Raw genomic sequence first — 205,449 nt, forward strand, 5'->3', positions numbered from 1 at the left:
TATCTTTATACGTAACTTGAGAAGTATGTCTGCTTTCCATGATTCATTTTTTAATTACATCAATATTTGTTATGGTTCTATTTAAAGGTGGAAACACAACAAAAGCCTCATCCCACTATATGAGATTGAAACACAAAAATGTAATTTACCATCCATGAGTCAACTGTATAACTGAACCAATTGAGGGTGTTCCCTGATTTGAAGTTTCTGAATATTTTGCATTTATGTTTAATTTGGCAGAGACTTGTGAGATTCTCCAAATTTTATTATCATTTTTTGTTTTCCAACCTATTGGATAGAGCACAAAGTGCATTGATCTTTTGACTATAATATTTAGCTTTGAGCCTTGCCTGTAAGAGAATAAAGAAAATATTGTTATGAAAAACATTATTAACTGGTAAACACACTGGATTTATATTTTTATCTTTTGTAAAATTGATTGATATTTGCAAAAGTTACATAAGATCAATGAGAAGAACTGTTTAATGTTTATAATTTCCCTGACTTGTGCTTTTGTTTGTTTCTGCCTATACTTTTTTCTGAACTTGTGCTTCCATCGGTACCATATTGGTTTTGTTTTGATTTCAAGGTTGGTGACAATGTGGGAGATTGTGCTGCTCGAGGTGCTGATCTCTTTGAAAGTATTGCCGCTGAAATAATCAGTGCCATGATACTTGGTGGAACAATGGCCCAACGTTGTAAAATTGCAGGCAAATACTTGAGTTGCTCTATTGTGTCCCTTTCTTTCTTACTTCTGATCTATTATTTGTATGCGTGCCCATCCATTATGATGTTTTCACTTTTGATTCAGATCCATCGGGCTTCATCTTGTTTCCTCTTGTTGTTCATTCCTTCGATTTGGTGGTATCATCAGTTGGAATATTTTCTATTCGGGGAACACGTGAAACTGGATTAATGGCTCCGGTGGAGGATCCGATGACAATTCTTCAAAAGGGATATTCTTTTACGATAGTCTTAGCTGTTCTGGCATTTGGTTTGGTAATAGTTACTCTTCATTTGTGTTCTTTTAATTTGACTTTTTTATATTTCCTAGATTGGCCAAACATTCAATGTTCCAATTGCGGTAATTATTTGACAATGAAATCTCTTTGCCAATTATGACTAAAACAACGTACCTCATCCTTTTTCAAAATTTTGTTCACAGGTTATTTTCTGCCTAATTTTTTAAATTGAATTACTTTTGCAGTCTACCCGCTGGTTACTTTACACTGATCAAGCACCTTCAGCATGGTTCAATTTTGCCTTGTGTGGGTTGATTGGTATTATCACTGCATACATTTATGTCTGGATTGCCAAGTATTATACTGACTACAAGCATGAGCCTGTACGCATATTAGCCCTTTCCAGCTCCACTGGCCATGGGACTAATATAATTGCTGGAGTCAGTTTGGGTCTGGAATCTACTGCTCTTCCTGTCCTTGTCATCAGTGTGTCAATTATCTCAGCTTTCTGGCTGGGTCAGACCTCTGGACTAGTAGACGAATCGGGAACCCCAACTGGTGGGTTGTTTGGCACTGCTGTGGCAACGATGGGAATGCTAAGCACTGCTGCCTATATTCTTACTATGGATATGTTTGGCCCAATAGCCGATAATGCAGGAGGAATTGTGGAGATGAGTCAGCAGGTAGTTATTGCCAGAATAATATGGTCCATTGTGTTATGAGATTTCTCATGTCATGCGTACTGACAGTCAACCTGTTTTCAGCCTGAAAGTGTCCGAGAGATAACGGATGTCCTTGATGCTGTAGGAAACACGACCAAAGCTACCACCAAAGGCTTTGCTATTGGTTCTGCTGCTCTTGCATCTTTCCTTTTGTTTAGTGCTTATATGGACGAAGTTTCTGCTTTTGCTCATGAACCTTTTAAACAGGTGTGCAGGACTAGCTCCTAGCTAATGACGTATAAATTTGTCCTTATTATATTTCATGCAGTTCTTTTTGTGCGTTTGGGGTGGGTTCCTAGCTTACAGATGAAAGTTGGAGACCATAGCATACCATACCACAAATAACATGTTTTAGGTATCCTAAGTCCATCATACTAAACAATATAGAAATAGAGTGGCATAAACTCTAGGAACCAAGAGGGGCAGAATGGAGGACAGAAGTCCTTCGAGTGTTATTTGGAATTAAGGTATTGCTTAAGTTTAAGGGAAAATTGTACTTCATGAATATATAGACTTGAAATGTTGTATGGCACTAAATGTTGTTTGGTAAAATATCCAATGAGAGAATAAACTTAAATAGCATAGATGAGTGTTTTGTGGTAGAAAAGTGGAGGTATAAAAGACACAATTAGAAATTAATGCATTAGAGAGAAAGTTGGGGACAGCACCTGTTATAGAAAAAATGTTAGTGTTGCCTTATGTGGGGGCAGTACATAAAAGGTCTTGCTCCTAAGGATGACTACCTCTCACTCCTCAATTCCCCCACTCTTTCTTCCTTATTCCTTTTGTTTTATGTCTTCCAAACTCATGACGTATGACAATTTCGATTAGCATGATTAATTTGTGAGGCCTGACACAAGTATTTAGAAACTTTTAAAAAAGTTATTCTTCAGTACCCACACATATTGTAACTTGAATCTTTTGTCCCTGATATTTTAGAAAAAACATTAGAACGTGACAAGTTGGATCTTTGTTTTTCCTGGCTTCATTCTTCCTTGAAATCTTGGAATTTTGGAGAGAAGAAAAATATGATGAGAACAGTAGGAAAATATAGTACCAAATTCATCAAATGTATTTTAAGATCAACTCCTTCGAAACTTCGGTAGAACTTCAAGATATGTATCTAATGCCTGCATGCTTCACATGCTGAAATTATGCTACACGGCTATTCTTGGGCCCTGTATTTCCTGCCAGTTCCTTTCACCTCAGCTTTCCATTTGTCATCCCACTGCAGTGGTGTCTCTCAGCCTCTAGTCCAATTCTGTCCATTCCATTCTTCTAAATTTTTGGTTCAAAGCTACTTAAATAGATTCTAAGAGAAAACGTTGCTACACTTTACTACATGTTGGATTGAATGCTTAATACTAGGCCAAAAGCTATAGTTGATACTCAGAGTGCAACTCTTTTTACCTAAGAGCATAATGACCTATGATCCTGATTTGATTGTAACTTGATTCACCCAACCTCCGCTTGACTATTGATGCCACCAACAACAATCTCCCCCTCTCCGTTAGGAACCAAACTCGAAATCTTGACCCTCTTTCCAATTGTTGGATTAAGAATTTATTATTAAGTCAAAAGTTATAACTAATAGTTAGGGTAAACTCTTTCTAGTGTAACCGCCCAAGGGTCACACTTTGATTGTAACTTGGTCCACTTGCTTCATAGGACAATTGATATCATCCACAACACTACTTCTATTCCAACATAGATTGAATATGTCCAACAAGAATAAAATGTTCAAGCTAGATGTAAATTTAATTATTTGCTGCATTGGGAAGAAATTGCCTTTATAATGTCTGGTTTGAAAGATTAAAGATGCATATACTAAAACCAAAACACGTGCATTTTTAGGGACTGAACATATTGAAGTCACGACCCTGATTATTATATTATTATTTTTATTACTTTGTCTCATCATTGGTTCTTCTAAGTGCAACTTGTGATTGAGTTACAGGTTGATATTGCAATTCCCGAAGTTTTCGTTGGTGGTTTGCTAGGTTCCATGCTTATATTTGTCTTTAGTGCTTGGGCCTGTTCTGCAGTTGGCAGGACTGCACAAGAGGTTGTTAATGAAGTGAGAAGGCAGTTCATTGAGAGGCCCGGTATAATGGTGAGTTTATGTTTGTAATGTAATATTTTGTATCTCAATTAAGTTTTGATAATCTCTCTTTTTTTGTTGTTTATACTTTCGACAGGATTACAAGGAAAAACCAGATTATGGTCGCTGTGTTGCTATTGTAGCATCTGCATCATTAAGAGAGATGATAAAACCTGGTGCTTTGGCAATCATTTCACCTATCGTAGTCGGTGCGTTAAGTTTTAATTATGTTTGCACATATATGATCATTAGTGAAAGCTGGGTAGAATGGAAACAGTTATGCTAATTTTCTTGTTTTATAATCATGTGACCAACATAATTGCTGGATAGGCTTTTGATCGCATGAACTTGTTTTCCGATTGAGTTCTGCCTCCCTTATATCTTTAATTGTTGCATTAGTTTGTTGATAGTAGTAAGTAATTATTCCCCGAGCCCCTCATCTCTCAAATTCTATCTTTGCGAAAAATTCTGGTGCAAACTTTATAAAAAAAAAAAAAAAACACCCTGGGAATCAGCTGTCTGTTTGATCTTTTGCCTTTTTGAGATGACCTGTTTAGTGATACGTTATTCTTATATTTATATGATATGAAATATTTTTTATGCCACGCAGACTTTACTATATTATATCTTTCCATTACATGCAGGTTTTGTATTCCGAATTTTGGGCTACTATACAGGGCAACCTTTACTCGGGGCTAAAGTGGTGGCTGCTTTGCTCATGTTTGCAACAGTGACTGGTATTCTTATGGCACTTTTTCTGAACACAGCTGGTGGTGCCTGGGATAATGCAAAGAAGTACATTGAGACTGGAGCTCTTGGAGGGAAGGGAAGTGAAGCTCACAAAGCAGCCGTAACAGGAGATACGTAAGTTACTTTTAGCTTATGCCACTTTAGTTGGGTTCTCTATTCCCTTGAAGTAATAAATAGGTTTTTGTTTCCTTATATGTGGAATGTGGTTTGTAGTTTCTTGTAAAGTCTTTTATTCAGCCATTCAATATGGTTGGTGTTGATTATAAGTATACTCGGAGCTCTTTTTTTTTCTGTTTTATCTAGCAGCAACGGTTATTGTGCTTATAATGTGTGTATTGCAATGCCATGACTGCCATTGTGACCCCGACCTGTGGCCTCCATGTGTTGTTGATTACCAGAACAGTTTCATCCTATTCCTTATGCTGCCCCTTTCATTAACACCACCTCATATCTTCACCCAATCATTATGTTGCACATGGTAATGTTTTCCCCTAGTTGCAGCCATGCCAAGCCACTGCTGCAAATCCATTCTCACCGTTTTGACAAGCTCCTTTAGTATCATTGCCTGCACTAACCTTGGAGCTATATTTTTTACTTTGTTCTTGCTTCAAGTCCTTCTCAACCACCAACCTAAACCTTAACTATATACCCTTTGGATAAAAAGCATAGGAGATAGCATGAACAATGCTTTTCCTACAATTTTTATCTTGTTGTCTGGTTGTCGATGTAAACTGGGACACTATCTAGTTTGTTTTTGGAAATTAATGGAAGATATGATGTACTGCAACTATTGTTCCTTTTAACAAGTCTTCACCGCCTAGCGTAATTGGTAATAGTGTTTGCCTTTTCGTGAATGTTTCTATGCTGGGTTAATAATTTACATGTTTGGAAATTTGACTAATTTGGCAGGGTGGGAGATCCATTCAAAGACACAGCTGGTCCTTCAATCCATGTCCTTATAAAGATGCTGGCAACGATTACGCTGGTAATGGCTCCAGTCTTCCTGTGAGAGATGTTGATATCACAGAAAAAGCATAGTTGCGCCAATTTGATTTTGCTAATTTTGAAAAGTATAGAGATAGGTTGTATGAATCTATGATGTACATCGATGAGCCTGATTAATAGTCACAATGATTTTTCTTGTCCTTATCAGAATAAGAGATATTAGTTGACTGAACATATGGAGAAAATAGTGCTTAGAAAAATTCCCCCGTATTATTCTTCGGCTTTTTAAATTAGATAATGTTCACCTGTTATCCAAATCCAGCGCAGCTAAATTAAATTAAGGAATCACAATGTACCTAAAAACCAATTAAGGCTTTACATTGCGAAACACTTCATTTTAGTTCATCCATGTTGCAAACAAATTTGTCACTTCGCAACACTTTTTTTACTTTAAACTATTGACGGTAACTTTTTGTATTGCTAATCTTGAACACTCTGATTACACACTCCATGCCAATTTTAAGTTAGTTTGGGCTCACTATAAATGATTAACAAGCAATTTTGTAACTTGAATTATTAGAAATTGTTTTTAATTTTTAGATAAATACTAAATTTGATTTTTGTTTTAAAACAAATTATCTTAATAAGTTGCTTTAATTGCTCAAAAATTGAGTAAGAGTTATGTTTTCTAATATAATATTGTACCCAGAGGAAATGATGATGACATTATACACAGACGAATTCATGTGAAATTCAAGTCAAATTTAATGAAACAATAAATGTGATTACTAAGTAGGGGTACGACGCTATTTCTCTCTACACATTTGTTTCTTTTGTTTTTCATATTATATGTTAATAAATATTATTTTCATAAACTGTGAAAATTGAAAAAAGGTAAATATGAAAAGACACTATAAACAACAAGGTTTAGGGTTTAGTGTTTAGGGTTTAAGTTTAGAGTTTAAGGTTTAGAATTCAGGGTCTAGGGTTTAGCATTTAGGGTTTATGATTTAGGGTTTAAGGTTTAACATTTAGCGTTTAGGGGTTAGAGTTTAAGATTTAGGGTTTAGTGTTTATGGTTTAGGGTTTATGGTTTAGGGTTTACTATTTAGGGTTTAGGGTTTACTGTTTAGGGCATATGATTTAGGGTTTACGGTTTAGGGTTGAGTTTCAAATTTAGAAAATAGAAATGGCGTAGAAAATGTGTAAGAAAGTTTTAGTAAGGGAGTAAGAATGGTATAAGAAGAGTATAAGAAGGTTGTACAAAGGATGTAAGAAGGATATAGAAAAGGTATACAAAGGACATAGAAAGAGTGTATGAAAGGATATACAAAGGATGTAGGAAGAGTGTAAAAATGTTGTAGAAAGAGTGTAAGAAGAAGTGAGAAGAGTGTAGGAAAAGTGTATAGAAAATGTGTAGGGAAAATATAAGAATAGGTTAAAAAACTACGTAAGAGTGTAAGAATGTTGTAAGAAAATTGTTAGAAAGATATATAATAGATGTAGGAAGGGTGTGAGAAGAGTGTTGCAAGGGTAGAGAAAAGTTGCACAAAGAGTGTAAAAAGAGTGTAGAAAAAGAGTGTAGAAAAAGGGTAAAAGAGTTGTATAAATGATGTATAAAAGGTGTAGAAAGAATATAAAAATGTTATAAAAAGTGTGTAAGAATGTTGTTGGAAGGTTGTAAGAATGATGTGGAAAGAGTGTAGAAATGACATTAGGTTGTAAGAAATGTGTCAAAAATGTGTAGAAAAGGTGTACAAAGAAAGGAGAAAAAGTACAAGAAAATTGTATGAATGGTTTAAGAAAACTGTAACAAGGTTCTAAGAAAGATGTAAGAAAGATATAGAATAAATGTAGGAAGAGTGTAAGAAAAAAGTAACGATGTAGGAAAGTTGTACAAAGTGTGTAGAAAAAGTATAGAAAAAATGTAAAAATGTTCTAGAATTGATATAAGAAATGTGTAGAAAAATTGTGGAAAAATTATAAGATGTATGTAGAAAAAGTGTAAAAAAAAGTTAGAAATGGTAAATTAGGTTTTAGAAAGAATGTAGAAATATGAATTAGGTTGTAGAAAGAGAATAAAAAATATGTACAAAAAATGTTAAAATATTGTAGAAAGAATGCAGGAAAAATATAAAAAAGTTGTAAGAAAAGAATAAAAATGATGTAAAAAGAGTATAAAAAAGTTGTAAGAAAGTAATAGATTAGATGCAGGAAAGGTATAAGAAAAATGTAACAAGTGTAGGAGAAAGGTGTACAATGACTATAAAAAAAATATAGTGGGTAAAAGGGGTGTATATTAACGCCCCTTATCATGAACACCATTTAAAAATTTAAACTTTACATAATCATGAATAGAATCATTCTATTTTAATTTATCAAAAATCTATAAAAGAAATTTCTTTCATATTCCACATTATGGTTATTTAATATTTACAACTCATAATATTTACAACTCAGTAATTAAATATGAAAAAAGTATATAACTACAGAATAATTCAAAAACATGCATTTAATATGCATGACACTTGTAAATCTTCCTAAGGCTTTATCCCATCTCTCACTTCTCAAAATAATCTTCTACACAAAGACAAAACACACAATTGTATGGGTGAGTTAAGCATTCAATAAATTAAACATTTTAAGAAAACAAGATATACACGTACCGACAACTACATCAATATTAATCAACATTGTATATTTGGACTAATTAACTAGCAACCAATTCTCCAATTACATTACCATGATCGTACATCATTATACTAACTTCACATTACAAGCACTTTTATTAGAATACATCATACCATTAATCTTAATATACCTAACGTTCCATACTAAAATAATATTGGTTCAAACACAATATTGAATTTAATAACAACAATAATTATAATGATTAAAACAGTCTTTAAAACAAGTCTCCAGGTCTGAAATTTCACAACATCCATGATCCACTGCAACCATCTGTATCAATATGGATTATAATATGGCAAAATAAATTTACTAACACATTAACATCAATAACTCATACTTCTAACATCATTTAACAATCCAAACACATTTCCAATTCAACTACAATCATATAACAGTATCCACGAACCCAAAGAATCATTAAATAGTGTACACCGAAACCAAAACTGACGGTTTGTTATCATAACAATACATCAATCCCAATATTTTCATATTCAGACGACCAATCATAGTTTAGTTAAGCTTATAGCAAGAAATTGTAGTCATCAAATCATTTCATTTACAAGTAACAAATTTTCCTTTAGAACTTTCTAGAGACTTAGCACTGTAAGAACCATAAAATGTAATGTGTTTAATCACATGAATTATCACAATTTTATATCATTCAAAACCTCAACCTTTCCCAAAAAAATACTCCAACTCCATCTCAAAATTCACGTCCAGAACCTACTTAAAATACTTTGTCTCAGATAAACTCAAGCAATACCAAACTTTCACTACACATATTTAATTCCTATGTTAATTTTCCCATACCGATTATTAATTAAAACCCAACCACAACAATAATTACAACAATAATTATAACATTCCCACCCTTAACGTTTACCTAAAACTTACCAGCAATGGTCTAAATTCACCTATAGTAAGATTTACATACAATCCATACACTTATTCCAATTCATAATTTAGACTAATAATATCTAATTATCCAGAATATATCAATACAGTAACATAATTGTTCAAGACAATCAAAACCATATTAGCAAATACTATAACTTGGTAACTTGCTTCGTAACTCACTACCAACATAATAACTTGTTATTTGACATCAACTACTAACCAAAAATAATAACAATAATAAGTGTTATATAATATCCATACATAAGTCTACACAAAACACCTATTTAAGCTCTCACAACTTCAAAGATAAGTATCAATTAAACATACACTCGAATTCCACACATTTAGGTCCCATATAGATTTAACGATCAAATAATTTCATTTTTTTTAATACCTCATTTCCAGAAACCCAAGCATAATCAATCACAAACCATTAACCAATTATCTGAACTACTTAATAATACATACCGAAACTTAATATTTACTTAATGAATATTTCGTATTACAAATAACTATATATATATATATATATATATATATATATATATATATATATATATATATATATATATATAATCATAGTTTACTCTAAACCCTTATCCCAATTTTTCCTAAATTCTGAAATACTAGAATCTATGTCAGACATAACTTTGACTTATTTACCACTTACCAAAACAGATTAAAAAAATATACTATTGCCGATTACTTACAAGTTTAACTAATTTTAACTAAACTAATCATTTAAATAAAAAAAAAATTGTATCAGTACATACCTTCATTCTCACTTTAACACGTTTCATAGCATATAATATTTAAATAACTTAACATTTCAATCATGTACAATAATGACATGCTAATTCACACGCTAATTCAGAATTCAATCATGACATCCTTACCTTAAGTTCATATTACATTGTTTGTTCAATCCACATAGCAGTATTACCTTCAGCAGTTGATCCAATTTCAGAATTTAAAGATAATTTCAAATAATACCAAATTACCTTACACACGTGTCAAGTCTTCAAATTAGTACCAAATAATACCAAATTAATCCTTATATTTAACTTTCTAAATTAGTACTTAAGCAACATCATCAAGTCTTCAAAAGTCTACAATTCATTCTCTCAATACCAAGAGAATTCTTCAACGTGTCAACCATTAATTTCATCCATATAACATAAACAATATAAATATTAAAGAGATTTAAACTTCTATCCACATCCACCAACTCTCTAACTCAAATCCAAATCTCAACAGGCAACGATAAGTTTAATCATACATTATCAAGCATCCAACTAAACATATCCAATCAGTTTAGTAATTCATTATCAACTTAAGAATAATTATATCCTAACAATCTGAACTCTTACATAAGTTCAAATAACATTGTGCCTCATTTTATTTTTATTTTTATTTTTATAAACTATATAACATCAATTGACAATCTACACACATACTACCAGTACTAAGACACACACAACACCAAAATATATTCTCACGGTATTAGCTTAGTTTACAACCAATTATAATCAACCGAATCACCTCATAACAGCAAGCATGTATTTCTGGTATCATTTGAATCACATATGACACTATTTCAACAATAAAATAAATTCTAAGACTATAGGCAATGTCAAACAGTTTGAGTTTATATTCCACGTGATGTATACCCACATGTCATTAATTATTAGTCTTAAAGAACTCTAATTAACTTAAACATAGTAACACATAAAGTCTTAACCCTTACAAGTTCCAAACAGCAAGGTACACAACGTTTTCCCGTCATTACTAGACATTGTATTTATGGAGTATGCAGTTAAAGTTTTACAGGACAACCATCCTAATTCTATTAGCTAAAACATGTATATACCGATTACAGTGATGCACTTAGGTTCCTTCAACTAGTAACAATCAGATTTTAAATCACTGAACTCAACAAAACAAGTAATTACTTCATCCAAGTTGTTGTTCCATATTTACACTAAGAACTAGTCTCACTCATGCAGAACAGAGTCACCAAACCCATTCACGCAACCCATATGCTCAAATAAAATAGCTATAGTTATAACACAACCAACCCAAAGCATCCCTTAGAACACCAGAATCCATCAACATACCATTGTGGAAGATTACACGGAAAGATAACAAGAAAATCTAAACTAACGCATTCAAGATTCCTACCACAATTCCAGTTCAGAAATATTAAACACCACAAAGCATACATCAATTTTCCAGCCCATCTTTAATTAAACCATAGATACCAACTTCTTGATTTATAAAATTGAAAACAGAACTCATTATATATTTGTTTCTACCAAACAACTATCCTGTTCTTCTTTCCTTTTAACAGAAACCATACCCTTATAATATCGAATATTACAGTAACCATAGAAAAAGGTACGAATCAAGAAACATAAGAATAATCACATTTTACTACTCGCCAAAGAGCGAACAGAGGAGAACTCTCATTTTTCTTAACCCCTATACAACTCAAACATCAATTTAACATAATTCTCATACTCAATTCTTCAATACCTCTTCCCAGTCATCTGAACATTTAATAACTCAATTCCCATCATATAATACTCGAGTGAACACAAATAAATAGAGAGAACCATACCATTCAACACACACAACTAAACAACTCCTCGTACCTTGATCCAAAGTCCTTACTGCGGCCTCTCAATTCACCAATTCGTACAATAACTCTACTCTTGGCAACCCCCAATCTTCATTGTTCACGGTTCTAGGGTTTCATCCGAGAAAGAGAAAAAACAAAATTGAAGAAGAAGAAGAACTGGACTAAAAAGGGCTTTTGGTTTTAAAGAAGAAAAGAGAGAAAAAATTGAAGAAGAAGAAGAATGAGATTGGGTGGGTTTCGCCTCTCTGATCTTCTCTCTTGTTTCTCGAAAACGCTCTCCCCGACCCATCTTAGCAGCAGCCCTCTATATTTTATTTTATTTATTGACGCATCCAAAAAGATCTTTAGAAGAAAATATGTAAAATTAACCCACCTGTGTTCTCATCAAGGTTCTAAGGTGCGTCCATCAAGCCGTGCATACACAATCAACAAATATACCACTAGCCAAAGCTAAATACATTAATATATTAACTATATAATAAATATATAAAGTATATAAATTCACACATTTCCAATTTTAACTTAATTATTTATTATTTTATTTATTTTTCACCACTCTTAGGCATATTCACTAAACATTTACTTCATCATACTAAGTTATGACCAATTTAAACCTCATGATACTTTATTAATTTAATATAAATCATACAAACCTTCTAAGATTTCAAACGGCATTAACAACCAAGTCTCATACATGGTACTAAAATTAAACTTTATTCCAAAGAAGTATGTAGGAAAATTGTTGAAAGGTTCTGAGAAGGGTTTAGGAAATGGTGCATTAGGTTGGAGACAGGATGTAAAAAATATGTATAACGGTCCAGAAAGAGTGAAAAAATGGGGTAGAAAGGGTATAGAATATGGTTAGAAAGGTGTGAAAATGGTGTAGGAAGGATACAAAAATATTATAAGAAGGATGTAAGAAGTGTGTAGGAAAGTCATTGAAAGGTTTTAACAAGGATGTGGGAAGAGTGTAAGAAGGGTGTATTAAGTCATAGAAAGAATGTAGAAATGGAGTAAAAATGATATAGAAAAGTGTAGAAAGCATGTAGAAATGGTATAAAAAGAGTGTAGGAAAGTTGTAGGAATGGGGTAGGAAGAGTGTAAGAAGGTTATACAAAGAATATAAGAATGGTATAGAATAGGTGTAGCAAGAGTATAAGAAGAGTATAGCCATGGTAGAAGAAAGGTGTACAAAAGATGTAGAAAGTGTGTAGGACAGGATAAAAGTGGTGTGTGAATGACATACAAAGAGTGTAGAAATGGTGTATGAATGGTGTATAAATGTTGTAGGAAGGGTATAAGAAGTGTGTAGGAAAGTTGTAAGAAGGATGTGAAAAGAGTATAAGAAATATGTATTAGATTGTACAAAGGGTGTATGAAAGTTGTAGGAATTATGTAAGAAGAGTGTAAGAATAATGTTAGAAGGGTATAAAATAGATGTAAGAAGGGTGTGAGAAGAGTGTAGCAAGGGTAGAAGAAAGTTGCACAAAAGAGTGTACAAAGTGTGTAAAAATAGGATAAAAAATGTGTAAGAAGTGTGTAGGAAGGTTGTTAGAAGGTTGTAAAAATGTTGTGGAACCTTATTACACTCTTCTTACACCATTCCTTCAACTTTCCTCTATCTTTCACACACTCTTCCTAAACTCTTTCTACAAAATTTATACCCCGTTTCTATACCCCATCTACAACCTAACACACCTTTCCTACACTTTCTTCCCACATTTTTTTTACAACCTTCCAAAAATCTTTTTACACACTTCATACATCATTCGTACAATATTTTTACACCCTTCTTAGACCTTTCTACATCATTCCTTCACCCTTTATAAACCTCTTTTATCCTTTTTCTACACTCTTTTCTACACATTTCTTCTACCCTTACTACATTCTTTTTACACCCTTCCTACACCTATTATATACCCTTTTGACATCCTTCTTAAAACCTTATTAGACTCTTCTTACACCATTATACTCCTTTCTACAACTTTCCTATATCTTTTCTACATCTCATCTACAACCTAATACACATTTCTTACATTCTTTCCTCATCCTTCTTAGAACCTTCCAACAACCTTTCTACACACTTCTTACACCCTTTCTATACCTTTTATACATCCATTTTACTTCCTTCCTAAACTCTTTCTACACCCTTTGTACACATTTCCTCCATTCTTGCTACACTCTTCTTACATGCTTCCTACACATATTATATACTCTTGTTACAACTTTCTTACATTTTTCTTACATTATTTCTACTCCCTAAAACTTTCCTACACTCTTTCTACAACATTTTTACGTTTTTTATACACTCTTTCTACACCCTTTCTAAAACTTTATACATCCTTTCTAAAACTTTATACGCCCTTCCTACATTCTTCTTACAACCTTTCAACAACCTTTATACACACTTCCTACAACACTTTTATACCCTTATTAGACCTTTCTACATCATTCCTTCACCCTTTATACATCTATTTTACCTCTTTTCTACATTCTTTCTACAATCTTTGTACACTTTTCTTCTACCCTTTCTACATTATTCTTACACTCTTCCTACACCTATTTTATACCCTTTTGACATCCTTCTTACAACCATGTTGCACTCTTCTTACACCATTCATACTACCTTATACAACCTCTTCTACACCTCATCTTCAACCTAATACACCCTTTCTACCTACACTCTTTCCTAATCCTTTTTACAACCTTCCAACAACCTTTCTACACCCTTTCTACAACATTTTAAAACCCTTCCTACACTCTTTATACACCCCTTTGACTTCCTTCCTACACTCTTTTTACACTATTTGTACACATTTCCTCTACCCTTACTACACTATTCTTACAATCTTCCTACACTTATTCTATACTCTTTTTACATCTTTCTTGCAATCTTCTTACACTCTTCTTACATAATTTTTACTCCTTTCCTCTAACTTTTTTATTCTCTTTCTACAATCTTTTATACACTCTCTTTACACACTTTATACACCCTTTCTACAACCTAATACAACCTTCCTACACTCCTCTTACATCTTTCTTACAACCTTCCTACACACTTCTTACACCCTCCTACAACATTTTTATTTCCTTTCGACACCCTTTCTACATCTTTTATATACCCCTTTTACCGCCTTCCTACCCTATTTCTACACCCTTTGTATATTTTTCCTCTACCCTTGCTATAATCTTCTTACACTCCTCCTACACCTATTTTATATCTTTCTTACAACCTTCTTACACTCTCCTTACACCATTCCTACTCCTTACTACAACTTTCTTTCATCCTTTCTATACCCTTTCAACATCATTTCTACATTATTTTTATACTCTTTCTAAACAATTTCTACACTCTTTCTATATACTAAAATTGCAAAAACACAAATGAATTTCTTTTCATCTCTATATCAAAATCAATCTTACATGTGAACCTCCTTCCCCTTAAATCTCCATGAATATTAACTTTTCTTTAACTTCCTTTTCATCTTATGTTTACAATTTCTTCAAATGTTTATAGGTCAATAAATTAACTTATGGTTGAAGGTTTGGACTAATTTTCAGTTTTCAAATATGATAACAATAATGATAACCGGAAGAAAGTGAGTAAGTTTGACTGATTTAAAAAATGAAGAGATTAAATTAAATATTTTTTTAAAATAAATAATAGAATAATTTGATATACCTGACAGTTGCATAGTGGCTCTCGGAACCTTATCACAACTGTGGTGTGGTGCAAGTATGTGATACAATACAAGCAAAAGCTCTATGCAATGTCTCTCAGAAGCAGCGGTTTCTTTTGGTTCCAAATAAATTGCTCCGATTCGAAGCAAGGTGGTCGTGGTTTTGGAGAAAACTCCAACAGGATTAAGGTTAGGCTGCGTCTTCTTCTTCTCCATTTCCATTTCTTTTTAAGCTCTCATTTCTATTGATTGTTCTTTTATTTCTATCCCAGACCAACAAATCTGACAAGGGTCTCGTGTCGCAGCAAAGGTATGATGATGATGCATCATTTCATGGTTATATACGTATTTACAATTCATAGATTATGTCATTGTTATGCCATGCCATTACATGTGTGTCTGTCTTTTGTTGCAGTGTCAAGGGACCAGCACCTAAACAGTCTCGCTCTCTGTCTTCTCGTAAGTGCAATTCAATAGCATCTCTTCCCTTCTGCTACCCCTTTTTTGCCTTTCATTTTATTTTATATGATAATATGGTATTGGCAGAGGCGCCCCGTTTAAGTTCACAACTTGACGGCAAATCTAGGAACGATTTTTTGGATGTTGACTTTGAGGAACGCCTAAAAACAGTTACAAGGTGCACCTTACTCTTACACCTATTTCACTCTTTGTAATTATGACCAACAATGCTCAGTTACTCTTTCTCCACACTACGCAGGTCAGCACTTGAGCAGAAGAAGGCAGAGGAGCAAAAGGAGTTTGGAGCAATTGACTATGATGCACCAGTTTCTTCCGACGAAAAGACAATTAGCCTTCCTACTAAGGTACCATTGTTGCTTCCTACCACATAAAACCCTGTTTTCTTTTAGATATCAAAACTCTGTACATGTATGTAACTGTCATGATACAGATTGGAGTGGGGGTAGCTGTTGTAGTCTTCGGTCTGGTTTTTGCTTTTGGAGATTTTCTTCCATCGGGAAGGTATGCATGCTCTTAAACCAGATAATTAATTATTGGAACAGCCTATTTTTGCATCTCGGTCTTTTGCTGCACAATTATTCGTATTTTATCTGATTTTTTTTTTGTTACCAGTTAAATTAACTTCTCAAGCGTGTTACAAAAATAATATTGGTAAATAATCTTTAAATTGGGGTAGATTGATTTTTAGCATTGTTAACTTTAAAGCCTTGCTTGAAAAGAGCGCTAATTAGGTTTTCTCCTTTGATTGGGATTGAATGAATTTTATGCTCAACCTATTGTTTTATGAGAAAGGTGATGCCTTAGGACTAACATCTAAATCATTTATAAGCTTAATTAGCGTGCTTTTACAAATAAACTGGGACAAGACGTTACTAGGCAGACTTTTCAACTTCCATCAAATCCTCCATCAGACCTATATAGCTCAAGATATTCATCATCTTGAATTGTAAACTATGTCATGCTCGGCGCTGCTTGTAATTATGGATGTTATTCATATATTTCCTCATCATGTTCATTATTTGCCATGTAGTTTTGGTTACAGTTTAAATTGGGATATCTTTCAGTGTTAGTCCTACGGATGAAAGTGCTGTTGTCAATAGTAAGTTGTCCGAGGAGGAGAAAGCTACTCTCCAGGTATGATTTCCACCCAATTATTGTTATCTTCTAGCAATTGGTCAGGCACTGATGTCCTTCCTAATTATTTGTCTTATACTCTTATTTCCTTTCCTTGTGAAGCCAAAGTTCACTGAATTAAGATTGTTTCTTTCCACGAACTGATGGAAAAGTGAAGGTTTGGTGGATTAAAGTTTGGTATTGTTGGTTGTGTTTTGTTTTCAACATTATTTACCGGTAGTGGACTAACATCAGGCAAGATAAAAATAAATATACTTAGCTTTGATATGACAGATCGGTATTTTTCTATCAGATGGTAAAGCCTTCCATGGACACTTACTAAATACAAAGAAGTAATGTGTAGACAAGGAGATTTTATAATAATTGACCAACAGGAATTTAAATTTGCTTAATTCTCTTAGTAATTATGGACAGAGATTCTACCAAAAGGCTAGTTGATTTTCGTTTTGGGACCTGCAAATTGTAACAATTGAACAACTTATGCTATAAATACAGGTGCACACACAGCAAAGAAACTTTATAACTATTTTTGAAGATTATGAACAATTCTGATTATGTAATCAAGTTGATAGTACTTACTGTGATTTGTTCTGTTTAAGAATTACCTCATCAGATAATTTTTTCAGAATCCTATTTTTCCCTTAGATACCAGTACCACTCTTGGAGTAACTAAGGTGTGTCTACGGAAGTACCGACATATTCTGTTATTTCTGACACCTATCATCTGGGCCTGTCATTAGTTTGCTTTGTTTGGTCTGATTCCATCTGATTCTGAGATAAATTTTTAGTGACACAGGAGTAATATACTCCTTCCATTAGGGCGTATCGATATCCATTATGTATAAACAAAGTTACCACGTTACCCTTTCCTGTGTTATGTAATCCTTCAAATATCATCTCTATACATTCTGAGAAAACCACAGAATCATTTATGGTATACTTTGTGATATATGGCAGAGTAGGCTCAAGGAATTTGAAGCAACATTAAGTATTTCCCCGAGAGATCCAACTGCTCTTGAAGTAAGTTTTGGATGCTAGTTCTGTTCTTCTGATTTCTGTCTTTTTAGATACATTTTGAATGACTTCCAGGGAGCTGCAGTAACTTTGGCTGAACTAGGGGAATATGCAAGATCTGCTTCTCTACTTGATGATTTGACGAAGGTATTGTGTTGAGCATGGATATCCCCTGGAATTTTCCAGTTACATGTGTTGGAAAGTATCTCTACGAGGGAAATTATAGCTATATATTTATTAGACACAGAATTTCTCTTTCCAAAATATGTTGTGAAAATCAGGCTAATTGACCTTAGATTACCGTTGAGAAATTTTTTTGGTGCTATTCCAAGGTAAAACCAAGTGATGCTGATGTTTTTCGTTTGCTTGGAGAAGTTAAATACGGACTCAAGGATTATGAAGGGAGTGTTGCTGCATATAAAAGTTCAGCAAAGGTCAGTATTTTCAACCTTTTTTTTTGGAGTAATGTCATAAAACCATCAGCAACTAGATGATTGTTTTAGGACTCGGGATAAATTATATTTTCTGCTCTTGTAAAATATTTTTTTCACTTTACTTCCCATAGTATGTGCTTAAGTTTTTTATGCTAAATTTTTTAATGAAAGCAATATATCTGTTAATCTGAAATCTAGTGAAGAAGAGGCTATGTCTACAAATTATAATCGATCAAATGTAGCAAGCTTAGTAATTCCATCAAACATTATCCATAAAATTTGGTTGATCTCTGACAGGTGTCCAAAGATATCCAACTTGAAGTTCTCCGTGGCCTTACCAATTCATTACTCGCTGCCAAAAAGCCGGAGGAGGTTTGTCGTCATGATAAAGGATTTTCAGGATAAATATGCACAAATTAATTCTATTATTTTGCTTGATGATGGTTAATTTCCACACGTCTTTCTAAAAGTACAATCAAGTACACCTTTTTATGATGGTTTTCACGATGATTAGTCTGTCCAAAGACGATAACTAATTGGAAAATTTCTATAGTACTGAAAGAAAAGTTTTTCTTTTCCTGATTCTTATGATCCACGATTTGCAGATAAACGTTTATTTGTTTACTACAGTTTTCTTATCTAACCTTAGGCTTTGGCGTATAATGCTCCAATTTCATGATATGACCATTCTGGTTCAAAAGCTTATGGTTCCTTAGGTTTGTGGAAACGTTTTTTACATTTGTTTTCCACTAGTAATTACAAATAAGCCACTTTATTTTCATTTTGTTTCTTCTCTTCAAAGATTTATGCACTCAAATAGTCAAAACCCACATTTTTTTTTCATTTTTGTATTTCATAATAATCACAAAATTGCTACCCTTTTTCATTTTGACGAGACAATTCAATCCATTTGTCCACTAATAATCCTATCTATCCATATAGAATCCGATCAATCCATCCAATTATAAAAATAAATATTAATGGATTGAATCAACACTTTTGTTGGTTTGATTGAGTCATCCAATATATTTTTGTCATCCGTTGGGTTAAGTAGTCTAAAAGTTCATTGGTTGAGCATGGTTTTTTATGGGACCGGTCTTTTGGGCCATACTATGTTTGGGTACAAGAATGTACGTAAGTATTGTACGAATAAAATACAATATGCTTTTAAATGAATCGTTTGGATAGTTATCCCAAGAAATAGTTGATGGGGGATTAGATGGTCTTTTATTAAATGACTCATGGATGGATTGAATTTTTCTTGATATTTGTTTAAGGGGTCATAAATGGATTAATGGTTTACTTTTAACTCATTATAATTCACTAAAAAAATTTAGAGTCCATTTTTTTACACCCCTATTTCATTTTGTTTCTTCTCTTTAAAGATTTGTACATGAATATTGATTTTCCCATTTTCTGAACATACCTTTGGAAAAATAAAACATAAAATGGAAACAAAAAGTAATTCCTTAAACCTATTGGAGTTCAAGTATAAGTTGGAGTCCCAAATTGTAAATAAATAGACAAACTTAGTAATATATATAAGAAGAACCTATATTTTAGGGTTTTGGATTAAAGGTAGTGTTATCTTGTATTCTCTTCCTTTGATTTCCCGACAAAATCAAATAATATATTGTACATAAGTATAAGTATGGGGTTTTTCTTTTGGACTCTCAGTGGTACTATGCATGTTGAATTAACATTCTATTTTTCCATTCTTTCTTCAACAGGCTGTTCAATTACTTTTGACTTATCGTAAGGATTTGAGTTCCGAAAACTTAAGCAAAAGTTCTAATAGCAACCCATCAGACTCACAGAAGCTTGATCCTGTCCAAGTAAATTCACAATTCTAACTTGAGATTTTTATTTCCTCATTTCCATTTCTGTATAGATTTATTTCAGATTTTATTTTTCTAATTTAGGGTGGTGAATCGGTATTTTTTTTTTGCCTGCAACTACTGGGTTAGAATGAATTAGTCAGCTGAATTTTCATCATATCCCCGTGTACTAAATAATCAGAGAATAATATTCAGTTATCTACTTATTTCAAAGTTGGTATCCTACTTATTAGCGCTGCCCAACCTGGAAGGTTATGAACACGAAGCCAATTATTGTGTGGTGGCATTTTAGTATGCCTCCACTGTAGAACAACACCTTCACAATGCTCATTTTGGTAAACCCTAGGCTGGCTCATGTTGTTATTCCCGTCTGCGGACTTGCCATCAACCAGCAGCTGCTGTCGGCAAAGACAGCACTGTCACCAAGCTCATGAAGAATAAGAGTAATAACCTAGAAACATGATTTTACATTTTAGGGTACTTATTTTTAAAATATCACAGGAATGGATAGATTTCAAATAAGTTTAGGGGTATGAATAAACTGTTTTAAAAAACACAACTTCTATTTTTTTAAAAACAAAAACAGTTGAAATTTTCTTTTAAAGCACGATTTCAATAATTATTTTTAAGCTAAAATCATATTTTAAAACTTGATTGACCTATATCTGTAATTTATTTAAAATACACCCATTTCCGTATTTTTCTTAAAAATACTACCCTTGAAAGGCACGAAAAGTCATTTCTTAATAGTGGTGAAATGGTGTACCTTTCGCAAGCAGGAAAAATTCGTTAGTTTCATCTTAATCTTTTTATTTTATTTTAGGATTTACTGAGATGTAGCATTCTGAAAGTACATTTCACATACTTCATTTTTTTTTGTTTCTTATGCATATATTTTTTCTAAAATTCCTACATTTCTCAGGTTGAATTACTTCTAGGGAAAGCCTACTCAGATTGGGGCCATGTCAGTGATGCTGTAGCTGTTTATGATCAACTCATATCCACTTACCCTAATGATTTTCGTGGATACTTAGCTAAGGTCTGTATTTTTCATCTCATTTAATCACTAAATGCTCTTTTTTTCCCTTTATAAATCTAATTAAAGAAAATAATCATTGCAGCAAATTTATATGGTAGAATAAGTTATTATTTACAGAACTTTGCTTTAGTTCTTTTCTGTCCATTTGGTTTTTTCCAAGGTTGTGTGCTATAATTATAGAAATAAGGATGTGTTATTAGAATATTAGAAACTTTTTTTACTTATTCCCGTGTCATATTTTTGTTATTAGAAGATATCATATCTCATTTATTTATTGTATTAATTTCTTTTCCTTTCGTAAAATTTAACATGCTATCTAAAGCCTTTTTCAAAACTGTGTTGGCCCTATGTGTTATTAGAATATTAGAAACTTTTTTTACTTATTCCTGTATCATACTTTCTATTAGAAGATATCATATCTCATTTATTTATTGTATTAATTTCTTTTCCTTTGTATAATTTAACATGGTATCTAAAGCCTTTTTCAAAACTGTGTTGGCCCTATGTGTTATTAGAATATTAGAAACTTTTTTTACTTATTCCTGTATCATACTTTCTATTAGAAGATATCATATCTCATTTATTTATTGTATTAATTTCTTTTCCTTTGTATAATTTAACATGGTATCTAAAGCCTTTTTCAAAACTTGTGTTGGCCCGATAGACCCACTGTATTGCCCAATTAGTCCTTTTGGCACGACCATGAGTTGTAAGAAATACTAGTTCCACCAAAGTGATGTGGAAATACAGTTCGATTGAACACACAACTAAGCTTAATACATATAAACTATTAGTTTAAAACATTTTCATAGGCATAGAATAAGAATTCACCCTATGTACAAATCATATGCATAAGAACAAATTTCACTAATAGTGCCAATAAATTAAAGTCGAAAGCGAAATAGACTAATTCGTTTTGAGTATGTCTTAATACAATTCTATATTCAACTTTTCAAAAATGACTTGTGTTAGATATCTTTAATCAATCGCTTTCTCTGCCAAAGGACATGTAGTGGAAGGAGCTATTTACTCAAAGTATGTCTTGTAATTTTTTACAGGGAATCATCCTAAAAGAAAACAAAAATATTGGTGATGCTGAAAGAATGTTCATACAAGTAAGTTTATGAGTTGAACTTTCATAATTGAGTAGGCGAATAAAATGTAAAAATAACATTTATATAAACTAAAATTTTCTTTTTCTGCACTATTATAACTTTTTTTGTGCAGGCTAGGTTCTTTGCACCAGATAAAGCCAAAGCACTTGTGGACCGTTATTCAAGATGAAAATTTTTATGGATGTTAATGGTAAAGGTATGCTCTGTAAGAAAATATGAAGCAAAGGATGAAATATGTAAATAAGGAAAAATTCCAATGATATCTGTAGTGTGTCAAAGAAGTTGTGATCAGTAGAGAAATACACAAAATAGCATATAGAATATTTGAAATTTTAAATGTTTTTGTCCCTTTCTTCTGGCCATGTTCCTTGATTCTTCAAAATCTAACTTTGATTGTGGCCTCCCCACAGTTTCTGTTCTAGCGTTGTCTCCTTTAACATTTGCTGCTTTGCTACCCAGATACAAGCTAATGATTATAACAACGGCAGATCTTCGACTTCAGATTTTGTTATACCACATTGGTATAACAAAGTTCCTATAAACCATTTGAAAGAGGAGAATAAGAGAACACAATTTAATCAACAAAACACTAGAAATAAAGGCCACTCGAAATGCAATACATGTATAAGTACTTTCTAATGAAAACCACCTTAACTTATATTTAACATTGTGCAACAATTCTTAAGAAACAACATAAAAAGTCTTCCGCCGTATAAGAAAATAAGCACAAGTGAAACATTAATTGTTTCCGAATTATTTAATTACCATGAATTTGTCTTTAATTTAAGGAAGATAATCTTTTGTCACCCATTATTTTAAAACAACCCCTCACAACCATGTAATTAGTGTAATATGGTAATTAAAAATAATAATTTCTTAATTGTAAAAAAAAAATGAGAAGGAAGGCCATAATACTAAGTGTCAATTGACTGTATATCTTTAGTAAATAGGTGTCAATCTAGAGAAATCATAAAAAAACATACACAAAAGCTTTCCACAACTAGATTGTACTTTAGATCCTACATTAGTTAATAGGCGGTTTCGTTAATCTACATTAAAAATTGGATAATCAATTTGTCATTTCTAGAAATAGTAAATAAAACCATAGTTAGGAATAAATTAAGGAGGCAGATGCATGGCGTGAACAGAAGCTGTCTTGTCTTCCATCCATCTTGCTTAATTTGAAGCTTTAAGTTTGAAGCAGTTAAGGAGGGAAAGTTTCTTCAGCAAAGAAACTCTTCTTCTTCCCTCTCTTCTCCCCGGTCGATCACTCCCAACCACCACCGGAGGAGACCGGAGGAGATTGAATGAGCACCGGAAATGAAACTCTCAAGAAGCTTTTCGATATGCACCCCAAAAATCATTAAGAAAATCCCAAACCATCTGAAATCATCGATACCCAGATCCACAAGCTGGCATATTCAACCTCTTTCCAAGAAGCCATTGCTGGGTTCAGGAGTCTCCTCCGACGGCGGCGCAAGGAATGCCAAGGTTCCCAAAGGCTCCCTCGCCGTCTATGTGGGCCCCCACTTCCGACGCTTCGTCATTCCGGTACGCTTCTTGGCCATGCCTGACTTCGCTGCGTTGATGGAATCCGTCGCCGAAGAATATGGCTGCGATCATCACGGCGCCATTCACATCCCCTGCGATGAAGACCATTTTCAGCAAATTTTGACCTCATGTTCCCAACGAAAACGGGCCTTCCTTCCTCCCAAGAAACTTTCCGACATCCCAATCATAAGCAGCCATTGATTCATTCCTTCCTTCCATCGCATTCATCTTAATCATTCACACACACACACACACACTCCTGATAACAATCACAACAACAACGTATAATACATGTATATACTTTTATATACGTATGTAATATTTTCGTTCACTGCAATGTGTACGGACAAATCACAAATCTGCATGCCCTTCGATTTTTTCATTGGAAGGGAGCGCAGGTGTTGGATCAAGCTCGAGGGGTACAAAACCTAATTAATGTTTGTTTTCAATCCTACTTCTTTTCATTTGGGAATCCTTGCCAGTTTATCAGGAAATATCTCTATGGCAATCAAGATCACAGAATATGTATTTCACATTTTATAATTTTGCACACTGACATCTATCTACACACATTCATGTACAAATGTCATAGTCCCCAATTCATTGTTAAGAAATAAATAGGAAGACATCAACGAGGATACTGTGTTCCTGGATTTATGTATATGTTATCAAAATTATTAATAGGGAAGCATAACCAATACATGCATTTAATCAAAACTAAGCAGCACTTTGCACTACTTTATAATGAATTAGAACTAATGCATGCATGTTGATCATCTCAAAAGGATAGAAGCAGTCTATTACGATCACTGTCAATATTACAGAATTAATATATCTATGTACAAGTTTGAGGATGATGAGGGGGAGTAACTTCACAATCTGATTCATGAAAACTAGTGTTGTCCTTGTCTCCATGGAAGCCAGAGTGATGCAGCAAAGGTTGTTTGTTGTTGTTGTTGTCCTCCACGGTCTTGAGTATTTTCTGGAAGACTGATACATGGCATGGGATTTTGAGCACACCCTCTTGCTGGAAACCAAATTCATCTTGGGCTTCTTGGAGCAAAATCTCAAAAGCTTGGTGTCTCAGGTAATGGGTGGGAATGATGAATCTCTTGAGCTCTGTTCCAACACAGACAGCGAGGAAGCCTTTTGGAACCATGTCTGCACTGTTGGAAGCAGAGGAAGATGTTGCAGCTTTCTTCCACTTCTTGAGGATCTGTTGAAGCCTAACCACCTCACGGATCTTGTTACACTTCTTTGAATTTGAATCCATCATATATGTGCATTCAAAGTGAAGAGTGATGATGAGTTCTGTACAGAGGTACAATTTATAATCAAACTCAGCCTCAGATGCCAACTGCTATATCAAAATTTAATTCATGCAAACACCATATTTTATTCCTACTGCCAATAATTTTTTCTGCACAGTACAGATAATCATTGAGATTAGAGATCAGCTGCAGGTGTAAGAATCAGATCCATAAATGTTCATTTTGTTTGAATCGGTTTTGTTGCTTGCATTTAAAAAATATCTCAGTATTACACATAGTGTTAGTAATTAGAAACTCACATACTTCAAATGCACCTCAAATAACATGTTTTTTAGTTTTCCAAGCATCTGTTTTAACTTTGCAAAATAATCTGTACAGAAAAATCTAAAGCTATTTTAATTTAATAGCTTCTTTAAAACATATCAGAAATTAATATGTACAAGATGACATATATATAACTCTCAATCAATGTTAACTAGCTATTTTTGTTTGAGTTTAGATAACTATTTAATGGCAACTTGAACATATGATTGTTGCTTTGTTTTGTTGGATGCTTAGAAGATCGTGGAAGATGGTACTCTGTGATTTGCATGTGACTCGCCTATTTGTTTATGAAACAGACACTTAAGCCAGCAGGTTGAAATGATCTTATTAATAAAAAAACGAAATACAAACATAGATAGATATTGTGAATTTTTGTTAAGAATTTTGAGAAGCTTTTCAAATTCAAAGGTATTCCAATTTCATGATCATCAAGAGAGAAAATAATAATGAATAGATTTTTATCAGCGTATAGCAAACCAAAGAAAAAAAAAATCCATAGAATTTAACATTATCTTTAAGGCTTAATACCCTCTTTGGTCCCCAGTCCTCATTTTTAAAAGTATTTTGAATATGTCCAAAGTTATTCAAATTTGCATCAAATTTGTCCCTTCCGTTAACTATTACCAAACGGAGTTAATGTGTTGATGATGTGACAGTAATTATTGGCAACGTGTTAATAGATTGTTGTGTACGTGGTGACGTGTATGTTAGAATAATCTCGCGTATCAGTGCCCTAAAATCAGATTTTCCCTAAAGTTGAAAATCCAATCTTTATTACAACACTGTTTCTTCTATTATTAACATTGAAAATCTAATCTTTATTACAACACTGTTTCTTCTATTATTAACATACACGTCACCACGCACACAACAATCTATTGAAACGTTGCCAATAATTACTGCCACATCATTAACGCATTTACTCCGTTTGATAATAGTTAACGGAAGGGACAAATTTGACATAAATTTGAATAACTTTGGACATATTCAAAACACTTTTAAAAATGGAGACTTATTTGACATTAATCACTGAAACTGGGAACCAAAGAGGGTATTAAGCCTATCTTTAATTAAAAATCTTAATTAGGATATATTCAAAGTTTTTTTTTCTCGTATATTTTTTAACTTGTTTATTTCTGGATAATATAAAACTTTCACTCAATAAAGTACATGTACAGGTCACTAAAATCATGCAACCATTTAAAATATTAACTTAGTTACTCTACAATTATCATTATACTACTTAATTATCAAGTATTAATTCCTGAAAATAAACTAAATCGTGTTATTGAACTCTCAATTTGTTCCATTAAATGGTCAACTTTAACGAAATTATAATATTATTGATCTCAATTGGTGTTAGTAAATCACCTTCTTACAATTTATCAATAATTGAAAAGCGTTTATGTTAATTCACTTAATTATCCAATTCTTAATTCTTTGAATAAATAAACTTGAATCCACTTATTGAACTCAATTTCCTGCATAATCCAATCAAATCCTAATATTAATTGAAGTGTTTTATATGTTTAAGCTCACACAAAAAGCATCTGAATGAATATTTTATTGAGCATTTTAGTTTATGAACACGTGTCACTTTGTTATTACGTATAATAGTTTACATGTTATACTATTGACATGTTGATATATTTTTAATAATTGATAAAAATAAAAAGTTAACGATACATATATACTACAATACAGTGTCAACTAAACTTTACTGCAAAATTGAAAAATGCATACAAGAAATTTGAAAGAGTAAGACAAAAAAGGAACTGAGTTTTTGAGAAGAGGTGTTCACTCATATGTGCCAAAGGCCAAAACTTTTTAAACATTTAAAAATCTATACATCACTCTAAAGTCTGAACAAAAATCATAACAAAATTGTTTTTAAAATAAAAGTTAAATTTGTCTGAATATTGTAGAATATTCAGTGAATATTTTTTTAACTGAGACAATATTTTATAAAATATGATGAACTTCTTGTTATTTTGATATGTTACTTTTGTTTATTTAACACATTTGATAGTTTCTAAAACAAATTAATATTCTCAGGATTGTAACAGTACACTCAAATATTAATATCTATTATTATTCAGTAAAATAATTTGTGAGTTTATTATTTATAATATTTTACATATTGAATTGAAAACATTATATTTCTAACTTAACCTAATTAACTTTTAGCGAATTGTATTAAGATAGATATGATTAAAGATGAATTATATTATCTTGACTCACTATTCCCAAGACACCAACCCTATATTGATTGGTGCAATTGCGATAACCATTCTTCAGTTCGTTGAATGAAGGCAACAAATAAATAAATAAACAAATAAATAAATAAATAAATTCCCAATAAAATAAAGAAACAAAGTTATCCTTCTAAAACCGCACTAACCTACGATTAACACGTTGACGTGGCAGCAGATACGTGAGATTGCTGTTATTGTTATGACTGCACTCTACTTTTACAATCAAACCTCTAATCCTGTCACTAAACACTTTTTAATCATATTTTCTCAATTAAAACCTTAAAAACGTGCAAACCCTTTATTTATTTTTATATGACGACACATACTTTTTTGAAATAAAATAAAAAAATTATGATGGAAAATATTCGCTATGAGAAATTTATGTATTATATTAATGCATCTTTCTAGATATTCTTTGAGATACATTTTAGAAGAATTTTTTGGTTAGTTCTATTAAATAGTTAATTTTTGTTATATTAGGAAATGGTTGGATTATTTATGTTTTATATGAATGAAGGGTGAAATTAAGAATTAATGGTAATATGGTGTGTCGATAATATTGTTTAAGAAAATTAAAAAAAAAGTGATGTTGTTTGTCCCTCGTGACGTAAGAGAGAATGATAGAATATAAAAAATGTCACAATTAAGAGTTGTAATTACGTGGGAAAAGGGCGTGTAAGCAATAAAATGGTATAAAAAGGATTAAATTTTAATATTTAATTGCAAATGGTGAACGATAAAGAAAGCGACATTTTGATGCGAAAATACGAGTCCGCATTTCATCCGAAGCGAGAGCGATAAGCCGGCGAGATTGCGAGATCGCGAGATCATCTCTTTCTATAAATACTTGTGCTTCATCTCTCTGCAGAGTGACAGACAGGAGGAGGAAGAAGAAGAAGAAACCCTAAGGAAGCAGAACCTGTTGTGTTCAGAGAAGTCAAAAACAACGAAACAGAACACAACAACAACGTTAACACAACACAACACAACAAAATGTCTTCCTCCAAAACTAATTCTCACTCTAAACCTCAACCTCAGGCATGTCTTTTTCTTCGCGTTAATATCTTCGATTACCTGCGTTGCAAAACGGTTTTTTGTTAATATCTTTTGTTCTGTTTTTTCCATTCCTTTAGGAAGGGAACATGGCATTGCAAACCCATTCTCCGTCTCACGCGCACAACAGCAACAAGCATGGGCACGGAGTCTTTGGAGACGTCTACACCATCACCAAGGACATGCACGCCGATCATCACAACCCTTCCTTTGATTTTCAATTTCGCCTTCCCCCGCTTCCGGTTACCTTCCCTTCCTCTTTCTGTTCTCCCTTTCATTGTGCCCACCTTCTGTTTGTTTTATATTTTTTTATCTTTTTACTGTTTCCCCTTTTCAGAATTTTCTGGGCTCTAGAGAGGCCCGCGAGTTTTTCAGCGGTGCCCTTGCAGGGGCCATGACAAAGGCGATACTTGCTCCTCTTGAGACCATTAGGTTCGTCCTTTTTGTTTTACTTTTTTTTTTCTTCGCAAATCCGGCTATCTGTTTGCAATTCCTACCTGGCTACCTAGCCGGGCTGATACAGTGGTATTCATTTGTAGTGATCTGTAAACTATGCATGCAGGACAAGAATGGTTGTTGGTGTTGGATCGAAAAATATTGCCGGCAGTTTCGTAGAGGTTATACAGCAGCAGGGATGGCAAGGATTGTGGGCTGGAAACATGATCAATATGCTTCGTATAGTTCCAACACAGGCTATTGAGCTAGCCACATTTGAGTGCGTCAAACGGACTATGACATCCCTGCAAAACAAATGGGAAGAGGCTGGCGACCCCAAGTTGCAGATAGGTTTCATCGATTTCAACCTGCCCATGTCTTGGATTTCACCAGTTGCTGTCGCTGGTGCCGCAGCAGGAATTGCTAGCACAATTGTATGCCATCCCCTTGAAGTTTTGAAGGTATGTTACGGAAAAAAGGAAGTAATTAATCACATCACGATATATGTCTAATTGGATGGACTATGTGTATTTATTTTGTACTGCGACATCACCATAATTAGGAATCACGCTTCAATCCAAATTATATATGCTTTTGTTCTGTTTAATAATGACCATGGCTTGAAAATTTGAACTCTTTCTTTTTTTCTTGTCTCTTAATCTTGTTTAAAATTGCAATTGTCTTCTGATTTTATAACAGGACCGGCTAACCGTTAGTCCTGAAATCTACCCTACTTTAGGTATTGCGATAAGAAATATTTATAAAGATGGTGGTGTTGGCGCTTTTTATGCTGGTATCTCACCGACACTAGTTGGCATGCTTCCATACAGTACATGCTATTATTTCTTGTATGATACCATGAAGGATTCTTACTGCCAGTCCAAAAATAAGAAAACTCTAAATCGTCCAGAGATGCTTGTGCTTGGAGCTCTAGCAGGTTAGAGAATCTCTAGTATTTACTTATTTATGTTCTCCTTTCTTGTTGTTCTTGGTCTTGCCCTGTTTCGAAATCACACCCATGTTACATGAAGCAAAGGAGACACCATGGAATATGTTATGCAAAAGTAGTCATTCACAATTTGATTTATTTCTTGTTTTCTTATTGAGAAAGAGTGTGAGTGTGTTTCAAGGTTTTATAGATTTAATTGGATGTGTTGATTTTCCCGGCATTTATGTTTGCCAGTGTCAGTTAAGCTGTGTTTGATAGAGGGAGATGAAATAGGTTGGTGAGAAAATAGGTATGAAATAGAGTGAAAGAAGTATCGTTTGGTTGGGAAAATAGAGTAACAATGTGATTAAGCTCAAATTAACCATAATAAATATTTATCATTGATTTTGTTATAAAAGCATAAGCACCAGATTTGTTGTGAAATATATCAGTGATCAATTACATTATAATATATATATATATAATCGGTTTAGTTATTCTTGCTTGTCTCTTACAAGCAAAGATTTTTGCAATGAAATAAAACTGTGCGAACCCACACTTCTTTGTCTCTTAACTCAGGATTCCACTCTGCCGAACTCCTGTTTTCCTCTATTTCTTCGCCCTTCCAAGTTTTTGTCTTTGATTTCACTGTTATCAAATCAAAATGCCCTCTTAGTCCCGTTATTATGGTGTACCAAGCTAACTCTGTCTCACATGTTGATCCTGAACATTTTGTACTTGTTAGTTAGTATTAAAGATTTGTGTTATCTGACTTGTTTGTGATCACCCAGGTTTTACTGCCAGTACAATTAGCTTCCCATTGGAGGTGGCCAGGAAGCGGCTGATGGTGGGCGCTTTGCAAGGTAAGTGCCCACCAAACATGGCAGCAGCACTTACGGAAGTAATTAGAGAAGAAGGTCTGAAGGGTTTGTACAGAGGATGGGGTGCAAGCTGTTTAAAGGTGATGCCATCATCTGGTATCACCTGGATGTTTTATGAAGCCTGGAAAGACATATTGCTTGTCCAGAATGGAAACCCATTTTAGGTTTGTAGTTCTAAAAATTCTCTGTAAGAACGGTATAACCATGGTGGGTAAGGAAAACAAATTATTGGGAAAGTTATTAAGCTAGCTCGTTGGAATGGTCGCATGTACTAACGAATGAGTCGCCTAGCTTGTAGGTTTCCAGATTTTGATATTGATTTGGCAAAGATTCTTATCGAAGAATAAGGTTAAAGAATGAGTTCGGGAGAAGTTTCCTATGTTCATCGTTTCTTTCCATCCCAATCACAATCACAACGTTTCTCTCCATCCCAATCACAATCACATCGTTCATTTGTCACCGAATTGTTTCGCTTGACTTCAGTGGGCATTAGATTCGCATTATTAAATATTTAACTGCATCATCTTCAATACAGTCTTATAGGCAAAATTGTAAGTTTAAGATCTCCATTTTATAGCACGACCATAAATTTCAAATTTAAGGTGTTTTAAAATAAGATCTTAGATTATTATAATAAAATTTTTTTATATGAAACCAATTATTGTATTAGAGATAGTGAAAAGAAAATTAAAATTCAATATTTTTAGGTTGAAATGTATAAATACTGTATTATGTATTATTTAATGAAGTTTTTATTGTAATGGTCTTAAATTGTCGAAAAGTAGATATGAAACATTAAAATGAATTAAGATTTATGTTATCATCTCTGTATTATAGATAACCTTGTTAAAATTAATAGATACTCTCTCACAAAGGCATTGATAAATGGATACGTTTAATTAATCAGTGACACTTGTATACTATAGAGATCTAGGTAATGATGAATCTAAATACAGCTTTGAGTAGGCGCTTGGTATTAACATAGAGTTGGTTATATTGTTTTTATTTATGGGTCTGAAGTGGGAAAACTAATGATTTTAAAGTTAACATCATCAGATTTATACATGTAACTTGTTTGAGATAGAAATTACAAGCTAGTACCGAGAGAGTGTCTCCTTGACCTGCAGTAAGGGTTTGCACAACAACGAAAAACAAAAAACTGGCCTAGGGAACTCAACAAGGAATTCTGAGTATGCTTGCCAATTCCAAAAGCTTGAAGGCTTGAATATGATTGCTGTCAATATGTACCTGTGTACTTGGTTTGCATGTCTTAACTCCAGTGAAAAACTTCCAAAAATAGGTAATTTTTGTTATACTACAATTGGCTTCAATCTTGTATTATTATATGTAATTTTTGATATTAATCTGGTGTTCTTGTTACGCAAAAAGTTGCCTTGAAATAGAAGGCTTATTGACCAATTTAACAAAATTGATGAATCAAAATAACCAAAACCAGTAAATAAGACCCATAAGTTTTATATAAATTGAGCTTATATAAATTGGCAATCAAAAGAACCTACAAAAACAAAAAGGTTTAACTGAGAAGAATACTTGAAAACATAAACCCCTTTAAAACATCATTAGTTTTGTTCTAAAATTATAAAAAGATGAGTGAATATTTGAAATATTAGATGGCATGGGCATGCGAACCTAAACACAGTTTTGTACATTGCATAACAAGGAGTTGTATCAAGAAATAGCAACATGTTATAGAACATTGCTTTGAGGAGAAATTGGTGTTCTGAAAACATCTAGAGAACATATACATCGTATGTACAAGTAATTCAATTCAGTACAATACAATGCTAACCTAAATGATTAACAGAGTGATGTAGTTTCCAATGTGAAGCCCAAAAGGGGTTGTTACATGATCGTGTCTTGCTCTTCGCTGATGTCATTAGTTCTTCCGAAGAACCAGGCCACGGCGGAGCGAATTGATTGAGAGGACTCTGCTAATGTGTAAAGACAGAAGAAGCATAGCCCTGAGCAAAGAAAAGGACGGTGAGAATAGTATTATTGACAGGGACGAAGAGGGGAAGTAGAGAAGGAGTGGTTACCGGCATAGGCAACGGTGACACCAAGAGCGAATCTTCCAATTGCAGAGAAGAGATACAGGGAAAGGGTGACCTTAAGAAAGAGCCTCTTGTCGTGGCCGGTGGCGGCAACGCGGAGGACAGACTCGGCGGCGCCGACAGTGTTGGCTAACCATGCGACAACCGCATTGGCAGTGTCCTCGGAAATCTGCCACTCGAGGGGATCGACGGGAACCCTAGCAGAAAAGAAAAGAAACCCTAAACCTAAGGAAAAAAGTAATTGGGGGAAATTGAAATGAAAATGAAAAAGAGAACGGCACTGACTGTATGTTCATCTGGCGAAAGAGAAGACCGAGAATGGCGAGGGAGCAGAGAAGAACGATGAAGACGTCGGAGAGAAGAGAGAGAAGAGTCGAATTCCGATAAGCGCAGTGATAGTAAACAAGCGTCCCTATCACCAACGCTATCATCGCCTTCCCTGCTCCTTCTCCGCCCCTCCTTCTTTCATCCATAATTTTCTTTTCTTTCTTTTTCTCTTTCTCTTTCTCTTTCTTTTCAACCCGCTTCTTTTCTTTTCTTCCCATCCTATCCTTTTCTCACTCTCTTTCTCTCGTCCCTAATATAAACATTTTAAAAATCATTTATTACAACTAATTTTATTTTTTAAATAATTTTTTTTAAGCTAAAGTTCAGAGACACATCTGAAATCAGAGCAATGGTGGATCGATTGTTTTCTTCGCCTGTTTTATCTTAGCATCCAATCGTTTCAGACAAAAAAATGCATTTTTGTAGACATTAAATTTTGTCTAAGAACCAAGAACCAAGAACAAGAACAATCAGTGACAACTGTGTTTGTTGTTATATTGGGAGTTACAACAACTTGGAAACTCAGAATTTTGACAGAACAAGAGTACGCACATACATACATTTTAGATAACAGACAGAAAACCATTCATTCTTGCTCTCTCATTGTCATCACAGATCCTAGAAGCCCATTTGATGACTTTTTGTGTTGGCAACAATCATCGATCCAAGGAGAAAGAAAGAACTAAAGTACATTGACACTGATCCGAACCTAGCAAGGGAACAAGATGGGGCATGGATCCCTCTCTAACCTACCACTTGATAAATCCAGTTTTTTCATCTTTTCTTCACACCAAAACAGTTGTTCCCTGCTCATCCTCGTCATTCTCAGAACCCTTGATACCATCTTCACGTCAACAAGCCCAAGCAAAAGCTGAATGTCCTCATGCTTTAGTGGCCAACAATTCTTCTTCCAACCTTTTTTCTTTCTTCTCAGTTCCTTCAGCTTCACTACTTTCTGCATTTAGAAGACAACTTAGTCTTACAGTAGGTAAAGCAAAATAAATAATCAATTGGATCCATATTTGGTTGCAGTATAAGAGTGATCTCTGATCAGTTAAAATTTCTGCACATATTAAAAAGTTCCTTGACCCACCACCTATATGTCTCAACCTACTTAAAAAAACAAAAAATAGCAAGAGTAATCCGCCTTACACTTGTATTATAAAAAGCAAGAAACAAGGAATAACCATTCTTAAACTTTAATTAGAAGGTAAAAATAGCACAAAATCATTACGCTGAAACAATGGTTGATAGATTTGCTGATAAGAATCGATATTAGCATTTTCCTACCAGAACAAGCATATTAAAGAGCCATTTGTAGCAAGCCTTGAATATCAACCACACAGCATGTCAAATAGACAAGAACTGATGGAAAAGATGGGAGGTACAGTGATAAGAATATACGGTAAACTTTGGTGACTACCAAGTCTAAAAATCTTAAAATTGGGAGAGCCAATGCCCGCCATGCCAGCTAGTTGTCTCTGTGCTTCAAAAGTTTACTAGTATATTATAAAATTGCAAATTTATCACAAGGAAAGATTCTAAACTTACCTTTTCAAGAGTTGACTGAATCTGGTGTAGAGGAGTTGCTAGCTGGTTGTGATTTCCAAACAGGTTGGTTGTACCACTAGACTTTTTCTTGTCCCTTTTCAGGAAAAGATGGAATGTAAGGATAGAGCTTTCAATTATCCTGATCAGATCAGGAGCAAGAACTCTTATCTCCGAATCATCAGTTAATTCATGATCTGAGCCTGAATAGATTCATAAAGTTGAGCACTTATAGTGACACCAATACAAGCATGAGCACAAGAGCCAGAAAATCAAAATTACATTCATTGACAAGCAACCAGCAATTTATTAATTTAATTATTATTCAGTAGTATCCATGACACTCGAATGATTTTCAAGAAATTCACCTCGTATATTAGGAACTTGAAGCAGTTTAGGCAGTTTGTTCCTAGTGCGAGCATATATTTCAGCTCTACGGCCATGCTCAAAAGGTTCATTTTCTATAAACCTTTGTAATAAAACTTGGAACTGTTGAAACTCTTGTGCACTGTGGTTGTAACAGGTAGGATTATCATGTTGCCAAGATATCTTCTGACTCATATGAGAATACTGACAATGAAGTGCCTCCCAAGTCAAGCAAATTTGACCTACATATGCTGTTTCAATATCCTGGTAGGGATCATTCTCCGGCTGTTGAAGATGTTCAGTCTCATCATCAGGTTCTTCAAATTTTTTCAAGGAAAGACAACGAAGGGGAGAAGCCAACTTTTTTGATGCAGATCTTGGAGATGGAGTTGAAGTATGCTGTGAACCTGACACAGTGAGAGGGTGCAGCATATCACAAGATCCGACAAACACAAACATAACAGAAATACTACATTTTATCAGCAATTACAATTTGCAAATGGTAAAAGGGAGGCAAAAACATGGTTTTTACCAGAGAGCTTTACATATAAAACTAGATCATGCACATTCAACCATTGAACACAATTCCCGGAACTACGATTCTATTTGGGTTTTTTCCTGGGACGATGAAAAGTAAGCTAAACTGAATCCAGACATAGCTAAATCCAAGCTTACAAAAATGGAAGCTTTTCCTTGGTTTAATATTGGTTTTTTCCCAAAAGGAACATTAAGAGTCAATTTTCATCAGTCGTGCATTTTTGTCCTAATCGTGCATCATGTGACAAGTCCAGACAAAAACACCTAAACAAACGCAGAGCAGAAACTGAATTGGCATTCCCAACCACTAATACTAGCTACATATCAAACATACAGAGATGGCATCATGAAAGACTAGATAAACCGATTTTGTTTTCTTTTACTGTTCGCTTACCCTCACAAAAAATGATAGCAACAATAAAAATCTACCTTTGCCAGCTTCTCTAAGTTGTTGAGTGCTCATCCGATCAAATAATAGCATTCTTTCACAGTATTTTTCAAATACAGCATCGAAACCACGCCACCATTGCTGACCTTCTGCCTCCACATCCCTCCATTCATTTGAGCTTGTCTCTCCCTCTTCCTCTTCATCCTCCCCTTCCTCCGGGCAGGAATCTTCTTCAGGAATCAACACCATAAAACTGTTTCTTCTCAATTCTTTCAACCTTCTCTTAACCTCATTTGTAATAAAATCATCGTCATCCTCGGCTTCACCAGCAGAATCCGCATTTCCCGATTTAGACTGATCAGGACCGTCAGCGTTGAGCTTCGGTTCCTCGGGCTCAGCCACTGCCTTGTCTGACAAATTCTTTTCACCATCCGCTTTCGGAGATTTTCTGAACTTCTTCATTTTCAGAAACTCCATGCTTTATCACCTTACTTTCCTAAACAGACTATTCGAAGCTCAGCCACAATATTTTAAAATGTTTGACCAAAACCCACAATCAAATCCAATGGAAACACCAAACAAATAACTGACCCAAGAAATAGTAGTTTAGCTCTGCGACAATCAGCAACAAAGCGCAGCAGAACTTATGCGGAAGAAAAGAACCTTTATTTAGCTTGTTGTAAAGGCAAAACCTCCTAGATTCCGTACCAAGTTCCAAGACAAGACATCAGCGATGAAATGGCCAAACCAGCATATGGCACCGTAGAAATGTCACTCCTTTGAATTCAAATAGATGACAGAAATGAATCAATTAGTAGAGGAGTAGCAACCATTAGAAAAAAAAGAGCAAAAGTACAACCCCCCTTGATAGAAAAGGTGATAAAAGGAAAGTGGTGTCATTATGAACCCCACCCACCAAAATGCAACGCAAGAGATGGTCTATTCTTTATACCTTTGGCAGAAAACTAGGAATGCATTGAGCATTAACAGAGATCAGAGCTACCGACAGGGCAACTTCTCTCCGTGGTTATCACCCACATTCAACTTCTGAAACTCATCAACAATAAACAGCGGATGACAAAAATGTCAGATTTTTAGATGATTAAGATGATAAAGACTAAGATACACTAACACAATAGCTAGTACCAATTCCAAAACTAAAAAAAGAAAAAAAGAACATGCACTGCATTACATACCCACATGCAATGCATACACGAAAATGACCAACAAGGCAGAAAAAAAAAACATTATTTTACACTGACCAGAGGATTTGGGAAAGTTGATATGAAGATCAATGTGACAACATACGAGGAAAGGCACCCCAGAAGCCGAAACAGGGGAAAGAGAAACCCTAAGCTCGGAGAGAGCCGAAGAGAAGAGTGAAAAATAAACAAAAATGCAATAAATGTGAGAGAGAGTGCAGAGGGCAGAGAGCAGTGTGCAGTGAGCAGTGTGTTTTGTTTTGTTTGATTCCATTTCATCTCTCTCTTCCCATTTCATTTTCCTTTCATTTCCCAATACAATAAATTAAAAATGCAGGATTTGTATACGTTAAAAGCAAAACTGACACCATAAGCATAAATAAATACAGAAATAAAAATAAACATGATGTGTTTTGCTATTGTAAATGGAAATAGGAGCCAGCACTGTTCCCTATAAAAAAATTAAGAAATAAAAGAAGACAGTGTTACCGTACACAGAATATTGTAAGAAAGCCGCGAAAAAGTTGTTTTTAATTTTGTTTTGTTTTCACAGTCATAAAGATCCTCAATTTCTGTTTAACATCTCTTCCAATCTCCTAATCACCCCATCAAAATCAAATCTTTTTTCGTTAATCAAAACTTGAAAAAGTCAAATAATTTATGAAAATGGAAAACAAAAACAAAGATAACATTTTGAACTCTTAGCTTTGTTCATAAAGTAGTATAGATGAATGGATAAATGTCTTTTCAGAGCTGAAAAGTAGAAGAAAGATGTTTGTGTTTGTTGACCTCTGATTTCATCATTCCATTTAGTCCAAAAACCATAATTCACGTATACTCAATGCACCAGCCATAAGTAAGGCTTTTTTACGCAAGGGATCAATTTTATTACAAAATTATATATCTGGGTTAAGTTTTTAAAAAATTTAAAAATTATCAGAAAAGTCAAGTCGTGCTCATGAAACACGATTTTGTTAGGAAGAAATCTTCATATTTTGAGATGACTTTCGTCATATAAACTAAGTTGTGTGAGTAAAACAATATTTCAAATTGTGAGTGGGATGCGAGTTTTGCAATACCGAAGTCGTGTCTATGTATGATCACTTGAGTTGAATGTATATTAAAAATAAAACATTATAATATATTGTGACTTTCATATTAAATAAGTTTGCATTAAAGTTGTCATCGACAATTTTAGCTTATTTATGATTGTTATGAAATTGTGGTATTATTGCATATTGGATGTGAGAGTGTTTCTTTTTTTTTATTTTTCTTCAAAAAAATTGGAAAATTTAATGGGTAGTTGTGAATTGTTAAAAAACAACAAACATAAAGTTGATTAAAGAAATTATAATAAGTAAAAAGTTAAAATTAACAGAGGCAATGTGTTACTGAATAAACTCTAAATTCTAAAAATAATTGCAATGAAAACTATATATATATATATATATATATATATATAAGGATAATTTCAACTTAAAATCAATTTAACTAAAGTTACTATTCCAATGAAGTTCAGTTCAACTTAGTTAGACAAAAGTTACTATACACATTTGCAATTTCAATTATTTTTCAAAGAATTTGTTGCAAGCGTTTTTAGTTATAATTATTTTTAGAAGTTCTCACATCCAATAATGATTTAAGTTATAATTATTTTTAACAGGGGCTGACTTCGCTCAATAAGAAATTAAGTACATGATTAATTGAAAGTAATGCTTTGGAAGTCATCTTTCACTCTTATGACTTTATTTTTCACAAAGAAAACGTGTTTTTTTTTCACGATTTCATCTTCAAAAGTCATATCTCATCTCTTATCACAACTTTTTTGAAACTTTAAAACGAAATCATGCTTATGAAACACTACTTAACCATGTCTTTATCTTTTACTATTTTTTTATTCAAAAACAAAATTATTTATTTATTTTCAAAATTTTAAATGAATAATCAAATGTTCTATAATTTTAATGGTTTGCTAATTCTTCTCAATGCAATATTTAGACTTAAAAAACCATTTTATTAGTGTAAAGTTGGTACAATTGTCAAAATTAAGTGCTTTTATTACTCGTTTTGTTAATTGATTTCCTTTCTCTTTTATTCGATTTCTTTTCCTCTTTTACACTGATCTTCTCTTGGCTAGCCTTTCTCTTAGATGTTAAAGTGATGGAAAATCCATATAACAATGGAGGAACACAAGACACACCACCACCAATTCTTCTCACACAGTAACAGAGGACCCTTGCAGATTATTATGCAGGAAATGGATCAATCTATTTCAAACTTTGTTTAGTGCACACTCTTGGACGTAGAAACAGAGACCAAATCCCGCTTTGTTGGGATATCTGACACAACATCAATTCACGAGACTTGATCATGAAACCCTTATGTTCCTGTTGGAGATTTTCTAGGGATTTGTAACACAGTATAAATGCATCAAGTGACAAATGGATAGTAAAACAACTACTGCATGACTCCAATATTTTCCACATTAGAGTCTTCACAATCTAAAATTACCATTTCCATATTTCATCAAGGAGCATCTTAATTCCTATATGATGCTTGAGAGATGTAAAAGGTTTTGCTTAAGAGACGTGAAGTTAATGAATTTACTCAAACAAGCCTGTTTTTAAAATGTGTGAAGCCATACAAACATACTTTTTAATGTCGCAGCTGGTGATTACATTATGAATCAAACTTCTGATGAAGTGACTAACCTTATGCATATCACCATGAAAAGTTATTATAAAATGCAATATGCCATAACCTCAATGACTAGAGAAGGAAGTTTTTAAGCTAAATTCCCACTATGCAATGTTAGTTCAACAAAAGTTTCTCACCCAACAAACTAAAGATTTGGAGAAGCAAACAACTCAAGAGTTCCAATTACTACAAATCATTAGATATGTTAGAAAATTTGTTTACTCCAATAGCACATTTAAATTATATTCTAAATATAATAGTACATCACCCTTGAAATCGAAGGACGCACCAAGAAAAAAATGGGAGCAAAAGCGTTTGATGTGATCAATTGGGATCTCAGAGCTGGTCCATTCTAGAGATACGTGAATGAAGGTATAGATATATACTTTTTTTGTTAAAAGAAAAAGGCGCCATTTTATCCGCAGAAAGGTTAGGTTCATTGGTATCTGCTAGTAACCTAACCAAGAAGATGGTATATGCTGAAACCTGCTTTTGGCACATGCCAACATATCATAATAATCTGATTGGTTGAAGCAATCACGAAAATCAGTAAAAAGCTTCTCAAACACCCTCCACTGTACTTCTAATGATCTGGTATAAGGGAATGGAAGAAAAACCTGCTCAAAATAACAACTAAAACGATTCAAAGGAAATGACCATAACATATGAACAAACTAATGACTGGTGAATTACATAACAAATAGCCAGCAAGAGAACATACACATTTGAAATTGCTACCTGTGATTTCAATTTAGATGATGACATGTACAATCACGCTATACATTTGAATGGTATAAGCATAAGATGGAAACAAGATGTAAGATAAGTTGAGAGGTGAACAAAGAGGTAACAGATGTGGAGAAGTGTAGAAACATGTGTTGCAGAAAACATTTGAAGGGGAAATGAACAAGAAGTTAATTACATTACATCAGTAAGGAATTCATAAGGAAAAAACAAGTTAGGTTTGAGTGAAAAGAAAAGAAAAGCATGTGTTGGTTGGTTGCATCTTCTGCCAATCAGATTTTTTTTTTATCAGAGCAACAGAAAGAAAGACAGAGACTTACATCCCCTTCATGGGCAAGGCGTTTAAGCATGGAAAATGTGTGGTGGTTGTCGTCCAAATTGTGGAGGACAGCAAGCCAAATCCGAGAAGCAAGTTGGTGGGCGATTTCTCGGGACTTGCCGCAGGCAATGAACTGATCTGATAAATAGAAGAGTTGAGATGTGACGAAAAGATAGAACAAGTATGAAGAAGAAGAGTGAAGTGTGATTAGCACATACCAATGATGGTTCCATGAAGAATTCCACTGTGGGGAGGCATAATGAAAAGTTGAAGTTGGTGTTTCAAGAAGAGATAAGTGTGGCCCACGATCTCGTGAAAGTGATGGTGTAGTTGCAAATTGTGAGGATGAGAAGCAAAGATGCGTTGAGCAATGTATAAAGCCGTGAATCTGGTCTTGGAGTTGTTGGGTAGAGGAATGGGGCCTGGCCATGGGAGAGGGAGAGAAGGGACTGCCATGAGTGGATAATGGTAGGAAAGTGCAGCTTGCCAGAAGCATTCACAATTAGAGCTGAGAAGACTGGCCCAGTGCTTATTAACGCATGCTATCTGCTCCCACTCTCCTATTCCCCCTCTCACCAATATCTCTATCAACACATCATCAGGAATCTTCCCAATCTCACCTACCTCTTCTTCTTCTTCATCCCTCTTATTCTGCTCCCTTCCCTCATCCCCTTCGTCCATCAGTTCAACTTTTCACACCGTCGCTCTTTCTTTCAATCAGTCAGACCCCAAACTGATAACACAAGCACTCTACTATTCTATTATTTAATTCTCCACAAGTTCCAGCGAATGGACTGAATGGGTTCCCATATTCGTGCCCATCTCCATCTTCCCTATTCCATTGGCCGTCTGCAGGCTTAATCATACTCTACAAGGGTAATAGTTAGGAGGGCTAACTGGGGCCCTGGTGATGAAATCATTCCTCCGTCTGATTTATGTTTTGTTTACAATTTTTGTTTAAATGATGCTTTCATTGACTTGTTCAAATGCGTAATTGGAATTTGAAAAGATATCAGCTACCAATCTGATTGATACACGTACACACTCAGTAGTCCCAACAACTGATACAATTTTTTTAATTTTCTGGTCCACATGACATACCAACAATGATCTATAGATATTACTACCTAGAATTTACAAATAAACCTGATAAGATAATAACAGATAAAACTAACAAGATATAATATTATCCATCTTATGCAGCGTAAAATGATTACAAGACACAATAGTATATAGCAGGATAGGGCTCCTTATCTTCCCACAAATTGTACAACTTATATTAACATTTCCACTTTCTCACCATCTGACTTTGCCAATATAATACTATCCATCTCATGAAGCGTAAAATGATTACAAGACTCCTGCACAGTACATAGCAGGATCAGGCTCATTATCCTCTTCCCAGAAGTTGTATAACGTATATTAACATCTCCAATTCTACAACTAACACTCACCTCTTACTTTGCCAATATATAACGAATTCAATAGAAACAGTGCAAATATACATAAAGAAAAAGAAATTCAAATAAAGTCAACACAACAACTGGATATAATAGCCTTCTTTAGTAGCCAGAACTCCTTCTGTACTATATGACTCTGGTCAATTTCTCGCTCTAAATGAGTCCACTCCCATCCACAAAAGGTCATTAAGTGTTATGGCCGGCAAACAGTATAAGTTTTGAGAACTTCCCAATGCTCATCAGTAGAGAGATTGCGCTCTGGTAAAAACAAATACCCCCCCTCCACCAACTGCACGACCCAAAAGCATATTATCATCCAAATAACTGAGGTAGTATAGTCCTCCCACCGATTCCCTACAATTAAAAAAATCATCATATATGTTTTTATCAAAAAAAAAAAACAAAAAAAAACACAGTATCTCAATAAAGTAGCCCGTATGACATACCTTCCTGGATCTCTCACAGGGATTTGAGCTTTGAAAGTGCGGAGAAATTGCAAAATCTGCAGGAGAAAGACACAATTATGTGTAATCTATAAACATTGTCTGTCTCACTGTATAAACAAAATATGTTAGCAAACAATTTTGACTTATGCACTAGTTCTCATGCAGATCACAATCATATTGGATCATTCCCATAAAGTATGGCACCAAAGATTGGAGCAAAGAACAGGCTTTGTGACATAAGTTACCGGTGTCAATGATATCCACATCCTATGCCATGAATAGGCACATTAAAATTAACATCCAAATACAACCATAACCTAAGGTTGACTTACCTGAAGACTTATAAAAGATCGAGGTAGTATTGCTGGAGCTATTACAGCCTGCAGCTCTTCACTAATATTTATATCTTGAACTGTGATCTGCCAGGTATAAATTGCATATTTCGACCAATGTTATAACAGCATCAGACCAATTAAAGAAAAAACATTATATTCATACCCAAATACCAATAGTAAGTGGCCTTTCTTTATCTTAGTTCAGAAATAGCCTGGCATTTCCATTGAACTCTTTACACTTTCTTTAGAAATAAATACTGACTCAAACCGCATGATAAAATTCAGAAATAGAACACGGAAAAAATGTTATAACATAAAATGAAAACCAAAACTAATGTGGATGATCATTCCATAAGTTTCAAACCAGTTACGTAGAAGAGAAATTATGTATATTCTAAAAAACCCAGCATCTATTTAGACAGATATTGCACCTCAACTGTAGTATAAAGAATGCTCAAGAAAGTGAAAATGATTACCTCTTGAAACTGCAGGTATATATCACGGACACATACAAAATTAAACTTGGCGGATACAAGCAGTGAAAATTATTACCTCTTGAAACTGAAGGTATATATTACGGACAGATACTACGTTAAACTTGGCGGATACAAGCAGTGTAGCACCTTCTTGTTCCTATATGAAGAAGAACAAGAACTTATTAATTTTGGGTTCATGGAGAGAGCACCAAAGCTCAAGCTGAAGTATTTCGTCTAATTTCATTTTTCCAACAAATTAGCAAGAGAGGTTCACATTTGAACAAACCCTTTAAAACAAACACTATAGAAGTTAGAGTTTTCAACCAAAACAGAGATCTTGAACTTATCCATTGGGCCTATTGTAACAAAGGTTAAAACCATAAAGTATAACTTATGTTCCAAGAGAACGAGAAAAAACAAAGGGGAAGTCCAAATGTTCTTATCCAATTTTAATTTTAATTTTTCTTTTTCACCTAGGATGTAAGTATACTCATCTCTCATTAAAAGCAATCCTTTATGCAATGCATCTTCAAGGAGTAGACAGTAAAAATTTCAATTAGATAAAAGAAAATATAAGTGACAGAAATACATAAGACAGTTTGTATTTCCACCCAGAATTCCAACAGAACATATTCAATATCCAACTGAGTTTAATATAACCTCTTCATAATATTGTAGAAATAGAAAGGAAGTAAATAATTGACTAGCGAACTGTGATGCTAGTAAAAATAAAAGTCACAATCCAGTACCGGAACACTGAACTTTAGGACTTTGTCATGTATTATGAAGTAGCAGAAAACAGGACAGGAAAAAGTAAAAGAAGGCATAGTTTCACCTCTAACAAATTTGGAATACTCCAACGAACAACATTGCGGATAATACCTCCATTAGATTGATCACGACATTCAAATTTTTGAAAGATCTGTCCAACCTATCTCAACATGAAAGCAAATGAAGAAACAAAACGGTAAGCAGGGTGTTAGAGATTCATTTTTACCTCTAAACCTTGCATTAATTACAGAATGGTGAGTGCAAAGATAAGTTGAATAAAGAAAGCATAGACAATAGATTTGAGATGGTGAAATTGAAAGTGCATTGGTATGTACTTCAAAGAAAGGAAGTGTAGCAGCAGCTTGGAGAAGAATGAGAACATCGGGGGCAGAAGTGTACTGGAGGCGCCATGTTCCATCCAACTTAGCCAGATTGATGGGGTCACCCATGTTACGGCTTTCCACATTCACCAGAGCCTCCTCAATAGAGGAGCGTTGATCAGGAGTTGTTAAGAGACCCCTTTGCGTGTCTTGGACAGAGGTCAGAAGTAGATGCTTTTTGCTCTCTAATTCAGAATCATATGCCTTAAAATAAACCCAAAAACAAAAACAAACAAACAAAAAAGTGGCTTGTAATGCCTTGCCATGCCATGGTAAACTTAACCGGTGGAAAGGAAGAGTGAGAAACACGAACCAGAGCAGAAGGCACGGAGAAGTTCCTAACAGTGAAAGGTTTGTTCAAAATCAAAAGCCGGGAATTGAAATTAGGTCTTCTGGTTGTGAAAGTGGAAGACAGAGACGGTGGGTACAAGGCTGAATGAAAAGCCAGCTCCATTGCAGCAGAAACAGGACAACCTATACTATGTTTCACACAACATGACACAACACAAAGAATCCATAGCCGAATGAAGGATGAATTAGATTCATTACCTTTCCCTTGTTTTTGTTAATTGAGTGGCTGCTTCTACTTGGCTACCACATCCACTCTCATTTATGCATTAACTCAGAAATCAGAGAGATAAGATGGATGATACAATACAACCAACACAATAAATTTTTATTCAAATTACTCGTGATGTTTGATCTATTATTAGTATTTTCCTTTTCTTATAACGGTATAATTTGAGAGACTGATGATTAATTTTATGTTAACGTTCTACAATGATTAAATAGGTTGCTAAAATTCTGTAATTATTAATTTTAGCCATTTAAACTAACAAAAATGAAAATGTGACTCACGGTCCCAGAACCACACATGCCAAAAAATAATCAAAATAATTAAAATATGTTTATTGAGAAAGGAAAATAAAATAATTTCGTGAAAAATATTTGAGGGACATATAATTTGCTTACACCACCTAAAGTGATGGAAAAAATTTAGAATTATACAATATATATAGTGATAGAAAATAAAACAGTTATGATGTATTTACAAAAAAGAATCGATTTGTATTCTCCAATCTTCATATCTATAACATTTCTGAGAAAGAGTCCAAACCATACTTTTAGTGAATATAAATTTTGCCTTATAATATTATCATTGATTCTATATGTAATTTGGCCTTAAAACGTATTTAAGTTTCTTATGTTATAGAAAGAACTGTAGAGAAAATAACTAATTCTTAAAAATCACATAAGTTCTTTACATTCCAAAAATTAATTTTAAAATAATAATAAAAACTTACCAAACAATAAATCGTTATATTTTAAATAGACGAACACATTGAATATACGTAGTTTCCCATATAAAACAGTGATACCCTTATCTTCAACAACTGTGCTCTTAACAACAAAATATAATCTTCCTTAAAATTAACAAATTAATCTTCAAAATCATTTTAATCAATTAGTAAAATTTACAACTAAATTAATTTAAAATTTCCCAAATAATATTACATTTGAGTTTTATTAATTTGAATTTGATAAATTAATATTAATTTAAAAATTTATTAGAATTGCAAACCTGGAAGGAACCATAAAAATATATCGTTACTAACTATAACTTATTATATAACAAACTTATTAACTTCCATAATAATTATCTTAAAAAATTATATTTAAATAATGGTATAAAACTTAATATTATATCATCTTCATTACCAAATTTATTAATATATCAGTTATTTTCACTGGTTTAGACTACATAGTGGTCTTTAATGAGAATTTTTGTAAAATACTCTATAAATGTTGTGTGCAGTACGAAGACACAGAATGAAGAAACTCAACTGGAAAGAATCATTTGGTACATAACATGGTAAACTTAAATCAAAAGGAAAAAACCAATGCCACCGTAAATTGAAACCCTAAGGTGATTTTGTTGTCCGACTTAACAAGATAAGTGCACCAGAAACATAAAATAAAAATCACTTCCACAACTTCCGCAATGACATATTTTTTTCAGTCTCCTTTTTCATCACCTTGGCCACAGCCATCTCAAAATCCTCCTGAGTCACGTGTACCCTCCTCTCCCTCAAAGCAAACATACCGGCTTCAGTGCATACAGCCTGAATACGAGACATAATTTGAGTATTAGTCAGGCTCAGATACTGAAATAATTCATTGATTTAAACACTGACAAACTAAATTGTTCTGCGCTTGCGTTATTATAAATACTTAAATTCATTATGATGTATGACCGATTTCGTTTCACATTCTGTAACAAAAACACTACATTCGGGCTTACTTGTTTTATTTCCTCATCAATTCTAGCAGCATTGCTGATTTTTTTGGATATTATAATGGGTTCTCTTGTCAAATCGTAATAAAATCTCACTATTATATACAAGGCTCAGCATCCTGTGTAATGCTAATCGATGTCAAATATCTCAACTTGTTACTAACCCATTATAAAATCTCCCAATCACAAAACAGTGGTTTATTCTTGCTACTGTTTCCCTGTATTCATACGTCCACTAAGCATACCATACTCATTCTGTATCGTCTGTCTTGGTGGCTCAATATTCTGCAATAAACACTCTCATGTGATAATGGACCACTATTTTTAATGTATTCCATTTGATCAAAGTCGTTTCTAACATTTTGACCATTTTCACGGTATCTAGGCACAAACGAACTCACATTTTATTTATTCTAACTCTTGAGCAATAAATATACGAGATCAGCAACACCATCACAAATTGCTTCAAGAAGGACATATAGCAGATGGGGAAAAATGCAAATGAACAAAATACCTTAAGTTCAGCACCAGATGCTCCATTCATCTTCTCAGCAATCTTCTTTAAATCAATGCCACGCATTAAATTCATTCTCCTTGAATGGATTTTCAAAATATCCAGCCGAGACTGCATAAACAAATACAGTTATTTTCAGGAATATTAGTTATGAATGCACCAGGTGCACCTTTTATCCCATTACAAATATATTAACAAGTAAGATGTAGGAAAAAAGGAACACCTCTTCATTAGGGTTAGGAAATTCAATCTTCCTATCAATCCGTCCAGGTCTAAGGAGAGCTTGATCCAAGATATCAATCCTATTTGTTGCCATCAAAACCTACAATTTGAAAAATTATCTTCAGAACCTCCACAAAGAATTGTGAAGTTATCTCAAATGCACTACATACAGTAAATAATATTTGAAATGTTCAACTGGTTCAAGTTTCTATTTATAACAGTGGACATCAGACTAGTTTTAAAATCCCCCATTTTCCCTTAATAGTACAGTATAACAGATACAACTCCCTTTACCTTGATCTTATTTGAAGCTTCAAATCCATCCAACTGGTTGAGAAGTTCCAGCATAGTACGCTGTACCTCACTATCACCATTGCCACTTCCAGATTCCATCCGAGCAGATCCAATGCTGTCGATTTCGTCCATGAAGATAATTGATGGAGCATGTTCCCTGTCAAGAAGACAAGAGTTGCATAATAATATTTACATATGAAAACTGATTAGGCAAGTCAGCAAATAACAAAATTGAAAGTTTATGAATAAAATGTGTTAATCATAACTTCTTAAGGAGAATAAAAATGTCCTTCCTTCCCTTTACAAATGCACTTATTAGTGGAAATTGTAAAAAAGACAATACTCACACCGAATCCCATCAGCACCTGATACATTGTATGCATCTAAGACCAAATTTGACAATCAAAACCTAAGATACTATGCTTCAATCTTTGCTCTGGGTCAAGTTAACCCATCCCCTCTTAAAACTATCCCCAACTAACAGTCATAAAGCCAATGAGACTTCATATTTAGAAGAATGCTAGAAACACACACTACCGCATTAGTTAAAGTTTATTGAAAGCTACATAACAAAGAGAGGCTCATCAAATGATTGGGAAACCCCACAATTATTTTTTTTTTTGCGGTTTTCAATCAATTAGAACGAGAGAGTCTATTGCTAGCATTTCTCTTGTTTTTATCCTTTTTACTTTGGTATAAACAGATAAGAAGAACAAAGGAACCTAAACAATGAGTACAAACCTGGCCATAACGAAAAGTTCCCTGACCATTCTAGAACCTTCTCCAATGTACTTCTGAACCAATTCAGAACCAGACACCCTTATGAACGTACAGTCAGTATGATGCGCCACTGCCCTAGCCAACAACGTTTTACCTGTACCAGGTGGCCCATACAGCAGGACACCCTTTGATGTGTTCAAGAGATTCAGCAAATAGAAAATTAACATCCAAAGTTTGCTGATTGAATGACATAGAATTTAACATCAACTACAAATTGAGGGACTACCTTTGGTTGTGCAATTCCAAGACTCTCAAAGAGCTCAGGATGCTTAATTGGTAGCTCGATAACCTACATAGTTAACCACGTATATGAGGCCCAAAAAAATTACTGATCTTTTCTAATGTATAATGTATATATACGCAGAAAAATATGTCCATACAGAAAATAACACAAGTGATGCATGGACAAACACAGATGGATTGATAGAAACATCAGGTCCTACCCGTGAGAGATTTTGAACATTAAATGCTAATAAAATTGAAAAGCTCTATGCAGTGTACCTCCTTGATTTCTTTGATTTGCTGGTCTAAACCACCAATCATGTCATACGTAGAATCAGGAACTTTCTCAACTTTCATCAGATTGACCAACGGATCAACTTTACTGGGCAGAACTAAATGAAGAACATAGCTATCATTGCGAAGTGCAACTCTAGTGGATGGAGTGATCTTTGTAATGTCAATATTTTTGTCAATGTCGACAACATATTTTCCTTCTGGGTGGACCTGAGAAAAAGTAAAGGAAAATCAGCACTTTATCTTGGTTCTGATCCTGCATTTTACTAATTTCACAAATAAACATGCAGACCCAACCATCCGATGAAGTCAAACGTTTGTGACTAACAGATGAAAATAAATGATGCAGTGTCGTTTGATACATCTTTTCAGAACTAAACATTGCTTTAAATAATCCAACAACAGTCAGTGATACTTGAGGATGGAAAAAGTTTGCAACCAAGCAAACGCAAATGTTGTAGAGTTGAAAAGCAGGAGATCATAAATATAAACATAGATCTATAAAAGAATTAGCAAAATAGTATTTAAGTGTACACTCATACACCAAAAGGAGATTCATATTTATAAATATAATTGGAGAGTGCTAAAGAAAGATGACCAAAAATGAAAGAAAAGAGAGAAATGAGGATGTGACCTTGACAAGGACTTTGTTCTTGCCCATCACTTTGACAACTTCACCAACATAGGAGCCAGGCTCCTGAAGAAGCTGCAACTCTTCGCGTAGCATCCTCACTGCCGGAATTGAAATGAAAAAGAAAGATGAATAGAATTAGATAAGGGAAACCGAAAGAATAAAGTAGGGCTAGGGTTAGGGTTAGCGGACCCCTGGAATTGAGCTCGTTACGCTGAGCCTCAAGACGGTTGAGGTTATGCGTCTTTTGACGGAGAAGGAGCTGATGCTCGTGGATGTTGAGAGAATAGTAGTGGCGGAGACCCTCGCCCTGCTTGGTGGGCTTGGCGGAGCAATTCTCCTCCGGCACACCCTCCACATGCTTCACTTCAACTCCCGCAAGAGCCATAGATACAAAGATAGATCTCTCTCTGCCTTTCGGCGATGAAAATCAGAGCAAAACCCAAACCACCACCTTCCCGATCCTCTCTCTTCTTCTCTTCTCTTCTCTTCTCTCTTCCCGGCTTATGTCGGTCTGTACAAAGAAAATACCAAAAACAAACCGGTTCAAGTACTGCTACTTGCCTTGCCGAACAATACAACCAATTTCACTCCCATTCTTCTATTGGGCCCTTCTGCTTTTCATGGGCTCTATAGCCCACCAATATTTCTTGTCACCAAAAAAGGCCCGTGTTAACCCAATATCCACTGTTTTGGGCCCATTCAGTTAATATAAACTAAGGACAAAAAGGTCAAATCCAATCTGGGAAAATAATTCATTACTTAGCATTTATTAATTAATTGATTGAAAAGAAAGAGAATGAGTGAAAAGTAATGTGCGGACAGGAGCGACGTGGGAGGAAGGAAAGAGCATACGTGGTGCGATAGTGTGTGCATCTCCGCAGCAGATCAAATAAAACAAACCACATACATACATCACTGTCATCTTCGTCATCTTCATCTTCATCACTCTCTCACATTCCCAATCTCACGCAGTTTCGTTCAGTTCTCCTTTCCAATCATTAGGGTTTTGATCGTTTCTCGCATCGGATCTTCAAACTCATCTCCGATCTCAAAATGCCCGCCGTTTATGGAGCTCGCTTGACCACCTTCGAAGACTCCGAGAAGGAGAGTGAATACGGTTACGTTCGCAAGGTTCGTTCCTTCTTTTCTCCACTTCTCAATTCCTAACCCTTTTTTTGTTATCTTCGTTCACTTCCCTTATTTTATCAATTCCTCGCTGCCATCTACGTTTCCACCATCCGATCCAAACCCAATCGCCTACTGTGTTCTCATTTTATTCGCTTTGCGTGTTGATCTCCGCCTTCACTCCATGCTCGATCGCGGTTCAGCGCACCACTTCAATTTCACACCTTCGCTCTATTACTTATTTCTGATTATAGCACCGTTTTCTTCTACCACCGTCCCTTTGCATCTTCAATCTCTTCAATTACTACCCGATCTAACTTTTTTTCTTCTTTTAGCTTCTTCCTTTCTTATTTTTTTTTACCGTTTTACCTTACATTCTACAATTTTTCCGTCTTTCTATGCTGTTATCATAATTCCTTGATGTTAGGAGGATGTGATCCACTTATTTCCACTTGTTAATAACTCTTCATTCTCCTTAATATTTTTTTTATTTGGCCTCTGGAAGTTCAACGCAGGGGTAATGGATGCTAAATTGTGTTTTCCCAATGGAAACAGGTATCGGGACCAGTCGTGGTTGCAGATGGCATGGCTGGGGCTGCTATGTATGAACTGGTGCGTGTTGGCCATGATAATCTCATTGGAGAAATCATTCGTCTCGAAGGGGATTCTGCTACCATCCAAGGTGCAATTATGAAACTGCATACTTCGTTGAGGATACCGCATTTTCTTCTTTTTATCGTTATGTTGCCTTTTGTTAGTGTTTAATGAAAACCTCTTTGGTTCTCTGCAATTTTAGTTTATGAGGAAACTGCTGGTTTGATGGTTAATGATCCAGTGTTACGGACACACAAGGTTAGATTCCGTATACCTTTTTCTTATGTTTAAATTCTTACTGCGAACTTCAGCTGATAAGCAGTATTTTTTATAACAGCCCTTGTCCGTGGAGTTGGGGCCTGGAATATTGGGGAATATTTTTGATGGAATTCAGGTGTGCTTTTTCCCCTAAGCAAAACATTTAAGGATTATCTCACTTCAATTGCTATATTTTGACCAATTGATGATTTACGTTTTCCTTTTTTTGCGTGTTCTTTCTAACTTAAATGTTTCTTTATTGTGACAGAGGCCTTTGAAAACTATTGCTAAAAGATCTGGCGATGTCTATATTCCTCGGGGTGTGTCTGTTCCAGCACTTGACAAAGATACACTTTGGGAATTTCAGCCTAAGAAAATTGGTACCTAAGAAATAAAATTATTTTTCTTTTTATTATTAATTTCTATACTGAACAGAACTATTACATGGACCATTTTTTTCTGATATTCTACCTGCTTCACTGATGACAGGTGAAGGTGACCTATTAACTGGTGGAGATTTATATGCGGTATGTTTCTGTTGCCTTTAGGTTGGCTTGCAAGTTGTTCCTGTTTTGTGCATCTGGTTTTTCTAAATCTTGTGAATTATTTACCGTTGCAGACTGTTTTTGAGAACACTCTAATGCAACACCATATTGCACTGCCTCCTGATGCCATGGGAAAGATTACCTACATTGCACCCCCTGGCCAATATTCTATAACGGTTAGTTTTTTTTTTTTTTTAACTCCTTTCCTTTAATGTATTGTGCTATTTTTCTGTGAGATATTCACGGCCTCTCTTTCTCTTTTCTTCATATTTTCCTGATGATGGCAGAATTGCCAAACTTACATACTTATTCAAAATTTCTATTCTCGTATTCAGTTGCTTCTCATATTCTCTGCAATCTATGATTTTAATCCTTCCATTATTTTCAGGATACTGTATTGGAACTTGAGTTTCAAGGTGTTAAAAAGAAATTCACCATGCTTCAGGTTTTTAGTTATTTTTTTGTTGATTGTAGTAACTCAATTGAAGTGTTGCTCTTCCTTATTAATATCCTACATTACAACTTCCTTTTTTGTACTTTACCCATTTTCAGACCTGGCCTGTACGTACCCCAAGGCCTGTTGCATCAAAACTTGCAGCTGATACTCCTCTTCTTACTGGTCAGGTAAACTCAGTTGTTATCAATTGTCTCATCCATGATGTAATAATTGTGATAATTTTCATGCCTAATGACTTCTGTTTTGTGCAGCGTGTTCTTGATGCCCTTTTCCCCTCAGTTCTTGGTGGGACTTGTGCCATACCTGGAGCTTTTGGCTGTGGGAAAACAGTCATCAGTCAGGCTCTTTCTAAGGTAAACTTAATACACCCTAACTAGCTTTTTGGAGGAATTTTGGGAGGGTTGGGGATGTATTTAGCCATATGCAAGAAGTTCGAATTGAGATTAAAACTCATGAACTAGTCACCGAGGTGAAACTGTATTGTTGTGCTTGGGTTAACTCTCGACCTAATACACCCCATTAAGACATTAAGGTTTTTTATTTATAAATATTATCTAATTTTTTCTTTCCCCTTTTTTGGCAGTATTCCAATTCTGATGCGGTTGTTTATGTTGGTTGTGGGGAACGTGGAAATGAAATGGCAGAGGTATGTGTTTTTTTTTTCAGTTACCTGTATCAAATTACTGTGTTTCTTATTTTGCAGTTGGCAAACTAATTGAATAATTGTTCAGGTCCTCATGGATTTTCCCCAACTTACAATGACATTACCTGATGGTCGGGAAGAATCTGTCATGAAGCGTACAACACTGGTGGCTAACACTTCAAACATGCCTGTGGCTGCTCGTGAGGCTTCAATTTATACAGGTGACTTTGTAGCTCTTAAACTCTGGAACATCCATTTATTGTTGAGAATTAATATATACTAATTCTCTCGAATTGCCAAGTATAATTTATTTGACTTGTGAAAGTCTTGTAGGATTTCAATTCAGTTGCATATCTCAGCCACTGCTCTGAAATAAACTTTGTTGTAGATCTGTGCTTGTCAAAAACATTCTGCATATTGGTTAATTTTCATTTGGCTTTATTGTTGTTAAATTTTCCCTTATAATGGACTAGTTTGACATCTGTACTGCATTTTTTATTTAATTTCAGGAATCACATTAGCTGAGTACTTTAGAGATATGGGTTACAATGTCAGTATGATGGCTGATTCTACATCTAGATGGGCAGAAGCATTGCGTGAAATCTCTGGACGACTGGTATAAACTAGACCATTTATATACAATTACGATTGAAACATGAGGAATGGACCTTGGTCAGTGTATTTGATGATACTGTTGTCTTTCACAGGCAGAGATGCCTGCAGATAGTGGATATCCTGCTTATCTTGCTGCTCGTTTGGCCTCTTTCTATGAACGTGCTGGGAAAGTAAAATGTCTTGGAGGCCCTGAGCGCACCGGTAGTGTAACAATTGTTGGTGCTGTTTCACCACCTGGAGGTGACTTCTCAGATCCTGTGACGTCTGCAACCCTCAGCATAGTTCAGGTAAAACTATACCTTCAAATATGGGTGAAAGGGGTAACTGTAAGTCAGCAATAAGCTTCAGGTTGTTTTGACTAATGTCTGCCAATATATCACTATGAATATCCATCTTGTTCGTTCCTCTTTTACCTATCCTTCAATGACTTCCAATTCATTGTATAAGTTTATATTTGCTGATTGACAGGTTTTCTGGGGTTTGGACAAAAAGCTTGCTCAGAGGAAGCACTTTCCTTCGGTGAACTGGCTTATTTCTTATTCAAAATACTCAACGGTATGTCCTGAAATTGGTTACTTAGTAACTCATTCTCCTGCTGTCTACACCTGTATGCATATATTTCGTGTCTTTGTTCCTTAATTTTTCAATTAATAATTAGTTTTTGGTATCTTTAGGCGCTCGAATCCTTTTACGAACAATTTGATCCAGATTTTATAAACATTAGGACTAAAGCTCGTGAAGTTCTGCAAAGAGAAGATGACCTGAATGAAATTGTCCAGGTATGTTTTTGTTGGTTCTATTATGTTTGATTGTTTGTTACATCTGTGCTTAGGATGTAGTCAAAACTTGTGTATCAATGTGATGCATAATCTCATGAGTGGAGCACTAAATGCTACTAAATTATGGTGTTTGTAGTTCAGAAAATTTGTTAGGATGTATACCCCTTTTGTTCTATAACTGGATAATTTATTTCCTGCGTTTTACTCCAGCTTGTGGGCAAGGATGCTTTAGCTGAAGGAGATAAGATCACCTTGGAAACTGCAAAGCTTTTGAGAGAGGATTATCTTGCTCAAAATGCCTTTACACCGTAAGTTTCTTTGTAATTGGTTAACTTCTTTAGTATGTATTATATTATCTTTTATTTGCTGTTCTTATGTTGCGACCTTTTGTGTGGCTATGACAGATATGACAAATTCTGTCCCTTCTACAAGTCTGTTTGGATGATGCGTAACATTATCCATTTCTACAATTTGGCCAATCAGGTATGGATGGTCTAAGAAGTCCGACAATGGTTTAGTTTTGTTTATATTATAAAAAAAATCCATGTAAACATAAAGATGGATTTTGTGTTTAGTTCGTTGCATTATTACTCTTGCCTGAAGAAATTTCAGTAAAGATAGGTAAATCGCGTTCAAAAGTTTAGAAATTTAATCTAGGCTGGCTACATGTGCAGGCAGTAGAGAGGGGAGCTGGTTCAGATGGTCAGAGGATAACTTACTCCCTCATCAAACATCGTGTGGGAGATCTCTTCTACCGATTAGTGTGAGTAGTTGTACTGCTATACATGATGACTTATTTTGACATACTAAGTAGCTCTTATTCTATTGATCTGTTGCCATTGCAGGTCTCAGAAATTTGAGGATCCGGCAGAAGGTGAAGCTGCTTTGGTCGCCAAATTTCAGAAGTTACACAAGGACCTATCTACTGGTTTCCGCAACCTTGAGGATGAAACCCGATGAACGAAGATGATGTCGGTAGTTTGCGCAAATATTGTGTTAATCCTATTTAAGAGGCAATCTAGCGTACCAGGTTGCAACGTCCCCAGCGTTCTCGTATTTCACTGTTTGATTCATTCATATCACATTTATTTCCTTTCTTGGTGCTGGTTTGGCTTTTGATCTAGTTTCATGTCTAGCTGTAATCATGTGTTTTAAGTCAATCCCCAGTTTGTTTATTGAGAATAAGAAACGAAACGTTGCTCTTTCAATGTATTTAGGAGAATAAAGTTATTTTAGAACATTAAATGCCTGAGGGCATGTGGATTCTGGATTCACAGGGTTGGAATTTTTGGGGGATGTGGATCATGTTGAATCCTGTATTTCATAGATGAACTTTTTGTAGCAATGAGTATTTATTCGAATTATTTTGCTTCCCAAATTTAGAGATACTAATAATAATATTTAAAAGAACGTCTTTTCTTACTCCCTCACCCTTCCGAACATTAGCGCCACATTCTGGAACCATGATGATTACGTTTTGGGCATATGTTATTAGGAACTACAAATTATAAATTAACTAAGTATCATTCTTATACATCATGATATTGTAACAATTGTCAATGGTCATGATATGGAGTTTATTAATTAAACGATCTACTTATTATAACATTGGTTATCATCATACATTTATTTATGTTTTCGTTTATACTTTTAACGCCCATAAGCACGTATTCTCTTGTCACAATATTATTACTTTACTACTAAAACTCAATTAAACTTCGCTATATTTACAAGTAATTAACACGCTCTGAAAGCTCTTCATTCTCAACCTCGAAACCCACCTATATGGGAAACCACTTCAACACAAAAAAAATGACGTATTATTGATGCTCAAGTGTGTAACAACCAGAAAGTATTGTTGTATCCGCTCCTTTTATTTCTTGCACTAACAAAGATCCGATCCCCTTATTTATTTAACGTAGAATGATTATTCTGTACTTTTAATAAAGAAATGCTCCAATGTAATATGTACTAAAACTATTTGACATACTATGATTTAAACATTTCCAGCCTTATCAGCAGCTTATGTGCATCATGCATTTTCCCTTGCACAATAAATAAAAAAAAGACAAATTTCGTTGAAGGCAACAACATAGCTCTCCATGGACAGGAAGAGAAAAGAAATACACATTATAGGAAATACAATTTGGTCCAAAACAAAGTATGAAGGTAAAGTGACAATAACCATTGTGAGGGCACACTGCCATTGAAATTAACCAACAAGTACAAGTGATAAGGATTTGGCTTCATACTCGCAAAGCGCACTGAACCAATCATCCAGGACCAACTTTAGGAATATCATAATGCTCGCTCATGTTTGCAAGATACTGGTTGAAATCTTGAATTCTATCACGGTGAGATTTATTAGAAATCTTGGCCAATCTGTGAACATCAAGTTGCTCCCTCTGCTCAATGTATCTCCTCTCTGCCGGAGTAAGATGATCATCATAATGGGCAACCTTCCCTTTCCCACTGCTCATTTCCCTCTCCGTATTTGTATCCTCCTCATTAGAATCTTTACCTTGTTCTGCGCTTCCACCTAAATCAAATACCATTACATATATATACACCATAATGTATGGTCAATTAAACACAGCCATCAAAGAAAATGGACAAAGACAGAACACTTGTCTGCTTACTCAAAGCTCAGATAAAAGTTTTGATATCTAAGTGCTATCGTTCATATTCAAAGTTTTCATAAAACATTGCCACTTATCATACTTAATAAGGGCAACAAAAAATATATATACATCACTTCAAGGAAGTACACATAAATTGAAGGGTTTGACACGATTAAGATTATTGTTGCAATCGCTACCTTGACCACAAAACACATACAAATTTTTTATGTTTTAGTCAGCCATAACCAAAAGAACAAAGATAATCAACCTGCTGAAATTTCATCTTCGGCAACTTGCAGAAGTTGATCTTGGTTTCTCTTGTTCTTCTTTTTCTTCTTCTTCACCCCACCCGCCACATCCAGCGCTTTCCCCTTCAGCTTCAATTTCCCACCAACAACGTTGTCATACGATGACATCTCTGTCCCAAAAAATAAAACACGATTGAAGACAATCTTTTTCAAAAGAAAATCTCTACAAAGTAAGGAACGAAATGACCGGCGGTGAGGTAGATGAATATTTAGGGGTACTGACAAAAACCCTAATCTGTGGATTTGCACGGAAAGAGCTATAACAGTTAAAGAATGACATAATTTGAATTTGAACAAACATTGAAATCATTAAATCGAAAAGGTTGAGAAAGTGATAGGAATTAGAATCGCACCAATAACATAAACGCAGACACCTGTGAAACTTTCCGATCTCTAGGACTCAAATAGATTTCAAATTCTTAATCTTACATGCCTTTCTAAAGAGGTGAGCACCATTTATATTATCATGGTTTATATGTACACACACACACCCTATTTAAAATTTACAAAATAAAACCGGATTATTAAAATAAAAGTTAAATTTTAATTTAAAAAAAAAATCTACATAACTTTTGTTTATATAAAAAAAAGTGTATGCTTCTCGGAAATACATTAGATCAAATTTATTTATTAGATAAATTAAATTTAAAATTCCAAAAAATCATTTTTTTTTTCAAAACTATTTTAAAGAAGAAAAACAACTGTGCAAAAATAGGTAGCTTAATGTTTATGTTTCTACCTTTGACCATCGCTCACCCTATTTTATAATCATTATTTGGAAGATATACCAACTATAATGTCTAATTACTTAACTTTTATCATTTTTAATTGTTTTTTTTTTGCTGCTGTATTATTTTCTTAACATTGTAGTTTTTTGTTTTTTATTTTATTTCCAAAGTCACATAGATGTTATAAGGACAAAAAATTGCAGCAAAACAACTTGAGAATGGGTGTTTTATAAGAGTAAACAACTTTTAAAATGAAAGATAAAATGAAACAAAAATTGTGTTACTCCTCACCTAACCTTGATTACAAATGAAACAAACTTTGCAATTTGCAATGTATAAAGACACGATAATTAAAATTAAGTGGCACCCGAAATCAATATATGCCCTTTCAACATATGTTGAATCATCATCTCTAAACCCTATATATATATATATATATATATATATGGGGTTTGCTAACGCGCGTACACCTGTTTGTTGGTACATTTTAGCAGTGTACCGGATTTTAGTAGACAAAAATACCCTTATATATCATGGATTCTAAGTTTTAAGGTTAAGGGTATTTTAATAATTTTCATTCTCAAAACTTAAAAAAAAAAGAAAAAAAACCCCAAACCCTTACTCACCTCTCTCATTCCTCTCAATCTTTTCTCTTTCATCTCTCTCACTCCAACCTTTTCTCTGGCATCCCTACTGTAGTTCCAATTGAAAAAATCAGAAACATTTGCCTTTAAACAATTTGCCTTTGTAAAGAGTTGAGTCATTGACATATTCACCTTCAGGCAAAGGTTCATTCAAGATCTCTTCAATTTCACCATCTTCACTAACCCTCATCATCTGCATATGTTGAATCATCATCTCTAAAAAAACCCTCTAGGCCAATTACCAATTCTTTTGGATGTCATTATGCTTGTGAAAATTAGATAAAATTATATACGACACAAATTATAAAATGAAAACTCATTATAAAGTCATTTTTTGTAAGAAATTGTTTAACAATTAAATTAATGTTTCTGATTTTTTCTAGGCCAATTACCAATTCCTTTGATACAAAAGTTATAAAATAAAAACTCATTATAAAATCATTTTTTGTAAGAAATTGTTTAACAACAAGCATTTCTGATTTTTTTCAGGTCAATTACCAATTCCTTTATACTTGTGAAAATTGGATAAAATTAGATAAGACAAAAATTATAAGATGAAAACTCATTATAAAATCATTTTTTTTGTAAGATTGTTTAACGGCAAGTGTTTTTGATTTTTTCAATTGGAACTACAGTAAAAATGACAGAGAAAATATTGGAGTGAGAAAGATGAAAGAGAAAGGGTTGAGAGAAATTTTTGATTTTTTCAATTGGGGCTACAGTAGGGATGACAGAGAAAAGATTGGAGTAAGAAAGATGAAAGAGAAAAGGTTGAAAGGAATGAGAGAGACAGAGAAAAGATTGAAGTTAGAAAGATGAAAGAGAAAGGGTTGAGAGGAATGAGAGAGGTGAGTAAGGGTTTGGGAGGTTTCTTTTTTTTTTAAAACTTAGAATCCATGATATATAAGAATATTTTTGTCTACTAAAACCCGGTACACATTGCTAAAACGTACCAACTGAAAAACAGACGTGCGCGTTAGCAAACCCAATATATATATATATATATATATATATATATATATATATATATATATATATAATTTTCATTTTAAGTTCGGGAAGGGATAATACTTTCATGTGGTTTTAATGAATTTTCATCTTTTAAGGAAGTGGATGCTTTTTGTATATTTTTGATGGAGTATCCAAAAGTATAAATTTTGATTGAAGAGGTTAAAAAAGTGAACAGACTAAATTGCAAGCTTCTAGCCTAAAGGTTGGTTTACCAATGTTGTGTAACTGTCTAGAATATTGTGCATTTTGGTCGTTGTGATTGGTTATTCTGATGATTTTAGATTATGTGAAGGAAGAAAACAGATATTAAAAGTATGGTAACCAACATAGTAAAACTTAAAATTGCACTAAGCATCCCTTATCATGCAACCTTTCTCACAAGTCATTGCCAGCAAAGAACATGATAGATAAACAAATTAACAGACCCCAAAATCAAGTTCCGACATTAGATTAAAATTTGTTGTTCAATAATTAATATTCCTCAGAGAAAGTCTACTCTAACATGCGTCTCAAGGAGACACCAAAACAAAGGCTGTAAACAATATAAGGCAACAGATGGTTTCCTTAGTTTTCACAGTTTTCGCATGGCATAAAAGCCAACTGTGACCAGAGACAAGCTTTCATCAATAATCATTCTTCTTCAGTATATTCCTGGAATTATTCTGTAGGGTACCTTGTCGCAATATAGTTTCCAGTACTTGCCATACCTGCATGCCATGAAAAATTTCAACTTCATTTGCAATGGTCATGATCCACAAGAAGGACAGACTGTTCCAATTTCAGACAATCTAAATGATTTCATCATTAATAAAATAATGGTTTTGAAGAACCATTCATTTTATTCTTTATAATTGAGCTGTTTTCATGGAAAACAAATTGTTGGCAATATGGATAGAAACGATTTTATAAATTTGCTTATTTTGCCAGAACTACCACTTTATGTTGAGATGTGCTCAAGATTATTTTTCTTTTTAATACCGTTATTTGCATGCACACTTACGAAACAGTATAATTCCACAGGGCTACCGTCGTGTTGATTTCATAATGCTAAACAAATCATGCCTATGTATCCCCGCATTAAGTTGCAACTAAGAAACATCGTAGTTCAGGCTAAAGAGGGTGTTTGGGAAACAAAATCATACAAGAGGTAACATCAACAGATAGAATAATTGAACTGAACGCTTACTTGGATCTGCATCGATCATCATCTCGTTTTGCTCGATCAAAGAGAAGGATGGTAAGAAAGATCACGTAGAAGTAAGGCAAAAACTGCAATGGAAAAGAAAAACTGAGCTCAACATTCTCTCCAAACTTCGACTTGTACAAAGAAAAAAGATACCCTTACATGATTAAAAAGAGCTGGGACTGTCCAGAAGAAAGCTGCCAGTATTTCAGGGACATAATGAAAATGACGAGATAATCCCCACCTGCAAGTACCAACGTAAAAAGAGAATTGAGAATTGGCATTTCTTCTAAGACAAAGGTGTAGTTATTTTTAAACACAGGCATTTTTTTATTCTGAAAAAAAGAGAGTACTCTACGCAAACAACATTACGTCAGATATAAAAAACAAGAGTTACAGAAATTAAAAGCACCCAACGGTTAACAAATAAAATTCATTCTGAATGTAAACTATCAACATCCACCTTTTATAGGAATTAGAACCTATTAAATCAATTGCCATCTCCTACAAAAAACCTCAAAAATCAGAGAGAGGATGCAGGTATGGTCTCACTTCTTAGTAAGCAAATTTAAGTCAAAACTTACCATCCAGAGGTTAAAAGAAGACTTCTTTTAGTTTCCCCAGTAGTAGTGGTATACGAGGCCTCTATCTGCAAAAGTATTCATTATGTCTACCTTATATAAAAGCCTATTGGCAAATATCTGTGTAAGCCTTCTCTGACATACATTCTAAAGAAAATAGAGCCCAAATGAAATTTAGACAGCAAATACAAGGTACTACACCTTTGACGGAGCTTTTCCCCAGATGGTGCTTTTTCCATTTGTCCTACGAAATTCTTGCCTTTGCCTGTCACAGTCATAGTTGATGAATATGCAAAGAATGCCAGCCAATAAAATTGAGATCGCTAGCTGGAAGACAAAAATGAAAATTTTCAGAGAAGTCAGAAATTAAAAAGAATAAAAATAAGAAAAACTTTGAAGGCAACTCCACTAACTTCACTTCTTGTTCCCCGTTGCCATTGGACTACAACAGATAAGCATCACAAACAGAATGCAGATGGTACCTGAATGCCGAGATTTAGGGGATGGTTGACAAGGTACATTCCAGGAGATGTATACACAGATGGAACCCACACCAAGCAACCCCAGCAAATATAAAATCCAGCTGCAAGATATAAGTGCTATGAGATTAAGCAACACGCATAATGAATTTAGCAAAACAGCAATATAATTTTAATAACCTATGAAATCTAATAATAACAATTATTTTCTAATCAGAAAAAGGCTTCAAATCGATACAGTTACAGCACCCCCCTCCCCCAAAAAACTGTTCTTTCTCCTTTAATAACCTTGCTTCAAAAGTACAAAAATAGTAACACAAAACAATAGAGCAGGTATGTCCAACAGAAACAATAATAGGACACATGTAAACCTCGATCGTGTGCAATATCCATTGTGTTCCAATATCCAGCCTCCCACCAGAAAAACTTGGTAACATATACTAGCATTAATGCAGTATTTACAAGCATTGAGTCTGATACTTTTCCATTTTCTTCATACTGTCAATACAAGAATACAAAATTATACAATTAACGAAGGCAGGAAACATCTAAAGATATGTTTATGAAACAAATTCATGTTCTGGATTCATCTAGTACTGTATCCATCTCACATCCTACTCACGGTGGTGATAAGTTGGTGCCACCAGGGCCACTAAGGAAGTGCAACGGGATAGCACAATCAACAAACCAGCAGCTCATATAAGCAGCTGACACAGTTTGGTATTTAATTAACTTCAATATTTATGCAAAGAAGAAACATTATGAGACCCAACCTGTTTTATACAGTAGGTCAACGCAAGAACTGCCCATGACATCATTCCAAATCTGCAGTTGGTGAAAACTTTTATGTCAAAATATTTTCCAATGCGCGGATAGAGTTCCATCCCCTGCAAGAATGACAAGACATTAGAATGCTATTATTTACAAAAAGGGTGAACATAATTCTTAATGTAAAACAGCCCAAGTGAACCGATTTTTACTTAAGCAATTTATCCTTATGTAACAAAAGTGGGAATTACAATCACAAAAACATCAAGACATTCCTACAACAAGAGTTTCAAAAGATCAATCGTTGCGTCACGCACGAGTGCACTTTCAGTGAGACTAGAGGAAAAAGGTTGTGATTTTCTGTAAGAACTTAAGAATGCAAGATGCATTCTAAGGTAATTTCAAAGAAAGACTCCTTCAATCATACTCACATCTGATACCAACAAATCATATAAACCAGTTTACCCAGATTCATCATGCAACCAATCACTGTTTCTTTTTGCAATCTTGGCTATTTTCAGTCGAAATAAACAGACATCAAAGAAGATAATTGGTATAAAACTGTTTAGCCAAAGTAAAAAGGTTTACCCAGTAAAAATCAATGATTATGTTTCCAGATGAGCCAGAATCTGTTGAGGATGGTGCCAAATGACCCTAGCATACATAATAAAAATCAGAAAATTCATTTCAAATTAATAGGTAACAGATAGTTCGTAATTTCTGATATTTTTGCCTCACTTTTATGTACAACAAAATACAGAAGACCAAGCTCCCGAAGATGAGTGCTGAATATATTTCTCCCAAATGATCATAAACAACTGTTGGGTTGAATATCCCAAACCTGAAAAATGTATAAAAAAAAAAGACATGCGGTTCGTCACAGAAAAAGTAAGAGACAGAAACACCCTGCTCTAAATAAAAATCTTGTCAAGCAAGAAAGTAACAACAGCCATCTTATAGAAGAACAAAGGGAAATTCAACTTAATCTGTAATGGTCTGCATTACCCTACAACAGCTGAGAAACAAACCTTCCTTGACAAAGCTGATAAATTCAAAAGGAAAGTACCATTTTTTTTTTCTTTTTGTTCAACCCAACATATTCAATGGACATTATTAGTAATTCCAGATCAAGACAAGTTCTATTCCTAGCGAATCCGAACAGCGTGTCTTCAAATTTCTATTATCGGTTACTGACTATTAGTTTTTGTGCAAAAATTGAATGTGACTACTAATAAGATGCACTTGTGAAAGATAACAGAGAATATTGAAGATGGAGTGAATGACTGTTAGAAGAAAGAGAATGCCGAGGCGTAAAAGGCTCACCACCAAAGGGCCATATAAGTAATCAAGGTGACTAAATACGCCGCCACACCGTTTGCCTGAAGAATGGAAAACGGAGATTGGTCAGTGAAGTGAAGTAAGTAAGGATTTGACATGCGAAAGTATGGATTTCGAGAGAGGTGTGAGGTGTGTTGACCTTGTAGACAGGTTGATGTCCAGTTGGAGAAATAGGGCCGTAAACGGTTTTGGCGGGCAGAAGGAGCTGAAGCGCTGCTTCAAATACACCATAGACCACAATGATTTTGTAAGCCGTAGCAGTTGGTCTAGGCCATATATCTAGGAAGCCCTGCACCCCATTCTGCTTCAAATAATTCCACGTCTCAGAAACAGATCCGTCAGCAGCAGTCATGGTGTACCACCTGCATACATTCAGTTCCATATCCGAATTCATTCAGATCAGATTTGATCATAGCAGGTTGAAATCAACAATAATAACAACAATGGAGAAGGGAAAACGATTAGGGTTTAACTCACAGCAGAATGACAAATGGAGGACATAGCGTGAGAAGAGAAATCATGGAAGCATAAGTGACAAGCGGTGAATGCACGGTGTCACCGTCGCCGGACTTCGGCTGCGCCACCGTCTTCTTCTTCATCTTCTCCGATTGACTCTTCTTCTTCTCTCTCTCTCTCTCTGCAAACTCTCACAGATCACACATTCGTTCGGACCGAGAGACGACCATGCCATATATCACTCAGAGTCCACTCTCATGCGGACTCCACTTTCCACTCTCAATCCATCCTATCCGTTCAATCCCATCTCCGCTCTAATCCCAACCGTTCATTTTTTGTTTTTTGCGCCAATTAAATCTACTTCCAATTTTCCATTTTTAAGGTATAATTCTTTCTTTCTCCATTTAATTTTTAAGTACAAAATCATTAAAAATTAATGATTTTTTTCTATAATTAATCTGCTAATTAATTTAATTCATAAGTGTGAAGCTCACTTCTGAGAGAAATTCATGCATCGTATTTTGTAGTTTTCTGCTAAACTCACGTAAACAGCAGTGTCATAAATAACACGAAACAGTTTATCATAAATAACACGGCAGAGTGGTTACAAATATTTATAAGGTAACACAGAAAACAAACGAGATCAAGATCAAAGTTCTTCGTGTGTTTTGGTATCAGCATCAGACTGAGAGAGGGAGTTTTTGACATTGACTACGGTTTCAGCTGCTGATTTTGCTGTTCCTTTCTCCTTTATTCTAAAACTTTTTCAAACATTACAACATTAATAATCGATTCATGGTCACACAAATTAATGAAGAAAGAATCATCTGAGTGCAGTCTTACTCTATATCTGGAGGAAACAAACGGACATATGCGTGATTGAGAAGGTTTTTAAGCGTGTTGTACCAATCCGTAGGATAAAAAAGTCCCACATAGGCAGAATAAGCGCTTCTTAGTCTCTGCCACTCCACAAAAGATGGTTTCATCTTCTGTGTTTCATCATCTGCATTACCATTACCACTGCAGATACAGAACAACACCATAATCAACAACACCAACAGGAACACTCTCACCGACGTGTGCTCTTTATCCATGACTGCAAAATTCTTTCTTGATCTTCTCCTTCATCCGCGGTAGCTTATGTACAAGTCTGTCACTCGGTTATTGCTGTGTTACTGTGTACGTGTCACACCACAATCTACCACCACTCAACACGTTGCTTCTTTTCTTTCTCACTCACCCTTTTCTGCACTACACGTTTCACTCACTTAAATATTTGTATTTGTTTCTGAATTTGAATTTATTCGTTTAATTTAAGAAATCTTTTCTACCGCTAAGTTCTTTATATGCATACATGATATTGAATTCTTTCGTTTTATATATAGCAACACATGCTTTATAAAAAGCATTTTCATGATTAGATTGGATGCCCATTACATTTAAAGATCAAAACAAACATTTTGGAGTCTCTAAAACGAGTGACAGACCAAATATACAATGAAAATTATCAATACCGTGCGAAAGATATATAAATCATAATAGGTACAAGTTACATTCTTCAATTACTTTTTCTGGTAAATTCATTTGGAATCAATGATAAAATTGAGATGGCAAACCATGAATGTCCCCTATAATTCCTTATGTTTTAACCCTCGTTATTCACATTCGAATGGAGGAAAATGAAAGAAAAATGTGATATGATATGCAGCAGGATAAGTCATATGATTCCAATAAATTGGCTATGGCTATATTCAATATTTTATCCGTAGTTCAGCATCAGGTAATTCACAAATCGTGTGTGATAGATTCCCTTCACAGTTTCAAACAACAGAGTCTTTTCTGAATACACAACTTCTCACTATATGAAACCACGTCCATTAAAAAGTATAAAATCCTTCGGAAAAATAGACGAATAAGAATTTCCATTAGCTATACAACAAACTAGGAGTTGAGTGTGGAGGAAAAACGAAATCACCATATCAATGGCAGAATCATCACACTTACCAACATCGCGTATATGCTTACAAAATACAAACAACCACCACCACCACCATCATTTTGGACATGGGAAGACATATTTCATTAAAGAGGAATACCTACGAGGTTACCAGAGAGGATGACTACACTGGAATGACATCAATCTTTGACGTATCTTCACATCTCAAAACAATACCCTCAAGGCTAGCTGGAAATATACATTTGGCCCATTGGCATCCGGTAGTCAAAGGCTCAGGTGGAGGGACAATCATAAGCACATTGTCATTTCTTTGAACAACCCCCATTACACTAACCGTGCTACCTTCTTTGATGTACCTACAAAAAATATCAGTGACAATTACATAAGAACATATTTCCATCTTAAGTTTTCTGAACTTTATTTTCTAGAAGCATTTTTGCAATGTTACCCTTCTTTTAATTGCATTATACGATCATCGCTAGAAAGTTTTCTCTCCCCCAACCATCGAAGAAATTCAGGGGACATGTCTTTATTGGCTGGATTAACATCAATAACAATGGAATCATCAACATAAGGAGTCACCCTTGCACCATAGCCTGTTTTAACCAATGCTCTCAAGCCAGATTGGAAATCAGAGATGTAGAAGTCCACCACATGCCTCTGCATTGAATAAAATGCAAGGCAAGTGAATATAAAGTGTTTTTCACATGCTATCCTGCAAAATTCAAAAGACGCGAAGAGCATCCTAGTGCAATCTAGGGGGGCTGCAAAGATAAAAGCTTTTCAAAAACATACTTGCATATATTTTTATTTCTGAAAAAGAACATACAGTTTTAAAGTTTGGTCTTCTCAAGAATATAATTAGTATTTGCCATCCAACATGAAATTTTAGTTACCCCAACATATGAAAACATTACAAATAAGGTGATAGTGGAAAGCTTAAATCAACTAGATTAGACTCAAATCCACACAACACACACACAATGCGAGTATCACACGACCGTGAAGATATACCTATGAGAATAAGAATATTCTTAGTAGTCAAAGAGCAGAATGTCATTATCAAAAGCCCACACCACCATATTCCTCGATTAGGAGCAAGAAGTACATTCAGTGTCAGAAGTGAAACTACCGGAGGAACTTCTTTTTATGCACTTACGGGTAATATTTACATTTTTCTGGCTTCAAAAGAAGGCCGGATAGAACTATAGAAAAATAATAAACATAACAAAGCCTTTTACTCTCAATAACTTCAAATAGATTGTGCAACAAGCTCCTACAAACCAAAATTTTCAGTATCCTTTCAGTTAGAGCTCAATGGAAGAGCTGTGTATCTCATTGGATTCACCAATATTTGGTGACTATAATGGAACATTAATTTGTTAGCACTCTATGTTGATAATTTTATTACAATGTAAATAAGTTAGGGTCAAACCTCAGGTAATTTTCTTTAGGTGCTCGTTGTGTTGTTCCCTTGTTAGAATATAACATGTACACTATTTTCACTCATCAATGCTCATCTCCTCTTCCCTCTTCTTTCCCATTGCTTCCATTTCAACTCTTTTTGAAAGTGCTTTAGGGTTTGAGACCAAGCCCAACACCATAATCTTAAGGCTTAACCTGGTCCACCTGCTCTCAGGCACTTGAAAAACCTGGCTGATTCCCTTCCCAATAATTGAAGTCATAGGCTTTAATCATTCCTGTGTTGGAGAACTAGTCAAAGACTATCATTTGTGTTATTGACTTCATCAATCATTAGTTGCATCTCCATCCTTTTCTGGTTCCTAGTTAGAATGTACCATTGTCATTGTTGCTAGAGTAAATGGCCATACTCATCATAGTCATCAATCCCAGATATTGGCAGGAAGTGGTCAACTCCAAAAATGCTATAGCAAAATGGTGGAAAGCAAGAGGGCCTCTATTTTAAATAGTATACTATGAAGTAAATAATATATACCACATATATAAATACTAAAAACCAAAAAAGAAATCCATGATAAATAAGTCATCGTTTACACGCAATCATCATCAATCTAAGAGTAATAAATAAGAAGATAGGAATGAAGTCAAAAAAAAGAAAAAAGATGACAGTGAAATTAATAAAAAACACAAACAGAACACATTAAAAAAGTAAGAGACTATAAAGATTGGAATCTGAACGAAAAAGAAACAGGATACCAACACAAAAAGGGAACACAGACCTGATAAGTGTGAATGACCAGATGTCAAAACAAAAGTGACTTTTGAGTGAATGAATGGAGAAGAACTAGGAAGGGTTTCGAACCCTATGATGTTTCTGAATCAAAAAACGCATTGGAAAATCTTAGGGGGAGAGGGTGAAGGTCACAATTTTACCCCAAAACAAAAGCCCTAAAATTTCTAAAGGGTAAAAAAAATGGTTTGAATTGAAGGCCATCTTAGTAACGTTGCCATAGTGCGAGAAAAGACACTATTTTGGCCACAATGATTATTGCAAGTGAAGTCCCTATGCCAATCGAATTCTATGGTCAGTCCCCATTACTACTTTGCTATAGCAATGCCATATCCCACTATCGACTACTATGCTCTGATCAATCTAAGAACTAACATTTTTCTTTATTGAGGGCATTACTCTCCGAATGATTTTATATTACATAACAGTTAATATAAAAGATTGGTCAAAAAGTGTTGGAGTGTCGATTGATTGCAGTAAATCCGAACCAGCATCGATTGCGAACTCTTTGGTCTGCTTTGATTGCAGCCTCACGAAGGTGTGTTTAGTCCCACATCTCCTAAAGATATGCCTTGGATAGTGTTTACAAAGCTTAGACAATTCTTATCTTATAAGCTGATTTTATGATATTAAATAGGGTTTAAATGATGGTATACTGGATTCATTAGTGGGTCATTTGCACTGCCACCCACACTCCAAACCCATAGCCCTGAGCATGAGGGGTCTCGGAAAGCTGACTTATCAAAGTTATCCCTAGTCCACCTTAATTGCAGCCACTATGTGTGGCATTAATTGCAGTCTAGAAAAGGTATGTTTAGTTTCACATTGCATTGAGACATGCAACTAGGGAAATTGTGATCCATGTATTAAAATAATATACATTCACTATATTTTGCAAAACCTTCCTTATTAAAGTAATCCATTCAGTATTTTTGTTGTGATTCTACAATCAACAGAGTTCAGTAAATGACTCTGTTTCTCTCTCAACAGTTCCTGTATATTCAATTGGAAAACACACCATCTAACTCACTTCCATGGTAAATGTATATCAAGAAATCCTGAATATTTTATCAAATTTGAAATTTTGGCAATCTGAAGACTGAACAGATTAATGCAATTACCTCAGCTGATCGAAGTCCCCATGTAAAGCGACGATGTTTTGGGTTTGCTGCTTTGGAATCCCATCCTCTGTATTCATACAAGCTTGTGGATGTATAAACACATCTAGGAACTTTTTGAAAGGAGGACTCTAGAGGAACATTACCGCAGGTAACCACCTTCAAAAGGTAGAATTAATTACAAATCTATTTCTCTCATTCAGGCATATATAAACAATATAGACAAGATGACAGCTAACCATTCAATTCATCAATGTGAATCGCATAAAAGCAATATACACCAATCAACAGATGAATTAAATAATTAAAGCGTGGGTGCTTAGGTGTGCATGTGCGTGTTTGCAGGACTGTTTTTCTCGCGATCATTCACTTAATTAACTGTATTATACATGTATGTGTGGTTCAAAGTTACATACCCCAGAAACCTTCACAAATTGCCCATTCTTGGCAGTTCTAAGCTCTGCATCAGGATAACGGGAAATGAAACCAACAATGGCTTTCCTTCCAAAACAACTATTCCAAGTAAATAGTGCAGCAACCGCAGCAAAAAGAACTACGACAACAATGAGGAGAATGGCATTGCGAACAGCTCCAAGAATAAAACCACCAGCAATGAATCCCATTACAAAAATCAGAATCACGGACCACAATATTGGCTTTGGGAAGTTCCTCCTGAAGGAAAATTCGTCATCTAGACTGAGAGTGGTTACAGCAGGATTGTGTGCTGCAAAAGAAGTATGTGATTTCATTGATCCTGTAGAATCTAATGGACCAGACACTTTCCTCGGAGCCCCAGATGAATTTAATGGGCCAGATGTGATAAGACCAGTTGTAGGAAGAACTGGAGGAATTGGACCAGAGTTTTGGCGTGTAACTCCACCAGATTGGGGGCCAGAAGACTTCTTGACTGGTTCCCCATGTTTGTTCAATGGACCCGAGTTGGTCTTTTTCATTGAGGCTGAAGCAGACATGCCTCCAGCAGATACATTACCAGATGTAATATAAACAGAACGAGCTGCAGCGTTTTGCATTATAGGTCCAGAGTGTGAAGCACCTGCAAATGATCCTGTCCTCGAAGGAGCATTATTTATTGGACCAGACTTTCTAGATTTAGAACCATCCATGGGGATATCAAACATTTTCCCTAATTCTCCTGACTTCTTGATGTCACCACCAGTATAAGGCATTGCAACTGAGCTCATTGTCGGAGGCTTTTCTTTTGGCTGTTCAGGCCGGCCTGATACATACAGGCCATTACTGAGCTGATGAGATGGGAATCTTGAACCCATCAGACTTTTTCAAAGCAGCGCAAAAGAGGCGCTATTGAGAAACAGTACTAGTTCCTTGAAGCGGTACTCAAAGTAATACTGCAAAACAGTGGAATCGAAAAGAATACTGAAATGGAATTTTAGCCAGAATTCAACACTCGTTATGGATAGATCATCCATATTTACCTAAGAGAAAGCAGCCAAAAAATATATATTGGGAAAGCTCAATGAAGTAATTGAGAACATTCATATTCAGTTAGAGAAACCATATTAAAAGTGCAAACAAAGGGAAAGGAAATGCAATGCTGTGTTTTCTGGAAAAGAATGATCGAATAAAAACAAAAAGAGTTAACAGGTGTTAATTCATTCCGAAAAAAGAAACATATTGAAGAGAAGGATATTAATGAAATTAGAAAATGCAAAAAGACAAGAGTGAGTGAAATGAGCATGTGGACAAAGCAAAGCGAGTGAATCAAGGATGATGAGACGAAGTAAGTGTAGGTAGGCAACATAAGAAACGTGAATATTACATATATTTGCTTGATCCATTGGAAGCAAAAGCAAACTAAAAACATAGAGCTGGGCCAGTGAAAAGTGGGTACATCTGGTTCTTCATAATGGGAATTCCAACAAATTCCAGTGATGAGGTTAGTGGAAGTAAACAGGAGCAGTTACTTTATGAAGTAGGTTGCGTGAAGTAGAAATGGTGAAAAGGGAAAATTGAAGATGGGGTTAGTGGATCTAGAGGAAGGAGAAACAGAGGGTGATGGATCTCCCTCAGAATGCAAACATTGGGAGATCCATCCATACATAAGGATTGGAGTTGGAGAAGAAAAAGTAAGGTTTTTTACAAAAAGAAAGATGAAAAAGAGGCTCTGAGAAGCTGAGAGACGGAATGAAGAAGAAAAAGGGGAGATGGGTATTGAAGGCAAACCCCCATTGAAGAGTAGCTGTAATGCAATGGAAGAAGATCTGTGTAGAAAATGAGAAAAGTGTATACCTGAAAGATGGAAGATGGAAGATGAAGGATTGAAAAGATTGAAGATTTCGCAGAATCAAAGAGAGTGGTGATGAGGGTGAGGCTGAGATCCCATCTTCATAGCATTGCAGTATCCATCTCTCTCACTTCACACTTCAAAATCTTAACTTTCTCTCTCTTTCTTTCTCTGTTGTTACTGTTATTATTGAAAGTTAAAAACTCTCTCTTCAACCACTGGTAGGTTGTCTCGTCCCGCAAAAACCACCAAACAAAGCAACGTATAATTTATTTATTTCCAAAATATCATTATTATTATTATTATTATTAACTCATCAAACACACACATGCCTACCCTACTCTTTTGTTATTCTAATATTATTAATTGATGTTTGTCACAAACCAAACCAAAGCTACACTTTTCTCTATTTTGTGTCACTCATCAATACCCTAAAACTATTTTTCCTTGCATTAATTTAAACCAAATTAGACAATGATTAAGGAACAATTAAGAAAATTTTACACTCCTACCCAGCTCCAGCTTTATTCTATAAAGGCTATGTGGAATAAACAATTCAATTTGGCAAATATTTGTTTGGAAATCCATTTTAACCTTTATTTGTTCTGACATTACAAAATAAAGTTCCAATTTTTATGATTACAATAGAGAATTTAAAGAATGAGATTTTCACTTTTTGATATTTTCGATTAAACATCAACATTTTCTGTATTTGGGTATGTATCTCTTACAATATATTGCAACCCACAAAAGGAAAATACATCTCAATCATTTAAAGCATCATTCTTTTAAATTTATATATGCGTTTTATCTTCTTTACCACTTGTTGCCTTCTTTTATGTCTGTTTGTAAATTGAAATTTTAAATAACCATAATTAAAAAAAACAATATTGTTTCATAATATGAATTATTTTATTATAGATATAAAATATAACGTATATATTTAAAAATAATTTCATAAATAAGTATTGATATGTGAAATGTATCGATAAAACAATTACAATTTGTAATATAAACGAAATTAATAAATAAATTGGAAAGGCCAATAAGAAATTGTTACTCTTGTATTGAAGCAAACAACCGTAGTAATGGTGCCAAGTGTATATGAGATTATGAGGCTTTGTCTGGTTATCGACAATCACAAATTTTTCTCATTTTTGCAATTCTCCAACATCCAAATAAATTAATATATATGGTCAGATGCATATCTTTTTTAATATATATTAACATATAAATGCAACTTTTGCTTAAACCGTAGGAAAAACATTTTCTCATGACGTGTGCATGTCTGTGTACGCATGAATAAAAATAATTTCAAAATATATCTTATAAAGAAAACTTCCTATTCTAAAACTTAACCGAAAATCTTATTTAGAATAATTTCAACAAAAAACATTTTTTAGGTTCAAAACAATTATTTAACACATAATCATACGAATATTTATTTAAAATTATATTAACTGTTGTTTTATGGTAATTTTAGATCATCCAACATGAATCCAAAATTTCATTTCAATTGTTCGCTATTTAGATATTAACGTACGAGGTTGTTTGTCATTTGTTCTTCATATCAGTTTAGTAAATGAAATTGCGAATTTCTGTCACTTATTCTTAAAATTATTATTCTTATTTATAAAATCTTTAGCTCTCTTCAAACTCGATAGATTTGATGTAACCCATTAATTTTGTAATAATGAAGAGCTTGAATTATTTGTGTAAGATCTTGATTTATAGAAACAATAATAAGAAAATTTGGCTTAGTTGGAATATATTATTAATTTAATATTATGTGCACTTCTTGGTAGTTCATACCAACTATAATATAATTATACAAATAGCTATTATCTGTATGGCATTACATGTGCACAAATTGTAAACATTAATGCCTATAACTTTACTTGGTTTAACACAAGGTCAGTAACTTCCAGAATCAAAATTCTCCTTTTCCCCTTTTACATTTCTTGTAATATAATGTAGGGTTTCCATAGTCCAAAGTAGTAGTAATAATAATGAGTTATGGTAGTTTAGTTGAGCCTAGAAATTAGTTGTTTGCTGAAACTGTTAGCACTAGATACAGGTTTGCGTATCTCCAAAGATACCAGTTCTTTTATTCTCAAGACATATCATTTGGTTTGCTGTAAACAGCAGCAGCCAATGCTTTTACTTGTTTAAATTAAATTTACTTGCTTGCAAGTTGCCACTGAAAAATTGAATTTTAATTACAAACATGGTTACAACATTGTCCCATCATTAAGCAAAATGAAGAAGCATTGCTTGTAGTATGGTTTTCTGAAATTTAAAGGTAGATGCCATTTCACACTCATTAAACAGACGATACTAATACTAAAACAAGTAAACAAAGTATCTTACGAAAAACATACTCATCACTGGTAGAGAAACATTCATTTATTTGAAAAGACTTCGAAGGAAACTAACGAAATACATTGGCATGCACCCAACAATTAATAAAGATTTTGAAATCTTGTTGGCTTGTCGCTTGTCATATGTAATTTCAAAAGTCATGAAATTTCAATACAAAGGCAGATTTAAATCTAAGTGGCCCCTGTAAAGAATTGGCTTCCGACAAAACGCAAGGACCTCATTTGATGTATAGCACAATCTTACCCAATGAGAAATGACTTCAGCTGTTGTCACTACTGCAATATCTAAATGTGTCACTATGGTGATATCCAAATATTATATGTTGAAAATTTATAAAAGAGATAATATCATAAATATCCCCGATTGAAGACTTACATATTTTAAAAAAAATCAATATACAGTAACGGAAAAAAAATATATATATATAATGATTTTTCAAAGGTTTACTTATTACCCTGACCTTTGCACAATTTACTTATAAACTGTCCTAGTCCCTAATTCCACTTTGATTTGACCTGTTATAAACATTATAACTCCCATTAGGTAAAACCACAAATTTATCGCTAGAGTGATGATTTTAGTAATTTAACAACCATCAAAAAATTTGACACTTCTACACACAAATTAAATTTTGTGGCAGTTTTACTTTAATAGATTGAAGACACATTTAATCACTCATAAGCAGAGTATCAAAACAGAACTAAAAATACATCTGGAAGGAAACAAAATCATTCAGTTTCTACACAAATGGACCGAAATGTAAGATAATATGAAAAGGCACCTTATCTTGTTTGATATACAGAAAGAGGAATGAAGTTACCATAATCTTGAAGAGCATACTACACGAGGTGAGAGAAACTTTAGCAAGAATCAAAGTACACACAAAATACATACAGAACAAGATGTGTCAAACTTTTTAAAATAACACAATTAATTCGTAATTGCATCTGCCTTACAAATGCATGTATCTGCTTATTCCCACGTCCAAAACAGCAAACACTGAAGCTACTCTGTATAGCTTCTGCTTGATCCAAACACAGTTAATAAAATTAAATTTTACGAATCCAAACACAGTTAATAAAATTAAATTTTACGAATCCAAACATTTTGTAGGAAATTCAGATAAAATAGATAAGTTGTAATGATTTTTTAAAACTTTAATAAGATTAATGTAGTGATACTTTTCTGAAAAACTAATATGTTGGGTAACCGATCACCAAAATCAGGAAACTAAGCGCCTCGTTGCATTTGCAAACTAAAGAACCAAATTTCAGAACTATAGGAGAAAAGAAAATCAGAAGTTATTCTATTTTGTACTTTCAATCTGTACCCAAAGGAAAGAAATTGACAGTGTACCTGAAAGCTTTGACAAATAAAGCTATGAAATGATGAAGACGAAGTAGTTCGTGAAAGCATATCAGATAGTTGTTATCTGGTTAGTTAGAGAGTGTTATCGGATTAGTTGGGGCGTGCATAAATAAATAGGAATGATTGATGCAGGGTGAACAGGAAATTTTCCGCGAAGGCAATATTGAAATAATTTCAATAAAGGTAGAAGTCGGTAACTCAAAACAGAGTACATTTGAAAATGAAAAGCAACAACCTTAACCACATAGACGAAACAAAGTATAAACTGTAAGTAACCTAATAGCAATGGTTTGGTTCATATGAAGAAGATGCGCAGCGGAAACGAAGCATGTCCTGTAAGACGAGACAGTGAGATTTGTATAGAAAGTAAAATACAGAAAATGAGGTGAGAGTGAGAATACCTGTGGTGAAGAGAAGGGACTGATTGTGAAGATCAGATGGCAGTTTGGAGAATAGAGCCGAGGGTGCCCAAAACGGCGAAAGCGAGAAGAGGACTAACGTCGAGGGTGTCAAAAACGGGGGGAATAATGTTACGGAAGAGGTTGAGGTAGGGATCGCAGAGGTCTCGGATTGCGGACAGAGGCTGCCGTTCCCACGGGATGTTCGGGAACCAACTCAGTAAAACCCTAACCATCAAAACCCCGCTGTATATGTCCAGCCACTTCCCAAGCCCAGCCGCAACCACCGTGAGCGGCGTGTTCAGCGCCCCGCTCGGCTGGTTCCGCACAGCGGCGAAGAACAGCGGTCCCATCGTGGAAACGGTGTTGGCACTTATAGCCGACCAATTCCCAAGCGGAACTGACTTGGCCAACAACACGGCCAATCCCATGAGCGTGGTGAGCGTGCGAGTGCATCCCCGGAGACAATCGGTGAGGGTTTCTCTGGGGGCGATAACAGGTGGCGGTGGTTGATTGCAATGGCACTTGACGCAGAGCGGTTGAGGTTGAGATCGGAGGTTGAAGGCAGTAGAAGAAGGTGTTGGGCTGCGCGAGAAGAAAGGGTGGAAACGAAAGGCGTGCGAATGCACAGCCACTGACGCCATGGTCATCTCCAGATAGAGCTCAGAGACACAGAAGTTAGGGATTTGGTTAACGAATTTATTCCCAATATACAATTTTTTTATATAAACTAATATTTCCAAAATAACTCATTTCTCTTCATTCATATTATTCAAAATTTATATTTATATTTTATTTTTATCCTTCCTTTAGTTACTCGTAGACTTAAATAGGTTTATAAAAGAAAAATCTCATTCTTATAAAAAAAATTTAGTTTCTAATATTTATCTTCAAATTATTGGAGAAACAACATTTTATATTTCAAATGACACGTGTCAATATTATGTGACAACTTAGTAAAACAATAATTTAAGTAACGCATAAATAGTTCAGTTAATTAGTTTCTTGTAATACTGGAATTGAAAGTGATCATTTCAATTTTAAAAAACCAAAAGGAAAATAATTAAGAAAGTAGAAAATGTAAAAATGTGTATTAATGATTGAGAAAGAAAACATGAAACCTGGAAACACCTTAATTAGTATTGGATTCTGCTTCTCTAATTGATAATTCCTCAGTGCAATCTCAATTTTAAATCCATTGAAACAAGTCATATGGAATAATCTTAAAAACTGTAACTTTTGTCCCACATTTGTTTTGCCAAATACACCAAATACGAATAATACGTATATAAATAATAGCAATTAATTTTATAATTAATCATTATTATGTTTTATCCAAAATTATGTATTTTTCAGCTCCAAAATGTACTTCTTACATTAAAAGAGGTGAAACCCATAACTTTTTATAAAATATTCTGAGATATTACGTTAATTTGTTTTACATTTTGAAATACTATGATTGAAATTTTGCTAATAATTTAAGATAAACCAAATGATAAACGATAAAAAATAGCGAGACAACTCGTCAATGTAGGTTTGTTAGAAGAAAAAACTTCATAAGAATCTTTATTAGACTCCATTCCATATCCAAATAGAATCACAAACGTGATTGATTACTTGGTCTCTTAGATAAATCATCTGAAGTTTGAAATTTGCAAGAAACCTGATTTACATTTTTTTAAGAATAACATGTAAGTTAAAGAGAAATGGTTAGTTCTACGTTAGTGACGTAAAAATGAAAGTGAAGGTGCATAAACTCTACCCCATATATTATCCAAGTCAAATTTAAGTTAATATTTTATAAAAAAAGAAAAGAAAAAAAGGGAAAAGAAAGCTATGAATCAATGTGAGTAATGTAGATTAGCGACTTTTTTTGGCACATAAAAAAGAAAGAATTAAAGCCGCAGCAGAGTTACCCCGAATGGCATCGAGGGAATCCATTATAGAGAGGTTGAGTTCCTACGTCCAAGCTTAGCGAGGCAATCAGCAGTTATTTTCCTTCACAGAGAATGTAGAATTGTGATTTAATCTTCAAAGTCTCCAGCATTCTCCAATAAGTAGTTTGCTGCCAATTGCTCGTCACGGTCACATGCCAAAAATGCCTCTATCACCGAAGCTCTATCAAATCCCATTGCCTCAAGCTACCAATGGTAAGTAAATAATATCGATCAGCACAGAATAAGAACTTATCAGATAACAATGGAAATGACATGTATTAGACTACAAAAAGGAGAGGCATACCCTTCCAATTGCCTCCTGCTCAGCTGGAGTCACATTGATGGCATGAGGCATGTCTTGCTCAGGTTGGTCAAATATATCTCTGACAAAGAAAGATGGATTCGTTTCTACTTCAAAATCTACGTCAATATAAATTATGCAAGTAAACTCCTAATTCAAGTAGAAACGTTCCTCTCATATTGCATGTACGGGGAAAATTGACAACCAATAATTTGAACAGCACATGATGAATTCTAGTAAACCATAAATTTTATTGCCGAACTATTATTCTCTCTCCTAAATGGTTCCTAAAGTAAAACAAACTATGCAAGAGGTCCTAAAAGTAATTGAAATCAAATTAAGCAGTCCTCCAACTATTAAAAAAATCCTTCAATTTGATCCCTAAACTAATTAAATACATTAATGGGGGGCTAAAGTAACATATATTCAATACTTCAGAGATTACTCAAACAAATTAATTACTTTACCGACCAACTAGGAGAGAGTAGAGTAGTAGTTTGGGAATTGATGGAATTGAACCATTGTGTAATTGTTGTGAAATCTAAAACAGACTTAATATGCCACGTATAGCAAGAAATAAACTCACCCTTCAGAACCATCAACAGGTTCATTTATCAACTGGAGAAACTCCCCATGATGCTCTTGAATCATTCTTAAAAGACCAGGATTCTGCTTACCCAGTTCTTGAAGCACAGGCTGCAATGGAAAGTGATAAACATTACACATCAATAACTGTCAAGCAGTCAGGAAATTAATTGACAAAACGAAATACCTGGAGAATTTGTGGATTGGATTGCACCATTGAACGCAAAGCTTGAAACTGTAAGAGCAGACAGACAAATGGTCACTTAAAAACTAAAAAAATTAAGATTGAAGCTAGATACAACAATTACAAGAAGACTTATCCCAATAGCTAACGTTGGCTACAGGTAAAAGCTTGAAACCAGACTAGTCAATATCATGCATTTGAAGTGAGTCACAGGGTAACCCTAATCCTGGAGAAGTCATTGCAGCATGACTCAAGTCACAGCCATCATGTCACAAATCACACCCTCGCTCCAAGTGTGATGATGGCCATAGGACTTTTTCCCCCTACCCCCCTAGTGTCATTTTATGTTTCTTTTAGTGGGGGGTAAAGTTGGAAAACCCCTACTCCTTTATATTATGAACCTCTTCTTTTTGGTTCCACGCTTTCTTCTTTGATGCCCTAGCCAAAGCTTCCACACTTCCCATTGCACTCTGTCTGTGTTCCCATGGCTGTTGTAGCTCCAATCAGCACTGCCCACCACAGCCCAGTGCTGACAGAAATCTCTTCTGCCCAACCTCAGTCATCCCTGTTGCAGCTCCAATCAGCACTGCCCACCACCGCCAATGCTTATCTCTTCTAATCAACCTCAAACATCCACAACATGGTTTGTGATTTCCTAGACACCCATTTTTTCCGGGTGAGATTTCCAGCCAATAGCATTTATGACCCATCTTTTTCATATAGACCTATTAAGGATCTAAAATAGCAGTCATCGCGCTATCTGCCATAGCATTAGGTTGGGGGGCGAGAGCGATCACTCTGCACCCCTATTTGGTATTGACTACTATGCTTCAAACACAAAAAGAACAACAACCATTTTTCAGTCTACTGACTAGACACAGCTGTCAATTAAAGTGTATATGGAATCACAATGCGTTAGAGATACAAAGGTAGGACATGCTCCACAAAATCAACTTTACTTATGGAACATATGTAACATAAAGGATTGGAAGGAAGCTTCGGATTCACGTTCCTTTTATGCAGAGGAACAAAGTACATCATAAGTCAGTTAAAGAAGACCCACCTAGCCTTGGATGATAAAATTAGAGACCATCCATATCATGTCACAAGTTTAGGTATCTGTGACAAACTGAGTGGAAGTGGATGAATGTTTTAAGGTTATCTATGATAGAAAGGTTACATACTAGTTATGTTTTAAGGTGGCAATGAGAATGAGATGATAGAGGACATGAAGATCACAAGTGTTGTTGAGCATGAAACATTACATTGAACATGCGGTGAGGTCACACAAGAAAATAAAATATTAGCAATGTTTGAGTTAGGGAAGTAACTCCTCTTCAAGAAAAGATAGTTTGGACATGTGATTGAAGAGAGAAGCCTAACTTTGAACAGCAAATAAAATAGAGGATAACCCTATACTTAATTATGGAAGACAACCAAGAGAAGTGAGAAACCATTAGAAAAAATGGTCTCTCCGAAATATTGGCTTTTGACAAATACAATGATGCTATTCATTAATGTAGCCGATCCTACTACAGGAGAAACAGGTTTTGGTTACAAGACAAAAAGGGAAAAAGGGTTAATGTCAAACATAATACATGACGTTAAATTATTGATGGTTTATTCAATGCTATTCCTTATTCAGTCCTTTCCTAACATATTATATAAGAGAAATAAGATAACTTCCAAATTCACGTTTCATGCTCTTTCTTTGAATTGTTAATGTTATTTATAGCATAACACAATGTATATGATTTAAATAATCAAGGCACAAACATTGCCTATGTGTCTAGTTTCATAATACAAAAATTAAACATACTAAATCTAAAACTGTCTCTAGAGTTTTACTGAATTTTCAAATATGTTCCAATAGTTTAAATGTTTTCAAGGTCCCCTGTACAAAACAAACTTAAAAAGGCCTCTATAGTCTAAATAAGTTTCCAATTAGGAGTTAAGCCTATTAAATGTCAATTTTGCAAGTACTTGGTATTTCTAATGCCGACATGAATGGCAAGCAGAACACTGTTGAATTTAGACGGGGAAATTTAGAAAGAAAGAACAGAATCTTTCAAAAAGAATTTACATAAAATGGAAAGATTTTTGTTGAGGTATGATTATAGTACATAGGCTTTGCTCATCAATATACTTACTTTTTGTAAACCTAGTAGTGGGGACTAATTCTGAGTATTATAACATGTTATGCTATTATTTAGACACTAACCCAATGAACATTAAATGTATCTGCATGTGATACATGAACCACGTATACTTTTGACAGACTGCAAGCATACGTTTACAGTTGAAATCAGTAAGTCCATTAGGGACTTTATCAAAAATTTCAACATATATGAGAACTCTAACATTTTGCACTAAAAGTACCTATCTAATGGAATTTATTGTATTATAGGAACCTATAGACTAATTTAACCAAAATCCTTCTTACAACTTGGATAGTCAAGAATAAGTCTTCTGACTTAAAGAGAATAACAATTGATGGAGCAGCAAGCTCACCTGGGGATTATTTCTAAGGAAGTCCAGAGATCCAAGTCCGGCCCCAGTACTTGAAATTGTCTCCTGAGAGAATATCAGCTTGATGTAAAGCACAAAAATAACAGAAATAGATGCAAATATCAAGATGAAATTATTTTTGATCCATTTAGTACCATAAGCTTTACCTGAGGAAACATATTTAAGGGAGATGAATTAGGTCCTACAGGAACTGCTCCAGAAGGAATCCCAGCTGTTTCAGTTGTTTGACTACCTGGGTAGTTAGGAACTGGCACAGCAACTTCTGCTGGTTCAGGGATTCCCTTTTGAAATACAGGCACACAAAAGAACAAAGATTTCTCAATCCAGACATGTACGACAGAAAATTTAAGCTGACAAAAACTATAAGCAGTTAAGAGACATACAGAATACAAGTAATCAATCGCCCGCTCTGGGTTATTATAAGCTGCCCGAAGAGCACGACTAACAGTGTCTCTGTCCCAATTGCCACCGCCCATGTCCATGATTTGTTGAATAGTCTGCTCAAGATTATTACCAGCAACTAAATTCGATGCAGCCTGACCATAAGTGTCTGCAGAAACACTGAAAAAATGACGAAGAGACAATATTTAGAAGGCTTTTTGATGATAGGAAAGGGAACAATGTAAATAAAAAAAACAACTCATCCCAACAATGTTTACAGGCCAAAAGAAAAAGAAATATAACACCATGGTTATGATAAAAGCAGCGACAAAACATCTTACATTACATAATAACTAGGATCAGCAAATATCAAATTTTACTTAAATGATTACTACAATAACCAAATGAACCCCCTAAAGATTCACTAAAATTATTTGAATAAAAAAATAGACTGCTTCAAGTATCATAATGTCCGGATCAAACTAATACCTTTGATTAAACAGTTGCAGCAATCGCAAAGCCCATGAGAAAAAGAAAAACCATAACACTAAATATTAAAATTCAAAGTATGACAAATTGTTCCTATTGAACTAAAGATCCAAACCATAATTCATTGTTATTCACTCATTAACTATTTTATGGGAGTACATTATGGCATCCGGAATTAAAAATTCAGTAGAATTTATTAACAGTATCTTAAGAAAAATGTAGAGACAAAAACCATACTTGGTAATTGGGGCATCCGTGCTAGATGTGCTGTTGTTCGCAGCCCTGCAAAACCGGACAAAATAAATAAAAAAAAAATGTGGCTGGCTAGTATAGAAATCAACCTCCTCAAAGATAGACTCACTGAGTCTGCACTGGAGGATCAGGAGCTGGGTTGGAATTGGATGTTGATACAGTTGTAGCAGGACTGCTGGCAGGCTGACATAATTTCACCATATTTAATACAGAGAAAGAAAACTAGAAAAGAAAGAAAACTTCCACAATTGAGCGATTAATTACATACCTGAACAGATGGAGCTGCAGAAGAGCCTGATGCTTTACTCTGAAAATAGAGAAGTAAAATGGCAAATTGTGGTAAAAAAAGGTAAACTGTGCTTCTTACCATATAAATGCTAAAGCTTATTGAAAGAAAAATGTCTTAATTGACTTTATCGAATTGAAACAGCGTAAAAGATACTATATGACAAGATCTAATACCTCTCATAATGTCAAAACAAAAATATCAGAGAGTGAGAGAATCTAAGCAAAAGATTGCTATCAATTAAATTTGTTAAATCAATAAATCTCAGTATCTAAAAATTAAACAAATAAATTTCACTATCAACAATTAAAGTGCTACATCTTGTTTCTATTTTACATCGATAAATTGGAAACACTTAGTAGTTGATGATTGTGGATTTGAGGCCTTTGGATTAGATACAACAATGTATAATGACTAATACAGGGTAAAAATATGAGAGCTGAAATGACAGCCAGTAAGCAAGTACCTTGCCTATGCATTTGTTTGACAAAGCATTTTTAAGGAAGAAATATACCTTGCTAAGCATAACAACAAGAAAGCCATCTTCAGAGACTTTGTTCTCAACTAATGTAGTTTCATCTTTCAAAACCTTGCCATTGTGAATCAACAATTGCTGACCACACGGGTAATTATCTTTGCCCTGTACATCTTCAATATTCTTCTTGACAGCCATAACCTGATGTGAAGGAAGCAGGAAAACTTTATCTAAATAAATAACAACAATTTCAGCTGATAAACAACAGAATTGGAAAATACCACGACTAAAATTTACTGAATATCACATAAAGCCCAGTGACACATTCATATTATAACCATAAATTCACATGAAAACAAAATATAGAGCACAGAATCCGGATTATAATCAGTGTAATACATATTCAAGGGGGCAAAAAACATGAAACCAGTCAATACAGTACCAGCAGTCTTCAATGATACCCAAAATAACATCGGCATTTGGAGGCTAAGTATCACGCCAGGAACATACAAAATCCTTCAATACTAATGAAATAATAAAAGCAATACTAGCATCAACGAAACACTAAATGAATTTGTAAGATGTTGGTGGGAAATAAAATAAAAGTATGCGATACAAATACAAACAGAATCAATGGCGGGTGAGTTTGAACAATAACAAATAGGCAGTGACTGGAAAAACAACGGAGACAAAGTTGGCTTCCGAAATTTGAAAATGAACCACATCAATCGGCACAGTACAGATGTTTTACTCAGTGGAAATGAAATGATGGAGGATAACTATAGATACTTATACCGAAGAGGCAAGGAAAAGGGGAGAGGAGTGCGTGGAAAGGGGAAGAGGGGGAGAGAGCTGGATTGAGAAGGAGATTACTGACAGTGTCGGAGGGCTGAACCCTAATTTCGAAATGGCTGCCTTTCAAAGTCTTCACCGTGAGCTTCATGTCGCCGAATTATCGGAATGGCGCCGGAAACGGCAGCGATCCGATGAAGGTACAGTAGTAGAGGGAGAAACCCTAGACTAGAGAGAGAAACAATATAGTCTGTTGCAGTTGTATGTAGAGATGAACACGTCAACCACGCATGTAAAATATAATGTTGTTTTTTTTACTAAATTAACTATTATATATTGGTTATAATTTATTAAAACCTTTATTTTATAATCACTTATGTTTTTATCTTATTTAAATTTATAAGCAAATTCTACCGTAAATATTAACTTTATTTTATGTGTATAAATTTATAGTTTAATCTCTGATTTGTCTAATCATTTATTTATGATTACAAACTCTTTTTGTCTAATCTTTAAAATACCATGACACCTCCTTCTGTTTATATTTTTTTATTTAATTTACACAAAAACTTAATTTATTTGAAAACCTCATAATATTTCATAAAAAAATATTAGACACACGAACCTAGATTGTCAAAGAATGTGGTGAGAGAAAAGATATTGCAAATGAATTTAAAGCAAGGTGTGGAATTCAACTACCATTTTATTATATGTAGGACATCTTGTTAAATATAAATTTAATAGTTTTGCATTTACTACTTTGATATAATGGAGGCAAACAAACTCTTTATGTAAAATTGATGAGGCTAAATTGATTTCTATATGTAAAGCCTTCAAATTTAATTGTTATTTTCATTAAAAGATTGGGAAACTCCATGTAATGTTTGGTGTAATTAGTCATGTTTTGTAATTCTTGTAAAAGGATAATCATCTTTTCTACCGTTATTTAATCCAAATTTATTAACTTTATTTTATGCGTAATCTTCATAGTTATTGTAACCAATTTCAAATCAATAACATATTAAACCAGTTATTTGCAAACTTAATGACTAGATTGTAAAATGGTTGCCTCCAAATGAAGTGTTCCCATGTGGTTTCTTATAATTACGTAGGACAATTATGATTATTAACTCTTTTGTCCATTCTTTAAAATACCAAGACACATCCTTGTGCTTTTATTTCTTTTTTCTAATTCAATTTGCATAATAATTTGTTTTATTTGAAAATCTCATAATATTTCATAAAATATAATAAATAAACATGGTGGAGAGACTTGTAATATAAATTTAATGGTTTTGCATTTCCTGTTTAATAGTTTTGCATTTCCTATCACTCCAATCAAATCACTTCGGGCCTAGTTTTTTTAAAGGGAACTTCTTTTTGCACAATTAATTTTTCTTTCTGCATCGTTAAACTGTCAAATAAACCCTGGATATATATAAAATGTTAAATTAATTAGGTAAACAATAATTACTTTATCAAGTGTATTTACTAAAAAATGTGTTATATTGATTGATTTTCGTATTCGTAAGTCACTTTCACTTTTATATACAACTCTAATCTTCAACTTTGACTTTCTTCTTCTTGACTAGTGTATATCTTTCTTCATTTTTGTTCATTCTTATTTAAAAATTTCTTTATCTTTGTTTATCTCCTGTTATTATTATTTGCACAAGTGAGACATTATATAGTTATGTTATATGGTAGGTGATTATGGTCTAAAATAAAATATTATCCTTTGAGTTTTATAGAATCACAAATAGCTTCATGTTAGTTTTTTTTATTATTTTAAAAATGAAATGTGCAAGGAAGATTACATAGATAACATTACAAGTGATCATACTTTTTCCTTACACGATGAGTTAATTTAGTGGGTTTGAATATTGCTTTTGATATTGGTTTTATTCTCATCATTATAAGATCTGATAAAGCTAATGATTAATATGAAAGAAATACGTATGCATTGTTAGGATGTGAGAAGGGTGAAAAGTACGAGAAATATAAATATAATGTTCAATCTAGTGTATACGATACAAAAAATGTAATTGTCCTTTTAAATTGAGAGACAAACAAATTTCTATTGAAAACGAGCATTGAAGGTAGTGTATAAATATCATAACCATGATTTGTTATAGACTTTAGTTGGTCATCATTTTATAGACAATCATTGTTTGTTGATATGACCAAGAGTCAAGTGATGCCTGCAAAAATCATTATTATTCGGAAAGAAAATAATGATTGTAATATGACAACAATCAAACAAGTATACAATGTAAGGTAAGTTATAAATTGTCATTAAGAGGTTTGAGAACCAAATTGCAACAATTATTTTCTATCTCTCACCACAAGTATCTATGAGCTGCAGATATTTCAATAAGTGAAGTATCCAAGTTCTTTCTTGTCTTTTAGCATGACTCAACATGCATTCTTTGTTTTCGTTATCTTGTTTATTTCTTCCATTTTAACTTTGTGATGTAGAGATATAAAAGAATAATGGTGAGGAGGGGATGGGCTTTTTGTAACGAAAACCAAGATAGCCAACAAGGAGGGGAGGGCCACCTACTTATCGCTCATCTCGTGTAAGAATCCAATTTTTTTCTCCCTTTCCTTTTTTTTCCATGTTGTTTAAAGTCTTCCAATTTTTTCTATTTTCAATTTTGACACCTTCAGTACTATATTTATTTCCTCTTTTTGTTTGTTTTTGTTTTACATTAAAAAACATCGGGTAGGGTTGATACAAAATTAAAAGATTGAAAAGTGGGCCAAAAGAAACCACAGAAAAAAAAGAGCAGGCCAACCTGCCCAATTGTAGGAAAAGTTTAATTTTTCAATATGTTTTCTCCATATGCTCAAACCGACCTAAATTTTGTGGGTCAATAATGGGACGGGTCAAAACGAACCAAACTGACCCATTTAAAACTAGGTATTTGAGTCACATTATTTTGTGTTGCAATTATGTTTACATTTATGTAATGAGTTATAAACCTACTCTGATACCATATGGTATTCCTCAAAGCTTTTGACCTCAGTCATGGAGGATTTCTCGGGAAATTGCTAAGAAGAGAATAATGATCAGACAAAAAGTTAAGGTAAGTTGATCATCATTATTAATATGCAAAATTTGATACAAAAACTTCTTCTAAAATAGAGAAATCCTATATTGAATATGATAACAAAACATAACTAACAAAACAACAAAATTATTGATAAAACCTAAAATATTTTGCTTGTTTTGCTTTATGAATTTGTTGATCTTGTGTTATTATTATTATTGAACAATTGAGGTGTTTTTGGTTATGTCATGTTGCAAGTGAATAGAGTCTAAGATGGAACATTACCTTTAAGTTTTATAGAATCGCAAAAGTTCCATGTTAGATTTCTATTTTTTTTAAAATGAAATGTGCGAGAAAGATTACATTAATAACTAATCATATATTTTCCTCACATTATGAGTTAATTTAGTAGGTTTGAATATTGCTTTTGATTTTAGCTTTGTTGTTATCATTATAAGATTTGATAAAACTAATGGTATATGAGATAATACCCATGTATTGTTAAGATGTAAAAATGGTACAAAGTACGAGAAATACAAATATGATGTTCAACCCAGTACATCCAACACAAGAAAATGTGATTGTTCTTTTAAATTGAGAGACAAACAAAATTCTATTGTATATGGGTGGGTATTGAAGACAATGTGTGGATATAACAACCATGATTTGTTATAGACTTTAATTGGTCATCATTTTACTGGAAGGTTTAAAATACATTGAACAATCATTGCTTGATGATATTGGTATTACTCTGAAAGAAAATAATGAGTATAATGTGACAACAATCAAGCAAGTACATAATGATGCGCTTATAAAATGTCATTTAGAGGTTTGAGAACTGAGAATTACAATAACTCTCTTTCCTCTCTCACCCACAAGTATCTATGTGCTTTGAATATTCTTATTAGTGAAGTATCAAAGTTTTTTCTCATCTTTTGACATGATTTCACATGCATTTTTCATTCCGTTCTTTTGCTTATTTCTTCTGGTTTAACTTTGCAATGTAGAGGTATAAAAGAATAATGGCAAGGAGGAAAGAGACTTTTTGCAACGAAAACCATGACAACCAATAAGGTAAAAGACAAAAAACGATCTATTTCTTGCTCATATTTACATAAATCTATTTTCTTCTCCTTTTCCTTTTATGTTGTTTAAAGTCTTCCACTTTTTCTATTTTCAATTTTGAAACCTTCATTGTTCTATTTATTTCCTCTCTGTTTGTTTTTGTTTTGCTTTAAAAAACAATGAATGAGTAGGAGACTAACTTAACTTTATTTCGTTCCTTAGTCAGGAGAGTTAACATTTTATTTATAGACAAAACAATTATAAATTGCCCATGGTATGAAATACTAAAGAATATTTCAATTACAAAAAATCATAACAAAATACAAAAATATTAACAAAAATATAAATCCTTTATCTTTTACTAAAATATCTCTTAAATCATGGTAATTAAATCAAAACTTCTTTAGACCCAATTCCTAAACCTATAAACTTTAATTATATCGACCTTTAAGCATTCAATCCATATTAGAGTATCACATCAAGTACTAAACAACCAAAACGATGTACCTATATATCTTCGTTATCACATTTTTAAGAATCATGAGTTGAAGGAAAATGCTAATGAAAGTTGATTTATTTTATTTCTATTTTCAAAACATTTATTGGCGAACATCATTCCAATTAAAAATATTTTTTTTTGTGTGATAGTTAATTAATTAAATTTAAATTCAGTTTTGCAATCCGATTCATATTTATGTAAGTATACATATATATGCATGTAGTTTTTCTATTATCTTTCAAAGTCTATAAACTATAAATTATTTTAAAAATTAGTTTTATCTTGTCTTGAATAACAATTTTTTTTACGTTGAAAACCGAGATTTATTATAACTGTGTGGAGAGAAGGAAATAAAACGAAGTATTTTTTAGAATAATATAAAGTAATTTATAACAAAAAAATCATAAATCAGAATGCAATTATGATATATGATAGAAAAATGTTTTTTTTAACAATTTTTTTATAACACCTCGTATAACTCATAAAATAGTGTGTGATTAATCTGTTTCATCTATTTAGATTAATAAAATAGTGATACATAATTCATTCTAAAAAAATTGTTAAAATATCGCTAGTCATACATACTCAGTTATTTACCGATGGAACGTATTTTCGTTAATGTGAGTTAACGTAGCTTTATTATACCTGCTAAGTTTTTTTGTTTCTGTTAAAAAGAAATAAGCGAATAAAATAATTAGTTGTAAATAATGTTGATTGTTTAATTAGATGTAAATAATGTTTATTGTTTAATTAAATATAAACAATGTCTATTGTTTAAGAACATAAAATAAAAGAAAATAAAGAGGGAGGGAGAGTTGGTTGCAGAAGAAAAATGGCGGGAGATATGAGTTGGTTTGGATTGGAAAGGCGAATACTGGCTTTCCGATAAGGCCGCGAGAAAACTGAAAAAAAAAATATATAAAAAGAGAGAGAGAAAAGAAAGCCCATTAGTTTCAATTTCACGAGAAAGCTGCGGAAGGAGACAGACCCAATTACGCTTACCCTTACCACAATTCATTCATTCATTCGTTCTCTTCCATCTTCACGTGATTTTTCTCTCTGCCTTTCTCATCTGAATCTAACGATTTCTCTGGAATTTCATCGCCACAAAGATCGATCAGCATGAAGGAGAAGGGCAAAGAGAAGGAGACAGAGAAGAAGAAGTATCCGATCGGAGCTGAACATTACCTTCTCTACGAAGAGATTGGTCAGGGCGTCAGCGCTTCTGTTCACCGTGCGCTCTGCGTTCCCTTCAACGAGGTCGTCGCGATCAAAATCCTCGACTTCGAACGTGACAATTGCGATCTGGTAATTCTATCATTTATTCATCGCTTTCAGCAATTTATCTTTCAGTTCGATTAATTCGTTACAGATTACAAATAAAATTAAATAAAAACCAATGCAATGCACGCAGAACAACGTGTCTCGTGAGGCGCAGACAATGATCCTGGTGGACCACCCTAACGTGCTCAAATCACACTGCTCCTTCGTGAGCGAGCACAATCTGTGGGTGGTCATGCCGTATATGTCGGGCGGCTCGTGCCTCCACATACTCAAAGCCGCTCACCCCGACGGGTTTGAGGAGGTTGTGATTGCGACCGTTCTCAAAGAGGTGCTGAAGGGTTTGGAGTACCTTCACCATCACGGCCACATCCACCGCGACGTCAAGGCTGGCAACATTCTCATCGATTCACGCGGCGCCGTCAAGCTTGGCGACTTTGGTGTTTCCGCTTGCCTTTTTGATTCTGGTGACCGCCAACGCACCAGGAATACATTTGTTGGAACTCCTTGCTGGTATATTCATACATTACTATTGCCGCATTGCAATAACTCTTCTGCATTACATTCGTTCTTCGTCTCATCAACCTTTTGTGGCTTCGTTACAGGATGGCACCCGAGGTCATGGAGCAACTCCACGGCTACAACTTCAAGTTTGTTCTCATCTCTCTCATAGTTAATTATTTAATACTATTACTGATAATAATATTAAAATAATAATAATAATAATAATTCAATCTACTTCCTATCCTGTACATTCCATATCAAGTTAATATTATTCTTTTCCAGAGCTGACATCTGGTCATTTGGTATTACCGCCTTGGAGCTTGCTCATGGTCATGCTCCTTTCTCAAAGTATCCACCAATGAAGGTGGGTATACTGTTAACTAGCTAGTAATATAATTAGTAAAGACCAGAAACACATCATGCTTTTTATTTACCACCTGGTTTCATTACAGGTACTGCTCATGACTTTGCAAAACGCACCCCCTAGCCTTGACTACGAAAGGGATAAGAAGTTCTCTAAGGTTACTTTACCTAATTATCTCATCTCTCAATGATTTTAATTAAGTTTCAACGTTCACTCTTTTCTTCTTTCTTCTTAATTCGCTTCTTTCTTCTTTCTCTCCAGTCGTTTAAGCAGATGATTGCTAGCTGCTTGGTAAAAGATCCTTCAAAACGACCCTCTGCAAGCAAGTTGTTAAAGCATTCCTTCTTTAAGCAGGCTCGCTCCAATGATCATATTCGAAGGCTCTTGGAGGGGCTGCCTGCGTTAGGTGATCGAATGGAGGCCCTAAAGGTTCCTTATCATCACCATAACTCTCCTCCTTCCCTAGCCCATGTAATCATGTATAGTATTTTTATAAGCTGTTTTTCTTTCATAGAGAAAAGAAGAGGATATGCTCGCACAAAAGAAAATGCCTGATGGTAAGATGGAGGAATTATCACAGGTAACAACTATTGTGTCTAATTGCTTAGAGTAACTGCTGTCAGTTGAGTGCCAGAGTTATGCCATTTACTTTCAAAATATCTTATTCTATTGTCTAATTATATTCTTTGATAGCAAGCCAATGACATAACTGTGTTAATCCTGTGTAGAATGAATACAAACGAGGAATTAGTGGCTGGAACTTCAATCTCGAAGATATGAAGGCTCAGGCTTCCTTGGTACACACATATGGTCCAATCTTTTTGCACTTACAACCAGCACGAGGCCCCAGCAGTTATAGAGTTCCTAATTAAAGTTTTTTTTCCCCTTGTAGATCCATGATTTCGACGATGCTATTACCGATATGAATCATGCAGCAAGTTCAAGTTCTTTAGCTACACTTGATTCACAAGAGAAACCATTACCGAGTGCATTTCACAACCCTTCTCGATCTGTTGATATGGTATTTATAAATTAATTTTATACTCGTTTGGATTACATGCAGTATACGTATATGTATTTGTGTGTGTATTTATATTGTTTTTCTTCTGTTTCTTGTTAGCAATTTCTTAAATGGAGTAGTTCTAATGCCTTTGGTTCACAGGAAGAAAATGATGAGATGCGAAATCAATCAGCTTCTGTTTCTGCAATTGATGCCAAGTATGGTTCTAATATATTATGCATCTGATGTCAGATCTAGTAGATTACACCTTTTTGTGATTTTCAAATTGTGAGAACTTATGAGATTATGAGTTTACAACATCACAGGCCAACGCTTCTGTCTGGCTTGGGATCTTATATTCTGAAATAAATTATATCTGTATGTACAGTTCGGAAAAAGGATCAATTAAGTTAATCCAATTATTATCACGTGTTGCCATTTCCAGAACTAGGCTTGAAAAATCCAACGATGACTCTTGCATCACCAGTTCGAGCCATGAACCACAAATTAATTCATCCTGTATCGATAATCACGTGGACAATAATTTGGGTGAGAAATCTGACAACGAAAACGGTGGAAGATTGGTGGACGGGACGTCCACCCATCTTCATCATAGAAGAGGATGTTCATCGAGCATCTTACCCGAAGTTGTCTTTCCACCAATTCGACCAGAAAGGTGAATATTACAATTATTCATTAAGTCAGTTTAATTTTGTGAAATCTTTTTCTGGTTTAGTGCATTGAGTTTACTTTTTAAAATTGCACTTGCATTTGTTTAGTTGCTAAATGCTACCTACCAACATAATCTTTATTACTAACCAAAATTTATTGAAATTCTGAAATTTTGTCGGTTCCATTTCTTATTTAATGAGTTTTTCTCGTGCATTTGTAGTTCAGTAAATTTTAATCAATTGTAAAGAGTGTGTTGTGTACTCCTCTCGCTTTGTTTGTTCTATTAATTAATTTTTCGTGGCTGAGCTTGCCATTTGTGCTGTGTTGTGAATCCTGCCCTGACTGATGTGGATGTCCCTTTTCAACACCTCAATCTGTCCGATGGGCCTTGGTAGGTTTGATCATCCTAAATCCCAATATACGGGCTTTCTTCTGTATTCCATCCTCTGGGATCTCAGGTCATTAAACATTCTTATCTCAAGAGGATAGCCCACTGCATCTCTTTTACACATTTACACAGACCATTTTACTCCGTGTCATGTATAGAACTACTTTATTGATCCATATTGAATATTTGTGACAGACATGCGTAAATCAACATTCATCAAACAATATACTCACTCGTTGCTGTATACTGTTCAAGTTTTAGGTGCCTTAATTCAATTCGACGGAGTGAATATAAACCAAACAGTAATGTATAAGTACATTCCCCCCCTGGTTTTTTTCCCTCTACAAGAATGTAGAATGTATAAGTACAGTTTTTTCTATTTTTCATCACCGAAGGTGGTAGTTACGGTGTTTTTTTCCCCAACATCTTTCCTAAAGAACTTGATCAAATGTTTTTGAAATCTGATGTTAATAAGCTACTGTTTATTATTACAAAAAGGGAGTCAGTTATCGACTCATGACTGATACTCTGTATCCCGCAAGTTAAATTTCACATTCACAGCTAGAGTACAAATCCTAATTCGTCTTCAGTCAGTCTTTTATGAATTTTGAAAAAATGTCATAATGTTCTTATAAGTTGCTTCTTTTTTAAAGAGGACAAAGTAGGTTTACACCTTTTGTGTATATACCATACCGCTTTTCTCCTCTATAAAGTAGACATTAGACAATGGCATTAATGGGATTGTATTTGCATTCGAGAATCTTAGAACTCTGAAATTTGAAAGAGTGTCCTAAGCTTTTCAAGTTGCTTGTTTTCAAAAGAGGATAAAATAGGTTTACACCTTTTTGTTTATAAACCGTACCACTTTCCTCCTCCAAAGAGTAGACATTAGACAATAACATTTGGTTGACTTTTCCATTAATCAATAATAGGAATTGCAATGTAGAAGTTAAAAGGTGTTCCAAATAACTTAACTAAGAGCAAGGACTTGTAATCTTATCATTAGTAGAGGATTAAGTATAATACTTAACTATATTTTTAGTATTTTTCCATGAAATTCAATTTTGTGAATTAACTATTGTATATTATATCATTTTACTTTCATTGTTGTGTAAAATTTGGTAAAAAGGTAAAAAACGATAAGAATACAATCAAATATTTTATATTTGAATTGATTTTAATGCATATTTTAATGAATCACTAAATAATTGGTTTGATATAAAAATTTATATTTACATGCTTGATTTATATAATAAGTACCGAATTTTAATATATGTGGTGAAAAATTGTATAGTCATTTGAACTTACCTTAATATACCCAATCTCTCTCATTTTGGTTGAGGAGGAACCAATATAGGAGAGATCGGTTTACATTAGTATCACACATAACATTCTTTTAATACTATTTGGTAACTGCATATAATGTATGTTTTTTTATTATTCTGACTTTTAAATGTAACTATCAATATATTTGTTTGTTTGTACCAAATATAATTATCCTTTTGAGTATACTATTGTCTCTAATGATTCCTTATTTCCTTTTAATCCTTTGAGTATTATAGTTTATCTGCCATCATCATTAATACTTAGCAATATAAATGGCAGTGATAAACCGCAAAATCTGCTCCAGAACGGTTCAAGTTGCAATGCAACTTCAGTTCCACAGACAGGAGAGGACGTACTTACTGAACTTCCATCAAAAGTCTCAAAATCACCAGGTAACTGCTTATATTCATTCGTCCCATCAAATGCTTTGTTGTCTAGTGTCAACATCATGGATGTATCGCTGTTTTAAAATACACACAAGAGCTAATTCTTGAAGCCCGATGATGGATTACTAAGCATTTCGGTCTAATTAATCATTCTTTGACAGCTAATTCTGATGACCCTGATGAGAAATCGAAAGTGCCAGTTGTACAGCAGAGAGGACGTTTTAAGGTTACATCTGAAAATGTTGACCCAGAAAAGGTAAGAAATAATTCTACTACTGATTATTCTCCTTTTTTGAACACTGAAATACAATGTGAAGTTTTTTTTCAGGTGGGCCCTTCTCCTGTACTGCAAAAGAGTCATAGCATGCAGGTTTGTGGTTTTGAAGTTTGTATAACTGTCCCTTTTCTTCCCTTGGCTAGAAGAGAACCCCATATATATGTTTCGATCCAAAACTGCATTTAGTATGCCATTTGTAATTTCTAGTGATCCATAGGTTTGGAAGATGTTTTGACCGTATATTGCATGGGCATTAATGGTGTTAGATTTGCTCCCAGCAACTAACCTTGCCGGACACTGATGCTACCATTTCTTTTATAGAAAATGAAAGAGTCAAAATGTGTTTAGTTTATTTGGTTTGAAGAATGCGTCTATAAAATAATAGGATGGTGGTTTGAAATCATACACCTATAGTAGGCAGCTATAACTCCCAATTTACTGCACATCTCATTGGAATGGCACGGGTTATGCAGGTTTTTAGCCAGCATAATGTTGCTTCTGTACAACAACCAACTTTGCCATTATTACCAGCATATGAAGCCACATCATCAAATCTTTCGGGTCACGCCGTGTTTCCCATATTGCACTCTGTACTGCAGACAAATATTCTTCAACAGGTATGTTCTGCTTTATGGCCTTATGGGTTATGGCTGGTCTCCTTCAGCTAATCTTCACGAGTAACTGTTTCTTAAATGACTTTTTTTAACAGGAAAGCATTTTATGTTTAATGAGGCTTATTACTGCCGGTGACTCTACAGGTTCTACCAAGAACACTCCGTTTGAATATTTTCTTTAACTTTTTTTGCTGTTTTTTTAATACGCATACTTTTCAATTCTTTCTCGTCTACTTGCCCAGCTGATGGCTCATGTACCCTAGCTCAAATAGCAGGAACTGAAAAATCTTTGGTATGTATGTATGGGACTTATTTTTTAATCATGGATTTGAATATATTTAAGGATGTGCCATCTGAAAAAAAAATTATATTTGGCCTCCGTACAAGAATGTTGGATAATACATTAATACTAATGTCAATTGACTTTAGAGGTGCTGAAAATTTAGAATTACAATAGCAATAAATTTGAAAGTGGTAAGACTAATAATGAATACAGTTAAAGTTTACTAAATAATGTTTGTATAATTATTTAACTTGACTTTGTATTTGCCTTTTCTTTTGTATTGTTTTACGAGTAATGTTTGTTATGCATTACTGCAGCTTGAAGCTGCTCAGGAAAGGGAGAAGGAGTTACTTAGTGAGATAACTGATTTGCAATGGAGGTATTGTATTGTAAAATATAGTTGGAATATTACGTACTGAATTATCGATGTATCTTAATCCATTCATCTGCAACATGTAGGCTTATCTGTGCTCAGGAGGAGCTTCAAAAATTGAAAACAGAAAACGCCCAGGTTAGTATTATAAAGCATGGCTGTCATAAGTATCAGTTCAGTTGTGAAATTTTTCAGAAAACTCATCAAATTGGTAAAACCAGTCAAACAAAAGGATTAATAATAAATTACGATTGGTAAAAGTCAGCTTAAAATATTAGTTAATTTTTGCTATAGACTTGTTATTATTGATAAATATGTATGTCTTAATTTGAATATGATACATAATTTATTTAAACTTATATATATATATATATATATATATATATATATATATATATATATATATATATATATATATATATATATATATATATATATTATATTACGAGCTTATAAAGGTATGTTTTATTTTAGTTTTTAGCATCATAAAGTTGTTACATTTTATATATTTTGTATTTTTGCCTAGTAAAATAAATTAAGTTGAATTATTAAATTCTGAGAGGAGTTCAAATTTTAAAAATATTTGCATTAGCTTATTTGAATTGTGTTTTAATTTGTGAATGTAAATCTTAAATCATAGGTGTGATTGCAGTATGGTGGATGGAGGCGGGATTAAACTTTAAGCTAAGGAAAAAAAAAGATCCATACAAAAAAAAGTTGGTAGAGTAGATATGAAGTGGTATACTATTTGTAGGTTTTTTTTCAATCATTTAGATGATACAAATTTTATCAATAGTTTTTTCTTGTTTATAATTACTCTTGTAAATTCTTTTAGCATTATTTGCTGGATATAAATTTCATTTCCATTGTCGTATGATTTCCTAATATTATTTCTTCTTTTTTCGGCGTAATAACTAAAATATAAAATGTATTTCAAGAAAAAGGACAGATAAAACTTACTTTTTTATTATATAATTTCAAGGTTTGTGTTTGTATTTTTTGATTTATAATTAATGCATTTTATTATTCTGAATTTCCGTAATAAATTGAAATTAATGCATTTTATTTTTCTGAATTTTCCTAATTGAAATTTATAATTAAATGTTTTCCAAATCGCAAGGTATTTTCTCCGAACACTTTCAAAATCCACATTACATTATTTTTAGTATTTTTACTTTTATCTTTCCAAATTACTAAATACAATATTTTTAGAATATAGTTTAAATTTCAAGTAGTTAAACAAAAAAATAGCATAAATTAAGTCTTACAAAGGGTAAGATAAAATTTTCTAAAACAACAACAGCTACAAAGAAAAAGAACAAAACCCTATTTGTAAACAATAAATAACAACAGATAACCTAATCCTTTATTTTAAAACAAAAAAGTAACTCTAAACGAAAAGAAATAATTAACAGCAAAACCCTAATATTTTATATTTTAAACAACAAACTAATTCTAAACAAAAAATAATTAATAAAAAGATTATTATTAACAAGTTGGCGGACAGCAGCTGAAATATAATTTTTAATATTTTGTATGGTTCAAACCTATCATAAGAGGGAACCGTATTCAATTACTCAAGGGACGATCGTTTCACGCTTCCATTTTGCGTTATAGGGAATCGTATGTTTTCAAATGTTACACTAAAATGATATTTTCAAAATTATGATTAGATGGTATTTCATCATTACAAAAAATAAGAATAAAATTTAAAAATAAAGAAAGAGAAACATGTATTCGAATAGGTGGATATTGCGGACAATAATATTCATTTCCATCAAAACATCATACACGCACTTTTAATGGGAAAATAAATAATTTAGAATATAAGAGGGTAAAATAAATAATGTTACTATTTTAACATATAGAAACATTATATAGAAATGAAAAATCACTAGGAATCGTTCGAATAATAATATATTAATTTTACAGATCCTATTCTGTTTCATTTAATACTATTTTACAAGGGATAAAAAAAGTATATTTTCTTATCTATTCTTCAACCTTTTATCTCTTTCAGAAAATAAAACAAAAAATAAAACGTCATAGTGATATGAACCTAATCGAAATCTTGAGTTAAGTGTTTTTGTTTGAATGATGTGTTTTGTTCCCATCTTTCAAACCAAGAAGGTCTATTGTAATATCTTGTGTTGATGTTGGAATTATGACTTAAACCTAACTACTGATTTTAGATGGTTGAATAAACGTGGTATTTTAGAATAATTCATTTTTAAAATGTTGTCGTTTAATGATGAATAAATTTTAGTTTAATGATAAGTAGAAAAAGATGAATGAGCAATAAAAAATAAGATAAAGATTTTATAACATTATTTATTACTATTGATCATAAATATTTTTCATTATAATATTTTTATTTTTCAAAAAATCAATAATAACGAATTTAATTTCAAATTATATTTCAAAAAATTTATAAAATATTTTTTCCTTCTATTAAAATCACTAAAATTTAAACTCATTATTTTTAGTTAACTATTTTAAATTACTTTTCCATAGTTTTATTTTTTAATATTATTTTTATTTTTCCTACCCACATTTCAATATGTCTATTTAAAGAATTTTTTTAAAAAAATCAGAAAGTAAGTGACCGATAATAATAGTTTTTAGAGAGATATGAATGTATGAATTAGGATTGTAACAGAGAGGTTTGGATGGCCCTGTGGGCCTTTTTCTGCATTTTTCAATCTTCAAAAGGTTATTGCTTCCTGCATCCACAGAATTACTAAGTGCATCCCCAATTTAATAGAAAAAGATTAAAAAAAATTCAATCCTTGCATTACATCACTGTTCTCATTCTCCTTACTAACCATATTGCTTTAAGTGATTCCTTTTTCTTCATTTTCGCTTTTTCTTCTTTTCGAAAATGTTCAGAATTGTCCACACCAAACTCATCTTCTCCTTTTTCCATGGGTAAAGGTTTTCATATTCTTTTAATATCAGATGAATAATTTCAGCATTGTGTACATTCTCATCTCCATGCATATTTTATTCTAAAGATTTAGATATTCTTAATAAATAACTTATTTCTTTGTTTCTTATAGGGTTTAAACTAATAATTTATCTCCTTTTTTTTAAAAAAAATAGCCTTAATTTGTCATTTGTGATACGTGAATTCACTGCCAACACCATTAGCGCAATAAAGGTGCGTACAAGAAATATGCTTAACTATACTAAATTTGATTCGATAAGAACTGGCTATTTTTCTTTTCTTCCTATCAATATTATGAATGGACATATTCACTAAAATAAATCAATGATTTTTTTTATCTATTAAAAGAATGAGTATGGTCGTCTAAAGAGCATTTGATGTGCATAAAACTTGTTTTCATAAAATAGGTATTTAGTTTTAAAAAATTAGTTCGTCAAAGCATAACATTCTTGATACTAGTGCAACACGTAACAAATCAACAAATTTGACATTGATGACTACCTGTAAAAATATTAGTTATTTCATTGTTCATACGAAGGGTTTCATCTGCCTAGAGGTGACTTATATCATCAAGTAGCTTATATTTTATTATTAAATTTCATTGATGGAATAAAATTTACACCTTATTTTGTAATCAATAAAGATTTAGTGAATTACCTTTACAAAGATGCATTGGAACTCATTCTCCTAATAAGTAAAAAGTACTTTTCGTGGGTCAAGTTGACCACTACAATAACTTGAAGGAACTGGAGATATCTCTTGTCTTCCTTTCCACTCTTCACCAGGTTTAAGGGTAATTGGATTTTCTACGCAAGCAGCTTGAACACAAAGCATATTTTTGTACTCATCATCCCCTAGATCAGATATGGATTTCGCTTTCTTGTCCCATGGATTCCATACCACTACAAAAAATAAAATAAAAAAAAGGCAACACTTGATTAGTTTTTTTTTACCCTTTTTCATTCATAATTATCATCAATTTATCTCACATTTCATCATGATCCTTATGCATACAAGGAAGGGTATCAAGATTAGCAAACTCACCAGCATCTGGAAGCCCATCTTTTCGCAATACAAAAGTTCTCTTCCTTTCATGGTCTATGATTGCGATTTTTGTAGGAGTGCTTAGGTAAACTTTGTCCACCTATCAAATAGACCAAAATAAAATAGTTATGCAGTTGAAGCAAAAAAATATAAACAAGACAACAAAAACTATTCCATCGAAAACAAATATTAACTTCAGACTCAAACGTAATAGCATCCCCTTGTTCAGTAAATCGTTCTCTATTCTTCAAGTTGTCCAGATAATCTAGTGTCTCCAATCCTTCAATTCGCACTTCACTGCCCATACGAACGGTGACAATTATCTTACATACGAAACAAGTCATAAATCCCAAAGCAATGTAATTCTACATTAGACAAGGTCATGGCCAAAAGCAAATACATGTTAAGCTAAAGTAAAACAGTAATAAAACAATTTGTTAGTCCAAAAGACGGTGCTCGGAGCCATTGTACACTTTTTGAGATTTGAAGTTTCCAAAACTTTACAAAAAGTAAAATATACGGACGTCTCACTGGTGGTGAAAATTTGAATTATGAGAAAAAGATTCATCCAAAATACAAGACCGATATAGACCTGATGTCAGTAACATAGAAGTATGTATTATAGGCAAATGTGAAGGTGAAGGATTTTCCATCAGTATTTGTGTTTCGAATGCGAGACGTCATCAACAGATCGCCGGCAGGTCCCAAAGCTATCCTCAACCGGAACTCATATCTATAACCAATTATTAAAAAAATTCTCTTAATCCAACTCGTTAAATTGAAAAATATCATAATTATTTAAGGTAAAACTGTATACCTATGTGGCCAATGTTTTGCATCATCCTCAGAGTGCTTAAGAATCAAGTCAATGAAAGCTCTGTTGGTGGTAGCAGTGGGAAACGGCGGAGGATTAGGATCTAATGACCAAAACCTGTTCCTCGCAAATCCATGTTGCTGAAGAGAGCCATGATTTGAAAACTGCAGAACACAGATTAGAAGTACTCAAAACAAAGAAACAGAATGCACGAAAATGATACACATACAGATAGACACACATACTTGAGGAAAACATATAGGAATGCCTCCGCGTATGGATTTTGGAGGCTTGAAATTATTCTGCAACAATTGTTGTGAAAAAAGAAAGATGAAATTGCGCGAAAATTCAAAAAAAAAAAATCATGTTAAGATCCGTGCATGTGGAAATGAAACTTGAACCTTACTACTGACAAAGAGCAATTCCTCCCCGAGATCGTTCTTCCATGACGTTACTTGACCACCGTACAGATAAATCTACAGAGAATGCAATTGAATTGATCGTAACTACGAATTGAATTGAATTAAAGTAAATTGCGAACGATGAAAATGATGAAAACGATGAAAATGGTGAAAACGATTGAACCTCCGCAGAGAAACCGCGAACTTCTCTGAGAACGATTTTCTCGAGGCCATTGATTCCCGTACACTGCTGCACGTACACCGTTTGTCGTGACATTTTCAGATTCAGAATTCAAAATTATTCAGAATTCACGCAATTCACATTTCTCCATTCTCCTCTTTCTCTAATCCTATTTATATTCATCATCATCATCAAGGAGAGAGAATGAGAAACTTAAGCCATGGACCATATTTTATTCATCTTTTATTTATGGTTTCATATACATCTCCTATTCTATTAATATAACCTATTCAATTTTCTTTTTCAAAACTCACACTGTAAAAATATTTTCTATTTTTAACCATTTAATATCTTTGCGTTTATTAATATTTCAAATTTATCATTACTTTATTTACATATAGTTAATATTAACATTTTATCAAGTCAATTAAATGTAATCGTAAAACTGTTTTCTTAATGTGTAATAATTTTTAATTAATACATTATAAATAAAGTCTATTAAATAATTTATATATTTATAAACGTGTACTCTAACGATATACAGTTACTTACATTTTAAAAATATATCCTTGTCCTTAATATTTTTTATGAAATTCAACCGTTAAATTATGTTAAATTATTTTTTACATAACGCATATGAAGTTTTAATTGAATTATATATATACACGTGTGTGTGTGTATGTAATCCTATCATCATGCATCTGAACAATATATTATACATTGAAATAAACTCAAGTCATGAAAAGAATAAGTTTTCAGATGTATAAAATAAATTATGATATTAATATTGATTTGTTAAAATCTATGATTACTAAAATTTGTTTTCAATAATTTTATTAATCAGCAATTATTTTAAAATAAAATTTTCAGATTTTCTTTCATTCTTTATTTACTGGATATAACTCTAATTTTGAAAATGTTCAAAGGAAGTTTTTCAATTTTATTTAATTATTTCTTTTCATCTGTTATTATTTTTACACAGTGTCAGTTTTGTTACTTCTTCCATTATATCTAACGAAGATAAATAAATAAATTTATCGTTGTTTTTTCCTTTTTTTTAATATAAAAACTTGATTTTTCATCTCTATGAAATCAATGTTAACATTCGTAAACATACTTTTAGAAGATGTCTTATTTTTTTTATATCAAATTTTAAAAAGAAATATAAAAAATGGTAATTTATAATTAAATTTGAAAAAAAATATTTCAAGTCATTAACTTATTAAAAATAAACTTTAATGCATTGGTTTATTTTAATAACTGAATTACAATAGCAGTCAGTAGAATTTGACTCCAAATCCCAAAAAGAGATTTAGGAAGTATGGCTTTTAACAAACAAAATTAAATTACTAAACATGTTAAAGATTTATTATAATTCACAGAAGTATTTACTCATTGAAAACTTATGAGATAAATGCTTAACACCATCCGAATGATCAATATTTAATAAATGCTTTTATATCTTATAAGAAATTGTTATAATCACATTACAAAAACACCAATTAAAAATACACTAGTTGAAACCATAAATAATTAAGGTTAAAGTATTTTTAGTCTCATGATAATAAATTATTTTATTTGCTTCAAGTATTATCTATAAACCCATCAAATATACATAACTATTTAAGTCAATAAAAATTATCAATAATTTTCTAAAAATACGATACTCTTTAAAAATATACTCCTAAACTTTAATATACTTGTCAAATAAAAAATATATATTTACAGTAAGTTTTCCTTACATAGTTGTAGAAAGGCTCATCTCCAACATGATTGTAAATTTTTTAGTTTTGAATGTGTGTCTCAATATTGTTTATATTTATGCATTGATGTAATGCTGTTTTTAACAATGTGTTCGTATATGTTTGGTGGAAATTTATTTTCATTTAAAAATATTGTTGATAGATAAATTGGATAGGATTTTAATAAAAGCAAATAATGAAAGTTGAAGTTTTTAATTTTATGGATCGAACTTTATCGATAGTTTTTTTTTTATGTGATCCATTTTAATATAATTCATCCAGTTTTCCCCGTCCAAAACATTACATCTAAATATTAAAATAATTGTACTCTGTGAACGTATTCGAATATTAAATTATCTTATAATTAATTTGAACCAAACACAGATAAAAGAGAAGATTACATTGTGCCAAACTTATACATTATGTTTTTAATGATTATTTTTCAATTTAGAAACCTATGTGTTCACTTTGATGCCTATGTTAATTTAATATTTTATTATCTATTTCCTTCGATTTTAAAATGTGTTTATAATTGAAATATGTCAAAATAACTAAATATAATTGAAAGAAAACATTTAAAAACGTGACTTTTCTTATAACCAAATACAAAATGTTATTTCAAAATCAATTTTATAAAATTATGTTGGTAACAAAAATCATGAGAACAGAAAGATGGTTGGTGGAACGATGAGTGGTATTGCTATGTAATAACATTTGTGTCTAGTTCGAGCTCAGCACATCCACTTGTTGCATACTTTGAATGAAAATTTCAAACGTGGTGCCTTTTCAAAGGGTTTTGCTCGTAATATTCAACTCTCTGACCTATGGGAAATAATTGAATATAGATCTCAGTTTGAAATCGGAAGAAAATTATTAATGCAATCTTTTATTTAGGACGACTTTTAAAGTAGACTTGGGAATTTTAAGCCAACTAACTGCGGCATTAAATTTAGTTTCATTCTTTTTGGTAGAGGAGATCTTTGTCCTATGTTGAGACAAGTTTGACCTTATAGGACAAGAAGCAAGAAGGTGAACCTTGCACTTGACTTAGGACCATAGTTCATAATCGTGTTTCAGATTCTTACATTTGTCTCTGCCTTTACAGTTCTACCCTTAGATTCATAGTAATTATGATGCCATTTATTCATTGCCATTGCCATTGGCAGGTACTACCAAATGGTAACTCCATTTCGATTAATTCCAGGATTTTGAAAATACTGTATTCTTTTCCTGTAGAATTCACGAAACCCATAACTCACAGCAATGCAACCAAACCAAATGGACGAACACCACCAAATCCGACAGAATGTAATTTGCAGAAGCAGGTAGAAAAATATAGGGTCTCAAATCAAGGTAAAACGACTCCCTAATCTAAAACTTGTAGCAGAGACAACAGAATAAGCAATTAACCTGAGTTCAAGCATTTCAAAGGGCGAAAATCGGGTACAATCTTTGATATGTTTTTGTACTGTTATGTGATTAAAGTAAAAAGAATGTTTGCTTATTGATCTTTGAAACATTTCTTATCATATAATTAAGCAGAATAAAATACCTTCTTTTCATTAAACATTAATAACAAAATAAACATGTACGTATATCAAAGTTCTGTTCAATTCAAAATGAGAATAATTTGATTTATCGATTTAGTCCTGCCCCCCCATATTTACATTCTGGCTCTTAGACCTACAAATTGAAATGTCAATGGTAAGAACTTAATTTAAGAGACCAAAACCTTTGATAAGAGACCAGCTTCATGTTACTCACCTAAAAAATATACATTCTAGTCATGTATATGTCACTTTAATTTAACTCTGTTTTGACCTCTGCCGTGAATTTTGACTTAATTTTGTCAACAAGCATAAGTAAACGATGTTAAATCGCTCTACCGACAAATGTTGAGAAACTTCTAGATAGTTACACACCAAGAATTTCTATTTTGTGGGAGTATTACTTAACAACGGTAAGACACAATTAACAAGGAATCAAAACAAAATTACTAGTTTCTGGATACAGGGACCAAATAATAAAACGATGGAAGGCATGAAGAAGAAATGAGAAAATTAAACTACCTACCTGAAATAGGGATGCGTAACGACAACAATGGATGTTCAAATTTCATATCCGGGTAACAAGGTGAGAAATGAGAAGTCTCAATTACTCAACCAATAGCATCAGACTGACAAGGATACAGAAGGAACCTAACCAAAAGTGTCACAACACAACAAGATGATGTCCCTTTTTTCATTTGTATGCAAGCAAAGTGACAGGTAAACTACCGTAAAATCTATGTTCCAGCGCCCTACCAATCCAGCTACGACCAATTTTCAGAAATTGCTACCCAGATGCAATAAAATATTCGATTACGTAGAGAGACAAAAGTGATGTTTTTTTTAAAGGAAAATGGCAATGCCCAGAAGAGTAGACCAATCCAAAATTGAAAAGGGAAGCGAGGTGAACGAAAAAAGGGGAAATATTGGCGACTCCACATCAAGCACATACATACAATACATACATATATTACCTATGTAAGAGAGGAGGCTGAGGCTGACGCTGAGTCCCACTCAGGTTCTGAAATAATCATACATAGATGAGCAGTATCTATTAGCACCAGTCTCAACCAGACTCATTCATTCGGTTGGCTCCAACAAGCCGTACTCAATGGCGGCTATTGAGAGGGCTTGAAAAAGATACGATACGATAAGAAAAAAAGAAAAAGATGCGAAACAAAGCAAAGCAAGCAGGGCATGTTATGGTAAGTAGAAAGAAAACATTGTAATGTATGGCTGAAAATGGAATATTGAAATTTGATTTGTATGAAAATGAAAACGAAAACGAAAACAAAGCAGCAGAGCGGATAGGGGTAGCTAAGCAAGTGGCGGTGGGGCATCCATGTGGTTCATCGATCGATCCATTCTCCGGTGAGGAGGCATGTAGCATTGATTTGTAATAAATAAAAAATTACAGGCAAGAAGTAAGAGAGTAAGTTTAGAACGGGTTGCTAGGAGGGAAGAGGCCTGGGAGGAGGAGGGGGTAGGAGCTGGTGGAGATTGGGAGGAAGCTGATTGTGGTTGGAGTGGGGAGGGGCAATGAAAGGGTGTTCCAGCAACCTTGAGGCAGACCATCGGCGAGAGGGATCCCGCTGGAGGCACCTAGAGATGAAATCCCTGAAGTGGAGGGAGGCAGAGGGAGGAGCCTCGGGTGGCTGAGACATACAGATAGCGCACATGAGGCTGGCCCAATCGCCCTGCCTCCCAACCGCGAAGGGAAATCTGCCCATGTAGAACTCCAATATGCTAACCCCAAAGCTCCATATGTCCCCCGCGTAAGCGTCGTATTGGCCGTCGTTTATGTCCGTGTTGATCCTCTCCGGACTCATGTAGGCGATCGTCCCCACCGAAGAATTGCACGGATCCATGGTCTGGTTCAGAATCCGACCCACCCCGAAGTCCGCGATCTTCACCTGCTTCCGCGAGTTTATCAGCAGATTCGAGGGTTTGATGTCCCTGTGCACGATGTGCCGCCGGTGCAGGTACGCCAGCCCCCGAAGAATCTGCCTGGACAGATCTGCCAGCTGCTGCTCGTGCGGGATGTGCTTCCCTTCCAGAGATCCCCCGTCCATGAACTCCAGAAGCACCTGGATTTCGCTGTTCTGATCGTACATCTCGTGACACTTCACCACGTTCGGATCGTCCACGTCCCGCAGGATCTGGATTTCCCGGTGGATCTGCCGCCTCACGGACTCCTCGTGGTGCCCGTATATCACCTTCAGCGCGTACACGCGCCCGCTAGTTCGGTGCACAACCTTGTACACAGTCCCCCCGCTCCCGCTCCCGATGCGGTTCAGTCTCTCCAGCTCTGCGAACGGGATCACCAGCTGTTGCTGCTGCTGCTGCTGGCTGGCTCCTCCGCTGGCCGCGGGCGGAGCCGTGGATGGCGGAAGAGGAAGCGGCACCGCCAAATTAGTGTCACGCTGCGGCAGCGGCAGCGTGAGGTCCTTGCGGCGTCGCTGGGGACGGTGATCCTTGTTGTTGGTAGGCGGCGGAGCGGAGGCGGAGCCAGAGGCAGAAGGCGGTGGGAGTTGCATCGGCCTCATCTCATGTCTCGAATCCAGTGTGAAAAAAAGAATATATACGAATAATTTATGTTTAGATTATAATATTAATAAGAAAAGGAAAGAAAGAGAAGAGCGAAAGGAAGTTCATATAATGTCCATGAGGGAAGTGCAGAGAAGGTTCGAGGAAGTTTGAGAGAGATGAAGAAGAAGATGAAGAAGAAGAAGCAGAAGCGACCCAAACGAAAATCGATTTGATATGATTTGATTTCTTCCCTTTACTTCTTCAGCACAATAACAGAGGGCAAAATTAAAAACAACTTTTTTAACTTATTTTCTAAATTCATAAAAAAGTAAATGGAGAGGTAACTATCAAAAGAGGGAATCCAGATTTAAAAGGCATGGGGTCCACGCGCCTATAGGGCCCGTGGGGAACGTGGACCAATTACCTTCCTATGTGCCAAGACCATCTCCGTGGTTGGATCACACCGCACTTCCACACTACACTCTCTCAACAAACATACTTTTTCTTTTTTTATTTTATTTATTTATTTATTTATTATTATTATTATTTACACCAATCTAATCTTCTCCCATTCGCAACACGCAACAGCTACAAATCCACGCTCTGCGCACATCTGTCAACTTCAAATTCCTCTATTCTTTCATTTCTTCCTTTTATTTTTCTCCTCCACTCATTCTCCCTCCAACTTTTTCATCATAAAAACCCATTCTTTATTTATCTTAATCCTCCACTTAATCACACTCTCATTCTTCTAAACTATTCTTAGCTCACCATACCTTCTTTTTTCTTTTCTAAAGCACATTTCAAACCCATCTTTAATACAAATATACACCTCTTTTACAACATAATTGTACTCAACTTCTTCACTCTCTCTAATTCATCTTCCAAAAGACACTTCAACTGTTTCATTTTGTTGCCTATTGATGAATGAAGTCACACAAATATAATGATTACCTTTATTTATAGTTTTTAGGTGTACTTTTTACGATAATAATGTTCAAAATAAATAAAAAACAATTTTAAATGTATTCTTAAAATAAAATACATAATTTAAAATACAAAATTTTTTATAGATATTTGTAAAAAAGAATGACAATGACACATCGATCTTAACATAATAAGCCTACCAAGATGTTAATGTACAAAAAGATGATCTGATAACAAGTTTATCGATGTATTTCAATTTTAGGAAATTAGTGTAGGGAAATATTTTTTTTAACATTTTTTTTTTTACAAACGCTTAAATATTTTGTTTATGTGGTGACTTTTGATTGATCCGTTTTAAATATTTTTTTTAGAATTTAAATAGACTAATAAAATAATGACATATGACATTCTTTTTTTAAGTGTACTTTTCACTATAATGATTAAAAGTTAAAAAAACAATTTTAAACGTATTCTTAAAATAAAATATATAATTTAAAATACAAATTTTTTTATAGATATTTGTAGAGTAAAGAATGTCAATGACACATCAATCTTAATATAATAAGTTAATATACAAAAAGACAGCAGATTTGTCTATATATCTCAATTTTGAGAAATTAATGTAAGAAAATGTTTATGTAATAGTTTTTTTGACAATTTTTTTATAATAGATTGGGACTCTTAATTAGTTTGTTTTGAATATTTTTTTTTAAATAAATTTAAATAGATCAATAAAATAATGATACATAACATGTTATCAAAAGAAAAATATTATTTTAATATATACTTTTATAACATTTTTATAACACTTGTATAATAGTTAGTTTGTGATTAATTATTTCAAATATACAAACCAATAAAATAATAACTTCTTAACATAGTTCACTAGTTTATAACAAGGAAATCAAAATATCTTAACCTATGACAAATACTAAAGAGGTTTAAGATATCTTAACCTAAACAAAGATGAAAAAGTTCTCTCATACACTAAAGACTCAATATGAATCAGATATCTGTACTACAAACTTGTAATAAGATTTCACATAAATAATAGTACAAATAAAAAAATAAATTAAGAAACTCTAAAACAAATAATCTTACGAATCCTATTCCTAATAAATAATATATATATATATATATATATATATATATATATATATATATATATATATTCGTTATTTATGAAGTATTGTTAATAAAATCATTTATTAAAACCTTTACTAATTATAAAAACTGATTTGGAAGTTGACTATTTTTGTAAACTATATCACTTTGCCTCCACTAGAACTGAAAAAAGACACACCAGCACAAAAAAATAAATAAGACCTTCACATAGTGAAATAAACCATTATTTGAATTGATACATTTTTTTTTGAAAGAAAACAATGTAATTGTAAATATATATTGACCTGATTGGTATTCAGTACAAAGTTTCATATCAAATAAAAAAATTGAACATAAATTTATATACACGTAAATAAAGTATGTTTGCCTCTTAATAAATCTGATGGTACAATCGACGTATTAGCAATCAGATAAATACATGCATTATAAATTTGTTTATGATTTGCTTATGCTCTGTCATCTCAGTGTATGATTTTCTAAAATCATAACCACTAGCTTTTATATTATGTCTTTTCTGTAATTCGTTTTTAACTCAACTTATCATTAAAAAGGACTTTATTTATAATTTGTGGAAGAAAAAGTCATTTTTATCCCATCATCGACAAATTTGGACTCTGACTAAGTTTTTAATTCCCTGAACTGATTATGATAAATTTAAAGTTTAGCAATGTTTTAATTTAATACCTTCTTCTAAATGACAATTTTCTCTTTATTTATAGTCTTACAAGCAATATTGGGCTGTCTTTTTATTAACCTTCCTTTCGAGAATGATTTATGTAAGAACCTTGTTTTTATCTTTATTTTATTTAATTAATTTTGTTAAAAAATATATATATATATAATAATAAAATAAATAAAAATGAGAGCAGTCGTCTATATTTTACTTGAAAGTTGGTGTCCCCATGTTCATGGAAGAGAATAGTGATATGCCACTCCGTGAACATTATTATAGTTCACATGCCACCATTACATTTTTATGATTATCTTCTCTTCACGGGGGATCAATGTTTAGTGGTGGGATCGTGTGCTAAAGAATTTAAAAAGAGAAGAAATTGGAAAGGAAAGGGGGGAAGAGGGGAAAAGGAATAAACAAGAGGAGAGGGAGAAGGAGGCTACGGAGAAGGGGAGCTGCCGCGAAGAAGAAAGGGAGGAGGAAGCTCTGAACACATCACAACAGTAAGAAGAAGAGATACAAGATCAAATCTTTTAAAGCTACGGAGGTACTCTTCCCGTCTTAACATATCAGTCTTATGAGGCATGCTTCTCCTTTATGTTATATACGTAAATCATTTGCATAGTAATTGATCATAGATATCGAACCACAATCCCTGCATATCTAATGTCTAATACAGAAAAGATATATCAAAATCAAATTCTACTTTCTTCCTATTCTTCCTTCAATCCAATCAATAAAGCTCCCATATGCCACCATGACTGCTGTCGTCACTGGTCCTCCTCACCGACCACGGTAGTCGCCGGTCACCCTCGCACTGAACCATCTACTCCATGACAGTCTCATTATGACTTGCCAGCCCAATTTCTTTCAACATGAAGGCTGTCCGGACTTAATCTTCCACTGTTTCATATTCCTGGGCAAGAAAGATGTTCACGGACCGCATCTAAGCTCATCATCATCTTTCCCCTGCACAAGCACAATACAAACAGATTAACCAGAACCCATGCGAACAACCCAAGCTAACCGTGAACCACATTCTCTCCGGCACTCACCGCTGCTCTTCCAATCTCACCGTCTCTTCCACCGTGACAGCCATCAACACCTCTGCCGTAAACCACTGTGAGCCCTGACTCCCGCCTATCCTTGGCCGCGGATACCCTTCCCTTTGTTTAATATCACCATCGCGAGCCACCCTCAACGCCGGTCTCCACCACCATCAACTCTGAATCCAAATCACCATACACACGGCTGTTATCGTCCATCGTGTACCAGCCTTGGAACCCGACGCCATCAACGATCTCTATTCCGCGCCTCTTCTTCAAGCCGTCGCGAACGGCGCGAGTTCCCATGACGCAGACGCCGGCAGCAACGGCTGGGTTAGCTAGCGGCGACGAGGATGCGTCATGGTGGAACTTGAGTGTTTCCCTCTCGCGCGCAGAAGGAGAAGAGAGGAGCGAACCTGGCACTGTGGCCGGTGATGGCTTCGACGTTGCCACTGCTATCTTCGCCGGCGATGCTCTTGGACGGCCATGGGACGCGCGACGGTTTGTCTCCTCGGAGGAAGATGGCTGCCGCAGAGATGATGAAGGGAAGACCCCTTGATTATGCTGAGAAGATTCTGCCGAAAGTGAAAGGGTAATTGGACTTTAAACCCTATTAACTTGGTTGAGGCAGATTGCCTCTTGTTATCTGCACCCTAAAATTCATACGCTACAATGATTGAAATAAAGGTTGGGTCTTAGCCCATTTCGTATTATAACACCAATTTTCCATTTTTCCAAGTGTACATTCTTTTAGGCCATTTCATGAGCCTGTTATTAAAATAAAAATAATAATAATAAATAATATAAAAGATATAAAATATTCTGAAGGTTCCAAATATATCAAATTTTAATTAAAGAATCTATGGTAGAACTACGTAAGCCTTGATTCTCCACCGTAAATGGAGATACGTAGGAGCAAGGCAATGCCTTGTCAGGTTCTTTCCTCACAAATATCTAAATGTTTCCTCAACATCTAAATCATGATCTCTGTTGTACTTGTGATGTACTAGTGTTCTTCTAGAGCTTATAACATTCGGTCTGTGTAAGTCAGAGTGTTTGTGGTTTACTCATTAAGTGTTCGATTGATGTTTTATTCATGCCAGTATACTATTTTAATTGATTATTCTACGTGGCTTTAAGAGTGTATGTATGCATTATCATTGTTGGCATTACAGTGAAAGGGTATGTGATTCAAAGCGATGAAAGTGTATGGTTATAAGTGGTTTATGATGAAAGTATGAATGATTAAATGAGCATTCCACGGAGGAACGACTCAGAATTTGATTATTGAGATTTGTAAAGTATGACTGTGGGAAGTTAATGCTGGCTGTTCGATCCTGATGTTCCGTGAGTGCTTGTCCTCAAGTAGAGGGCGCACGTCATGTGTGGGAACGGCAGGAGGTCGTCGTCCTTAGAGGCACTTTGGACGGACGTACTAACCTCGGGTGGCAGCTGATGAGGATGCCAGTTACTACACCACCCGGGTGCGTGAACGCCTGTAACTACGCAGATTTCATACAGTCCGGACAGTCAGTCGTGTTGAGTTTAATTAGTATCTACCTTACAGTATATTGATATGTGACGAATGAATAACGTTGAAATATGCATGTTTGTTGAATTATTTACTTGAAATTGTATGTTGATGCATGAGTTAAATTACATAAGCTTACCCTTTCGTTTTCCTTGTGTTGTCCTTTGTCCTTGTACGTCCGTCTTGTCATTGCGATGATCATCCGTGTGGATGTGAGCAGAGGGAGACGAGCGTTTGGAAGAGGCGCTGAATGAAGAGAACCTGGTTGATGTTGAAGTGAAGACCGAGCAGTGAGACGCTCGGCTAGTTAGTTGTTGAAATGAGTGGTTGTTCGACCATCTCTAGTTTTCATTTAAATTGATTTCGGTCGTTCGGTAATTGTTTCTGTAAACCGTTCGGCCAGGTTTCTTGTACGCTCGACTTCTGATTGAAATTCTTATGTGTTCGTGCGGCTTTTGCACATTCGTCCGTTATGTTGGTTTTGTACTCAAGGACGTTCGTCCTTGCGCGTTCGTTCGTTTGAAAGTTTTAAAATTTTCAATTTCCTAGTGGAAAACTGTTTGAATTATTATTATATGTGATTTTCTAAATTTATAGTTATGACTGTATTTTTGGGATGTCACATTAGTGGTATCAGAGCAGTTCTTCCTTAGAAACCTGTAGGTCGTGGGTACGCTTCGTTTGTGATTGTGTACTTTGGTCTCGGGTTGGAAATTGTGTTGGTTTGAGTCAGAATAATGGTCTTTCTTTCTGTATGAACAGAAGATGGTACCTACTTCTTCTCCTCCTTCGTCCCAGGAAGTTGATCCGTCTGACTCTAATCAGATGCTGATTGTGGTGCTCCAAGCGTTGCAACAACAGAATGCTGCATTGGTGGAGTAAAATACCATACCCCTGCATAATTAAGAAACCGCTAGGGTATTTGCCGAGAACGCGAGAGTAACATCTGAGAACACTTAAAGACAATCCATTAAAGTGATTGACTAGTGGCAGGACCGTTCAAGGCGTTTTCTCTTCTGTTATTCCGGTCCAAGAGTGGAACTTGGAAAACTTTCTACAACACCATTCAGCCTGGTTTGATGGGAAGTGCAGTACGGATGAAGATGATCATGGGTTTAGAGACATTGAGAGAATTTATAGTGCTAAGAGATGTCCAGATGAAAAAGAGCTAGCATATACTGAGTACTTGCCTTACAGTGTAAGGTATGACCTGGAGATTGAATTCCTTCAGTTAATACCGGGAAATATGTCGTGACTGAGTATGCGGGCAGGTTCGAGCACTTGCTCTGATTGTACACCATGACTACGGTTATAAAAATTTGTTATCATTATGAGTTTAATTCTCCCCAACTTAACCTTGATGTGCCATGTTTTGGTCTTTTGCTCGTGTTTAAGCCTAAACACTGTTTAAACCGTTTTTGTCATCAAGTTAATGCTTTAATCCTGTCATGTTCAACCTTAAACATTCATTCATTTCATTAACATGTATCATTTTTGGGTTATCAACCTCTATGTGACTAAACCAGATTTCGGCTCCTGTTCTTATGTCTGTTGTTTTCAATATCATTATGAGTCAAGCTAATTTTTCAGTTTCGGCTCCCGTTCAGGTTGTGTCAAACGTATGTATTCTGTGTTTTCAAAGTTCATTAATACTTTGTTATTTTGCCTTAATGTGAAATCCTATTGGTTATTTTTGAGTCTGCAAACACAAAGGTCGTTTTAAGATTGGGTCAAATTAGTGTCTTGTTTACCTCATCGAGTATTGTAGCATCGTTAAAATCTTGATTAATTTTTAGACATAATTTTCATGCGTTTCAAACTCATTGATAACTTATTATGTTCTTCTTTTAGGCCAAATAAAAATAAAAATAGTTGAGAATAACTTTGAGTCAAATTTCAAAATTTCGTAATAAATTAATTTACCTGAATTTATGAACAAGTACATATATATGTATATTTTAAATAAATACAATAAAAAAAAATAAAATTTACAAACAGGTGGTTGTGTTTCTGTGAGGTTTTCTCTCCTGATACTCTTGAGTTTGGTAAGACGATAACCTGTAAATAAATCGTTAGAAAAATATATAATTGGCAGGGCAGATAATAAAAATAATAATCAGCAAACTAGCATGGCAGATAAATATTACAATGCATAATTAAAATAAAGATGTTCTAGAGTCGATCATAAGTGATCGTTAAATATTACAGTCCATAAAATATGCAAATAAAGCAAATAAAGGATGTTCGGAATTCGATCACTCGTGATCGTTAAGTTACAGATAAAAAAAAAAATAAAAATAAAAATTTAACGGAAAAATTCTCGAACGGGTTGTGGTGGTCTAAGGGAGAGCTCCGTCGAGGGAGCTCTGATTCGGAATGCGAGAGGCATGGGTTGAGGGATTTGTCGTTCGTCCCTGTCATCGTCGATGATGATAGGAACGGGGAACAAATCCAGCAGCCTCGGCGCCTTCATAATTACCCAACCATATTCTTCAAAAAAAAAAAAAAAAAAAATTGGTGTCAATAATAGAAGGGGAAGAATAAAATAAAGTAAATAAAAATAAAAATAGTGGTAATTAGGGTTCTTACCATACATGTACAGCGGCAGCTGAGAAAATACGGTGCCAGTGGGGTCTAATTCCGCTTGCCAGCGCCTGACCCGGTTACCATGATTGTTGAACCAGCAGTGTACATTATATTCACTGACTTCTCCGAAGACCCTGAGTCGAGATGCAATCTCGACGACTTGGGCTCTGCTGGGATGTGTGACCCCGTGGTTGAAGATATTGGTCATCATTTTGACCTGATCATCGGTAGGTTTCCACCGCTGACTACTGTACCTCTCCATCTCCATATCACTCATCCTTCCTTTCAAAGTGTTTCTAAAGCATAAAAATAATGAAATAAAATAAAAAGAACAAAACAAAAATCGTCAGTGTTTTCTTTATTTGTTTTGGTTCCTTTTAAGTTTACTTTGTCCAGACGGTCTTTGTTGTCTCGGTGTCTAGTCTTTGGTCTGTTTCACGGTCCTTGCAAATGTTCCTAAACGGATCTACGTCCAAGTTTGTTTATGTCCATTTCGTACATACAAATAAATTTCCTCTTTTTAAGTTTTCTGTTTTTATGGGGTACGTGGCGTTGTTCTACCCGATTGTCTCTGCCATACCCTCAATCGAGGGGAGATTAACGTCTGGTTTCCAGCCGATATACCCCTTATCTTTGTTAAGGCAGTGTGTTCTTAGATTTTAGTTAATAAATGGAAGAAGAAGAAGAAGAAAGTAAATGCAGGAGCAGAAGTAAAAATATCAAGCGGAAAGTAAAGAAGAAAGCAGAATGTAAGTGCGAGTAATAAAAGCTCAGAAAAGAAATAGTGTGTGAAAGGAAGCAAGGAAAAGAAAGGAAAGAGAAGAAGGAAGAAGTAAAGAAGAAGGAGAAGCTGGGTAAAAGAAAGAAAGAAATAAGAGAAAAGAAGTACTTACTCGAGGCGGAGCAAAACCTTGGAACGGGAAGATTGAAGTTTGGCTAGAAAGGGCTCCCGATCTCACGTTCAAGATCTCCGATCTCCAACACTCAGGCGTTCAGATCTCACAAGCTCCCACACTCAGAACTCTCAGCGACTCAGATCTCTCTCAGATGCTCTCAGATCTCAACGTTTCGAAGTGTCGCCCAACGCGGCTAGCACCCCGTTTTATAGCCAAGGAACCTCACTGTGTCCACAGTTCCGGTCATGCATACCGGAGTCTTCAATAGTTTCGGTTTTAAAAAAAAAAAAAAAAAAAAATTTGTAGCTTGCGATTTTTGCCACATTGTGGGAGTATGAAACATTCAATTGGAGAAGATCTCTTGCTATGAGAGTAAGTGAAAAATGATCTGATTTTGGTGTGAGATGTGTTATGTATGTTGACATAGAATTGTCTCTTGGTATGTGGTGGGAGTTGTCCTGATAAGCTCTTTGAGCGGTGGGAACTGCCCGGATAAGTTTGTTATATGAGTTGTGGGATGACAACTCTATCTAAGAGTTAGAGGACAAGATGAGAGAGACGTATCTCAACTTGTTTTGGTAAGTTTAATTTTCGAGGACGAAAATTTTTTTGTGTTGGGGAGAATGTAAGAACCTTGTTTTTATCTTTATTTTATTTAATTAATTTTGTTAAAAAATATATATATATATATATATAATAATAAAATAAATAAAAATGAGAGCAGTCGTCTATATTTTACTTGAAAGTTGGTGTCCCCATGTTCATGGAAGAGAATAGTGATATGCCACTCCGTGAACATTATTATAGTTCACATGCCACCATTACATTTTTATGATTATCTTCTCTTCACGGGGGATCAATGTTTAGTGGTGGGATCGTGTGCTAAAGAATTTAAAAAGAGAAGAAATTGGAAAGGAAAGGGGGGAAGAGGGGAAAAGGAATAAACAAGAGGAGAGGGAGAAGGAGGCTACGGAGAAGGGGAGCTGCCGCGAAGAAGAAAGGGAGGAGGAAGCTCTGAACACATCACAACAGTAAGAAGAAGAGATACAAGATCAAATCTTTTAAAGCTACGGAGGTACTCTTCCCGTCTTAACATATCAGTCTTATGAGGCATGCTTCTCCTTTATGTTATATACGTAAATCATTTGCATAGTAATTGATCATAGATATCGAACCACAATCCCTGCATATCTAATGTCTAATACAGAAAAGATATATCAAAATCAAATTCTACTTTCTTCCTATTCTTCCTTCAATCCAATCAATAAAGCTCCCATATGCCACCATGACTGCTGTCGTCACTGGTCCTCCTCACCGACCACGGTAGTCGCCGGTCACCCTCGCACTGAACCATCTACTCCATGACAGTCTCATTATGACTTGCCAGCCCAATTTCTTTCAACATGAAGGCTGTCCGGACTTAATCTTCCACTGTTTCATATTCCTGGGCAAGAAAGATGTTCACGGACCGCATCTAAGCTCATCATCATCTTTCCCCTGCACAAGCACAATACAAACAGATTAACCAGAACCCATGCGAACAACCCAAGCTAACCGTGAACCACATTCTCTCCGGCACTCACCGCTGCTCTTCCAATCTCACCGTCTCTTCCACCGTGACAGCCATCAACACCTCTGCCGTAAACCACTGTGAGCCCTGACTCCCGCCTATCCTTGGCCGCGGATACCCTTCCCTTTGTTTAATATCACCATCGCGAGCCACCCTCAACGCCGGTCTCCACCACCATCAACTCTGAATCCAAATCACCATACACACGGCTGTTATCGTCCATCGTGTACCAGCCTTGGAACCCGACGCCATCAACGATCTCTATTCCGCGCCTCTTCTTCAAGCCGTCGCGAACGGCGCGAGTTCCCATGACGCAGACGCCGGCAGCAACGGCTGGGTTAGCTAGCGGCGACGAGGATGCGTCATGGTGGAACTTGAGTGTTTCCCTCTCGCGCGCAGAAGGAGAAGAGAGGAGCGAACCTGGCACTGTGGCCGGTGATGGCTTCGACGTTGCCACTGCTATCTTCGCCGGCGATGCTCTTGGACGGCCATGGGACGCGCGACGGTTTGTCTCCTCGGAGGAAGATGGCTGCCGCAGAGATGATGAAGGGAAGACCCCTTGATTATGCTGAGAAGATTCTGCCGAAAGTGAAAGGGTAATTGGACTTTAAACCCTATTAACTTGGTTGAGGCAGATTGCCTCTTGTTATCTGCACCCTAAAATTCATACGCTACAATGATTGAAATAAAGGTTGGGTCTTAGCCCATTTCGTATTATAACACCAATTTTCCATTTTTCCAAGTGTACATTCTTTTAGGCCATTTCATGAGCCTGTTATTAAAATAAAAATAATAATAATAAATAATATAAAAGATATAAAATATTCTGAAGGTTCCAAATATATCAAATTTTAATTAAAGAATCTATGGTAGAACTACGTAAGCCTTGATTCTCCACCGTAAATGGAGATACGTAGGAGCAAGGCAATGCCTTGTCAGGTTCTTTCCTCACAAATATCTAAATGTTTCCTCAACATCTAAATCATGATCTCTGTTGTACTTGTGATGTACTAGTGTTCTTCTAGAGCTTATAACATTCGGTCTGTGTAAGTCAGAGTGTTTGTGGTTTACTCATTAAGTGTTCGATTGATGTTTTATTCATGCCAGTATACTATTTTAATTGATTATTCTACGTGGCTTTAAGAGTGTATGTATGCATTATCATTGTTGGCATTACAGTGAAAGGGTATGTGATTCAAAGCGATGAAAGTGTATGGTTATAAGTGGTTTATGATGAAAGTATGAATGATTAAATGAGCATTCCACGGAGGAACGACTCAGAATTTGATTATTGAGATTTGTAAAGTATGACTGTGGGAAGTTAATGCTGGCTGTTCGATCCTGATGTTCCGTGAGTGCTTGTCCTCAAGTAGAGGGCGCACGTCATGTGTGGGAACGGCAGGAGGTCGTCGTCCTTAGAGGCACTTTGGACGGACGTACTAACCTCGGGTGGCAGCTGATGAGGATGCCAGTTACTACACCACCCGGGTGCGTGAACGCCTGTAACTACGCAGATTTCATACAGTCCGGACAGTCAGTCGTGTTGAGTTTAATTAGTATCTACCTTACAGTATATTGATATGTGACGAATGAATAACGTTGAAATATGCATGTTTGTTGAATTATTTACTTGAAATTGTATGTTGATGCATGAGTTAAATTACATAAGCTTACCCTTTCGTTTTCCTTGTGTTGTCCTTTGTCCTTGTACGTCCGTCTTGTCATTGCGATGATCATCCGTGTGGATGTGAGCAGAGGGAGACGAGCGTTTGGAAGAGGCGCTGAATGAAGAGAACCTGGTTGATGTTGAAGTGAAGGCCGAGCAGTGAGACGCTCGGCTAGTTAGTTGTTGAAATGAGTGGTTGTTCGACCATCTCTAGTTTTCATTTAAATTGATTTCGGTCGTTCGGTAATTGTTTCTGTAAACCGTTCGGCCAGGTTTCTTGTACGCTCGACTTCTGATTGAAATTCTTATGTGTTCGTGCGGCTTTTGCACATTCGTCCGTTATGTTGGTTTTGTACTCAAGGACGTTCGTCCTTGCGCGTTCGTTCGTTTGAAAGTTTTAAAATTTTCAATTTCCTAGTGGAAAACTGTTTGAATTATTATTATATGTGATTTTCTAAATTTATAGTTATGACTGTATTTTTGGGATGTCACAATTTACATGTACGTTGTTATAAAAATATATTAAATAAACTAAGCATTAATTAAAATGATAATATTTAAAAAATATTAGTGTTCAATAATCATTTTTAAAATAGAAGATTATGCACTCAAATACAATTCACCACTCAAATAGAATACATATATTGCTCTAATTAGGAATCGAAAAAAGCTTAATTACAAAATAAAAATGTAAATTTATATTTAATATAAATTTCTATAACATTTTTTTTACCAGGGAAATCTTATTTCAAATAATTTCATAAACATTGAATAAAGTTTTAGCAATAAAAAATATTTATAGATTATATTCATAATTTTTTATCATATGTAGTATTAATTAAATGAATTAAAAATTATAACAAAAGCAAAACTTCAAGCCAGTATAAGTATTGTTTAAAGATAATTAGAAATTATCTAGGAATTATATTGTGTAATTGTATTGTGATAATTCAAATTTAAAAACTTATCTAAATATTACAACAAATAAAGATAAATATTGTAATATATTATTGTCAATTTAAATAATGTAAATAAAACACACGAGTAAAAAGATACTACATACATGTCAGTGGTAAGAACTTAAATAAAGATATTATAATTTCAAGGGATGTACTTTTTTATTTCCTGAAAATGTTTTTTTCTTTTTAACTTGTAATTAAATATTCACTGTTAATTAGCCATCATACTAATTTTCGTATTAAATGTCTGTTAAATTAAGATAAAATGTTAATTTTATTTTAATATCTAATTTTCTTACATATGATCCAAAAGCCATGCAACATTATTAGAAGAACATCTGTATATCATCTATATAATTATTTTAGAATTAGTTATCGTTTATAAGATGAAAATATTTTTTGTGTGTATACATTTAGTGCTAATAAAGTGAACGCATATTAATAACTATTGAATAAATTTATTCAAATATTTTTAATAAGTATACTTTCTAATCAAGAACTCCGTTGGGTGGTGAAAGATATAAATTGTACTTACATTATTTTCTTTTTTTCTTTTTTGGATTATGGGGAAATTCCTTTATTCATAAAATAGTCGAAACACCTAAAAAAAATATAAGATATCCTTTATGTAAATTAGTAAGAGAACTGGTACAATTCAAAATTTTCCAAATAGTTTTAAAATCATTAGACAATTCTAGTTTGAATAACTCTTGAAAGTTTTTCAAAACATTTTTAAAAGTTTTATTTAAATCCTAACTTTTAGAATTAACAATATATTCACATATTTAGAAAAAAAATTCCAAATCACTCCTAACCCTTAATTTTATTTTATTTGAGGACTTGTTTCAATGCATTAAAAAATATTACATTGATTTAAATAATTAATTATCCAAAAATATTACATTGCTGATAAGTTGATTTGCATAATTAATTATAGAGCTAAGTATATTTTTAGTCATGAATTTTGATCTGAAATTGAAATTTATTTTTGATTGAAAATTTAATATATTTTAGTTTCTAAATTTTAAAAAATGAATAAATATAATTGTTTTAATGTTATTATGTTAAACAAATTATATATTATTTTAAAATTTGATAATCAAAATATATTAAAGTTTTAAATAAAGATGAATTTTAATTTTACGTCAAAATTAAAAAATTAAACGTACTATATGAATTATCTTTTCTTACTAAGATATATCTAATAGATAAATGCACTCTTTAACTACTAATGAAAATACATACATATGCGCATGTGAGTTTATTTTTGTAATAACAAAAAATAATAAAATTACAATTATAAAAATGAATATAAATATTGTTTGCAATAATAATTTTTATTATTTAATAGACGGTTTTTGTTTATTTAATTTTAAAAAATAGTTAAATTTAAAACATCAATTAAATTTGAATAAAACAATAACTTGGAAAATAAAAATCAGAAAAAAAATGGAAATCTGCTTGTATATAAGTTTAGATAATAATCCTAAGTTAGCGAAATCAAGATTTAAACATGCACCCTCTTCTTTTAAAAATAATACCTTAAATATAATAATTTCAGTGATATTACTTAATACTTGTGAGATTGAAAAAGACATTTAAAAAAAAGTTTTATGTTTGATTTTAACATTAAAGCTAATGAATACGACTTATTCTTCTAATTTTTCTCACAAAGAAAAATGTAGTTGCAAACGGAATTATGTTTAAAATTTAATTAAAATAACTTAATTTGAAAAATTGCATTTTCAAAAATATTTTCTTATGTTAAATTACAAAATCATAAATTTAATTGAATTTGACAAACCATATTTATCGTACCTTAAACTCCAACCTTCTTCAACACGAGATTATTTAAATCGACGATTATTCGTAAACATCCAAATGGTTAATATTAACTCCCATTTTACAAATAGTTAGCTTTAGGTATTAACATCAAAGTTATCATATACAGAGGGATGAACCTTACTTCAAACTTGGAATAGTTAGAATAATTGGATCATATTTTGGTGTCATCCCTCTTCTTGGATATATACCAGTTAACTCAATAGCTGCATCTTTTAACATACAAGCTGAAGGGAAACTTAACGTGCAAGCTTCCAAAGATACATTTTTTTATTATTATTTAAAATTTGTAGTTAATTTGACTTAAAAATGATACATAGAAATTGTATTGTGTGAACCGATAGTTCCACGTTCACCGATTAGTCAACAGTATATGAAAGTAACTTAGAAAAAATACAATGCATAAAGGTCAAAATACTTAATTATGTGACAGTTCGATATAGCTATATCTAATTATGTGACCGTTCAATATTTGACTATAATTGGATCGATCTTAATTAAAGAATTATGAAAATTAAGATAAAATGACAGGTAGTTACATTTATGGAATATTTAAAACTTAACATAATAATATTCGATTGATAATTTAAAATTAATTTTAACATTTTTTAACAGATAAAAATGACTAAGTAAAAAAAAAAAGAATGACTAAGTAAAAAAAAGAGAGGAAAACAGCGTTGGAGTGACTTTACCATATAAAAAAGACTTAGTAAAAGGAATAGAGGATTTTGGAAGTACCCTATTGAGATTTTTATTTTAATTTCTCAAAACTTGTAAAACAATGAATGGTTCAGGAGAGTGTGATAGAAAGCGAAGAAGATGGAAGGAAAAGGGAAAATGTGATTGAAATACTATGCTTTTGTTTCTTTTTGTTGCTTTTGTTTTGGTTTGACGTTGAAATGTATTGTTGTTTATAAGTGAACTCAGAAATGGGGTTTGAAGCATCGTATGTTATTGTCCTTAAACTCAAGGATGCTTTCATCCCATCTATTCAACGTTCCCACCATAATTACATCTTTATTATTTCAGATTATTTTAATTAATTTCTCCCTTACCCCTTTAATTGCATAGCTTAATTACATTAATTGGAACGAGTGAAAGTAATGAGAAAAATATTGAAACAAGTAAGGAAAAATCATAGAATAGAAATGAACAGAAAATTAAAGAATGAAAAAAGAGTGTTATATAAGGATTGATTTACAGGGTTATATAACGGTTTACTTACAGTGGGAAAAGAAGCAAGAAGACATATCTTTTGGACATTATAGCAGAAACATGGAGCAGTTGGAGTGTGTGGCGTTCTTCGTATTGTGCACCACATTATTTGCTTCCGCTACTGCTTCTCCACACCAAGGTGAATTACCGTTTCTCTCTACCCAGTTAAATTCCGTTGCTTTGCTTTGCTTTGATGCCATGCCATGTCATCAGGGGCGAGTTACCTCAAGATGGTGGTCAACGCCACCGAGTTGCCACCGGAAGACTACTACGACTACATCGTCGTGGGTGGCGGCACTGCGGGGTGCCCACTGGCGGCGACGCTCTCGCAGTCGTTTCGGGTGCTTGTGCTGGAAAGAGGAGGCGTTGGGAGCGGGAACCCCGACCTCATCAACCAAGAAGGGTTCTTGAGCAACCTCTTGAACGCCGAGAATGAGGACTCGCCGGCCCAGGCTTTCATTTCCGAAGAGGGAGTGCCCAACGCCCGCGGGCGGGTTCTTGGCGGCAGCAGCGCCATCAACGCGGGCTTCTACAGCCGAGCCCACCGAGATTTCTTCGTTAAGTCGGGCTTGCCCTGGGACCTGGCGCTGGTGAACCACTCGTACCGGTGGGTGGAGAAGGAAATCGTGTTCAGACCCAACCTCAAGACGTGGCAATCCGCGGTTCGCGATGGGTTGCTGGAAGCAGGGGTCACTCCCTACAACGGTTTCACTCTGGACCACGCCGAGGGGACCAAGATTGGGGGCTCCACCTTCGACGGCTCTGGCACCAGACACACCTCTGCGGATCTTCTCAGGCACGCTCGTTCATCAAACATCAAGGTCGCCGTTCACGCCACCGTAGAGAGGCTGCTTCTGGCGGGCTCCAGCGCTATCGGAGCCCTGTACCGCGACCAGATGGGGGGGCACCACCACGCATTCTTGCGGGAACACGGAGAGGTGATTCTGTCTGCCGGTGCCATTGGAAGCCCTCAGCTTCTTCTTCTTAGCGGGATCGGTCCCAGGCCCTATCTCTCTTCATGGGGGATCCCTGTGGCTCATCACCTCCCCTACGTGGGTCACTTCCTCTACGATAATCCCAGGAACGGAATCACCATTCTCCCTTCCCTTCCACTCGATCATTCTCTCATCCAAGTCGTCGGGATCACCGACTCCGGCGCTTACATCGAGGCCGCATCCAACGTCATCCCTTTCACCTCCCCTCGCCACACCACCTTCGTCCGCTCCCCCCTCTACCTCACCGTGGCCACCATCATTTCCAAGATTTCCGGCCCTCTCTCCGCCGGCTTTCTGAGACTCGCTTCCACCAACGTCGACGCAAATCCCCGAGTGAGGTTCAATTACTTCCACAACCCCGTCGACCTCGAGCGCTGCGTCAACGGGACCAGAAAGATAGCCCAAATCCTAGGGAGCAGGGCCTTGAAGGACTTCAAATTCTCCAACTGGTTGGGAGAGCCAGACTTCAGGTTCATAGGCCCCGCATTGCCGCTTCACCAAACGGACTATCCTCGCATGGCCGATTTCTGCCGCCGGACTGTGAGCACCATCTGGCACTACCACGGCGGTTGCGTGGTTAGCAGGGTGGTTGATCCCAATCTGAAGGTCATCGGAATGGATTCCCTTCGTATTGTTGACGGATCCGTCTTTAGCGTATCGCCTGGAACCAATCCTCAGGCCACCCTCATGATGCTCGGACGGTATATATGCCTCGTCTCTCTCTCTCTCTCTCTCACTGTTTCACTGTTTCACTGTTTCATTATTTCCATATCCAAAATCGTACATTAATCATCATGATCTTATTCTTGCAGGTATTTTGGGTTGAAGATTATCAGAGAAAGGAACGCATCCAAATGATGCTCACAGCCTTTCACTTTCTTCTCCATCGTCAGACTCTCTATTCATTCATTCTTCCTGTACATTTTGAATTACAACGGCTAAGATAAGAAGCAATTTTGACCACCATGTCGTTCGATTTTATACTTTTTTTTAATTACCCAACTCAGCTGTTTGTTTCACGTCCCCACCATGCATCGTGCCACCAATGTAAAGCTAACCATTATGTTAATTCACGTTCCTCCTTTTCTTATTTTCTATCAAATGCATGTCTTACGATGTCAAAATACAAAATTAAAATTACAAAATTATTAAATAGCTGATTGAATTATAAATTGTGGACGGAACTTGGGAATAAAAATACAACTTGTTGTTTTTTGGATTCACATATTAAAAATAGTACAAAAATCTCAGAAAACACAGTATGTAACTGTATAATGCATTGCAATACGAGGACAACTTGAGTGGATTTTCACAATTCAGTCAACTTCTTCGATCTTAGGTCCAGCACCAGCACCAGCAGTTGATGACTTTCCATAGCCAGCACCATTAGGAATGTCATCTGCACCTCCCATTGGCACATCTGCAGCAGTCCCTTGATACATCTTTGAGATAATTGGGTTGCACAGTCCCTCCAAATCCTTTAATCTGTCTTCAAATTCCTCCACCTCAGCCAGTTGGTTCCCGTCAAGCCATTCAATCGTCTCATCAACAGCCTTCTCTATCTTCTGCTTATCAGCAGGGTTCAGTTTTCCTGCAAACTTCTCATCCTTCACAGTATTCCTCATGTTGTAAGCATAGTTCTCCAACGAGTTCTTGGCCTCCACCTTCTTCTTCACATCCTCATCCTCTGCCTTGTATCTCTCAGCCTCCTCCACCATTCTCTCAATATCCTCCTTGCTCAGCCTTCCCTTATCATTGGTGATCGTGATCTTGTTCTTCACCCCTGCAGTCTTGTCCTCAGCCGAAACATTCAAAATCCCATTTGCGTCAATGTCAAAACATACATTGATTTGCGGAACTCCTCTGGGGGCTGGAGGGATGCCAGCGAGTTCAAACTTCCCCAACAGGTTGTTGTCTTTGGTCCTCGCCCTCTCACCTTCATACACCTGTATGAGCACTCCCGCTTGATTATCAGCGTAAGTAGAGAAAATCTGCTCCTTCTTGGTGGGAATCGTCGTGTTCCTCGGAATCAACACTGCCATCACACCACCGGCAGTTTCAATCCCGAGGCTAAGAGGAGTAACGTCAAGAAGAAGCAAGTCCTGGACCTTCTCGTTCCCTTCGCCGCTCAAAATAGCAGCCTGCACTGCAGCACCGTATGCCACAGCCTCGTCGGGGTTAATGCTCTTGCAAAGCTCTTTTCCGTTGAAGAAATCCTGCAACAGTTGTTGCACTTTGGGAATCCTCGTGGATCCACCAACAAGGACAACGTCGTGGACGTGACTCTTGTCGATCTTGGAGTCCCTCAAACACTTCTCAACAGGTTCCATGCACTTGCGGAACAAGTCCATGTTGAGTTCCTCAAACCTGGCTCTGGTGATGGTGGAATAGAAGTCAATACCTTCGTAGAGAGAGTCAATCTCGATGGTTGTTTGGGAAGTCGATGACAGAGTCCTCTTAGCTCTCTCACACGCAGTCCTTAACCTCCTTAGAGCTCTCGCACTGCTGCTAATATCCTTCTTGTGTTTCCTCTTGAACTCAGCCACAAAGTGGTTCACAAGCCTGTTTGTTGTTCATAAAACAGGGCAAGTCAGACTTCAACTGAATTATCTTTGAAACAAATCAGACCAAACTCTACTGATACAAAGAAAAAAAGTTTGAAAAGAAACAGTAAAGATTAAATCTTAACACAGTTGGGGTTGGTGTAAAGGGTCACGCACCTGTTGTCAAAATCTTCACCTCCCAAATGAGTATCTCCGGCAGTGGCCTTGACTTCGAAAATGCCTTCCTCAATAGTGAGGAGCGACACATCGAATGTTCCTCCACCAAGGTCGAAGATAAGCACATTCTTTTCGCCACTCTTCGAACCCTTCTTGTCTAATCCATAGGCAATGGCAGCAGCGGTTGGCTCGTTGATGATTCTCATCACGTTAAGCCCGGCAATGGTACCGGCGTCTTTCGTCGCTTGCCTCTGAGAGTCGTTGAAATAGGCAGGGACAGTGATGACGGCGTTCTTCACGCTCTGTCCAAGGTAAGCCTCCGCTATCTCCTTCATCTTCGTCAACACCATCGATGAAATCTCCTCCGCCGCGAATTGTTTCTCTTCGCCTCTGTAGCTCACCACGATCATGGGCTTCTCGGCGAGACCGGGGACAACCTTAAAGGGCCAGTGCTTCATGTCGGCCTGCACCGCAGGGTCCGAAAACCTGCGCCCGATGAGTCGCTTGGCGTCGAACACGGTGTTCTGCGGGTTCATGGCAACCTGGTTCTTGGCAGCATCTCCGATGAGACGCTCCGTCTCGGTGAATGCAACGTAGGATGGTGTGGTTCTGTTGCCCTGGTCATTGGCTATGATCTCAACGCGGTCGTTTTGCCAGACGCCCACGCAACTGTAGGTGGTTCCAAGGTCAATGCCAATGCTCTTTCCTTCTACCTTGGAAGCCATAAGAGTATCTTGTGCACAGAGTAAAGTGAATGGAAAACGGTTTTGTGAGTGTAGTTGGTGATCGTTTTTCTGAGTGAGTTCGCAAATTGCAATGCAGAGAATAGTTGAGAATGCGAGGTATAAAAGGAACAGAGGAATGCTGAAGAATGTTCCAGACAATGGCAAACGTGGAAGAAACTGTTCCTTCCTTTTCAAGAAACTTCATCGACTAACCAGACACTTCTGCACAACACAAGACCTAAATATCAGTTTTTTTTACCATTTCCTCGCTTTTTTATTTATAAAAATTGTAATTACCTTTTAAGAATAATGTAGAATTTATAAATAAATAGACACACCACATACTAGTTTTAAATATTAAATAGTTATTATAAAATCTAATGATTTAAAACATTCTGATTAATATCTCTTAAAAAATTTGAGTATACTTGTTTTTTTAATAAATACTAGACTTGTATATAAATAAATTACTTAACTCGCATTTAGTAAGAATATTTATTAAGTTAAGTTATTTATTTTGTGACAAAATAAAGAATCGTGTTTTTTAATTACTATAAGAAACATTAATATATATATATATATATATATATATATATATATATATATATATATATATATTTGTTTTTGAATAATTTTATCTAATTCTTTTTCATAATTTGATTCAAATAGTGTGATTGTAATCAATACTAATACTTTATAATGAAAGAGTTGCTATAATTTAAAATGTCTTTTAAAATAAATTTCACCATGGTTTGTTGTTTTAATGATTTTAATTAAGTTGCAAATTTAATACGTTTCCTTTTCTTTTTATGTTTGCAATTAATTGTTTTACTTTCATTATTTGTAAAAATTGGCAAAACGGTGAAAAAGTATAAGATCAAGATAAGAAAAAGTAATTTATTCATAAAGAGTATTTATTATACACACAAGAAACTTACAATTTTATTTTATTTTTTTGAAATATTTTCTTGCTGACTGCCTAGGTGTCTGGCAGCTTCTCTTAAGTTCTCATTTCTAAACCCAATTTAGAATCCTTACTTTATAACGTTAACACGTGTCACCTTACCCTATTTTATAGTATTTTCTATCACACTTTCTTCTTCAATCTATTGAAATAATATAATTTTGCTTTCACTTGGTGACTTTTTCTCTCAGAAACTTCTCTTTCAATGAACTCTAACTCTGACTTAAGAACATTATGAAAAAGGTATATGTGATGACATGGGGAAGTTCTAAACTTATACCCATATCTATGACCTCCCATACAATAATTTATAAAGCAATTTACATATGCATATGCATAGGTTTAAGTGGGATATGGTCAACAAAGAAAAATACTTGTATTTATACTAATTAGTTTGCTGGTTAGATATTCATTCAAGTTCGGAACTGTCAAGGTTTCGATGGAATTGAATTATTAATTCAATTCTTACGAAAAATAAAGTAAAAATAAAAGTTTAATGATAGGTTAGAACAACAATATTATAAACATAATTAAAAAAAACTAAAATACTACGGAGTAATTTGAAATAAAATATAGTTTCATATCCATATATGTTTTTTGTATTATTTTATTGAACTAGATTCAATTAAATTGATTGGTTAATTAGTTGTTTTGTCCTTGTATTTGATTGAATATGTTTTGATTTTTTTTTAGCTTAAACGATTTTTTTTTAGGAATTTGAAGAAGTTATTTTCACCAACTTATTTTTGTAGATTTTTTTTTTGGCATTATTTGTAGTATCAAATTTAGTTTAATGTAAGTCAGATATTTAGATATGAAATATTTTAAATGTTTGATTAATTATTAGATTCATTGAAAGTTTATTTTAAGATTCATTATGTGATTGATTAAATTGTATTTATAGTTTATATTGTATATTTATTAGATGTTGTGTGTTTAAATAATTTTAAATTTATTAAACTTTTAGTTCAATAAGGTACTTTAGTTTTGATTTTAGATTTAGTATAAATGAAATTTTTAATTGTCTGATAATATAGTTGGTATAACTTCTCCAATCTTGATTTATTTTAAAAATTACATCATTTTAGTAATTTAAAAAACAGTAAAAAAACTGAAAAATAAATATAAGAATGTATAAAAGTTTTTTTTTAATTTATTATTATACTTATTCCCTGGGCAATTTTCCACTTTTTTGCCCGCCATCTTACCTTAAACTTCAACTTAAGAAATCAATCCACATAGAATATATTGTCCCAACCTTGGAAGTAAAAGGATCAGAGTGGTACTAAAGGCATTGTAATGCGTGAAATTGGTCTCGTATCTTCCATGATTACACTTTAAGCCATGCTTGACAGCTTCAGACTTTTCCACTGTCTCTCAATCGGCATGGAAATGGCACCTCACTTTTTCTTATTCTGTCTCCACAAAATGCTTATCTTCCTAATTCCCACTTCATTTTTGTTGTCGTTAGGAATCATTACCACCGAGAATCTCGAAAAAAGAAAGGTTTTGCTTCAAACATTTAATTAAATTGTTTTTCTTTTAAATAATTTGTCTTCAATAATTTACCCAATAATTAGAAATCCGTCACCCTCACTTTTGCTAGGCTTTGCTTGGACATTGTTCAACAAAATTCCAGAACACCAACTGTTAAGTACAAATAATCACCCTTGCCTTTCCCTAACATGGTGATGAGATTCCTTGCTTTTTTCCTACTCATTTCAGGCATTCATGCCATATCAATTTCAGAGTTCAACATGGAATTCAGTTCAGAAGGTAAAGGCCTAATCCAGAGCAATGGACAAGCACAACAACTTGGTACGTCGCTTCTTTCGCCTATCAAGCTAAAGCTTTTCTTAAGCTAATGTTATATGCTGATTCACAGGGAAATTGTTATATGGAAGCATGGAAGAGGCAACAAATCTGAAAGACAAAGCTGATGAAATTGAAAATGGGTACAAAGAAGAAGTACTCAGTACTACAAGAACATCACACGGTGGAAGTTCAGGTGGGGGAGGAAAGAAAGGGAAGACAGGAACTGCGGGCAGTTCAGATGTTAATCGCCGGCCACGTCAGAATTCTGCGCCCTCAAAGCCTCGTTTTTGGATCTCAACTTTTAATCTATGCGTAAGCTTGGCTTTAGTCACATTATTTCCTTTCCACTGGTTCTGATGTAATCCACGCAGAAAAGAATGGCTACTACCACACGGTTGCTGTTTTTTATTGCTGCTATATGATGCCTACTTTCTTTTTCAATACATATCTTGGTCTTTGTTTGCAGATATGTTTGTGTCGTCCATTTGAATTCTCCTAGGTTGTCATCCATTACATCAATGAATACGAATGTAATATGAATGAATTTGATATTTTAATCTGTCAGATAGTTTAGAAGGGGTAATGGAAACTGTATGGTGATAAAGATTTGACTTGTGTTGGCTTTGTTTACTACTTATAAGTGATAACAGAGAAGCAGAAATGCAGTCTGTTTTACCTTGTTCTGTATTCATTGATGTTAAATAATTCTATGAACGACCTCGTTAAGGAAGAAATTCCCTCATCGGAGTAGTCAGAACGACCGATATCTTGGTAGAAAACCAGCTTATCAAATTACCTTTGAAATTTCCTCCGATTAGAATGCTATGTATAGGTTACATCATAAAATGGACCCGACAGAAACCTCTCATTTAACATATTTAAAAACAGAGACGTGAGAGAATTCTCAAACAAGTCTTAAGTGTAACGCTAAATTAATGGTTGCTAAAGTTCATGTATTCTTACAAAATAAAACATTTATAATAAGAGAAATGTAGTGTAATGATAACTCAAGTGGAAGTGGATGCCACTAACAGTTGCATACCGACAAACATCGTGGCGTTCCTCAAATGTCATACAAGTATTCCTTAAACAGCTTCATATGGTCGGGCTGAAGAGATATTGCGACAGATAAGCTACCATCATTGGTGGAGTTTGGGATTATGAAAGATAAACCCTCGAATGCAATTCCACCAGGACCCATGAATATGGGCCTTCCCCAACCAAAGTCAGCATCATGGATTGGAAGCCTGGTCCAGCTTGTGATGCCAAGATTTGGACATTTGAAAGTGTGTGCACCACGAACCAGAGCTTTGAGATCAGGTTGCAGCTCTAGATAGTCAAGAGCGGATCTCAAATATTCGTTGTCCATTCGTAGCAATGCGTTGTGGATTCTGCTTGCAGCATACCATGTTGGTTTTGAGATGAGATCACCTGCCACAGCCATGGGTGTGGTTGTGAATATGACATTGCCAAAGTAACCAGGTGGAGGAGAAGGTTGAAGCCTTGATCTTCCGTCAGTTGCAATGTACAATTTGGTCTCTTGATCTTCAGGAAGTGCTCTTGCTTTGCAGACACTTCTCCAAACGTGTCCAGCCAACATCTCATAAGAGCTGTAGTTGATTGTGTTGCCATCTTCTTTGGACTTGGCTTTAAGGGTGGAGAGCTGGTCTCTGTTCAGTTTGAAAATAGAGACAGCTGCAGTATCAGATTCTGTGGCTGGTTGAGTTTTCATGGCTGGTGGGGGCTTGTATTCAATGTGATCAAAAACTGGTCGAGGTGGATCTCTCGCACGAAGTATTGTTCTATCAATGAATGGTGGAATGGATACATCCAAGCCACGAGCCACATCAGACCATGTATTGATGAAATGAAGACCAGAGGCTCCATCTGCTACATGATGCTGCATACCAACTCCAAGTGATGCCCCTCCACATTTGAAGTGTGTTACCTAATACAAATAAATAACATTAATGAAAAAATTGTCAATTTTTAAATTATTATAACCACAATAATTTTATTATTTTTATTATAAAAATAATAATACACATGTACATGTATTCTCTGTAGTCTCTAAATTCCATGACTTCTGAGGTCAATATAAGTCCTCGTTTGGTAAGTTAATTTTTGACTTAAATTTGGCAAATAGCTAATCAAAGTATGCAAGAAAAACCAAACAACCAAAAGTAGCACCTAACATAGGAAAAAAAGAGAAGTATAGTAAGAGAAGAAACAAAACGCAAAACGCACCTGTAACACCAAGAGGGGATAGGTTTCGATCCCTTGCGAATAATCCACGGCGGGGATGAGCTGCCGGAGCTCAAGGGTCGGTGCAAAGTCCCCGAAGTCGTCGATGACGGCGCCGGTGTCGGCCTCCACGAAGAGAACCCCCTGACCGTCGCAGTCAATCTCCACGCGACCGTCTTCGTCTCGCCGGAGCCTCCCAGCCATTGGGTAGAAGGGCACCAGCACCTTGCTCAGTGCCTCCTTCAGAACCTTCCCCTCGAAAAAGTTGGACGCGCCGTTCGCTCTGTAGAAGTAGACGCTGGGCGTGTGGAAATTCGGCACCACCAGGTCCACGTTCGAGTTCCACACCACCCGCCGCTCCCCCTCTTCTGCCGGCCGCACCATCGTCGATTCCTTCACGTTGATGATCATCTCTCTTATCCAAAATGCTCTCACTATCAATCATAAAATCATTAACGATAATTTGTATGTAAATTCTCAATATAATACTCAACTCTAGTTATCAATTTCTATCATTCTTACACTGCGGCCAACTTTTGAATTTAGCATTCTTAAATATTTACACTTTTTCTTTGCAACAGTACCATACTAAATACAAAAATGCTTACAAAGAGTAGCTAGAATTTTGTTCATGAATAAATTGTAGGTTACGATTAAGTGGCATTTGGTTCAGTGAAGCAGCAGAAACAAGAGAAATAAGCATGGAGGAAGAAATCGAAGAAGACGAAGAAGAAGAAGAAAATGACGATGATGATGAGAGTACCTGATGTTGTGCGATGTTGGTCGCTGGTTTGCGAGAGGAAGGTGTCGTAGTTTTTAAGCAACGCGAAGAGAGGTTGAGTCACTCACCAACCACGCCCACTCGCTCCACCAATAGTAACGCGCCACCTCACCCACACCACCATGCTACTTTCGCATCAGAAGTTGGTGAGACGGAGACCTCCCTTTTCTATTTTTTTTTAAATTAAATTCTCTTATTGTAAAAATAAATAAAATATATAAAAAATGATTGAGTTGAGTTGAGTTGAGAATGGTGTGGTATGGAGTGAGTCACCAACTCCTAACGATAGAGAGAAGAAGAGTGGTGTGGTGGGTCCGTGTCGCCTCGACACTCAAATCAGTGCCGTGTTCCATCCTTTCTGACGTCAGCGAGTCGCCACCTCTCACGCGTCTCCACGCTCCGTTCTAACATCATTTTAATTATTTAATTAATAATAATCAAAACCAAATCCAAAACTGAGATTCAATTTGTAATTATCTTAATATTATGATTTAATCTGATATTATTGTAACATTATTTTATTTTTGCGGAAAAACAAAAAGTAAGCTTTCTAGAATATCACGATGTACATGTTTCTGTTTCTGTAGGGTCAATAATTTAAGCAGCCGAGTCCATAAAACGCATGATGATTCTGCGTTACGAGCTATTGTAAGTGTATTATAAGTGTGGTCTTATCTTATTTTTTTTAATGGATTTCATCTTATCTGTATTTTATTTATCTATTATTGATGTGTATTTAATAAGTAGATTTCGATATTATCGTTAAAATATTTCGATTCTTTTTAATGATATTAAAAGAGTATCTTCAATACTAAATATAATAAATTCAGATAATGAATAAAAAATATTAGAGTAATCTCAAAATATTAGGTTAAATAAAAAATAATGATATTGAGTATTATATCTGAAAGATCTTTATATCCGATATAATTGTTTCGTTTATTTAATTCTTCATTGAAAATCATTACTAAAATTGCACTTTTTATTGATATGTTTCTTATTTAAATGACTTAACCGTTTTTTTTAAATATATTTTGTTTTAATGCACGCTTAAAACATCAAATTTCACCAAAATAAAAATATTCAATTTGTCTGTCTTCAAATCCAAATCTCACGTCTAACCTGTCACCCATTAAAAATTCACTCAAAACCCAGCTGACTGGAAGACAAGTATCGAGGAAGAGGAGCTAGAAAACAGAAAGTGGAAGACATGTGTGAACAGTGGACTGGCCGTTCGGTTTTGACGGTAGGAGTAAAACTCTGAGTTTTCAAAAATTCACGCTACTCTCTACATGAAACCATCTTCTTCAACCTTCTGAAACTCCATTCTTCTCCTCCTTCTCTCTAAGATTTCTTAATCTTCTCTCTACAAAATCTTACTTTTTTCTTCCTTCGATCATCAAACAGACCACACCTGAGCATTCCCGGCATCGATAGTGTTCGTTTGAACCGATCAGTTTTCGATTTCAAGCTGGTAAGTTCATCTCTCCCTCAGCCCTGTGGTTTCCTGGTACATACAAACCTAGTTTATGGGTTGCATGAATCAATCATCTTGTTCTGAGAGTTTCTGAATTTTTTGTTTGGTTTAGTTTCGGAAGTTGTCGAGCGTTGAGGGTAAAATGATTTGTAGAGGTGAACTAGTAACCATATATGTGAGCGTTCGGTCACGTTAAGAGGTAATGGAAGCTTATATAATTTGATTTTTATTCTTGTTTTTGAATGTTGGCATGCTTGTTTGATTGTTGGATGAAATATGAAGTATGATTGTTACTATGTTTTGGCTGTATAAATGTATGAAGATAAATGTTGAGAAATGTATTAATAAGAGTATGAATTCTAAGTCTGTATTTCTATGTGAAAATTGATGTTCGTCACTAAAGGTCATTGACCGTTCGGTTTTCTCTTGGACTCGGTTGGAACTGGATTTTGTCATTTGGAGAGAATTCCAATTGAGAACCGAGCGTTTTCATTTTGGTCATAAACTTCAATATATCTATATGTATTTGTATATTTCGTTCATTCTTGAACATTAGTTAAATGGTATCTTATATTTATCAAGCCTTTATTCTATAAGTTTAGTAGTGCTCAATTTTACACCAAGCGCTCGTACTAAGTAGTGCTCGGTCTTACACCAAGTGCTCGTACTAAGTGGTGCTCGGTCTTAAACCAAGCGCTCGACCTTGATTCTGTAATTTAATTTTAAATAAGAGCATTCGGCCAAAACCAATAGCGTTCGGTCTCTACAGTGCTCGGTCTTCGACTAACACTCGTTCTCCTTGATGTTAAACTCAAAAATAAGCTAAGTATTTATAGCGTTCGGTTTCTTCATATAATTACGTCACTTATTATTATTCGATGTCCTACAGTATCAGTTTCTATGGTGTTCGGCCTAGAGTCTTGGTACTCGGCCTAGACTTATTGGCGTTCGGTCTAAACTCTCATGATTCAGTTCATTAAATTGGCTCACCTTGTAAATAACGTTCGATTCTATTGGTCTTTGAGAAATATTATTGTAATCGGTCTCTTTCTCAACCCCGATAGTAACTCTCTCGGTTTTGATCTGGTTTGGAACTGGAGACCTCTCGGTCTCACTCCAAGTGTTCGGTCTAGTTCGGGGTTAAAGATTAATGGTCGGTATTTGGTATCCTATAGGATCTGTATTCAAATTGGTTCGATTTGAGGTTTTGAAAATGAAAGATGATGGAATATGATGTAGATTAAATGAGTATGAATATGAAAGAGTGTTCTGGGGAGGAATATCTCATGAATGAATATTGGAAATTGGTAAAGTATGAATGTTGATAAAGTTAAGCTGGCGGTTCATCCTGATATTCCGTGATTACTCGTTCTCACGTAGAGAAAGGCAAGTCATGTGTGGTAATGGCAGGAGGTCCTAGTCCTTATGGTTAATTTGGATAGATAGGACTAACCTCGGGTGACAGCTGTTGAGGGTATCCCAGTTACTACATCACCCGGGTGCACGAACGTCGTAGCTACACAGAATTCATATAGTCCGAACAGTCATAGTCTAGTATTAGGCTTTGCATGAAAGAGTTAATGATTTATCTTGTTTAGTTGATTGTGTGAAATATATGCTGATACATGAATTAAATTACATAAGCTTACCCTATTTTTCTGTCTTGTCCGTTTTGTACGTTCGGTTATTGTTCTGTCGCAATGATCATCCGTGTGGATGTGAGCAGAAGGAGAAGAGCTGCTGGAAGAAGCGCTAGAAGAAGAAAGTTTGGTCGAGGTAGAAGTTAAGACCGAACAGTAGAACCGTTCGGTCAGTAGTTAGTTTATTTGTATGATGACCGTTCGATCATCTTTTACCTTTTTCTTTTGTATGACCGTTCGATATAGGTCTTTTGTAAACCGTTCGGTCTAGATTGCTTATTTGTACAGTTTTAACTTTCTAGTTATTCTGTAAGGTCGTTCAACCATAAGCGTGTGTCCTATCTTTTGTAAGACTGATCTGTAGTATTATTAACATGTGATTATTCTATTATATAGTTTTATACTGTATTTTTGAGATGTTACATAACCCAACTTTACATTTTATTTTATAATTTTATAATTTTAATATTGATATAAATTATTTATTGTCAAAACAATAACTAATACTAACGGGATCATTAACAAACAAATGTAATTTTTACGTGGCATGAAAAAAAATTGTTTATATTTGAAGATAATGTGAATTTAATTAACACAAACATTAAAACAAAATAAAATTATGCCCATATTAAATTAAACGGTAAAAAAATTAATCTTATTGTTAAATGATGTTAATCGAGTATAAGGCCTTCCTATAGTAATTTTGTTTTTTCTTTTAGTCACTAGTTATGCTGGATATTGAATGGTAAAAATTCAAAATAAGTACCAAACAAATGAAAAAGCAAGGTAAAAGAAATTAAATTAACGATTCAAATTAATTATATACCCAAAAAATACTATCGTTATTCCACTCTTATCCACCTACTAGAGTGGTGTGATTTTGATTTTCGTAACAATATAATTTAATTATGTAGAAGTACTCATGGATTGAATTTCTATCTAGATTTAATTCAAATTCTCAAAAGTAGATTGAATATAAAATTAAATTTATTTTAAGTTAACGAAATTATATTAGATTTTTTCAAACTCAATTTAAATTAGATTAAATATAATATACATAATTCTTAAATTATATTTTAATTAAATTGATTTGGGTTTGATTTAGCCATACTGAAGTAAGCTAACATGAGTTTGATCATGTCAAAATTTTGGTGTCAGCTCAGAAGAGGATGTTGTAACTTTAAGGTGAAGAGAGAAAGTTATTGCTATTACAACAACATTGTCTGTTAAGTTTATCCTACTTTTTTTGTTGTTTGTACTCCAACATTAAGCCCAAAAAACAACTATAGACTAAACTATTCCTGCTTTTTACACCCCTCGACACATACTATTCTCACCCTCCTTTTTAAGTTAGCCATCATCATTTCACAAAACTAAAACTAATTAAAGAAAACACTCATATACATACCTTAAACACAAATCATCATTAAAAACTAAACATATGTTAAGTGACTAATAGTTCTTTTTAGAATCTCTTTTTTGTCTAACATAGATATTAATATTTAGATAACATTATCTGTTTTTGAAAACTGAAGTTTCATTATGATTTTTGATTTTAAAAGACATTTCAGAAAATAAAAGGAAAAAAATATTTAAATATTTTAATCTCAACTATTAAATAATGTGATATAACACATCAAACAAATTAATTCTAAAAGTTTATGGTATGGTAGCAACCTTAACTGCATATCATGTAATTAAAATCAAAATTCGTGATTAATTGTTACTTTAATTTATAAAATAAGGAAAAAAAATATAGTAAACAGATATAATATTACATCAGGAAAAGTAGGGTTTTGATGGTATGAAAATGATGGCTACATTCGCGCCACGTGTATGTTAGTTAGCACTCTCTATGCACTTTTCAGAGATCCCATCCTTTTCCTCTTAATATTGTTTATGAGGTTTTTCGATATTTATGGAAAATAGTTTAAAAAATTAAATCATGTTTCCTTCCAGAGCACAACCGAATATTAAAAACGTTTTTTCATTATAAATCGTTATCTATGGTAGGTTTTTTTTATTATAAGTATTTAAAGTAATTTCAGATTAATATATCATCTAATTATGGAGCCTATATAACAGATTTTTCAAATATTTACAAAAAGCTTATTATTGAATACATCAAATTTAATCTCAAATTAAGAATATAAATATTCGGACTTTTAATCAGTCATATTATAATTTTATAAATAATATTTATATATTCTAAGTTCTAATAAATTGTATGGTCTTCGTGCCTCCAAATTGATAGTCATTGCAACTTGCATTGGTAATTATTATTGAATACGTCAATTCAATCAATCCGATTACAAACTATAAAAAAATAATACAATCGAGATTTTAATTGGATTATCTGTTGTCTAAATTCTGTAATAGTGCAATTTTAGTCTTTCTATTTTTTTATATTATGGATTTGATTAAATGATTACGGTCAAACATAAAAAGATTATAAGATTTAAGTAATTGTAATGCTTTGAACTTTAATCCCACGTTTCTAGCTATATACTAAAATATAAGATTAAAAGATTAAAAGATCTAATATGAACAAGACTAGTTCCTTAACCTTGAAAGTCTAAGCTACTAAGTACAAAACGTTTATTTTTTAATTAACATATATATCCATTAATGATAAGAACTGCGACATATAAAAAAAAAAGTCAAAGAAGGCAATACGCTAACATATTAGTTTTTTTAAGGTAACATTTTATATATTAATTATTAATATCTAAGTGAGATATTTAATACATGTGCGAGGGATTTTAAGAATATTTTGGTGTTTTTAATATTTAAAAGATAGGAAAATTTGTTTATCTTCGTCTGAAAAAGATTCCCAATTTGAAAAACCTAAAAAATAATAATAATAATAATAGAAAATAAGAGTGACGTGTCACGAAACGAAAATAAGAGGGTTGAAAGGATATCCACTCGCATATGCTTGATCGAAGATAAGCTAATATATTTTTAGGTTAAATATTTCTTTATGTAAAAATTAAAATTAATTTTAGTTTAATATAATATTTTATTTTTATAAACGTGGCTTTTTATTAAATTTTGTTAAATTTATTTAATATTTTAAACATATTTTATAATAGTATCCGAATTGTAATAAGATTTGATATATATATTTTTTATATAAATTAAAACTATGTTTAAAATTTTAAATAAATTTGATTAAAATGATTAGATTTACGTTATTATCTGTTATAAATATATGAAATAAAAATATTCGAAGTTTAAAGAAATTAATATTAATTTTCAATAAAAATTAAGAAAAAAATATTTAATCCATATTTTATATTTATTTAAGCTGATAAATTGTATGATTTTTCGGAATAACGGTATCTAAAATTGTGGAAGGGGAAGAATTGAAAAGAGCAGTCTTGAAAGGAGATAAGGTAAAAACTAAAAATAAAAATAATAATAAATAGTTGTGAAAATGAAGGTAGAGTTTAAAAAAAGGAGTAAAATAGCGAAGAAACGAAAGGAGGAGTCTTGAATTAGGACCAAGTAAAAACTAAAACACGAAGATAAGATAAGCGCAACAACAACGTTGTGTGTCTCTGTCAGATTGTTTTGGCGCTCTCGTTTTCTGTCTCCTAACCCTAAATGTGTGTATCCACGTCACCCTTGACCCAATGGATAAGAACTCTGAATTTTCACCATAAATTTCTTTTTCTATATAAATCCCTTTCACCCCTTTCATCTCCTCAATAATTATTCAAATAACAATCAAATATTTTAGCTTTCGACAGATTCCCCGTCAATTCTGCTTGCCGTGTTCATTGATCCATTCTCAACAATATCTCCCTTCATCAAAACATCAAAAAGCTTCGTTATTTATAGCCAGACCCTTTCTGGGTGCTTCTGAGATTTTCTCTTCGGTATTTCGTTTTGGGAGATTAAGCCCTTTTCTGCAAAAATGGCTGCTGCGACGTCTGCTGGGGTTGTTGGTGGTAATGCTTCGTCTGCTTCCTGGATGCAATTCAAAGGCAAGGAAAGGAAGCATGCCAAGATGAACAGATCTAGGGTTTGTTGCTCTTATTCTTCTTCTGTGATGGATCCTTACAAGACCTTGAGAATACAACGAGGTGCCTCTGAATCTGAAGTCAGGAAGGCTTTCCGACAGCTCGCTCTGCAGGTTTCAATCCCTACCTTAAATTTTATTTTATCTCATTGGATTGGGTTGATATCTGGTTTACCTGTTTTGATCTTGATTTTCAATAGCCCTGTGGTGTCTGGACAATTATTTTTCTTAATTTTACAAGTATTGATTAGTTTCTGTTGTTCTGTGTTTGGTTCAGTACCATCCAGATGTATGCAGAGGGAGCAATTGCGGGGTGCAATTTCACGAAATCAACGAGGCATATGATGTAAGTTATTTATCCTATTTCTTCTCCTTCTCCAGATTTCAGCTGCATAGATACTTTTACCATGTAATGGAAACTTGTTTATCTCAGTAGTTGCAGCTGTTCAATGATTGTTATTTTTTCCCCTCCCCAACAAAAGTAATATACACAGTTCAGGTGCAATTGTTTTGGACTGCTAAAAGTGTGACCAATAATTGAAATTGCATCCACAATTGCATCAAAAGCAATATTTTTTGTTTCTTTGATTGTGTTGGGCCATACCAAAGTTTTGAACTTTATTGCAAAGGTAGCTAATTGGGATTATTGGAATGCAGACTGTGATGGCTAGGTTGAGAGGAGAATCAACTGCGACAGAAACTTACGAGAGTATTTATGACAATGACACAGATGAGTCACTGAGAGAAACGAACGGCCCAGATTATGACATGTGGGAGGAGTGGATGGGGTGGGAAGGAGCAGGAATCCGTGACTACACTTCACATATTAATCCATACATATGAATATTTTGACTTATTCTCTGTTCATAATTATTAGCCTTCTGAATAATCATCATCCACACCAAATGGTGTGACTGGTGTGCTGTGTATAGAATCCAAGTTGAAGCGAATGTAAATTCCTCTATGTATAATTGAAGTTGAGGAAATCTCGCTTTAATCCCCAATACTAATGACCTTAATATGACAAGTGACAAAAATGGTCATTATTTAAGCTTTCAAATAAATACAAATGTATGTATTATTGCATATAAACTGATGTATCAGTACACTGCATTTGAGCATATCGCTTCAAAATTAGGGGGGCCAACTTTGTTGTCCTATGTTTGTATGTATTAAAAAACGTTTCCGAGAAGTTGTTGAATGCGTGAACAATGTGCAGTGTATCCATAAGAGAGGTCATAAATGCTAGCCCTTTCAACACTACATTGTTCTTTCTTTGAAGGGTAGTTTGCCCGTCACAATCTGTCAATACTCTGTTTTTGTTTTATTCTAATAAAATAGAATTGGTTTTTTAATGTATAAATTAGAATAATCTTATCCCGTGTTTGGATTTATAGTATTAAATTTGATGCCCTTCAGAAAAAATAAGGTGCTTCTAATAGTGGATTTTACATCATTCTTTGTTTTACACACGTATTCAATTACTTTTTAAACACGTTATTTTAAGTATGCTCGTATACGCACTTACACAAAAAGGGTTCGAGTTTATCAGGTCACAAATGTTATCATCCTATTTTAAGGAATCAAAATATAAACTAAATAATTATTAATATTTTAACTATATCTTCTATCTAAGAAAAAGTATCTCTTATTAATTAATATTCTGCATGCCTAACCAATTTTATTATATAAGGAAAATTTCTTATACACCATTAGTTCTTTTTTCCAAATCAAAAGACCGATTTATCAGTGCAGGATAGTGGCAAAAGGAAAATGGATCTCCATCCCAAAGAATAAAACTAGAGAGAAAAGGACATCCAACAAACATGTAATGCCTTTTAATTTAGTGTTGCTGGAAAAGAATGGTCTTTAACAGCATGCTGGCGACGATCATTTAGCAGAAGCTGAACTGGATGAAAGTCTTTCGCTCCTTGCTTTATCAGCTTTTTCCAAGTAATCTTGGTGAGATTGGTGTTTACTCCCTGCAAGGAAACAAGAAGTTCAAAAGATTTAACTATTTGAATGGCTGCAATGAAATGAAGTATATAAGAAAATTCTAAATCTAAAATCCATTTAAACTATCTAAATGTGACAATCGAAAGCAACAAATCGAAAAGAAAAACATCATTGAAGGCACTACAGTAATTTCTTATGAAATCTAATTCTGTTTCTGGATTTAAACTATTAGAAATTGGGCTTTAAGCCTAATTCAACCTCACAAAATCAGTTTGTAAAGTGAGATTTACACCCACTTATATATTATAAATTGACCTTATCTTTAGTCGATGTGGGGTTTCCAACACACTCCCTTCACATCGAGGTATAGACATCTCAAACGTGAGAGTAGACAAATGAGTGGTCCAATAGCGGGTGGAACAGATACCATATTAAAAAGTAGGCTTTAAACCTAACTCAACCCCACAAAACCGGCTTGTAAGATGAGGTTTGCACCCACTTATATATTATAAATTGATCTTATCTCTAGTCGGCTTGTAAGGCATTTATGTCAGGATCGTTTTAATTGTATGGTCATGCCATGTCATAGCATGCACATGAACAGAATAGATCTACCAAATTGTTTTGGCATTCGATCAGGATATCCTCGCATGAATTGATATGATGCTAATCCCTCAGATGCTCAAACAATGGAGCAATTTTAGAGGACCCTTTTATCAATTGCCTTTCTCAGGATCTGAACAATCCCACTACACATCCAGTTTTTGTTCAACAGACCAATTACTGGCAACTAAAAGGCGATGGAGAAGAAAGAGAGAAGAGCTAATTACATGAAGAACAATATTTTCATTCATGCATTTCCCTCCACTTTACATATACTGTTTTTCTCAGGGCAGGTCTTGGACTTTCTTTTGAATACAGAGGAAGAAGGAAAGAAGGGTTGAGAGTTAAGACTAAGTACACGAGAAAGATACAACGGCAGGCCTAAAAGCTTAAGTACCATACCAAAAAAAATTATTTATATCACTTGATGAGTGACTTCCAAGACCTTCCTCTAAGAATTGATATCCATGGCGGCTTTCTTCTTTGACAGGCTCACTTACCTATCAATAATCGGTTTACACCCTCATCTATAACTTATAAGCAGTCCTTCTATAACCCAACTCTCAATGAAAGTATCAATTATTATGATTTAAGCATATGAGAAGAATCTAACACAAAAGACTAATGTATTAGGCAGGAGAGTCTCAAAAATTAAGTATCAGAGGATCATATCAAGTAAGTTTATTCTACTGACTGTGGAACTCCGAACATTGAGCAATTTCATCAAAACCTCAAGTAAAAACCAACATGTGAAAGTTTGCTGGTACGAAATGTCAAACCACCATTGACAGAATTTTATATGTTCGTGAATCCGATACAAGGCGCAAGCAATACTCTCTGACATAAATTTACTTTATTCCATCAAGTGTTGCAAAAAGCCCCCCTTCTTAAGCAAAGTCTAATTAATTTCACCGAGTTAAAAAAAGTAGCCAAAGGGCACATCTAATATTAGAACATCAATAAGAACATACACAACCACTTTGGTGAAGCAAAATATCTAAGACACCCAGCTAATATGTGAGTACCACACCATTCAATCAACACAGAAAACAAACGCAAGCCACCAGCTCCACGAGGTTTAATTGAACTAATCATATTTCCCCTTTCAATTTTGAACAATCAATTGAACAGGTCAAAGTTTTTTGTTCATTGCAAATGCTATCTAAGAGGGTTACAATGTTCAAATCCTAAGAAAATCAATAGCACTAAGATTCGAGCTTTACACATAACAGCGCTGCCAGAATGAACCCATTGATAATGTCAAGAAAAGTTCAGAACTTTGAAAGCGATAACAAATTTAAACTGAAGGGCAATTGATAATATTTATAAAAGAAATCAATTAGAATAAAAAAAGAGAGGAAGGTGTACCTCGATTCATAAAGAACCATGGGACGCTAAAGACAGCGGTGATGAGAGTTAAACCAACGAAAACATGTCTCTTGTCGCCGCTATGGAGATAGAAATTGACCTTTGACCTGAATCCTCCTCCGGCGTTGCAACCGCTATTGGGTTTTGCGTCGCTGCTCATCTTACCTTCGAAGCTTACCCTCTCAGCTCAGACCACTCAAAGAGCCCTAATTTCCTTTATTAAAAAAACCTAAATTTTCCTTTTTAGTTCATTCACTAGAAATTATCCATTAAACTTTTCAAATATAATTTTTTCTTTTCTTGATTCTAGACTTAATTTGAATAAGTTAAAAAATATTCTAATAAATTTGATTAAAATGAAATATAATAAAGGATGAATTATATCATAACATATGAATTTAAATAAACTCTTTTAAATGCTTTTTTAAGTTTATTGTTGCACCAAGAAAAACATTTTTTTTAAAATATTTTGTGTAAATGGGTAATCAACCTTGTTATGAATGCTTAAGATTTAAGAATTAAAGAAAATCATGGAAAAGATTTAATTCAAATGAAATAACATGATATTTTAGCATGGCTATTTTTTTTTCAGAAAAAAGAAATGAAATTACAATAACTAAAACTTTACTATTTTTTTAATAATGATTAGTACATACAATGGCATTGTAAACATAAATGTACATCATCAATTAACTATAAACTATTACATACAATGCATTTATTAGTTTTATGATAATCATTTTAAAGTTTACAATACTAATAATAAATTTTACGTACTTTACAATATAATTTTTTTTATCACACTATTTTTTTAATCTAGAAAATATATGATACTTTTACTTACCACTCAACTTGTTTTATTTTTATAATGTTTTATCCAATGATTAAATTTATATCACTTTACCGTTACCCGAAGTTAGTAATACAGCGAAGCAGAATTGTCCAACTTGTTTGGCCCAAACGCAATAATTGCTGTCCTTTACCCTTCACCTCTGTTTCTAATACTACACAGAGCACAGAACAGAGCACAACAGAGATGAAAGGCTCATGGAAACTCCGATGTGCCCTCTTGCTACTCATCTCCGCCGTAGCCACCGCCACCGACCACATTGTCGGTGCCAATCGTGGGTGGAACCCTGGCCTCAACTACACTCTCTGGGCCAACAACCACACTTTCTACGTCGGCGACCTTATCTGTTCGTCAAAATCTCTCTTTCTCTATTCTACCTTTCTACAAACACTCTGCTCATGCAGTCATTCCAGATCCTTCACTTAACCTCACAGATCTGAAAATTTTTTCTTCGTTTATACATTTTCACTAAACCTTACAGATCTAAACATACTTTCTATTTTCTACTTTCATTACGGTTGCTCTGTTTTTCCTTACTGAAAGAGTAGCAAACAGTAAAAAGGTCCAATTTTTTTTGTGGTTCTTCCTTTTGGTATTGTTTTCTGACTTCCCATGTTTTCTTAACAGCATTCAGGTACCAGAAAAACCAATACAATGTGTTTGAGGTGAACCAAACTGGGTATGACAACTGCACCACTGAAGGGGCGGTCGGAAATTGGAGCAGTGGAAAGGATTTCATACCCCTGAACAAGGCCAAGAGATATTACTTCATTTGTGGAAATGGCCAATGCTTCAGTGGAATGAAGGTGTCTGTTATTGTGCATCCTCTTCCTCCACCTCCCACCTCTGCAATTTCTGCTGAACATTCAACGTCACATTCTGCTTCTCCTCTGCTTTTCAAACGCTCTCTGTTACTGTCTTCTCTTTTCGCTTGCTTTGGATTTCTCTTGATGTAGCAGCTGTTGCTCATTCTTTTCTCTTTCTTCTCCATCGTTGTATCTTCCTTGTTTCTTTCTGATTCATCCCTTTCTTTCTGATTCTCCTATGCTTGTTTTGTTAGTGCTGAAATTGAACATTTCCAATTCTGGCTATGGCAGTCTTCTCTGTAGTTTCGTTACAAACAAGGAGAATACGATCATCTAGAAAACATTCTCTTTTGGATTTAAAGTTCCTGCACAAATTTAAATTGTTTGTAACTGAAAGTAATCTTATTTCATAATTTAATTTAATCAACAAAATCCAAACTATGGTTAATAATTAAATATATCTACTTATTTACTATAAACTTTAGTTATAGTGTAATTTCGACATTTAAATATTTATTTATTCATTATTATTATTTTAACTTCATAAAATAAATATAATTTGTAACTTTGTAACAACCATTATCAGTTTTTTCATTGTTACAAAATTTTTTCCAACACTTTTGCTATTATTATTCATACATTATTATTTATATTACCATTTTCGTCATTATTATCATTAATATCATTTATTATAAGAACAATTATTTTCATTATAATTATAGTTACAAATAGTCATTAGTCGCTTGTTATCATTCTCACATTATTATTATCAGTATAACATCATCATTATTTTCAGTATCTTTGTTTTAATATTATCATAATATCTTGTTCTATTGTATAGTGAAAATCAAACACACCCTATCTTTGATATACGAGCGAGTTTCTTGCAAACCACTCTATAAATTAAAAAGCAGAGGAAGCAGAGCTAATGTGGAGGAATGAAGCTTGTAAGAACCAAGAATCGATTCGCTCATTCTTTCATCCTCCAGCATCAACAGTGCATCGTAACATCTGGATTCTGTGAAAAGCCATTGCAATTCATCACTATTAAGAACTGTATCTGTTTGAGTGTGTTCAATTAACTGTGTATTCCGATGGATCAGACCTCATTCTCCTCATTTGCAAAGCACTCATGCTCGGTTTCTTCCCCAAAGATTTCATCTTGAACTTCAAAACCCAAAGGGCTCCTTTATCGCCAGACACCATCATGAAGGGGAGCTTGTGTGGCTATTCCAACGGCTTGCTTCTGTGCTGTAGTAACAGATACACAACTGGTCGTGGATTTTTTGTGTACGATCCACTCGCCAAGCAATGCACCCATATACCTTCTTTTCTTGATGTAGAAGAGGAAAATCGGTTATACGCTGTTGGCTTTCTTTCTCATACGCATTACCCCCTAAAAAGGAGAAGGGCATTCTAGACGCTTCTTCTGGGTGGTGATTGTGAAAACCTTTTTAAGTATGAGTTTGAAGTGGAGAATTTTTCCTCCGAGACAGGAAAATGGAGACAGACATATGCGCGTTGCGTGGAGGGCTTTGCTTTCATTGGATGCTCAGTTTGGCGTATGGAGGGTACCTGTTTTTCATGGGGAGTACAAATATTTTTGTGTTTGATCCTATGGTTTTGTTTTCTTGTACTATTGATTACCCTGAAGATGCTGATGCAATGAATATAATGAGCTTTGGATACCTTGGATGCTCTGGAGGGAATCTTAGGATCGGTGAAATTAGCAATAATGATTTGAGAGTGTGGGATCTAACGTACCCTCTGGTATGGCGTCTGGTGCACAGGACCAATCTGACTGAACTTCTTCCCTCCAGATTTTGCATTAATTATGATAAGCATGTAGCGGGTTTTCATCCCTATGATGGAGACATTGTGTATTTGTACTCCTATGTTGATGGGGTTTTTGTTGCCAACCTACGTACAAACAATTTTTTGCCAATCCTGGTTATGAAAAATCAGATATTAGCCCCTTTCAATTAGAGCTCTCTCCAATTCCATATGAAAAAAATCATTGAAGTACTAGTGATTGAAAGCTCCAACCTCAAAGTTGGTTTAGTTATTTCAACCAGTTTTGATGTTTTAACACATAATTCTACTTTCTTGTTGATTGTTGATAGGAAACTCATGTTACTGTTCTGTTCTGCTCCTGCAAGGAAAACACAACATCCAGCTGTTGCTCTGTTTGTAACACTGAAAGCAGAAATTCCAATGCAAAGCAAGAAAACTAAGAAAAGACACATACCATCTGATCCTGATGTTACAACTGGCAAGGTGGATTTATGTAAGAACCATATTATTTTCATTTTGATACTCAGCATGAGTAACATGTTATTGGATCTCATTTTCTAGGTTGTGTATCCTTTGAAATTGAGAGCATATTTTTATACACAGCTGTTTTTTTCTCAAATTTTTGCAAGTATTTTTTTGTCTGTCCTTGAATATCAATCATCTAGTCTGAAAGTAGCAATTAATGTTCCCCGTTAATATTTGTGTCATTAAATAATTCAGCTTGAGAAATTTACAACCAAGGGAAATATACTACTGTGGGGGATGTGACATTTCTTTTACTGCTTGAGCTTTTTCATACTTTGTTGCTATCTAAACAATTTGTATTGTGTTGTGTGAAAAGCTGAGAACTTGCTCATGCACCATACTAAAAATGACTTTTAATTGTTTGACAGTGTAAATATTGCTAGGATACAAGAACAACACTCGTGAATGTGACTATAGAAATTGCCTTTACACAGACAACTGCTCCAGCAGGCTAACACAGTACAGATTGAAAGCTTTACAACAGTGTTGTGCATTACAGATCCAGTTACCTTCTTTCCTGGCCATGTAACGGCAACTTTCAACTTTGTAGTTTACTTAAGCTGTGGAGAAATGCAGATGTTAGAAATATTAAACTTTGATAGTGATATTTTAGTCTTAGTTAAAACTTGTTCCTGCAAATGTCAGTCATATGTTTCCATCTTGTATGAATTTTGAACTATTCCAAGTGAGATAACAAGTTTGGTTCTGTCAAAATGTTTAAAGCTGCAAATACAATGCTGTAGTTGGATTGGCCCAAGTTTCTTGGTGATATATATATATATATATATATATATATATATATATATATATATATATATATATATATATATTGCTTGAAGAACTAGCTATGCAACCTAAACTAACCATATTCATCTTTTAAATAAATGAACATTTAAAAAAATAGTTATTAATTTTGGATTCTATAAAATCAAAGCATCTAAACTTAACAATTTTAATTAATTCAATTTTAAGAAAAAATCAGATTACCGACTTGATATGATAAAACAAAATTGACTTGACCGCTGAAGCACCGTTAGACAGACAACAGCCATGAAAATAAATTAGGCTAATTTACAGACGCAGGGGAAGACCCCATTTGAAAAATATTTTGACAAACAATTTAAAAGAACAATGATAAAAATGGACGAATAAATGCATTAATCTCACACATAAATTGAGAAATTATACTTATCTTTCCTAAAAAAATCCTGGATAACTTACATAAAAGAAACAAGACACATTTCAGACAAGTTGGTTTGAAAAAAATAAAATATGATATGAACTTAGGTTATGTCCCTTATCTGACAATTACACCGTCTATGGCCAAGCCACCGAAAAAAAAAAGGTTGGACAGATGAACTGATTCAACACTGAAATAGTAAAAGAATGTTAAAGCAAGCGATTTGTAAGTATTGCTACTACTGCCTGCAAAATTACCATCTTATGATTCTTTCAATAAACCAACCATCAGGGGTTGCAAATTAACAAAACATAAATGGGAGAAGGAAAAACAAAATACACTACAAGAACAAAACCAAAGATTCCAGAAAATACTATATCAAAATAACAAAAAGCTTTGGTTCATTCTGTCATGTTGTCTTCTTCATCTTCATCTTCACTCAGATCAAGATCAGCCAATAATTCATCCAATGGAACAGAAGGTAGCTCATCGCCATCAGTCACCGATGCCATCTCTGATGGCTGGTACTCCTTGTTTCGGTACAATGATATGTTGAACCTCATATCAGGGTTTTCTTCCAAATCTTTCAAGAATTGTTCATATTCTGAGACCATTTTGTCTTGATCAAGTCTCCTATCATCAACCTCCATTTCAAGTGATTTAAGCTTCCATGACCGAGGCTTCCCACGTTTCTTTTGGCGCTTCTCTTCATAACTCTTCTTTATTAAAATTGCTTCAGGAATGTGCCCTTTGAACTTGTCCAACTCCATGTCATTACTATTAGCCCCATACAGATCATAACCAAGAGCATAATCACCAGGATTTAAAAGATGGCCCAGATGAGTCCTGATGTTAAATATTGTGTCGTTCTTGCCAAAATCCGACACACGAGCAACTTGAGCATCTGCTAAGCGATATTTTGTGCCACCAATAGTAACCTCCGATGAAACAACCTCCACATCCAGCACTATATATTCCACTAACTGTCTGCTAGTAAGTAATGACTTGAAGGATGTTCTCCAATATTGATCAGCATCTAAGAAACAGTGCCTCAGGGTAAATGGATCAAGCAAAGCAATGCTGTTGGTAACCTTGGTGCAAATCACAATAGGACCAATATTTCCCAAACTAACAGCAACTTTTGGAGGCAGACAGATTAAATCCTCGCGGCAAATGGAGCTGATTTCAACAGAAAATGTATATTTGTAGTTGTAGTTATTACTCTTTGGATCATGGGAAACTAGTTGCTTATCACTGCGGCTCCTTACGGGAGCAACTTTCCCAACAAACTCCACAAATTTAACTGCATGACTTCGATTGGAGAAGAAGAAGTCAATACCTTGTTCCATCTGCTTGATTCTTATGGCACTGGCAGCAGCACCATGCTTCAGAATTAGCTGCTCTAGATAAAAGAAAGTACGCCTATGAGAAACATGTTGTCTAAGTTGCACAGCAGCAACCCACTGGTCAGGATTAGCCTGAACCCTAGAACAAGATTCACACATATGCTCTTGTTGAACATACTCCACGGTATAAGACTGTTCAAGAATTGCTCCATTGATAACCTCTTTCTGAACCTTGACCTTGACTTTTACCCTCCTGGAATGGGGTTCAGTCCAAATAAACTCGGCATGTACCAACCTCACTTTACTAGAATTAAAATTTTTCTGCAATTTCTTCAAGCAAAATGTCAGCAACTCCTTTGATTCTAGCTGTAGCTTGACCCAACTTCTTGGTGGCTGCAAGTAACTCTCACACTCAGGGCAATGCACCAGCACTAGCTTTTTCAGTAATCCTTCGGTAATGTCAACTTCCGAGCTCAAACACTTCACACACATATTAGCAGCATTTGGCTGCATTGGAATTCCACACTTGCAGCACAAAACACTGCCAATTGTTTGATGAACCTTGAACATACCAGATCCATCTGCCATGCCTGATGAACTAAACATACTGATGAATTGAAGATATTATTCCCCTGTTCAAAAAAGCCTGTGTAAGCAAAAAGATTTAAGGAAAACTTTCAATTGTAAAAATACTAATAAACCAAAAGAAAAGTAAACAACTTGTAGGAATCGAAAACTCATTATGGAAATTATTAGGTCAAAAAAAGACACACAAATATGAATATAGTCTTGAGAACAAAATGCTAAGAACAATCATTAAAAAAAATCAGCATAAACAATAAAAGATAAAAAAAAATAGAATTCAACAACCCACATACAAAGATCGCAAACAAAGAACTGAAAGGAAAAACATATCATTTGAAGGAAAATAATTCCACCCGTAATCATAAAGTCAATGATAAATTCAAAAAGAAGAAATCTTAACAGAAAAATGACATTGGGAAATTAAGAACATGAAACCCGAAAAAGCAGAAGACAAGGGCTTCACACAAAGTACCATTAAATCACAAAAATATGATAAAAAAAGAATTAAAAAACTTACTTTGTAACAAAGGGTTGTAGAGAGATAGATCAGTGGTCTCTGCTGAAACTCAAGGTGAGGGTGGACACAGCGGCGTAGTAACACCTTATATGAGAGAAACCATACCCTTCAACACCAAAACACAACAAAACAAAGTTGATTACATATTCTAAGTCGGTGTCGTAACATAGTTTTCTAGTTTTGTGCTAAAGTACATGGGCTTGAGCCCAACTACTCTTAAGCCCAACACTTTCAGATAATAAATTATTATATAATAATATCTTTAAAATATTAAATAATAAATTATTATATCATAAAATATTAACTATAAATATTTTAATATATATTATAATATAAAAATATAATAAAATATTATATCATAAAATATTATTTATAAATATCTTGAAGATTTTTATAATATTTTGAATATATGTACAATAATAAATTCATAAAAAATTTTAAATTATACATAAATTATTCTAAATTAAAAAAATATAGAAATATATATGGAGTAGTTGTGCTAGTTTAATATTTTTTAAACAATAAAAATGTGAAAAAATAAATTATAAATTTTCTTTCATAATAATATCAATTAATTATTTTTATTTGATGGACGATGAAAAAAAAGACGATAAATATGTTTTTTTGTAAATATTATTATTTTCCTTTATTTTTCATTATTTTTATTTATTTTTTATTCTTATAAAATTTGAATAATTGATTTTAGTTTATTTAAAATATCAATTTTAGTTTAGTTTTGGTAAAATAGTTTTCTTCTATTTCCCTCAAAACATTTTAAATTACTTTTTTAGTTTCTAATATTTATTAACAATATTTCTTTTACAGAGTAATTTAAAAAACATTTTATTTATTTATTTGATGAATTTGAATTTTTCAATGATAAAAGGGATATTCATTAATAATTTATTATGATTGTTATAATTAATTTAGTAAGTCACAGACATCATTATAAATATATAAGATTTATTTATAAATTAAATTAAAATAAAGAAAAATACAAACTTACAACTTCCTATTTTTTCTTACATTTTTAAGATATAATAGAAAATCAATATTATACCTGTGCCACCATCCCTGTCTCTTGCTTTCAAATCATGTACCTATACTTTTAAATTTTAATATTATATATTACATTTGTGATCAAAATTATCATAAAAATGTTTTAAAAATATATTACACTTATCCACTAAAATAAACCTTGTATTTTAAGTATAGGAGAGAAGAGAAAGAAAATAAAACAGAAGATAATTATACTCCAAAACGGATTTGGACCGTTGACCTTTGTTTTGTACATCTCAAAACCACAATGCAAAATTTGAACACAGGAAAAACTTGTCACTAAATCGTTAAGGTTTCCATTCAAGTTAATAGATAACGAGTAATAAACAACAGAAATAAATTGAATAAACAATTTTTTTATTAAAATAAATTATTTAGTCTAATTCAATAAGATTTGCGTTTAATTGTATATTATGAAAAATCATCACAGTGAAACTTCCAATACACTGTTAAAGTCATCAATGCAAAATACCTTCATTTGGTTAATTTCGTATTAAAATATGTACAGAATCATCTTCTTCAAATTACCAGATGATTATACCAATTAAAGTTGTCTTATGTGACTACAAATTTTAAAAGAAAAGATTTCTATTGGTGAAATAGAAAATGAAATGGTTAGTAATAACTTGTAAATAAATTAGAAACATATATATATAAATAAGTCTAAAAATTGAAAGTTTTGTTGTAAGAATGTAGTTTAATTGTTGAATGTCTGTAACATCCTTATGAAGCAATGGACAGAGATTAAATAGCTCCAAATTTATACAACATAAATGTTGGCTCATGTTTTACCAAAAAAAGCAGCATGTCTGAAGACGCATGTAACTGCCTACAGTCCCTTTTTTCTCTCTAATTTCATCTCTTCCCATTCCTCCGCACTCCCAATATACCATAACATTGTACAATCAAAGCCTTCAAAGTAAGTTCCTCATTCTTTTTTCTGATCCAATTTTCCATCCTTCATGAATTGTAAAAGTAGTTCTATTCCAATTTTCCTTTTCAATCATGGAAATCGAAGGGGGAGGACCTGCTAGAAATGGACAACCCTGCATATGATCATGTCTTTCTCTATCTACATCTGGGAATGAAATTGTTGAAAAACATCATTATTATAATTGTGCATTGACATGGTTTATGAAAACGTACAATTCAAACCTTAGAAAGTCACATGTTTGATATCGATAACCCACCCTAAAATCATGTCAAATTTTTATTTCCTTCGTTGTTTTCAAAGCATTATCTTCCTTTGGATTTCATATGTTAGAGCCTATGTACAGAACAAACTTTCTAACATCGCTGTGATTATCTGCATTGTTTGAAATTGAGCATTAAAAATACTCTTATTTCAGGAAACTGCCAGATAGATTTGGTATTTCTGGCGGTCTCTATGTAATTTCTTCAAAATGTTTGACTCTGGTTACAAGTCACAGTATATTGGAGGCCAGAAGGAGAAGTTCGTAAGGTATACAATACAGAAGCACATTTATTTCTCTGCTGCTTATGTTTGAATGTAGAATGTTCAATACGATGATGTCAGAGTTCAAATTATATCGTTCCATGCAATTCGTTGTTATATCAATTTCATTTTGATTAATGATCTTTGTATAGTATGCACCGAAAGAGTAAGTTGTTAACGAAAGTGTCTCCGAATCTGACGTACAGTGGATGATGTAGGTTGGATGATCTGGATTCGAATTTGTCGTATCAATCAAGCTCAAGTGGGATGAAAAAATTAAGATTCAATTTAGATTCTCTGCCAATTCCTGGTCGTGGAAGAAAAAGAGCATCGAAATCGTTTAAGCTAGGAGTGAAGAAGGGTTCGGATGGACTAAAAACATTTGGAAGATCACTCAAGAGTGGGGTGACTACATGGGCAGTGTTCCCTGAAGACCTTAAAGTTTCAGAGAAAAAAGTGTTTGATCCTCAAGACAAGAACCTTCTGTATTGGAACAAGTTTTTTGAGATTCTATGCATTTTTTCTGTGGCTTGTGATCCCTTCTTCTTTTATCTTCCTTATTTCAACCACAAATCATTTTGCCTCGCCATAGATAATGAGCTAGCAAGTTTTGCTGTCACATTGAGAACAATATGCGATGCCGTTTATCTTATCCGCATAAGTTTTCAGTTCCGCACTGCTTACATCGCACCATCATCTCGGGTATTTGGACGAGGTGAACTTGTCATAGATCCTACACAGATTGCCAAGAGATACTTACGACGTTATTTCATCATTGACTTCGTTTCTGTGCTCCCTATACCACAGGTTTGAGACACTTGCATTACTGTGACACACACATACATACATATGTATATATATATATATATATATACATACATATATATATATATATATATATATATATATATATATATATATATATATATATATATATACACACATTCATGAAAGGTTATGTAGGCGTCATTAATACACAGAAAATACTAGGATTTATCGTCCATCTTCTATCTTTTTGTCCTACAAGAAGATTGTTTGCGGGCTTTTTCATGAACTACCAGCTGTTAAAGGCATAGGAATTTCTTCGAATGATATAAATTATGGACGAAGTTATATTTGCAAAATTTTTGTGCAAGAGGTTCATTTATTGTCTGCATGTTTGGTGCAGATTGTAGTGTGGAAATATCTTTACAGATCAGGACGTGTAAAGGTCTTGGAAACAAAAACGTTACTGCTGAGAATTGTGATTCTGCAATATTTTCCAAGATTTATACGTTTTTTACCTTTAGCTTCTGAAGTTAAAAAGACAGCTGGTGTTTTTTCTGAGAACGCACTGCTCGGGGCCATGTACTATTTGATATGGTATATGCTTGCTAGTCACGTAAGTTCAACTCTTGGATATAGCAAACTAAATCGTCTCCGTTTCTTTTGACCATACAGGCTAATTAATTCATGTTTGAAGAGAATTTATTAATTTATGAAGTAATAACAAGTTCATTCTTCTGACAATTCTCCAATGTCACAGATAACTGGCTCTTGCTGGTACTTACTAGCCATTGAACGTAATGACAGCTGCTGGAAGAATGCTTGTAGAGCAGTTGAAGGGTGCAATACACATTTCTTGTACTGTGCGAATTCGAACAAGCGTATGCCAGGGTATGACACTTGGAGAAATGTTAGCGAAACTGTTCTGAAAAGTCAGTGCTATGTGGAGGATGGTTCCTCAGAATTTAGCTATGGCATCTTCTCTCAAGCTATAGAGTCTGATATTGTTGCTTCCATAGAAGTTTTTCCTAAGTTCTGTTACTGTTTATGGTGGGGTCTTCAAAACTTGAGGTATATTCCTTGTCGTGTCTGATTCTCTAAAATTAGATTCGTCTTAAACTTGAGGTAACATGAAATTGCTATAGTTTCCAAATTTTCCAAGCCTAAAGCCCACCTTCTGTTTTGCGTTCCACAGTACACTTGGTCAGGGGCTTCTAACCAGTACATACCCAACAGAGGTTATGTTTTCCATAGTAATAGCTATCATGGGGCTTATCCTTTTTGCTCTTCTGATCGGAAACATGCAGGTAAACATTTATATATCAATGAAGATTATCAAATGTCTTCATTTATAAAAGACTTTAAGAGTCAGTTACTACCACGGTTTTAATCTTTGTGCTATTTTGCAACCGGACAGACCTACCTTCAATCGATGTCAGTTCGTCTTGAGGAAATGAGGATCAAAAGACGTGATTCTGAGCAATGGATGCATCATCGTTTGCTTCCTCCAGAACTAAGGGAAAGAGTGAGACGCTATGACCAATACAAGTGGCTGAACACCCGTGGAGTAGATGAAGAGAGCATAGTTCAGAGTCTTCCAAAAGATCTCAGGAGAGATATCAAACGGCATCTTTGTTTGAATTTAGTCAGAAGGGTGAGTGAATACTTAGTATAGTAGCCTGTGCTTTGAGATATAACTCTTCATTTCCTCGTAAGTCTAGTGAAAATGACGCCGTGTATTGTTGTTCAGGTTCCTCTCTTTGCCAACATGGATGAACGTTTGCTTGATGCTATATGTGAGCGATTGAAGCCTAGTTTATATACAGAGGGAACTTACATAGTGAGGGAAGGGGACCCAGTTAATGAGATGCACTTCATCATACGTGGGCGTCTAGAGAGTGTCACCACAGATGGTGGAAGAAGTGGGTTCTTCAACAGAGGTCTTCTGAAGGAAAATGACTTCTGTGGAGAGGAGCTACTAACGTGGGCATTGGACCCCAAATCAGGTGCTAACTTGCCATCATCAACAAGAACTGTAAAGGCTATAAATGAGGTGGAGGCATTTGCTTTGGAAGCAGAGGAGTTGAAGTTTGTTGCTTCCCAGTTTAGGCACATCCACAGCAGACAGGTTCAGCACACCTTCCGTTTCTATTCACAGCAGTGGAGAACATGGGCTGCTATCTACATTCAAGCTGCATGGAGGCGGCATTGCAGGAGAAAGATAGCAGAACAGCGCAGGAGGGAGGAAGAAGAATTATATGACTCTGATTATGACAACAGTGATGATTCTGCAAAAGCGTTGGTCAAGCATTCTGAAAAGGCTGCTTTTCCTTCTTCTAACCTTGGACTTGCTACAACCGTCTATGCATCTCGCTTTGCTGCAAATGCACTTCGTGGTCATAGGCGTCGTGATTCAAGTTCCAAGGACATACTCAAACTCCAAAAGCCCCCAGAACCTGACTTCAGTGATTATGATGAAAACTGATCCTCCTCCCCTTGCGGTTCAACTTGACTTGCAAGATATGCATTCATCAGCTGATATCACTAACGGTGTTAGCTTATGAGGTTCAACAAATTTTTGTTTGGGTAACCTAGAACACGAGTCTAGGTTTGTTTAATTTCTACTGGTGTTTTTTAGATATAACATCTCATTGCTAGCCATTTCGCACATGTCTGCAGGCTTGCTAGTATTAGCTGTCATGGTATGTCTGCAAATTTCAAAATATTTACCTATGAACATAATGTAAAATATGCTTTCTATTAACAGTGTAAAAAAATACGTCAATAAGACTGATGTCGATTCTTCTTGTCTCCTATACCAAGCAAGGAAAATTATCTGTGTTTGTGATGAAGCGTTATCAAACACAATAAGGATATTACTGATTAAAAATAAATTATCTTCCTTGAATATATGTGAGCACATCCATTGACCACTACATACCAACACACTAAAAAAACACAATCTCTGCTAACACTGTACTACTCAAGTCCGCCATGCAGAAGATACTTCTGAATCAAAATTTTCTTCCCACCACGTGCTTGCCTGCAATATCACAGCATGCAGGCCGAATAATTTATAACTGAACTGTAGCAGGAAACTGAGTCAACTCAACTCTCAAACAAAACAGTATGAGAATATGCTTGATCATTTGCATAAATATTTAAAAAAGGTGATCACATATGCATGTAAGAATAATGAAATTGAAAAAAAAAAAAAAACACTACATAAAATCCACAACAAGTTGTCTTGTATGTCGACTACCCTTATAGAGGATGCAGTGTAGGATCACATGTATATGCAAATTTTACCAGGGACTAAAAGAACAGTAATAAACAAGACAGAAGCATGCATATAAGGAACACAAACTGATTAACACCTTGTAGCCCCTTCGAAGAAATTCTAGAGAGCTCCCCTCTTCTTCTTGAAGCCCCAAGACCCTTAGCAACTCCTCTTTGGCCTATATCAGTCAATGGACTAATATGAAACTATTTACAACTAATAAGAAAATGAGGCTGATTATTTCCAATTAATAAGTAAATGATGTTAAGATTATTTTGAAATTACCTCACCAAGGCTGAACCGATCAGCACTTTCTGCTATGCATGCATAAGAACCATCTGCTTGTTTAAGCATCACCTGCCAAGGACCTGAACAGTTTATGAAGGAACAAATTAGTGCATCATCCATATCAGCAAATAAAAGAATGGTAGTCACACAATAAGAAGAAAAAATTGTCCCCAGAAACATAGAGAAGCATGTAATCACAATAAAAAATTAAAAATATAAAATTAATGTTGCTACTTGTCAGGTCTTATGTTAATATATCAAATTTATGGTATAATTTATAAAGTATCAGTCTATCATATCCGCATATTTCTCAGTAATGCATTACATTTTTATTTCAGTTTTCTTTAACCTCGATATTTATTTTACATAATATGTGATTGCATTAATAGACTGAAAAAATAATATGAACTTGCATAAGTGGGGTGCGTGTGGGTGTCTATTCGTGCATATAAGACACCCGTTCATATACATAGTTGCACCTGGGTACTGGCGGAACACGGCTCCAGAATAATTGACAATATATGGCGCTATTGCAACTGTCTTAAAAACAGAAAGAGGAAAGAGTCAATGTCTATTATTTGATAAAAAGAATCAATATATGGAGGCAATTCAATAAAGAAGTGGTACCTTTGAATACTCTCGGATTCTGATGTAGAAAACCGGAGTGAATTGAGAAAGAAAGCGGTAGTGCAAATCTTTGGCAGGAAAGCCTGGAAGGCCTAAATCAGCACTGTAAATTCAATAAGTATTCTCTGTCAAGGATAAGTATACGAAATTGTTAAGCAATTAGGCATGAATGAAAACTCAATCAGAAAAAAAAAAACTCAAGGAGTACAAACATATACCGTAGTGTATCTAGTTCAAGATTAAATAAAAGTGTTGGGGTTGATGTAGCAATTTTATCCTGCAAAACCCAAATAGTAAAATTAGAAGGTATCCATCAAACTAAAGCAGCTAATAAAAATATGCAGAATAAATTCTTTTAAATTGCAGAACCTAGATCAAGTTTTACCATCTAAGATGTTACTACTGGAAGGGATATAATTAGAAGCTAAACTAGGTATGCTGCAAAATCTTATGCATTGACCGAAAATGAGACGAAAGAACTCAAATCAACGTACAATTATTTCATAATATTGATTACCAATGAACAAACTCTAAATATTTCTCACCAAACAAGCCAAAACTAAGCAAAATAGCAAATGCTGATAAGAGTGAAATTTATTGAAGATTTGAAAAGGGAAAAGAGAGTTTCAGGAAACCATCTAATGGCAGAAACACCGTACCACATACTTCTCTATATATGCAAGTTCACGAGTACTGCAGTTAATGAATATATAGATTGATGGAGGATCACTGGATTGCCAACGACCTGCATTTAAGAAAGAAAATGGTCAATAAATTATTATTTTATCATGATCATGATTTACAAAGCAATACTGCCACCAATAGATGTTCCAAGAATAATTTCATAAATTGATATCCCTAAGTTTATCCTACACACTAGGAAAACGTTATTATTTAGAAAGCTATAACTATACCATTTCCCCAAGAACTAACCTTCGTTGTCATCTTCAAAGTCAAAATCAAGGGTGTTCCTGACAGATCTGAAAAACGAAGTCATAGGTCCAGCTGGGACATCATCTAAGGAACCTATGGTAATGCCATCAATCTGGAAGAAAAATATGGTGTGATCTTTTGCTGGCATGATTTTAGAAAAAATGTTGAGTGGAATGTGGATTGGGTCACTAGACAGATGGGAAAGAAATTCATAATGAGTTATTTTTTCATTACGGAATCTAGAGCTGTTTTGAACAATTGAGAGGCTCGGCGCTTTTCTGGTTTATCAGGGAATACCTACAAAGAGGAACAAATGTAGTAACATTTTGGGAATAAAATACATTCATGGATTTCTTTTCAAGGGAAGAAAAGAATGTATTTTCTTACTATGCAAGCTCTGGTTTCCTTTTTCTCCTGGAGCTTTCTTACAACAGCCAAGGCAAGTTGAATGTTGGCATCAATGAACTCATCTGAGGATCCCTTGAAATATTTAGGAATTTGAGTAAATTATGTGCAATTTAATCAAATAAGCATGTAACACAAAGGTCAAGTAACTAAGAATTAGAACGTTTCTTTTCTTGAAGCATGAAATCAGTGGTCACCTGACATGGTCAGTGACTTATTCAGAAGAGCATAAGATCTAATTGGGGGTGTTTAGAAAAGCTTCCATGGAACTTATTTGGGTTTACTTATCACATAAGCACTTTAGCCCAAAATTGAAGGCGTTAGGTTTAGTTTATCAAAATGATTTACAACATTCCTATAAATTAATTTATTTAGACAATCCCATCAAAAATCATTCAAGCACTTGTAGTCTTATTGAGTAAGTCTATCAACCCCAATTGCAAGGTATGGAACTTGAATCCCACACAGAAGGTATGGGCTTTATAAGGCCCGGGGTTCTCAAACCACAACAGCTACCATTTGTGGTGTGGTTCATACACGGTTTTTATCATGAACCAAGAGATTAGATGATAAAATGAAAGGAACAAAAGTGGCAATGATTAGTGATGACAAGAGCACTGCAAAGAATGGTACCTTATAGGAAGACACGTTGGTGGGCAAAGGCCTGCATACACAAAAGGAAAACACAAATGACAAATCAGGAAAACACAACCTGGAAAAACATGCAATTCATACATTACACAAAAGGAAAATCAACCAATCGTCATAAGACCAAAATGCAGACAGTACTGCAGAAAACAGTTTGAGAGTTAAGTGATAAAAGGTTAAGGCATTCGGGAACTGCGATTCAATGAAAGTGGATGAGAATGCATACGGGAAATCGATTTCGAGACGAATTTTTCCGTCTTGAAGCGCGAAAGCTAGGGAATTTGCAGCATCGTTGACGAGAACTTGGTAGGATTTAGGTTTGTAAAGCGAAATTCCGGCCTTAGGATCGGAAGGTGCACCTTCTCTTCCAATTCCAACGCTGTGAATTTTTGCAGCGAACCTGAGTGGGAGAGGTTGAGCTATAGCAGAAGAAGATGGGAAAGTGAAAGTAAGAGGTTGAAGTTGGCATGGGCGAAGGAAAGTGAGCTTGAAAGAAGAAAATGTCGATGAAATCATTGAAATGGCCATTCTTTCTTACCACCCCACACTCTGCTCTCTGCTCACTCTCACCAGCTAACTAACATGGATCATGGATAGGATCATTGATGACGTGTCCCTTTGACAATCTTATTCTCCATCTCCACATACATTTACTAAAATATCCCCTTGGAAGGAAAAATTTCAAGATGAGTGTAAAGAAGTTTTGGATTTCAAAATATCATTCTTCTCCTTAAAATTATTTTCAAGTTGAGAATCCAATTCTGTACATATAAAGTGTTGTGGTGCATTTGTGCTGTGTTGGGGATGAGTCATGAAAGTTGGTAGTTGGGAAGGGATAAGGTTGTAATAGTTACAGAAACATAATTGAGCGAAAAAGTTAATTCAGTTAAATAATGTAATAAGCAACAAAGTAAAAATGCTTTTTTTATGAGAATTAGGCAATCCAAAAACAAAAAAATTTTCCAAATGGAAATCAATAAACATAGAGCATTTGTTTTTTTGAGAAAAAAAATCAAACTTTGAAAGAAGTGATAACTTATTTAATCTTAAAAAATGTCAGAGGACCGTTTTCAAAATAAAAGTTTGATTTGTTTCAGCTAAATCTGTAATCACGAGACGTTGTTATTAAGGTTGGTTGTCGTAACTCCAAATGGACAACATGGCATCCACACGAAAAAAACAAAAGATGCCCAAACAGGATGATGAATGGACGTTTCAGATTTTGTAAAAGAGTAACGTGCGATGCCAAGATATCAATAATGAACAAACTCTCTTCTCTCTTACCAATTGTAGTTCTTGTGTCCAATGTCTTCTTCAACACTCTAATTTCTTCAACATTTCAAGGTTGTTGCTCTAAAGAAAGTTTTTTCTAACAAAAAAACAAAATGGTTGTGGCTATGAGTGTTGGTCTTCACTTCAGTGCTGCTCATAGTAGCTTGAGAGCTATGGAGAAAATCATTTGCAGCGCCCCTTTCTCGAGGGCCTCATCTGGGTTTGCTGCTACTAAACCGTTTAGCACCTTTAGCAGAAGGTGTGGTTCATACTGAATAATTACAGTTCAAGTTTCTATTGATTGTTCGAGTCATGTTTCTGATTTTCTGTTGCTGTTATAATGCTTCGGTATACTATTTTCTTAATTCAATTTACGCTCCCAAAAACTTCTGATTAAAAAGAAAAAGATCGATCAAGTGGAGCTTGCTCTGTGTATAGTTCCTTTGCTTGCACATGTTTATTCAAGAAAGTAACTTTTTACCTTTGGCGTTGTTAGTTTGTGGATTTTCTGAACTGTGTAGAAGTAGAATACTAGGAGGACTATGTTCAGTGTGTTCTGACTAATATTCTCTTCTACAGTTTCTCAAAATTCTTTTGCGCCCTTGTCCTATTTTTTCTGAAAGACTAGTAAAAATTTAAAATTTGAAGTAGTAGGACTGTACTACGATGATGGGTGTACATTCTATTTGTTAATTGCATGTATACTTTTTTCAGATTGTCATCTTCTGGAACTACAATTATCCCTCGAGCAGCACCTGTTACTGATGTGAAGGTATTTAGCCTAATCAGCATGTGTGATTGCCACTAATTGCATGTGAACAGCAAAAACTTTATTCTAATGCTTGCTGATTGTGTTCACAGATCAGTAACAGATTTGCTTTCAATTTGTTTTATGTGATGAACAGGATGGAAATCAAGGAGAGACTGACACCATTCCAACTCCCGTAGTTATAATTGACCAAGACTCTGATCCAGATGCAACCGTGGTGGAGATAACTTTTGGTGATCGGCTTGGGGCACTTCTTGACACAGTAAGTCATTCTCTTAGCAAATCTTAGATGGTGTTCACTTATCCAATGTTTTTCCTTTTTACTTTTGAATGTATGCTTTTATGATTTCAATACAGAGATTGTGGGGGTAAGCAATGTCTCATTGTGTTATTGTATTACTGTTGTTTTATTTTGCCGAAACATGTTTGATGCTGTTCATTAATAAAAAGAGGATTTCCAAAACCAAACTCTACTTGGGTTGCAGATGAATGCATTAAAAAACTTAGGTCTCAATGTTGCTAAGGCAAATGTCTTTCTGGATTCATCTGGCAAGCACAACAAGTTTTCCATCACAAAAGCGTAAGTTTTACATGCATTATGTGTGTGGCCATTATAATGCTTTTGTTGCTCTAGTATTGGTCTTCGTGTATTATTGCTGGTGTATGCTAAATGGTAGCTCAGAATGATTATGTGTTTAGCTGATGTGAGTCATATCTTGTCTGAACTGAGTTGGCTCCTGTATCATTACGTTATTGTAAAAAGGTAGATGTGTTGGCAATTAACATACTAAATTCCCTCTTCTGTGAATGCAAAATTCGAACTATGCCAAAGAAAAAATTGAAAGTAGGGAAGAAGAATAACACTAATAATAAAAGATCTCCACAATAACAATAAGAATACAAGTAGTCTCTGTTTCTCAAGATGATCTCTCAAAGAACTGCTTCTCTCTCGGATGAATGACCATCTTTCAATTCTCACCAAGTGTGGTGAAAAAACAACCCTCTTTTTCTCAAAGAAGATTACAAAAGCTCACTTTTTCTCTTCTCTCTCGCTCTTAAAGAGTATTCTTAACCAAATAGAATGGAATGAAATACTCATTCTACTTAAAGGGGAGATGAAATAACCCTTCTTCATTCATGGCGTGCAATCGTTCTTATTTGTCATGCATCTTGATGGCTTCTTCAAATATTTGACGTTCCCCTTCGTTTGTAAGGTTGACATATTCATTTGAGATGTATGTTCTCTATAGTTGTCTAGATCTCAAGGATCATCTAACTTTAGATTCTTTTTTTATTTGACCATTTTCTGTCACATTCTTCATTTATTAGATTAAGAGGTCCATCTGTCTCTTCATGTTCCAACATCTATTGAAGTTGTTTTGTTTTATCATGTTCTTTCATATGTGGTTCCAGCTGAGGACTTTCTCGCCTTGAATTATTAGGACTTTGATCACAAACCACCTTAAAACTTAGCTTCTCAAAGTTCTTGATATCTTGGATAGTTTGATCCTCAAAGAATACAACACTTCTCAAACAATTTTCTTGTTTTCAAGATCCCATAGTCTGAAACCAAGTTCATTTGGTATCTATCCATTTAGTGGTCTTGAAGGTGGCAGGTTGATCAAATCGGTAGCAGTTCTATTGCCTCTTTCCAAAATGATTTAGGGAGTTTTGAATGAGAAAGCATGCTTCCAATCTCTTTTGCAATTGTTCTATTGAATCTTATAATTGCATCATTCATTTGAAGTGTTTTGGGGTACCTTATGCCATCTTATCCTATGAGACTTATAATAATACTCAAAACGACCTTTGTACTCTCCATCATTATCAGTTCTTATGCATCACTTTCTACTAGTCTCACTCCGCACATGCATGAAACTCCTAAAAGTTTGAAGAACTCAATCTTTTGTTTTCAAAGAAGACACCCACAACTTTCTTGAGTAATCATGAATAGTATTGAACTCCACCAGATGATCTTTCAAGGATAAACTTTGATACCATCTTGGAAAGTGGATTTAGTTGTAACTCAATCTCACAAAACTAGTTTTTAAAATGAAGTTTGTATCTACTTACATACTATAATTTGACCGGATCTCTATATGTTCAATAACTTTTTACCAATGATGATTATATTTATTAGAATCATACATTGTAAGATCAAAATAACAAGCGCAAGCGCTATTTTTGTTGCAAATTTGTACAGTATGGATATGAGATATTCATAACATTTTACCAATGATGATTGTATTTATTAGAATCATATATTGTAAAATCAAAATCACAAGTGTTGCAAATTTCTACAGTATGCTACTTGGGCTTAGGGTGTATATTGTCTGATTACAAGTTTACACAAGTATATGTAGCTAAACAAACTTCAGAACTAGCTAGGCCAATAGACTCTAGGAATTCACTGTAAAAAGTGAAACTTGCTGGAACTTGGGTTCAAATTCACTTTTAAACAACAATTATCTTGAATCAAATTTTGAACTAGTATCTAATAGTAATTCATTGGATATGCTGGTGGAAACTTGTTTGCAGTGATACTGGCAGGAAAGTGGAAGATCCAGAGTTGTTAGAGGCAATTCGTTTGACAATTATAAATAATCTTATTCAGTATCATCCGGTAAGCTCACCAAGTACCCTATTTTCTGCTGGAGCTTAATTTGGTTAGAACACAAACGGCAGTTTCAGCTAATTGGAGTTTTGAAACTTGTGTCCCAGGAGTCAAGTTCCTTGTTAGCATTGGGAGCAGCTTTTGGACTTTTGCCTCCAAAAGAGCAGGTGATGAATGCTACACTTTTCAGTTTCAACTGTATAATATGAATACATTAAAAAATTGCAAAATATGATTTTCTTTTCACTCAGTCTGATTTTTGCTTTGTAGTGTTAAAAGATATCCGAGCTGCCTGGAAGTATTTTCTTTATATATGAATGATATAAAGAGAAAAGTAGAGATTGTATGAGAAAGCTTTGATGTTAACTCGTGATGCATGTCTGTAAAATTTATTGAAATAATCATGGACTAGTGTTATAACTAATTGTCTGACTATATTGGTCCTCTGCAATCTTGTTTATACTTTGTTAATATCTGTCAGGTTGATGTAGATATAGCAACCCACATAAATATTTCTGATGATGGCCCAGATCGAAGGTGATACATTCATCTGGTTCTTCCTTTATCATCAGTACTAGAAATCCTAATTGAACCAAAAACATTGCCTACACTTTCAAATTAGTTGAGGCTTTAGAAAAGCATTTTCAGTGCTAGTTTTTGCATTAGCAATACATGAATGTGATCACTCACATGTCTTCCATTTTGCAGTTTGTTGTATGTGGAGACAGCTGACCGGCCTGGATTATTGGTAGATCTTGTAAAGATTATTACTGACATAAACATTGATGTTGAATCAGGAGAATTTGACACTGAGGTTTGTATGTATACATCATATTCTAAAATATGCAAATTTATTTTTTCTGATATGATCATTCCTATGATGAACGAAATTTATCTGATACGTTTATTTCGAAAATAATATGATAGATACATGATACATGCATGTTGAAAAATGTATAAAAATTCTTAAAAACATATATAATTGTTATCATGTGAATCCAAATTAATATCATATGTATCAAACATTGTCAAAATAAAAAGTTATAAATTATTGTCATCATAAAAGTACTGTTGTTTTATAGATTAGATATTTCATTAGGAAAATGTGTTTTTAACAACTTTTTCTTGACAACCTTTTTACAACGTCTATGTGATAACTTGTGATTGGTTCATTTCAAATATACAGACCAATAAGATAGTGACAAATAGTCTATTATCAAAAAGTTGTTAACATATCATAATCCATTTCATTAATAAGTATCGGTAGAGTGTCTTAAAGTATCAGATACACGTATACGTGTTAGATAGTGCCAGATACGGATACATGACCTAAATTAAAGTATCAGTACATCATAGAGTCATTGAAAATGAATTGCCAATCTGATGCAAAAAGCTTTGTTGTATTTGACTTGAACAATAGGGGCTCTTGGCTAAGGCAAAGTTTCATGTCAGCTACAATGGTAAAGCAATCATCAAGCCTCTGCAGCAGGTAAGATTAATCTTGTAACAGATGGTAAAAATGAAAATGGAATCATACATTGAAGTGGCCATGCAAGTAGGTTGTGATGAAGTTTGATGATCTAGTGCTAGTGGTAGACTTCTCTTCACATACCAGCAAGATTCTTGAGCTTTTGAACTGAATTAGATTCATGTTTATCATATGGCAGGTTCTTGCAAATAGCTTGAGATATTTCTTGAGGCGTCCGACAACAGAGGAATCTAGTTTTTGAGTGTCGCTTCTTAGAACATATATTCTCTTTCACATGGGATTTACAATGTTTGCACTTCTTTTGTCATATGAAAGACAAATGAAGAATACGGATACTTGATAAGCCACAGTGCATTAAATCATAAAATTGAATTAACATGAATAATAGGATTATAAACCCACTCTTATATCATAAATTTGAATATTTGTTCTTGAAAATACTTATAATATGTATCTTATGTTTTCATATCACATCCATATTTTTTTTTCTACCTTTTAATTAGTTATTTGACGAAATAGAGGTATCTAGTTTCTTTAATTTTCTTTACTCAAATTTATTATTTGAATCTTGTTTTATATTTATAAATATATTATAAATAAATAAAATCTATATAGTATTTATTAAAATAAATATAAATATTATTTTGGACGTAGAGTTAAATGTTCACTTAAAACATTTTTATTGTTGTATATTATAAGGTTGTTATTTTTCGTGCTAAGGTAATATATTGATTGGAAGTATTTATTAAAAAGTATTCTTACCTTAAAGTCAATTCAGGTTGGATAGTAAAACAATCAATATTATAATAAATGTATAACAAAAATTTTAATAACTATATCTTTAATTTATATTTATAGTTTTTTACATTAATTTTTTTATTTTACAAATTGTTATTTTATACGTTCGAACGATCAGTTTAGTTATTGTAATATGTGTGTACCAAATGATACATACCGTACAAATACGAAATATTAACATAGATTATATCAAACTGTAATTTAATAATTCATTCACTCAATACTTTTATTAATATATATTTATTTATAACGGGCATGCGATAAAATATCGTGGTCTATTGCCGCCGCTAAAAGAATATATCATCTTAAAATATATTATATTTTACTTATAAGTATGTGGCTCTTAAAATAGTTTATTGATTTTCAATTTGACTTTTCCATGTATTTCATAATTTTCTAATCTATTCTTTTACGACTCTTTGACTACTTCTCTTTATAAAATTCTTTTAAGAAATTAATCTAAGTGTTAATTTTTATTGTTTCTATTTTTAATTACTTTTGGATAAAATAGATCGAAAATAGATAAAAGAAAGTGGAAATAGAAGATAGGAAATAGAACATGTTTGGCATAATGAAAATGGAAGAAGGAAGAAATAAAATGTATAAGTTCGTCTATTAATTTTAATTTTTTGGTTAAATCGTTTTATATTTCTCTTGCAAAATAATTAATGATTCTGGTGTATAGTCTATTTTTGACCTGTATTTTGGAGAAAGAAATATATTTTTAATTGTTATATAGAAAAATAGAGACCAAAGAATACAAAAAAAAATGATAATAGATTGTCGATATCTCATCTTGAGCTATCGCTATTTTGGGTTTAAATAAATTATTTTTCTTCTTTTTCTATTTTTCCTATTGTTCTTAAACTAACATATTGACCCTAGTCTTCATATGTTTTTATTCATCCTATTTTACTATTTTCATCCACTTATTTTGTAATACAAGATATGTACTTTGTTCTTATTAAATTTAAATAATAAAAAATTGAATAACATGTATAAAAATAAAAACATTAAATTAAAATTTTTAAATCTTAAATCGTAAATTTTAAAAACATTTAAAAATTAAGTTTAAAAATATGGGTTAAATATATTTTGTAGTATATAAACTTGTAAAAAAAATTAGAATTTGTTCATGGTCTTAAAATTTTAAAAATAAATTATATAATTGTTTTAATCCAATTTTATGAAAAATTTTGAAGGTATTAAATTTTAATTATCGTTTGAGTTATTTAAATTATTTAACCCATTCAAATATTAATTTCAAACATAGTTTTGAAAAAAAATGATATTATTAGATCAAAAGATTTATCTTCATTTTGTTTTGTAAACAAAAATTAATTTTACGTTTAAATTCAAAAATTAAAAATATTCTTAACCCTATAAATTAAAAATATTTGTGGAAAAACTGAACCACAAATAAGGTGTTTCCAATTGGTTAAAGTAGATTTTCCTTGTGTATGTAATATGAGCCGAATGGCTGTAATAATTATTCTCTTTAGAGATGGGTCAATTATAGCAAATTCTTGAAATTTTTAAGTTGATTGGACTGATATGCATCATCATCCATAGTTACTTAATTTACAGCTTACAGTGGCAGAAGAAGAAAAGGCATTAACAAGATTTTGATATTGTTGGTGTCAAAAGTCTCGAGGATCAACAAATATAACTGGCGAAGAGGATCTAGAAGTGAACCAATCAGAGTTCTGAAAAGAACCCTTGTGAAGATTCTTTATACACCACATGTCCTCTGCCCATGAGAATTTTCTCCAATGTGGGACTACGTCTCTGACTGGGTCCCTTTGGCCCAGTTCAGCCACAATGGCCCCACAACCACCACCATCTCTTCCCATGTTATGCACAAATGCACATAAGCACTTCATCAGTTGAGCACCACACTTTCCTTCCATGTGCAGTCCATACAAAAAATAAACCCCAAATGGCCTGAAAACATCTGGAAACGAAGGTAGCCTTAGCCATGGCATCCATTCATCCAACAACCTCGTACCTACGCAGCAGGCATGTGCCAATGGTGACACACCCTTTACTTGCAATTTGAACACGTCTTTGGTGTTCCACACGCTCAGTATGGCATAGCTTGGAGGGAGAATGCCCCTTTTTGGATCACACTTGGAGAAGTACTTCTTGGGGATGGCCATGAAAGTCCCCAGATTCAGCTTGTTGCACAAGATCGAGTCTTTGTCTTTAGGGTAAAATTCTGAATTGGCAAACAACTGGTCATACATGGAGCCTGCAAGGCGTGGTGGAAGGCGAAGCACGGCAACGTTGGAGCTGATTGGTTTGTAGTGAGCATGCACAGGTTGCACCAGTATGGTTAGAGTCCTGAACTTTGAGTAGCCACATTTTTTTGTGAACAGATTCACTGAAGGCTCATTGGTACAATCAGTTGCCATATATGCATACTTAGCCCCTTTTTGCTTGCACCACTCTTCTAAATGTTCGACTAGTTTTGTGCCAATGCCAAATCTCCTGCATATGCCAAGATAAGTCTTTTACTTGTTGTTGCCTCATCAAGCATCAGAACATTTATACCTACTGCTTTTTGGTCTCGGTATGTTTTTATCTAGAAATAGATATGTAATTAAAAGTTATGATGAAACGGAAATTAAAATGAAGGTGGATCATGAGGAATATTTGAACTGAATGGAAAAGTAAGGTTTGTGTGGACCTTGGTGTCTAGATGAAGAATTTTGTACGAAATTCAGTGAGACGGTTGAATATAAGAATAAGACATCATATCCAATTGCAGTTTCTTATTAAAGTAGTCTTAGTGGATACATCATACATGTGTCAATGACAGGCTAGCTTAACCATACTTTTTTCACCTTTCCATGATACGAGGAACATTGCCTTCTCTTTTTCTTAGAATCTAATCCTCCACCCCTTCTTTTTTTTTTTCTGATTTTTTCGTTTCTCTTATTTTATAAGGCCCGAATGAGATTAGAACCAAGAAAGCACACAACTAGCTGAAGAGAAAGGGATTAGAACCAATGGCAAACAGAACAGAAGCAAAACCAGTTTCAGAATTGACTTTTGCTTTTGTAAGTTGGAGGAAAACTGATTATGACTCCTCCTTCTGGTATTTTATTTATCTGAAACAAACACATGCACATTAACGTCCAAAAGGACTTATGACTCTTAATTCCTTTTGATGACTTTAATGTGCAGTGCAGAAAGAGATTGAAGCAAGCAAACCAATAACATATGAGCAGAGTGGAATAGAACCTGTGTCGAGGGGAGACTCTGAGCCCCAAAATATAGGCCAGTTTTACATAAACCGAATTCCCTCTTGTAACTGTTTTTACACAACCTCTTATCACCCCAACAACTTCTCCTCCTTCTCCATATTCTGCAACCTGTTATTTTGACCAAATGCAACATTCATTAGCCTTTCTCAAAACCAGCAACAGATCTATCTGAAAAACATAAATCCTACTTCAGTTTTAAAGGAATGCAGGCTGATTATCATACAATTTCAAAGTGTAAAACTGATACTATTCCAAACTCATATTTTTTGTGCTGCAATCAAAGTTGAAGATAGTGTAAAACTGAAAAAACTGAAAAGTAATGAGATTTTTAACTAGATTTGTAGCTGGTTGCTTACCAGCATGACATGCAATTGAAAGTGACGGATACGGCATATGGGGTCTCCCATGAGGTCAGTGACAAGAGATGGCTTTCCACTCTGCCCAACTTCACAAAGCCTCTCGAGTTTCTCTACTGCCACCTTGTGTCTATCTTCATCATATTCGTTTACCACAATCAATGGCTCCATCACTGTCTCTGATGGTGATTTTGGATAAACTTCTGCTGCTATCTTTAGAGACATGGTATAGATACAGATGATTAGAACAATCAGTAGCAAGCAAAAGAGAAAGAAGATCACTAATTATCCTTTGCTGCTTCTCAGTTGTGCTAGCTTCTATCAGCTTTCGATGCTCATCTCCCTATCTGTATGTGAATATATACATCTTAGAAGCCCCAAGAATATGCATACGTGGCACCTCCCCAAAGTTTAGTGGACCTTGTTCTTTTGGCAAAAATGAAAAGAAAAGGATGGAAAAAATCTAAACTTGTATTCTGCTATTTCCATTCCATAATATTACATCATGTTCATATCTTCTTTTGTTTGTAGTGCGTGATCCAATACATCATGTACATATCGAAATTAAATAAGCTCTGGTGCGCCTGTACACTTTTTGTGAGAGATAATAAACCACATATTATTTTGGATCACTATGCAGAGAGTTGAAATTTCAAATTTTTTCAGCATTCACATTAAATGTGCACAAGGGAGAGCTGCACTAACCAGTCTTCGCATTCATTCACAATGTGATACACCCATATGAGGATAATGATGTCCTAATAATGACAGGAACAACAACAATGACAGCAATAGCAGTTTAAGGTAAAGTTTATCTGCAGTCAAATGTAGTGCCCAAACTATTGAATAATTGTCCCTTGTTCATAATACAAGAGTAGGTATCACTTATCCCTATCCAAAGAAAAAAGCTCCACTGAAGGTTTATTTTGGAATGACATCAAAGTATGTGGTTTTAGATGAGAAAGTGTGATTTAACTGAGTAAAGGGTTACCATTTATGTCCTTGTGTGGTTAGTTCTGTCTTGTTATTGTTATTGAATGAAAGAAGAGTGGTGGGTCATTGAGTGTTCTTTAGAATCATGATGGCAAATGTTGTGCAAGATTCGCCCAGGTGTTTGAAAACTAGAAGCCTGAAGCATACACAAATAAAGCCCTTATCTTATTACTTTCCTTTCACCAATTATTGGGGGAGGTGGCATAGAAAGCATGCCTTTCACCACGTTTTTGGTGAACATGTGGGATGCTACTGTGCGGCTTAAAAGTGGGGTTTTGATCACCATCATCATATGCACATATTGAGCTCTTTTTTCAATTGAAACCGTACCATTCCTTTGTTTGTTTATGTTTTAAAAGAATGGTGCCAAGTGTTGTGAGAGAGAGAGAACAAACAACTCTTTCAATGGCTACGCATGTCCCTAGAAGCTTCATTCACCCCAAGCCAAGCCAAGCCCATATCTCATTAGCTGATGTGTCTTCTTTCTAAATTCGGATCAGTTTTGCTCATTCATGACTGCTACACTGTGGTCCATTTGTACTACAACTTACCTGTTAAGGAATGCAAAATTTAATCTAAAATTTCATACACTTTGAGTCCTATCACCACTTGCTCCAAATGATACATGCAAATGGTACAAAAGCAAAAAAGAACTCTCTCATCATCAAAAACAGAGAGCTCTCAATACAGAAGAAAGCTATGCATATACCAATGTTCTGATTGGACTTGCATGATCAATGCACTATCACCAAAACGAGAAGCTGGTCAAGATAGAGCTGCAAATTCTGATTTGCCATATTAATAATCTGTCCAAAGCATATACTTTGACATGAGGAAGTTGTGTTCTCTGTCCTTATACCAACAAAATCCCCAATCATCATTCTTTGTAGCTTTGGTAATTCATCATGAAGGCTATGGTCAATAAATGAATGTTCGCTCTCTTTTCTCTGTCCAACTTTTCAGACCATTATGTTTCATTGTTCTTCAGTTTTTATCACTTTTAGTTTGCTTCAATTTTCTCTCCAGAGTAATACAGTCAAAGGTGAACATCAGAGTCTTAATCTTAAAAAAAGAAAAAAACACCTAATTATCAGAGTTACACCTTACACGTATGTTCAAGTTTTAAGGCCATCGTTGCAGAAATTTGATGCCTATAAAACATAGAAAAACTGATGTGACGGCATTAATGTTGCATATGACCTGCCTGCCATATCTTTGATACTAATTTTTCTTGGAAATATGTTTTCCAACACTGTCAAAAGAAAAAAAAACAAGAGTCTCAATCGAATCAATTTTGTTCTTATTCTTTTCATAAAATGATTTGAGTAAAGTGGTGAATATGGTCGATTTTGTATGAACGCGTAAAGTTTACTTTTTATCAAATTGAAAGCAAACCATAAATGCAAAAGGGGTTTGAGCATGAAAATTTTCTACTTTAGGTATAATTTTAGCTTCATTTTTAGAACCAATGATTATTCCAAGAAGACATATTTTCTCTTCAAACAAATTGATTAAGATTCTAATAATCATTTTTTTTCTCAAGAAATAAATTATAGTTAAATAGATATTTAAAAGATGTTTTTTTTCCTAAACTGTCTTCTATTAAAAAACAAATGTTAAAAACAAAACCTCTATTGGATATGAAAGCATTAATTAAGATTAGCATACAAAACCTGTCGTACTTGTATTCAAAATTTAAATAAATATTAACTTTGTAAAGTTTAAGGAAACAATATGAAAGTACGAAATATGAAAGTACTGAACTAGATTTGTAGGAAAACCTTAAAAAAATTGTGTAATCTGTTACTAGAAGATACGAATATATTGTAGTCGAAAAAATAATAGCAGAGGTTGTAGTTACATGCATTATTTAATTATATTCTTCTATCAGTATTTTGTTTAATTAAAAATTGATTAATGATAACTGCAGGAAATCTTGATCCGTTGAAACCAGTTTCACAGTAACAGGTTTGATTAATTTGGATTTGTCTGTCAGTCACCATTGATTACAACATCAAATACGTTATATTCGATTCTGTTTTCTGATATCAATGACCTGCATAATTATATTGACTATATTCTCGAGTTCGTTCTTTGAGTAAATTAAGTCTAGAAATTGCACTGACCAATCTTTGCTGAATATAAGATTCAACAAAAATTAACATTAGTAATGCCTCAGTGGGCGCGGCTGCAGAGGAATTTATGCAAATTCCTTACAAAAACAAACTTTATATTATTAAATTCCATGGTTTATGACTTGATTAGTCTTTTTAAATATATTAATATAGTAGAGTTAAGAATATCAGTCTAAGTCTAAGATTTATACTGGGTAAAAATAAAAAAATTAAATAATATATAAAAAGGAAGATTTATAAATTTATGTTATAAAGTTTTGAATTTGAATTTAAGTTTCACGTTGTATAGAAATAAAAAGGTTAATAAAAAAATCTTTATAAATTTATCGTTATAAAGTTTTGGATTTGAAGTTACATCAATTTCTAATGAAAATTAAGTTCATGTCTTATCTGTGTTATGTCAAAATATCAAACAACCGGTATTAGAATTATTCGAAAGACCTCGTATCTATTGGAAGTCTCACTTTGATTAAAAATAAAATCATTTTACAATATATATAAGCAAATGCAAAATTTATTTTATAAGCTAATTTGGTAAAGTTGAATTAGATTTAAAATTTATTTTTTAACATGATATCGAAGTCATAGATTAAAACTTATCTTAGCAAAATTTATTGTTTGTTGGATCTATTGTTTAATATACTATCAGACCACCAAAACTTGATATATATATATATATATACATTGATGTAAGGACTGAATTAAACTTAAAATTCACTTCTTGATCATACTCAAACTTTTATTCATGGCGAAGACTTGATAATATTTTCAAACACAATTTTTTTTGTAAAATTGACATTCAAGAGATGGTTTTTCAAAGTTTGGACCATACAATCAATTGTGATAATAAAGAGTATAGTTTGTTTGTTGAAAGTGGAATTTGATGAGAAAAAGAAGTCAAATTCTTGAAGGAGAAAAAGCAAGATGAAATCTAGGAGAGAAGTTGTTCCGATTAGCCTAATAAGAATAGGTGTAGGTGCATCAAATCTTCCATAAGAAAACAAAGGACATATAGAAGAGGTGTGCATGTTCAAAGAATGAGGCACTACATAAAGTAACATTCCAAATTAGAGATAGGCATGCATTTACTTTCCATCTTCACATTAATTACTAAACACATATCAAATTATTTACATTGCTTAGCTTCCTTTAAGTTGTGGCGTTTGGCATCACATGAACAAGGTGGTCCTTCACCTAAAAAGTAGGAAAAATATTAAATAAAATAATAAATAGGGTTTATCCCTAATCATTATTATACTAACCATAATATAAAAATATTCCCCCATTAGTCAAAAAGCAAGTTTAATATTGAAAGTGTAAGAATTAGAAGAAGAGGTAAATTTGTGTAGGGATGCATACCGACAATACTAACCTTATAATAAAATGTTAACTAAAGCAAATAGCTTAAGTTATAATAATATTCATATTCATACACTTTATTTACGTGCTCTCAAATCATTGGTTTTCTCGTCCACATGCATATAAACTATTAAGAATGGATTAATTATGGAGTAATAAATATATTCTTTTAATTAAAAGTACTTTATCATGATTCTTAATATTTTTAGTTAGAGCATTTTAAATTAAATGAGTTTGTCTATAATGAGAAGAGCATTTTGTACATTCTAGATCCTTATTTATTATTTTTCTGAAATATTAATCCATATTATTTTTCTTTTTTCGATCACTTGGAATATCAAATAATAATTTAGTTTTTATATTCAAAGACTTATCGTTTTGATTTTTATATTATATAGTTTTTATATTCAATGACTATGGTTGAATCAATTGATTGCATCAAGAAGCTCTCCTAGTTATTATCGTGACTAGCTTATGGAGTCTTTTAATATTAAATTTATTATATGTTTTTATTTTATTGTGTGCTTTTATTTTTATTTTTATTTGTAAATATACTTTTACTGGAAGAAATTATTATTTATCTAGATTCACAGTATATATTATCATTCTTATTTTACTATATAGTCATTATAACATAATTAAAGAAGTCAAATAGTACAGATATAAGAAGTAAAGCCCCTAAAAAGGGTGATGTGGTGTCGATTTTACATAGGCTAAAGTAGTGATGGAAATTGGGTTTTATTAGATATATAGATTCCACTACCAACCCAGCCATTAATATTTTAGTTTTGAATTTGTTTTTGTTTTCCCTTATACTTTTAAATTCTCCAACTTTTGAAATTACGTGTTTTTACTTTGTATGTATACTTAAACGTAATATTTATTATTGATTACTTATAAAAAAACTAAATTCATATATATATATATATATATATATATATATATATATTTATTTATTTTTAAATATTGAGGATTAATTAATTAAATTTTGAAATTAAGAGACTAAAAACAAGTTTCACCAAAAATACAATAACCAAAATCATATTCAATCTTAGTTTTCAATTTCGACCCTCTTGCTATCGTGCTGCTTTGACATTTTTTTAATAATATTAGAGAAAAACAAATCCTAAAGCATATCTCAGGAAGAATCTTATATTAAGTGACAAGCTAGAATCAAGTCATAAATTAAAAAAAAAATGAATTGAGATTTAATTTATATTTTGAACCAAGTAATTTAACCCCTTAAAATACAAATATATGAGTTAAATATGTTTTTTGTTATTTAATTTTTAGTGAAAATTAAAATTAACATCTCTTCAAAATTTTGGATAAATTTAGTAATTCATCTTTAGAACTACTTAGATTTAGTTATTTTAATCAAATTTTGTTAAATTTATTTCATGTTTTAAATGTGTTTTTTAATTAATATTAAACTGAAAATATATCAAATAACGTAGACAACTTAAATAATATAATGTGCTTGAAACGTTAAATAAACATAATAAAATTTAATTAAAAAGACTAAATTCACGTATTTCTAAAATTAAGAGATTAAATTAGATTAAAATTATAAAAATGAACTATTTTTAATTTTTATTTAAAATTAACGAATAAAAATATATTTAACCTAAAATAATTAATGAGATGAAATTCATGAAACTTTGAATATAATCCATGTATGTTTAGGTTAGGCTTTAAAAAATGTATGCAAATTTAAAAAGAATGTATTCATAAGTCTTAATTGAATTAATGTAAAAAAATAACAAAGGTGGTCTGTGACCTAAAAAAATAGTTAATGTAAAAAACAGTGCTAAATCGTTACTCTAACAATCAAAATATCTAACACAACCTCGTCTAGTGTCATAGCATGCTATAGTGGTGTCTTTTTACAAGAGTGTGTATATATTTTTTACCCAATTCTAGTTTGTCTCATCTCTTTCTCAGCATCTTCTCAAAATAAAATAATAAGACAAATTTATCAAAGGTGATATAATTCATTGAAATATTATAAATATGAACAAATTTTTTTTAAATATATATAGTTAAGTCTTGCTAATTATGTAATTTTTCAGTTTTAATCACATTATGTAATTTTTCAGTTTTAATCACATAATATTGAAGTCGTGTTTTTCATACCACCAAACTCAATTTGTGTCATTCACAATTTGTGTTTTTCATACCACCAAACCCTTCATAAATACTAATAAATATTGATTACGGTAATCAATATATAATCAAGATGTATCCATTGTGAAAAGAAGTACTATAAAGAGAAAAGTAGAAAACACGAGGTTGTAGAAATCATCATAGGTTGTGAGAAACCATTATTTTTATAACAATATTCTAACTAAAAATAGAACATTAGTTATTTGAGAATTATATAATGGTTATTATAGACATATATACACATATTTTCTTTATAAGATATCATTATTATTTTTTTAAATTAGTTTACACTTTTTCTAAAATTGAAAAAACATTGATATGATTCGATTAACATTATTTTTAACTAATAAAATATTAATATTTAAGTATCTTTTTATATTATTTAACTTGGATTTTATATTTGAAAGTTAACAATTTTTTTATATTTTTAATGTGAATAAACACATAATAATATTAAAATAAAAAATAATTGATGTTTTAAATATATTTTTAATACATAAACAAAATATTAAAATCACACCACGTATTAACTTATTAAATTATTTTGACACAAATTATTTTTATAAACTATTATTTATTTAATTTAAAATTAAATCTTAAAAGATATATAATTTTTTTAATGAAGCCAATAATGTATTTCTTTACCTTATTCACATCACATACTCTCTCATAACTCTTCGTAAATAAGCATTGATCATAAACTTGTGTAGTTAAAGAATAATAGTTTGTCACACAATCAATATACTTATTTTTCCATTTTTCAACAAATATTTATTTATTTAAACCGTCAGTGGATTAAACTTTTGTGAAATTGTTGTAATTTAAATTAATTGAATTTAATCAATTATCTGAATTTAGTGTACTAGTTACTAAAAAATAGATGTAATAATGAGAAAATGGTTTAACTTAATCTGAATCTGTATAATGTGTTAAAAATATTTAATGAAATGAACAAAGTTAAATGAAGAAAAAAAATCAATGATAAATTTTATGGAATAAACAAAGTTAAATTTGTAAAATATATAATCAAAATTTTCTGTTATAGACTTAAAAAATATATCTCAGTATTTCTCATGAATAACTTTGCATTTATTTTTAAGTGAACCTTTATATCTAACCAATGTTACAAAAATCACATATCACACAACAAAACCAAAATTTATAAAGGAAAAGAAATTTAAACAGAAATATAATTGTTACAATAATCTATATATAGTTTATCATTCATTTAATGTTGTTTTTCTTTTACACCCACCAAATCTTGCTAGAAATCAATTTCAAAATAATGATTATTTTGGACCCAACAAAAAACACATGGACAGTGTTTGTGTTCCGGGTAGGTGAGAAGCAAGAAAAAGACAGCATATGAGAGGTGAAGAAGCAGTGAGTTTCGGAAAAAGAGGATCTGCAGAGTTATGGGAATAGCGGCGGCTATCGGAGTGTTGTCACCGTTTCCGTTCTATTACTGTCTCTGGAATTGGCCCCAATCATGGGTGGAGCTGTGTGGTAGAGGCAGAGACCCTTCTAATGTTATGGCTCACGTTGCTCATTTCTTGAAGCTCGTTCAGTTCATCTCCCTCTTTTCTGTCTCTTCATTTCATTGGCCTCCTCCATTATACTTTTGGCCCCTCTTTGCTTTTGGCCAATTCCTAAACTTCAGGTTTGCCTCTCTTTCATCTTATTCCCGGCTCTTTTTTTTTTCTGGGTATGTTGCAACTTTCTGGATCTTATACTGGGGTTTATCAAGTTGCTTCCTTTATTTTCCTATACTATTGGATGCTGAAATGAAGCATTTTTTTAACTGTGTTGTTTATTTGATAGTATGATAGTTCGATGATCTTTGTTGGCTTTTAGAAAAAAGAGTTTGTTTTAGGCCACCTTTGGATTAAAGTTGGAAAAGTACTTCTCGGAATTCCAGGAAACCAAAGGAAAGAAAGAAAATTTTGTACTTTCTTGAGTTAAAGCACTTTTGAATTGAACCCTCTAACTGCAATCAAACGTACGGTGATGAATTCCATACTTCTAAAGTTGTCAGTCTTCCACTTTTGCAGTGTTTAGTTTACTTTGTGTGTTTGTGCTTAAAAAAATAAGAATAAAATCTGAAATTAGTTTGTCTTTAAGTTAAAATTAGTTTATGAAGAAACTCATTTTATGTTTCAACAAGATGTCCTTCTGGAAATCTCGTCCTAACAAATCTTGTATCATGCTGTGGTATGAAGTTGTGATGTCTCTGTTGGGGTGACTATAGCTTCGCAGAAACCAGAGATAAACATATTCTGTGGATAAGCATATCATGACTGCAAAAGGCATGTTTTCAATGCTAAGTCTCATCATGGAAACTAGAAAACAAAAAACTCCTGTGTGTGATTAATAAAAATGTTAAAATAAATGGCTGCGTTTTACAAATTGTGAATCCAATAGATCAAATACTGGTTTACGAATTAATTTCCCTGAATGACATAATAAATGTAGAAATAGTGGGAGGAATGGCAGGTTTTCTGATGAAATACTTTTAGAATTTTCTAGCTTGTTCCCCCTATCATTTCTAGCTTGTTCTTATGAGCCTTAATTTTTTTATCCTTGTGTGTGCCTTACTTCTAATTAGGGAGTGCAGTTACTTGACTTTATTGCTTTGAAGGTTGTCTGTGCATAATGATAACATTGTCAAATAACAGGGTTTATCAGCTACTGGGTGAGGCTGGCACATACTATGGTGTACGTTTTGGAAAACATATTCCCTGGGTTACTGAGTTCCCTTTTGGTGTCATCAGAGATCCTCAATACGTTGGCAGCATTACGAGTCTTCTTGCATGCCTCTCGTGGGTTCCTTTTCAATACATTCTCCTTTGGGTTTTAGGTTATGTGTTTATTATGCAAGTGGAATCAAAGGAAGATTCATCTACTCGTGCCAAGCCACTCCTCTGATTGAATTTCAGTAGGTTAGAAAGAATTTGAGGAACTCCAAATTCTTGAATGCTGCTGTTTCTTTCCACAGCTCTGGAATGAACGTTTCTGTTTGTATGTTCTGATTCCATCAAACTATTTCTAAGGAACTGCAAAACTTCTTTCTGGTTCTTATGATATTCAAACAAGCCATAGCGTTAAGTAACTTTAATGAATGCAACGTCCACCTATGATAGGGGGTTTTTCTTTTTTGTGTGTTGATCAAAGAAGAAAAGCATTTATCTTTTTGTTTTTCGATAGTTTTATTTCTGTGTCTTTCACTGTTTTCTCAACCCAAATTTTTACAGTGTTTTTACTTTCACTTTCAATTATGTTTTCTCATTCAGAACATGAACTGAACCATAACTATGTAGATATACATTTGTCTTTATTAATTAAAAAAAACAGTTAATATAATCCCTTAACCAGAAGTACAAACACTCCCCTTTTTCTCTTTCACTATACTAAAACTGGAGCCAAATTGAATGTTTGAACTGCGGTTTTTATGGCCTCAACATCAATATCTATTAACTTTCCTGTCTTGGATGATATTATGGTGCATTTCTTCTCTTCAGCCTGCGGAACAAACTTGTTTCCCATCTCTTCAGAGCAAAATAGTGCAATACTGCACAATAAGAGGAACAAAACAGGTCTATTATTTAAATGATCTGATTCTGTGTTGCATGATTCCCTTCAAGGCATATTAAGAAAGACATCATAATTTGTTTGAATGATAAAATTACCAAGGTTTGTCGCGTGCACTTGCAAGTTGAATGGCAGCTGTGTTTGTAGCTATCACTCCAGCTGAGTCATTAATAAGAGCAGCCAGCTGAAGAAAACAACCAAAGAGGGAAATACAATTAGTATGAGTGAAGATTCCAATACTCATTGCTTTGTCCCTTACTTGATTCTTGTTTCATGATTTATTCACATACTATTTCAGTGTTACATGTGTAATTTTTTTACTGTCTAGATTTTTTTTTCATATGTTTGGTGCTTGCAAAATAACCAGAAGATATTTGAGTACCTGTCCAGGGGTGGCGATGAAGACAATAGAAGCATCTTCATCGAAGTTTTCCTCCACATTTTCCCTTTCCTTTTCATGAGGAATGACAAAAAGTGGCGTAACATCCCTGTCACACTCAAAATATTGTCAGCAACATTCATACCATGCAATGATAGAAAGCAAGCAAAAAACTATACCAGAGAACTTATTGAACATCATTAAGAATGATACCACTCTACTGGCTGTCATCAAGTCTTATACATTAAGAAACAATAAGTAACACAAGTCCAAAAGAATGTTCCACGGTGTTAGATTGAGATCAGAAGAATGATACTTCGACATCCCACAAAGAATTTGCATCCATTTGACATTATAGTTCAGTGTCATTCACTCTCTTTTTCTTTATAAACATAAAAGTTCACTTTTTTTAAGATCATTTTACACTTTCAATAGATTTTCAAATGGTAATTATTGGTGTGAAGCAATCTTTTTCCCTGAGTCCAGTTCAACACGAATTCCATTTGGTAGCATGACATACCTTATAACGTCAGCAATTTCAGCCCACACTTCAATGGGTAGCAAGCTATCAGGATCACCCCTAGACTGCATAGATGCCTGTGAATCTGATTTTATCCCGTGAATTACAACATACTTTCCTTTTTTCACACCTGCTTTTTCGTATTTTGCCTCCACAACCTCCTTCAGCTTCCTTGAGATTGACACCCTGAGGGGTGGCACTACTTGTTGTGGAAGGTCTCGAAATGGTTTTCCCAGCCAGTCAACCATCTGATGATACCTAGTTCAGCATACTCATTGAAAATGTTCTCAGTTGTATGACCCAAAAACTTCAATTCAGTTCAATATTATTTTAAATTTTAAGTTTAACCAAGGGCACCAAAATCCACCCCAGTATAAGGTATTTGTATGGTACTATATAAACTTACTCACATATGATACCCTCCATCTGAGAGATTTAAACTATCTGGTACAAATGTTTCAGATAAAAGTAATCCGGCTCCTGCAGCATTCACATTTGGGTACACGTAGCTAACTCTATCTCTGGCGGTTGTCATAAACAAAAATGCTGCATGGCCGAGGCCTGCCAATTTGGTGCTTAGGACCATGTCATAGTACCTATTCTGTGAGCAGAATGCAGCAACTTATGTTAGTTTTTAAAACAAATCAACTTAAGAATACCATTGGAAGAAATGAATTTTTGCAGAAGTTTGTCTTATATAAGCAAGAACGACCAGGGTTGCTTAACCATTAAAAATACAATTTTTGAAGTCAAAAAGAGTTCTTGAGTGAAAATAGTGAAGTTTTTAAATTGTATGACATAATCATTGAAGATATTCACTAAAAAAATAGTTTAGAACTGAAATTAAGTTTTTGCATTGAAGAGGCTCTTAGGAAGTAGCATGCAAATGCAGCCGAGTTGTTAGATTTGGTTGCTGTATATGTACACCAAGCCCCAGCAGCTGCAAATTTCGTTAGAATTCAATCAAAATAGCGTGTTCTTTAAGCTTCTTCACGTTAGGGAAGGCAATCTAAAATCTGAATCCTGTATTTGTCCATAAAATTATCACAATTTTGCGACATAAACCTGTAAATCACAGCTTCTGCTGTCTGATAGAGTGACGTGTAATTTTATTCACAAATAGTTTCATTTCACCCATAATCTAATCCTGAGATGATAATTAACTCGCTGCTTCTTTTTTTCTATATCTGCATATGCATATAGAAAGGGGTCATGTCATCATTACTTTTTGGCAATATGGATCAACCATCATTAGGACCATGAAAAGTTGTTGATTCACACAAGATATTTAGATAATATAAATTGTGGCCAACCTTTAGAACTCCAATCATATCAGCATACTCAGCAGGCTCTGGAAAATCATCTTCAGGGTCATAGACATTTGCCCACCTAACATTCTTATTCATTTCATAGGTCTGCTTCCCCCTCTCGGTCGCCACCACATCAATCTGAACACCAGGATACCTGTTCTTTATCAGCTGAATTGCTGGAAAGAACAAGAGATTCTCATAAACCCCACCAGGTATCACACAACAGCATCTCCTCACATCCCCTCTCACTTTCAATGCAAGGGACGCTACCTCCACAGCATATCCAGAAGGGAACTTCAAAAATCCATAAGGGTTGTCAGGGTCATCTGGTGGCCTAGGATCCTCCTCCTGCAACCCGTTTGCAAACAAGGAACCACTCTCCATCTCAGGGTCATCCCCATCATCAAAAGGGTCTAACCAAGGATTCTTCTTCTTAGCATTGGCCTCAACATGGTACCCTCTTCTAGTGGAACAATGAAACGGATAGTCCAATGAACCCAACAGTGAGACATGACTGGAAGGAATGGAAGGTAGGTTCCTAAGAAGATTTGGGAAAGTTTTCGGACTTTGCAGGTTGTAATAAGTTGCAGCCATTGAGCTTTTCAAAATTGCTACACTTTTGCCATTGTCGTACTGAACTGATGCTATATTACAAGTTATTTCATAGATTAGAGTTTAGCTCTGGTTCGAATGTGTGGAAAAGCGTTGGATAAGTGGGTCCCATCTTTTGATACCCTTTTTCTTTTTCTTTTTCTGTGTGTGCACCTTATTGTTATCCTCACCAATCTTCTTCTGCTGGCTGCTATCAAACGACGACACCAATGGTTGTCGTTTTAATGTTGAGAAAAATACATAAACAGCGGCAAAGGGTGCCAATCTCCCATTTCACCCTCAGCAGGCACAGTTGAATCAACAATTAAGAGTCCGACAAAAGTGTCCTACTGTCGCAAATTTCTCTTTCCTACGTGTCACTCCCTGAATGGTGACCCTTCAACTTTCCTCTCCCTCCGTCTCTTTCTCTCGCACAACACGCTCCTTTGGATTCGTTGCTTTCACCACCAACTTACCATCAGAAATTTCCATTCACAAAAAAAAAAAAAAAAATTTCTCCCACCCATTAACTTTCTCTCACTCTCTTACTTTTCTCCGCAACTTTCTCAGCACTCTACACTCCCATTTCAGCTTCCATGACCGAACCACACAAACATTGCAATCTAAAGCTTCTACCTTTTTCAGTAAGAGAGCGAGTAGTTATCAGCACGAAGCAGCTGAAGGAGTTCTCACTCCCTCTAGGGTTTGGTTTTGTATTGCATTGGAATTGAAATCCCACTACTCAAATTTCAAAATCCCAAGACTTTACTCATCGAAAAACAAATAGCTTTTTTTATTCTGTTTGAGAAGGTTTAAAATTTGAATTTCGAATTCGGCATTGACCTGAGAGTGAGTTCGAGAAGAAGGGTTTTTGAGTGCAGGGTTTGCAATGTCGGGCCCACCCAGAGTCCGATCCATGAACGTCGCGGTCGCCGACCCCGACGCGCGTCCAGTGCTCGTCCCGGCAGGCAACAAAGTCCGCCCCGCAGTCGACGGACGCAAGCCGGTGAAGAAATTGACGCCGGAGACAGAGAAGAAGCCGGTGGCGCTTTCAAATGCGCCACCGCAATGCATCTCCGCTCCTCCACCGTTTATTTTGCGGCGGCAGGAGCGTCACCAGGCCGTGCTGAAAAACCTGTCTTCGATGAGCGCTTCGTACTCCTCCGATGCGTCATCGACGGATTCCTCCACTCACAGTAGCGGCGCGTCGTCAAGCGGGAAGGTGGCTCGTCGGGTTAGTGTGCAGTTGAGGAAGAAGCAGTGTGGTCCCAAGACGGAGAAGGTGAGTAGTGACAATGTGGGTGGTTCTGAATATGTCGATTTGAGTGATAGCTTGGAGGGCAAGAAACGGTGTGCTTGGGTTACACCAAATACAGGTATCTTTGTTCCTTATTTGTTTGATCTATATTGTTGGGTTTGACATTGCTGTATTGATTTTTAGTCGAGTGCGAATTTGGAAACTGAGATGGATTTGTGTTTATGTTCCGTGTCATGTTTGCTGTGTATTCCCTTTGTATGAGTGGGAAAAGTGAATAGAAATATGTTACAAAAGCTGCATTTGGTTGTAAACTTGTAATTGGCTGTTGGCTGCATTATACAAAGTGAGAAATTTTAGGATAGGAAAGTAAGCATGTTGATTTTAGGAATTTTCCTGTGTTTAAGCTTTAGTAAGCCACCTCGTCATTTACCAGTTCAGCTAGTTAACTAGTCATTTGACTCAGAAATATTGTAGAATTTTGTCCTTTCTGTGTATGACTGCTTACATGTGTCAATGTCAAGATACATTCCTAATTTTGATAGGTCATATTTCTAGTTGATATGAGATTCTAATACAACCTCCCATGCCGAGGACTAAAACATCAGATTGAGATTAGATATCCGTGGGTGATCCAATAGTGGGTGGCGTGATAGGCTCAAAAAACCAAAAAACCTTGATAAGATAGACTGTAATACGAGTTTAGAAAGTAGATTTTAGGTCTAACTCAACTTCATAAAAATGTATATTAAGGTGAGGTTTGCACCTACTTATATACTTATAATTTGATCATATCTCTAGTTGATTTAGGATCTCCAACAATTTTCTTGACAAAGGAAACATGTGTTACTCATGTAGATTTCCTGAAATTTTTCGTACATGTTAAATTTAAAACCATTATGTAGCAGTACATTTCTTATATGTAAAACAGTAATAAGTACGGCTAGTAAATGCATAAAAAATTTCATGTTCACGCATAGTTGACAACATGAAGATACTTTAATGAATGGCTTGGCTTGCATAGTGGTGAAAGGTTAAAGTTTGCAATTTGTTAGAATTGGGATTTCTTTAAATGCTGCACAAGGGTTGTAGTAGTTTTTTTCTTGCATAACTCGGGTTATGGTTGCTCGGCCTTATCCATGACTTTTGTGTCTTTGTCTTGAACACTTAAAGGAAACTTTGGATACTCCTAGATCCTAGCTTCATGTTTACATTTTTTGTAAATTTCTTTTTGTACCAATACAAATGAGAATATCATGTTCAAATCTAAATAAATGAAGACAGCTTTTTATGTCTACAGTAATATTTGCACAATATAAAACATCAACTCTCTCTTTTTGACGTAAGATTTTGTGTTTTATATTAATTTAATACTATTTTTACATATTGCATTATGACCTTGTCATCATGTCTTATAATTGTTTTAATTTGCTGTATGTGTCCTTTGTATTATTGCTTACTAGCTATACGGAAATCAATCATTTGGAGTTAGCCTAGCTAGCTCAACTTATGATGCTACAGATTATCTCCCAGAGCTCTGGTCGCCCTCTCCTACATTCTTTCAATGTCTCACGGATTGCATGCAAACTTTAAGTATGAATACTCCATTTGGTACTATTTATGCACGTGGGACAAGTGTTTGTTACGGGACACTTGTATGACAGATTGGTAGCTCATCTAACTCACGTCTCTTAAGTTTCCAATTTAAAAGTTGTTTAATTCAGCTCAGATCCCGCATGGGCACATTGTCTTAAATTTTATTTGTACATATATAGTTTTACCATGCAAAGTTTGTTTAGGAAAATTTTTGCATAATTTCAGTCTTGAATATGAATTATGAAGCTAATATTTGATTTTATAACTATGTATGGATGGTTGAGATTGTTTTACTTCGAAATTATCTTGACCATCCATTTATAGTTGTATGATCAATGATTCCTTTCTCTCGTTAAGACATGCACCCACCTAAGATACTCCTTATGTGTGTCATACTTGTGTCCTACAATGTTTAGCATTTGCTGTACCCGTGTCATGGTTCATGTTGTTGTTTCATAGCATGAAAGGGTTTTCCTTTCCTTACCTTACCTTCTCTTTCTTATAGCTATCGAATTTAGCACCCTGTCCTTACCACAAAACTCTAAGGTGGTTTAAACTGTTTGTGTTGGAGTGGAGTAGACAGTAGTTACTATTGCTCGTTTTTCCTATTAATTTGGTAAAATAGAGGGGGTTAGATGTACTCTATTACCTGTTAGCATCACTAAATTTCATTCATTCTTCAAGACTAAAACATCGGTCAGTGAGGTGAAAATTTCACACATACCATATTTCTATGAAATGGCAAGACATTATATACTATTGCCTCCGAATTTAAGTGAATGCATATGCCTTGGTTTTCTTGATTGATATTCCAGTACCTGACAGCCTAGAGTGCGAGGATAAATAGAATGTTTAAACTTTGGAGTTTGAATTTTCTATAGGAAAAATGGTACAGTCGCATATAATTGCAATTTATTTTTCATTTTTTATTTCTAACTAGTGTTTTGTTTCAGAGTCATGCTATGTTGCTTTTCATGACAACGAGTGGGGAGTTCCTGTTCATGACGACAGGTACGTGGGTTTGCTTCGTTGAGGGTACAGTCTTCTGTTTTGTTTTCAACTTCTAGGTTGAAACTGTCTCGATGCTGAAACTTGGTTTTTGCAGGAAACTGTTTGAGTTGCTTAGCTTTTCTGGAGCCTTGGCTGAGCTTACGTGGCCTACTATTCTTAACAAAAGGCAGCTATTTCGGTATTGATATATTTTTCTTTTAAATATATTTTCTGGATTTAAATATGTTATTGGCATCTTGAAGATACAATTCAGCAAAGGTTGCTCATTAAATAATAGGCTCATTATATTTCCCTTCCGTGCTTCATTTTGTTTTTTATTGACTCAGAAGATCTTTTGTGTGGAATATGCACTTATAATGTTTGGGATGTAATTTTGGATTAACTGTTCTAGCGTATTCATGAACACAGGGAAGTCTTTTTGGATTTTGATCCTAATGCTGTTTCTAGAATGAATGAGAAAAAGATAGCTGCACCAGGAAGTCCTGCCAACTCATTGTTATCAGAACTCAGGTTGCGATCAATAATTGAAAATGCACGTCAGATGTGTAAGGTGAACACCTCTCTGATAGTTTTCTTTTTCCACTCTTGTGTGTGAACTTGCAATTTTAATTTCTTTATAATTTTTTCTGAACCAAAAAGGCTCTTGCTTAAGTGAAGCAACCCATACACTTACCTTAATTTTCAAACTTTTCTGCTACCTACTTTGGAAAATATTAAGAAAAACGAAATAAACCTGCTTCCTGACCCACAGATGAATATTATGAAATGAAGACTTGGGAAAAAGAAAGACAAATTCTCAACTCAACTTGTTTTAAGGGGCGGTGGTATCATGATTTTTCCATAGTTTATAAGTGTCAAACTGTGAGGGTTGTACTTATTTTGTCTTTTAACTATATATTTTTTCATACACAGGTAATTGAAGAGTTTGGATCTTTTGACACATTTATTTGGAACTTTGTTAACCACAAGCCTATAGTTAGCCAATTCAGGTACCCACGCCAGGTACCTGTGAAATCTCCAAAAGCTGAAGTCATAAGTAAAGACCTTGTAAAGAGAGGTTTCAGGAGTGTTGGACCAACAGTCATCTACACTTTCATGCAAGTGGCTGGCCTAACAAATGACCATCTTATCAGTTGCTTCAGATTCAAGGAGTGTACCTCCAATGCAGAAGCCATGGCCAACGAAAGCTCCCTCAACTCCAAGCTCAAAGACAAGCCAAACGACGAGACAACTGATGTAGGCCTGTTACTGGCTGTGAACAAAATGAACTTCTCCTCTAAGTAGTACAACAATGGCTTTGGTTAAAATGATCATCTGGGGGTTAATCAAGTAGTTGTAAGGGGAGATGAGTAGATTGTGGAGTGTACAAAATCGATACATATGTGAATGAATTAGCCAGAAGGCTTAGTTGTATTTGAAGAGAAAAATGAGTAAATGACCTTTGGCATTTCTTCAAATTCTTGTGTATTAAAGATATTAAGTAGCCGTATTTGCATTTGTCTACACTTTCCCTTTATTTTATTTTGTGGCCATGAATAGTTCCTTTTAGGTTTTTATCCTATGATAGGGACCAGACCTTTGGCACTTTACTTTCCAAGTCTTCGCCGTCTTACCGTCAACTATGCCCTGCATTACCTACTTGGTCAGTGGTCATCAAGGGACAGTGCTGGACTTTTTTTAACTAATCTTTGAACACTTCACCATTGCCTGCGTACCTATTACTCTACCCACTACCTAATTTCAGGAAATCAGACTTAAAATATTGCCTTGGTAAGCTCAAGACTTTCACTAAGATGTTTCAAAATCACATTTGAAATCCTTTTAACCCATAATAATTCTTTACCATATTTTATTCAAATTTTAAACCCCCAACAGGTTCATCCTCAAGGGTCTTCTGTGCTCGGTACACTGTTGTTTGAGTAGCATCGCACACCAGCATAGATACTTCTGAGAATCTCAAAATTAAGTTTTTATCCTTTGTATAAATGGCCTTTTATAGAGTGTGTTATGAGAATCATATGATCAATTTAAATGAGTCTAAAACTGAATCGATTTCAAATTCAATTATTAGGAATCATTGCTAAACAATATCAATCATAGTCCAAAGTCTAATCATGCAGTTTTTCCTTTTCATTCCTCAATGTTTCGAGTTACAAACTATCACTTACAATACTTGATCAACATGTAAGACAAGTTCTCGAAATAAAATTGTAAAAGTAGTACTAGGATCTTGAGTCTGTACAGTTAAACTTCAGGAGATTCAAAATCCGGAGGGCCAGATATATTGGCCAAAAAAGGCTTGCTAAATCTTTACCATCATCATGAGGCAGATGGGTGGTGCAGAGCTTGATCTTTCTGTTGTTTAATCAGCTCAACATACTTATCCTTAGCGGAACTTTATTTCCACTTGAAGGATCAAAGATGTATCAGCCTTCCATGTTGTATTTACACAGAGAGATCCTGTGCTCTAAAGAATGATCTCCATTTTATGGAATATACTTAAACATTGACACTAAATTAGCTACACCAACCAAAATTTCCACTCAATTATTGTGCAACAATCTTCCTGAGATGGCAGCAACAAGTGCTGCTCTGAAATTAGGATCCGTGGTCAAAGAAGTTGCCATCTGTTCCACCAAAACCTGCTGCACTTTAGGTGTATCTACTTTAGTTTTCGTGCTCTTGGAATCGTTGCTGCCCTTAGATTTTGTCAAGTCAAGGGTAACAAGTGTTGGAGTGGCAGCTGCACAAGGCACTGAAGCAAGGGTCACACTACGCCCAGAACCTGATGTTGCCTCCATTTGTGAAGAAGCTTGGGGATGGTTGTGCTCCCCTTCATAAGTAGCAACCAGAACAGATTGATCATCCACACTTCTTTGCACCTTCTTTTTTACAGGGCAGCTTGGAGCAAAAGAGCATTTGAAATATGCTCTTGGACATGGGTTATCTCTGGTCACTTTTTGCCCATACTTCCTCCACTGGTACCCATCTTTCACAATCTGAAACCACATACAATGAAAAACCTGTCAAACAGTTACTCCTAATATTTTATGCTATTAACCATGCCTAATAGGAAATTAATGTAAAGAGTCTTACAAGGGTGGTGTCAGATGCTTCGGTCCTGACATAAACTCTTGAAATTTTTGGTTTCATGGTTTCTTCCCTCGGTTTCTTGCAAGATTCTTCATCAGTGGAGCTGCTCTCGGAGTTTCCATTGTTAGTTCCCATCACACAAATACTATTGTTGTTGCTGCTTTCAGACTTCCTTTTCTTTGATGTCGGGCTGGTCTCTTTTTCACCATTTTTCCTCGTATATTCCATCAAATGGCTTCGCAAAGTGTTGTAGTTCTCACACACCACCGACAGCATTTCAGCCAACTTCTTGTTTTCTGCTGTCACCCGCTTCAGTTCCTCCTCCAAGTCACTAGTAGACTGAAATGTCGCCAATAACATCATCCATGTTAGAACCATTCACAGAATTTCATCCTCAAGACCCGGATCTTTGTCTCAGGGAACATCATCAAATAAATACTTCTGCTTTCTTTTCATGTCCTACTTTTCTTTTAATTCATGAATTTGACACCTTTTTTAATCTGTTTCTTCTTTTCAAAATATATATAAATAAGATCACGGTTTCGTTTCAAACTAACCATCGGAGATATAATAAAGATCTTGAAGGAAGTTAAAGAAGAAACAATTAACTGGGTGAACTAACCTCATCTTTGATGGGTCTTTTAGATTCCCAACATTCTTCGACGTTAAACTTGGGCATTCCCAAAGAAAAAAGCTTGCTTTCTACCTCCTTCTGAAATCAACAGACGACAATGAATGAATTGCTTCCATGTATATCAAACTATAATCAGAACGAAAGCATGTCCCATAAATGCTTCTTCTTCTGGGAATGGTCACAAGAAGAATGACATATATATATATACACTTACGGGAAGTTCTTGATGAACTCTGCGTGGGTTAATGTTGAGATCCAAGGAAGTGTTAATCCATGATGAACAATCCATCTTTGAACAAAACTCAAAAAGGTGTTTTGTTTTGTCTTAGTTTGTAGTTTAGTATGTTGGAAGAAGGAAAATGGCAAAAGTTTCAGAAAGTGGAAGGAAGAAGAAGCATATATATAGAGTTGGTAGCGGAGGCAGCACTAGATAGAAGGAACTCAAGTTGAGGAAGGAAACTGAGTGGAAAGAGACACATGCGAGATAATAAGCCACTTGCTTCTTTTAAGATATGTCTCTCCAACATTAATCGACCATGAAGTTCTTCTGTTCCTGTTCCTGTTCTTTTTTATTTATTATTTATTACTTTTAACACGTAGTGTGAGAAGTACCAGAAGCATAAGAGATAAGAACGTGCGGATCCATGTGTTCTTAAATTAGAATATTATTATTTATGTGACTAGGTGAATGAAATTTCCCAAGTCAAACCACACCTCTTCATCAAATCAATTCATAATAAATTCTGGCTTCAAGTGGGCCAATGTGTCACCTGAACAAGATTACGACGATCTTTGCATCTGTATCTCAATAGAAAAATATGATATTTTAATATAAATAACTTTTTTACATTTGATATTATTTTTTTTATTTCTTATTTATTTTTCCAAACAACTATAAAAGTCTAAAGATCATTTTATTCTATGTCAAATAAATATTAAACTGTACTGTGATGCTATCCTTACTCATCTCAGTATACATTCATTACTGGTTTCATCATAAACTTTCACGTGTAATGATAAAATGATGATAAAAGCATAAATATTTATATATATTTTCTAAAAAAAGTAAAAAAAAAATCAAATAAATATAAAAAATTTTAGGTATGTCAATAAATATTTCTTTTATTAATTTTTAATTTCTTACTCTCTCGTTTATAAATGAGTGTTAGTATAATATCATATTAAGTATATTTTTAAGTAAAAAGTGAAAATATTATATGAAAATTTTCACTCCAAAAAGAAAAAACAACTTAGTAAAATGTTTTAATATAAATAAAAAAGTGATTTTAGATAATGTAGAAAAAAGAAAAAATGGAGAGAGTTGTTTGTTGACCGAAGGCAAGTGTTTTGTTGTTTGGCTTTGTTATCTGAACTCTTATAAAGTAGTGTGTGGGTGCTCTGTATGTGGTCCCTTCTTTCTTTGTTTTCACTTTAACCATTTCAAACATTTTCCACGTTCCATCTATTATAACCTATTTTCTATGGCCACTCTTTACTTTCTTCTCTTCTTTAAGCCCCACACTCACTCTTCTGCCACGCAATTTTTAAAAGTCTCTTATATTGTGGTCCAAAAACTCAGCTACAAAAATTCACTAACCTTTATCCCATTTTCCAATTTGAATTTCTCACTATGTGGAAGACTGCATATATTTCATTGGTTGGTGTTATTTCTTATTGTTGGTTGAATTCAATTGAATCTAGACAATGATAATGTGGAGTGGCTTAAGTTTTGTCTTTACTCTACCGTTCTGAGGTGTATCTGTCAAAGGTTCTCTGATAACGTTCACACGGTAACTCAATGTTAGTAATAAATGTACAGAAAAGCGATCACCTACCATTCATTTTTGACCTGTATTTATAGTTTTCGAACTTGAGATTGGGAAGATATTAATCACGGTTCAATCTCATTCCAATACATTTAATCACTTATTATCTTAATCTTTGTATGGGAAGTCAGACATCCACTTATAGTCGTTCGGTTATATGTGTTGATTCCGATACATTCAATCACTTTGTTTCTGATTGTTGAGAGCGTCCGATCTGACTTAACACCGGTAGCTTTGCGTAATCGTCCACAGAGTACATTAATTATACGTATTATTGTTATCTAGTGTGAAAAGTTTGAATTTGCAATCTTATTTTATTTCTTTTTATTTTTATTAATTTTCTGTTTTGTTCTTAATTTATGAAAACAAAATTTGAATGGATAATAGAAAAAAGTAAATGTTCAAGGTGTAAAAAAGTAGAAACATCAGTGTCAAATCAAACCGTTTGTTAATTAATTTTAGATATTACTTTGTAAATAAGGATATATGTGACCTTTCAATAATTACTGTGTAAAATTAGTCATAGCGATTCACCAAGTCATGTTTCGGGTGCGGTCGACCTTCCCCTCGAAAAATTATATAATTAATTAACAACCTTAAATCATGTTTAAATTAACAAAAACAGTTAAGTGAAAGTATTATATGTGTGATAATAATAGCATTAATGAGTATAGATGTTAATGATAATAACAAATTGGCTGTTAATAATATATAGCTAATTTTAACTTTTTTTAGATTATATATATTAAAATGTTTTTTTTCTCACAAAGCTTATATCTATTAATTAATTTGTACAGAAAACTAAGGGTAAAAAAGGATTAACTCAAAAAGTGAATAAAATGATTAAGTAAGCTATATGAAATAATCCATTAAGAAATTAGCATTTAAAAATTGACTACCTGCACGATTTTCACGCGAAAATCGCTTGGCAAAGAAGAAATCGCGGCACAAAGTTTGGCGTATATCTGATTTAATTCTTAACCAAGTAACATTTATAAAGTCTGCTCATATTTATTCCTAACTTTTTATTTGGTTTTGATTTATCCTGCTGACAGATGCCTTAAACTAAACATAGAAGAGAGAAAGGGAAAAGAATAATAAAAGTTTGTTTTAATGTGGTAATAATGAATTAATTAAACGAAAAAAAAAGAGTATTTAAAAAAATAATAAAACAATAATAAGTGAAACTGTGTTTTTCTTAATTCGTTGAATGATATACTTAAAATTAATTTTCATTAATTTTCAAGCTTAAAGACGGTGTTATCTATTTTTGAGTATTTTTTTGTCATAATTTTGTTCTTAAAATATGTTTAAGATATTGAAATGAAAAAAAAAATTTATATTGACATTCACTTCTATAGGAAACTATTGGACCTAGTAGAAACATAATCTAAATTGAAATAAAAAAGAATAACCGATTATACCAACGGAGAATTTAAAGGACTGATTGTTGATAAAATCTCACGATACAGACACTCTGGTATTTTTTTAAAATTAAGTCTACTATTCATTGATAATGGAAGAATTTTAAATAGCCGTGATACTTATAAAGAAAATAAAAATAAACACTGAAAATAAAATAAATTATCTTACGAATAAAATTTACTTAATTTATCATAAAATAATATTGTATCTAGATAAACAGAAAATCATAAATATTTATCCATATTTTATTTTTATCAAATCAAACTAAATATTATTAAATTCAAAAACTAATAAAATACTACTTAAATAAAATTATTAATAAAACCCTAATATTTAAATTTATGTGAGTGTTATTGTTAATTCATCCAGTAATATTTTAAGATCAATTGCTCTCTATTTGACATATTAAAAGTTTATATTATGTGTTACTATTTTATTTTTAAAAAACAGTTAAAAAAATGAAAGAAGTATTTTTAATTTCAACTTCTAAAAAATGTAAAATTATCGGTTCATAGGATAAAAACATGTAGTAGTAATATTAGAAAAATATTAATTGATTTGGAAAAGGAAAAAGAGGGTGATAGGTTCATAGGATAGATCGAATAAAAACAGTAAAAAGTGAGAGACGTGTTAGAAAGTTTAGAGACTGAGTGATGGACCATGACCGAATTAATAATATGTGTGGCCACGACAACCATTGAGACAATTAGTCAATCCAATGAATCGAAGCCAGAAAACCAAAATCCAGAAATTTCTTCCGACATGTTCATATTCATGACTTCTCCCATATGTCCATTTAATTACAGCACCCAATTATAGACAATTACTCCTTTGAATTCAAATCTTTCTCGTCTTCTTTCTCCACACATGCTCTTGACAAACAAATCCATTCCTTCAACTTCAACCACACCCTCTTTCTTCATTCATATCTCCATCAACCTCCAACATAATCAACCCTAAATTATCCCCCTATTTACAAATACACGACTATTTTATGGGATATCATTTATCGTAAAGATATAAAAATTAATAACATTAATCAATTTTGTAAAATATAATCAACACAACTTTTAATTCAAAATTTTAAAACGAGTTAGAACTGATGGGTATATCAACGGAGCATTTATCGAACAGATACAAAAAAATCAATAAGATACGAGTTCATTTCATATAAAAAATCGACACACTCCCTCACAAAATATTAAAACAAGGTTTAATATCTAATTTCGGTTTTTGGATATTTTAGGTTTGTTCAAAATGGTCCCACCTTTTTCCAGATGATCACAAACATTTTATATTTTGTAAAAACGGTTCAAATTGATCCTTTTCATTTACGGTTTTAAAAAGAATTATCCTGAACCAACACTGAATGAGTTGTCCACTTATTGTATTTATGTATGTTTTTTGTTTTAGTCCATATAAAAAATTAACATTGTTCTCAATTCATTAATAATTTCATCTCCAACTTAAAATCTTTAAAATAAGAGACTTATGAATTTCTTTTTTTTCTAGTTGACATAAAATATTGATAATATTTTTATCTAAAATTTTAAAATAATAAATTAATGGATATTTTTTATATGGTAGTTAATTATGAGCTGAGATATGTAGATATACACTTGAATTTTCCAACAATAGATAATAGCTTCAACGTATAACAAAATTGAAGTGGAATTATTTCATCAGAAATCATTATATTAAGTGGTAATATTTTTGATAAATTAAAATTATATATACACGGGTGGAGTTCTATCCAATGATTTTGGTTGAAGGCTTGACCATAAATAGATGTGAGAATAAGTGGTGTGTTTGACTGCTTTGGTGGTTTGGTTTGGATGACAATAGAAAATTGATTGGTGCAGGCAAGCAGATACAGGAAGAGTGTGTAGTTTTGGTTTTGAATTGAAGGAGAGAAAGCTAAAAAAACAATGGGAAGGAACAGCGAAGAATCACACATTATTTGACTCGAGAGCGACTTTCGTAGATTCGTATGTGACTTTGTCAACTTATGTCGGCTGTTTCATTCATTCCCTCAAACTACATCATCACCAGACGTACATATTCATCTTCTATTTTTTCTTGCATATTCTACCTTTCTTTTTCTTAATCATTTTTAACTTGTCTTCTCGTGAAAATTAAACTGGACAAAGATTCATTGTTTGTGTCATCAGTTTTGATTTTTTACAGTGTTCATTAATTCAAGATGGTAAATTCACGTGACTGTGATTCTTGCATTATTGCAGAAATTTATTTTTTATACCAATTTTTAAATCAGTAGAAAGAGGAAGCATAGAAAATATTTGATTTCATTTTTATATTAATTAGTGTATCAATTATTATAAAAAATGTAACTTTTTATACTGATTTATATTTTAACTTATATAGAAAGTGATTTTTTATATTTACTGAGCATTAATCGGTATAAAAGTCACCTTTTTTTTTTCAATAACAGGTTTATGTGTTACCTAACATATATAAATGCATAAAATTCATACAAGTACCAAAACATTCTAACTATATAAAATTATTACTATACTTCATATTATTTACATATTTAGTAATATTTCGAACTACATAAAAATAAAATAATGAATGCATCATTTAATATTTTCACAAAAAATATTTAAAAACAATGAATACATCATCTTTTATAAACATTTAAAAGGAACAAAACCCACTACTTTGGAACTTCACTTATGACCTTATGTTTTATTAGAAATGTTTTATCGAAAATCTACACAATAAACAGTTTAAGTGAACTTAGATGGATAAAATATTCACATTACTAAATTTCATAAATGAACAACATATGTATATATAATTTTTGGCATGTGTTTTATTGTACAATATTCACATCCAAAGCTCCCTAATAGATACAAACACTACAAATTAAATTCATAACATTTACTTTATATTTCAATAGTCTAAAAAATTAACTACTTATAATTGACTCGATGAACCCTAAACCCTAAAATCTAAAATTATATGTATTTTCTACCGTCTTAAATAAACATTAATTATTCTATAAAGGTTAAATGTACCGTGTATAGTATAAAATTATATGAACATAACAAAAAATTATAACAAAACTTTCACTTAAAATATATTGGTAATAAAAAAACTTCTTATATTTACTACACTTTCCGCTAAATTTCAACTTATATAAAATGTTAATATTAAAAAAAAAACTTTTTTTGTACTTGTATGTCATACACCATTCTCAAGAAAAGTTATGTATAAACAAGAAAAATAGTATCTAAAATGTGCATGGTAATTAGAAGAAGTGATGGCATGGATGACGTGAGATAAACATATTCAACGCAATACCCCACAGATTATTGTTCACATAGCAGTCATCACTTCGTGTCGGCTTCCCTTTTATTTTTATCCATCATTTTCTCAATTCCTTTCATTTTATTCTTCACGTTTCTCTAACTATATAATAATGATATCATTGAAATATAAAACTTTTAATTTTTAAGATATTTAAAACTATTATTCTCAAATAATCCTATTTATAAAAACATATTCAACCTAAACTTGATATAAATAGATAGATAAATAAGGAGTGCCGAAAAGGGAACAGTACAGAGCAGTAGAGTTTTATTTATATTTATTTATACGCACGTGGGCCTACAATGGTCTTCAATGCAGCACGTCACACGTTTCTATATACACGTGCGGTCGACACCTCTTCCAAGTCTTTAAATTCATACCAAAACTATAAAATGATGCAAAATCATTTTTTTTCTATAATAAAAACAAAAGAATGATAAATTAAGACATTTTATTTATGATTTAAATTGTCGTGTTTTAATGTTTGTTTTTTTGTTATACTTTAAGAAGTCCTCCGACAAACATTTTTTACTCTCCTCACGTAACCACGCAACGGTGTTTTTATTTTAGAAAAATGTTGAAGAAATTAGCATGTTTTTCACACCTGAATAAGGAACACAGTGTGGGTATAGATTCACTTATTCTATTCAACTAATCAATCTTAATTAGAATTCTGCAATTGCTCATGTGAAAAATGGGGTAACGCTGGATTTATATATACTTTTTAAAAAATATTATTATATTTATTTATTTAAAGGACCTGTTAAAAATTAAGTAGCCATAATATTCTATAATTTTTATACTTTTATTTTTCATGCTTTTATTTATAACGTATTTTTTTTCTGGTGCAATAAATTAAAAATGCTCATTTAAACATTTTCCTATAGTTTTCTTGTACTTGTAGTGTTTATTCTAAAGTTTTAAATCAAGGTTACATAGTTTTCTTTAGATCCAGAAATGATACAAATGAATGGGCCTCGTTTTAAATTTTTTAGCTACAAAGAAAGGGGAGTTGCTCCCTCCACCCCCACACATCTCTTCCTCCACCTCCCCAATTTTCTAAAATGTCAATTATATCCTTCTAAAATGACAATTATATCCTCAAAAGTTAAAATGGAGTAAAAAATATACAGCATTATACAATGCAGCAGAAAGCCTCTGTATAATAGACTCCAGTTTAGAATAAACGCTACAAGTAACCCATTAAAACAGATGGCCATGAATGCTATAGTCTTAAGAGAATATAACAATGCGACCTTTTTTTCCATTTCTAGCATTTACCCTTCACCCAGTCACAGAACCAAGGATATGTAGAAGGATATATAGCAAATGATGGTAGAGTGCGTAACTAAAATAACGCTTGCTATCTACAATAGAATATTTACCATCATCTTCATATTTCTGTAAAACCATAGACGTTTCAATCAAAGAACAGTGACAGATATTTTCCAATGGGAGAGAAGAAACAGATAGTAGAATGAAATAACACACTTCTATGGTTCACAACGACGCTTTCTGGAATAGTTTGGCACACCAAAAAAAGCACAAATCAATTCTAGTTTTAGACAGATGTTCATAACCACAATTGCGGCTACCATATTGCAGTTTTAGAAGTCTCCACAACCACAATTGCCGTTGCATCATCCTTCCCTTGTCCAAAATTTCTATAACCACGACTAAAATTTTAAAACATAGCGGACCGCCAAGCAATTTGAAGAAATGGTTTCCAATATGTGCAAGAGAACTTAAAGTTTTGTAAAGTTACAAGTATTTCCTAATACTCAAACACTTTTCCTCTACCAGTAATGATGATGGTATAACATAAAATGAATGAAAAAGAAAAAGAATAAACAATGAAAATCACGAAGTACCATGTCATTAGCAGCAAGTGTGCTGCCATTGTGGGCAGCAAACCTCCAAGTCAGTGTGGTCGCCAGCTTCGCTTCTCGCAGACACTCCCAAACAGATCAATCCAGGACACCGCTCCTCTACAATCAGTTCTGGAGAGTCTGACAGAACATGAAATCCTCCCTCAAACGGATGTCGACATCCGTTTCGCCTTAAACGGATGTTGACATCCGTTGAAGGATGTCATCCGTCCAGAGGCAGCGTTGCTTTTTCGTTTCGTTTTTATTTTATGGCTCATGCAAGGATTATAGGCTTGGATATTAAAAGGATTATTGGAAGTATGGGAAGGGTTTAGGGTTTAGGATTATAGGAAGGATTATGACTACGTACCTGGAGAGGAATCACGACAAGGACACTACACCATAAACGCACTGCACCACCTACTGTACCGAGAACAAGAGGAAGATTGCTTGATAATTCTTTTCACAATCACCAAGCTTTGCAGAAAAATATTTTACTCATACAAGGAACTACGTAGGTTATCAGTGAAATATGTTATAAATGAATAAAATTAAAAAACAATAATTTTAAAAATAAAATTTTACTGAGGGACAAAATAGTAAAGGAAAGGTAGAGGAAGGGGCAAAAAAGTAAAGGGGAGGTGGAGGAAAAGATATGTGGGGGTGGAGGGAGCAACTCCCCAAAGAAAGCCCATTATTGGAACAAAGGGAGTTACAGGAAAGAAAGCCCGTTATTGGAACAAAAAAAAGAGAATAATTGAAGCCCATTATTGGAGCCCAAAAAGAAAAACCAATTGGATCGAAACGCGCGCAAAGATACACACTAAGCACTCTCTCTCTTGATCATTGTCTCTGCTGTGGATCTTCATCGGCAACTTCCTTCCCTGTCTGACAGGTAAGTCACCGGTTACACCTTCGATTCGTATTTTCCCAATTCGATTTCTCCGATCACGCGAATCGTCGTGCGCGTTCGTCTATCAGATCTTGTGTCCGTTGAAAAGCAAGATGTCGGGGCAAACGCAGCGTCTGAACGTGGTCCCCACCGTCACGATGCTGGGAGTGGTGAAGGCGCGTCTGGTGGGAGCCACGCGCGGCCACGCGCTCCTGAAGAAGAAGAGCGATGCGCTCACGGTGCAGTTCCGCCAGATCCTGAAGAAGATCGTGACCGCGAAGGAGTCCATGGGCGACATCATGAAAACCTCGTCGTTCGCGCTCACTGAGGCCAAGTACGTCGCCGGTGACAATATCAAACACGTGGTCCTCGAGAATGTCCGGGAAGCCTCTCTCCGCGTCCGCTCGCGCCAGGAAAACGTTGCCGGTGTCAAGCTCCCCAAGTTCGAGTACACCTCCGACGCTGACGCCAACAAGAACGACCTCACCGGACTGGCGCGGGGGGGCCAGCAGGTGCAGCAGTGCCGCGCCGCCTACATCAAGGCCATCGAGGTTCTCGTCGAGCTCGCCTCGCTTCAGACCTCGTTCCTCACTCTCGATGAGGCTATCAAGACCACGAACCGTAGGGTTAACGCTCTGGAGAATGTGGTGAAGCCGCGGTTGGAGAATACGATTAGTTACATCAAGGGGGAGTTGGATGAGCTCGAGAGGGAAGATTTCTTCAGGCTGAAGAAGATTCAGGGGTATAAGAAGAGGGAGATTGAGAAGCAGATGCTGTTGAAGAAGGTTGAGTCTAATTTACCTCTGCACAAAGCGGTTTCTTACAATTCCTCTAATCTGTTGGCTGTGGGTGACAAAGATGAGGATATTATCTTCTGAATGTGGTTCCATCCGCTGCTGCTTCTGCTGGGTGAGAGTTCTCTGCTATTGTTTAGGCACAGTTTTCTGTATCATGAATAAAGGTTCTTAGTATATGTTTATTTATTTCTTTCTTCATTAATTCGAGACGTCATCGATTTAAAGTATGGTTCTTATCATTCGATCTTATGGAAGCTTTTGAACTTGCTGTGAGTAGCTGTAATTTCGTTTCGAAATATATTACATCTCCATAGAGTTGTGGGCATTGTGGAAAGGCATATTCTAAGTAATCTTTCGCTTGTATTAGAATTGTTATTATTATTCTTTTAGCTTGCGGGTTGCATTTTACTTATATCTGTACACCATCGATGATTACAGAAGTTTTTATTTTTTGATTGGATGAAGAATGGGGTTTGAGGATGTGGTCTTTGGAATATGAAATCCTTAGGTTTTGGTCTCGGGGTGTGAAATAATTCATTTCTAGTTAGAAACTATCACTTACAATACTTGATCGACATATAAGACAATTTCTCGAAATAAAATTCTAAAAGTGGTACTAGGATCTTGAGTCTGTACAGTTAAACATAAAGAGAAATTCAAAATCCGTAGAGATGCACTGTGAAATATCTCAGAGAAGAAAGGCTTGCTAAATGCTTACCATCGTGAGGAGGCAGATGGGTGGTGCAGAGCTTATTTTCTGTTGTTTAATCAGCTCAACATGATATCCTTAGCGGAACTTTATTTCCACTTGAAGGATCAAAGATGTACCAGCCTTCCATGTTGTATTTACATAGAGAGATCCTATGCTCTAAAGAATGATCTCCATTTTATGGAAT

The 205,449-nt window shown here is 34.0% G+C and overlaps 36 protein-coding genes and 2 long non-coding RNA genes across 53 annotated transcripts in view; 17 read left to right on the top strand and 21 right to left on the bottom strand.

The window, feature by feature from the left end:
• LOC108320596 (pyrophosphate-energized membrane proton pump 2) overlaps positions 1–5,740 on the top strand; it is a 10,289-nt gene extending 4,549 nt beyond the window's left edge. For both annotated transcript variants that reach the window (XM_052868435.1, XM_017552052.2), the window contains 8 exons: positions 590–710; positions 812–999; positions 1,208–1,645; positions 1,727–1,891; positions 3,642–3,797; positions 3,883–3,994; positions 4,430–4,649; positions 5,445–5,740. In XM_052868435.1, the coding sequence (XP_052724395.1) occupies positions 590–710; positions 812–999; positions 1,208–1,645; positions 1,727–1,891; positions 3,642–3,797; positions 3,883–3,994; positions 4,430–4,649; positions 5,445–5,544 (1,500 nt within the window). In that variant the 3' untranslated portion in view covers positions 5,545–5,740. The remainder of the gene's footprint in view (positions 1–589; positions 711–811; positions 1,000–1,207; positions 1,646–1,726; positions 1,892–3,641; positions 3,798–3,882; positions 3,995–4,429; positions 4,650–5,444) is intronic.
• A 2,064-nt stretch (positions 5,741–7,804) lies between these two features.
• On the bottom strand, positions 7,805–12,127 carry LOC108320432 (uncharacterized). The gene is made up of 2 exons (XR_001831388.2): positions 11,723–12,127; positions 7,805–8,060 (listed from the first exon to the last, which is right to left on the bottom strand). It is a non-coding gene; the product is annotated as an uncharacterized LOC108320432 (long non-coding RNA).
• A 3,278-nt stretch (positions 12,128–15,405) lies between these two features.
• LOC108320419 (uncharacterized) lies at positions 15,406–22,864 on the top strand. The gene is made up of 15 exons (XM_017551834.2): positions 15,406–15,578; positions 15,662–15,699; positions 15,805–15,848; positions 15,936–16,026; positions 16,108–16,213; positions 16,300–16,370; positions 16,934–17,003; positions 17,961–18,023; positions 18,093–18,164; positions 18,350–18,451; positions 18,749–18,823; positions 20,182–20,286; positions 21,212–21,328; positions 22,387–22,443; positions 22,556–22,864. Exons 1-15 carry the CDS (start codon positions 15,480–15,482, stop codon positions 22,610–22,612), a joined length of 1,167 nt encoding a protein of 388 aa, XP_017407323.1. The 5' UTR covers positions 15,406–15,479; the 3' UTR covers positions 22,613–22,864.
• Positions 22,865–23,763: 899 nt separating this feature from the next.
• On the top strand, positions 23,764–24,195 carry LOC108320537 (indole-3-acetic acid-induced protein ARG7). The gene has a single exon (XM_017551983.2). The coding sequence runs from the start codon at positions 23,764–23,766 to the stop codon at positions 24,193–24,195; it is 432 nt and encodes a 143-aa protein (XP_017407472.1).
• A 634-nt stretch (positions 24,196–24,829) lies between these two features.
• On the bottom strand, positions 24,830–25,267 carry LOC108320538 (auxin-induced protein 6B). Its single transcript, XM_017551984.2, has one exon. The coding sequence runs from the start codon at positions 25,265–25,267 to the stop codon at positions 24,830–24,832; it is 438 nt and encodes a 145-aa protein (XP_017407473.2).
• Positions 25,268–28,594: 3,327 nt separating this feature from the next.
• Positions 28,595–31,520, top strand: LOC108320599 (probable mitochondrial adenine nucleotide transporter BTL1). Its single transcript, XM_052868274.1, has 6 exons — positions 28,595–28,886; positions 28,982–29,139; positions 29,235–29,329; positions 29,460–29,793; positions 30,032–30,269; positions 31,052–31,520. Exons 1-6 carry the CDS (start codon positions 28,838–28,840, stop codon positions 31,303–31,305), a joined length of 1,128 nt encoding a protein of 375 aa, XP_052724234.1. The 5' UTR covers positions 28,595–28,837; the 3' UTR covers positions 31,306–31,520.
• Positions 31,521–32,829: 1,309 nt separating this feature from the next.
• Positions 32,830–33,782, bottom strand: LOC108320598 (reticulon-like protein B22). The gene is made up of 3 exons (XM_017552055.2): positions 33,499–33,782; positions 33,199–33,410; positions 32,830–33,123 (listed from the first exon to the last, which is right to left on the bottom strand). The coding sequence occupies exons 1-3, from the start codon at positions 33,756–33,758 to the stop codon at positions 33,005–33,007; spliced, it is 591 nt and encodes a 196-aa protein (XP_017407544.1). The 5' UTR covers positions 33,759–33,782; the 3' UTR covers positions 32,830–33,004.
• A 228-nt stretch (positions 33,783–34,010) lies between these two features.
• Positions 34,011–37,894, bottom strand: LOC108320597 (uncharacterized). 2 transcript variants are annotated; one of them, XM_017552054.2, is made up of 7 exons: positions 37,642–37,894; positions 37,332–37,426; positions 36,971–37,156; positions 36,421–36,875; positions 35,457–35,861; positions 35,092–35,291; positions 34,011–34,495 (listed from the first exon to the last, which is right to left on the bottom strand). In XM_017552054.2, the coding sequence occupies exons 4-7, from the start codon at positions 36,854–36,856 to the stop codon at positions 34,250–34,252; spliced, it is 1,287 nt and encodes a 428-aa protein (XP_017407543.1). In that variant the 5' UTR covers positions 36,857–36,875; positions 36,971–37,156; positions 37,332–37,426; positions 37,642–37,894; the 3' UTR covers positions 34,011–34,249. The 2 variants fall into 2 exon arrangements, with proteins under 2 accessions (XP_017407543.1, XP_017407542.1); XM_017552053.2 differs by having other exon boundaries at positions 36,421–36,884.
• Positions 37,895–40,461: 2,567 nt separating this feature from the next.
• Positions 40,462–45,913, bottom strand: LOC108320684 (probable plastid-lipid-associated protein 10, chloroplastic). 3 transcript variants are annotated; one of them, XM_017552193.2, is made up of 10 exons: positions 45,759–45,913; positions 45,523–45,683; positions 45,165–45,413; positions 44,894–44,989; positions 44,135–44,215; positions 43,580–43,666; positions 43,248–43,303; positions 41,560–43,155; positions 41,343–41,479; positions 40,462–40,895 (listed from the first exon to the last, which is right to left on the bottom strand). In XM_017552193.2, exons 2-8 carry the CDS (start codon positions 45,661–45,663, stop codon positions 43,041–43,043), a joined length of 825 nt encoding a protein of 274 aa, XP_017407682.1. In that variant the 5' UTR covers positions 45,664–45,683; positions 45,759–45,913; the 3' UTR covers positions 40,462–40,895; positions 41,343–41,479; positions 41,560–43,040. The 3 variants fall into 3 exon arrangements, with proteins under 3 accessions (XP_017407682.1, XP_052724565.1, XP_017407681.1); XM_052868605.1 differs by having other exon boundaries at positions 41,343–41,474; positions 45,523–45,901; XM_017552192.2 differs by having other exon boundaries at positions 40,462–40,869; positions 45,523–45,901.
• A 1,078-nt stretch (positions 45,914–46,991) lies between these two features.
• LOC108320654 (26S proteasome regulatory subunit 8 homolog A) lies at positions 46,992–51,027 on the bottom strand. Its single transcript, XM_017552146.2, has 9 exons — positions 50,655–51,027; positions 50,466–50,563; positions 49,817–50,041; positions 49,542–49,604; positions 49,277–49,440; positions 48,536–48,692; positions 48,243–48,341; positions 48,020–48,130; positions 46,992–47,332 (listed from the first exon to the last, which is right to left on the bottom strand). The coding sequence occupies exons 1-9, from the start codon at positions 50,848–50,850 to the stop codon at positions 47,192–47,194; spliced, it is 1,254 nt and encodes a 417-aa protein (XP_017407635.1). The 5' UTR covers positions 50,851–51,027; the 3' UTR covers positions 46,992–47,191.
• A 229-nt stretch (positions 51,028–51,256) lies between these two features.
• Positions 51,257–56,845, top strand: LOC108320634 (V-type proton ATPase catalytic subunit A). Its single transcript, XM_017552116.2, has 20 exons — positions 51,257–51,596; positions 52,146–52,272; positions 52,387–52,442; positions 52,522–52,578; positions 52,711–52,822; positions 52,932–52,969; positions 53,062–53,163; positions 53,376–53,432; positions 53,540–53,611; positions 53,696–53,797; positions 54,028–54,090; positions 54,176–54,308; positions 54,597–54,703; positions 54,795–54,989; positions 55,171–55,257; positions 55,377–55,481; positions 55,692–55,789; positions 55,886–55,964; positions 56,156–56,244; positions 56,327–56,845. The coding sequence occupies exons 1-20, from the start codon at positions 51,519–51,521 to the stop codon at positions 56,439–56,441; spliced, it is 1,872 nt and encodes a 623-aa protein (XP_017407605.1). The 5' UTR covers positions 51,257–51,518; the 3' UTR covers positions 56,442–56,845.
• Positions 56,846–57,539: 694 nt separating this feature from the next.
• LOC128193310 (uncharacterized) lies at positions 57,540–58,915 on the bottom strand. The gene is made up of 3 exons (XM_017552071.2): positions 58,764–58,915; positions 58,371–58,520; positions 57,540–58,020 (listed from the first exon to the last, which is right to left on the bottom strand). Exons 2-3 carry the CDS (start codon positions 58,516–58,518, stop codon positions 57,755–57,757), a joined length of 414 nt encoding a protein of 137 aa, XP_017407560.1. The 5' UTR covers positions 58,519–58,520; positions 58,764–58,915; the 3' UTR covers positions 57,540–57,754.
• A 2,300-nt stretch (positions 58,916–61,215) lies between these two features.
• Positions 61,216–66,010, bottom strand: LOC108320607 (7-dehydrocholesterol reductase). The gene is made up of 13 exons (XM_052868926.1): positions 65,620–66,010; positions 65,282–65,504; positions 65,128–65,183; positions 64,543–64,645; positions 64,393–64,458; positions 63,810–63,923; positions 63,408–63,534; positions 63,040–63,140; positions 62,759–62,884; positions 62,561–62,625; positions 62,139–62,220; positions 61,980–62,062; positions 61,216–61,500 (listed from the first exon to the last, which is right to left on the bottom strand). The coding sequence occupies exons 1-13, from the start codon at positions 65,739–65,741 to the stop codon at positions 61,434–61,436; spliced, it is 1,335 nt and encodes a 444-aa protein (XP_052724886.1). The 5' UTR covers positions 65,742–66,010; the 3' UTR covers positions 61,216–61,433.
• Positions 66,011–66,155: 145 nt separating this feature from the next.
• Positions 66,156–73,384, bottom strand: LOC108320636 (uncharacterized membrane protein At1g16860). Of its 4 annotated transcripts, none has more exons than XR_008245450.1 (6): positions 73,154–73,384; positions 71,302–72,252; positions 70,889–71,044; positions 68,004–68,215; positions 66,442–67,911; positions 66,156–66,353 (listed from the first exon to the last, which is right to left on the bottom strand). XR_008245450.1 is itself a non-coding variant. In XM_017552118.2 (5 exons), the coding sequence occupies exons 2-5, from the start codon at positions 72,172–72,174 to the stop codon at positions 67,719–67,721; spliced, it is 1,434 nt and encodes a 477-aa protein (XP_017407607.1). In that variant the 5' UTR covers positions 72,175–72,252; positions 73,154–73,384; the 3' UTR covers positions 66,156–67,718. The 4 variants fall into 4 exon arrangements, 2 of the variants coding, with proteins under 2 accessions (XP_017407607.1, XP_017407608.1); XR_008245449.1 differs by having other exon boundaries at positions 66,156–66,359; XM_017552118.2 differs by having other exon boundaries at positions 66,156–67,911.
• A 3,659-nt stretch (positions 73,385–77,043) lies between these two features.
• On the bottom strand, positions 77,044–78,032 carry LOC108320482 (ylmG homolog protein 1-1, chloroplastic). The gene is made up of 2 exons (XM_017551904.2): positions 77,300–78,032; positions 77,044–77,231 (listed from the first exon to the last, which is right to left on the bottom strand). Exon 1 carries the CDS (start codon positions 77,944–77,946, stop codon positions 77,332–77,334), a length of 615 nt encoding a protein of 204 aa, XP_017407393.1. The 5' UTR covers positions 77,947–78,032; the 3' UTR covers positions 77,044–77,231; positions 77,300–77,331.
• A 1,012-nt stretch (positions 78,033–79,044) lies between these two features.
• Positions 79,045–85,792, bottom strand: LOC108320662 (ubiquitin receptor RAD23b). Of its 2 annotated transcripts, XM_017552161.2 has the most exons (12): positions 85,593–85,791; positions 84,755–84,916; positions 84,223–84,261; positions 84,064–84,137; positions 83,940–83,984; positions 83,216–83,393; positions 82,979–83,113; positions 82,815–82,877; positions 80,307–80,354; positions 80,121–80,230; positions 79,538–79,616; positions 79,045–79,437 (listed from the first exon to the last, which is right to left on the bottom strand). In XM_017552161.2, the coding sequence occupies exons 1-12, from the start codon at positions 85,656–85,658 to the stop codon at positions 79,321–79,323; spliced, it is 1,116 nt and encodes a 371-aa protein (XP_017407650.1). In that variant the 5' UTR covers positions 85,659–85,791; the 3' UTR covers positions 79,045–79,320. The 2 variants fall into 2 exon arrangements, with proteins under 2 accessions (XP_017407650.1, XP_052724551.1); XM_052868591.1 differs by lacking the exon at positions 79,045–79,437 and having other exon boundaries at positions 79,568–79,653; positions 85,593–85,792.
• Positions 85,793–90,968: 5,176 nt separating this feature from the next.
• Positions 90,969–98,458, top strand: LOC108320498 (serine/threonine-protein kinase BLUS1). Of its 3 annotated transcripts, none has more exons than XM_017551928.2 (20): positions 90,969–91,432; positions 91,539–91,918; positions 92,011–92,055; positions 92,192–92,273; positions 92,362–92,430; positions 92,535–92,702; positions 92,788–92,853; positions 93,002–93,070; positions 93,166–93,294; positions 93,394–93,491; positions 93,719–93,949; positions 95,939–96,051; positions 96,207–96,301; positions 96,374–96,415; positions 96,796–96,939; positions 97,032–97,080; positions 97,179–97,228; positions 97,537–97,598; positions 97,679–97,730; positions 98,245–98,458. In XM_017551928.2, the coding sequence occupies exons 1-20, from the start codon at positions 91,247–91,249 to the stop codon at positions 98,266–98,268; spliced, it is 2,154 nt and encodes a 717-aa protein (XP_017407417.1). In that variant the 5' UTR covers positions 90,969–91,246; the 3' UTR covers positions 98,269–98,458. The 3 variants fall into 3 exon arrangements, with proteins under 3 accessions (XP_017407417.1, XP_017407418.1, XP_017407419.1); XM_017551929.2 differs by having other exon boundaries at positions 90,970–91,432; positions 98,233–98,458; XM_017551930.2 differs by having other exon boundaries at positions 90,971–91,432; positions 93,436–93,491.
• Positions 98,459–101,144: 2,686 nt separating this feature from the next.
• On the bottom strand, positions 101,145–103,179 carry LOC108320546 (putative glucose-6-phosphate 1-epimerase). The gene is made up of 8 exons (XM_017551993.2): positions 102,983–103,179; positions 102,799–102,873; positions 102,643–102,699; positions 102,401–102,561; positions 102,176–102,316; positions 101,778–101,880; positions 101,584–101,683; positions 101,145–101,441 (listed from the first exon to the last, which is right to left on the bottom strand). Exons 1-8 carry the CDS (start codon positions 103,073–103,075, stop codon positions 101,227–101,229), a joined length of 945 nt encoding a protein of 314 aa, XP_017407482.1. The 5' UTR covers positions 103,076–103,179; the 3' UTR covers positions 101,145–101,226.
• A 4,259-nt stretch (positions 103,180–107,438) lies between these two features.
• On the bottom strand, positions 107,439–109,073 carry LOC108320672 (mitogen-activated protein kinase kinase 5). Its single transcript, XM_017552171.2, has one exon. It carries the CDS (start codon positions 108,812–108,814, stop codon positions 107,720–107,722), a length of 1,095 nt encoding a protein of 364 aa, XP_017407660.1. The 5' UTR covers positions 108,815–109,073; the 3' UTR covers positions 107,439–107,719.
• Positions 109,074–124,748: 15,675 nt separating this feature from the next.
• LOC108320669 ((R)-mandelonitrile lyase-like) lies at positions 124,749–126,930 on the top strand. The gene is made up of 3 exons (XM_017552166.2): positions 124,749–124,972; positions 125,047–126,529; positions 126,641–126,930. The coding sequence occupies exons 1-3, from the start codon at positions 124,786–124,788 to the stop codon at positions 126,684–126,686; spliced, it is 1,716 nt and encodes a 571-aa protein (XP_017407655.2). The 5' UTR covers positions 124,749–124,785; the 3' UTR covers positions 126,687–126,930.
• Positions 126,931–126,976: 46 nt separating this feature from the next.
• On the bottom strand, positions 126,977–129,387 carry LOC108320666 (heat shock 70 kDa protein). The gene is made up of 2 exons (XM_017552165.2): positions 128,549–129,387; positions 126,977–128,390 (listed from the first exon to the last, which is right to left on the bottom strand). Exons 1-2 carry the CDS (start codon positions 129,271–129,273, stop codon positions 127,145–127,147), a joined length of 1,971 nt encoding a protein of 656 aa, XP_017407654.1. The 5' UTR covers positions 129,274–129,387; the 3' UTR covers positions 126,977–127,144.
• A 2,223-nt stretch (positions 129,388–131,610) lies between these two features.
• On the top strand, positions 131,611–132,663 carry LOC108320671 (uncharacterized). The gene is made up of 2 exons (XM_017552168.2): positions 131,611–132,055; positions 132,123–132,663. Exons 1-2 carry the CDS (start codon positions 131,923–131,925, stop codon positions 132,407–132,409), a joined length of 420 nt encoding a protein of 139 aa, XP_017407657.1. The 5' UTR covers positions 131,611–131,922; the 3' UTR covers positions 132,410–132,663.
• Positions 132,664–132,953: 290 nt separating this feature from the next.
• LOC108320670 (shikimate O-hydroxycinnamoyltransferase) lies at positions 132,954–135,225 on the bottom strand. Its single transcript, XM_017552167.2, has 3 exons — positions 135,060–135,225; positions 134,300–134,730; positions 132,954–134,000 (listed from the first exon to the last, which is right to left on the bottom strand). The coding sequence occupies exons 2-3, from the start codon at positions 134,705–134,707 to the stop codon at positions 133,116–133,118; spliced, it is 1,293 nt and encodes a 430-aa protein (XP_017407656.1). The 5' UTR covers positions 134,708–134,730; positions 135,060–135,225; the 3' UTR covers positions 132,954–133,115.
• Positions 135,226–141,897: 6,672 nt separating this feature from the next.
• Positions 141,898–143,484, top strand: LOC108320658 (chaperone protein dnaJ 8, chloroplastic). Its single transcript, XM_017552152.2, has 3 exons — positions 141,898–142,335; positions 142,499–142,567; positions 142,879–143,484. The coding sequence occupies exons 1-3, from the start codon at positions 142,117–142,119 to the stop codon at positions 143,062–143,064; spliced, it is 474 nt and encodes a 157-aa protein (XP_017407641.1). The 5' UTR covers positions 141,898–142,116; the 3' UTR covers positions 143,065–143,484.
• Positions 143,485–143,892: 408 nt separating this feature from the next.
• On the bottom strand, positions 143,893–146,368 carry LOC108320659 (uncharacterized). The gene is made up of 2 exons (XM_017552153.2): positions 146,149–146,368; positions 143,893–144,203 (listed from the first exon to the last, which is right to left on the bottom strand). Exons 1-2 carry the CDS (start codon positions 146,306–146,308, stop codon positions 144,112–144,114), a joined length of 252 nt encoding a protein of 83 aa, XP_017407642.1. The 5' UTR covers positions 146,309–146,368; the 3' UTR covers positions 143,893–144,111.
• Positions 146,369–147,038: 670 nt separating this feature from the next.
• LOC108320528 (lamin-like protein) lies at positions 147,039–148,165 on the top strand. The gene is made up of 2 exons (XM_017551974.2): positions 147,039–147,344; positions 147,626–148,165. Exons 1-2 carry the CDS (start codon positions 147,185–147,187, stop codon positions 147,952–147,954), a joined length of 489 nt encoding a protein of 162 aa, XP_017407463.1. The 5' UTR covers positions 147,039–147,184; the 3' UTR covers positions 147,955–148,165.
• A 1,139-nt stretch (positions 148,166–149,304) lies between these two features.
• LOC128194038 (uncharacterized) lies at positions 149,305–149,790 on the top strand. Its single transcript, XM_052868608.1, has one exon. The coding sequence runs from the start codon at positions 149,305–149,307 to the stop codon at positions 149,788–149,790; it is 486 nt and encodes a 161-aa protein (XP_052724568.1).
• Positions 149,791–151,546: 1,756 nt separating this feature from the next.
• LOC108320462 (uncharacterized) lies at positions 151,547–153,904 on the bottom strand. 2 transcript variants are annotated; one of them, XM_017551880.2, is made up of 2 exons: positions 153,752–153,904; positions 151,547–153,281 (listed from the first exon to the last, which is right to left on the bottom strand). In XM_017551880.2, exon 2 carries the CDS (start codon positions 153,253–153,255, stop codon positions 151,705–151,707), a length of 1,551 nt encoding a protein of 516 aa, XP_017407369.1. In that variant the 5' UTR covers positions 153,256–153,281; positions 153,752–153,904; the 3' UTR covers positions 151,547–151,704. The 2 variants fall into 2 exon arrangements, with proteins under 2 accessions (XP_017407369.1, XP_017407370.1); XM_017551881.2 differs by having other exon boundaries at positions 151,547–153,295.
• A 1,622-nt stretch (positions 153,905–155,526) lies between these two features.
• On the top strand, positions 155,527–159,650 carry LOC108320637 (putative cyclic nucleotide-gated ion channel 8). 3 transcript variants are annotated; one of them, XM_017552122.2, is made up of 8 exons: positions 155,527–155,729; positions 156,160–156,272; positions 156,485–157,073; positions 157,435–157,647; positions 157,792–158,102; positions 158,227–158,338; positions 158,449–158,685; positions 158,782–159,650. In XM_017552122.2, the coding sequence occupies exons 2-8, from the start codon at positions 156,214–156,216 to the stop codon at positions 159,514–159,516; spliced, it is 2,256 nt and encodes a 751-aa protein (XP_017407611.2). In that variant the 5' UTR covers positions 155,527–155,729; positions 156,160–156,213; the 3' UTR covers positions 159,517–159,650. The 3 variants fall into 3 exon arrangements, with proteins under 3 accessions (XP_017407611.2, XP_052724640.1, XP_017407610.2); XM_052868680.1 differs by having other exon boundaries at positions 155,527–156,272; positions 157,435–157,687; positions 157,760–158,102; XM_017552121.2 differs by having other exon boundaries at positions 155,527–156,272.
• Positions 159,651–159,886: 236 nt separating this feature from the next.
• Positions 159,887–163,945, bottom strand: LOC108320638 (protein LPA3). The gene is made up of 12 exons (XM_017552123.2): positions 163,439–163,945; positions 163,198–163,228; positions 162,547–162,639; positions 162,394–162,456; positions 162,160–162,271; positions 161,886–161,971; positions 161,445–161,503; positions 161,227–161,329; positions 161,079–161,139; positions 160,597–160,679; positions 160,409–160,489; positions 159,887–160,074 (listed from the first exon to the last, which is right to left on the bottom strand). Exons 1-12 carry the CDS (start codon positions 163,738–163,740, stop codon positions 160,015–160,017), a joined length of 1,134 nt encoding a protein of 377 aa, XP_017407612.1. The 5' UTR covers positions 163,741–163,945; the 3' UTR covers positions 159,887–160,014.
• Positions 163,946–164,455: 510 nt separating this feature from the next.
• On the top strand, positions 164,456–169,827 carry LOC108320415 (ACT domain-containing protein ACR11). Its single transcript, XM_017551829.2, has 10 exons — positions 164,456–164,743; positions 165,199–165,256; positions 165,390–165,515; positions 165,739–165,833; positions 167,792–167,876; positions 167,975–168,034; positions 168,349–168,404; positions 168,576–168,681; positions 169,288–169,356; positions 169,535–169,827. The coding sequence occupies exons 1-10, from the start codon at positions 164,598–164,600 to the stop codon at positions 169,595–169,597; spliced, it is 864 nt and encodes a 287-aa protein (XP_017407318.1). The 5' UTR covers positions 164,456–164,597; the 3' UTR covers positions 169,598–169,827.
• Positions 169,828–171,684: 1,857 nt separating this feature from the next.
• Positions 171,685–174,188, bottom strand: LOC108320433 (probable N-acetyltransferase HLS1). The gene is made up of 3 exons (XM_017551854.2): positions 173,780–174,188; positions 173,401–173,531; positions 171,685–172,644 (listed from the first exon to the last, which is right to left on the bottom strand). The coding sequence occupies exons 1-3, from the start codon at positions 174,002–174,004 to the stop codon at positions 171,795–171,797; spliced, it is 1,206 nt and encodes a 401-aa protein (XP_017407343.1). The 5' UTR covers positions 174,005–174,188; the 3' UTR covers positions 171,685–171,794.
• On the top strand, positions 172,640–175,727 carry LOC128194065 (uncharacterized). The gene is made up of 2 exons (XR_008245351.1): positions 172,640–173,216; positions 173,344–175,727. It is a non-coding gene; the product is annotated as an uncharacterized LOC128194065 (long non-coding RNA).
• Positions 175,728–181,717: 5,990 nt separating this feature from the next.
• Positions 181,718–183,584, top strand: LOC108320589 (phosphatidyl-N-methylethanolamine N-methyltransferase). Its single transcript, XM_017552042.2, has 2 exons — positions 181,718–182,092; positions 183,108–183,584. The coding sequence occupies exons 1-2, from the start codon at positions 181,848–181,850 to the stop codon at positions 183,355–183,357; spliced, it is 495 nt and encodes a 164-aa protein (XP_017407531.1). The 5' UTR covers positions 181,718–181,847; the 3' UTR covers positions 183,358–183,584.
• A 158-nt stretch (positions 183,585–183,742) lies between these two features.
• On the bottom strand, positions 183,743–186,966 carry LOC108320586 (photosynthetic NDH subunit of subcomplex B 1, chloroplastic). Its single transcript, XM_017552035.2, has 6 exons — positions 186,233–186,966; positions 185,330–185,520; positions 184,920–185,177; positions 184,403–184,508; positions 184,119–184,204; positions 183,743–184,000 (listed from the first exon to the last, which is right to left on the bottom strand). The coding sequence occupies exons 1-6, from the start codon at positions 186,821–186,823 to the stop codon at positions 183,835–183,837; spliced, it is 1,398 nt and encodes a 465-aa protein (XP_017407524.1). The 5' UTR covers positions 186,824–186,966; the 3' UTR covers positions 183,743–183,834.
• Positions 186,967–187,192: 226 nt separating this feature from the next.
• LOC108320587 (uncharacterized) lies at positions 187,193–192,179 on the top strand. The gene is made up of 5 exons (XM_017552036.2): positions 187,193–188,196; positions 190,625–190,682; positions 190,777–190,860; positions 191,091–191,232; positions 191,595–192,179. Exons 1-5 carry the CDS (start codon positions 187,710–187,712, stop codon positions 191,964–191,966), a joined length of 1,143 nt encoding a protein of 380 aa, XP_017407525.1. The 5' UTR covers positions 187,193–187,709; the 3' UTR covers positions 191,967–192,179.
• A 600-nt stretch (positions 192,180–192,779) lies between these two features.
• Positions 192,780–194,952, bottom strand: LOC108320588 (probable WRKY transcription factor 40). Of its 3 annotated transcripts, none has more exons than XM_017552038.2 (4): positions 194,624–194,952; positions 194,398–194,487; positions 193,779–194,114; positions 192,780–193,681 (listed from the first exon to the last, which is right to left on the bottom strand). In XM_017552038.2, exons 1-4 carry the CDS (start codon positions 194,696–194,698, stop codon positions 193,226–193,228), a joined length of 957 nt encoding a protein of 318 aa, XP_017407527.1. In that variant the 5' UTR covers positions 194,699–194,952; the 3' UTR covers positions 192,780–193,225. The 3 variants fall into 3 exon arrangements, with proteins under 3 accessions (XP_017407527.1, XP_052724746.1, XP_017407528.1); XM_052868786.1 differs by having other exon boundaries at positions 194,398–194,484; positions 194,624–194,904; XM_017552039.2 differs by lacking the exon at positions 194,624–194,952 and having other exon boundaries at positions 193,779–194,284; positions 194,398–194,413.
• An 8,670-nt stretch (positions 194,953–203,622) lies between these two features.
• Positions 203,623–204,887, top strand: LOC108320610 (V-type proton ATPase subunit D). The gene is made up of 2 exons (XM_017552077.2): positions 203,623–203,759; positions 203,846–204,887. Exon 2 carries the CDS (start codon positions 203,870–203,872, stop codon positions 204,632–204,634), a length of 765 nt encoding a protein of 254 aa, XP_017407566.1. The 5' UTR covers positions 203,623–203,759; positions 203,846–203,869; the 3' UTR covers positions 204,635–204,887.
• The last annotated feature ends 562 nt before the right edge of the window (positions 204,888–205,449 follow it).

Source organism: Vigna angularis, chromosome 9, assembly GCF_016808095.1.
Source record: "Vigna angularis cultivar LongXiaoDou No.4 chromosome 9, ASM1680809v1, whole genome shotgun sequence".
Classification (NCBI taxonomy): Eukaryota; Viridiplantae; Streptophyta; class Magnoliopsida; order Fabales; family Fabaceae; genus Vigna; species Vigna angularis.

What these genes read in the sequence shown, in the direction of transcription:
- LOC108320538 (XM_017551984.2), bottom strand. Translation starts at nt 25,267, where the DNA reads ATGGATTCAAATTCAAAGAAGTGTAACAAGATCCGTGAGGTGGTTAGG.
- LOC108320636 (XM_017552118.2), bottom strand. Translation starts at nt 72,174, where the DNA reads ATGGGTTCAAGATTCCCATCTCATCAGCTCAGTAATGGCCTGTATGTA. An exon ending in GGGGACTTCGATCAGCTGAG is followed by an intron (nt 68,216 to 70,888) that starts GTAATTGCATTA and finishes TATTCAATGCAG; the next exon opens with AGGCATGTGGTGGACTTCTA. An exon ending in ATAATGCAATTAAAAGAAGG is followed by an intron (nt 67,912 to 68,003) that starts GTAACATTGCAA and finishes TATTTTTTGTAG; the next exon opens with GTACATCAAAGAAGGTAGCA.
- LOC108320598 (XM_017552055.2), bottom strand. Translation starts at nt 33,758, where the DNA reads ATGGGAAGAAAAGAAAAGAAGCGGGTTGAAAAGAAAGAGAAAGAGAAA. An exon ending in TTTCGCCAGATGAACATACA is followed by an intron (nt 33,411 to 33,498) that starts GTCAGTGCCGTT and finishes CTTTTCTGCTAG; the next exon opens with GGTTCCCGTCGATCCCCTCG. An exon ending in TGTCACCGTTGCCTATGCCG is followed by an intron (nt 33,124 to 33,198) that starts GTAACCACTCCT and finishes TTCTTTGCTCAG; the next exon opens with GGCTATGCTTCTTCTGTCTT.
- LOC108320599 (XM_052868274.1), top strand. Translation starts at nt 28,838, where the DNA reads ATGTCTTCCTCCAAAACTAATTCTCACTCTAAACCTCAACCTCAGGCA. An exon ending in TTCGCCTTCCCCCGCTTCCG is followed by an intron (nt 29,140 to 29,234) that starts GTTACCTTCCCT and finishes TCCCCTTTTCAG; the next exon opens with AATTTTCTGGGCTCTAGAGA. An exon ending in GCTCCTCTTGAGACCATTAG is followed by an intron (nt 29,330 to 29,459) that starts GTTCGTCCTTTT and finishes CTATGCATGCAG; the next exon opens with GACAAGAATGGTTGTTGGTG.
- LOC108320659 (XM_017552153.2), bottom strand. Translation starts at nt 146,308, where the DNA reads ATGAGCAGCGACGCAAAACCCAATAGCGGTTGCAACGCCGGAGGAGGA. An exon ending in ATGGTTCTTTATGAATCGAG is followed by an intron (nt 144,204 to 146,148) that starts GTACACCTTCCT and finishes GTTTCCTTGCAG; the next exon opens with GGAGTAAACACCAATCTCAC.
- LOC108320634 (XM_017552116.2), top strand. Translation starts at nt 51,519, where the DNA reads ATGCCCGCCGTTTATGGAGCTCGCTTGACCACCTTCGAAGACTCCGAG. An exon ending in ATATTTTTGATGGAATTCAG is followed by an intron (nt 52,579 to 52,710) that starts GTGTGCTTTTTC and finishes TTATTGTGACAG; the next exon opens with AGGCCTTTGAAAACTATTGC. An exon ending in CTGGCCAATATTCTATAACG is followed by an intron (nt 53,164 to 53,375) that starts GTTAGTTTTTTT and finishes CATTATTTTCAG; the next exon opens with GATACTGTATTGGAACTTGA.
- LOC108320586 (XM_017552035.2), bottom strand. Translation starts at nt 186,823, where the DNA reads ATGGCTGCAACTTATTACAACCTGCAAAGTCCGAAAACTTTCCCAAAT. An exon ending in GAAATTGCTGACGTTATAAG is followed by an intron (nt 184,509 to 184,919) that starts GTATGTCATGCT and finishes TGAGTGTGACAG; the next exon opens with GGATGTTACGCCACTTTTTG. An exon ending in TCATCGCCACCCCTGGACAG is followed by an intron (nt 184,205 to 184,402) that starts GTACTCAAATAT and finishes TGTTTTCTTCAG; the next exon opens with CTGGCTGCTCTTATTAATGA.
- LOC108320462 (XM_017551880.2), bottom strand. Translation starts at nt 153,255, where the DNA reads ATGTTTAGTTCATCAGGCATGGCAGATGGATCTGGTATGTTCAAGGTT.
- LOC108320528 (XM_017551974.2), top strand. Translation starts at nt 147,185, where the DNA reads ATGAAAGGCTCATGGAAACTCCGATGTGCCCTCTTGCTACTCATCTCC. An exon ending in CTACGTCGGCGACCTTATCT is followed by an intron (nt 147,345 to 147,625) that starts GTTCGTCAAAAT and finishes TTTTCTTAACAG; the next exon opens with CATTCAGGTACCAGAAAAAC.
- LOC108320537 (XM_017551983.2), top strand. Translation starts at nt 23,764, where the DNA reads ATGAAACTCTCAAGAAGCTTTTCGATATGCACCCCAAAAATCATTAAG.
- LOC108320589 (XM_017552042.2), top strand. Translation starts at nt 181,848, where the DNA reads ATGGGAATAGCGGCGGCTATCGGAGTGTTGTCACCGTTTCCGTTCTAT. An exon ending in GGCCAATTCCTAAACTTCAG is followed by an intron (nt 182,093 to 183,107) that starts GTTTGCCTCTCT and finishes GTCAAATAACAG; the next exon opens with GGTTTATCAGCTACTGGGTG.
- LOC128194038 (XM_052868608.1), top strand. Translation starts at nt 149,305, where the DNA reads ATGGAGACAGACATATGCGCGTTGCGTGGAGGGCTTTGCTTTCATTGG.
- LOC108320588 (XM_017552038.2), bottom strand. Translation starts at nt 194,698, where the DNA reads ATGGATTGTTCATCATGGATTAACACTTCCTTGGATCTCAACATTAAC. An exon ending in GAGTTCATCAAGAACTTCCC is followed by an intron (nt 194,488 to 194,623) that starts GTAAGTGTATAT and finishes TGTTGATTTCAG; the next exon opens with AAGGAGGTAGAAAGCAAGCT. An exon ending in AAAGACCCATCAAAGATGAG is followed by an intron (nt 194,115 to 194,397) that starts GTTAGTTCACCC and finishes GCGACATTTCAG; the next exon opens with TCTACTAGTGACTTGGAGGA.
- LOC108320669 (XM_017552166.2), top strand. Translation starts at nt 124,786, where the DNA reads ATGAAAAAAGAGTGTTATATAAGGATTGATTTACAGGGTTATATAACG. An exon ending in TACTGCTTCTCCACACCAAG is followed by an intron (nt 124,973 to 125,046) that starts GTGAATTACCGT and finishes CCATGTCATCAG; the next exon opens with GGGCGAGTTACCTCAAGATG. An exon ending in ACCCTCATGATGCTCGGACG is followed by an intron (nt 126,530 to 126,640) that starts GTATATATGCCT and finishes TTATTCTTGCAG; the next exon opens with GTATTTTGGGTTGAAGATTA.
- LOC128193310 (XM_017552071.2), bottom strand. Translation starts at nt 58,518, where the DNA reads ATGTCATCGTATGACAACGTTGTTGGTGGGAAATTGAAGCTGAAGGGG. An exon ending in CGAAGATGAAATTTCAGCAG is followed by an intron (nt 58,021 to 58,370) that starts GTTGATTATCTT and finishes TATTTGATTTAG; the next exon opens with GTGGAAGCGCAGAACAAGGT.
- LOC108320419 (XM_017551834.2), top strand. Translation starts at nt 15,480, where the DNA reads ATGTCTCTCAGAAGCAGCGGTTTCTTTTGGTTCCAAATAAATTGCTCC. An exon ending in AGGAGAAAGCTACTCTCCAG is followed by an intron (nt 17,004 to 17,960) that starts GTATGATTTCCA and finishes GATATATGGCAG; the next exon opens with AGTAGGCTCAAGGAATTTGA. An exon ending in CTGCCAAAAAGCCGGAGGAG is followed by an intron (nt 18,824 to 20,181) that starts GTTTGTCGTCAT and finishes TTTCTTCAACAG; the next exon opens with GCTGTTCAATTACTTTTGAC.
- LOC108320666 (XM_017552165.2), bottom strand. Translation starts at nt 129,273, where the DNA reads ATGGCTTCCAAGGTAGAAGGAAAGAGCATTGGCATTGACCTTGGAACC. An exon ending in GGTGAAGATTTTGACAACAG is followed by an intron (nt 128,391 to 128,548) that starts GTGCGTGACCCT and finishes AACAACAAACAG; the next exon opens with GCTTGTGAACCACTTTGTGG.
- LOC108320637 (XM_052868680.1), top strand. Translation starts at nt 156,214, where the DNA reads ATGTTTGACTCTGGTTACAAGTCACAGTATATTGGAGGCCAGAAGGAG. An exon ending in CAGAAGGAGAAGTTCGTAAG is followed by an intron (nt 156,273 to 156,484) that starts GTATACAATACA and finishes TGGATGATGTAG; the next exon opens with GTTGGATGATCTGGATTCGA. An exon ending in TAGCAAACTAAATCGTCTCC is followed by an intron (nt 157,688 to 157,759) that starts GTTTCTTTTGAC and finishes AGTAATAACAAG; the next exon opens with TTCATTCTTCTGACAATTCT.
- LOC108320597 (XM_017552054.2), bottom strand. Translation starts at nt 36,856, where the DNA reads ATGGAGTTTCTGAAAATGAAGAAGTTCAGAAAATCTCCGAAAGCGGAT. An exon ending in ACTTAGAGAAGCTGGCAAAG is followed by an intron (nt 35,862 to 36,420) that starts GTAGATTTTTAT and finishes TCACTGTGTCAG; the next exon opens with GTTCACAGCATACTTCAACT. An exon ending in TTCAGTCAACTCTTGAAAAG is followed by an intron (nt 34,496 to 35,091) that starts GTAAGTTTAGAA and finishes TTCTAAATGCAG; the next exon opens with AAAGTAGTGAAGCTGAAGGA.
- LOC108320546 (XM_017551993.2), bottom strand. Translation starts at nt 103,075, where the DNA reads ATGTCACGACAAACGGTGTACGTGCAGCAGTGTACGGGAATCAATGGC. An exon ending in GCAAAACATTGGCCACATAG is followed by an intron (nt 102,317 to 102,400) that starts GTATACAGTTTT and finishes AATTGGTTATAG; the next exon opens with ATATGAGTTCCGGTTGAGGA. An exon ending in AGATGGGCTTCCAGATGCTG is followed by an intron (nt 101,442 to 101,583) that starts GTGAGTTTGCTA and finishes TATTTTTTGTAG; the next exon opens with TGGTATGGAATCCATGGGAC.
- LOC108320415 (XM_017551829.2), top strand. Translation starts at nt 164,598, where the DNA reads ATGGTTGTGGCTATGAGTGTTGGTCTTCACTTCAGTGCTGCTCATAGT. An exon ending in TTGGGGCACTTCTTGACACA is followed by an intron (nt 165,516 to 165,738) that starts GTAAGTCATTCT and finishes CTTGGGTTGCAG; the next exon opens with ATGAATGCATTAAAAAACTT. An exon ending in TTTTGCCTCCAAAAGAGCAG is followed by an intron (nt 168,035 to 168,348) that starts GTGATGAATGCT and finishes AATATCTGTCAG; the next exon opens with GTTGATGTAGATATAGCAAC.
- LOC108320658 (XM_017552152.2), top strand. Translation starts at nt 142,117, where the DNA reads ATGGCTGCTGCGACGTCTGCTGGGGTTGTTGGTGGTAATGCTTCGTCT. An exon ending in TCCGACAGCTCGCTCTGCAG is followed by an intron (nt 142,336 to 142,498) that starts GTTTCAATCCCT and finishes TGTTTGGTTCAG; the next exon opens with TACCATCCAGATGTATGCAG. An exon ending in AAATCAACGAGGCATATGAT is followed by an intron (nt 142,568 to 142,878) that starts GTAAGTTATTTA and finishes ATTGGAATGCAG; the next exon opens with ACTGTGATGGCTAGGTTGAG.
- LOC108320610 (XM_017552077.2), top strand. Translation starts at nt 203,870, where the DNA reads ATGTCGGGGCAAACGCAGCGTCTGAACGTGGTCCCCACCGTCACGATG.
- LOC108320607 (XM_052868926.1), bottom strand. Translation starts at nt 65,741, where the DNA reads ATGAAGAAGAAGACGGTGGCGCAGCCGAAGTCCGGCGACGGTGACACC. An exon ending in GACATCAACCTGTCTACAAG is followed by an intron (nt 65,184 to 65,281) that starts GTCAACACACCT and finishes TCCATTCTTCAG; the next exon opens with GCAAACGGTGTGGCGGCGTA. An exon ending in GATGATCGATGCAGATCCAA is followed by an intron (nt 61,501 to 61,979) that starts GTAAGCGTTCAG and finishes CATGGCATGCAG; the next exon opens with GTATGGCAAGTACTGGAAAC.
- LOC108320684 (XM_017552193.2), bottom strand. Translation starts at nt 45,663, where the DNA reads ATGGAGCTGGCTTTTCATTCAGCCTTGTACCCACCGTCTCTGTCTTCC. An exon ending in TATACCTTCAGTTTCAAGAG is followed by an intron (nt 43,667 to 44,134) that starts GTAATAATTTTC and finishes TATACCTGGCAG; the next exon opens with ATCACAGTTCAAGATATAAA. An exon ending in CCTGTGAGAGATCCAGGAAG is followed by an intron (nt 43,156 to 43,247) that starts GTATGTCATACG and finishes TTTTAATTGTAG; the next exon opens with GGAATCGGTGGGAGGACTAT.
- LOC108320638 (XM_017552123.2), bottom strand. Translation starts at nt 163,740, where the DNA reads ATGGCCATTTCAATGATTTCATCGACATTTTCTTCTTTCAAGCTCACT. An exon ending in CATATATAGAGAAGTATGTG is followed by an intron (nt 161,504 to 161,885) that starts GTACGGTGTTTC and finishes TGGGTTTTGCAG; the next exon opens with GATAAAATTGCTACATCAAC. An exon ending in GAATCCGAGAGTATTCAAAG is followed by an intron (nt 161,140 to 161,226) that starts GTACCACTTCTT and finishes TCTGTTTTTAAG; the next exon opens with ACAGTTGCAATAGCGCCATA.
- LOC108320433 (XM_017551854.2), bottom strand. Translation starts at nt 174,004, where the DNA reads ATGTCTCTAAAGATAGCAGCAGAAGTTTATCCAAAATCACCATCAGAG. An exon ending in TTCAATTGCATGTCATGCTG is followed by an intron (nt 173,532 to 173,779) that starts GTAAGCAACCAG and finishes TCAAAATAACAG; the next exon opens with GTTGCAGAATATGGAGAAGG. An exon ending in AGAGTCTCCCCTCGACACAG is followed by an intron (nt 172,645 to 173,400) that starts GTTCTATTCCAC and finishes TGGCATATGCAG; the next exon opens with GAGATTTGGCATTGGCACAA.
- LOC108320587 (XM_017552036.2), top strand. Translation starts at nt 187,710, where the DNA reads ATGTCGGGCCCACCCAGAGTCCGATCCATGAACGTCGCGGTCGCCGAC. An exon ending in GTTCCTGTTCATGACGACAG is followed by an intron (nt 190,683 to 190,776) that starts GTACGTGGGTTT and finishes TGGTTTTTGCAG; the next exon opens with GAAACTGTTTGAGTTGCTTA. An exon ending in AACAAAAGGCAGCTATTTCG is followed by an intron (nt 190,861 to 191,090) that starts GTATTGATATAT and finishes TCATGAACACAG; the next exon opens with GGAAGTCTTTTTGGATTTTG.
- LOC108320498 (XM_017551928.2), top strand. Translation starts at nt 91,247, where the DNA reads ATGAAGGAGAAGGGCAAAGAGAAGGAGACAGAGAAGAAGAAGTATCCG. An exon ending in CTCCACGGCTACAACTTCAA is followed by an intron (nt 92,056 to 92,191) that starts GTTTGTTCTCAT and finishes ATTCTTTTCCAG; the next exon opens with AGCTGACATCTGGTCATTTG. An exon ending in AAAATGTTGACCCAGAAAAG is followed by an intron (nt 96,302 to 96,373) that starts GTAAGAAATAAT and finishes GTTTTTTTTCAG; the next exon opens with GTGGGCCCTTCTCCTGTACT.
- LOC108320662 (XM_017552161.2), bottom strand. Translation starts at nt 85,658, where the DNA reads ATGAAGCTCACGGTGAAGACTTTGAAAGGCAGCCATTTCGAAATTAGG. An exon ending in TTGTTGTTATGCTTAGCAAG is followed by an intron (nt 84,262 to 84,754) that starts GTATATTTCTTC and finishes CTCTATTTTCAG; the next exon opens with AGTAAAGCATCAGGCTCTTC. An exon ending in CCAATCCACAAATTCTCCAG is followed by an intron (nt 80,231 to 80,306) that starts GTATTTCGTTTT and finishes TTTCCATTGCAG; the next exon opens with CCTGTGCTTCAAGAACTGGG.
- LOC108320482 (XM_017551904.2), bottom strand. Translation starts at nt 77,946, where the DNA reads ATGACCATGGCGTCAGTGGCTGTGCATTCGCACGCCTTTCGTTTCCAC.
- LOC108320654 (XM_017552146.2), bottom strand. Translation starts at nt 50,850, where the DNA reads ATGGCTCTTGCGGGAGTTGAAGTGAAGCATGTGGAGGGTGTGCCGGAG. An exon ending in GAACTTTTCGTTATGGCCAG is followed by an intron (nt 48,693 to 49,276) that starts GTTTGTACTCAT and finishes TCTTCTTGACAG; the next exon opens with GGAACATGCTCCATCAATTA. An exon ending in AAGCTTCAAATAAGATCAAG is followed by an intron (nt 48,342 to 48,535) that starts GTAAAGGGAGTT and finishes TTCAAATTGTAG; the next exon opens with GTTTTGATGGCAACAAATAG.
- LOC108320671 (XM_017552168.2), top strand. Translation starts at nt 131,923, where the DNA reads ATGGTGATGAGATTCCTTGCTTTTTTCCTACTCATTTCAGGCATTCAT. An exon ending in TGGACAAGCACAACAACTTG is followed by an intron (nt 132,056 to 132,122) that starts GTACGTCGCTTC and finishes GCTGATTCACAG; the next exon opens with GGAAATTGTTATATGGAAGC.
- LOC108320670 (XM_017552167.2), bottom strand. Translation starts at nt 134,707, where the DNA reads ATGATCATCAACGTGAAGGAATCGACGATGGTGCGGCCGGCAGAAGAG. An exon ending in ATCCCCTCTTGGTGTTACAG is followed by an intron (nt 134,001 to 134,299) that starts GTGCGTTTTGCG and finishes TATTTGTATTAG; the next exon opens with GTAACACACTTCAAATGTGG.
- LOC108320672 (XM_017552171.2), bottom strand. Translation starts at nt 108,814, where the DNA reads ATGAGGCCGATGCAACTCCCACCGCCTTCTGCCTCTGGCTCCGCCTCC.